Source organism: Accipiter gentilis, chromosome 1, assembly GCF_929443795.1.
Source record: "Accipiter gentilis chromosome 1, bAccGen1.1, whole genome shotgun sequence".
NCBI classification, from domain to species: Eukaryota; Metazoa; Chordata; class Aves; order Accipitriformes; family Accipitridae; genus Astur; species Astur gentilis.
The window spans coordinates 25567217-25824549 of NC_064880.1; the positions used below are offsets into that span (position 1 = coordinate 25567217).

General features: G+C 38.8%; 7 protein-coding genes across 25 annotated transcripts; 2 read left to right on the forward strand and 5 right to left on the reverse strand.

Annotated features, from left to right (window-relative positions):
* Positions 1–24316: 24316 nt before the first annotated feature.
* Positions 24317–38825, reverse strand: CPO (carboxypeptidase O). Its single transcript, XM_049804877.1, has 11 exons — positions 38746–38825; positions 35426–35501; positions 34884–35008; positions 32221–32335; positions 31067–31168; positions 30184–30288; positions 29451–29558; positions 27644–27734; positions 26840–27042; positions 25802–25886; positions 24317–24613 (listed from the first exon to the last, which is right to left on the reverse strand). The coding sequence occupies exons 1-11, from the start codon at positions 38823–38825 to the stop codon at positions 24345–24347; spliced, it is 1359 nt and encodes a 452-aa protein (XP_049660834.1). The 3' UTR covers positions 24317–24344.
* Positions 38826–52195: 13370 nt separating this feature from the next.
* FASTKD2 (FAST kinase domains 2) lies at positions 52196–65044 on the reverse strand. 5 transcript variants are annotated; one of them, XM_049808909.1, is made up of 12 exons: positions 64967–65044; positions 63442–64210; positions 62943–63046; positions 61370–61478; positions 59698–59821; positions 57267–57406; positions 56789–56961; positions 56239–56402; positions 54996–55217; positions 53985–54069; positions 52783–52897; positions 52196–52327 (listed from the first exon to the last, which is right to left on the reverse strand). In XM_049808909.1, exons 2-12 carry the CDS (start codon positions 64123–64125, stop codon positions 52208–52210), a joined length of 2040 nt encoding a protein of 679 aa, XP_049664866.1. In that variant the 5' UTR covers positions 64126–64210; positions 64967–65044; the 3' UTR covers positions 52196–52207. The 5 variants fall into 5 exon arrangements, with proteins under 5 accessions (XP_049664866.1, XP_049664902.1, XP_049664892.1 ...); XM_049808945.1 differs by having other exon boundaries at positions 64944–64969; XM_049808935.1 differs by lacking the exon at positions 64967–65044 and adding an exon at positions 64511–64852.
* A 364-nt stretch (positions 65045–65408) lies between these two features.
* Positions 65409–74936, forward strand: MDH1B (malate dehydrogenase 1B). 2 transcript variants are annotated; one of them, XM_049800844.1, is made up of 9 exons: positions 65409–65683; positions 66631–66765; positions 66928–67070; positions 67744–68246; positions 69339–69480; positions 70462–70625; positions 71780–71919; positions 72648–72732; positions 74448–74936. In XM_049800844.1, the coding sequence occupies exons 2-9, from the start codon at positions 66655–66657 to the stop codon at positions 74477–74479; spliced, it is 1320 nt and encodes a 439-aa protein (XP_049656801.1). In that variant the 5' UTR covers positions 65409–65683; positions 66631–66654; the 3' UTR covers positions 74480–74936. The 2 variants fall into 2 exon arrangements, with proteins under 2 accessions (XP_049656801.1, XP_049656790.1); XM_049800833.1 differs by having other exon boundaries at positions 65475–65570.
* A 3174-nt stretch (positions 74937–78110) lies between these two features.
* On the forward strand, positions 78111–100208 carry DYTN (dystrotelin). Its single transcript, XM_049804572.1, has 15 exons — positions 78111–78141; positions 79509–79555; positions 81609–81683; positions 83326–83527; positions 85898–85983; positions 86874–86962; positions 87630–87701; positions 88060–88223; positions 89110–89221; positions 91838–91983; positions 93583–93754; positions 95477–95547; positions 97625–97784; positions 99062–99542; positions 100105–100208. The coding sequence occupies exons 1-15, from the start codon at positions 78122–78124 to the stop codon at positions 100206–100208; spliced, it is 2001 nt and encodes a 666-aa protein (XP_049660529.1). The 5' UTR covers positions 78111–78121.
* Positions 100209–106229: 6021 nt separating this feature from the next.
* On the reverse strand, positions 106230–110945 carry FAM237A (family with sequence similarity 237 member A). The gene is made up of 2 exons (XM_049807932.1): positions 110537–110945; positions 106230–106369 (listed from the first exon to the last, which is right to left on the reverse strand). The coding sequence occupies exons 1-2, from the start codon at positions 110943–110945 to the stop codon at positions 106230–106232; spliced, it is 549 nt and encodes a 182-aa protein (XP_049663889.1).
* Positions 110946–126293: 15348 nt separating this feature from the next.
* ADAM23 (ADAM metallopeptidase domain 23) lies at positions 126294–208892 on the reverse strand. 10 transcript variants are annotated; one of them, XM_049798562.1, is made up of 27 exons: positions 208452–208891; positions 207157–207383; positions 196683–196759; positions 182247–182310; positions 177656–177738; positions 176864–176927; positions 174500–174572; positions 173898–173971; positions 172920–172985; positions 168976–169047; positions 166048–166214; positions 163964–164048; positions 163112–163202; positions 161463–161511; positions 159092–159191; positions 156347–156418; positions 155478–155564; positions 155243–155323; positions 152646–152696; positions 152112–152175; positions 150397–150502; positions 148848–148967; positions 147696–147864; positions 145686–145797; positions 136835–136925; positions 133632–133686; positions 126294–129538 (listed from the first exon to the last, which is right to left on the reverse strand). In XM_049798562.1, the coding sequence occupies exons 1-27, from the start codon at positions 208618–208620 to the stop codon at positions 129425–129427; spliced, it is 2583 nt and encodes an 860-aa protein (XP_049654519.1). In that variant the 5' UTR covers positions 208621–208891; the 3' UTR covers positions 126294–129424. The 10 variants fall into 10 exon arrangements, with proteins under 10 accessions (XP_049654519.1, XP_049654555.1, XP_049654528.1 ...); XM_049798598.1 differs by lacking the exons at positions 133632–133686; positions 136835–136925 and adding an exon at positions 137075–137134 and having other exon boundaries at positions 208452–208892; XM_049798571.1 differs by lacking the exons at positions 133632–133686; positions 136835–136925 and adding an exon at positions 142121–142211 and having other exon boundaries at positions 208452–208892.
* A 19345-nt stretch (positions 208893–228237) lies between these two features.
* On the reverse strand, positions 228238–249351 carry ZDBF2 (zinc finger DBF-type containing 2). Of its 5 annotated transcripts, none has more exons than XM_049807750.1 (7): positions 249325–249351; positions 245915–246026; positions 245276–245327; positions 244685–244736; positions 243974–244079; positions 243042–243169; positions 228238–237199 (listed from the first exon to the last, which is right to left on the reverse strand). In XM_049807750.1, exons 2-7 carry the CDS (start codon positions 245936–245938, stop codon positions 234493–234495), a joined length of 3069 nt encoding a protein of 1022 aa, XP_049663707.1. In that variant the 5' UTR covers positions 245939–246026; positions 249325–249351; the 3' UTR covers positions 228238–234492. The 5 variants fall into 5 exon arrangements, with proteins under 5 accessions (XP_049663707.1, XP_049663698.1, XP_049663723.1 ...); XM_049807741.1 differs by lacking the exon at positions 249325–249351 and adding an exon at positions 248866–249172; XM_049807766.1 differs by lacking the exons at positions 243974–244079; positions 244685–244736; positions 245276–245327; positions 245915–246026; positions 249325–249351 and adding exons at positions 238934–239064; positions 241743–242114 and having other exon boundaries at positions 243042–243124.
* Between the last annotated feature and the right edge of the window lie 7982 nt (positions 249352–257333).

Below are 257333 nucleotides of genomic sequence, written 5' to 3' on the forward strand. Positions count from 1 at the left end.
TGCCAGTGCACCTTTATTCTCTCATCTGGAAACTGGAAGCAATACTAACAATTCCTTGTCAAGGCTGACTGTGAGGATCAAACATTTTGAGGAGGGGAAGTAACTGTTAAGAATATTATTTGTTTGGTAGTAAGCAGATTTTTTTTGGTGTACCCCTGAATCTCTGTTGCCATAAAAGACAAAAATGTACCATGGTTCTGTAAGGAACTCTGAGATCGGTGCTAATACACTGTGACCCACTTAGGAAAAAAAAGAAGATATATATGGAAGAGGTTGTATGCTGTATATCCTTGGGAGCGTTTGAGAGCATCAGTGCATATTCCAGTCTTCCTTTCTTGGAGAATTGTAGAGTGCAGGCATTGAAGTTCATGGTCAATAGATATATAGTGGAGGAAAAAGGAAATTAGGGTATTAGGTAGAAGTTATTCAATCTGATGTTTTTGGAAAGAGAGATCATCTCCAAAGAGAGGAAGATGTTAAGTTCCAATGTGTCTGAGCAGGTAGATTTTTATGGATCACTCTTCAGGGATGAATACAGAAAAAATGCCTTTTTTCTGAAAAGTTAACCCTAGCCTGGTGTCTGATTTAAAGACCATTAAAGCTACTAGGCAGGTTTTCAACTTTAAATAGAGTTTAGACTGCAACTTTAATTCTCAGTCCTGAGTATGTAGATTTTTTGATTCATGCCAAACTTTTTTATTTTGTCATACAATAAAATAGTTTGTTGTGGTGGTTTTTTTGTTTGTTTGTTTGTTTTAAAAACACCAACAGAAGTGCTAAAACACAGCAAATCTAATTATAATATTTCTGTTGGCACCCATTCTTTTGGCCCCAAAAGGACCAGACTCCTGTCATGGTTCTGCTCTTCCACACAGTTCTGATTTTAATAAGACAGGAGGAGGCATATAAAGAGCATAACATTTTCTGCAGGGGACCAGTCCATGGCTCAGCATTAATAACGTAGCAAATTAACAGTCTTCTCTACAAACTGCTCCTTTGTATGATAACAGCCCAGTGTGCCATATTTCCTACAAAACCATAGTTTATGACTCATAAGCTGGTCAGATGTTAAATGTACATTTATGTCACAGATTACCAAATGGCAGTAACAATGGAGATATTTTCCAAGCTTTGCACAGACTTTTTCTTTCCATTTCTCTTTTTTAAAACAAAAAGGTTAATTATCAGTCTACCTTGAGCACTTCTTTTTCCTCATCTAACTGCCCCCAGCCCTCTCCTCACCCGTCAAGCAGTGTGAAGTCTTTCCAGTAAGACCTAAAAATATGTGATATCCTCTTGGATTCATGTTTCATGTGGAATCTCAAGCTGAGAGAGGCCTCAGGATAGAGCACTAACTGACAGGGGGGTGGCAAGGCAGTCAGGATTGTGTAGAAGTGCAGAACTGAGGAACCAGGGCTGCTCAATATGTTTTTAATGAAACTAATAAATACAGCCATTGAATGAATAGAGCTGATTGACACGGGGAGTTCCTAGTTCCCCCCTTCCATCTGCAGCCTTTTCAGTAGCAGAACAAGATAAAGAAATTTAAAAGGAAACTGGGACACATATTTTCAAATAAATGTTATACAAAATTGCAAGCAAAATGCTGGATAAAAGAAAAATTGTACTTTTTCTACAAAATGCCTAACAAGGTTTTCCCATGTTCTTTCCACAGAAAAGAATCAAACCCTCTCTCACAGTTTCCAGTGAGTCAATGGAAAGATCAGTAATGGAATAGCTGAATAAAATTCAAAGTAGAAATTGTTTTTCTTTATCATTTTTGTGACAGAGAAAAAATTGCTAGGAAAAATCAGCTGTCTCACTGCTTGGAAAAAAAAAAAGGAAAGGAAAAAAAACCCCAAACCAAAAGTGAGCTTTGAAACATCTTGATGATAAAGAGGGAGCATTTCCAAGGGAAAATGCATCCCTGATCTAATTATGCAAAGGGGCTTGCAGCCACACAGGTCTGACCTCATGGCATCATGTAGGATCAGGCAGCACATTGTCTGCACTGGATAGGATGTGAGTAGTCAAGTCTTTGGGTAAAAGAGTGCCTGCATTTCCACATACCTTCTTTTTCCCCCATCAGCATGTTGAATGTGTATCCAGTTCTAAAAGATGGGAACAGGGATAACGGATGACCTTGAGGATAACTAAACTGAAATCACAGTTATATATTCTGATGTAGGGAGCTAGGCAGAGGAGTTGTTTAAAAATAGGTAGATGGCCAAAAATAAATACTATCAATGTCTGCATACCACAAGCTTAAAAATAATAACAGGTGAAAGCAGAGTGTATGACAGTGGAAGGAGAACTTGACGTAATGGGTATTTCTGAAGAATGAGGGAGTGTCAAAAATCAATGGGATATTGTAATACTTACTATAATCTCTAGAGCAAGGACAGGTTAGGTCACAGAGAGAGGGGGAGGAAGGGGACTCTGTAGCTGCAAAACACTATTAGAGTTATATAGATAAGATTTTAGTAGGTGAAGAAAACCAGACAGTAAAATATTTATCTATTAATGGCTGACAAGAAGCAACTATATATTAGGAGTAAATAAAAGGGACCACAGCATAAGTCTGAGCAACCTCCTCTGGGTAAGAAGCATGCCAAAGAGTAGCTTGCCAATATTAAAATTTGGAAAGGAGGAATTTTCTTGTAAAAAATACAAAATCAAATAAAGAAGCTAGTGAACAAGCCATAGAACTGCGAGTAAGGATATTCAGAGCCTTAGGCTGAGCAAGGAGTTTTTTTCTGAGTAACTCACAGTGATCACAAACCACATGCAGTAGATTTTAAAGACTAGATTATCTAATGCCTGCTTCTCTACCTTCCCACCTCACACCCTTACATTACACTGAAATATTTTCCAAGATATTCTTCCTTCTGCTGTTCCCCTTTATATCTTTCTCCCACAGAACTGTTATAGCAATAGTCCAACTGTTTTCTTGCTGCTGTGGATATATGCAGAAGACTCCCACACCATTGTACAGATGATATACCAGAATGCCTCAAAGCATGCCTGAGCTGCTTAACCTTATACCTTGCGCATGCTGAAATCAAGGAATTAAGGGGGGGCAGCACAGGGGGCTACTCCACAGAGGTTTAGGTCAAACATATGCACAAGTCTTTGGAGGGACAGAGCATCCAAATGTTATGCACAAGTAAAAAAAAAAAGCCTGTATATTTATAGTCACGACAAAGATTATTTGTATTTGAAAAATAATTTGGCCAAAGCCTGACTTGCAATGGCTAATATTCTTATGCTATAACTAGGTTAGTCTTGCTGGCTCTCTACCAAATCCCACAAATATCCAAATTAAACTAAAGTAGTTCGGAACAGAGTTTCTATAACTCTCACTTCTCATTCTGAGTCCTAAGTAAATAGGTGCATGGTGTGCATCACGCCAAGTGTGCAGCAAAGCTGAGCTCTGACAAGTCAACTACAAATGCATATTCCAGGGTGAAACTCATTGGTATCAATGGAAGTTTTGTCTTAACAGTGAAAGTGGATCAGAGTCCCCTCTGGGCTAATCTCTTGTGAATGCTTGTGCTATTGATAGACTATTCTAGGAGGATGAATATTTTTTAAAAGTACAGACAAAGGAGTCAGGAAGAAATAGTAGTAGCATGAAAAAATATTTAATTAATTAACCCCCCTTCCCCAGTTCTTACTTCTTTTCTTTGTTCTAGAGAACCATCTATTTAATCAGGGAGTTTTAATCAGATGCGTGGTTTTTGCAGATACGGGCAAATTATTATACTACTTGTCATGAGTTTGGCTATCAAGTGATACTCTTCAGGATTTATGCCTCCTATGGACTATCAAGCTGGAAACCTTGCAATAGAATGAACCTTCATGAGTAACCCTTATAAACACATAAGATTAACTTTAAGGAAGTGATTAGACTCCTTTCAAATATTTCAGGTGAAATACACCCAACCTGACATCCCCCAATTCATGATTCCTCCAAATCACATTTCTAGAATTTTGTTCCCTGGAGCTCAGATCTAAAATCACAACTTCTGCCAACCCTAGGGCTGGATCACATTTCTGTGAAAATCAGAATCATTGCATTGGCTCTACAGGCAACACATGGAGGCTCTAAAAGTATGATTAAAACATGAGATTTATTAAAATATTTTTAAAGTATTGACAATATTTTTCCACATTTGCCACATGTGGGAACATTTTTTGCCATGGTCACAAACACTTAAAATGAGATGGATTTTCAAAAGATGTCCTGGAGTCTGAGGAAGGATAAAATTTTATATGGCATTTTTATTTCTCCCTCTTTTGTTTTGTCTTGTTTTACTTGCTATTTGTGCAGCTTCTTGGTGCTAATTTATGTTTTTCAAAAACATTGTTAAGTAGTTCATTTATAGAAGACAAGCATCAATAAAAAAGCCAGGTTCAGTCTTACGTGTACTTAGTCCTCAGGCTTCCAGAGAAATTGAATGGTTCAGAAGTAAAATTTCCTGTTAAAAAGTTGGGAATGTACTTCTATTTTTATAATTTATTCCCTCACCTTATTATTTACATAATCGCCTCCTCACGTACTGACCATATCTAGAAAGAGGAACTTTGCACAGATGCATTATATATGACAGGGAAAAAAGAAAAGGGGAAAGGTTTAAAAAAAAAAAAAAAAAAAAAAAGGAGTAAATGGGAGAGCATCGGGGGATGGGGGAGGGGGAGAAAGGAAAAAAGAAGAAAGAAAAAGAAAACAGAAAAAAAAGAAGGAAAGAAGGCACCCATCTATAGAGGTGCAGAAGAGAAGACATAGCCTCCAGTTCAGGAAAGACTTCCTGTTCTCGAAGAGGTGATTAATCATGTGCTTGAAGTTAAGCACACACTTACGTGCCTTGCAAAATTAGGATATAGGAGGAAATTGCGTTCTGAGTTGAACATCCTGATTTTATTTCCTAAAACCTCTTCTTGTCTTTAAGATCTTGTCTGTCTGTTCTGTCTGACTGGAGAACTGATAATCACAGGACAAAATCGATCTAGGGACTGATTGCCAGCAGGTCAGCTGAAGCATATCCTGTGCTGGGTGCTAATTGGTGGAGTTTTCCAGTTGTTAAGGTATCTGCTGGGGAAGACTATGAAACCCAGCATATGTATTTCTGATTTTATTAGTACAGGGACAGAAACTGGGAACAGATCCTCATTCTTTACATTCATCCTCACTTGCAAGTATCTGGGTGCTAGAAAAAAAGTTAATGGACAGATTCTTATTTATATTCTGGTACCTTTCTATGGGTGGGTAGAAGGGCCTTCATGTGAGAATCAAGAAAAAATTGGCACTGAATTATAAAGTGGTATAAATAGGTTTTCTGTAAATGTGAATCTGACCTCAAGTATTAGGAGCTCCAGAGTGAAAAAATAGCATTGTTAAAAAATAAAGGTGCAGAGAGGCTTAAGTTCAGGTATTTAATTGCTTTGCAGACATTGGTCATGCAAAAATAGAAGGCAAAAACTTGTTAGGAAAAGTAAGACAGTGTGATACGTAAAGACATTTACCCCTTGGTAAATCAGGAGCAGTTCTGAAATCAACAGATTGGTGTAAATTGAGCCTGGAGCAAAATAGTACTCCGAGATAACATTTACTCACATTACCTCCCTTATTATTGGAAGGATTGTCCTGCAGCACAGGAGGATAAAGGAAGAATGCTTGAGAACTAATTAACAAGTTACCAGCTGAGTGGGGCTCATTATTTTGAAATGTAAATGCTTTTGTTGATTAAATCTGGACCATTAGCTCTGCTCTGTGATAGAGGAAGTTTCATCAGAAGTGAAACAAGAGGAAGCAAGCAGCTTTGTGATGTTGTGATGGCCATTGAAATAGCTGATCCATTGGGGAATGTCCCAAGAATGTACAGAGAGCTGAAAACATGAGCTTTTACATTTGAATTTATCCTCTGCAACTGGAGCTGAGAGAGGCTCTTACTCTCTTCAGATTATGCAGAAAGGAAAACACTGACAAGCAGTTACCAAAGAGTCAGTTTAATGACAAGACAAATTCATATTCAGCAGGATCTTGCTAATGTTTCATATAAATGTAAGTTCTAGTGCAGAACAGGCAAAAGTTTCTTCTCAGATCCTTACCATACATAGATTTTTATCTACTCCAGATGCCTGGAGTTCCTATTCATGAAACCAAATTTCTGCACATGTATAAATACCTGTGTAGTGGATTTAGATACCTTCCCAATTGACTTCACATGAATAATCACCTAATTTAAACACCCACTGAAAGGCACATTTTTTTAGATACAAGGTCAAATTCTATCCCAATTATAGAGCAGGATGAAGGAAAATCCTTGAAGTTAGCAGAACAACCATGAGTAACAAAGCTGTCCTTTCAAAACTTCTGGTTCTGTGGATTTCTAGATCTGAAATATGTGGTCAACTTCCGACCAACCTCTTCTTGACCTGTGTCAGGGAGCCAAGACCATAGCATTTGGATTTTGCAATCCACTTTTCTTCTGTCTTCTTTCCAAGTGCAGCAGGAGACTCCCCAGGCATTTCATTACCAGAAATCATAGTTATCTTCTGTCTACCTTGGGAGAATGTTATATGAAATGCAGTTACCTATATATTGAATCACCAAAGGACCAATAGGATCATATGATATATTACTCCACAGCTATGCAGGACAGTCACCCTGTCAAATGTACCAAACTCTGTGTGCTGCAACTTTCATGTAAATAGTGAGCAGTATTTTTCATAAAGTTTGTGGTGAAGGCTTTGGGTAAGCTGGCCAAACTTGCAATTATGGGGTTATCTCCAGCTCTGCTACAGTTATTATTGCTCAAATTCTTGGGCTATAGGGAAAATCTATGTGGTATTTGACAAGATGAGCCCCTGGAAGAGCTGGAAGGCCTCATTATAGATAGGCTAAAGCAGACAATAATTCCTCCTTGTTTAACAAGAAACCACCACCTACTTTTCATTCTGTCCAGATACAGAGTCAGGCTTTATTTTACCCATTCAAGAAATAGAACCTTCACCTCTAACATGAAAATGTTGTTTGTGTCATGGTAGCACCAAGAAGAATTAGGGACAGGGTGCCCATTATGCTAGGTGCTGCACAAACTTCTGAAGGAAACTATCTGTGATAAAGATGTTGACTTCTAGTTTAAGACAAAGCATCATCACCCAGGGCAGAAGGAGGTGGGGAGTTAAGGGAACACATGGTTATGGAGACCAGCTTTGAGAATGTAAAATGGATAAAGATTTTGAATTCTTGCCCTTTCTGGACCTAAGGCCCCAGTAAGGGGATACCAATACGATAGGTGAAATTGTGTTCCTTTGAAATACCTTGTCTTGCCTTCTGGCTTTATCAACTGACTAGCAGTTGTTTTCACTGCAAAGTAAAACAAAAAGTGAAAAAAACAGAGTGAGCATACCAGATGTTTTTCATGTGTATTTAATACAGCAGTAGTAGAGCATTATCCCAAATGTCTTACACCCTCTCAAACAATGATAGCTCTAGGAAAAAGCAAATATTGACACTCCAATAATGTTTGCCTAGAAATCAGTAAGCGGTATACAGCACTCAGGGCATCTTTGTTACAGGAATCAATTAGGAAAATGGAGAAATTAGGTCCTCCAATTAGAAGTATATAATAAATGCTGACATTATTGAAAATGTCCACTCTGTGAATCTTTCTGAAGCTATGCATTTATCTGCTTCTCAGTTGGTAGCACTCCCACTCCAGCTGACTACCTCCCACTATCCATACCTTCCATTTTAATGTTATCTGCCACATGTGAAAGTATATGTTTGTCACCCTAGATCCACACAGCATGCACCTGTTCTGCCTCCAAAAATTATCAGTACCAGCTTTACCAGAGGACATAATCCTGAAGCTGAGGAGATATTGAAAATATGCTCCCAGGGAATGTTTCCTCCTATTCCGATTAACAGCATGGAGTCCTGACATAAACTTCATATACATGACATCTGTCTTCTTCCTGCAAACACTTGTTTCCTTCTCTCTGCTTGAGTGATGCTAAGGTTAGCCTTTCTGTGTACCAAAACAATGAGACCTGAAAATAAAAGGCTGGACTCTTGACTAAGTTCTCCTTCACCACTTTATTCCACCAGTGAGGCAAAAGAGAGAGCAGTCCCTCTCCACACAGTGAGGACTGGAGTTCCAGCTCTTCCGTGTCACTAGAGCACTCAAAGCAGGTAGAGATTAGTGACTCGAATCCCAAACATTCACTGAATAAAAGCTGGTTCCAGTTGTTTCTGTCTGCAATGCATGGGATAGAACTTACAGGACAGATTTCAGCAACCACTCTAAGCGAGTCCATCAGGGACACTTTTGTTAGTCTGTTTCCTGTATGCTATTTCCTGATTCAGTTAGCATTCACAAATGTCTCAACATCTAGCATTTTTCCATTACAACCTCTATAATTTGTCACTGCTTCTCCCAGGACAAATATTTGCTGTGGAAAGATGAATCTGATTGGCTTGTTTTTAAGACCATATATTTTTCTTTTCCTTCTTTTCTGATAGCTTCATTATTGTTTTTGGCAGCTGAGTCACAAGAAGATGTTACACAAAGGGTACTTACAGTATAATGAGGTTCAATGGAGTTGAAAGCTGAAGTTCATTAGCCTCACATTTAAGACTATTAGAGCAGAGAGGCTGTAGTAAAGCATTGTGTTTGTCATTTGCACAGTGTTTCTGATAAGCAAACAGCATAGGTTCTCCGGACACTTACTGACTTTCTTTCTAGCCTCCCAACTGATTTTCATTTGCAACAGAGTCCAGTATTGCAGAATGGAGATTGATGGAACCATTCAGCACAGTGTCAGCAAGTGTATGTAACCTCTGCTCTGACCATCACCAAAATTACCAGGAGAATGAATCAGAAAGGATTTGAGCAAAAGATGGTGTCGGTACCATAGTGACCATGCAGTTGCTAAGGATGTGATTAGCACTCCGATTGCAGGAAAGGGAGAGTTAATTGCTATGTCCTTATTCCATGTCTCTAGGGCAATACCTGTTTACCAATTCTACGAGACAAAAAAAAAATCCGCCTCTTTATTTTACAGCATCTGAAGCTAGCACCTCTTTGACCCTGAACATCTCCATTATGAAACTAGAATATGTAACTTTTATCCATTAAGTGCAGCACATGCAATGCTAACAATTGCCTATTTTCCTCCATTCTTTGCTATATTTCCCCCTCCTGTGCACAACATGCACTTACTTGCTCACTTCCCTCTGGAAGTTTGAACACCTTTTTTTTTTTTTCTGTAAGTCTGAAATTCAGCTAGTAAGCTGAAGAAGGCTCAGGGAAATGAACTGAAATGTCTAGTGAGAAGAAAAATGGCACTGTAAGGATGGGATAAAAAAAAAAGCTCATGGTAATAGAGATTGATCACTCAATCTGTCCATGGCCTCAAATAAAACTGAGTGAGTTTAACACATTAGGTTACAGCTAAGAAGCTGAGTTGTTTCCGTGGATATAATATAGTTTCAGATTATCATGGGGAGCCATTTATTTATTTTTGCATTTGTGAGTCATTTAGGCAGTCCCTTTATGTGAGTGAAAATATGTTTATTTTCCCACTCCCTGCTGTTGTGTGTTCTATTAATATCACACTAGTTGAAATAGATGGGCACACTAGAAACTATTTGGTGTTGATTTTGTTTTTCAGATTTCTTTTTCTCTTCTTTTTCTTCTTCAGGCAGCTATTTTTATAAACCTGTTCAAAAGCCTCCAGGCACCTTTAATACAAGTTTTCCTCCATTTTCAAAACACAGGGCTTAACCCTGCAATAACAATTGACAAGGATGCAGGAGCCTATGTAAGGTCTGGAATGTCTTTTATCCCTTTCAGACAAGATGGAGGTGACACTGTATTTCCCTAGCTTTCCAAAACAAAGTGTCAGGCACTCAGAAGTGACCCCAGTTCTGACTGCTTCTATTTGATTAAAATAAAAGGTAAAAAGCTAGAAGCTGTCAAAAGAGAAGCTAAAGTGAACAGAAAAGGAATGTTGCTGTGAGATGTACTGGTCCCTGTAGTTTACCAACAACCACAATTACCATCTCCTCTCCTTACCAAGGACATTCCTGGTAGCTGCTGCCAGAGATGCTGTTGCCCTTTTCCTCATGGCAGAAGTTAATGGGACACTGGTAAATTTGACCCTTTTTATGCTCCCCATAAACTCTCGGAGTTCTTTTCCCTTCACTCTGCCCTTCCTATGGCTCCATTTTGATTTTACTAAAGTATGGACACTCCAAGCAGGGATCGGATGCCATGTCATGCTTGGCACTGTATGTACAAACTATAATGAGGATACTGAAGAGCTTCTTATCTAAAGAGATGAGGCACAACAGGTTTACAAAGGAAATCAGTGGAGAAAATCAATGTGAAGTGTTCCCAGCTGAACTGAGCAGTTCCCAACTGAGGGAGGTGAGACATGAGAGCTCAAAGTCCAGGAGCTGGAGCCAGAAGACCTGACTTTCAAATTTGACGCAGCCATTCTTTCACATGTTGAAATGATGGGGGATTAAAGCACCAGTACTTGATGGAGGTGCCCTCCCCTTGGTGGAGGCAAGGGGATTGTACTGGGGGCTCCAGGCAGTTATCTGTGGGCTCCTGAACTCACATAAACTGAATTGTGCTATTACTGCTGTCTGTATCAGAAGCAGGATGGCACTGAAAACAATATCCTCTTCACGCCCTCAGCTAGCATGACCCAGTTAGCTTGCAGCAGACATCAATCAGGATGTTTGCCTCTGCCTGTGACTGAGCAGCAAGCCTGCTCTAGCGCCCCTGGCTTGCCTTTTGCTTTGCCCCCCATTTGTCTCCCTGTTATGTGTCACTCTCTCCTTGTGCTGCATACTGTCTAGGTAGCAAGGTATGTGCATTGTGGAAGAGGCGCTGTCTGTTTTAAATATCACTATCATACCTTGTCCAGGATGGCCCTGACCTCTTAGTATTGGTCTTAAGAGCTACAGAAATAGAAATTGATACATAAATCCTCCCACCTTAACAATAAAGGAAGGGTGGGCTGGTCATGACCCCATGATGCATATTCCCACCTTCCCTAGGAGTCTTCAACCCTAGGTTGTCCCTCCATGATGGAACACATATTACCATCTTTTGAACGTAACCTCACCCCAGCTTTCTTCTTGTGGGAAAGTGCCTCTGCCTCTTTGTTCTTTCTTGATCACATATTTTGGTTCACATACAACCCACGTCATGTTCTCGCCTCTGCCAGTAGGAGAGCAGCAATTTTGAAAGGGCACTAATGGTGCCCTTTCATACATGCTTCAGATAGATCAATGAAAGTGCCAGCTCTTCCAAAGATACCGCTGGGCAGTAAGCAAATGTTATATAAAGGTGAAGAGCTACATAGTCTGCTCCACTGGCTTAGGCGAACAGATAAGAAGACATGAACAAGCTTCCTGGAGAGGGAATCTAAAAAGACCAGTCACAGGGAGCAAGAGATAGGAACAATGGTGTGGTGGGTTGACCCTGGTTGGATGCCAGGTGCCCACCAAAGCCGCTCTATCACTCCCCCTCCTCAGCTGGACAGGGGAGAGAAAATATAACAAAAGGCTCATGGATCAAGATAAGGACAGTTTAATAAAGTGATAGCAAAGGTCACGTACGAAAGCAAAGAAAAAACAAATGATGTTATTCTCTACTTCCCATCAGCAGACAATGTCTAGCTGCTTCTCGGGAAGCAGGGCTTCAGTACGCGTAGTGGTTGCTCCGGAAGACAAAATGCCCCCACCTTCCGTCTCCCTTCACTTAGCTTTTATATCTGAGCTGATGTTATACGGTATGGAATACCTGTTTGGTTAGTTTAGGTCAGCTGTCCTGGTTATGTCCCCTCCCAAGATCTTGCCCTGCCCCAGCCTGCCATTGAGGGGAGGGCAAAAATGTTGGAGAGCCAGCCTTGATGCTGTGCCAGCACTGCTCAGCAGTAGCCAAAACACTGGTGTGCTATCAACACCTTTCTAGCTACTGATGCAGAGCACAGTGCTATGAGGGCTGCTATGGGGCAGCCAGACCCAATACAAATGGATTGGAAGAGAAAGCAGGAAAATAAGGACAGCTATATTGGTGTCAGTCCTACTTTTCTAAAGTCCAAAGGAGATGTGTCAGCATCTACAAATAAGAGCAAGATCAAGACACAAGAACTTATCCCCTCATTGCCTACCACTTGCATTGAATATGCTGGTATTATCTACTTTCTCAGTCATTTTATTCAGCTGAGGAAACAAGCCTGGTAAAACATGTCATATGTCTTCCCCAGGAACAAGTCTGCAACATCTGAGTGTTTTTGATCTAGGACATAATTTTCCTCTGGTGTTACTAGCAAAATTGGTGGTATCACCTTATGAGTCATCTTGTACAGCAGCAGTTTTTGAAGGCGTTCTGCTTTCTAATGCTGCATATCTTTTAATAAATCTTTTTCCAAAGTCCTCAGGCCCTAGGAAGCCAATTTATAACACATCTCTTTTTAAATACATGTGCCAGAAACCCACACATTCAGCATGTCAAGCATGGGAGCTTGACATTAAGTTCTTAAACCTGTGGCTGAGATCCTAAAAATAAGCACCAGAAATTTCAAGAGGGGTGAAATCTAAAGAGCTTCAACCCCAGATCAAGAAATGATGTATTTGGTCCTTTTGAAAAGCCAGAAAATAACAGAGACAGGGCTTGTAACGCAGGACTCATTTTCTAGCCTGTGTGAAGTGTTTTACAGCATTTTACACTGGTTTCTCTTTAGAGTCATATCCATCCATTAGAGAACTGGACCAGAGTCCAGGAATTTTCGGCACATCTTATTGTTGACCTGTTCTCTTGGCTGCAGTTTCACCTTCTATAAAATGAAAGGTGGGGAGGGAGGATAAAAACATAAGTAGAAAAGAGGAAATTATTGTGACCAGATTTAAGAAACAGCTTGAGCTCTCCTGATGAAAACAGGACAGAAGAGCTAGCAGTTGTTAGGGGGCACCATATTCATACTGGACTAGGATGTATACAAATAGGCTTGGCAGAGCCTCCCCAGGAAAAGGAGTCCCTGAATTTATTCCTATATTTACACAGGGTTGTAAGTATAATTATTATAGGGCTGCAGAGTCCTGATGTAGTGACAGGGAAATTGATGTTCTGTTCTATGACTCTCTCATATAACCAACCCTCTGCCCCATAAATCATTGCCCAGTTACATTGTTCCGCTGGAGAAACTTCTGTTACTGCCCCAAAAACGTAAAAAATAAATCTATACTACATGACTTTTGAAGAGCAGACAGTGGCTGTGCCTGGAAAATTACTTCCTTCGCAACTCTTTATACTAACAAACCATGTTTCTTCTGTGCATGCAGATTCCTGGAGGCAAGAGCATTCAACATTCCATAACTTGGGATCACAGTGGCAGAACTGGGCCTTGAGTTTTTCTATTTTGTTTTGTTTGTGAGGGATTTTTTTCATGACTAGCAGTCTCCCAAGCAACAAAATGGGTAAGAGGAAAAATAGCAACTAGGCTAATAACAAAACTAGGGGAAATCCCAGACTGAGTCATTGTAGGAAAGGGAATTAGCAGTCCCCTTGAGCCTTGTGACACTAATTCAACAAAAAAAGTTGTTCAAGATTATCATCCTGTCACCTGATGAAGATGTGGGGTATGTGCCTAATGGGTCTTCCTAATTGTAGAGCAAAACTCCCTCCTTGCCTTGCCTTCTGCTTGCTTTTAAAAAAGCAGTATTTTAACAATTGAAGAGTGGGACCGTCCTCTTTTCAGCAGGAGCTAAATTCACATAGAAACCAGATTTTGTTCACAGATTGGCTTTAAATGGTAAAAAAGCCTGGCATTTCTACAGGCTTGCTTTTGCTTTTCAAGACACAAATGGGAACAAAATCTGACTCTTTAGTCCCTTCTGTAAGGGCAGCTCCTGCACAGCTTATAGCTTCCTCATTTCTCTACACAGGTCATCTGAGATCTCTTCTATATGAAGGATGTGGTTTTTTAGGGCTGACACTTGCTTTATCTCTAAGCATTTATGCTGATGCTCTAAGCATATTCCTACAAAACTGAAAGTTGTTCCAGTCTAGAGACCGCAATGGTCAGTTCTGAGTTAACACTTCTACAGGAAGCTGCAGTGCAATAATAAGGTGTTTTGGTTTGTCCAGCTTCCCAAAGGACCAAAGAACTCTCAGAACAACCTTTGGCTGAACTCACGTATGTCCAAAAATACACACCAATTTATGTAGGTGCCACCCTTGCTCTAAATGCCCCACAGGTTCTTTCCTATTCTGAAGCACTTTCAGCATGTACATTACTTTAATTAACATGCAGTGTAAGCTATATGTTGATATTGGCTCTTATTGTGGATGACTACATATTACATGGCTTCTCAGCATTTGAACTTCTTTTCTCATCATCCTCTTGTGGTTCAGGCCTTTTCACGTTGGTAATGCAATTGAGTCAGCTATGTCTAAGAATCCTCATCATTTTCACAGAAAACAATAATACAACCAAGCAGCAGAATTAACAAAGTCTAGTTTCCTCTGAAATTGTGTCCCCGCCCACACACAGTCTGTAACCCACTTCTCCTCAATTTCCATCAGAAGTGTGCCAAAAGCCACCCTCAATTTCCTCTGCACTTCTCTTGGAGAGGCCCCCCCTACTCTTTTCAAACAGGACCTAATTACTGACCTCATTGCACACCCCTTTCCCTCTTAAAGGCACTAACGCGGGGTCTGTATTCCACACAGCCACCTTTTTTTACAGAGCTTATAGGAACTTCTTAATTTTGTGACCCCTTTCACATTGCCAGTTTGGCTGAAGGCAGGCAGCTGGTTCACAAGTTATTAAGGAAAGGCTGCGAGAGAGACAGTATGATTTCTCAGGCCTTGTTTCTTCAGGAAAAGAGGATAAGAACACAAGATGATTAGAGCCCTAGTCTTTATGTCTATGGACCTGGGGTTTTAGAGGCATCTTTAGCCCACAGATCTGGTGATTTTGTTGAGGAGTTATTGTGTATACTACCACATATTAACTAATCATTACATTTTAACAACATCCATTGAGGACAATAGAAATGTTTCAGTATAATGGTTAATTTGTCTAGTTGGCTATGAGAGACTGGGAACTGCATTTTACCAAGGCAACAATTCCCTTATTTTTTAAACTGCTTGGGAGTTTCCAGGGACCTCATCTGACTCCTGATTCCCCTTCCTTACTGTTCCCTGTTTTCTAAATTGGCACATGTTGCCAAAAGTGCCTGCTGCCCAAGGAGTGGATGGCATGGCTTCCTGGCAGGCTGTCAACATAGTTCTTTTAATCAGTCAGGAATTTGTTGCTGAATGAAAGAAATCTCCCCCAGACATCTTTCAAGTGAATGGTCTCCACAGAATTCCCAACCCAAGTTGCTGTGGGAAACTGGGTAAAAAGGTTTTAGATATCAAGCTCTCATCTCAAGCATGTTAGGATTTACAGGGTCAGAGGCATCATTGCTAAGGGCAGGAGAAGTTTGACTATGGACTCAGTGAGTGCACAATTAAGCCCATTGCCACTTAGGTACCATGGTGACAGAAACCTTAGAAATTTCTGAGACATTGCTGGTGTGCTGGACTAATTTCAAGCTTAAATTTGGAATTGTCTGTACAGTAAGTTTAACATTGCCTTTTAAATTACCATCAACTATCTTTTCTCCTAAAATGCATTAAACAATATATGTATTTACATCTTGGAAGTACATTGTGGTTTTGCAAATTCTCTTCCTTTTCATCTAGAAAAATTGACTGTTCAACAAAGAAGATGATTTCCCTTTAAGCAGCTTCTGTTTCCACTCTTCGTGTTTAGAAAACGCTGCTGTTCTTTAGTGAAGAGCCCTCTGAGACACTTCGGCTTTCTGTGAGGTCAGAACTCCTCACCCGCTTGCTGCAGTCTGCTCCTGACACATCATCATATTAATGTTCCTGGTGGGTTTCTCTGAAGTGTCTCTGTGTTTTGAAGCTGAGGAAGAAGTGGAGTTAGTAATTTCACAGAGTACTGTAGCACCATGTCAACATTTGGGTTTAGTCCTCTAAGTAAAATCTGCTGCACTTTATATAGAAATCTAAGGTCTCTCAAAAAAATGTGACCTTTAAGCAGGTTGTATTTCACTAGAATACCTGTTAACATACTTACAAATGCTTTTCATGTTTTTTCTCTAGAAAAGCAAAATGAGAAATTTGCACTACATTACTAAAAATGCTATGTAAGAGAAATGTGATAGACAAAAAATATTGATTTGCTCTAGGATGCTATGTGTTTTTAAAGTAGACCTGTGCTTAGAAACAATTCCTTTTCCTTTGAAGCCATTTTTCATTTTAAAGCTCTGTGGCTCAGTTTGAATGCTACAGGGTCATGAGTAGGTCACCGACTGAGACTCCAAAGATCTAGGCCCATTCTGTGTTCTACAGTCCATCTTGCTAGGTACATTTATGCAAGCTGGTTTTCTTTCCCCTCAGTTCACATGTGTTTTGTTGAGTAGTTTCTCTTGCCTCGAAGACTAAGACTTTCAACAGCCATGTGGGCCTCACTGTGTTGGCCTCATTGGAGGTACTGTAGTCACATAAAAAAATAATATTTTTGCTTTTCAAAAACATAGAACTCCAAAATAGTTCTGCAGCAGGTGTCATTGTATTTGATTGTACAGGGAGGTGAAATAAATGGTGTCTATCCCTGAAAGCTTACAGGGAAAGTGCCATTTTAACCTATTCAGAAAATGAGCAGCTTATTCTTTCCTGGTCACTTCTGCATCAACATTGCCCCTCTGAGAGGACCTTCACCTGGCAGAGAACTGAAGAATAACATAGCTAGATCAGTGGGACTGACCAGCCTGCCTAATTTGAGTGATCCTGAGCATGGAGTAGATGTAGGGTTAGAACAAGCTTTGTATCAACAGCTATCTTAGGCTAGAGAACTCAGCTGGAGTTCCTGATTTTCCTTGGAACATAGTCGAAGAGCTCAATCTTCTGCTGATATTATGAAGAATTCATACAATAGATACAACATCAGGTTCCTGGTAACCTGGACAAAACCCACATGTTACAGCTGAAAAAAAGCTTCACAGCCATCTTATCCATACAGTCTAAAGGAAGTGACAGTTTCTGGAACTTACTCTTTTTCAGTCTCTGGGACACTGCAGTTCACAGGATAGATAATTAATGGGTGAAACCAGTGGCTGTCTCTGGATCCTTGAGAGTCCATGGGATCCACAGAAGTAACTAAGTAAGACTTGCTAAACAAAAGAAGTATATATATATATATAAAATACATATATATTTGCAAATATATATTTCCTGTGCTGAAGAGAGTCATTCATATTGGAAAAGGTTGGAAACTGAAGGTAAAAGTACAACTCCACAGTTTGAAGGGGGACATGGAAGAGGAGAGCTTGAGATTTTAATGGCTCAACTAGACAACCACCCCCAGAAATGTACCCCAGAGAGCAATCCTAGGAGACAGTTAGTCTTTCATTGGCCTTTTTTGTCATTTCTAACTTCTTTGATTCCGCACATTTCCATGTTCTTTAAATAGAACAGAGCTCTTATCAATTTCTTGATCTGTTCTCCTGGCACACACAATGACAGTCCTATGTGCAGATGGAGCCAGGGGAGTTTTACTGCTTTTTTTTCCTAAAAAACATGTCCAAACTGCTTTTGGATTCACTGCTTCTCCACCCACATCATTCTGCTACCTCCTCCCATTTCTTTGCTGCTTACATTGCATGACTTTTCTCCCACTTGTAAGATATATGCTTTATTTTATAATGTTTCTCATGCATTTAAAAAAAGTGCTAAGTCAAGCAGTTACCAGAGCTGGAAGATCTAACCTTCCTCCAATCGGCGCAGCTGTCATGTAATTGCCATCATGTTAACTTTAAGTATAGATTATTATTATTGAGCTTGTATTACCTTGGCTGTTTGCCCAGCATGTCCTTGATAACTCAGGGTCACAAAAAATGACTAATACTCTGGTCCTACTCAATAAGACACAGGATCAGCATGATGAAAATGGCCTTAGCATTCAAGAATCCTTTAAATTTGGCACTCCAAATTAGATTAAAAAATGTTTTAGATTACTTTCCATGAATAATTGCTATTAACCCTTATTCCCCTTCTTGCCCCTTCCCAAGACTACTATTGATTCCCAGTTGCTAGGTTACTAAGAATATCCTTGGATAATTCTGGGGGGATTTAAGGCATTAAAAAGTTTTTTAAATTAATGGGATCCTGTAGGTAGCAGACAAAAGACAGCTGGATAGATTTCTCCATACACAAGTAGCTTGATACCTGCCTCTGAGATGGGACCAATGTCAAGTAATGCATTTTGGCTGTGAAACTCGTGTGCAATCATTTCCCCTATAGAATTACATTCTTCTGGTGTGGGATGCTTTGTCACCTCTGAGCATGACCCTTTTATAATATTTCCTACTCAAGTGTTTGACACAGAGCTGGCTTTCCCAGATTTCTACCTCTAGGTAATGATCCCTTTAAGTGTTTTCAAAATCACACCATAATTGGTTAAGGTCAATGTCAGAGGTAACTGGTGAAGCAAACAACAGCGAATTCAGAGGCGGTTCCAATATCCTGAGTGTTCTGCTACAAAGGACGCTGCTTATGCCAAGGAAGATTCATTTTTCACATAGAAGCTAAAGCATAAGCCCCCCCCAAATCACCCCCCCCCCCCCCATTTGTTTCTAACTAGGTAGCTTGGGGGAAAAAAAGTCGCAACATGCAAATCTAAAGAATATGCAGAAACAGTGACTGAAGTAAAAAGAGAGAATCTGGAGTAAAGCGGCCTTTCTCATGGATTCATGTGGTTTTGTTTTGTGTTTAGAAACTAGGAACACAGGCATTAAATACAAACTTACTTTTTGTGTGTTAGGTGATGGCAGTGCATGGGGGATCCTTGCTTCAGTCAGTTGATTGATCTGCCCTGGCACTAGCAGTAAATGACATAAAAGCCTGTACTGCAGTCTCAGGATGGAAACTTCTTTTAGGTGGCTCTGGCAAATAGGCTTTTACACCTAATCATCACAGAGTGTGCTGCCTACTTGTGTGTTCCTTGCTGCCTGGTTATGCTTGTGCTCAGTATCTCCCTCATTAGTTTTAGCCCTTCTTCCACCCTGTGTCTCACTAATCAGAGCTAAGTATCTTTCATCGGTAATTCTTTTCCTTCTCAGCCCTCTCCCAGGTAAAGCTGTATGGGTGCTTGAGAACAGGAAGAGTTTGTATTTTCAAACAAAGGCTATCTCTTTTAGACACTCATACAGAAGAAACTAAAGCTAGGAAAAATGGCATTATTAGTCTGTCTCTGACCTACCCATTTCCTCTTTCGCACTGCTAAGCCAGTGTTACATCTTTGTCAGCACAATAAATTTCCATCATTTTCGCAAATGCTTTCCCTCCTCTAGGGGTCTTTCATTGCAGTTGGCACTATGCAATCCTAACCACCTCCCCCTAAATTACATTGCCTTCATTTGAGGCATTCCCATACAACAGAGTGCAGTTGTGATGAGATGTACGTTGGGTCAGTATACCAAGGTGAATTAAAAGGTATGAGCATGACACTGCATTTGCTCTTCCTGCTTGCCACTGGCTGCCTTGTGAATAGCATACTCATATTGTTTGCCAACTTGCAGAAAAGAAGCTGGTTTTATGAATGCCTACCATGCACATAAACAGACTGCATGAGATTTGGCAGACAGGAGCAAGTGATGACAGGTTGTCATCAAATTATTCCTTTATATTTTATACCAACAAGGATCATCCAGATTCGTTGGAAGGAGGATGCAGGAAGTATAAAATGTATTTTAGACAAGATTTCCATTAAGAGCACCCAAGTTTGCTAATTCTAATGCCCAATCATAACCTCTGGGGTTTTTTTCTTATTATTGGTCCCCTCTCCGCTTAGTGGTAATGAAAACAAAGCAGCCTTGGCCAGCCATTTACATGGAAGGAAATTGTAAGCACAGCATGTCTCATCAAACCAATGGGCTCTGCTGTGATTTTTGTCTATGGTATAACTGGACATCCCATCTAGTCCAGAAAACCCAGCTCTGGATGAAGCCAAAAGAAGTCACAGGGAATGAGACAAAGCTTATCAGGACCGTGAATACCTACAGATTGTAGGCTGAGGGAACCCAAGACCAGCTGAGGATACTTTGATTTCCATTCAGATCCTGACCCTTCTATGTCTGAAGTAGGTCCCAAGCTAATTTGAAAAAAGGGGAGTTTTGGCTAGGGGGATTTGGGACACAAATGGCTAGGTCTTCAGCTGTCATAAATCAATAGATTTCCTTCTATGATAATGACTGGAACACACTGAGACATCTTTCTGTGTTTCTGAGCAGGTTTGTTCCAGTTAAGACTGCTTTCGATTTTCATACACAGTTTAAGATGTTCAAGTCTGAGAGTTCTTCATTTGGAATAGAATCTGCACAAAAGAATAATGTTTGAGTGGATTTCTGGAGCATTGCAAGTGCTTCCCCAGAAAGGTCAACTGACAAAGGTGCTTTGCACACTCGCCTCAAAACTGTAGGTTTTTGCTCTTCCGTCATATGATGCTCTAAGAAATGAGGCTACACACTTTCGTTTAATATTATAGTTCCCTCGTGATATCTTCACTTTCCTTAATGAGGGCAGTGTTGCTAACTTGTTAGGAGCCTGAGGACTGTATCAAATTAACATAGCATGGAAGAGAAATTAACAGAGAGAGGAGGTCCTTGCATGAAATGGAATGAGATTACTGGTGGCCCTTTCTTCAATCTTTAATTTTGTATTACAGACAAAATGTTAACAAGGATAATATAGAACACTGTTACTCAGAACTGGGATGCCCTTGTTTTTATTCAGTAACCTGAATGACCAAAAGTAATTAATCCTTCACAATACTAATTATATAATAAAGCAAGCATGATTTGGGTGTTTAACTGTGAGAAAGAAAGGGAAGGGGCATGGGTCTTGGTAAAATTATTGGGGAGAAACAACAATGAATAAAAGAATCTTTTAGTTTTGCATAATAACTTTTAGTTTTGTATGTGTTTATACATGAGTACATTGAAATTCACACTGTTGTGTCAGTAGGATAACGTGCTTCTGCTAACACGCAAGAAATCAGAATGCAGCTCTTTCCATACTTCATCATAAAGCAAAACCTGGCAAGGGTCAGAGAAAGCCAGGCAATGGATTCATGAAGTAAGGGGAGTTTCAACAGAGACATCCATACCGTATTTTTCTTTAAAATTTTCCTTTGCAAAACATAATTGATAAAATACACCCACTCTGCAGTGATTTTTGTCAGCCATACATACCACTCTTCTACAAGCACAAGAGGTACATAGAGAAGTCAGCAAACTGGGAGGGTGCATGAAATATAGAGCCCATATAATGTTTGTAAAGATCAATTTGCTGCAGCCTTGGCCTTTTAGTGGTTGTGGCTTATTTGTGCAATGGCAGTTCCTAAAAGGAGCTGTAAGTACTCATTGCAGGACATCTGTTCTGCAGTGGCAATGAAGGCAAGGTGCTCCTTCCACACAACCTTCATTTGTGGTTTCACTATGCAAAGTGGGTGAGTCATTGCTGACAGATCCAAGGACCTGTAAGGCCAGGCATGATCAGTGTGCTGACAGCAGCACACATTCTTCTAGATAATGATTATTGCCAAATACCTAATTTTTTTTCTGGTGCAGTCTTCCTCTGCTTCTATGATTCTTGAATGCTGGGAATGCTGGAGGCAAAATCTCCCCTCATCCCCCTGCCTAGGTGCCAGTTGCAGGGGCATCTTCCCCTGCCTGATGGTGGTTCTTACAAGAGGAGCTTATGAGGGACTGAGCCCGTCCACAGAAACCTGCTAATTAGCTTTGGAACACACCTGATTGTATCTTGTAGTGGTAAACAATTTTATTAGAAGATACCCAAGATTAGTAAAATCAGCTCCCTTCCTCTCTGGTTCTAGGTGTTCAGGCTGTGCAATGTCTCTGAATCTAGTAGAGAAGCCCTGGCCAGCAGCATTTTTGTACCAGTGTAGTCATGGTTTAGTTTTGGAAAGCACTTGGTGGCAGCCCAAGCTTGAGTTGGCTTTGGCAAAGTAAGCATGTGGGCATCAGCCCCCAGAGGGCACTGCCATCTGCTGTGGATTGCACTGGGGAGCTTTACTGCCGTTTGCCAGCAAATGGCTATGAAACACTTGTGGTCAAACCCCACTTGCTTAAAGACATCTCGCCGTCATGGGCCAGGTGGACTTGTCTTGTTTCTTACAGTTCCAAAGACACAATATACAAATACAAATATAAAGACTTACAAGTCACATCCTAAACTAAACATATTGGGGAGTGATGCTCCTGCAGGAAGAGGTGCTAATTAGTGACACCTTCTGCTACAGAGCTCAGCAACAGACGGGTCTTACTGTAAATGAGTGGTTGGTCTGGAAGGACTATGCTCTGGGGAACTTGCAGGAGTTAGACAGATTCAGCTACACCAATTGGTAATAATCTGTGGACAATGAACACAGGAGCTAAGATTTGTCAACTAACAGTACAGACAAAATGACAATAAGATGTACTTTGGAAAAATGATTGCAAAGTTTTACTTTTTTTTTTTTTTTTAACAGTACCATGGTCATGTGATATGCATCCTTCTCTTGGCAAAATTGGAAGAGAATTGGACAAAAGAATTTACCAGGTTCTGCCACAGATCCTCTATGAGATCTTAGTCAAGTCACTGAGTCTTGCTGTACTTTATAACTTGAGGACAGTAATATTTCAGTCCTCTCAATGCCCTTTATCTGTGAGTTTTCTGGCAGAAGCTCTTGATCTGCAATTGCCATCACTAGTCTTCAAGCAGTCAGGGGGAAAAAAGCATTCTCTTTCCCCAAGTTGGAAATACTTTGTTGAAAATCTCTGGTTAGAACACTTTCAATTTTCAAGTAGAATCCTGAAATTTGCGAAGAAAATCAGACATTTCATACAAAGTCTTTTTTTTGTCTTTTTTTTTTTTTTTTTTTCCTTCCCCCTGGACTCTTAATTTTCTATCAGGAAAAAAAAAAAAAGTCTATCATATTATCTGTAATAGCCAAGCCTGTCGGACATATTTCTGGGATGCGGGACTCCTGGATTCGAAAACAGAAAGAGTACAGGTTAAAATAGATCTTCTCTATTTCAGTGAATGCCCTGCACCCTCTGGTGTTGGCTGTAACAACACAGAAGCTCTTTCCTTGGTGTTTTCTTTCAAGTGGCTCAGGCAGAGAGTCCCTGCTCAATGGGCTGAAATGTCTCCTTTCCTCTGGCACTTCACTGAGCTTCCAGCTTCTCATGAGAATTCCAGGCAGATCCCTGCAGGCTGCAGGCTCTCCCAAGTGATGGAGAGCCACAAAACTGGGCCCCAGTCCTTCTGCAGGGTCAGCCCCAAAGGATTAAGGTGGTTTGTAAAACAAAAGCATCCCTCTGTAAATAGACTTTCTTTACATACCATCTATAATGAAATCCCTTAGGAGTCTGACTTTAGGAGAATGTTTGTCTCCACCAGTCACACAGTTTTGGAAGTTGAAGATGCAAAGAAATCACTTTCTGGTCTGCTCTGTAGGAATAGCAACCCATCCTCATCTTACTTTTCCCTTTCCCTTCTGTATTTTTGAAGGATTTGGGCAGTTTCTCTCTTCACTAATCTGACTGCATCTAAGTGACAGGGCCACATTTCTTGTCTGCCCCCACATGCTTGCACCAGCTCAAGCTCTTCAGCTTGTTTCAGGCTGCTGTTGATGGTTGCCTGATTATGACCTTTCACCAGCTTTTGAGGCCCTGTATTTTGTGGTAAATCCCAATGTGGCAGTTTAAGAAAGGAAGGTGGATGTCAAAGAAGCTATCCAATTTTCAGTAGTGGGAACTGGGGACATTTAAGTCTCACAGGCGTACTGCTAATGCCAGCAAGACCCAAGAGTCAGCAGGGTCAGGCAGTGGGGAGAATTGTGACAGAGCAGGACTGTGGTTGATGGAAGGGCTGCACAGGCCCAGGTGAGCCCCTGAAAACATGCTCAAGAACCAGGCAGTAATAGTGCTCTGCCCCCATGCGTACTCAAGCTGGCTTCTTGCAGAGCCAGCAAGTGAAGCTTGGGAAATTGCCACAGTCCTTCACTCTTTTCCTCCTTCCCTAAAACACAGCTATCAAAACCAAAACTGCACGCTTGTATTGTATGGGATGAGCCTTTATTGAAATACTTGACATTTAGTTCCTCTGCTCAGGTAATTTTGTCTTTTCAAAGGGACATTATACTTTGCATGGGAGTCTCTTGCTGGGTTCTCTAAGCCATTTTTAAGAAACAGTCCATGTAAGTACAACACTCAGGCAAAGGCTTAGGCCCAGGCTACCAGAGGTCAGCACCACAGCCCCACCTGGGAAGTACTTCTGATCAATGTAGTCTATGATAGTTGTCACAGCCAACATAGTCTCCTCACATGTGGGTTGGATCTGGTCAGGGGGTAGAACAAATCCATAACTACCCTTGTCTCGCAGTTCAAATGTGTAGGAGAAAGGAATGCCAATCATGTGAGCCCAGTCCCGTGAGGAGCCTGAGTTACTGTCTGTGAATTTAAAAATAGACAGGAGATATATGTATTAAGCACGGTTCTTTGAAAATACTTCTTGCTATTGTTAATGCAAGATTATACCAGAACCCCTGAACTAAGCAGTAACCATTTATTACTGTGACATGGAGAGCTAGGTGCTGCAATTCTTAATTATACGAAAAGGCTTCCATGGAGTTTTCTAAGTGAAACAATCCTTCATAAGATGGTATTGTACAGTAAGAGGAGATGAGTTCCAGGGATTATGTGTATTTAGCATTTTATTGTGATTATTGTGGGGTACAAGATGGATTGGCCATTTGTCTGTTCCGGTACTTCCTTTCCTACATTGACACTGCCTGGAATTTCTTTGTTTTTAAGCATACTTTTGGTCAAGTCTGAAAAATTGCTGACTACTCCCTGTATCACTGTTCATCTGCCTCATGGATCTTTTTTCTTATCTATTTGGTATATGTACAAACCCTGGCAAAATGCAGTCCTAGGCATAGACAAGCTACCTTGTACTTATACCTCATTGCTCATGCAGTAGGTGCCTGTGTGACTCAGGGACTGGCACAGTGAATATGCAAAACCACATGGGTATTGGAGCCAACTACTTACTGTTCTGAGTGACTAGTGTGACTTGTTGCTTATTGGGAAAAGATTGGGTTTACCAGGCAATTTCTAGGGCCCTCTAGTCCTCTACATAAAGAGTATCAACTAGTATCAGCCATGATGTTGTGTTCATGATGTGGCTATCCAGTTTATTAGGAGCAAGGCTGAAACCAACATATTTCTCACAGAACTGCAAACAGCTGCCATGTGATGGAGTAACTATAGACTTGATTGGGATTTTAATTTTTGCTTGACTCCAGTGAAGACAAATAGGAGTTTTGCTGCTGACTTCAGCAGGGTCGGGATGATCTATCACCAATCTCCTTCTGTCCCCTGTGATGTATCTGTGAGGAATTCATGTAGGAACTAGCTTCTGATCAATGATTCCTTCCTTCCTTCCTGCAGTCAGCTATATAACGTACAGTGTTATCTTGTATTCAAATGACTGTTGCTTAGATGTTCCACCGAACCAGCCCATTAAATATTACTCAAAGAGGAAACTCAGCGAAACAGTACTTACTGATGCCTGTGACACAAGAATGACTCTCTTTGAAAAACAGAGCAATCAAAGGGAAACATAAAGAAGCTTACATAAAATTAAAGAGGTTGATCCTACTTCATATCTGGTCCCATACTTTCCCATCAGGGCAGCAGATGCTTTCTTTGCAACATGCATCTGTAAGTCCAAAATAGGAACAGCATTGTCATCAGTGCCAGTACATTTGGCAATTATTTTGAGTGGACCACAATTTTTGACTCTTTCAGCTTTACATTTACATATGATGAGCTTTAAGTTTTGATATTATCAGTTCAGGACTTTAGAGAAACTCATTACAAACATTTGGGCAAATTTTCTTGATTTTTTTAAATCGAATTATGTTGAAATTTTAAAAATGACTCTGCAATTAGGTAGAGAAGATATTTGCTTTGTTGTAAAGCTAGAGGGCTGTATCTTGGAGAATTAGAGTCTATGCTGTATAGCATCCTGATACTGACTACAGCAGTGGCTGATCTCTTACGCTTATTATATCGCCATAGACTCTGTATCCCACCATCTTTAGAAACTGAACCATAGATAGACTAAATGACTTCTCCTATGACTCATATGAAGTCTGAACCCAAGTCCTTCATGCTCTTGACTAGTGCTCCAGCTACTGGAATGTTCATAAATACACATGTTAATGAACTCAAATTAGAACACTCAGAAACTGAGGGAAGAAGTAACTAAGAAGTAGGTGCCTACTTGCCTCCCATTCTCCTAGTGACCACATTTGGAATACCCTTTCTGATCACAATTGTGGCAATCGTGTGTGTAATGTGCTGGCATCCTAAAGTGCAAACACATTCTTGTATGCAGCAAGGACTTGGTCCTCTTCTCCACTTACCTTGCATTGCAGTAACCCTATCTGTAATAGTTCAATTTTCCTGATTTAAGGTAAAGGATTAGGATTAATTCTAAGGTAAATAAACCTTGCTGATATTGCACAGAGCAGCAGTAACTCTGGGAGCCAAGCCCCTGAATATGTCCAGCTCCTCTGAAGGAGACACAAGAGGGCAAATAGAGTTGTGCCACATGCTACTGCCTGTACTTGTTCTCTACAAGTGTAGAAGATGAATGTTTTGCCCTACCAGTTCTTCACTGTTACTTGGAGGTTTAGTTGTGGAACCGTACGGAGTGAGGATGTACTGTCCATAGGAGTGAATTGTTAAATAGCACAAAATGTCACTCTTCTTTCTTTCAATAAACTGAGCCATAGCTCTTGTCTCAGGCTCTGATTCTGGTCCAGATCCACAGAATATTTCACTGCTGCAGTTATAAGAAACACCAATACCTGGAGAGGAATACAAAAAGTGAATCAAAGGAGAGACATATAAATGCCAGTTCAGAGGGAACAGGGAAATTTACCTTGGAGTGTTAAGGTGTGTGTTTATGTGGGCAGGGAGACTAGACAGCTCAGTGGGACTTTAACATTTTACTCTGTTGGTAGCAACTAAATTTTGCTACAAGACTGAAATATTTGACACACATTTACAGGCTGGCTGCAACAAAAACACTCTGACACCACCACAGTGTACCACCTGCCAGGGAAACTTTGGAGGCTCCTTGAAATATGTGGCAAACACAAATACTGGCTGTTAAGTAACTACCTTCTAGCATTGCTGCCTAGAGCTGATGCTTGCTCCTGCAGTGAATTAGAGGTATAGTTATATAAGCAGCAATTTTCTGCTCACAGAAATAAATGCCATTTGAAAGTCAATGACTTAATATTTTTACAAACCATGTTTTTATTTTTACATATGTCTTGGTGACAACAAGATGAGTATTCCTTTCTTACAGGACTTCATCTTATTTCAGAGACTAGTTATTACTCGAGACTAGTTATTACTCTTTCTTTACATTTGCGTTGCTGATCTGAAATACTTGGAACTTACTGCCCCAGGAGGAATTGAAGTTTCGGTTCAGGTCTGTCCCGTAGCAGGTGCCATTCATATGTGGAGAACGATTTTTCCTCCACAAACGATCCTAAACAAAAGTAACTTCAGTTATGTGATAACAGCTCAGTGATCCATAGGACCTAGTGACAGTACAGTGTAAAGAATCCTTTATTTTAGATCTCAGCATTCTGAGTAACTCTTGCATTGTAAGAGTGCAAGTCTGCATGCAAGGGTGATAAAGCTTAGTGATAGAATATTTTATCTATTACGGCCAGGCCGTCATCTTCCACAAGCCTGCATGCACCTTGAAATGAGCCTCCTGAGCTTTAAAAAAAGAGTATGCTTTTTCTGTAGTACTCAACTGCTTCCATGCAGTGTTGCACTCTAATAAAAGCTTGGCATTGTAAGGGATACCTCTGTGTCCAAGAGACAATAGCTGAACCTATGTTTGTTTCAGATTCAAGATGACTACTTTTTGTCAGCTAATCTTGTGCTGCTTCTTGGTTTCCTGCTATACTCACTGCTATACTTGGTTCTCTGCAGACCTCACTGCACTGCCTATATGAGCTTCCCAGCTGAATTACGTGTCCATCGAAGTGCAATGTATGGTATATCCCTGTCGTGCTTTAACCCCAGCCAGCAACTAAGCCCCACGCAGCCGCTCACTCACTCTCCCCAGTGGTATGGGGAAGAGAATAGGAAGGGTAAAAGTGAGAAAACTCGTGGGTTGAGATAAAGACAGTTTACTAGGTAAAGGAAAAGCTGCACATGCAAGCAAAGCAAAGCAAGGAATTCATTCACTACTCCCCATTGGCAGGCAGGTGTTCAGCCATCTCCAGGAAAGCAGGGCTCCATCACATGTAACAGTTACTTGGGAAGACAAACGCCGTCACTCTAAACGTAGCCCCCTTCCTTCTTCTTCCCCCAGCTTTATATACTGAGCATGATGTCGTATGGTCTGGAATATCCCTTTGGTCAGTTGGGGTCAGCTGTCCTGACTGTGTACCCTCCCAACTTCTTGTGTACCCAAAGCCTACTCGCTGGTGGGGTGGGGTAAGGAGCAGAAAAGGCCTTGACTCCATATAAAATCCAAAACATAGCCCCATACTAGCTACTACAAAGAAAACTAACTCTATCTCACCTAAACCCAGCACAGCCCCAAAACTGCCAGGGAACAAGCTGGGAGACAGCAGGATCCACATGGTGGTAGGCTGAGCCTGTTGGGCCATGCTGAGGTCCTGCATTAAAAGGTGTTTCAACTGGGCTCAGGAGCCTGGAAGCATGATGAGAGTTGCTGAAGACCAACATTTTGCATTATCCTCCATATCACAAAAGGAAGATTTTTTGGGAGGGCACACCTATTTCAAAACCAAATAGCCCAATATTTGACCAATTCTCCTCTTGTCCCATGCTGCAAAGGTGCTTAGACCTATCTGCCAGTTGGGATCTCTTGAGAAGAATAACTGACTCATCCGGATATGCTTAAGGCCATCAACCAAGACTTGAGCTGTTAGCAGTGAAATAAGTCCATTCCCAGAAACCCAAAAGCAGTTGATCCGGTGGTTTTGTCCTTCTTTCTTCCCAAGGCTCATAACACTTGCCAGGAATTTTTAGCCCTGTAATCTCAAGTGACTGCAGATTTACCAGAAGAAACAAAATCTCTCTGCCATGAGAGGATTTGTGTGAGTAATGATTCTGTCACTGTTCTCTGTTCAAATATAATTGCTATGATTGTACCTAAAATTAACCAAACATGCTGTGTATATCTAATTTTCAATCTTGTTCCTCAATTTTCACTACTTACTTTTTCCCAGGAATAGATATAGCCATCAATATTGAGGACTGGCAAGATGTAGAGGTCCAAATTCTTCAGAAATCTGCTTATTGGGTCAGATTTGTAATTTTGAAGAATCTGAAAAGAAAAAATACAGAGAACTGAGCAGCGAATCTAGTGGTAATCACTGGAAAGAGCTAGTTTAGAACTATCATCAGGGAATCGCTCACTCCTGGATATCATCATGGTATCTAAGATCTATTTGATCCCCAGATATGTTGAGGTATCTACCTTTTGCCATTAACAAAGTGACAGTGTATCCAGTTATAGTGTATTTCATATGTATACAGTCTTGCAGGTATGAAAGCTACATGATAGCATATCTGTGCGCCATGTACTTCCAGTATATGTGGAGTATTGCTATACCATATCTTAGGGTTGCTGTATTCCAGGGCCACTGTGGCTTTGTGATGCAGAGAGGCTTGATCCAAAAGGCACTGTGGAAAATGGAGAGATTGCTATCAAGTTCAGTGGCTTTGGAATCAGTTCAGGTGGAGGAAACAATGTGCTAACAGATATTGTCCCATATCTCATCTCAAACTGTGATTTGGACCTAGGCCTCCACAGGTATCTGTACTATGCACTAATTTTGAAAATCATATTTTAATAGGAAAAGCATAATTCTTGGTACCATGGTAGAGAAGAGAACTGAAGTATCCAAAGCGATATGGGGGTTTTTTTAAGTGGAAAAGTGAGGACTCACTTCTTTCACAAACCACTGGCAGAAGGCTGGAGAGATCCATTCTCTGGCATGAATCCCGCAGTCCATCCAAATGATCTTTTTGGTTTTATCCGATGGTTGACTGATCTGGGAGAGTGTAAAAATGATCGTTTGGAAAACTGTTACATTACAATAAAATAGCCTAGCATAATACAGAAAGAAAAGGATGTGCCTTGATATGCCATTGAGCCATCTGAGATTATTATTATTATTATTATTATTATTACAGATATCATTATGACAAGCTCTCTTTCCTAATCACCCCATCGTTGTAGTATTGCAGGGCAAGAGTTTTAAAGTGTCTGTTGAGCAGGAGTGTCAATAAAACAGCTTCTTTTTCATTTATATTAGTCATTCGCAGGACTGGTTGTTCTTACTTTGAGATTCTTTCTTTTTAGAAGAGGAAGCACAAAAAGGCAGGGAATCTAATTTTACTCAGTGATAGGAACAGATTAGACAATAACTAACCCAATTATTAAGAATATGGTTTTTACTAGAGCATCTGATAAAAAATGTCACGGAATACTTCTAGCAGAAAGGGTATATGTTGTAAAAAGTAATAAAAACAAAAAAATCAAAAGTCTTTATCCTCACACACAGCTGTTGCCAAGCTAGTTTTAGCTTGATTTGTAATTCTAAACAAGACTTCAGCTAAATTTGTTGTTTTCACTGCATAATAACAATAGCAAGGTTATGGTAATAGTGTATATGAAAGTTGGCAAATCTTACTGTACTGTAGAGTAAAACCATCTCCTGTTATTTCAATGAATTGGGATGAGCACTGTCTTAGGAAAGATCTGAATCCTGTCTTCTCCTGTGTACTTTTTCGTGCCTTTTATTCATTTTAAGAAAATTCCTCTCTTACCTGCAGATAATACATTGTTCGATTCTCAATTGTCTTCCCCAGGTAGTGCTGAGTCACCAGCTCGCTGTTGCTCTTCTGGATCTGAGTCATCCATTGATAAATCTAAAGTAGTCATAGAGAATTCTTGGTCCAAAGTGGGAGTTTCCTTTTCTTTCCCACCTCCATTTCCCGATTAAACTATTTTCTTTTGCTTAGACAAGCAATGTTTTCCTCAGAGCTTATTTCAAACTGTGATATCACTTAACACTCATGGAAGGCCTTTCACTTGCCTCTGAGCAAAGACAGGGTCATATCTTGCTGGGTGTTAAAAGATAACATCACTGCAATACAACACTGATACTCTATTCTGGATCTCATTCAACATGCCCATCCTATTGGGCATCTTTCTGTTGACTTCACCAGACATGGAGCCATGCCATCAAATCTTCAAAACGGTATTACAGTCTCTTCCCTATCAGTACTGATTTTCTGCATCTGAGTTCAGCAGCAGTCATCCCCAATGGGTAGCTCAAACAAAATATACATGAGGATTAACTCTGTTCTCTGACTCTTATTATGTGGCTAGGAGGAAGAATACCACCATGCTCTGCCTTTATCCAGGCTTACCCACTGGTCTGTGAAACATAGCACCAAGAAGTCTTCACTACCCACCCTCATGACATTATTCTCTCCTGAAGTGTCGAAAACCTGTCCTTAAATTAATTCTTTCTACAGGTCTGCCACTGTTCACCTCTTCTTCCTCATTGGGACCACAATAGTCATTGCACTTCACCTTTGGCTCAGCCTCAAACATACTGGGGCTTAAATGAATAAATACTATAGATAGTGATAAAGCATAATAGGGTAGAAAGGTAGCAAACCAATCAACTGAACCCCAGAATATTATCTGCAAAACAATGTGGCTGCTTCATGCAGAGCATTTAGGCTTTGGTCAGGGAGGAATTGAGGATTTAATCAAAATCAACGGCAAATTCATGTTCAATTCAACCAGGCCAAGATTCTAGTCAAATGCTAAGGACTGATTTTGCAAAGAAGAAAGCCAGAAGGAGCTCCACTGACTTCGGCTGAGCTTTCTGCAAGCGCAGAGTTGTTTGCTGTGGCATTTACAAAATAGCAGCAACAAAGAAAGCAAGCAGATTTAGGTTCCTCTTTACCTCTTCCATTGAATGATACTGGGTGTAGACATAACCTTCTGGGACCTGCGTGTGGCTGGTCCTCTCCCTTCGCATGGTCTGATCCACAAGTTCCTGCACGTCAGATATTAGGACTCTGAGGGAAGAGGAAAGGGAGAGATAGAAAAGAAAACAATCCCTAACAATTGCTGCAGAACTATCATGGTGTGTACATTGCTTATATCAACAAATGAAAGGATTTAGCCTCTTCTCTTGTGGGCTGCCTGGCAAATTCATCACCATCAACATGATGGTTACTTCCATGTAAGAGAAAGTTCAAAGTACTGAGAGTTTCACTGGGTTTTAACAATAAAGTAATAATTTTCCCAGATTTTTTGTTTAAAGATTGAAAATTTTCTACAAAAAAATGTTCAATATCTTTCTTTTCTTCACCACTTCTACTTCTGGGCAAAACTTTAAAATAACACATTTTGGGAAAAAGAGGGAAAAGTGAAAAATTTAAGATTAGGGTTTCACTCTATTTTATGGAGATGTTTTCAATTTGCAAAGGCTTCACAGAAGTATTTATTGCAATTCACAAAACGTCAGAACAAAACCCCTCTTTCCTCCAAAAAGCTATTCTCGCTTTTTAGCCACAAATTAGTTCAGAAATGAGTATAGCACAGGAGTGATTCCATGATCAAGGGAGTCAATACAACCTTTTCCTTGGCTTCAGAGGACTTTGGACATGCACTATGCTTTCTCACTGCAATCAGCCCCTTGTAACACTGTTACAAATCTGTGCTCATTGTAAACCCTTGTAATAAGACAATTGCAAAGGTAGCTTAAACATTGTTGATTTCAAATGCTGAAAGTGCTAATAGGCTATTCTGCTGACAGTAGCACTGATCGGCATTTCTGGAAACTGCACATAAGAAACTTTTAAGAGTAGTTACAGCTGACTTTCACTCTGAGCTTTGATGTTTATTCACATCTGAACTTCAAACTAAAATTCAGGCAGTGCAAATTCCCATGAACTAAAACCACACATGCAAAATGCCTTATCAGAGCTCTGGAGAATTGAAAACCCAGAGTCTGACACAGTCAGAATATTGATGTCCTGATTATAATTTGTCATTTATGTCTCTATCATTATATACCTAACTGTCATGTTACCTTCCTTGCATGTCAACTGCCTTCTAAAAGGTGGTTCCTGCTTTGAATTTTATAGGAACTTTAACTCTAACATTGCCGTACTCATCTCAACCCTTTTTCAATACAAAGCCAGAATTTCAGCTTGACTATTAAATTACCCACCTCTTTCTTTAGGACCCTACACAAGGTGGAAACAGTTCTGGCCCCAATCCGGGGGGGGGGATAAAAAAAAAAAAAAAAAAAATTTTGCTGCTACCTTCAGTTTAGTCTTTAAATTTCCACTAGAAACAGTTGAAACTATTAGAAAATTAGGAGCCTTGACATAAAGAAGAGGTTAAATATCTTCTGGAATGTTGTCTAAGTCCTGAATATCTAAACCTGACGCTAGATCATTTGTACTGGCTCCCACCTCATCTCTCTTCATCTCTGGTTGTCAGGGCATCACACTCACTAAAAAATTTGTCAGGCAAGATGCAGGATGTCAAGATCAGCTTTAACTCTAAACAGCTTTGAAGTGGCACCAATTGTCCTTTAACTTATCTTGGATTGGTAAATGTCAGTGTATGTCCATAGGCCATTTGTCACCAGTCCTGATAATGACTACAGGTTTGTTTATATGAAATATAGCTAGCTACTGGTTACCTGAAAAAGTCAGTTAAACATGGGAATGGATCTGTGTGAGGAATAAATCTTATTTAATCCCATTTGGCTTTATAAACACTTTTTGTATCTGAATTAGATCTTCTGGCTGGAAGTAGAAGTGTGGTAGTTAGTGAAGATGTGTGGCTGGGTAGGTGTGATAAAGCATCATGAGCCATTTGCAGCTCCTGGCTCCCAATTGCGTGTGCAGTGGGGACCTGCCACAGGGACTTTTGTCCCAGGCTTGGATGTCTGTTTGGCTGGATGGTGCCAGGAAATTCTTACCAGCCTGGCAGGGGAGGAGGGAATAGGGGTAGGAAACTGCAGCTTTGAAGAAACTGGCTGAATATTCATTTTGAAAGGGCTCTTCTCAAAACCAGAGGAGCAACAAAAGACAGGGAAGGAAAAGCAGAGCTACAGAGACTGCTTCACTGCAGTCACACTGATTAAACCTTTGGCCCATCCAAAATAGGGAGGACCTTGTGTTCAAGTATCCATGGTTTCCAAGAGCAAACCATACTCCTATAAGTAGTGGTCGTACCAAGTTTGGCTTCCTTTAGTTTAGACTAAAAAAACTGAGCCATACATTCAAGTGCCATCCTCTGCTGCTGAGAAGTCAACAGCAGGAAACAAGACAGATTGAGCTGTCTTGGATCCCAGCTCCAAATTCACAATCCAGGCTAGATGGAAGGTGAATAAGCAGGGCATAGGGGAATGTGCTTTTGAGACTCTAAGGTATATATAGCATCAGTGCATTGGGCAGGTCAAGGTAAGTTGGAGGCACTTGGAACAAAGGTTGGATCCTATCATCAGTACTTGCTGACTGTTCATTGGAAAGGGCTAGGTCCTTTTGTGATAGCAAGGAAGATTGTTAAAGCCAGCCCTTCCCATCAGGAAATTAGAGGTTGTACTTGTAAGAGATCATATGCTGATCTAAGCTGTCTTTCACCTCCTGCACCAAAGGGGCTGGGACCCTTATGTGCAGGTCTTCTCCAGCCCAGATGTCTTCAGGCAGCAGGGGCTTCCACAAATCCAGCTGTGCAGAGGAGAAGAAAGAAATGGACAAATCAAGCTCTGTTTTCAGAATGAGAAAATATATTTAAGATAGAGTAGCTGCATATCAATAAATGGAAAAAGTTTTCCTTCAAATTCTCCCCTAAACTATTCTCCAGCCGTCTGTTCATAGAGCATGCAGCACAGGCTTAGTGTTTCCATTGACTCAGGCACCACTGGTAAAGAGCAGCACCTTCACAGAGCCATGAAAGAAAACTAACTTCTTCCCACAAATTTCTTCAGGTAGTGGAAGGGCAACTCCACCCTACACTAAGAAAAAAAGCTAGGTAGCACTTTTTCAAGTTTACTTTAACCTTCATTCCTGTCCAAAGTTACATGCAAATTTTACAGCCCAAGACCTCACTCTGCTTTTTGGACACACATGGTTATTCCTACTTACCAGTAAACTGCTGCAAAGATGCTGAAGATGCTGGACTTGCTGAAATGTTTCTGGCACAATATGCAAAACCTGATCCCTGGAAATTCAGTAAAGAAACAAGATCAGTTTTAATGTCTGTTAAAGTATCCATGATTTCATAAGTCAAAGGGAGATATTTTGTTATGTAGAAGGAAGAGAGAGCATGTAACTGAGTGCTGTTCCAATAAAAACATGTCTGAGTGATGAATTCCTGGAACGTTTTAGCTACAAATAGGACTAAGTGATGTGAGTTTTCTGTTGCTAGAGCATTAGGTTAAGTTTGCTTCCTTGCCAGTGGCAGTTCTTTATTCACCATACCAGCTTCACTGAAGCCAACTGCTCGCATGAGCCCTAGTGTATGTTTCTGCCTTTGCAGGACCAGGGCCAAAACAAGATCATTCTAATATATAATAAACTATTTATTTGATAAGATGTCACTGATTTTTCCTCCTGTTTGGGAATTATTCAATTATTCCAGATAGACTTGGTGCTTTGCTGATCTACTTCAGCATGCAAAAGCATTAAAGTGCCATGATAAATGAACATTGCTAAGAGCTTGAGATGTTCACAAAGCGCTTGTCATGAGAATAGCCGATTTATTGCACAAATAGTGAATAGTACAGTCTCCAGAATTGTATATTCTTACTGAATTCCCAGGAAATGAAAATTTCTAGTACAGGATCTGTCAGTTTATATTTCTAGAAAAGACACACAGGTCCAGTGTCTGAGTATATATTTTCATGAGGTCCCATGAAACTTTCATTTACTACAGGCTTAATTGAAAAAAATATCGAAAGTTTACAAAGAACAAATTAAAATGGTTGGAAATGCAGAAAAAGCAAATCTGTATGTTCTATTAAAAAACCCTTTGTAATTATTTTTCTAATTTTTTTTTCAGTGTTCGCTCAGATCAACTTTCCAGGACTGATAGCAAGCGTGACATTTCTAATGAAAGAGTTTCATAATGAGGAGCGGATTTTGACGACTACATTACATTACATTACTCAAAGGTGAGATAACAGCTACCTGCTACTGATGTGATACCATGGGGAACCCGAGAAATGTTCGTATTTGTTAGTAACTAATAACTACTGCTTCACAGTCTCCTTCAGTGACTTCAGTGGGCCTTGGAACCTTTACAGGACAAGTACAAAAAGAAGAACATTTTACTTTTAAAGCTTTTGTAACAGAAATTCTTGTTGCAAAATCCTTACATGGCTTTTTATTAAAGCCATGGTCATTATAACACGCTCCCATCATCTGAACTGCAACTGTTATCATTTGTGCTTCCATACAGAAATGTACAATTATCAGCTTAATATACATGCTAATAGAATTCACTATTCATTCACATTATCCACTGAAAAATAGGGGCATTTTGGTTTTTTTACATCTCTCTTGAAAATATCACCTTGGCTGTTAGAGAAACGTAGAACTTGATAGTTGAAATGGGCTGTTTACTGCTGGTTCAGGAGATGCTGTTAGCATATAGGACTCTCATCTACGGGGCAAAATGAATACATTTGCATTGCTAACGATTTGGTACAACAGCCATATCTTTGTAATAAACCTTGTAGATGCAGGATAAACATCTTTGCTAGGAGAATAAACATCTCAGCTGCAGTTCAGAGTTTATTCTCTCTAAATGCCTGGGCTTGCTTTGCTCTTTGTCTATCAGGAAGGGAAACAATATCCTGTAATATCTTTCTATCCTCATTGACATTATGTCTTAATTACACCAAATGAAAGAAATGCCAGACAGTCAGATTGCTGCCAGATGGCCAGCTCTTATTTACTGATAAACCTTTTACAATAGCCAGTGTGGAGACAAATCATTTTTAATAGTAAACTTAGATTAGAAAGCACACACTTGTTTATGATTATGGACTAGGATTCTCAGTTGAGAAGTGCAAAGTCAGCCCATGTGACCACATGAGAACATCAGATTTTTAAATGCTACAGTTAAGTTTTCTTACCAAATTAAAGGACTGTTCTCAGCACAAGCTGTGTTTCCTTGGATGCTCATAGATTGGATGTTTCATTTAAGTTGTTGAACAGAACAAGTGACAGTGAAAATGGGCTTTACTAGTCATTTCATCTTTGTGCAGGTACTGCCCACCCGAGGTCACACTGACCATTCAGTTAAGTGTGTTTTTAATCCAAGGCAAGTACTCAACAGGTTCAGTCCTGTACAGCAATTAGAAACAAAAATGAATGCTACCTTACCAAGGATCTGTTGAATTCTGTTCAGTGAAATCGACGGGCTCTGACTGCATCCCTGATACAAATCTAAAGACTAAATATTATCCAAGGGAAATAACACATTTTAAAGAGAGAAGCAGTGACTCTGTATGCTTTGCCAGGAGAGTTGTTGAATGGGTATACTATGAAGGAACTTACTTGCAGTATGTATTACTTGGTTTTCTCTCCTTTTTAAAACTATATTCTTGGGATATAATTAGTCTAGAGGCATTCAGCACTGGGCTACTCTCTGTTTACTTTAGAAAATTCCATGTATAAACTTGTATGTGGATAGCTGGCCTCCACACTATTTTTGTGCCTCTCCTGCAAATCCCAACTGCTGTAAAGGCAGAGTGACTTCTCATTCCTTGTAAAGTTGAGGGTGAATGAAACAAAGTAGTTTAGATAGATAGGCAAACAGCATAATTTTATATCACTCATTTTCTTACGAAGCAGAACTGAGAATGGAGAATACAGCAAAACTAGACATTTCATACTTTTTGAAAACATTAGTCAGTAATAAAAAATGTGATAATCTCATTCTCTGAACACCTTGGGGTGAAGATTGTCTGGACCAACTCCATTAGCTTTTTTTTGGTTATTGTTACAGATTTCCAACACGGGTTCAGTATCTGAGCTGCTTTTGAGACACTAACTTTTCACATAATCTCAGCTGTCTTTTATTAATGGATATAATTTTGCTCAGTCAACCCCCCCACCTTATACTCCGAAAAGGCATTTTATTTCTACAGCATCTGATTTCAAAGTTAATTATGAAAGAGGCTAAGCCAAATGAATTTCAGCTAATGGAAGCAGAGCATCCTGAGGTATATTTGAGCGGCATTCTGTGTCTCCTTCGGCTGCAGCCATATCTTTGTTGGCTTGGATTTGGTTCACTCTTTCTTCATTTCCCATCTTTATGTTTTCTTTCCAAGTCTTACAAAGCTTACAGCTTAGTAACCCTATCTCCAGGTTTTCAGTTCATAATTGTTATTACTCTTCTTACACAGTTCCTGGGAATTTCACTGCACAATTCTCAATGATACCCCATTCACACTCACCTGTCATATTGCAATTTCAAGCTGTGTTTTCCAGGAATTAGCACCCCCAGAGAAAAGATGATCCCAAGAAAAAGCCACATCTTTGTGCAAAGAACCCAGCCCCAACAGTGCAGGAATGGAGAGGAGGAGAATAGATCTGGACTGAACAATTTATTTGTACAATTATAATATATAACCAGACCTATTCTGGAAGGGAACCTGCCCTTGTTGAATCATTAACTTCACTTTTAAATAGTTCTACTTTTTCTTAATTCTCCAAGCTCTCTTCCACACCCCAAAACACAAACACATAAAAATAGCAATATTCTCACTGAAGCACTTCTTCTGAGAAGTAAAAAGATTTTTCTATGTCACCTTAAAATATTTGAAAATGTTATGTGACAAAGTGGGTAGTCATTGGAGAAAGTGCTATCTGCAAGGTCCACAGCAACTAGTTGAAGGTTAGCTTATAAAAATCAGAGGGATGGGAAGAACAAGAGAACAGTGGTAAAACAAGCTCCATCCTTGCTCTCTTCCTTCCTGTGTTTGTGCCTTTGTGGAGCACTTTTTGACCTCTTAACTGCAATTCTGTCACTTGCCTAGCCAAAAAAAAGTACATGAAAGAAACAACCAACACTCCTGTGAAAGTAAAAGATGGGGGCATCAGAGTCTCATCTAAACCACTTTCAGTTGGACCAGATCAGAGTCTGGCCACAGACTATCAACTTTACACTGTCATAAAGAGTGTTTTTGTTATATACTCGAAACAGTGGGCTGGTTACTATCTGAAATATTTAATTTCTTGCTTAGTTCATATATTGAGAGTAAACAGTTGAATTCCTTCCTTCATAGACTACAGTTAGACATATAACACAGTTCTTCAGAAAACTCAGCTTCTCTCTTGGACTAAAGCTATCCCATGGTGATTCAACGCAGAAAACTGCATGGATTTGCGGTGAAGAGAGTCCAGTAAGTCAGTTTGTTTGTGTACACATGCAATGGACATTAACTGTAATTATAGTATCTTTGTAAATCTTTCTCAGTGAAGTATCAGTTCCTCTTACAGTACTACCAAGGCTGTCATCAAGGAAACAGGCAGCAGAACTGTCCCAGTATAAAAAAGGAACAGCTTAACTCAAAAGTGTGCTCTCACAAAACCAGGCTGCATGCAAAAGAATATGTCCTTCATAAATCACACCAGACCCTTCCCATTTTATTGCCAGTTTGACCTGCGCAACTTCCTGAACCTGAAAATGGTGAATATTTCCCTCCACATAGATATCCAACCCACAGTGACTTCCAGAAGAGCTGAAGGAAGTCCAGTTTACAGGATTAGAGGCAGCTCCATTTGTGAGGAATCAGAAAAACAAACTCATGTTGGCAGACCATATTCCATATTGACACTCAGGACATCTGCTCAGATAATCTTTGGTTTTGCTTCCTTTGTCTCCACCACTGTTATGAGGTGGACTAATGTTTTGAAGTCTTCTGCAGTGTTGTCTGTGCCCTTTTACCAGAGCTGGCTTTCAACTGGGGTTCAATCCCTTGACAGGGACTCAGAATCTAGGAACAAGAGAAATGGAGTCATAGAGAAAAAACCAAAAGGCTTCAACTTTTTTTTTTCTCTTGCAAAAAAAGTTACGCACAAACAGAACAAATCATGATATGCACTGAAGTTCAACTCCAGCCCAAAGCTTACCCCTCCATGCTGAAAGCAGGAGCTATTTATTCTGTGGTGAAAACATTACTCCTATGATTCCAAATAGTTATGAAGATAGATAGGGTCATTTTGTTTAATGGGCATAGGATTCAGAAGAAATGACAGTTGCTTGCTAAGTCTTTGATTCAAATTCCTTTGAAGTCTAGTTGATTTTAATGGGCTTTAGATGAAAGTCCTGTGCAAATAATCACGGACTTTTCTCACTGATTTAAAAAATGGACTTGTTTTGGGACTTCAGCAAAAGATTTGTTCATGAAAGAAAATACTTAAGTATGTACTTAACATTCAGCTTGCAAGCAGCATTGCTGAATTCAGAATAAGAGCCATTAGAGACATTATTCTGCCACCAATGCAAAAATATCTTGGGACGAACAGTTAACTTCAACAAGCCTGTTGCCCTCTTGGGCATAAATAATGTCTCTCTCAGTAATAAAGTCGGTTCTTTGGTCAGGTTCTTACTGGCAGCTGCTTATCTTTCTAGCAAATGTGGAAGGCAGCTTAATCCATTTATTCCCTCCTTGAAAACTGTGCAAAAAGGCATGGGACAGTCTGGGGAGAGGAAAGGTCGTAAACATATGGCACAAACATGCCGTATGAAACCATGTGGTGTCCTTTCTTCCAAACAAGTTTACTTTGCAGTTCTTCCATACGTTCTTAGAGCTTCAGAGCATTTTTTCAGCATCCGTTTAGCCTCTCAACTGCCCTGTGAGACAAGCAAATATTATTTCCACTACTTAAAAGATTAAGAAAAAAGGGGGGAAAAGTGACTCCCCAAGGTGACATAGGAGCACTGCTGCAGAGCCAGGAATAGAATTCAGATCTCCTGACTCCCTGTCTGGTGCTTCCTTAAATATATGACCATCTGCTCTCCTGCTGGAAGTATAGATACTATATGCTGACTCCAACAAGCTGGCTGCTAAGCCTGTTAGTTTATCCTCTTTTTATCCCATACTGATATCATCTCAAGCTAAGCTTTTGGCCTGGAGTCAAAGTGATTTCCAGTGTTTGAATGATTCGACCTGCTTGTTATTGTTTTAACCTTGCACCACACATATGCTCAGCTATTTGTGACTTATCTGCATACAGTCTGTGTAGCAATAGCCGCAAGCGAGAACTGTTTTGTTTAAAGATTCCATACTGAAGCATACCACATGTTTTAACCCACTATCATATAGCGGTGAGTTTGATCCTGGTAGTTGCCTGCACCCAGATTTCCTGCTGAGCTGCATGTAACTTTCAAGGACAAAATGCTTATTAAAAAGACAAAAAATTTACACAATTGTGTGTCCCCACAAACATCAGTTCATCATGTTAAGCTTTCCCAGTTCCACAGCTAAATCCTGCACTGACTCCATCTTAACTAAAAACCAAATTAGAGCTAAATGGTATTCAACATGATCAACATTTTTTTAAAATCATCACCTTGATTCTAAGAAAATAATCCTCCAGTAAATCTCCTTCTCTCATTGCTGCAGAAAATTCACAGTGTGTGTCCAAGACAGAATCATCACTTGGTAGGGTCAATACACTAGCATGCTGACTAATGTGCCTTAAATCCTAGCCTTCTATATCCTCTGGTTATCACTGTAGCTTTACTTGGAGGAAGCACACAATGAATGGACAGCGTCTTTCCCATTGACTTGTCATAGGAGATAGCTTATTCTATAGGTATTCTCTTTTTCTATGAGTACTAAAAGATAGTTCTGTCTTTCTGAGCAATGTTCAAAATATTCCAATTAATTCTATGATATTAAGTACATGGTCTTAATTCTGTAGCATATGAATATTCAGCAATACATTGTGTGGTCTGCAATGTGAATCATTGTTCCTCTCAGTATGCCAAGGCTTCAACTTTCACAGCTTTGTTAGAGAAAGGTTTTTCTGAAATTCTTTGGATTTCATTGTGATTTGACAGTGCTAACTGTTCTTAAGCCTCGTTAGCTCCAGCAACAATCCTAGCATAAGTGGGAATATACTGGAAGTTATGCTAAGTTACGACAATTCTCTTCTAGAGTCATCTTGCTGAGTTTTCCTCTCTCTCTCTCTTTCTCTGAGATTACACTGAAAACACCCCATTAACCTTAGATTTGGGATTTTAAAATAATCTTAAAGCAGAAAGAATTCCAGCCAACATGCACTAGATTAGAATGACATTACTAGCAAACTTTAAAATTAGTTCCATTAAGCCAACCTTAAGTGTCCTGCAGATCAACTGACGTAGGATACTTACGCTTTAGCTTAGTGGAACTAGTTTGATGATTGGTACATGAATTTTTAGTAATTTCAAGAGATACACATTTACAGGTACTTTCAAAGATTTCTGCATAGTTTTTACAGCAATTATACACATGCTTACATATTTTGAGCCAAAACTGGAAATATTAGTGTGTTGCGTTAGTGTGGGAAATAACACCTGCCTTTCCTCCACAAGTCCCATGATGCAGTTTTTAGACAGTTTTGTTATCAGAGAGGAGCTTCAAGTACCCATTCAGTAAGCAGTTCCTTATGGAAACGGGCTGAAGCAGGCTGACAAAATCTGTATTGGTTTAATTAGGTTGGCAGAGCAGCTTCCTCAGACACCATTTTCTTTACCTAGAGAAGGAGAATGTTATTAGTGAATTCTCTTTCCTTAATAACAGGTGGCCTGTTATTTTTCCTTCATCCTTTAGACAGCAAAATGTCACTGCTAAGGAACCTTGAGCTGGTCCTTTAACATACAATCTGAATTCAAGATTATGTTTACCACCTGTTACTAAAAGGTAACCAACACTATTGGTTCAGTTCTAGGAGTTAAGGGTGATCACATTTATGAGGAGTTGTGCACAAAATCCTACAGTCCTTATGTAAACACAATTCCTATGGGAATTTCTATGGCAATTTAACTTAAAAAAAACCACCTGGTAGTATATTTCAGGTGCAATGGTAAATTGTTGGACCCAAAGTCCACACATACAAGCTGGCTGCAAAATATGGCCCTTGTAGTTTGATCAAAGGAAAGATTCAGTTTGCTGACAGTTTTTAATGTGCCTGAATCCACTGTCAGAAAGACCAGTTGGATTTTCTCACTCACCTTCTCCAGGCCTGAAAACTTTCCCTCATGATGACATGATTAGAACTTATCATTTCAAAGGTATTGCTCTGGGGGAAAAGGATTATCAGAAGTGTTTGATCCTATATTGATGTTCTGAGTGGGCAAGAATTAGACAAAAAGCCTTGATTTTGTGAAGAAACAAAACTTCTTGTAAACCTTTAGCTGTCAAAGCAATATGTTGTTTGTTTTAATTAGGCCTTTTTAAAGGGGATGTCACATAAGATTAAAAGCCTATCTTCTATTTTTAAATAAAATAATTACCTTTGTAAGTAAATAAACTAGTATTATTTTATTGCTACTGGCAGAACTGTAAAGGACAACACATAAGTCTCTATTATTGCTTAATGGTTAAAAAACAAGCTTACTGCACTGTATTCTAGAATAACTAACGTTATTTTTAATGAGTTCTGTTACAAGAACTAAAATACTTCATGATTAGATGAGAATATGCTTGCATACAATTTCTTAGACCCAAACAACATACACTATATTCACTTTAACTTAAGTAATTAGCTTTTGCAGCTATAAAACATGTTCATATTAGCCTTTGGCCTCTGTTCTATCAACAATGATACACATTCTTAGCTTTCTATTCAATACCAGCACCACTGAGCATACCAGTATTGCTTGCATGCATGCCGTTATGTATGTATGTCCATGCAATGTGAGTAATACTCTGAACCCCTCAACCAGCATAAGGATCTGTTAAAAATGGTTATGATGTCCCTGAGGAATCTCAGTGATTATTAATGAAACCAATAGTACCTGACAAAAGATCTCAAAGAGGATTTTGTCTGAGCCAAACAAGTCCATTCTACATAACTTATACTCCCTAGAATTTATGCTGTATTTTTGCAAATGAGCCTTAAAGAATTTATAAGCCAGTTTTGAAGTGTGCTGTGTATGTATGGGTGTGACATGCAGTAGAAACAGCTTGTACTTTGGTGTCTGATTTTGTAAAAAATCTTTGCTGCTAATAGTATCTGGGGAAGGGACTGGGTAGTGTAACTTTGAAGTGCTTGTTGTGACAGGGCTGGGTAGGTTTGCAGTAAGGCTGTTGACATGGCTTTCATTGGTCACAAATTTTGGGGTTCTTCAGCGAAGGGAGCTGTTTCTTTTACAATTAGCCCAGTCTCTCCACTCTCATGGCTGAAACGTTAACTACTCTTTGTACAAGGAGTGGATCTGAAACATCAGACAGCTCTGCCTGGGAGAGCTTATAAATCCAAGCAACAAAACATCCCCTTTATAGAGACAGGGAACACAGACAACCGGCTGTGCTGGGACTGTGTCTCTGCTACCAAGCAGGGCATTCCTTTGAGTCATGGCACTACTGAGATGGGTGCTAGCACCAGGACTCTGGGAGTGGCATGAGGACCTCCTGAGTGATTTGCCCATGAGCAGACAGGTAAGTGGTGGCAAGTAGGGAGCTGAACTCAGATTCCCCATGTCTCTATCTAATGCCTTAGTGTCAGATCATTTTATCCTGTTCAGAGAAAGTGGTTTTGATACCTTCAGTGTTGTTCTCATTTTTCCCCTTCAAATACCAAGTGATTAGATTCAGCAAATTAATATCGAACCTACCACCAGGAGTGAAAAGTTTGGAAAGTTCTCTTTTTATTCTGCATCAGCAGAAATCAAACCAACCTTCATCATCCTCAGTACTACCTTTTGGGGGGAGTACTGCCTACTGAGAAGGAGGTCTTCCTGCTGACATCAGTGAAGCATTCACCATATTGTACTATTCCTTGAGCTTAGATTGATACAGAGCAAATCTCCAAACATGCATGCACACACTTTTTTTTTTTTTGCCTGCTTAACTTTTCAGAAGTCCCTCATTTTTCCTTACATTTATACAGAAGTGACACGGACTAAAGATTCATTTAGAGGATGGTGTGTCCCTGGGACAAATCATTCATTGGCAAAATGGAGCCTCTTCTAGAACAACAGAGTCAAATGCATCAGCAGTCTTTACCCTCTTCTTGCCTCATACACCACAGTGTATAAGAGGTTTAGGTTGCTTTTGTGTTTTCTGGAGAATTCCCTGATCTGTTGTTTTGCTAAAGCTGGTATCTAACTGCTGAGCCAGCACAAAGGGCAAGTAATGACCCAGTATTGGTCTTCAGCATGCATATTTAAAAAGATTAAATAGTCTTTTATTATGTGACTGACATTTCAAATGTGGGGTCCATGCTTGGTCTCTCCTCCCTCCCTATCTATTGTGTGCAATAACATCTTAACATATAAATATATGATCTCCTCCACAACAAGCCACTGTATATTCCCTGTATCTCATCTGTGTGAGTACACATCAAGACTTCAGTGACAATTCTCACCATTTACACCAACCTCTGTGCAGTCAGAGTCCAATTCACCAGCTGTTCCCTACTGCAGAAGGAGAAAACTGGGCTCATATAACAATTCAAGTTTTCTCCTTTAAAGTTGTACAGCCACAACCTCAGCCTCAGATGGTGTATGTTGCTGTAGTGCCCTGACTTTAATTTAAACCAGCTGATGAGCCACACCCCCTTTCCCCACACACTTCCCCACCTTTCTAAAGGGTAGTTGAGTGTAGATGCCATCTTAAGTGCAGTGGAATCTGAACCATGAAAATCAAACAGGCAAATACAGAAAATTGACCAAGTGTCCTTTGTGGATTGAACTGATAAGAGTAACTATGGCACATTCTCAGGAATGACAAAGAGTGTTCAGTAAATTGCCTCTTGTCTGGAGGCATGGATAGAGTCCCTTACCTACAGCAGTGAAAAGAAATTCTCCTGCTTATAAAAATTTGTGTCTTGCTACATAAAGCAAGAGCATATCTGGGTTTTGATGGGTGCCATGGCAACAATGTTACTCGAGTATAGCATAGGAGCATTTTCGGTGAGAGCAAACAGGATGAAACAAAAAGCTCACTGGTTATCGGTGAACACAAGGACTTTTGCTGCAGACCTAAAGACAGATTCTCCTTCTTGTTCACGGGTAGCTATTTACAGTTGCCACCATATTCACACATTCACTTTATACTGTGGTTGTCTGGAAATAATGAAAAAAGGGAAAACCTTGCTACAACTAGAAGGACAGATCTTAAACATAGTTCAGAGTTCCATTATATTTGCATCACTTAAAGAAGAACAATGCAGAACTGCTAAAACCACTATGGTTACTAGCAAAGAACAAAACCATAGGATTACATGTTCAGTAAAACCTATGCTTAAGTACCATAATTGCCTTAAAAGTATGTTTGTAGAGAACAACAGATAACCATGGCTTTGCTTTTGTTCTAAAATAACTAATTTCAGCACATTTCACCGAGGAGTGAATGCTCCACTGTTTTTGAGATCTACAAAACACCTGCAATTCCTTTTTAGTCCAGATATTCTGGTGTCAGTAAAAAGGTATTAAAACTGGAACCTCACTCATGCAAGCTTATGTGCTCTGAGATTTGTGTACAAAGGGAATAGCAATATAAAATAATACCTACTGCAATGGCCATGGGGGGGGGAAGAAAGAAAAAAAGCATTAGAGGGAAGTCTTAGTATTTTCTTCACTTCAGCAATCAACCAGAGCCACATCTGTAGGTCTCTGCATACAAAACTTTATTCAACCTCTTGCCTATGCAGAAACAGTTGCAATACCTGAGAAGCAGACTTTCATTCTCTAATTCCAAGTTCCAGTTTATTTAGATCCTAATTCCTTAACAAAAATCAAACTCTTGCAATGTACTTTTAGTCCCTCTTTCCCAGTCACTTTTGAACATCTTGGCCAACTGGAGACCAAGGTGGAAGTTTTAAAGAGAGTTCCTGGATGTTTCTTGTGCATGAGTGGCTAGAATATTTCATATCCTGCAAAGGCTGGAGTTAGGGCTCAGAAGTGTTTTTAGACATAAGCAAATCCAAGCAGGAGAAGAACTACAGGGGTCTGCAAATGCAGCTGCTTATGGAAACAATTTGTTTTTCAAAACTATCACTGTTCTCATTCTGCATTACTTCACAGACTTTGTTTCATTTTTGCTCAGATGGTACTGGTTTATTTTCTGTTCATACAAGAGCCTTCCTGACCCTTGTGGCCCACATCTTCTGCCTTCCTGTTTCTTGCTCTCATTTTAGATCTGTTCACACATCCTGCAATGCTTAACATCATCCTTGGGCCAGTGAAGTTTGCTGTATAACTTACGTTTGTAAATCCTTCTTACAATGTTTTCTTATTGATTGTGTGATACATGACAATTATCTGAGCTTGTCACCCTTTTGTATGTGGATATCCTTCAGATGACATGGAGAATTCTGAGGGTGAACAGTATATGTATACATTATTCTCGAGGGGAAAATTACCAGATAAGCCAGTTTTATCATGGCATTTTACTGTTTTGTAATAACATAAGATTTATGAATCAAAAAAAGTCTAACAGCAAGCAGCATGTAAAAAACAGGAATCATAAAAGGCACTATCTGTTTCTTTGAGATTAGCAGGACAAATACTTAAGTCCAGGATTTCATAGCTCAGAATGAAGGAAAGATTTGTATGACTACTTTTCAGACGACTTTGTGGCTCAAGAATAAAATGTGCTGCCTTCATACAAGAATCTGGTCAAATATATGGTTGCTCTGTGCAGCTCAGTCCACTGTCTTTAAGTCATAGTTACATAATTACTCTAAACCCTATACATGCTTTATCTTCAATTCATTGAAGATCCGCCCCTCCCTCAACAGTTTAATTTACCTAATAAATTACCTATTTTCACTTTACACAGGGTTGAGGACCTTGGCCTTGCTACAGATTGGAAACACCCTTGAAATACCTTTAGTGAGTCAAACACCACAGCAAATGTCTGGTTTCCATCCATTAATAAGATACACCCATGGGCTGTATGAAATAAAGCGGCAGTCACCTTCCTGGTTCCTCACTCCTTGTTCAGAAAAAAATTCCAGCCACTGTGCTTACAAAGTGTTCCAAGTGTGAATAAAGGTTAGAAACACATGTTCCTGAGTCTGCAGGCAGACTGTGAAAATGGTAGAGAAAGATGCAGCTTGCATCTCCTGTTAGCCTCACTGGCAGGTCAGCTAAAAACATCTGTTTTAGCATCTGTTTTGCTTAAAAAAGAGGATTTTGCACCTTTCGCACTGAGCAATCCATGCAGTGACAAACCCCACAATTACAGGAGCAAAATAATTATTGTTGATCTTTGTAGTGAGTCTCTCACTAATTTTAATAAGCATGATTCAGGAGAGAGAGGAGAATGGTATTCTAAATACAGATTGTAATGCAAAAACCAGGGGATTAGAACTCCCTTACTACATGAATTGGACATCTAAGAAACCTGGGTTTATTTCAGACATTGCAACAGAGTAGCTTTTTAGTAGATGTAAATATTCAAGAAACCCACAGCTCTGAAGTCTCTCTGGCAGCAGCTACATACTGCTTGGAACTATGAATCAGTGTAAGTGACATAGTAATGACTTAAATTATTAAGTTAGCATAAAGCAAGATACTTTAATAAGCAAGGTGATCATTACGGCAGACCACTACACTTCCAAACTGTTTGTGTAAGTTTCCACCTACTTGTAAGGTGTTTTAAAAAAAGAAAGAAAAGATGGTGATCAGCTAACTTAATGTAATGTGCTATGCTATTTTTTGCCCACTGGTGGCTAATTCTGTCCAGGCTGCTGGCACACAAGAGGGCAGTATACTTCCCTGCCTGTTTTGTCCCTGAGGAGATGGGAGCCATGTACCTGCTACTGACAACCTGACTGAAAAGCTCAAAGCACAAGCAGTTCCCCAGCCCAGGGGAGAGCCCCAGCTGTCACTGCATTAGCTTCGTTTGTAGGGCTTCAGCTTTGAACAGCACCAAATGCTTTCTCAAACACAGCTCTGAGCACTCCCCAACTCTCCAGGTGTATTGGCTTTGTGTGGCAAGATTTTGGTAGCGGGGGTGGGGTGGTGGGGTGGTTACAGGGGTGGCTTCTGTAAGAAGCTGCTGGAAGCTTCCCCTGTGTCTGACAGACCCCATACCAGCTGGCTCTGAGACGGACCTGCTGCCGGCCAAGGCCAAGCCAATCAGCGATAGTGGCAACGCCTCTGTGATAACATTTTTAAGAAGGAAAAAAAAAGTTGAGACAGACAGAAATGGCAGCCAGAGAGAGAGTGAGAACATGTAAGAGAAACACCCCTGCAGACACCAAGGTCAGTGAAGAAGGAAGGGGAGGAGATGCTCCAGGAGCCGGAGCAGAGGTTCCCCTGCAGCCCGTGGTGAAGACCCTGGTGAGGCAGGCTGTTCCCCTGCAGTCCAGGGAGGTCCACGGTAGAGCAGATCTCCACCTGCAGCTTGTGGAGGACCCCACACCGGAGCAGGTGGGTTCCTGAAGGAGGCTGTGACCCTGTGGAAACCCTGCGCTGGAGCAGGTTCCTGGCAGGACCTGCAGATCTGTGGAGAGAGGAGCCCACGGAGCAGGTTTTCTGGCAGGACTTGTGACCCCGTGGGGGACCCATGCTGGAGCAGTGTGCTCCTGAAGGACTGCACACCGTGGAATGGACCCATGCTGGAGCAGTTCGTGAAGAACTGCAGCCTGTGGGAAGGACCCACGTTGGAGAAGTTCATGGAGGACTGTGTCCCGTGGGAGGGACCTGACGCTGGAGCAGGGGAAGAGTGTGATGAGTCCTCCCCCTGAGGAGGATGAAGTGGCAGAAAATAATGTGTGATGAACTGACCATAAACCCCATCCCATCCCCCTGTGTCGCTGGGGGGGATTGGTAAAGAATCCAGGATTGAAGTTGTGCCTGGGAAGAAGAGAGGGGTGGAGGGAAGGTGTTCTGAGATTTGGTTTTATTTCTCATTACCCTACTCTGGTTGATTTGTAATAAATTGAGTTAATTTTCCCCAAGCTGTGTCTGTTTTGCCTATGACGGTAATTGGTGAGTGATCTCTCCTGTCCTTATCTTGACCCATAAGCTCTTTATTTTCTCTCCCCTGTCCAGCTGAGGAGGGGGAGTGATAGAACAGCTTTGGTGTGCAGCTGGCATCCAGCCAGGGTCAACCCACCACACCAGCAGAGAGTATTTCAGAACTCCTCCAGTGCAGGCCGGGACCATGAGTCAGTCAGCCAGCTCAGAACATCAGAATGGCTCTGACCAGTCTGCTTCACAGATGAATTTGTACAGACAATGCTTTCTTAAAGTAGCAGATCCCAAAAGGGAGCACAATAAACTTCTCATCAAGTCAAGCAGATGAACTCTCATCTGGTTGTTAAGTTTTACAATTGCACCCAACCTGTTTTTCTACATGTGCTGCATTTCAGAGACTGAAATGCTGAACAGCTCTCTCTGCTTTTTATGCCAGACAGCTGTGACAATTCTTTGGTTGCATGGTTTCCTTCATAAATGTGCACCATATTATACCTACATGTTCTGCATGAAGTTGGGTGGTGAATTTCTTTTAAGCACATTGTTTCTTTTTACCTTATCTCATCATTGTAATACCTTTTTTATCTCATCATTGTAATAGGTTAACCATGTGTCTACGCTACTTCAGAAAGACAAAGAACGTAGTGCTTGTAGCTTATCAAGTGAAGCAAGGGCACCACGGTTAGGTAGCACACAGTCACTGTAGAAAGTATTGCCGTTTCCCTTCATGCCAATTGGGCTGTGGCTATGGTATAGCAAAAGTGTGACTGAAGATCTAATTACCCCGCAGAAAAAAGCAACCTGTTGTTGGCAAATGTATTTTGAGCATTTCAGTGCTCTTACTAAGTACTTCAGCAACTCCAGCACAACAAACGGATTTTACCAGTAAGTTACTAAGAATGGCAAAGATGTACCAGTTCTCTCTGCTCCTTCAGATCAGAGGCCCAAAGCTCCTTTGAACTTCTAGAACTCTCGCAACATAATCAATTCCCCCACTACATAACAGGCCAGTGGAGATGCATCACAGTATGTAATGAACAAATCTGAGTATTGCAATACCTCTTTAAATAGTTGTGGAGACACTAATATCAGAAACAGAGAGCAAGAGTCAGTTTAAAAAGGTCTGCCAGACCTGTGCTCTTATAGCGAGAAGTCTCAAAATGTATTACAGTAGCAGTGAAACAAAAGGATCAAAAGAAAAAGCATACAGCTAACAGAACCATTATTGGCCTGAACTTCTGAAAACTGAGTGAGATTGATTTCTTCAGAAATTTTTCACCTAACTTTGGATTTTTTTAATATACCCGTTAGACTGAGTTATTTACTGCTTTACCATCTGTAGTTCTGCATAAAGAACATGGGACGATGGGAGTAGAATGGTGGGGGGAATCCTTCTAGTGCATATTTGCAGGCCAGGTTCCAATAGCACTTGAAATGGTCACTTCCTTTCCCTGACCCAGCTCAAGAAAAGAGAGAAATTTGACTTGGGCATAGGGGAGGGGAAGCTAAAATTAGGAGATTTCAAAGCAATAGATACCAGGATGCTTTTTGGATTAATTAAGTAGTTCCTTCCACTAAAGAAAATCCACTCCCACTTCACAAAATAAACCCCCCACTACCAGCAGACACTGCTCACTTCACAAACTTTTCTCAACCTGTAAATACTTTGGAGTAGGCAGTTGTGTATAAAACTGCTTATCTCTTCCATTAAAACCTTACACTAATTGCACAGGAAAAAGAGAGATCAGGAGACCCAAAATTGTTGGTTTATTTTAATTATTATCCTGCACAGTCATTTCAGAAAAAGAGAAAGCATTTTCTGAATAAATTTTTCCTTTTAAAAACTCAACTGCATCTTCATTTGTCATTTCCTGAAACTTCTTGTTCAGGACCTGGAAGAAAGGAAAAGGAAAAGGTACATTAGTTTGACTGTCTTTAGCAAACTGCCCCGTCCTATAAACCAAATGCTCAGTGATGGGAAGGCCATAGGGAGTCAACGTATTTTGAAAACGAATTTACTTGAATCATTCATTCTACAAAAATCAGGGAAATAAGCCAAAGTCATATAGGTTTTTAGGTACAAAGCAATTCAGTGGCTTGATTATTTTTTTCCTGAACTATGATTACATTTATTTGGCTGATAATTGTAAGTGGTAGCTTGTCTTTTAGAGTTCCTCTGTCTTTTCTCCCTAGTGACAGCACCACCACCTTCTAAGGAGAGATGATATACAATTACCACTCTGGAGAAGGCTCACCACTCCCTACAAGGCCTGTTCTATGAAACAAACATACTCATCACTGTGGTGGTAACAGGTCTGAAACAGAGAGAATAACAGGACTCTCTTACCAGAATAACATGATAGCCCAGTTTATTTAGATGCCGCTTCTTCATTGCCAGCTTCCCTTGGGGGTGCATTGTACCCATACAGAAGGCAGACAGAGGAACAAAGAGAACAGCCAATCTACAACCAAGAAGAGTAGGGAAGACTCCATTGTACAAATACAGAATAAGCATTTTTAAGACAATAATTCAGTTATGTCCTTTAACACTGCAGAATATACAGCTGTCTTTCTGGTAGGCAAAAATATCAGGACTGCACAAATTTCATTATCCTTTTCCTTCTCCAGACTTAAGTAATTTAGACCCTGTCTTCTTCTATGAGCTTCGCACAAGTACCAGCATCTACTCAAACTGGTACAGCAGAATTAAGTCCTTAGATCTCCACTTCTCCCCAGTGAGAAGGAAACAGATCATTCAAAATTCTACATTATTTTGACAGCTTCTGCATTTACTTTGATCCTTTGCTAATATTGAGAATTAGTTACTTCCTGCCATAAAGACCTACTTGGAAGGGTGAGGAGAGCTGAATGCCTTGTAAGACTGACAGTGAGTTTCTGTTAAACAATTCATTAGCTCTCCTTTTCTCAAAAAAGCAAACTATACAAAATACATTGCTGCGCAGTGGTCCAGCACACAAATGTTAAGTATTACCCAATTCTACTTAAGCGTTACTTAAATGATATCTGTCCCACTTCAGTTACTAAGAGGTCATTCTTCTACACAAGATTAAATTAATCACCTAAAATGTGGATATGATGATCCTTTTTTATTCAGATTATATTTCAGCAGCTGAATTAATGGCTATAACATACCACTGAGAGGCACATTTTAGAGACTTAAGAAAATAACTGAATGTTTAATGGGACACACAAATAGGTGGAGTTTTAAAACCATAATGTAGCAATTTTTTTAAGGGATTTCAGTCCTATTTCAAAACCTGTATCCAGTAGAAGAGTATCAGATTACTGTGATGTTTCCTGCCCTTCCTCTGAAATGTTACATTTCAGCCTCTGTTAGAAGAAGGTAGTGAGCTGAATGAGTTGTTGCTCTGAACTGGCATGGCAATTTTTGTACATTTCAGTGAGCACAAGTAACAAGTTAGTTAGCTACTTCACTTCTGCAAATCAGTGAACCAAAGAAGTAACTGGATAGAATACATACAAATAAAACTTAGCCTGCCAGAAAAAATATGCAGTCAGAAAAGACACCTTTGAACACTTGAGTCAGCATGATCATCTGTTGCAGCTACGGGGAGCACTTTCCTTCTGTCTGAATCCATTCTGATTTCAAAATCTGAAAACAAAACAACAAAATATTTAACACTTGCAAGAGATTACAATTAATGTTCTCATGTGAACATTAGTTGTTCAAATTGTTTTCAAATTAACAGCTCATTTGAAAAAGTTAACAGACACCCTCACTGCCCTGTTTCTAATTGCTGTTCGCTAATAATTTACATATTACTGATGGCTTTTCCCTCCCTGCAACCAATATAAACAGCTATAGCTTGCACATCTCCAGAAAAAAGCACATTTGTTTTTGGAAACTGTAGATATAACTTTACGGGAGTGAAATCATAGTTTAAAGAAACTAGTCTTGATTACAGTCTGTCATACCTACTCAGATTTTCCTATAATCTGATTCCTCATTAGAAATACTTAGGAAGAAAATTATTACAAATACAAAAAAATTGGTAAGCTGGGTGGCTGGCAAAAAACCAAGCAATATCAAAATGTAAAAGCAACCAAATGTTATGAAATGATCGCCTGTCAAAGAAGGTCATATCCCATTTCATAAATGAAAGTAGAACCCAAACCTTAGTCAGAATTTCAGAGAAGAAACAAGTCAGAGAACAAAAGATGGCTGCTGTTTGGCTTTGTTTCTAATGACATGTTAGTACTAAATCACAACTCTCTAAAACAGTTGGCCATATTGGATTTATGTACAATTAACATCTGCTCGCTGATGCTTAACAAAAAGTCCAAAGCAGTTTTGTAAATAAGAGTAATCATAAAGTCTTAGTACACTAACTTAAATACTTTAACAGAAGCATCCTAGAAAGTAGATTGACCAATCAAGGACATATTTGTTAAAAGATTGTGTCTTCAAAGTGTTACACTTTTAATTGCTTGCACCCTACACAAATTTATTATCACCTTTTTATTTTGGGAGTTATAAACCTACATTAAAAAGAATGTGACAATAATTTGGCTTCATACCAATATGATATTTATATGGCAGCTGAACATTTTGCCGAAACATGTTCTCATCCCCCAGAAGTTCCATCAGTGCCTCCCGAGCTTTTCTGAGATTAAGAGATACTAACGAGGAGAAGTTCTCAGTCAGCACAAATGCAGGCTTCGTGAAGGAAGGGCTATCAAGTTCCATACATGCTTTCACACAGTGAAGCATCATTTCCTTTTGTTCTTTGTAAAGATCATCTGAAAAAGGATACAAGAAAATATTATATCCAATGTCTCATCTCGCAGAATTTTTCATTTCATTATCATTTATAGTCTGTTCTGGCAGAGCAAATGAATTTCAATACAGGAATCAAAACCCAATTATTTTTTCAGTTAATATTATTGAATATCTTCAATATAGTTAAATATACACTGCCAATTCACTAATTATAATATTAAAGTCTATGGCTGAGACCTGCCTATTTATCCAGTTTTTCCCCTCTACTGTACACAGCTCTGTGCATGCTATCAGTTATTACAGGAGACTTAAGGAGAACATGGAATGAGAGATCATGCATAAAAACCATTTATAAAATCCAGACAACTAGAAAGCTGTTTATAAAACAAGGAAGGGATATCAGACTTGGCCATAATTTTGAAACTGTACTTTAAGAGTACTAAGCTGCGCAAACTCTTAAGCAGTTACAGCTTTGCAGCTTTCATGTTCGGACACTGCAGGCTCAACGGCAAGACACAGTTTTACTCTGCAATGAACTTCTACTCCACTGAACTACTCTACTGGCTGTATAGAATTGTAATGTGGAAACCAAATACTACTGCAAACCATTCCAAGTTCCTCATTATAACTCAGAGCAGTCAAAAAAACTCCTACTCATGATTCCAGGTACTAAAACTGGTTTACAAAGGTTAAGATTTCCTGTGTTTCTAAACATGCCTGAGCATCTGTCAAAGATAGAACCCTTGGCTCTTACACACTTCTACCATTTCCACAAATCTCATATTCACCTCTCTCCACATGCACACCTACTATAAAACTGTTGCCACCATGGGGCTCAAGACAATAAGCCTGATGCCCTAGTGCAGAAACAGTTCACTCAGATCACCATCACTACATTAGCTCTGTCTTGAAGGACTTCAAATTTAATATTAATTGTGTTTGCATTCTTTAATTTCTAAACTTTTAACACAATTACAACAAATTATGTATGGAGGCAGACTATCCCTTTTAAAACAAGAACATGACAAAGTAAGGCCAGACCTGACAGGAGAAGTTCACCCCTATTGTTCTTTTGCAGCAGCTCATCAAGTGCACGATGAGGAAGATATCCTAAGATGCAAAGTGAATACACAGCCTTCAGCAGTTCTGTGTTGGAAATCTGAGGGAGGTACTTATTCAAGCAGCTATGAAGAGTCTCAAAAAACCTTTTCCAAAAGCAGAAGAAAAGTAACTAAATACACAAATAAGGCTATACAAAATACAGATTTCAAACAAAAATACAAGTTAGAAATCTTTATTATCTTCTATAATTGTATGTTGTGTAATCCAACATTAGCTTCTGATTCTTGAGGATACAGCTACCTATGAACAGCTTTAGTAGCCTGGTCAGCACAGAACCAAGGTCTCCATTTTCAATTACAGAGAAAAATTCCCACACAGAGCAAATGTGAAAAGACACAGCAAATTTACCTTACAGATTAATAAAACAGGATTATGAACTCTTTCACAACTGAAATCAAATACTAGTTGCCACACATTATTCTATAATGACTACATAACGTATTAACAGGAATTCTAAATGAAAACCTACAGATGCTTTTGACCTTTGGGAACATAGTTGAGTCGTGAATACACTCGGAGAACAATCAAAAGGTTTTTCAAGTTGAGGAATTCAGGGTCTTCTGTCACCTTCTCAGCAAAAACACCCATCAGCTCACTAGGCTGAAAGCCAAGTGTCTCGAAGGCAGAAAGAAAAAGGATAATCTAAAAGAAAACATAGTTTTATAAGGTCAAGAAAGCCAGTACAGTGGATCCTACCTGTTGATTTCATAAAAGGCATTTTTAATGAAAGCAAATTTTTCAAACCGTAAAACCCCTTTTATTTCTTATTTCTTTATAGATCAACAAATGGAAGAGTATTTTACAAATTTAACTATGTTATCTTCATCAGACTGGTATTCCTAAAAAATCTGTTCTCCAAAGATCAAACACAAACATGAAGAAAGGTAAGATGGAAAGCACCAGATATTCTACTAGTACCACTATAAATTATTTGGTCTCAAACTCACCTGTCTTTTGTCCCAAAGGCAGGCAGTGGAATTAATATAGTCTGCTAATGCTGAAAACAGTTTTACATTACGGTACTGGAGATTGTAACAAGCTTCCAGAATGAGAATTAACTGCCGAAATGGAGCATCGTGGACATTCTCTGTAATAGAAGAGCAAAAAAGGACAAATGATATAAAGCAATGGAAGCTGTAGGTTGGAGACATTGTGGGAACAGTTTGGCTAAGGGATGGAGGAGGGGCAGGAAAAAAAAAAAAAAAAAAATCAGATAAAGAATTGTGGAACAGACTGAGACTAGCTAGGCAAAGTCAACCGAACTAAAACACATGAAGAAACGAGAGAGGTAGAAGAAACCAAACTGAGTCAGGATCAAGCTAGAAGCGATAAATCAGCAAAAGGGGACAAATTAAAAAAAGAAGCTAGAAGATTGTGTTCCCAGAACATCTTCTGTTCCATCATTCTTGATTTTCAGCACCTCCCCGCACTCAGCATGGAAACCCTCAGGCTAGCCCCTTTAGTACTGATTGAGCCTTTGGGCTGTCCACTTCACCATGTCAGCTGAGGGAGGAACAGAGAGGTGGATCTAAAGCTGCCGATTAATCAGATACTAGCAAATGATGAAATTTACTTTTTTTTCGCATTTGGTTTTACAAACCAGCGAGTAACTACAAATATGAATCTATGTCTAAAAAGCACTAACAGCTGTCAAGCACTAAAGTGTTAGTGTAAGCCAAACTGGAAAACATGGAACCATAACATCACGTCCCAGCATACGAGCGTGATGACACAGATTGAGTGTCAGATGACAACAGACTGCTGCACAGGACTAGTGCCTCATTTACCACATAAGATGGACCTACTCCTGAGATGAAAAAGATTAAGTACTGAAGAACAATGGTCTCTCTTGAATATCCTGCTTTGTTTGCTGCAATGAGGGGCATACATGTCATAAAAGACAGTGACTGCAAGAGAAAAGAGCATAGTTACAGCAGTAGGATCAGCACCCACCAAAACTAGACTTTTATCTTTTCCTCTGCCAGAGGATGCAAGAGGATAGCAGTAAAATAACTGAATTTAACTACTCTGAGTTGTCCTTAGTGATTTTCCAGGCTCAGCATAAAAACACTGTTACCTCATTTCTTGAAATGCTGAGTGCTGGCAACTGTGATTGAAGCCAATGAGAGCTGTGCATCAAATAAAGTGATCTGTAATGCTAGATATTCTTAAAGAAAACAGGCTAACACAATCTCATATTACTGGACACTTTGACCTTTATCTCTCTCTTCTGCACAAGTATCACCACTGGGTCACTCCCTTGTTGTTGCAAAAATTAACTCAGTAAGTACCTACAAAGTACATAGTTATTACAATTCTGGTCAGGCCACCAGATATGGGAGAGCGCACTACTTTCTTAAGAGCCCCAGCAAGAGTACAGGACCTATAAAACCTGCTGAAGAATTCCTTTGCCCATGGGCCCCAAAGCATGCCACACACACACACTTCCTGTTCCATCTCCAGCCTCTGACAGGGGCCATTTCTGTTCAGAAACTAATCACTCTGTCCCCAGAGCATCATTTGCACAATGTGCAGCATGTAAGTCCTGAGAACATGCACTGAAAAAGTGCATTAAAAAGTACTGAGGAGCTGCTCACTCTGTGTATGCCATCTAGCCTGTGCACTGAGTGTGGTATAAGTCCTGTGGGAGAAGCCAGTATGTGTAATTAAAGACAGTTTCCTAACACATATGAACAACCAGGGCAAATAAAGGCTGTACAAGCAGCCCAAACACTCCTGGTTCATTTATGTTAAGAATGCTATTTTACTATCTTACTGGTTTTTTAGACACAAATTTGTATGTATTTTAAGTGTGAATCAATACATACTGACCACATATATTTAAGAAATGTATTGTAAAGGTATGGAGAGAGGTGAAAGCATTAGCTTTCATGTAATTATTTTCTGGGCTGCAGCATGAGGTCAGTTATTAAAAGCAGCATTCAATAATGAAATCCAGTTAATCAGGGAAACACTATGTTCCCTTTAGTTTATCAACTAACCATGCTAAGCCACCAATCCATCCTGTAAGATGTCCAGTTCAAATTCAGATTTGTTTTAAAAGTTTATCTGAAATCTATTTTTAATTACTAGAATTCAATTATTTTTCCTAAACTCTGCATACAGAAAAATGCAAAGAAAAATATGTAATTCAGGTAAATGTTAAGAAGGGCAGACACAACAAGAGCTATTTGCTTTCATTATCGATCAGTAATTTTCTGTCTTGCTGCTTGTCAAATGGCTCCACATTACTCTAATATCCTGTAAAACAAAGATGTTTCCTGAGTTTTAAAGGAAATCAGAAAAGGCAGACGAGACAATAATTAGGAAGAATTTGGTACAAGGAAGTGAAATTTAATAAACGTATTTTTTTCTTACCCTGGATCTTTTTACTGCAGGCATTCAGGATTGGAATGGAACAATAATTCATTGCAACAAGAGCCGAAAACACACGCAGCGCATTCGGGAAGGTCAGATGGTCTATCTGTTTCAAAACTGCCATCTAAAGTGAATTACAGTTTATTAAATCCTTCATTCTTCAGGTATATTATCACTGCTTTCTGGTGAAGGCATTTTCACCAAAACTTTCCCAAATTCCTTAGCCTGTTCAAACTTACATGAAAGAAAAAGGAGCAACAAACAACAAAAGCATAAAGTAACCACTCTCAATTTCTTAATACACAATTACAGCAGATCAAGTGTTCTAGAGCCATGTCACTATGCAAGTTTCCAGCAATTTGCCTTTATATGTTTTTTTTTAAAAGAAAGAAGTCTCAGTAAAGCTCATCTCCAATGTGAATAGGTATCTTCTACCAACTCTTTAAAAAGTAGCAGAAACTTAATTGGCAGACCTGACATATTTAATAGTAGTCCAATTACTGTTTTGGATGCGTATGAAAGCTGTCAGCCTTCAAAGTGATCCAACAGCACACAGAGTGGCGTATCTGTAATACAAACACCCAGCTACAAATGCGGACTGAGCCACAGCAGGTCAGCTCTGGTGCCACAAAAGAGACTTCATTTATCGAAGCAGTAATTAGATTGATATAAATGACAGTAAAAATGAGACTACAAAGTATGTGGGCTATTAAAATACAATATTCTTACTGTATGCATATCAAAGGTTAAATACAAAATGCATCTACAACAGAAATTACACAGTATTAAAAACAGCACCCTGTAGGCTCAGAAAACTAAGAGCTCCCTTCAGTTAACAAGTGAAATGTTACTTTTCTCTCAGTTCCGTATTCCACCACATCTTCAGCCAGTTCCTCAACATCTTGTAAAAAGTGATACCTGGTCCAAAGTTTTGCAATTTACTTACATCTAACACATTGCATAAGCCCCCTGCACTGCTCTATTCTTGCTCAGTTTCCCGTCAGTGGCATCTTCCCTCACCTCCTCATGAATGCTATTACAAACCCTGACCTCAGAGCCCTTCAGCTATGTGATGAAAACACTAGCAGGCCCTGTTTGAAAGAAGATTTCAAAAAGTGTCTTTAAATCAGGGGATGAAACCCAGTACACCCTGTCATAAAACCTACAGCCTGCTCCCAACCACTGTATTTCCAAGGGGACCTTTAAGATACAGAGAAAGATAAGGCCATGAGCTAGGTGAGTTCTCCTGGCATATCACTCCCATCAGTCCTCTAGCTCCATACCATTATAGGACACAGCCCCATCATAGACTAGTTTTCTGTCATCTTCTCTTCCAGCCACAAGCTAGGCAAGGGAATCAGGGAACAGGCTATAAGTGCTTCTATGAAATACCATGTGGCCAACCCAAACAAGAGGTGAGGGCACTGCTATTTTACTGCCTCAATTCCTTTTGTACCATTGCTTTCTGCCCCCTTTCATGGTGAGATATTCCCAGCCTCCAAATTCAAGTTCTTCCTGCAGATATAGCTGGACTATGGTTCATATAGCAAATGCAGTTAACCTTTCTATTATATTTTCTCTTTGAGTGTGTGGAAAGAACCACACACAATTTATAAACAATGTAAGAGTACAGGCTTTGTGGAAGTGAAAATGAGCCTCCAGTTAAATTTACCTCCAATTTCTTTTTCAGAAAGACTGGAACATCTTTTCCCATGCATTTCATCAAGTTTTGCAGTATAAAGATGTCTCTGATACTTGGAATGCGCTGCTCCACTAGTAATCTGATGAAGAAACACACACAAGGCCTTGAGCTAGAAAGAGTAACTGTTTAACAGAGCTTTCCTCATTTCAGCAGAAACAGGTACCCCCATTCTCCCTCACTGATATACACCCAAGTTAAAGCGGTAATTAATTCCCTGCTCCTCTCCCACCTCCTTTTTCGCATGGCTGGCATAACTCTACATGACGTAGCTGCAGCACAGGTATTTTGCACATGGAAACAGTTAAATATCCTTTCTTAATGTTATCCTGATATGTGAGTGTTGTTGCTGATACATTAACAGCAGGGGCACCTGACTGCACATGTGACTGTGCAGATGTGAGTGCTGTTAAGCCTCAAAGAATTAACACTCTTCAGCAGAACAAAAAAAAAAAATGCATCTATGTGCAGGCAAATTCTGAAACAGCTAAGAAACTTTGGTATGGACACTGATAACAACTTGGTGCAAGTGAAGGAAAAAAACCAAACAAGCAGTGCTGTGGGCTCCAGGAACAGAAGGGGATGTCATAACACAGAGGGATCATAAGCACAAGATGATGGAGTTCTGCATCCCCAGCACCTTCTTTTCTGGCTCAGAGTCCTAAATATACCTGCACAGCTATGAAAACATGAAGTGCCGCTTTCTAAGGCAGTGCACTGCTCTGAAATTCTTCCCTGCAGATGTGGCTTCCTGCGAACGGGTAAGAGCTCCAGACATCGAGACACAGAAAGAGCTGTAGACAGAAGTCCTGCTTTCTACCAACTTAAAAGAACTGTGTGCCTGAGCTTCCAGGAGAACCTGTTTATTGCATATCACCAACACATCCACTTTCTCAAAGCAGGACCTGACACAGGACCAAAAGTACTAATACATGGCAAGTTTTGTGACAGCCTCAGTAAAAACAATCTCATGGGAGTGAGCAGATTGGTTACCCACATAAATCTCACTGGCCCAGAAAAAAATCACTACAGCCAAAGAAGTTATTGTGATAAAGCACTACAACAGAAGGCCTTGCTGGATGCACAGATAAAGTCTAAACTTGCCTTCATCTTAATTTTTACTTACTATATTAAAAGAAAATATTCCCTGGCTGTTAAACAGCATTTTTCATCATGACAAATCAAAATACTTCACAGAGTAAGCTAGTCTCATTACCTCCTTTCTATACACAGAAAAAACAGAGGCATAGATATGCGAAGTGACTTGATCAACATCACAAAAAACCCCACAGCTGTGGAGCTGCAGTCAGAATATGAATCCCCTGCAGAGCGGCCTAGCACCCTATGCCATCGGAACCCTTTCTGCTTGAAACTGCAAAGACAATGTCAAAAATCACCGTCTTGTACAGCTGTTATCTTATGTGATATTTAAGTCCTAAAACCATGTTGTCTTTTATGCACAGACATTCCCTCCATGATTTCTGAAAGACATATATTCAAACAACATTTAAATATGAAGAATATGTGAAAGGTATCTTTTTCTCACTGTAATCCAGCTTGAAGAGCGCTCACATTCTTGTCTTTATCCAGCCCTGCTAAAGTAGTTGCCAAAACTGAGATACATCGGTTATCAAGTTGATTGAGCTTCTCCTGTTAAAAGTTTTCACAATGTCAGGTTACTTCAGACCAGTAAAAGTTTCAGAAAAGAAAAACTGACCACTCTTAACCTGTACCTGATGTCTTCTCTTTCCCCCCAGAAGCCAATTAATGAGCTTTAATTCTGCAGTGACCTACAAGGTCTCGTATCAGTCAAATTTGGAGTTTTGAGATTTCTCCTCTCTATTAAATCTGTCTGAAATCAAGCAGTGGTTTCAAAAATGAAGGAAATTAGAAGTACACACGAACTAACTATGGGACCCCTGTTTCCATGGAACATCAGACTAAACCAGGGACATAAATCAAAGCTGTCTGATGTTGCACAGCCTCCCAGAATTAGCCCTGAGGTTCCAGCCCAAACTTAGGAGAAGAGGAATTTCAATACTTACTTGGCACACTCTCAGCAAAGTCTGGACTAGGAGAGTGTTCTGAGGAACACCTAGGCTCACCACGGCATGCAGAGTGAACACCAGGTCACCCCGTGTCATCCTTCTGGAGTCTCGCAGCACCTGCTGACAAAGCTTGACAAAAGCTGGGTGCTCAAAGATCAGCTGCTTCTCATAACGCTGCTGGTCTTCAGACAGGTTTTTGAAAAGCCTCCACACCGCAGTTAAACAGTTTGTGAAGTGCTTAATGGAAACAGCAGACTCTGAAGCCAAGTCCAGTATATCGCAAGGACAGGTACATTTCTGGAGACCATTAAAAAACGGGTCACTATGATCCACTACATGCTTCACTTTGAAGTTCCCAGAATCATCCAACTTCTCAAGTTCCAAAGAGCTCTGGGGAGCCTGCTCGCTCACGAAAGCCTCTGTACTCTTCTCTGGTTGTATATTAGCACCTGTGCTAAAAACGTCTGTCTCTTGAGACAGAAATCGAAGAGATGATCCATGCAGAGAAGGAAAAATATTTAAAAATAATTTCCTGAAGTTCACATTTTCCAGGGGATCCCTGTATCTGCCAACCCATAAAATGTGTTTTCTTGCTGTGGCTGAAGATTTGGGAGCGAGCACAGAATTGCACCTATGCATGTATCTAACAGTATTTAGCAAATAACTTATTTTATTATTCATTTTTGCTAATGTTTGAAATGCCAACTCAAAGTAAGGGATCCGATGAAATTCTACTGTCCTGGAGAAACTGCATCAGATCACTTATCTGTAAGAACAATTAAAAAATTACGGATTAGTTACCAGACTTTCAATTCCTTAAGTTTCAGTTGCCATATCTATACGCATCTTCTACAGGAGACCACCCCCCCCCCCCCCCCAAAAAAAAAAAACCAAACCACCACGTATTTGGCAAAAGATCCCTGGAAAACGATTTGCAGAGGGACTTCTATTGGGTCTCCTACGTTTTAGTCAAATATCTCAACACATCCCGGCTGTCAAGCCTTTTTCCTCTTTGCTGTTTTGACCAAAAACCACGGCGGGGGTGCAGAGCCTTTTCCTAACAGACGTTTCTCCAAGCAGGCGCGTCTCCTGACAGGGCTCTGGTGGGTCACTGCCAACCTTCAGCTCCGGTTAACAGAATCCTGCCCGGCCGCGGCCACAAACAGCCTGTCCCAGCCTCCCTGCCACCATCCCACAGGCGAGCCGCCTGCCCGGCGGCCGCGGCACACCCGCGGGCACACTCTGGGGGCCGGGGGCACCAAGCGGGGGCAAGGCCTCTCGGCTTCGGGCTCGCCTTCTGCAGGCGCTGGGAACGCTGCCCAGGGGCGTACGGTTCCCGTGGCGTAGGCCTGCGGCCCGGCGCCGAGGGGGCAGAAGCCTTTCGGCGGTTCCGCACGGGCTGGGAACACCCGGGCGCAACGGCGGGGGATCCCGCCGGGCCGGGCCGGGCCGCCCGCCTCAGCCGTGGCGGGAAGCGACGGGCAGGTAGGGCACCAGACCTCAGCCGCCCGGTAGCTGTTACCTCCCACGCGGCGGCGCCATGACAGCCGGGCCCTCCTCTCCGCCAGCTCTCGGCGGGCCTCGCGAGAGGGACGGCGCGGGCCGAGGGACAAACGGCCGTGGCGCGTGGCGCGTTGCTGCGCAACGCCACGCCACGCCGAGGCGACCGTTGGAGGGTGCCGCGCGCATGGCCAAGCTGGTGCTGGCAGGTGAGGCGCCGCCGCCGCTCCTCTCTGCAGGCTTCGTAACTGTCCGTTCTTCTAGTCTCTCCTGCTAGCGGCGCCTGCACGGCACGCTGCCCCAGCCGTTCCCGAGTCAGCCTTCTCCCCTTACCCCGTCGGCGAGGCTTCTGCCTCTCTCTGCTGCTGTCCCACCCCGGGGTGGCCTCCTCAGCCCCCTAAACGCTGGCTGAAGAGGCTGTTTCACCTCCGAAATCACCCTTTCTCTGCTGGCTCATATGCTGGTCCTGTTATTTCCTGGGAACTCACAGGATGCTGGCTATATAAGACTCTTTTTCAACTGGAACAATTTTTATCCGGAACAATTAAAAAATGTTTGGCTCGTTAAGCCCTTATCAGTCAATGTCACAAAATCTTCCATCTGTGGTGGTGTCACTGTGTTCACAGGTAAGGCAAACTGCCCTTACTATGCAAAAGCTGAACTCCTGGCTGACTATCTCCAGGCTAACTTGCTGGACTTCAAGGTTCACAAGATCACTCAGCACCCTGACAAATGGGAGGTAAGGGGTCGTAAGTCAAGTCGTTGGTAGATGACCCAGTCTTCTACAAAGCAACAAATGTGCTTACCTGTAGTATGTCTCTTCTCCAGTATTACTGTTTTAATATGCGGGTAGAGGTATTGCAGAAACAGCTTTGGCAACAAAAGCCAGCCAGAAGAAAGGTTTGAACGTTGTGAGAGACTGGCATTCTCGCGAGTCTTCCCACAGAAGATGGGCACAAAACGTGGGCCAGCCTAAAGCTGTATTTTGTCAGTAAGAAGTTCATTATTTTTTTATCATGTATAAATGGGTACTCAGCCTGTAAACCTTTTGCACACTGTGATTGCATATGCGTTCAGAGTTGTTACTTGTTAAGAGCATTTCTGGCATTCAAGGGCTTTGAATTACAATAGAAGTGCGAAATTAAATCTCACATATTCGTTTACAATGTGGGTGTGCCTTTCTAAGTACTTTTGCTGTAGACATGTTGCCATGTCTACACTGTAGCCCCTATAAGGAACTGCAGTATTACTTCATGAGATAGACAGTACTATGATGTTTATTACCTCTTATATTTTGCTTGACACCTCAGCCAAGTAACTCGAACAGTTAAGTGAATATCGATTAACCCCTGCAGCTTGCTTGCCTTCTGCGGCTAAACAGGAATCCTCACGTTACTTGCTGCTTCACAACATTGCTATCTTCACTACCGCTAAGACAACTGAGCAAAATTATAGCAGTAAAATCAAGCAGAAGTAAGACCTTTTGCTGAGGTATCACAGTGTATCACCATGCCTTGCTTTGTGTTATTCCCCCATTTTGCCCACACTTTTTGCTTACGTAAGTTGTGAAGCACCTTGTAATTATGTACTGAGAGGAAATAATAAGCATGTTTATAACTGTAACATTTAAGTGCTATCAAATGTGAAAAAGTATTAAAAACTTTTTGGTGGGAATGTTTACATTAGCAGTGGCTTCATGACATATGTGAAATGAATGGATGGGAACACAGACAGTCTCCCATCATTTGGAGAGAACTGTTGGACCGTGGAGGGAAGGGTCTGCTTCTCGGAGGAGTTAATGATTTTCTGGAATATGCTCAGGTAATGAGCTGCCCTTAATACTGTAAACCCATATTTTATATTTTCTTATAATACTGTTGTTCTTCATTCCTCCTTCCACTGTAAAATAAAGCTATCCTTTCTAATGTTACCTTGCCATGTTTGGGTTGCCATTTAATTAGAGATCATCCGTTTTGTTCTTAGCACTATTACGGCATCACCTCAATGATGTTGAGTGAGGAAATGTTAGACATTGCTGAGGAGAACCTGCAGGCGCATATTGAAATTGAAAAAGAGGAGGAAGAGATTAAAAGTCTCATCAAGCCTTTGCAGATCTGGATCACCAGGTAAGAGTAAAAAGAATATCTATGAAGTTTCACTCAGCTTCAGAAGAGCGCACTTTTTCCTATCACGTATAACAGGTGTAACCTCTGAAGTTATACACAAATCCCTGTAATTGGCTGATTTGAATTAGGTTCTGTGCCCCTCAGTATGAGCATTCAGTATATAATTTAGAAATTATTTCTACTTTTGTTACATTTTGCACCAGTTTAAGTAAGAGATGTGAACAGGCAACATTTAGACCCCAGATCACCTTAGAGAAAAGTAAGTATTTACAAAATAGGCTAGGAATTTTGTGCAACTATTTTGCATTAAATGCTTTTGGAAATATTTAAATAAGTAAAGAGTCTCTTGCATTTCTAGCTTTAGAAATGTCTGTATTTCTGATAGTCCTAACAGAGCACCTTAAAAAAAATTATGGTTCTTTAAAGACACTAATTTTTAAGTGACAGTATCAACTGAAATGTATAGGGTGGAAAAACCTCCAAATGAAAGGAGGATCCAACTGTTTTAATTTTTAACCTGTTAAAATGACAGAGCAATAAAAGATTCAGGCTAGTGGTCTATTTAAACATTATCAAATACAAAAGAAATATCTTTGTGTTTATTTATGTAATACTTCCAAACAAGCAGTGGTTAGTCATCAACTATAACTTTTCTATATTCTTTTCTTACCAGTGCATCAGGACCAATCTGTTATCAGCTGATCCCTCTGTTGGCAAATGGAGAAGTGTTTGGGATGACCACAGAAATCAGTATCCATTTGCTTGACACTGGGCAGTTTAAGGAAGTTCTTTGCGGTATTGTAATGGAAGCTGAAGACATGGCATTCCCACTTCTCCGCAGTATTTCAGAGCATACTGAAATAGATGAGGCTTTTGTTCAAGCCGATATTATCATTGTTCTTGATGATGTGCTCTTAAACTGTGAAGCCCAATCCCTTGAGAACTACATCAGAGAAGTGAGTGAGATCTGTCAAGTCTATGCTCCCCTAATTGAGAAGAATGCCAAGAGTGAGGTCAGAGTAATTTCATCAGGAAAAACCTTTGTAAACCTTAAGGCGATGATGATTATGACATACGGCCCATCCATTAAGCCTGAAAATGTCATTGCCATTGCAACATCCTGGGAAAGCACTGCTAAAGCCATGCTGGCCAGGAAGTTGAATATGAATGCAGCAGGTGAATATTTATGTGTTCTGGTAACATTTGGGGAATTCACTGGATGGACACCTTTGAGAGTACATATTTCATTGCAGAACGCAGTTGATGTGCATGCAGAAATGCAAGCACAGCAGTGCACCCACTGAATTGCATGGCTGTACAGAATGCCAGGGTGTGACGAGCAGGTGCTACTGTTCTCTCTGCTTACTGCTATCTGGATCTGTGCCTGATCCCATGAATGTCGATTCTTTTGCTAACTCTTGGACTCAGCCCTGCCATTCTGGAGTGTATTTCTTGCGGGAAATATACTAAGAAGGACTGAGCTGTGTTGTGGATCAGGAACTAGGACTGCAAGATTGTATTTGAACTCTCCAGTGTGTTGTTATTTTGGAGACACACAAGCCAGCTGTGAATAAACATGACAACATACTGCTGTGCAGATAATGAGAGTATAGTAGAACTGTGTTGTAGTATTATTTCTGGGTTAATTAGCTTTCTTTCTGAGGTCAATTGTTATAGCTTGGTTATATTTGCATGGTTCTGCACTGCATAGCAAAGATGTGCTCCAACAGCCTGCTCAGCATCAGGATTCTTTCAATGTTGTGGTGGTAGGAACTGGTCATCAATGACAAGTCTAGATATTTTGAAGCCTAATAAAACAAAAAAGTGTGTTAAGGGGCTGAATAGCCTACCAGCAGTTTATTTGAGAAATTCCTTTTGTACCAAAGCAGGTAGATTTTTTTTTTTTTTTTTTTTTTTTTTTTTTACTGTTAGGCATTCTATATTTATGTGTGCAAGATTTTAAAACATTGCTGTATGTTTGCAATATGACTTGTTTTGTTTTTTAACAGCTAACTATTCACTAGGTTTTGCCTATTATGTAAAGTAACAGGATATAAATGAAAGTTCCTTTTTCAGCTTGTGATGAGGTTTCATATGTTACGGATAACCTCGTTGCAATTTTCAGATCAAATCTTTTCTGCTATCAAGGCAGGACGCTGTATTAAAGAATAATTCATCTTGAAAGGGCCTTCTGAAGATCATCTAGTCCAGCTTACACTGTGAAAGTATTTGTCTCTTCATTAATCTATGTATTTTCCTCTGTTACAGGAGTTAAAGACGTGATTGTTTGGGGCAATATTACTGGTTGTAACTACATTGATTTGTCACATGCAAAACTTTATGGATATGACTGTGCTCTTTGGGGGCCAGCTGATTTTCCACATCCTTTGTTGAATGTGATTTATGATAGGTACAGTATAGGTTTATTTTTTTAAAGTAAAACTAAATAACTGCTTTTAATCCATGTTTATCTGAAAGGTGTAATTAGCATTAAGAAAGGTTTTTGTTTTCAAGATTTGTCTTTACTGACTAGCGCTGTACGTAAAGGAAAACTCAAGTTGAAGTACTCAGTCTGCAAAAGAAGATGAGTAGTTCCTAGTGCTACACATAGTTCTGACTCTTCTGCAAACTTTGTTTATAGCTATATTTTCCTACATATTATGTTTCTCTTCCATCATATCAGGAGCAGACTGTAAGAAGTAATGAAAGTCCAGATAGTGACTTAGATGTCTAGTATGCATGAAGAAACTTTGAAATAATACTAAACATTTATCTGCATCTTGAAGTACCTGACTTCCACTGAACATATGGCCTGAGCACACTAGTATTGGCAGTTTCCCAAAATAGACAATTTGTTAACATATGTAAAAAGTATACCTGGCAGCTAGTCAGCTTCTTGTGGAAAGAAAAGTGGCAGAGAAAGGATGGGTGCAGTGAGAGGGCAGCAGATGTGACATACGCTCAGGCCTGGCTATATGGAGCTCCCACTCTGGTCTAAACCTAGCATTTATTGGACAGCGGACTTTTCTTTTGTTCTATACTTGTACTGTGCCTAGCACAGGGGGATTATGGTTCATGGCTGGGTTCTTATGTAAGAGGGTAATACATATAAATAATAATAGTAATAGAGGTCATGACTTCAGTACATGACCTAACTTTCATTAAGTAGTGCTTGTTGTTACCCTTTGAGCCACTTTTTGTTAGACCCTATTTTTTCTGTCTTTAAGTGCATTGTATTCAGCAGTGAAGTTTGAATAAGTTTTGACTGTTCCCTCAGCTTTAGTTCTTTTTTTTCCTCTAGAAAAATACTCTTCCTGCAGTTGTCTTAGTTTTTTCTTCTTTTTTTCCTTTTTATCCCCCCTCCCCCCCCCCCCCCCCTTTTTGTCGGTAGCAAATGGATCCATTCAGAATTTCAATCTGCACAGAGTTCACTGAGCTCCCAGGTCTGTCATTGTGTTGGAATGTTACCTGCTCACGCAGTAGCCACTGTACTGAGATACTGGTATCATGGCTCTCCTCCTGGAGAGATCGTTTCTGTGGGAGTACTTACTAAAGGTAAATCTACTTTTGCTTCTCATATTCTCTTGTAGCTTTCCCCAGTATGTATAATGTTATTTTTTAATCAAGATTTTTAATTGAATAAAAACTTGTAAAACAAATCATGATATAATGGGAGGCTCAGAGTTTGTTTCAGCATAAGAACCTCCAAATCTAAGCAATTTTGCTCTCCAGAGCTTGTGATTTGATACTCACTTCTTATAAGCATCTCTTAGGTTAATATTGTCTTGTCGCAGATTGTCTCTTAGTCTTTTAATTTAAATGCTTTTCTGGTGTATGTGTTTTGCACAAAGACTCTATAGTTCTTGGAGCCTAAGCTATAAAACCATGTTCTTCTTGTGTAGTTATGTGGACCAATAAATGGAATGTTTCACCACAGCCATTTAACCCTTGTATGAAATTAAAAATTTAATTTTTTCCCCTTTTTAAGATGTAAAATTGTTACAGAAATTGTGTTACAGCACAGTAAAGACATGGATCTGTTGGAGTGGGTCTGGAGGAGGGCCACAAAAATGATATGAGGGATGAACACCTCTCCTATAAGGAAAGGCTTAGAGAGTTAGTCTTGTTCAGCCTGGAGAGGAGAAGGCTCTGGGAAGACCTTGTTGTGGCCTTTCAACATTTAAAGGGGGCTTATAAGAAAGATGGGAACAGACTTTTTAGCAGGGCCTATTGCGATAGGACAAGGGGTAATGGTTTTCAACTAAGAGGGTAGATTCGGACTAGATATAAGCAAGAAATGTTACAATGAGCGTGGTGAGACACTGGAACAGGTTGCCCAGAGAGACTGTATATGCCCCATCCCTGGAAACATCCAAGATCAGGCTGGATGAGGCTCTGAGAAACCTAATCTAGCTGAAGATGTCTCTGCTCACTGCAGGGGGGTTGGAGTAGATGACCTTTAAAGGTCTTTTCCAACCCAAACTATTCTATGATTCTATGATTCATGTATGTCTAACTAAAATACGAAATTACAGTAAAAGGGGAACTCTTCAGCCTTTGAACTGTACACTGAAAAAGCCAATCTCTGTTTATAGTAAGAACTTATAGTTTCAGCCTTTTCAAGTCTGTAAGACTTAATCTTGACACTGGTGAGGATGTGGTTTTTATCAGAAATAATATGTTTGAGTCATTTTTTCCTTTTTCTTCAGGTCAATTTTGCATTCCTGAAGGAATTGTCTTCTCTATGCCAGTGAGGTTCCAGAATGGTAACTGGGAAGTCGTGACAGAATTAGAAATTAATGAAACAACCCAAGAAATTCTGGGACGCTTAGCCCATGAGCTGATTCAGGTGATTTCTGGTATTTAGTAGTATGTACATTCTGCCACCTAGGGGTATGTTGCAATATAACTTTGAATACCAAGACCTTTAGTCCAAATGTTCGACGTACGAACTGCACGCATGCATTATGCATGATAAATACCAGGTATTTATAAGTGTCAGTTAGTATTTTTATATTGGAATGAACAAACGACTGTTCTGTTGCCCAAAAAGGAGATGATAAAGTAAGTTTACCTATGTAAGTGTAGATTTTGTACCCCTAAGTTCTGCAGGCTTTATGCAAAAAAAAAAAAAAAATTAGCTTTAATTTAATGTTTCAAGGTTCTAATGCTGCTGCTGTTGATTTTGTTTGTGTGCTATTCAGATTAGTTCTATGCCAGGAGACATATCTTTTGGGATCCTTATGGCTGTGACTCTGCATGAATGAAGGCCAGATTTTACTAGAATTAGGGAATTTTCAGAAAATGCAAAATCAGTGAGCAGTAATTTCATCATTAACTTCTTGTCACTTAGTAAGACAAAAAGAATTTAATTTGACTAAATATTAAATACTAAAAAGACTGGTTGAAATTCTATGTTCTAGCTTCAATCAGATTTTGTGATCTTCAGTCATGTTAGTAACATGCTAAGATTATTTTATTGTAACATACTTTAAGTTTGTGCTAGAAATTACAGTGGATGACAAGAATGGGTGATATTAAAACTGCCTTTTCCCCCCCCCCCTCCCCCCCACTCAGGAAAAGCTCATTGCCCTAAAGGAAATAAAGGAAATGCATCCGTATGGAGCTGATAAAATCACTAGTAAAAAATATTTGCATCAAGGTGGGTTTTTCTCCCCATAAAAGATGAAATCAAGTTTTAAGGGAGAATTTAAGTAATGGATTCTTATTTTATGTCCCTTTCATTTAAAGCAGATATAAAATCCTTCAGGAAGGAATGTAAATAACAAGTGCTTGCCCGATGTATCCTGACCATGTCTGGGGCATGGTGATAGGAAGGGCAAGCCTGCATATTAGCAACCTTGTTTTTATCTGATAAGTTCCTATTTTGTCATTCATAGATCATGAATATAAAAGCTGAGCATAAATAATACATTTAGCGTGACACATTTTATCTTAGGTTATTAGTAAATATAAAATCTTTTTAACCCAAGTAACAATTATTAGAGAAGCACTTTCACCATATGTCCTACTATATGTTTTTGAACTCTTTACTATACTATTCTTTACTGTCTAGAAATAATGAGTTGAATTTCTAACAGAGAAAAATATACTGTAAATTGGAACTCAAACTTCTCATTTTTCTGTTTGTTACAGTACCAAACAGTTTGTTTAGTAGCTTTAGTCTATAAGCCAGTCAGAAGAAGAAAAGCTTGAGACACCCAAAGACAGTAGGCTAAAAAGAGATATTCCTACTTTCTGTAGAGAAGGCAATCTTGGTAAGTGGCAGCCACATCTGCCACTTCTTCCAATTACAATAGATGAAAGATCTCTTAGAGATCCCTACATTATAAATTATCAAGCAATTTCACTTTGTTTGTTAATAACACACCAAGTTTATCATGACTTAATTTTTTTAAATGCACAATGGTATGAGAGATTTCGACTAAAAATCTATATAGAACAACTCTAATATTCCTTCCTAATATTTAGGAACTTGTGTGAAGGTTATAGCCTACATGATACTGCCATGGCAAAACTCCCCTGAATCCACAATCTCCTTTTCCTGTGCAGAATAAAACCCCCACATCTTCTCCCAAGTCTGGCTGTGCTGCTTTTCCTACCTATTTTGATTTTCAGCTTCTCTGTCCTCTTAAGATTATATAAAGGAAAAAAGAATCATTCATCAAAATAAGAACTGATAAACTTTAAAGTGTGTCTTATTTTCTTACTTTTCCCTATTCTCAGGTTCTGAAATCCCTGCACTTTCCTAATGTTCTAGCCATTTCTTTCTACTTTTAGGTCCCAGAGGCCTTTTTCCCTAGTTAGTTTTCCTTCTCCCTTCCTTCAAATTCTTTCCAGTACATTTATATTGGCACTTGCCATACTATGAGCTGTTCTTCTGCATTAAGGGCAGGCTGAAGAATGAGGAAACTATTTGGAGCTTGATGCCCAGAGCCTTTAGTGAGCACATAAACCTTTTGGTTACCCATGCTTGTTTCTCAGGAAAGGACTACAGACACGATTAGGTTTTCTTGATAAATGCAGAGTTTAATTATTCCACTAATCATGACTTTGATTAACCCAGACAGGAGATTCCCAATTAGGTAGTCATGTCCTTCCCTGTCTGCTCTCAACTTTTATGGCACTGCTTTTCTGTAGAGCTGTCCTGTTCCTCTTGTGGCTGCTTTAAACACTAAGCAGAGGGCCTTTCCACTGCTAGCAGCTACCTGCTTAGTTGTGGCCTACTCTTGTGACATTAATATCAGGTGTCATACTATTCAAGTTATACTGAAGTGCTCTGCTTATTTTCTGTGTAAGTAGTGTAGGAGCTTGGCAAAAATATGTACCTTCTTTTTTTTTTTTTTTTTTTTACAGAGGTGGAAACCTTGCCTACTGGCTCACTTTAGCCAGAGTTGTCTGAAGGAGAAAATGCTGGAAATTCCCATAATAAAAAAGTATTTCCATTGCTTAAAAGAGCAAATTACAAAGAAAAGCTAAACATTGTCATAGCTTTTACAGTATCTTTCTCATCAAAAACCTGGAAATCTGTAGGCAGAAAAATATTTCAAAAATAGTGTGAACATAATGTTCTTAACCTGGAGACCAAAGTAAAATTCCTACTGACTTTAATGAGTCTAGGATTTCATTTACATCCAACAACTTATTTCTTCAGACCAGTAAACTGTTTCAAAACCATTGTTTAATGTCTAAAGCATTCATATTATGACAATTTTGAGCAAGATTGTCACACATAGAGTAGCAGTTTTATAACTCTAAATTCTTGTTTCAAATGTAGTGGTACACAGTACTTGCATAAGAATATATATTCTCAGGCAAAACTGATTTTTAACACTAAAATTTAAATGCATACATCTCCTTGGTGACAAGATCATTTTTGTCTCCATGTATTTTATTTATTTCATGGGTTTCCTATGGATTACTCGTATGTTTTAAGTCAAACATGCAATTAAGTCCTTGTCTAAACAGAATTGTTGAGGAACCGCTTTCACTTGCATGTCTTTGGTGTCATAAAAGATGGAGTCTGTGTTAAATGAAATATTATTTTACTTGCTGATTTTTTATCAGATGTGAGTCTTTAAAGCAAAATTAAAAGTTTCCTGTTCTTTGAATCAGATAGACATAGTTAGAATAAATTCATTATTTCTGTTCAAGTGGAGGTTCAAACTCTGAACAGGGGTAGACTTCTTACATGAGGAAACCAAGAGGAGTTTATTTGTTATTTATCAGCTGATGTGGACAGAATGGGGAGGGGCGTCTCGCTGGTCTTAGAAAGAAGAGCTCAGAAAGCTGGGATGTCTCAAGGGAGTTGGAAGAGTGAAATGTTCTTGCATGAAATGTATATGGAAGAAGCAACATTTACAGGAACTGAGATGTTGTTACAAGTATCTTCATGGAAGAGTTCAAGTGGGAATTGTAGAGGCAGGTGTTGTAAAAAGTCTTGCAGAAAGCGGTTAGGAATCATTCATTTCATGAGGAAGCAGTCTCCAGGGAATTAGTTTCTAATAGTGTATGCACAGAAAATTGGCTGAGTCTCAGAGGAGCATCTGGAGGCAGATGTCTCAGGAGAGCATAGCAGGGAAGGATGCTACCAGTAGTCTTTACAAACTACCTGGCTTGTTCCATAGCTCCTTCTCCAAGACAGGAGAGGAAAAGTTAGCTTCTCTAATGTGTATTTACATTTGGTTTTTTTCTATATGGGATATGATTTGGCGGTCTTTTACACACTTAATTCTTCTATTCTGCCTATGGAGATAGTACTTCAAACAGACTGCAATTCAAGCACCAATGCTGCACAGCTGTTAATGAGTAGGAAATTAACTGTTTCTGCAATATATAAGGCTTACCTGACTTCTGAGTCACTACCTGAAAACCACAGGCAAAGAATTTCTTCTCAGAGGTTGAGAGGGGAAAGACAAATGTCTTGGATATCTCTTGTATCCTAAATTACTCTAATTAGATTTGCCTAGTGGCCTGCAGGGAAATTCAGGTCTTTCCTCATGGAAACATAATAGAATGGAAAAGTTTCTTTTCCTAAGTTTTGTTTAGGAGAGAAAGAAAGAATAAATAGAATAGGAAAGCTAAAATATGGTAACATATTCAAAGTTGATTATAGTTGTAACACAGTGATTGACTTAGTCATCACTAAATTTGGGGTTTCTATAAGTAATAAGTAAACTCTGGTACATATTTTCTCACAAGTTACTGAGTAATGCTATGTATGCAGGATATTCATAGCATTGATGAATCCTACTACCTGGGTGTTAGAGTAACAGTTGAAAAAATTTATGAAAAGGGGCTTTAAGATAAATGTATCTTTCTTACAAATATTATATATATTCTGCATAAACCCTAGCATTTGGGTGTACTGAAGAGTGTGTAAGCCTTCTGGTTGGTCTGAACAATTCTTATTCTAGGACATTATCACTAGGACTTACTATTTTTCCTCTTTGTATAGTTGCACCAACTGTTTGTTACAGCACACTGCTTTCTGCATTATTGTGCCAGCTTCCACCTCGTTTTCAGTCTCTATAGCAACACTGTTCCTCAGCAACTGGGAGATGCTTTGTGAAGGCCCCTCAATTTAGAAACATTGCACTCCAACCATAAGAAAAATTTGCTTTGAAACAAAGATCAAAGAAGTTTTATCTTTAATAATTCAGGATATTTATTACTAATTAATTAGTATTCTCTGTTTTGACTGCTTAGACAATTACCTGATACTTTGATCTGGGCCTTTGCCAGGCATTTGTTGTGAGCAGCATTCAGTTAAAAGCAAAACCTTTAGAACTGTGTCTTGAAGTCAACTTTTAAGTGCTATAAAACTACTGGACTTTTCTGGCAGTGTCGTCTGACTTCTGGGCCTTTAGTAAGTAGCTGAGAGAAAGGTAAGTACTGTTACTGTATTTAAGAGGAGACTGTAATTTTGGCCTTTGAACACAACATAGAATGTTTTCAGCCTTCACGGGAAACAAAAGTAATTGTAATTTATGTTATTCATATTTAAAATGTTGATCATATGTTGTCTGATTTCAAAAGAAGGCAGGCCTCTGTGATCAAGTCAATTAATCTATTGGGAGATTTCTGCCTTACTTAATCTGTTTTGTCTTTCTCTGTACTTTAACTTTATTATGTAGCATGCTTACAATGCATTTTATTTGCTAAAGTACATATTCTGAGAACCCGTATAGGCAAACAAAATACATGTAAGTAATCAAATGTTACTTTTCTTGCATATTCTGATAGGATTCAAGAATAAGGCTACTCTTGTTCTGCATATGAGACTATTTGTGTTAATGGCATTGGGGTTTACAACTGTAAAAAAATATTTCCTGTACATTTGTGATAATTTTAACATTATTTTTTTGTTTTGTGGAAGTGTTTTTAATTATTAATAAAGGGGTCATGTAGCTGAAATACAACACACTGACTGAAATAGTGTATCAATGAGCAGAGTTAGTTGAGATTTGATGGCAGGCAGATACTGCTTCTACTTTCATATTATGTTCATTATAAAGTAGATGTGCTAACACTGAAGTAGATCCTGTTGATTTCACCCAAGCACTCCTGCTGCAGTTAAGATCTGGACTCTCCATAGAGTTTTGTGTATAAAAATGTAGAGTGTACATATGTTAATAATGCCTTTCATAACTTTTTGGAGGGAGGGTTCATGGGGTATGATGTTATGATGTTGCACAATGACAGCCAGTTTGGTAAAACACATAAACACATACTTAACTTTGAGACCGCAAATACCCTAGTACAAGAGTATAGTGTGTTTATCCATCTGGGTAATTTAAAGGTTAGACATTGCAATGTACTGGATAGAGAGCTTGTCATCTTACAGTAAGTATCAAGTACTAATAGATTATGCATGCTGTCTAACTCAGTGAAGTCAGTGGATCTGTTCTTGAGTGAGCAAATTCTAAGGAGTGAGTTCTAATTTAAGTGTGTTTAACCTGTGTATTTTTACATTCATCCTTTTGCTTTACTTTATGTACCTTTGGTGGAAAGAAAAAAAGGAGGAAAACATGAGACAAGCTGTGTGTTTGTAAGTCTATCTTTGAGGTTGCTACATGTAGCTTTCACTAAACACTTATGTTTAATTCATTGCTTAGAATCTTCTGATTTCATTGATTCCATACATTGACTTTTCTGTCAAGGTGTGCAGAGGCATATACTACTGCACCTATTTTAGGAGTAATTGTATAAGCAAAGTTAAATGCGTATGTAAATATTGGTCAGAATTGCAGTCTTGCAGAACACAGGGTTGAGACCAAGCTCTAAGCCTTAGTAAGGAAGAAAATAGAAGAATAGTGAAAAAGAAACATAGTGGTATTTCTTTCAAAGAAGAACTTCAATAAAAACTGTGACATTGTAGTCTTTAATGAAGAAGTTTTACAGACTGAAACACAAAGTTGCAGTTTTCACCAATTAAAATGGTGAGAAGCATATTTATGGTACACTCAGTAATTATAGACCATTAAATATTTATGCTTCATAATCAGCCAGTATTCTGTCATGTTTATGACAAGTGACCAATGACTCTCACTGGAAAAAAAGTAATAAAAATGAACCTTTGGGTAAGTTCATATTTAATACCAAATTTATTATTTAAGTTTTAGATAGTTTCCAACTATTTAATTTTTATTTATTCTAGCGAATTTCCTTTTTTTCCCCCACTATAAGCCACATATGTGGCCTTTGGAGTCTTGTGTAACTTAGATCTACCTAGTGTTTTTCAACTCTGATATTTAGTGAAAGGTAGTTACTGTACTGAATTCATCTTTATATTTTTATGTTGCATTAATGAAATAAATCCTGAGGGGAGACATTCAGTTTCTATTATTACCAGGGACATAATTACTTTTGCTTTCATGGTTGTGTAAAAAAGTAGATTAATGGTTACACTTCCCTTTTCCCTGCTTTCTCAGCTCAAAAAGAAATAATGTCAGCTCAGCTAAAAACTTTAGTTCTCTTTGAAAGTTTTAGAAAATATACTTGTGAGCAATTGCAACCAATGAATCTTGGGAGGAGTCTGGTGTAAAGGTATGCCCTCTCTGACCTGAAATTATACATTATGAACTGTGTAGTAGTCCTGTATGTAGACACTGGACTCTTCAATAGTGAAAGATCCCATTTCCTGTACTTGAAACTGTTTTGGGGGCTGGTTTCACCCTGATACAATTTTGCAGTTACTAGAGTTACTCCTACTTTACCCTGAGCAGAGAGCCTGCAATTTTCTGGAGTTTCTCTCCACTTGGCACCAAGAGTTTTATGTTGTTTTATGTAGTTCTGTTTAATTTCATTTCTGAAATGCATCCAGTAAATTGTTCAGATTAAAAGGTTTGATTTGAATGGTTCGATATGTCTCTGTCTAGAAAATGTGTTTTTACACTTTGGTTTGTTTCATTATAGAATGCCTAATGCCATCTGTTCATTTCAAATGGATCCAGACTTGCAGGGTAAGGATTTTTATCAATTTTTCCCCAACTTTTCTCAGAGACATTTCTGTGTCTGTTTGAACAGAAACTACTGAATTGTAATGAAGTCATGCCACTTTCAGAATCTCTGTGCTGTAGCACATAAATGACAAATTACACAGCTGTGATGTTCCACCTTTATTTTTGGATCTGTCCTGGAACCTTCATTGCCATTATCTTGTTGGTTCATGGAATGGTCAGGCGCACAGGTGCTATGTTCCCTAATTTATAATATATGGTAAGTTTTTTTCACATATTCTTGAATAGGCATGAAGGATGGCCATACACTCCCTTTTTGAGTGCAAAGTCTTAGTGGATACTTCATCTGCTACATAACAAGTAGTGCAAAATGCAGAACTAGCAGGTAACCAGCTGGAGATGTCAGGAAACAATGCACTCTTTTCTATATGTGTAGGAATTCCTTTGTCAGCTTCTCAACAAATAGCATTTATGAGTCTTGAGGTGAAGTTTGACCCACTGCAAAATGATTACGTGCTGGTTTTCTGTCCAAAGGGGAAGCTCCATTCTTATGAAAAATGAAAGAGTTTAATGCCCCTGAATGGCCTCTCATAAACAATAATCCTAAGATATTTTCTATTTTATTTGGGCTTTTTTTTCTTTGTCTGCTGTTTTAGTTATGTGCTCTTGCAAGTTAATTCTGGAACTGTGCTTGACAGGCACAGAATGCCCTGCTTTGAGGCCACATTTTGTCTGTAACGATGGACTTGAAGTAAGTAGCAGATGGCTACTAAAACAGATTCTCTTCACTTAGAAAGTCATCTTGCACATGGAAGGTGTTTGAGTTGGATCATGTGTATGTTTCTAGCATTTGTATTGGAAAATAAGCATTTGGAATTTAATCCATAGCCTACTGAAAACTGTGGGAGTCTTTCTGTTACTTTCAAAAGAGCTTTGGATCAGCTTACTGAAGAAAGAGAACTGATGATGCATGGAAGTCAAAACTCATTTTTCACATTGTATGACATGCTACACTACATCTCCAAATAATATCACAAAATATAGTATGACAAGAGCAGGACTAAACAGATGGTGTAGCAGATATTGGCTTATTTCTATATCTTAGGCAGCATCTGGGAACCAGCAGAGCCCATAATTTGCTGACTATTAACATTAGTCTGGTACATTTGTGGGAAACCACTGCACAGATTGGCTCATTTCCAGACTGAACAGGTAGAGAGTTTCATAAGTTATTTCCACTCAGTTATGCGTATATGTTGCCTATCTTGACCTTAATTAACTGTCTGAGGACAGGAGGATAACTGTCAAATCCCTTTCTAGTTTCTAAAGCTTTGTGAACAGGCCTTTTTTTGTCTTGAAGTAAAAGTTAAAGTATCAGGCATAGGTCATGTTCAGAAGCCCTTTCTTCCCACTCAGGAAAACATCCTTTAGTGATGTGAAAGGAATGAGCTGAAATCATGTAAGGGTATGGAATTTAGTCAAGCATCTTGAGTGGGATTACTAAGAAGAGATGTCAAAAGCCAGTTGCTCTGGTAAATTGCTGATCTTCCTCTGTGAGTCCCAGATGTTGATCTTGACAGAAAATTTGTTTAATGCTTGAAATGATATGCATCCAAAACAATAACCCTGCTGTGCAGACTGACAAACTGTTCCTTGTAAAAGAGCATCTCTGATCAAGAAATTGTTTGCCTGAAGAAATATTATTTCATTATGATCTTGGCTAAAAGTATGCACACTGCATATCCTTTTTTTCTCGTCTATGAATGGATTTGATTCACAAAGAAGCAGGTGTGCTCTGTATGTTAAATACTATTTTTATGACTTGTCATGTAACTATTCATAAGAAGACCATTTTCCCCACAAAGGTATTGGAAAAAAAGAACAAAATGGGGTTTTTCCCATTTTTTTCAAAATTTTCCATCAGAGTATTGTTGCTTTTGATCGAGTTCAAATTTGGTTATTTTGATTTTTAGTTAAACAATTTGTTTTTCTTTCTTTCCCTTTTTTTTTTAAAATGAATCACTCTATTGTAATGTGTGTTTATGTTCTTTCACAGAGGCTTTCAATGATGTTCAGAGCTCCGTCTACAGAACAGCCCTAAAACTACGCTCAGTACAAAGTCTGTGCCAGTGTTAGTAGCTGAAGAGAATCCTGGTTGCTTTGACAGGGAGAAGAATCTGTAAAAAACTTGTGTTGCTATCACCATGAGTTATTATGCTTCTTTGCTCTCTCATTTTCCACCTGAGATTCTCAGGATGCATTACAAACACTTAAGAGCTAGATAGCACTTCATATACAAATTGATTCCCCCCGCTCCCTTTCAAATGTCAGTGGAAATACATTGGTAAAACTCTAAAGGCATGGGAGAATCACATTATTATTACAATCTATGACACTGCTATGTAGACATCACTGGCAATTATGACTCTTTATCTGTATATTATTACTCTCATTAAATGTCAAATTCTCATGTGTTTCTTAGAAGTTGATTTATTGGAAATAATTGCAGATAATTGCAAATACATTGACAGGCATTATTATTAATACTATAAGTATTAATGAGAACAAAATAAAATATGATAGACCAGAAAAACCCTGGCTAGCACTCATTCTCCCTGTCTTTGAAATGAGTGAGAATTTTGTGCAAGCAAAGAATTATGGAACAAAGCCCTGGTCACCTAGCTAGCTTTGAAATTACTGGATGTAAATTCCATATTGAGCTAAAATGCATGGAAGTCTTGAATTTTCCACCTGAAACAGTCTGTTGCTGAAAATGTACAATACTGCAAGTGATGTCTTCAGGGTAGCACAGAAAAGATGACTAGTTTGTTGGCCTTGGCCATATTTTTTCATTTTGGGCATGCTCTTCTATGAATGTATTGAATCTAATCTCAGTCCTGATATGGTAAATCTGCCCAGTGCTATGTGTCACAGCACAGAAGTACCATTTCACAGAGGTAGGGGTTTTCATTAGCTCTGTTGCCTAGTCCTCCATGTCTCTAGGCACTCATAGCATCTATCCCAGTTACTCTACTGCTCCTTGAATAGTGGTGACCAGAATTGTACATGGGTTTCCAGATTGAGATTCACCAGTGTCTCACACTGATATTTCCCCATCTGTGCTGGAAAGACCATAGGTGACATATTCTAGCTTGTCTGCTTCTTCAGTGATCTACAGACTTTCAATCTACTACAATCTTCTGATGTTAATTCTAATAGATCATGCCTCTGCAGTACTGAATGTGACATTTAAGAAGTCATAGCTCTCTCTTCCCACTGGATATTAGTTATTCATGGCACATTTATATACAGCCTCTTTGCCCCTTTCTTGGCCATAGTGCCCTCCTTCTCTTTCTACTTGTGCATGAGGAGAAAGCTGACATCAAAGCACAAATTGTTTTTACAGTCACAGGTGAGCTTTTTTTCTGAAGTGCTGAACGGTGCATAGTTTTATGCTATTTCTACATAGAATGAAAGCTAGGTCTATAATTTGGATGCAGTTAATCGTGTTATTTTCTTCCCTTCCTATCTATCCCAAAATCACATCCAGGGAATTTTAGTTGAGTTGCTCTATCTTTGTAGTCCCACCAGCTTTGCTACATTCATAAACCCAGCAAGGACTTTCCCAGATTATTTCCTTTTTATGTTGCATACTGTTTTAGACTTCATTTTACAGACTTACCTTAGCTAGGCACTTCTAATAAAAAAATGTTGAGCTTCCATTCATGAAAAGGCAGAGATCCTCATTCATTTCTCCCTTAATTTTCCCACAGTGGATTTGATTGATGTTTCTCTGGTTCAGCACATCCTATCAAGTGAACAGAGAGAGAGGGAAAAGCAGATTTCTCTGAAAGTGCAGCAGATCTCTGGAATGCTGACAAAACTGTTCCAAAGGGTGAGATTAGAAAAACCAGGCCAGGTAGATCCAAGAGCTGCTGGATTCACATTGAGCCTGCTAGCTGCCTTGTATGACAGGTGAGAGGAAGCACAAATGTAAATCCATCGCGAAGTACGGCTAGAATAAGTCTGTTTCTACCACTTTTACACCATTTCTGTATGAAACTCTCCCATTTTTATGGTACTTTGCTTGGTATACACAATGGGAATAGCTCAGCTATAGGAATATGAGGCACAAAGCTTTATCAGAGAAACAGTGGTCAAATGTTTCAAAAATTATCTGGAAGTCCAGATATCTGCCAGTCCATGTTAACTTTTTCTGTAAACAACTTTACAGAGAGTAGCTCTTCTTTTGAGTGCCATATTTTGATACACACCTGAAAAAGAATTGGTATTTGCCTTTGAATGACCATGCACAGGTCAAGAATTTGCCAGTCACTTTTCATTATTCATTTTTCTCCAGCTTAAAAAGTTCATCAACCAATTATGAAATAAAACTACTGTCTCATAACTAAGCTGATCAGCTAGCTCCTGCGAATAGTGAATAGCTTCTGGGAATAATAAGGAAGCAGCTCACAGAGTGTACTTTTCTCATGTATTGTTTGTGATTAATGAATTAATTGACTACAGGCAAGATTGGTTTGTGATTGTATCAGATTTAAAAGACAAAGGCTAAATTCATTGTACAACTTATTCACCACAGATGAAATTTATTCCCTTCTACATCAGAGCAAAGTTTTTTACTGAAAGCGAGTGAGAATTAAGTGGTCTGCAGTACTTTTTTCCTGAATCACTATTCGTTAACAATATGATCACTACTGTCCCATGTTATGAATTTTTTTGTACTTTAAAAAATCAATTAAGGCTAAGAATAAACTGGTGTATTATGCAACAAAGCTAGAAACATCAAGAATATTTTGTAATTTGTGTGCACTGTAGGGAAATAATTTAGAAGAATCTTCTGAACAGGACTATCCTGGTCTTTTTTTCTGGTTTCTTAGGACAGTCCATCATTTTCTTTGTGCTGTAATTTCTTTTTAAAAAATTTTTTCACAAGTTTCTTGCCATGAATATAGGATAGAAAAAGCTTCTTATAATTTTCTTGTAATCACGTTTTCTCTGTAGAGTGCTCTTCTCCACTATAAACACTGGAAAATGTTTCATGGCAAGAGCACATAAGAGATTGTCCATGTTTGTGTGGTAGCTTATTAATAAGCTTACATAAACCACCATAAGGGTTTTTGATTGCATACTTTAGCTTTAATCTTGGACTTTTTTCCTATGAAAGTTGTGGAAAAACTAAATAGATACATTCAAAATCTAGAAACTTTTAACCAACAATTTCCCATGCGGCTGATATTTTAGAGACTATATTGCAGCTTTATGCAGTATGCTCTGTTAAAATGCAGTTTATCTAAAGAGTCTTGAAGACAACTTTATGTAATGATATTCTGAAGTGCAATACTGCTTTCCAAAAGTGATACCTTAAATATAGAATTCCAGGATTTCCTGATTTATGGTTTCCAATTCATGTCTTCTTTGTCTTCACATAAAGAAAAGTTTTTTCATTAGGTGCTTATGTCGCAAACTGGGGTTCTAAATTCAGCTACCTTCTTTATGATCTAACTGTCAAAACTAAAGTCCTGCTCCTGCATATATCCTTTTGATTAAATTGAATTGCAGTGAAATTAAAGGGAATCAGCCCAAGAGAAGCTCAGCGCAGATCTGGGGCCAGCATGAAGCTGCCTGATTATATAATACAGAAACCAGATTGTAATCTTGCTTTCTCTTCTACAGCTGGGAAGGCTTTCCACAAATGAAGAGCAGAATTTTTTTAGGACACGTATTGTAAATGTAAAATTATATTTTACATGGAATGTGAAGTCTTTGAAGGAGATGCTGTCTTTTTGTTTTATGATTGTGTGTGCTCGTTTGGGCTAGGGTGGAGTTAATTTTCTTCATGGTAGCTAGTATGAGGCTATGTTTTGGATTTGTGCTGGAAGCAATGTTGGTAATACAGGGATGGTTTAGTTATTGCTGAGCAGTGCTTACACAGAGCCAAGGCCTTTTCTGCTCCTCACCCCACCCCACCAGCGAGCAGGCTGGGGGTGCACACCAAGTTGGGAGGGGACATAGTCGGGACAGCTGACCCCAACTGACCAAAGGGATATTCTATACCATATGATGCTATGCTCAGGATATAAAGCTGGGGGAAGAAGAAGGAAGCGGGGGGACGTTTGGAGTGACGGCGTTTGTCTTCCCAAGTAACCGTTACGCGTGATGGAGCCCTGCTTTCCTGGAGATGGCTAAACACCTGCCTGCCAATGGGGAGTTGTGAATGAATTCCTTGTTTTGCTCTGCTTGTGTGCACGGCAAAAACCTTTTTCTTTAGAGGTTTCATTTTTTACATTCTTGGTGAATGTAGTGTAACTTATTTTATTTTCCTAGATCTGGAACAGGTTATATCAAAACTAGATCTGCTGCAGCTGCCCTAATTGCCCTTTCAGGAGACACTCTACTGGCTAAATACAGAGGTGTGAAATGTATGATTTTATACACTGCCTGAAATACTAAACATTGAGAAAAATCTCCATTGTAATTTTTTACTTTAAAAGAGAATACAGTTCTACCATGCAAAAAGTAAATTATGTTGACTGCTTACTTGTAGAGAAAGGCTGATGCAGTAGAATACCTTTACATCAATGTCCATAGCCATCTTTGCATAGAGTCTCAAAACAAGTCATGGTAAAGTTTAAGATAAGTAGAGATGAAAAATGAAGACCAAGTTCTATTTGCCTAGCAAAAAAAGAAGAGAAAAACCCTAGTTTTAAATTTCATTGGATTAGAAAACAATTATATATATTTGATCCAGGAAGCTTTTAGAGCCCTTTAAACATTAGACAAAATGCTAAAGAATTAAGTGTAACAAATAAAGGTAGTCCAGTGCAATGTGCAGCACAAAGATTTCTGCCTGAATTAAATGCTCAAAAAGGAGAACAAATGGATCACAAGTGGCATATTGGCCTCATACTCTCTCACTGCATATTGTGTATTTCCTTCCAAATTACAATTTGGAATTAACAATTCACAATTTAAATAGGGCATATCTTGTATAAACATATTTAAATATTTTTCTTACAGCCATGAAAATGAGCTTATTGTTTCCTTCATCCTTACCTGTCTTAGATGCCAGGAATAAGGAATTGTCATAATTTCCTTGCTTTCCTTCTTTTTCCCCTGCCTGTAGGAAGAAAGTATTGTCACAGCAGTCACTGAGTGCCTCTTAGATAGACAATAAGGGGAACTTTCTTGAGGGGTTTATTTGGTAGGCTGTAATCATCATGTTGATAGTTTGAGAAAAATTAGCTAGAAGACACTTGAGGCTCTGCCTGAATTCCAGTTTCTTTCCTCTGGTTGTTTTCAGCTTTCTTCCAGTTTTATGCTGTCCCTGATGGGAAGGCAGCCTTGATTACCCGTAGTGCCCTGAGAAGCCTACTAACAGACTTAAACAAGGTAATGTCACTGCAGTGCTGTTACACAACAGATCTTGTAGGAGTATCCTAATCTAAGAGAAAAAAACACATGGTTGATACATTTTTTGCCTGAATTCATTATGGGACTGAATCCAGTAGGAAACTGTAGACATAGGGAACTACCATGCAAAGTAGGTAAAAGATGAAATTCTCTATCTTTTCTCAGAGTAACCACTTGCATCAGTGCCTCTGCATTCGTTTTGCCTGAGCTTACAGGTCCTGGGAACAGCTGCATGCAGCTGTTCCTAAAGTGACCCCAAACTTCAGGTATCTCTATGCACTAGAATAGCTTGCGGGTGCAGAAAAATGCCTTAGCGTACAGGTATTTCCAGGTGAACTGGTGCTGAAAATGGGATTTGAAAATGGCCCCTGACGTTCAAACCCAGTGTCCTTCAGTATTCTAGTACGGCAACATAGTATGTTGATCCATTTCAATAAGTGAGCTGGAAGCAAATCATTCTGACACATATTGAACTATGAAATTGCATACTGATGGTATGAATATGAACATGTTTTCTTCAGAGCAGTCTGTAAAATGGCATTTCTATAGATGCTTCACCATCTGTGTGCTGTCACCATCTCAGCAGAGCATGATGGGAACATCTGTTTTTTGTTGAGGTGTTTCTGAGCCTTTCTTCCTGATGCAGATCCCAGCCATTGTGGGAGAAAGCTGCACTCTGTCTTGTGTGGAAATTGCAACTCACAGCTGTTTCCATGGGGTGAGTGAAATTCTGATGTCCTGGGAAATTATTTTGAATGTTGCTTGTTGATTAAAATTGCAAGCATATCACCATATAACATCCACCAGTATCTACTTTTAAGGGGCAGGACTGATTGTCAGTTTCACAGTATAGAATTTATAGCTGTAGAAAAGATGCTCAGTAAGAGCATCTTCAGTAAGATACTACTGAAGACTCTTGCATTTTATTCCAAAACCTTTGGAACCCATTTACATTTTACATGAATGAAAAATCTGTGCTAGCAGAGTCCAATATTGGAGATTTCATTAGGAATTGTAGATGAGACACCAGTTCTTTTCAAGTAAATGGCTGAAATTGAGACATGTATTTTTTCCAGGTTCTGAATTCAGCAATTGTTGAAGAAAAATTCCTCTCTTGGCTGAGATCGGAGCCTGCTGTTCTCCTGTGGCTCCCTACATGTTACAGATTATCAGCCACAGAAATGGTTTCTCACCAAGCTAGGTGTAGAGTCTGCAAAATTTCCCCCATTACAGGCCTCAGGTGCGTCAGTAATTACTGTAGTCTATAGCATCCACATAAATAGTTCTTACCATTGTTTGCATACCTTACAGACTGTATTAAGCAAGAAACTTTGGACATAATCTAATTTAACAAGTAAGATAGGGAAAGAGAGAATCATCACAGGCTAGCGCTCAAGCTTGCATCCTGCTTTTCTTCAGTTCACTAGCACAGATGTGATTATGGAGACTTACTGAAAGTAAACTGGCAGTTAAGTGGTGAAGGCAATTAAACCTGTGTATCTTATTTCTTAGTTCTTTGTCCCATAATCAGGTGTATTAACTGTCTAGTTAAGTTATCCATCTTAGCATCTTATTCATCTAAGTAATAGTATAGAATAGTTTAATGGTATAAAAAGAGCACTATCCATTACCTACTGACCAGAATGCTCAGAAAAGCATTTTACTGTTACTCACTTCTCACTAACAGTAAGCTTGCAGGTTTAGGTTTTTTGCATTTTTATTTTTTTGCAAAGTTGCAAATCCTACATCAGTAGTAGGATTTAGTAGTAGTGATATTAACAGTTACATGAGAGCAACGAATAGAGATAAGCTGGTGCATAAGAAGCATATGAAGATGTGACTGCATTCCCCAAAATGGTGCTAGAACAACTGTTTCTTCCTTGGACTGAATTTCAGTGCAACAAATAAATACTATCAAAATCGTTAGTGGGTTCTGGAGAACAGTCCACTGCCATTTGGACAAAATAACTCTTGCATTCATAGAATGCTGAGGAAAGTCACTATTCTAACAAAGGTGCTTCTCTGCATTTCAGAACCCAGGGATCTGGATTTCCAGTAAGCAAGCTCACTTACATCAAGTTCTTACTTGTGGGGAAGTAACTCAATCCTTCTGTTTTCCCTCACAGGTATCGCTGTCTGAAGTGCTTCAATTTTGACCTTTGCCAAGTCTGCTTTTTCACTGGTCGTCTCAGCAAACCACATAAGAGGTCACATCCTGTTGTGGAACACTGTGTGCAGGTAGAGTCCCATTGTACTGATTCATTTCCCTATTCAGGTTCTTCATGTCAGCAAGCAGGCAGTAGACTCTTGAACTACATTGATTATGAAATTATGTGTGTATTAGCCATAATGGCCATGACATATTAGCATTATTAATCTGGGAACAGTGAGTCAGGGAAAGGAAAAAAGGGGGCTTCTAACTTTAGAAGGAGTGTTTTGTTCTGAAATAACTGAATAGAACCATGAAATGTCATAGTGCAAGTCCTCTTCCCAAGGAGTTTTATGGCAAGTTTGCCATTTGCAGATTGTCCTTAAACCTGTGCAAGGGGCCCTCGTTGTGTTCCAGTGCTCCTTCCTCCCAATCCCAATGTGGACTCATTCAGAAATTAATTAATCCTAAAATTGTACAAAGTCATGCATGAAATTTCTTTAATTTCAGAGCTTTTCCACTTTATTGTAAGCATTTTGGATTCATTTGTCTCTGTCAGTTAGGGACGCAGCACAAAAATGCAGCGTGGGCCCAACTAAGCTCACCTACTTGGGGTCCATTACAGGGGCAACTTGTGCTTTCATCACACTAGTGGTGAAATTCAACAGTGGGAATTTGTGTTTGGAAGATCAGCTCATCTTTTGAGCAGGAGATTCCAGATCTTGAACACAGCAGCAGACAGGGTTTTTTTGTGGATCTGTATAACAGTATCTTCTTCTGTTACAGTAAATGAGCTGACCCATGAAGGTTTCCCTAGTAAGCTGTACTTCATGGTCTCCTTCCTGAAACCCTGCACTTAACATGAAAGATATCTGGGCAAGCCAGTGTCTGCACCAAGACTAAAGAATGTTAGACTGCTCTTGCAGTCACCCTTTGTCTGGGGGAACATTCAACTATAGCCACTTCATTGCTCTCTTTCTGAAAACCAAACCCTATTGCTAACACTGTGAGAAACTATAAATGGATGCTCAATATCTGCATTAAAAATAACAGACAAATTCATTCCTCTAAATAATCTTCCTCATCCTCCATCTGTGAGAAAGTAGTAGAATCAAATGGCAACTGATCTCATCATGTAGAGATGTCTAGTAGGACATTAAAATCAGTGTGAATGGAGAGTGATTGGGAGCGTGGGGATGTGGAAGCAACAGAGGGAAGGGCAGAAGGGACATAAGAAGGCAGGAGATGATGCAACCTAGATTAGCTGGTCAGCAAGATCCCAGCACTTCCACACACAGCTTCTGAGGACAACCAAATCAGGAAAACAAAAGGTAGCCTGAAACAAAGGACAAACTGCCATTTGAAAATACCATCACAAGAGATGATGATGTGAAGGTAAAGAACAAGATCTATACCTATAAAACACGCAAATAAGGAGACAAAAAATCACAATCACTGCCAGCTCCTAAAGGAGCTAAAGGCACATCTGAAAACCAGCACATGCTTGCACTAAGAAGAACCCAGGAGGCTTAAGGAGAACTGACATCTCTTGTCCTCTGTGTCACTGTAAGTCATCATGGCCATACCATTGGTATGTGAATGCTGGAAAGACTACTTGGACACATGAATGTTAGTGCTTGTGAGTGAGCGAGCATGAGTGAGTGAAATAAGTTTTGTTTTAAAATGAAGTCCCCTTCCTCTCCTATACTGCCTGACATTGAGCTTTCCCACATTGTTGCTGCAATATTGCAACTGGATCACTGAACTTTGGGCTCCTTTATGAAGCCCTACTCTAACACTAACCCTGTAAATATTACTTTTGTGGCCAAATTCTATACCAAAATTAAAAAGATAAGCTACTCACTATGACAGATACCATTTTTATATCCTTTGTGTGGGACATAAAAGAATCAGTAGTAAGCCACTTTTCCCATACCTTCCACTCCAGGTGCTATCCTTGGCTGGGTAAGTTTTCACATTGTGTTTATCAGGGAGGGGGCTGCTGAGTGGGGATTTGAACTATCAGCACTGTTTTTCCTTACCGTGCTGACACCTTGTGGTAATGTTATTACCATGTTGAGAAATGACTAGGAGGCATGCTGTATGTTTTCTTTGTTTTTCCCTGTTCAGTCTGTCAGGGCTCAACCCACGTTCTGCAGCAGATATTTCTTGGGACAAACTTGGTTTGTGTCCTCCGATAATATGGCTGCTGGGCTTAGTTGTTGTACCTGAGCCTGACACTGCTGTGACAAATGAAGTGTGGGTTTTACTGTATTGTACGAGAGGAGGACGTGACGCACAGAAGGCTATATCTATTAATGCTTCATACAAGTATGAAAGTACTTCTTCCCATTGATCAAGAGGGAACTTAGATACTAGTCAGGCAGCACTATCATTGTGACTGTGAGCTTAATCATTGTAACCACCAAAATCCTGCATTAGGCATTTGCAGGCTGCCTGAATTTGGCCCAGGCAGAGTGTTTTGCTTATCTAACAGAATTGGAGCTGCTCTTGCCTGTGGTCCTGCATCATCATCCACCTCAGCTTCCCTTCTAGAGCTTGGACAGCAGCCATGAGCCTCTTCAATTGTTGAGCAGGTGGACCTTTGCTTTCTTATGTCTTGCTTTTGCCTTGGACTGTGTCTACTTCTGGGCAGCACCTGTTTGAAAATTGACTCTCTTCTTTATTATCCCTCATTCCAATAGATGTCAGCAAAGGCGAATGCAAAGCACTTTCTCCGCACCATCAGGAACAACTTGTTTCAAGAGCGCTGCAGAAGAAAGGAGGCTCAGAGAAGGAGGGCTCTGGAGGTAGTGGAGGAGAGGCACTTCTCTACTCACAAAAAGACTTTGTGAGTTTCTGTTTCTGATGAGTTTATAATCTCTGAATAATATGTCAGGCTGTGGGATATTGCCAGATTATGTCCCTTGAGTAAGTGATTTTGTTATGACAGACATCACGTCATGATTTTTCCATAAAAAAGGAAAAGCATAAATGGGAAGTTGCTGCACATTGTTCTGTAGCTTAACCATGATTACCATGCTGACAACCTAATGACCAGTTGTCTTATAAAATATAACATGCTTGTGTCTTCCTTCCCTCCTTCCTTATGTCATCTCTTTCTCTCCATGGTATTTCTTATGCTGAGTCTGGAGTCAAGCTTTGCAAATATTTAATACCTGTCACAACTGCATGTCCTCTGTGACAAATTCATTGGAAATTAACTGTGAATACTTTCCACATGTGACCCACAGTGTATTCACTGACAGTCATTCTACTCAAGTCCCACTGAATTGCAGTCCTGGGGAATTACTCACAACAGTGAGTAGCTGATGTCACCATTCTGGTTCTTTCAGATCAGTTCTGTTTTGTGTGCTTTTAGTTAATGTGTAAATTCATTACTGGATTTCCACTGATTGCAGTGGTTAATTATGAGCATTGGAGGTCATGTTGTGATTTTCCCTATAGATTCTCCTTTCTTGCTCTGAGATTTTGGTTGATATTTAAGTGTAACAACTGAAGGGAATGATTATATGAGATAAGCACTACAAAGGTACCAAGGGTGAGATTCCTTCCTAGTTGTATAAAGACCTAGCAACTTTCTTGCATCTCACATGTTCTCTAAATGAGGCTTCAGTGAGACTGAAATAGGGAAAAACTGGTCACTCCTCTCTAAAAAAATTAATTTCATCCTTGTGCAAAGGAGGAGAAAAATCTGTTTATAAAACTTGATTGTGCTACACTGCTAGGTAAGTACATTGCTATTAGAAACCAATTTTTTATATAGAGTAAGACCAATGGATGATAGTTACAGTGATTCTCATGGAGAGTATTATTTCAGTGTTTGTTTTTTAGAATGTGGTAAAATGCAAAACATTTTCCATTGCTAATATTTCCCCACTTGTATTCAGCAACAACAAAAAATTCTTCATTTTGAATGTCATTTAATCCTTCTGTGAGCAATCAAGATTTCTCTGTAATTCTGTGGGGTTTTGCTTACCTAATGCTTGGGCAGCAATGAGAGAAAGAAGAATTTGGGGTTGCTGTTACAAGTGTCCCTGTGGGGCTGATAGGTATCTGGGCTTCTAGCACAGAATAGACTGAACAGTAGCATATCTGGCTCTTTGCTATCTTGTCAAATTTCCTGAGATATTTAGCTCTTGGCTAAAGGAAGCAAAAAAGAGAAGCAGCAAATTGATCTGATATTAAATGGGTAGAAAGAAGAACCTGTTGTTGAGATTCTGTTGAAAGAGTGGAATTTGTTTTAAGGAATTTCATTCTTTCAGCCAAAATATGCCATCAGGCATAGCTAAATGATACTTCTTGCATAGTCAATAGCACAGCTTTGTGTCTACTTACGGTGCATTAGTTTTATTTTGATCTTTCTGTGTACCCAAACTATATAAGGCTTGATCCTTTCTCTACTCATTATTTCTCTGTTGGTATACAGTCCCCCTGCAGAACTTAGTGCTTCACCACTACCTGGCCCTGAAAACCTGTCTTTTCCAGTGGATAGACCTGTCCTGAAGTCACCCAAGTTCATATCTGAAAACAGAACTGTAATGCAGAAGAGTGAGAGTAGTAGCAGCAAGACACCAGAGCAAGGCAAGACAAAAGCTCAGGTGAGCAAAACATGAAGCTGTAATAGTCCTAAAGCTGTGAAGATGACCTACTAAGTTGACTATCTAATTGACTTCTAATTACCAATGAGAAAGAAAAGTAATGGGCAGCTTCACCTTTCTGTTAATTTCTCACTTACGGAAAAAAATGTGGAACCTGAAAACTTACTGAAGCTTGAATTTGATACCTTCCCAAGATTAGTGACTAACTCCTTGACTTCCATGACTTTCAGAAGCATTTGTAAGAATATTTGCTCTGTTACTTTTTTTTTTTTTTTTTTTTTGAGTTGTCTTAGAGTAGCACATTAAAGACTAGCTAGGACTGGAGTCCTCCCTCTATTCTGACAGTAAAAAATGCCATCATGTCCTCCTACAGCAAGCAAATGTCAAGGAAGGACGCCTTAATTCTTATTAGGCTCAGGCCATTTTTGTCACCATGGCAATGGCAAGAGGACAGAATGGGCCCTTCTTAAGGATAAACCCAGAGTAGTGTCCACTCCAACTAAAATAGTTCATGCATAAAAGCTCTCCACCAATCCATTTCCAGGTTCCCTGCATAGAAACAATGCTGGAGCAGTGGGTAGGACAGTGTAGATAAAAATAAGTAGATAGCAGGTTTTTGTTTCTATATTTATTTGAGAGGTTGGTAGCTCTGCACATACTTGGAATATAGGGAACACTGGGTTGTGTTCAAACCAGTTTGTGTCATCCACTCATCTTGTTCTTCCCAGAAGCCAAGGGTGCAGTAACTGAGAATTAGCTTGTGCGTGTCAGGTCACTCCTTTGGCTGCTACTCCTGTGCTGCCCTTTGGAAGACCTGTCTTTTAGGACTCTGCTGCCCAGCCTGCTGCCCAGGTACAGTGCCAGCCAGCACCTATCTGCAGGAGAAGCTGTGGGCAGACATTGCTTAAGTGTATAATTTTGATGGCTGGCATTTGTCATTTTAGAAGACGGCAAGATGGGACTTGCACCACTGTAGTGGGATTCTGTCACATGCATTGCTCTCTTGTTCGTTTTCTCTCTGGGTGGAGAATTCTTTTTAAGCAGTTTTATTCTGATTTCCAACATCTTATATTGCAGATTATTTCAATGTTGCTTAAAAAGATGCAGACCTTAAGTCCAATGATAGCTTTTAATAGAATCTATGAGCTTGGAGGTCCTGGGGACCAAGCTCTCAGTCTCATAGTTTCCTGGCAGCCCTGGTTATACCATGCCTCTCAAGCAGCTTACCTGGAAAGAGTTTGTCTCCCTGACTTCTGGGCTACTGTCCCCTGCATGGCCCAGAGACTGCTACTTCCATCCAAAGACCAGGAGCTTCTTTTCTCTCTTCTACATCCAGTCTCTCCCTCCATCTCCTTGCCTCAAAGCAGCTGTGGGACTTGGGAGAGACTGTTCCCAAATCAGAATATTCCATTTTGTAGAAATTCCAGGGAATTAGGTTTTTGTTCTAATTTAAAACAAACAAATTCTCATACACTTAGAATTTGTCATAGGACAAAGAACTTGTTCTATAGAGTAAATTTTCCGGTCCGTTCTAATAGCCATTAGAAATACTTCAATGCATCAGTTTATTGCAATCAGTTAAATAAAGTAAGTTAACTAGTAAATTTGTAAAACAGACCAAACCCCAGATTTTCCATGCCCTCTTATAGCAAAATTTGGAAAGAAAATGAAATGTTATTGCTGATAAAGTTATGAACAGAGTCTTTTCTCTTTTTATTATAGGCAATAGCCTCTTTTGAAGCAGATGTATTAAAAATGCACAAATGCATCAGAAGCGTTTACAATGAGAACAGGTAGGTAAATGCAGTAGTACAATGACTGAAGACTGGTGGGCAATGCTGCTTCAGTGAAGAGCTAGAAGGCAAATGACTTTTCCATACTTTAGAGATTTTGAGATTTTAAAAAAATCCTATCAAATGGGGATGAATAGTAAAAACTCAGCAATAAACACTGTAAATGGAGATCACTGGAAAAAACAATTTCTGGAAAAGCAAAATATTTTGGTTTGCTTTCATCAGCATTTCTGCAGTTGTTAGTTTACATTTCTAAAAGTCATTTTTAAGGAAAAAATGTTAATACATATAAAACTATCAGAATAGCATACTGTTCCAATTTTTTCTCTGAATAAGGCTTAATCAAAACAAATTTCATAATTTGCATGAAGTTTTTAAATCAAAGTAGGATATCTTTCTAAAAAATATGCTGTAAATCAAATAGAGATTACAGGCTTAATACGGTAACTATTGGTAAAAATTCCACGACTTAGATTATCATAGAAGTGCCTTCTGATATTCAAACCTTTGACAAGATAAATTAATTCCTAAACTACAAATTTCTTGGTTGGTTGGTTTGTTTGTGGGGAGATGGTGTATGGGCAATCATGTTTACCTTTTTCTTTCACTTTTGCTTTTGCCCTCCTTCATTTTTGTAGTTATATATGAATGTTCTGTAGATACAATCATGTCTGTGACCACTGAATCCAATGGGATTACAGCGAAGTGTAGAATTTGATTCTGAATCTACTCTATTTCCTTCAGTATGTTCAGTTCCCTCTGTTCCTGTTTAGTTTCGTTCTAATAAGTCAATGTACAATTGCTGCTCCAAATTCACACAAGGGCACTCCAAGGCTAGAGCAAAACAATTGCAATTTCACTGTAAGTCGGTGTCCTTACCTCACTCTCTGTTCTCACATGGGAAAATAAAGAGATATGGCAAAGATCTTCAGCTTTTGTTTAGATTAGCAATAGTTGAGAGGATATCTGGGAAGCCTGCTCCTGAAATACTGCATCACTCTGACCCAGAGATAATCATGTAACTGAGTGTAATCCTTTACTCATGGGAAGCACTTTGTTCTTATTTGTGGACCAACTTCCAGGATGTATGTGCCTGTTCACAGAACCAGGCTCTGAGTTTGTTGAAGGTAGTCTGCATTTTACAGTAAAGACCCATTAAATGTTGTTATAAGGGAATACTGTAATATTAATTTTAATTTTAAATGGTCTGACTTGCTGCCCCATTCAGACAAATCTTGCATAATTCCAGTGAAACTGATAGGGCTCTTGTCTGTGAGCCAATGCATACCCAAAAGAAAGTGAATCAGATGAACTTCTGGATGTAACTAAGCAAGGGAGGTAACTATTTCTGCTGTGTGATTTGAAGCAGGTGGTTTATTACTGTTGTGTTAACAAGATTTTCTGTCTTTCTCCACCTCAGCTGTGAGGAAGACAAAACTGTATTTCTACCTTGACTTCTTAGAGAAATCCCAACTCTAGAACAGAGATATGGGTGGTATTTTTATCATACAGTGCTCTGGGTGGGTAATTTTTAAATCTTCTCTGGTGTGCATGGGAGGTTGGCAAAAATCACAGTATCTTTTCAAGGAGAAGTGGCCTATGCAGAAACTATTGGTATCATCAAAAAAGCTGCATAGAATACCAGGAGGAAGAAGGAACTCCATCAAAGGGGTAGAGGCTGTTTTTACTCCTTTGTTGCTTGGGGGGAAATGATGGCAATCTTTTGCAGGTCAGGGAGTTGCCATAAGTAGTTTGCTTCTAGACAGAGGGACTGCTGTAATGTGTCTCCTGTTGCAGCCACCTTTGTGAGAAAAGTAAAATTCCAAGATGCAAGGCTCAGTCCTGGCCACTGTTTCACTTGGCTCACATCTTTCCTGATCTAGAACACTCCTGTTCTTGCTAATTGGGGAACAGCCCAGTTCCTGAAATACTGGCCTCTAACCCCAAAGCTTACAAAAATTTCCTCAGCTGATGAAGAGGAGAAAGTTTGTGCTACAGTGTTTGCTCTTTTCCATGACTGCATATATTTGTGTGTGTGTGATACAGCAAAACTCCCACCCTCCTGTGTCCCTGGCAGGTACATGAAGAAGCAGTTCAATAAATGGAAGGATAAAATGCAGTTTCTTCACAACTGCCAGGAAGACAAAAGCTGCAAAATAGAGGCAAAGCTCCAAAGCCTGAGAGCAAGCCATGAAAACCTGCAAATGAAGCTGCAGCAAATGAAGCAAGAAGTAAATGTATGTGATAAATATACCAAGAATCATCACAGCTATGGGCAATTACTGAACACTAACTACTCCTTTTCCTGCAGACCAGCACTCTTGATACTATTTCATGCACCCTCTGCTTGTCTGCTCAGTCATCTTAGGTTCTTATCTTCAGAGAAAGCAGATAGGCTCTTTGCAGCAGGGGTTTTCTTGTCATTCTGTATGTATTTAGCACCTAGCACAGATACCCATGTCTGGGATGTTTAGATACTACTGCAATGAAAATAATGAGAGGGTATTCCAATAAGAGTGAGAAAATGGTTTCAAACAGAAGTGTTAGATACTACATCGCAGTCTTTTCTTTAGAGAAGAATCCTCTGTTGGCACTGAATAAATAAAAAACTCTTTTGTCATTCCTAATTGCTGTCTTGTACTGGGATGTAATACAGACCTCTTACAGAAAATATTTTATTTCTTTTCAATTGTATTGACTCTTGCTCATTTAAAGTATCTCTGAAGTTCCAAAAAGGCCCTTATTTCACAGGGAATGCATACATATTTGCCACCTACAGCATTTTTGCAGCATTTTCTGCAATGCTGTTTTTAGAGTGTTCTTCAGGGATGGTCAAACAGAGAGAAAAGCCAGAAACACCTGCAGTGCACACTTAGTGGCTTTTATGTCACTTGCACGTGGAGTCCCATACGACCTGGCATCCTGTGTGTATGCTGTGACACTGGCCTGTCCACAACATGAGGGACTGGCTCCACACATGCAGTTAAGTGTCCAGTGTATGCAGTCAGCTCAGTGCATCCCAGTTACATCAGACTTGGCATTAATGCAGTGGATGGTATTTGCCATCATAGTTCTGTCTAGAAAATTCCAAGTACAATTGTGGCACTGACAACTGACCTAGTTTTGGAATTTCAAATGTTAACAGGTGTGAGGTGTCTGATGTGTGTTTAATATACACATATATTTTTCCCTTAGTTTAATTCTTTTAGAACAATTTTCCTGCCAACTTATTCTTGGGACATTATTATTCCCACTTTTCAATGGCATTAAAGCATATAATGTCTTCAGATTGGAACTGTGGAAAAAATGGCCACATAGATTTGTCTAAACTCAAACACAAAGTTTTATTTTATTGCAGGAAAATATTTTATTTGTGAAAAGAATTGGTTTAGTTCACCAGAGATTTAAAAAAAAAATACTTATTCTGACCCAAAATTATTTTCCTACCTATTTTAGTACTACCAGCAAACAAAAATATCAATTATTTGTAGTTTCTGTGTTTTGTCTACTGTAGACAATGTTACAGTCATCAGAGCATCCTTTTGCACAGTGTCAGAATACGATGCCAAGAAATCCACATGTCCTGCTGGAAAGGAGAATGCAGAGTGGATTAAATCCTGCCCAAATAAAGCCTACTGCCAGAACATGTGCAGACTGGAAATCTTGGAATTCCCCCAACTCTGCAAATAGATTACAGCTTTTACAGACACCTGAGGTTCCCACTGCAGTGGACTTCATGTTCTCAGAAGACCCACTGGAGTCAGTGTCCCTGCAGAGCAACAGACCTTTTATGGGACAGTATAAAAAAGCAAAAGAGAATCAAACATATCTGCCTGAATTGACAGAAAACTCCTTTGGCGGCATCATGAGGAATACAGTTCTTACTCCCACTGCAGTGCAGATACCACTTCATGAGAAGAAAGTCAGTGAGGAAGTAGAACTGCAGCAGCTAGTGATGAAACTGAAGGAAGCATTGTCTCTCCAAGCCCAACCAGGTATAAGTTCTCTCAGTTATCTTAACACTGTCTTCTCACCTTCATCCAGTTTAGTCTATAATATTATTCATAATCATTTAACCCTCAGGGGAAACTCACAATCTTGCCTTTGCCATTGCAGAAGTACTCCAGCTCTATATTGTAAGGTAGAACATACTCCTGTAAGGTGAAATATAGCCCCTACCATTGGACTAATTTGAAACTGGATGAGTCAAAGCACATAAGAGGAAATCAGTCTCAGCAGCCAATTAAGGAGCAAACTTATACTGCTGAGGGCATGGGACATCTTTTCTGTTGCCACTTCAGTGACACTGTAACTACTACTCTAGTCCCAGGCAGACTTCCAGCAGTACAAAATCCCTTTGTAATCAATGGTCTTACACAGCAGAGCTTTGCTCAACACTCAGGATGCCTCCCTTTTGATACTGAGGATGTAATAAGGAGAATGACAGAAAAAGCTGCTGTTTCTACAGAGTTACCTTAAATTAGAGATTTAGAGTTTTTCAGGGCTCCGGCAGCATCCAAATGCTCTGAAAGACTTAAAATCTGTTCTACTTTTCAGCTCAACAGTCTGCTTTGCAGCAGGAGTTCTTCTCTACAGCTGAAGATGTTTGCCGATCCTTTTCTGACCTCATCAACCAAGTAACTTCACCAGCTTGTAAATGATGGAAACTACTATTCACCTTACAGCTTCACTGAACTATTGAAGGTAATTGATGCCATGTGAGACTCTTTGAAGTGTCTCAGATGTTGCATTATAATAACCCAGCATAACAGATTTCTGCCTTTACTGACTTCACCAGGAACCATAGCATTAGAGAACAATGTTGCTTTTCTATTGGTGGCTTCCAGCTCCTGTGCAGTAGATGTTGGCCCAACTGATAAAAATCAGTATGTCTTCATTAATATTACACTGGCTTTCACAACTGTCCTGCCCTGTCCTCTCTTCTTACTGCTATATAATCAGTAATGGCCTGTGTTTCAGGAACATTTCTTTTTTATATGAGAGTTGGCTTGAGTCAAATGGTTTCAGTGACATATATTCTATCAATCACATCATTGTTTCTTAGACTAAAGGAAGGAATAAGTTCTTAACTGTCAGACTTCTCAATACCTGATATTTACATATTCATATTTTTCCAAACTATTGAATTCATATTCAAAGGAAAAGATACTTTGAACATTTAAAGAAATTTGATTGCTTTAGAAGAGCCTTTCCATTCTTGATTAACTTATATATTAATATAGAACAGTTAATAAGAATGTAATGTTTAGTATAGTATGGTTAATAAGAATGTAGTCTTACCTGCAGCATTTAAAATGTGAGAAAAGTAATTTTTTCCTTGGTTATTAGTACTTTGTATTTGGTGGAACATATCTAAAACTTCCAGAGTATTAAAAATACTTGTCAAGCCTGTATACACACGTATGGGCATATATGCATGTATGTAAACAAATAAGCTGCACAGAAGTTTGTAAACAGATAGACGATTGGCTGTAGGTAGCAGGGTGTACTTATTGAAGTTGATTACAAAGCATCTGTTAGGCATCAGCAGGGAAACAGGCTGGGATTTGAAGAGAAAGTAAGATATCACACAAAAGAAACATTTCATACTGCTTTGATCCATTTGTACTACAGTCTAGCTTTCTTAAAATGATGGGTGAGTGAAGGCCTTAGAATTTAGATGATTCTTAGAAAAATAATAGATGCTCACTGCTTTCCTTTCACTGCTTCTTGTTCACAACACATTTCTTACAGCAGTGCAACTCAGTGAGATACATTGGTATAGTCTGTGATGATAATGTCATCAAACGGATATTGTTGTAGTGACATCAGTTCTGACATCTGAATACAGGATGTTAATGATTTGCATGATATCAGTTGTTTTACTTCTTTGGATTCTTAACTATTTGTTAAGTGACAATGTGAACTAATGGCAAATTTACCAAGTGTGATTCCTCAGCAGTGCAAATGATTGCCCATTTCTCTCTAGCTGTTGATATGCCATGGTCAAGTTACTTCCTTGGAATTGTGCTGTATCTCTTGTTGATGACAGCGACAAGGAAAACGGGGGTTTTTTTCTGATCATGCACAAAAGTATTTTAAAGATCTGAGAAATGGAAATGTTTCAGTACCACTTCATAGACGGATAAAAATTATAAATTCAGCCACTTACTATCACTGTTCTGCAGGAAGTGCATAAAAAAACCAGTGAATGCTTATGTGCATGCGTGCTTAAAACCAATTACGGTTCAAGAAAATTTGCATACTTTAAAGGACTTAATTTGAATCACTGGAACTATACCAGCTTTCCAAGAGAGAAAATACTGCTAGCTTTTACAGGAATTTTTCTGTGATTACTAAGAAAATAAATTTGGTTTGGGTGAAAGGAAAATATTTTTTAAAGCTTTGGGAGAAAAGTCAGGTAAGTTACATATTCTGAAGCTTCATTTCATGTATAATCAAACAGGGTTTAGGCTGATATGATTGAAAAGGCCAATGAAAAGTGTAGTGCTTAAGAAAAGCTGCTCAGCAGAACACTTAATAGATTTTTCCTGGTCTAGTATTTTTCAGAGTTAATTATAATCACCAAGATAAAGGGACTATCTGACATATTAAATTGGCTAGAAATAATTTTTTCTGTTGGTAGCACCTCAGCCACCTTTTTGAAAGACCTTACACTGTGGTAGTGGTAGTAATGAACATTTCTGGTTCTTTCTGCTAGTTTTGGTCACAGGAGGCCTTAAGTACACATACTGCAAACACTCAAGAACTACAGCAACAAATAATGGTATGCAACTGAAAGCTAACAAGCAGTTTGTCTCTAGCAAAGGAAGGGTGAAAAGTAAAGAAACTAATTGAGGGAGGAGGACCCCAGAAAACAAATAGCATTGAGGTCACTAGAAAGTGGATACACCCATATTATCACATAAACAGAATATAGTGTGAGATAGAAGCTTAGTAGCTTTTGCAATATACCAGTGCTAAGAGACACAAACAGCAACCCAAGGAACTTAACTGTTGATTATAGGAAGATACCCATCAGCTTCTCATGAGGCTTTAAATCTCCTTCAGAGTGAGTGCATCTGAATTAGAGTTGGTTGGAAATGGTGAAAGCTGACAAATAGTGGTTTGGTCTAAAGCAACATAGAAAGTTCTGGAGCACAAATTCTTACAAATAGATATTCCTGAACTACCATGCACTCTTACCTCATGGCAGCACATAAAGACTCAAGGAAGTGTTTTTCCATGCTAATAAGCAGTTGTTTAGCTGCCAGGTCCCTATAAGATGAAAAGGACAAAATGCCAAGGCCTTTATTTTGTTGTTACTCAGTTCAGCTGACAATCATAGAATCATTTAGGTTGGAAAAGACCTTCAAGATCATCGAGTCCAACCATTAACCTTGCCCACTAAACCATGTCCTGAAGTATCCTGTCCACTCGCTTTTTTAATATCTCCAGGGATGGTGACTCAACCACTTCCCTGGGCAGCCTGTTCCAATGTTTGACAACCCTCTCAGTAAAAAAATTTTTCCTAATATCTAACCTAAATCTCCCTTGCCTCAACTTGAGGCCATTTCCTCTTGTCCTATCTCCAGCCACCTGACAGAAGAGACCAACACCCACCTCACTACAACCTCCTTTCAGGTAGCTGCAGAGAGCGATAAGGTCTCCCCTGACCCTCTTTTTCTCCAGACTAAGCAGCCCCAGTTCCCTCAGCTGCTCCTCATAAGACTTGTGCTCCAGGCCCCTCACCAACTTGGTTGCCCTTCTCTGGACACGTTCCAGCAACTCAATGTCTTTCCTGTAGCGAAGGGCCCAAAACTGAACACAGGACTCGAGCTGCGGCCTCACCAGTTGCTGAGTACAGGGGAACAATCACCTCCCTGCTCCTGCTGGCCACAGTATATCTGACACAGGCCAGGACGCCGCTGGTCTTCTTGGCCACCTGGGCACACTGCCGGCTCATATCCAGATGGCTGTCAACCAGCACGCCCAGGCCTTTCTCTGCCGTGCAGCTTTCCAGCCACTCTTCCCCAAGCCTGTAGCACTGCATGGGGTTGCCATGACCAAAGTGCGGGACCCGGCACTTAGCCTTGTTGAACTTCATACGATTGGCCTCAGCCCATTGATCCAGCCTGTCCAGATCCCTCTGTAGAGCCTCCCTATCCTCAAGCAGATCGACCCTGCCTCCCAGCTCGGTGTCGTCTGCAAACTTGCTGAGGGTGCACTCAATCCCCTCATCCAATGAAGCAACCTCAGTCAGACATGTTCATCCCATCCTTCTGACATGCTCAGACTGAGAAAGAGTAAGCCAGGAATAGTATCTGCAAAATCAATCCTAGCTTACCCCAAGATCTGCCATGAAGTTTACAAGGGAGAGCGGTAGGAGGCAATATCCTGCCTTTAACCATACAGACATTTTTAATTATTCCTGTACAGTAAATCTGCTTGCAACTCATACTCACAGCACTTGCTTTTGCTTAACACAGCCACCCTAGAAGGCCCCAGTAGTAAACATCAGCATCATCTGATTGTGTTTTCATGCCAAACTGTTGACAACTGGATAAAAGCAAGCAAGACCTAAGTTATAAAATAGAATTGAGCTCCAAGACCAGAGACAAGTTCCCTGAGGTAGGATTTCCTTTAGGAACTTTATCACTTACAGGTTTACATGTAATTAATTGCATCCCCTTTTTTATTTCAGCACAATTAGTAATATAGATTGTCTCCTTTACATCAGCAACATCCAAATGTTCTCCATAGTGTGACCTATGCTAGAGATTCATTTGTTTTCTCAGTCTTTCCTGCCCATTTCCTCAAAGGCCAAATGATGCTACAGCCTCTTAAGAAGCTTGCTGAAGCAGAGAGGCATTGCAAATTTGTTTAAGCTAAACATCAGTTTGGCCCATAGTGGTATTTCACCATTTCTGTTGCTGTCTGAAGGGAGGAAGCAAGCTGCCAGCAGACCTTTCCTAGGGGATGCTGTTGTTACAGGTGGGACATATCTGAAGTGGAAGCACTAGCTCTTCCCAAAGACCCCAGTGGAAAAGCATCTAAGATAAACAGTACCTGCTCAGATAATCTGTCTGGTTTTATGTTTTCTAGAGCTTGAAAGCATATGGGAGCAGGTAACATCTGGTCTACCACAATACCAATCCTAGTTGGCTAGGGCATCCAGTTCTTAACATGTTCTTTGTCAGTTGCTGGTCTTAATAGCTGTAGGGACTGTGGGTGAAGACTTGTCTCATATTAATACAAAGTTGTGCACAATGGGGCTTTTAGATATATTAATGTAATTGAGATAATTAACAACAATAGTACAGTAGTGAGCAGATCTGTTGTAACAATGCTCTTGCCTCCCTCCCACACAGTAGCGGGGCGTGCATGCAGACTGTGGCCGCAGGCAGAGGCGGGGGTGGTGGTGCTGAGTATGCTAAGCTGTGTGTTCCTGTCCTCATCCTGCTTTAGTGTTGCCTCCTTTCTTGAACATTTAAATTGTTTGTTGAATGCTTAACTTTAAGAACAAATTCAGTGCCATTGGAGCTGATAGCTCTTTTACAATTTTTTGTCTGCTTCCATAAGGTCAGGATTTCACCCAATGGGACTATTTTTAAGCTTTATTTTGTTCAGGCCCAGTAACCATTTTAAGATTTCATTTACACATTTTGCCACTTGAACCTATTTCTGCAAGTTGATGAACACCCAGCAAATGAGTTTTTCTTTGGGCATTTGAAAAAAAAGGGGGAACCAAATGTTGCTATATGCTCAAGGAAAGAAACTTTGAATGAGCAACTAAATGTGGTTTCCCTGGGAAGCTGAATTTTTTAGTTGCATTCAGTCAGCCAGGCAATGAAAATATTTCATTTCACCTAAGCATCAAATGTTACCTGCCCAAAGTTACATTGCATTAGTTTAATATCAAATTGCCTGTTAGAGTTATGAATAATGGTCAGAGGAAACTGATTTGTCTACAAAGAACTTGCAAACTGAAAAAGAAGCAAATTCAAGTTATCTATGAGAAGTATTTTGATTAAACACTTTAAGTGACAATGTGTAACATTTTAAGTGTTGCTTTTAATAACTAAAAATTTAGGGAAAATACTGCAAAAATATCATGTGAAAGCAAACAGAGAAGCTGGTAAAACCTGTTAACCCTTTTACTTTTGCTGGAAAACTGAAAACATTTTTGAAGGTATTTTTAACATAAAAATATGTACTACTTTTCTTTAGTGTGACGATATCTTTCAGCAGTGGTTGTTTTGCACAAGTGTACAGCTGTGCATACAATAAAACATCAGCATCTTGACCCTAATCCTGTCTTGCAGCCAGCGGAGATTTTTGGCAGCTTCCTGCTCTGCTTGTCTGTGTCTTATTGGAGGATCAGTTATTTCCTGTTTTGGCACCCAGAACACAATACATTGAATAGGTCACATGCCTTACAAAAAGCCTGACATACACACAGATTAAAGTAGGCAACTGCTTATAAATCATGCAGTTTATTAAGGAGATTGAATTCATAGATACTTAAAAAAACCCACAAGCTCAAGTTAATCAGAGATACAGTGCTTATAGTTATAGGCCTTCTTTCACCATGTAAATTGACATCAATGAGGAATAAAATGCAAAAATTAAAGAGAAGTAGTTAAAAAATATCTACAAATCAAGATCTTCAACTAAACGTGTCATTTCCTCTTTTTCCCTAGCTCTCCAATGAGTCTTCCAAGTAATGTAGATTTACTCTTATGCATGTGGATACTTATTAAATCTTCAAATGAGTCTTTCTTCTTCAGAACTGATGACCTCTGAATATGAGAAAATATCCCTGAAAAGTGACATGAAAATGCATATAAGTAATCAATTTCCAAACAACAAAGAGCAGCTGAATACTTAGTTTCCCACATCCATGTTTCCTTTGTCTTTAGCTGCTGCTGGTCCCCATTTTATCAGCATTACCCCCAAACCTCTTGTTTTGGCAATAGCCTATCCCTCCGTTTAGCAAGGTGCCTTTCAGTGGCAAGTTACTTTTTCCCCAGCGTGGACCTTTTCCTTCAGTCTTCCTATAAAATTCTTCCACTTGTAATTAGCAAAGTCAAAACACTTGAGTCTGCTCACAGTCTTACTGACTCACTGTCTTCTCATCAACCTCCCTGCACAGGGGATGAGATCGCTCACACTGTTTAGTAGCGCATTTGTTATTTCCTTGAGGAACTATGGGGCATTTTCTTTGCAATGACCTCCAAAAGCCAGCAGATTTGCCTTATTTCTTTTAGACACATTTATCTTCTGAAAAAGTAACTGGTTAACACAGTATCTGTTCATTTACCAGACCTCAAATTCATAACACAGCAGCCTTTGCCCCACTACTTTCCCTGACACCCTGCAGCCCAGCAGATTTGGGACAGCAAGTTGTGTCTGTCTTGGGCCAGGTGCAAGGGCTGATCCAAGCCCAATTACCTGCACCTGTGAGGGAGGTATGCAGAGCTGTGGCCACTCTGAGTGGTGAGGTAGTAGGGGGGCTGCTGGGTGCAGAGAAAAGAGGTAGAGAGGGTTTTGTATTTGTGTTCTTCAAAGGTTTATACTGATGATGCGCTATGCGGCTTCTTGAGGAGGGTCTTTTTGTACAGCTGCTCTTCAAGAAGGTTTGCTGTGAGTACAAAAGCTGTTTTCCTTGTGGTTCTGAAGTCTTATTTTGGCTCATTAAGAGTTGTTACAACTATAACATATCTAGCTCCAGCATTATATTGGAAATGTTTTTATGAAACCTGCTTTTTTGTAGTGTTTGGATTTTGTTAGGGGAAAGGGATGAGTTACTGAAGATACCTTGGCCAGGTAACTGTAAAAGACTGTCCATACTTGCTGCGGTTTAAAGGTGACTAACACTTCGCTGCAGGATATCTAGGGAAGTTGAAATGCTTCTGGGTTAACTGGGATCTTAGCTGGATGGAGGTAGTTTGTCAGATAACTCGTATATGGCTGTCCTGATTTTGTTGTGTTTTTCATGGATTGTGTAGAGTTTGAAGAGTATCTTCAGACTTTTAAGTAACCTTGATTTGGAGCCTGGCAGGACTAGAGTGGTTCAGCAAACAGTGCTTGCACCCATAAGTCTGGACCTGGGCTACTTCTACCACTGTCTTGATGGATGCTCAGACTTGTTTCCCAGGAAGGCCAAGTATGAGGAACTGTGGAAGTGCTTCTTAGATGTGACGAAGCAGTTCTGTTTAGTACTACTGAGATGCTTTTACTAAGGACTTCAGTAGTCTTTTTGGCTTGGAGGGCTTTTCTGTTTTCTTCTTGGAAATGCTGAGTTCCTGATGGTCAATTTTCACAATGACCTCAGGGGATTTGTCCTTTAGTTCTGAAATCTGACACTAGAATAATAACACTGTAACATCAGCATTTCTGTGCCAAGTCCAGATCTCTGCCTTGCTTTTCTAATTCAATGATATGTTTAAGAAACTACAGTGAATGTGGCTTACAGATTGATCCTGTTTGCAATTAAAAAAAACCACAACCAAATTGGAATTGTGAATATTTAAGAGAAATAAGATTTAAAACTTCAGTATGGAGCAATAAAGACGTTATCAGCTGTTGCAAAAGTAACAGTATAAAGCAAAAAAATCTTGCTTTATCGTTTGACTTCTAGAACAAGCCTACTGAAAGTTATTCATACCCACCCATGTAGACATGAAGTACACAAGGTCATTCAAATGCCATTAGTGCTGCTCTTTGGGCTAGGAAAACAGGCTTGTACATCTCTCTACACATAAGAAGTGGTAATTCTATTCCTCATGACTTGCTAGGATGCGATTCCTATCTGCAATTATTAACAATTGATTTCTGCTTTCACTGACGAAACAAGGCAGTAGGGTCTCAAGGGTTACAAAGATTAAAACAGCTGGCTTTGTTAAGAGACTGGGATACTTGGATGAGAGGTTAGATAGCTCCTCCAAAAAAAATAAAATTTAGGCTGTCACTGCTATAAGCTGCCTGCTACTGACTGATGTTTATCAATTGTACAGACAAACCAGATTAACTGATTACAATTCACAAAACAAAGAGGTAAAAATAAGGGGAGGAATCTTTGTTTGTTTTAAAGTGTGAATACTTAGTAGTGCTTAAAATCTCTCTGTATAGGAGTAAATAAAGGTCAGTATTAATCATAAAACCCATAATTTGATTCTGCCAAATACATCAGACTGTTACTATTAATCTTGACTGGAACAAAAGCTCTTTGTCTGGGAAAATCACAGTGTGATATAGACATGAAGAGCCAGATGTAAACAAAAGGCTAAGGGGGAATTTAGTGATATTCAAAACTGCAATTCTGAAAACAAAAATTCATCTGGTGCTTTACCCTAGTGGGCATCTCAGTTTTTGACATTACTGCCTCATGTGTCCAGAGTTGCATTCTGTTTGCACCCAAAAGTGCATCAGTCTGGTCAGGACTGAGCAACTTGTTGTCTTTTGAGATGTCTAATGCCACTTGGGAACCAGAAGGGGGTTCTGTGCTGCCTGCCATCAGTGTAGCTCAACACAGTAAAGATCTTCTCAGAGTTATGTGATAGCTCAGATTCTTTGCAGAGCAGGATAGAACCCACTCCTTGCTTTTAAAATGCAGATAGCGGTTGTTTGGCTCAGTTTAGAAACTGGCCGTTTGCGTGTGAGGAGGTCTTCAGTCTGAGGGGATTGATTCAAGCACAACTCCTATCTCCTAGCTTAATGGCTAGGATAGTCTCCGTAGGTAATGGGGGCAAGGACATCTCAATCCTTCCCATCTCAAACCCTGTCTTTCGATACACAAAACATTTTAAGGTTTGTGGGCAAGATCTGAACTGTCCAGTGGTGTAGCGTCCCTGGAGTGGAAGAATCCTGAGTTCAAGTCTCTTTTTTAGAGACACTCTAATGGGTAACTGCCCAGAGAGGTTCTTCATGATTCCATGGACATTTTCCCAAAACATCTTGATGAATAAGACAGGAAATGGAGATAAGGGTCTGAATCCATTCAAGTGGAAAGGCAGTTCTGCTGTCTCCCTGTGGGCCTGATGCACTATGCTGTTGGTGATGGCAGCAGCACTTCTATCCCTCCATCAAATTATAGCACCTGCCAATTTCTGAAAGTGGACATTCTCAAGGGAAGGCTGTATCTGTTGGTAGCAGGATTGGAACTAAAGCCTTGGAAGAGACTGAGATTTAGGAAAGGATATGCTGTATCTTCCTGCTGGGAATGGGGAGGCTAAGTGACATGCTACCTTTTGCAGATTGTGCTGCGAGGTGCCAGCTCTTGCCTTACCACTTATGGAGACACTTACTTTAAGCCTGGGGATTCTGCTCTGTGGCTGGGAACCTGGAGATTAGGAATTGCAGCATTTGGTGTCATAGGTAGTGTTCTTCCTCCTGAAGCTGTAGCTGTGTCTGAAAGCCTGCAGGCATCTGAATCCTAGGTCCATTTCCGTTGTGTGTTGGGCAAAGTTACCAGTGTGGAAATAGGAAATATCTAGTGATTGACTACTAGATGGCAAGTAAACATATCCTTACTCTTCTGCTGAAAGACTGCTGCTCTCCCCAGCAGCACCAGTGCAACGCACTCCTGGGATGACGCACCACTTGGAATGAGGAATGCAGAACTAGCCTGTCTGTGGCACAATACTGGTAAAAATGCTGGTGTAGAAGAATTATCTTTGTATGTTCAGTTGCTGAGCTGCCTTTGTTTGATTCCTCCTATGTTTCATTTTCTGCTGCCCCTCATCCCCCACCAAACTGAAACTTAAAAGCTGTTGTTAGAGTTCAGATTACTTGGAGGTCAAATTTTTACTGAGATCACTTTGAACATAAGCACAGCTCTGTACTGGATTGGGAGGAGTTGGGGGCAGTTGTGCAGCACCGTCCTCTGTTTTTGTACTATTACCACATAACACAATAAGCCTGTATCTCTTTTCTTTCCTACTAGACTCTAGTTATTGCCCATGAGACGTATTAAAGGAGTAGTAACCTTGTTTTTTCCCCGTGAACTGAGACTGTAGAGTAGCGATCTTCTGTTCAGCTTCTGCTAGCTGCCTTCTCCCTAGGCCGTGGGTTCTGGAGAGCACACAGTCCACATAGATATCCCAGAAGAGTTGAGCCAGGTCCCAGAACAGAGCCCCATGTTTCAAGTTCTCTGATGATTTCAGGAAGATCATGAAGTCCCAAAAGCCACTGACGGAGTCAGAAATGCGCGGCTTCCTCATCTCCAGTAAGACAGCCGAGGAGGATTCCCAACACTGGGGGTCTGCTCGCCCAAGAGCTAGCGGATCAATTTGGCTAGAGCAGAGGAAAGGTGTCATGCAAAATGCTCCCATGATTAGCAGAGTGCAGGTGAGCCTCATGTTGCAGTGGATTATTCTTCTGCTCCCAAGGTCCATTGTGTCACTGAAATGTAACAAAACCAAAAGAAGCTGAAAAACTTCTCAGGAGCAAAGCCTTGGTACCTTACATGATATAGAAGGCACTTCAGATGTTGATAGTTTTTTTCTCTGCTCTTTAAGGACCTATGTATCCTTTTTTGCATGTATGAATATAAATACCAGTGGAGTTGTATTAACTCTGTGCAGCAGAAGTGTTTGTTAAAAATTTGTTCATCATCCTCAAATCCATGTGATGAACTTTCTTATCTGGAAATTCTTCATCTTGAAAGTCTTTGGCCTTTCTTGATTTACAGATCCCTAACCTTTTTCAGTAAAAATCCATTCCTTCTTACAGAGAATTTAAGCCTTTAGGCAGTCTTGCTTTCCTCAAAATTTTATGAGCCCTTTAAAATAGTCTGCAGACTCACAGGCATCTGTGGACAGCAGGTGGAAAAGTGTTTGTTGAAAGTGTGTTCTAATGAATTAATGGTAGGTTGCAAAATTATCCATTAAACAGGAGTGTTTTACCTGCTTTAGCATTCTGAATTTTAATGCAGAGCAGCTCTGAAAAGAGGGTATAGCAAAGCCACAGCACAGCAGCTGTATTGTACAGCATGTATACATGCAGATAGAATCATAGAATAGTTTGGGTTAGAAGGGACCTTTAAAGGTTGTCTAGTCCAACCCCCTGCAGTAAGCAGGGACATCTTCAACTAGATCAGGCTGCTCAGAACCCCATCTAACCTGACCTTGGATGTTTCCAGGGATGGGGCATTTACTGCCTCTCTGGGTAACATATTCCAGTGTCTCACCACCCTCATTGTAAAAAATTTCTTCCTTGTATCTAGCCCAAATCTACCCTTTTTTAGTTTAAAACCATTACCCCGGTCTTATTGCAATAGGCCCTGCTAAAATGTCTGTCCCCATCTTATAAATCCCCTTTAAATGTTGAAAGGCCACAACAAGGTCTTCCTGGAGCCTTCCCTTCTCCAGGCTGAACAACTCCAACTCTCTCAGCCTTTCCTCATAGGAGAGGTGTTCATCCCTCTGACGATCTTTGTGGCCCTCCTCTGGACCCACTCCAACAGGTCCATGTCTTTCCTGTACTGAGATAGATAGATATAAAAAGTACAGACGCTTACTGCAGATCGCTGTAACAATTGTCTGTTACCTTAAAATTGTGAAACTTGATTAAGTAGCAGCTATAGTGGGAGAAATCCCAAGAATTATAACCTTTTGAGGATAGAAAGGCCCAGCTGTCTCCATCAGATTTCATTTCTAGTACGTGCTTCTATTGTGCATGTTCTAACATGCTTCTAGTATTTCTAATATTACATTTCTGATACACAGGTTTGGGTGTTGGTTTTGGTGTAGCTCATGGCATATGGAGAACCTCTCATTTGTGGAAATTGGCAACACATGAGATCAGCTTTTAGGACAAACAATTCTGTTTAATATGTGTCCTGATCTGTTGAGTATTCATGCTTTTATGTTTTGGGTTTGATTGTTGGAGGATTTTGGCTGGGGAGAAGCTACCTCTCTTCATGAGCTTAATGATCAGCTGGCTTTTTGTGTAGAAAGCCTCTTCCATGAGTGATCAAGAGTACAAGCAAAGTTTCTCTGCTATGTGAAGAAAAATGTCAAAGGCAGGATAAGTGTGTGCAGATGGATTGTGTGTGAAAGGTAGCCCAGCCACAGCAAGTGTGCACGGCTAGGGAAGAGTAGGCTGCTTTGTGGAACATATTTCACTGTAGAGCTAAAGGACTCTTCAGAGATCTCAGTCCTGACAGTGATATTCTTACCTAGCCCCCTATTTGGCTACCTAGTCAGATTCTGGGAACATTTCTGACATATTCACACTTCACTCTCCAACTGCTTACAGTCACTTTTTAATCTGAGTTGGGATCTCATGAGGAGAATTGGCTTGACAGCCTTGGATCTGAACCTTGCATTTAATGAATAGAAGAGGTACAGCATACTCTTCCCACACTGCCCTGCCTAGTGTAATGTCACTTATGACAGTAATGGTAGTAATGGAGTTGTCCTCATACTGCTCCCAAGATCTCCAGAAGCATCATTCTTCTGTACCCTACTGCACAAGGTAGGTTTTGATTGCTTTCTCAGAAGCAAAACCAAAGGCATTCTGTGAGTCACTACTCCATTCTTACTTGTTTGTGCATCAGAGCCTTTCCACTGGGCAGCAGACACCTGTGCCTATATGCTATGCAATATACACGTATCTATCTGTTTACCGAGGCTTTTTCAAGGGACATAATTAACTTTGTTTATCAAGCTTCTAGTTTTCAAAACAACTTGGCAGTCTCAGATATGACCATGGGGAGGAAAAAAACTCACCACCACCACCACCAGATAGTTCAAACACAGGAGTAATACTAAAATTGGCTTCTAAGGATGGTTCTGTCACTTGGACAGGTGCTATCTGGTCTGCACTGGTTAACAACTGAACTGGTTGCTTTGCTTTCTCTGGTCTCGTCCGTCCATGCGTCGTCCCCCCCTCCCCCCCCCCCAGCCCCTTTGGAAACTTTCTAAGTTACAAAACTGGGTAAAAGACAAGGACAAGGGTTCTGGACTTGTCAGAAGTGTGAGCAAAGGGACTGCCCTGGGCAGGGAGCTGTCAGGGCATGAATATGAGGGTGGGTGCCGTTTAAGGTGTGGTGTGAGGGCCACTAGCCAGGACCACTAGTCCTTATGGTCTGGTCAAACTCTGGCAGCATTTTGCTGTTAGTCTTCTGCAAGGTTCAGGATTATTTTTTATTTTATTTTATTTTTTTAGATGTCTGAGAGCCGAGGGGATGCTCAGGAAATGTTAGTTTTCATTAATCCCTTACCTGTGCTTGTGAATGCTTTCATGCAATTCCCCTCCTCGCCCTCCAATCTTTAGGTCTTTCTGTCCCTAAATTGAAGTTTGTGTGTGTATGCTATTTACGCCTTCTGGCTCTGCCTACTTCACCCCCGTCCCCGTCCCTCCTCTTCCTCGCAGTTTAACACCCCCCCACACCCCCACCCCCATTCCACTCCCCGTCATGAATAGTGCCTTACAGTAATAATAATCAAAAAGTTAATTAGCTCATTCGTTATCATCATTTTACTCAGCCGGAGCTATCGGTTATGACTAGTCCCTCCATCCCAGACCTTAACGATGCCGAGGCCGGTCCCACGGAGCAGGGGAGGGAGGGTGCCCGCCTCGGCGGCGAGCGGTGTTTGCGAAGCGCCTGCCGAGCGGAGCCGCCGGGGGCAGCTCCGCGCGTTCCGCCCGCCCTCACCCCGGGGAGCCGGGCGCCGCCGCCGCTCTGCCGCGGGCGCCCGCCCGACCCCGCTCCCGTCCCGTCCCGTCCGCTCCGCTCCGCTGCGGCGGCCCCGGCCCCGCCGCCGCCCGCAGCCCTTACCTCGGCGCTCCGGCGTGCAGGGCGGGCAGGGCAGGGCTCTCCGCGCCCGCCGCCGCCGCCGCGCTCCTTAAGAAGCCGGAGCGGGCAGCCCCGCTTAGTTTCTACGTCAGGGCTCGGGGAGAAGCCCCCACCCCCGGGGCCCCGGCCGCCGCTCCCGGGCAGCCGGCGCTCCCGCCTTCCCTTCGCCGAGCTGCCCCTGCTGCGAGCGTGCTCCGCTCCTCTGCCCCGCCGGTCCCCCTCTCCCTACGGACCCCCGGCCCTCCTGGGGGCCAGGCTGGCAGCGGCGTTGCCTCCAGCCGAGGGGAAGCTGTGCGCTGGGGGGGGTGGAAGAGTAACGACCCGGGCACTTGGCAGAGCTGCAGCCCTCCCCTTGCCCGCTCCCCTAGCAGTGCTGCATCGGGGGGGGCTAAGGGCAGAAAGCGAGCCCCCCGCCCTCCAACCTTGGGGCTCAAGTTGTCCGCACCTGGCTCAGCCCCCAGGCATCTTGCTTGCTGTGCTTGGCTGCTGGAAGTCCGTCCCTCCACCCCAGAGCAGGAGTCTGTGTGGCACAACTAGAGCTCTTTGCTGGCTCAGGCTCAGCCCATACAGCAGCAGGTCCAGCTTTCCTGGGAATTGAGGCAGAGACCCAGAGAAGAGCAGAGTCCCACAAGAAAGCCAGTAAAGGCAGCAGCTGCAGCAGTGGGGCTGAGCCACTCATTGCAGCTCGGCTCACACGACTTTATCTAAAGGAGAGCTACCTTGGCGGGCTGCACACCCTGCATAAGGAGGGTACCCTGGCTATATTTTCCCTCGGGTGGGGGAATAATATGTTTTGTTATTGTTGCATTTTCTCTCGGTGAGGTTCTCAGCTGCAGCCCCTCTCCACTACCGCTTCCTTGGAACAGCTGCAAAACCACTGTACGCATTAGGGAAATAGGCCAAGCTAGTAGGGAAGCGGAGGGAAGCCATTGGTGAAAGGGCCATCTCCTGGTACACTGCCGTGTGGAGAGGAAAGCCTGAGCTCAACTCCGCAAGTGACAACTCTGCCCGAGTTCACTGTGTCTGCTGTAGCCACCCCCTCGCATGCATAGAACGTGCAACTTGAAGAGCTGGTGCTCCAGAAATAAGCTACTAACCAGTGTCGGGCATAACTTTTTTAACACTAGCTATTTTAACTATTTTAACACTACTAACTAAGCAATAGGGAGGGTAAGACCATTCTTTTTTCATAACTCTGTAGTCTATAGGCCAAATCATGTAGCACTCTGTGGACTGTCTGAAGCCAGCCCATAACAACTGGGCAGTAGCCCATTTTATTTCAAGGTTTTCACTGGCAAGTCCCTTTCTGTCTTTGCACTCTGAACCATGATCCTTTCTCCATGAAGAAACTGTGCTTCAGTAGCACCAGACTTATCTTTGTTGAAGTCAGTGGGGCCACATGGGTTTATACTAGCTGGAAAGTTGGCTTGAAACACTGATTTTTCTGCTAGTCATCTATATCCCTGTAATTTACGTCTTTCTGTGCATCCAGTCCATGTAAATGGAAGCATGTTCCTTTCCTAACCTGTGATCTTACGATGCATCTGTGATGATAAACACTTGTTCTTTTCTCCTGATTTATTTCCTCTTCTCAATGAGTAATCCATGTGAAAGTGTATTTTGCGTAAGTAATGTTACTTTTTAACAAAAGTGAAAGGAATTTGGGGGGGGTGAGAGAACATCTAGCTAGAACCAACGTAGATAACTACATTGTAGGACTTCGGCAAATTTGCCAATGTTCCACTTATTTCTCAAGAAGTGTGGGGTTGGGAGTGGGGCAATAGTGAGCACCAACTGCTGAAACAGCATTCAGGAGGAACTGAAGAGTGCAATGCCTCACAAGGAGCCCTTGCAACATGTCGGGGGAAGCTTCTCGTTGCATGTTGGATCTCCAACGTTTCTTCTCCATGCTGTCAAATACAGGCTATTCCAGTAGACTGCCTTGTCCCTGGTTCTAGGGCTAAAATGATCCTTAAGCTTTTTTTTTCTTTCTTAAGTCTGTTCTGTAGGAGCTGATTCTGGGCCCGTGTGCTATCTGGAGCCCCGTTGGCAAGTGAGTAACCAGTGTGCTTCTCCTAGCCTCCGTGTTTGGGCGTTGAACTGGGTTAGGGAGAGCAGGAAAGTGTGCCTGTAAGAGATGGGTGTTGTGATATAACCTAAAGGCAGCTCCTGAGTGGAAAAGGCTCTGAGGCTGCTTGTGTTTATGGTTGGCCTGGGTGCAGGAGAGCGGACCACAGCAGGACTAATTTGCTGTAGGAGTGTGTTTTTGCTCATGTTGCTGGGTCTGTGGTGCGTTGCTCTAAGGACTCTGCCCCACACTGTTAAGAGTAGAGCAAAAGGCTGCAGCTGGAAAGGAAAAGGCAAAAGGTTTCTTGTGAGTTGATACTTCTCTGCCAACCTGGAACCTTTCTGGATTCATTGTTAAGAAGTGAGTTTATTTAATTGAGTTCCCTTCTGGGGAGCACTTTATCTGGTTTTGGATCAAGAACGACATTGGTTTCTTTCCACTCGGAATCCTTCTGGTAGACCCAAGGGTGCTGAACCGGGAGTTCTCAGAGAAATGAGAGTCACTGCTCAAGGGAAATACTGCTACAGAGCTACTCGGCTCCACAAATACTTCCCGAGCCTACTACACTCTGTTCCCTCTGAACCAGAGCACTCATATTCTATTTCTGGGAAAGAGGTTTTTGATAATTGGATTCATCACCTCAACCTTCTAGTGGAGAAGAAAGATAGGAGGATTGGCCATCTCATTCGGTTCCACGTACTCTCCCTCAGTAAAGCTTTCTGTGCCCTTTTTAGGCTATCGATAATCTTTGTTTCATTGCACTGCATGATGTATTCCCCTGACAGCCAATGTTCACGTCTTCAGTGGGTCTCCATATCTTATGAATGAATTTAATTCTGATGGGCTGTAGGTCATATCCAGAGTCATTTGCCAAAGGATATTTTTATCAAGAAAAGTTGATTCTTTAACTCATAGATCAGAGAGAGACTTCAGATCATATAATGCTACAGAAATGGCTTTATTTCTACCAGAAAAATATCAAAATAAAATATAAGGAAGTGTTAAAATGATCAGGCTACAGGAGTAGGGAATGGGAAGAGAGAAAAGTAGGAGGCCATCTCACTAGTATTTGTATTTTGAATAAAGGCATAAACAACTATGTGCAGGGTTGCTTCCTTTCTGCATTTGCTCCCTGCAAACCCTCTGATGTGATTTAACATTAGCAGTTAATAGGCAATGGCTTATGGTTGCTTGAGCTAAGTAAACATTTACAAGTTTAAAAAAAATTAAATTCAGCACTGAGTGATGTTACATACAGCTTGCCTGTTGCTTCTGTAAGCAGCCACACCTGGACCCAGTATTAAGCTTTGTAAAACGATCTGCATGGTGAAAGAGACCTGTTTAAGCCTTAATCCAAAAAATGCTTTAAAGACATATTCTTAGCTGAAAATTTGTATTTTGCTGAATTGGGTTCCAAATTATCCCAGCTTTGTGTGAAACCTGGCTAAGTGACAGCAAAGGCAAAATTTGTGGTTCTCAGAGGACGGAAACCCCAAAGGTCTGTTATTTTTAAATTCATGGTACATAGCAGAGACCTGATTTTTCTTCAAAATCCACAAAGGCAAAGTGGTGAATCTATGTCCCATTTATACCTTTTCAAATTCTCTTTTAAGCAGGAGATTAAACCGTGCTTAAAATTGGCTCCCTGACAAATATACCTAAGAGCTTCTTGGAAACAGAATGCTTATGCTTGATCCAAAGTCTGTTTGTGGATATTTTTTATTAATTTTTAAAATGATATTTAGAGGGCTTTGAGTCAGGACTCTGAGTGGACTCAGAGTTACACTACTGCCTAGTAAACAATGAAAGCCTCTGAATGCAAAACTTGTTTCAAAAGTAGAGCATCAATTTAAAAAAAATAATTTTAGCTAGGAAATCATATAGCATAGTGACCAGTCTGTATCCTATTAGCAGGTGACTGATGTTTTGTAAGTGGTAACAGGGGCAAAATTGAACAAACTCTTCACCAAATTCTTTGATCACACCCATATCCCCCATCCAGGATGGCTTGTGTAACTCTTGATGAGTAGTCTGTATCAAAATACTGGTATCAAAACATTGGTTTTTACACTTTTGATGTCAAGTCTTCCAATTTTTTTTTCTTTTTTTTTTTTTTTTTTTTATTTTTCTCTGGTGGATTGAATCTGCAGTCACAAAGTGTTTGATGACCCCACACTGCTCTAAACAGTCCTCTGGATCTATTCTCTGTTGGAATGGCCAATAGCAAAGTCAGTGGATGTGATGTGACACTTAACCAGTTCTAACTGGCGAGAATCTCTATCTGGGGGAGATGTAGTTACTGAAACATAGAAGTCTTCAGTGCTATACAGTATTGGTGATGACGTGAAACATCTCCATGGAGTGAGCAGACAAGACATGGGACAAACAGAAGACCAGTGTATTTCTGGGCCAGGAGCTGGAGCCCTGTGGACACCCTAGGATGTTTCTGGCCTCTGCCTGGGAAGTGGTCTCAAGGCCCTAATGACTTAGGCAAGCTTTGTGGTGCTCGGCTTCTGTTATTTTGCTCCGCCAGGACATGCTTCTGCGCTTTGTTGGAATTAATGGAGTTCGAGAAGTGGTGGTGAAAACAGTCCTCTGGAGGTCTGTAGTTCAAACTTCTGCTTGAAGCAGGTCTATTACCCACACTAGATCAAGTTAGCTGTGGCTGGACTTCGGGTGGAAATTATTTTCCCACTATCTAGCTTGAGTTTCCTAGTTTATGGCTATTGCCCCCTGTATGGCTCTACCAAGAAGAATTTGGCTTTGTAATCTTCACAATTACTTGAAGGGAAGTTATAGTTGTTTTTTAGATCATCCCTTAGCCACCTCTTTACTGGGCCCAACAAGCCAAGTTACCTCAAGCTGTCTTCAAGAGGTAGCAGGAGCCCGTCTTGGTTGCTGTTGCTGTTGTTTGGCTCTGTGAGAACATGTAACACCATCATTGTCAAAGGGCTTCAGTATCTCACCGAACAGAGCTTGTTAGTGCCTCTGGCTTGTCACCTTCTTTGGCTATACCTTAGCCAGTTATAAGTTGCAATATTCTGGTATTTCTTTCCTGATGCATGCTGTATCTAGCTATTCTCCTTGCTTATAACTTTAAAAGGCAACGTTTTCACTGCTGTAAGTCCTACCTTTAAACCTGCCTAAAATGTAGTCTAATTTCTTGATTAATTTCTAGATTATTTGAACACATAGATTTTTGTGACAAACTTAAGTTTAGAACACAGCTTGAGTTATGAGGAAGTGTTTGTGGTATTTGTCTGGAATACCATTGTGTTTTGCCAGTTGCTACTGGTAATTGCTTGTGTACTCAGAGAGATGTGTGTACAGATCTTCACTGTGAGCTGGTGCTGCCATTAGTATTTCATATAAGAAAACCAGGCCAAAGCCCATGTAATTTTTTACAGGTTTTCTAGTTCTTAATCTCCTCTTGATACATCTGATGTTAGGTGATTATTTGTGTGGCATGCAAGCCATGCAGTGTGTTTTGTTTGTTTCCCCACTTGCCATCAAATGGGTTGTATTCCTATTATGGTTTTCCTACTGTGTGGCAGATCTCTAGATCTTAGTACTTAGAGGTTTAATTCTTATTGCTACATCTTCTCATCCTGTTTCAGCAGTGTGTAGGGACCTTGTTTATTAAGGCCTTCCAAATCACTGGCATATTTTGGCCTTAGGGTAAACCGGTCAAGTGTGCGTTCTTTTATCTCCACAGGTTTGTGCTTCCACTAGAAGGTATGAGGAACTGCAGTTCCTTATTAGAAAATGTCCCTCTTTCTTTAATACAGAGGTTTTCCTACCTCTCCTTGTCTACTAGCCATCATATGCAAGCAGTTCTGTCACCAGGGGCATATTTGGAGTGTTTTCCCAAGAGTAAATTTAGGTGCCATTAGTCCCAAGTTTGAAGTGGCTTCATCATTGACACCGATTTAAATTAATTTGTGAAAAGAGGTAACATTTCTTGTGGCAAATGTATTTAACACAAGCTTTGAGAAGACATTTGGAGCAGGTATTTTACAAGTGCAAACTAAGCAATATTGGTTAGAAAGTTCATATATACTTTTGAAAATGTAATTCAGTGACATGTGGCACTATAAATGCAAAATGGCCTCTGTAAAGAATGTGACTATGAACCTCCCATATTTTTATCCAGACTGAAACATTCCAAGAAAATAATAAAAAAACCTCAAAGTGATTAATATAGTACACTAAAAGTTAACTGTTCAGGTCCTGTGGGCAGGTTGTCTCCCTTTAACCATTCAGTGCAGTTTTTAGAGAGCTTTTGATTAATTTTAATGGCATTCAGGATATTTATATCCAGACAACTGTTAGTTTTTGAATTAAGGGATTCATTGCCATTTGGGTGTTGCACTGATATCTCCATGCTCAAGAATAAAGTCATCGGTTCTTCCTGATTTCCCCCCACCCCTTCCTTCTGCAAGAACTCACAGGCAATAAAGAAATCCTTCAGGCACCCCAGGCAGAAATGAGAGTCACCCTGGGTATGTCACGGTTAAAAGAACAGTTTAGTGAAACATGCTTTCATAAAACTGCCATTAATATCTAAGAAAGCAAGCTTATTATGGGATCAATTTCTTCTAGTGTGTTACAGCCAAATCTTCTGGGGAAGTAAAACACTTTCATAGTGTGTTCTTTCTTGCAGGTGAGTAGGTAATGTCATCTCTCTTACCTTTTCTTGCTCTAGGGGTGTTTCTTTTCTGCAGATCTCGGGAGAAAAGGGTGTTTGAGCATGCCTGTCTCAGGGCAGCTTCTGTGCTATGCCAGTGGGCCAGCCAGGGAAGTGTGCCAGCCCTGCCACTGTCACGCTCACCCTGCAGCACAGCACTACCCTGGCAGCCAGGACCCGATGCTGGGACCCTGCACATCCACATCTGAAGCTGGTTTGGGGGAAACTAGTCCGCAAGAAGCCCGGGGGGCAGCAAATTATTTCAGGCCAAGAAATGGGTTACGGGACGTTCTGGAGAGTAATGAGGATATTCTGTCTCCTGTGAAAGGGATGGACTTGTGGGATCTTCAGCTTTTGTTAGTTACCTGCTGATTCTTGGATAGTCCAGCAAACAATCTGCTTTATTATATGTTCTGCTACTTGTTCTGGCCTAGGGTTCCTTGGGACTCATAAAGTACTTGCATCTCACTAAACCAGAGATGTGATGCTTTATACATACACTAATGCTACTGCTGTTGTCAGACGAAAATGGTTGTTTCCATGCAAAATCTGATTAGAAGTGTTGATATGTTGTCATGCATAACTTATTGGCAGGGAAATCTGCCTCCTTAAATGATTTTTCCAAGTGAAGTAGTACAAGCTCTGTTATTCAGTATACTTAGACCAGACAAATCCCATACATTTTCAGTTAGGAACAGTGTGATAGAGGCAGATAGAGCATTGGTTTTTTTATTATTATTATTATTTTTAATTTTTTTTAATTGCTCAGACCACTCAGCCTTTGAAATCCCCATTTTTCTTTCACAGACATACCCTTTGAATCCTGTTCTCAAAGGAGATGCTACAAAGGTGATACTAGACTGGAAATTCTAGGTAGTAAGTTTATCTTTAAATCAGAGCTTCTGGAGAGACTGTAGTTTAACAAGGTCCTTCCTCTCCTGTTCTATTTTTAATTAGGTATGCCTAAAGAGCAGCACATTTCATGAAGAATTTTAACTGTTTTGAATGCCTGTGTGCAGGGTTGTCATAAATGTATCAGCCAACCAGCTCTGCCTAAAATCAGAGCTCCTGGGCTAGGTGCTAAAAGTCACCTTTGAGTAAGATAGTTCCTGTCCCAGAGATCTTATGTTTGAAGTGAAGAATGCCCAGCTGAATCACAGGAAGGAAAACTGAAGTAAAATATAATGGGACCTGAATCTTTTACCTACCTGTCCAGCCCTCTGATGCAACAACATGCAGTCTGGATGCTGCTGTGTAAGGGAATTGGGTTTTTTTCTTCAGTTTTCAGTCTTTGGTTCAGGGCCTCCTCGTTAAACAAACGGGAACTTAAAATCTTTAATTTCCTGAAGCTTTTCAGTGAATGCTGGAGGGCACTATAATAGTTCAGTTTCTTGGAACTGCTTTCTCATTGCACAGAAATCCTAGTCAAGCATGCATTGTCTGTAAACTGTGTTATTGTTAACAATATCTGTAAGAGTAACTTCATAATGGAGCAAGTCTTGCAATAGCAATACAGAGTTCAGATGTGCCTGAAAGGAAATGGGGGAGAGTGACTGACTCCAAACATGCTTGCTTGTGCACTTCGCATCTGTCTGATTTCATTGTTGTGCCACCCTTACTTAGAGCGGGGCATGCTGACAAGGGAATAGGTCTGGGGAGGAAATGGATGCTCAGAATATGTCAAATGTCTACATAAATATATGAATGGAGTACAAAGACTTAGACTGTATTTTGGAAGTAACTTGAGCCTTCTCTTTGAAAGCACTGAGGGAGACTGCTTAACGCAACTGTGAGCACTGCTACAGCAAGTTCTGTACGGTCATTCTCTATATAGTTATTGGTGTGTTTTGGACTGAACTAGACTGCTATAAATCATGTTTTGGGAAGAGGTCCTTATTAGGAAGATAAACATCTCTGTTTACATAATCTGAAGAGACAAGTGGAAGCATACTTTGTGTGACTGCACTAAGGCTGATATTCAGACTTTGCCAAATTTAAGTGCTATGGACAGTTGGAGCTTTAAGTATCCACAATGCTGCTGCCACACAGCTTGGAACACTGACCAGTGGAAAGCAGGGTGGGTATTGTGCCAGCATGATCTGGGCTATTCCTTCAGATTGACGGCAAAAGGTGCCGTTCAGCACAACTCCCGTCGCCTTTGTGCGAGGGTCCTTGGGACGTTGTCCATGGTGAGTCAAAGCTGCAGGCTCGCAGGAGAATCAGTTGGTGCTGCTAGTGCTATCTTCTTCTGTAAACCCCTGGGTGAGGGGACTTCCACTCGAGCAGGTCTGCAGCTCGGTAGCTAGCTGGGAGGGGAAAAGGGGGTTGTTTCTCTTGCAGGCAGGAAAATGTCTCCGCTGTTACAGGTACTGTGAGCTATTTGGTTGTGGTGCAGCTCCACAAGGCATCCAGATGCCCTGTCACCCAGATTAAGATACACTAGAGGTTGATCTCTTCAGTTTTCTGGAATACTAAATGCCCATTTCTGCGAACAGTAAGGCTTTCCTGTGCTGATCAGGAGTTTTTCACTGTTCTGTGAATCCATAGCAGCCTAAGTAACAGGCATATCAAAGAGTCCCCTCTAAAGAGGAGATACATAGTAGATATTTTAAACCTCAACCTTTACAGTCCAAAGACCTAATCTATGGAAAACTGTCCTGAATTAATAAGGTCAGTGCTTATTCTGTTCCAAGGCAAATTGTCAAATTTGTATCTTGGATCTAATGTGTGAGGGCAACATGCATAAGGATATTTATTCTTGTTTCCATATAACCATGAATATGCACAAAATACTCTCAGAGTCAAATGGGGAAACTTGGATCTGTCAGTTGTTAACCCAGTGCTTCTTGCAGTTGATATGGAAGCAAGTTTAGCACAGCTGCCATGAAGTTACCGTTTTTTAATTTCTCTTAAAGCTTATGCAAATAGCACTAGGTTTGAGGTATTTAGATGCTTTTCATTCTTGAGAAGCAGCTGGTCATCATCATAGCTGGAGATGGGAAACCAGTCAAAAGTACTATTTGCTTCTGTCATTATTTAGCTGGACACTGTGGGTTAGACTGCAGAGAAGCAGTGCATGTTTCTGTGTGGGGGCAATTCCTTTCTGCAGAAGAGGCAAAACTGATCGTTATGGAACCACAGCATGTTACCAGTCTGTAATGTAATGGGCGTGTCATATGCTCATGTCTTGGTCATGAGTTAAAAGCACAGCTTTAATAACCTGCACTGCTCTCTATAACTGCAGGACTTCAAGCCATAGGTAGTGCAGATGAAAACCTATTGCTTCACAGTCCCAAAAGCAAATTCAAAGCTTATAATATTCGGTCTGATGGCTGAGGAAATCTGTCAATGTGTGATGTATGAACAGTTAGAGAATTTTTTTCAAGTGGTGCAGTGTTGTGCTTAGGAAGTCTGAGAAGTGGACTTGGATCAGTAGATCTGTTTCGGTTTCTGCCTCTCCACAGTTAAGCGTCAGGTAACAGCGTCTATCCCAAAGGGGACCAATTCCTGGGCCAGTGCTTCAGACGAAACCCAGCCTTTGGCGGGGGGACAACTACTGGGAGACTGAGGCATGGGTTAGGTCAATGCTGAAAGCAGCAGCTTCCCCCCAGGTTGTACGATGGGTGGTGGGCATGGCTCTGTCCTGCATGCAAGAGCAGGTAAAAAAACATTGTTAGCTCTTTCATGCTTTGAGTTACCAGCTTTGGTGGGGAAATTCTTGTACTGGCTCAGAAAGTGCCACGCTAAAGCACGGTCTCTTACATCACTAGTGGTAAAGATGAGGAGGGTCCCATGATTTATGACAAACCCAAGCTCTTTTAGAAGAAAATTTTCACAAGAACAAATAGACTGACACTCAGTTACTGGGCTTCTACAAATTAAAGCATTCTGAATTATGCTACCTTCAGCAGTCTGTGGTTGCCCAGAAATAATACATGTTAAGTGGATGTCTGTGCTGGTCTGACGTGGAGTCCTTGTACTTACCTAGAAGGCCATATGTCCTCTTGCATTACACACTTCCGCTAAATAACTTCTTCAACAAACCTAGAAAAATGTGAAGATGTGCTGCTATGCTTGCTGTGTTCTGAACAATAAATCTCTGAACTGAATTATGGTATGTGCAGCTTTAAGATAATGTTTCTGTGACCTTTTGCTTTCAATAGTACTGGTTTGAGCATCACTACTACTAAAATTCCCAGTTACTTAATTTTTTTTCTTCAAGCTTTCTGAGGGCACTTAAACAGTCTCTATTGTATTTCCGATGGATGATTCATGTTAAATTAGTTTTTCAGTTCTTGTGGGTAGGGATCTGTAGTAAGTGCATTTTTCGGGTTCGTACAACATGACTTGCTGTTGTAAAGTGCCCCAACAAGACCACTATTCATATTTTGTGCTGTAATTGTGAAAGCTTTCAAAAATAATTTTTCTTGTAAAATCAAAAGCAGATATGCATCTATCTATATACTGCTTTTGTATTCATGTACTGCAAAGGGCTTAGCTCCTATTTTAGGAATGACTACTATAATTACAGCCAAAATGTTGCATGTTCATACTGAGTTTACAGAAAAATCCTCCTATATCCAAATGACAGGAAATAAAGTGGATGATAGTGGATCCACTAATGACAGTGTTCCCTCATTCTATAGTTTTAAATGAGAAACAAGTTTTATACATAACCTTGGGAGATACTAAAACAGTGTATTTTGTTTCCCTGCCTGGAGGTGGAGAAAGCAAAAAAACCAAAAAGGGAAACTGAGTTTCATTCAGTAATCCATTAAAATGATGACCATATTATTTGGTTATTATGAGGGCTTCAAAATATTTTTTAAATAATTACAGCATTTGAGACCTTTTGTAATTATGTAATTCAGACTTTTGAACTGCAAAAGGCTTCCCTCAACTAACCAATGCATACAGGTCTCATTCAATTCAGTGAAGGCAGCAGATGGGACTGCAGCAGGCCCAGCAACCCTCCTCCTGGATGTCTGCTCAGCCCGGCGTGCTGAGGTGCTGGTCCTGCGCACATCGGAAAGCCCACGTGCAGCGTCCTCTCACAGACAGAACACAGTTTTAGAGATCTTCAGTAAAAGAAAACTCCAGTCAGTTCTTGAATGCAGAAATTAAATAAAATGGAGAGAATAAATAAAGAAAAAATGACTGAAAATTAAAACTACTCCATTCCACGTTCATGATATTTTTAATACTCATCTTGCTAAGATGCAGAACAAGGACTATTGAATTCCATTCATTAGCAGCCAACAAGACATGACTGAGTATTAACTTCAAACAAAAACTGATTTATAACATCAAGTTGTGCACTTAAAAAAATAATTACAAATCATTTTTGAAAGGAAGAGTAACAGTGGAAGCAATAATGAATATAAAACATGACTCATTCAGCTTAAAACATAACTTCAAGTATTCTATGGCATTTCCTCAGACATTTGTCTTAAATTTGTTTGTGCAATACCCATCTTTGCATAGTAAAGAAAAATTGGTTAAACTCCAGCCTTAATTAATCTGTTTCTGTTAACATGCACCTATATAGCTGTTAATTTGCCTAGCAGACTTCTCTTTTAGGAGGATCAGATCAAATCAGTGATGTCATGCAGCAAACTGGAACGAGCTATACAGTTACCACAGTTTCTTGTCCAGATGAATAGATAAATAATGGAGCGAATGTATAGTGGATGAAACGGAGGCAGTGCTGACCAGGTCTTCTTTTGATGATGCTTTGTGATCAACAAATTGAGACTAAATGGGTATGTACTTCCCAAAGCAGAGCAAAGGCAGGATGTAGAAAATCAACACCTACCAAAACCAGTTTTTTAGTTGTCTACCACCACAGAAAGCATTTCAGCCTGTACCTACTCTGAGCTGTGTTGTCACTTGCGCTGTGTACACACAGGGCAGAAAGCAAATGTGTTCTTCCACATACACACAAAGGCTGATGAGTGGAGCACAAATTCAGCCAATGAAATTGCTGGTGTAAATAAAAAAGTTACTCCAGCACTGAACATATATGTACATAGTAGTTGAGGACCACTGTGGTCTGATTTAGAACATCACATCACACACTAACAATGTTGTTTGTGAAATGCTTCTCAAACATTGGTTTATTACACAGGTAGGTTATGTATATCCAGTTGATTTTACTTTAATTTTTGGTAACCACTAGTGTTTCTGTTGTGGGTTACACTTGCTTTGGGAGCAGAACCCTAATAAACAAAGTCGGGGATTATGTTCCCAATCAAAGTACTTTTAGTGGTCAATAATACAGTTGCAAGTATTTTTGGTTTGCCATAAAAGTATTGTCACTAACTTCATTCTGCTTGAAGCCAGGCAGGAATTTTTCAGAATAAGATTTATAATATATATCAATGTTGACTACCTGTGTGCAGCACCTTTAACTCATAACGTAGTAAGTGTTAATGTGATTATGTTAAAGCTGTTCAAAACCTTTTAATAACTGTCAACCAAAACAATATATTGTAGTTCTCTTGTGAGACTGTCGGACTGAACATTATCATAATACGAAATATAACGAAGTGAGATTTTGTAAGTCTCAGGAAATCTGCAGCATTTTCTTAATGTTTTGGCTCTTAAAGCTAACTCAAGAAACGGATTTCCACTGAACACAGGTGGAGCAAGTAGTGTAACTGGACTTCCGTTGTTACTAATACCCAACCTTTAAATTAAATCTAAAATTACAGAAGTTATTAATTCTGAGTATCAGATGCAGCAATGAAATTTTCAGGTCACCTCACTTACATAAACTGAATTACCAAAGTTTTAAATCAAGATGAAAAGGAGGAGCCAGGCTGTACAGCTCTATACTTGAAGGAAGGCCTAAACTAGACATCTCCATACCTTTCTCGAGCCAGATGTACCCAGGCTAGCCTGGTTACTAAGGGAACAGTACTGCTGCCCAGCACTTCTCTGCAAAACCCCATGTTTGTACACAAGGCATATCTAAAAGCAAACACAACACAAAACCCCCTAAAATTACATGGGATTTTGCACACTTTGTGATGGTAACTAGCTATCAGTAGCCAAGGGTCAAAGTATTAACTGTGCATTATACATTGAAAAGTGAGATGCACCAAAGAGATACAGGGAGTGAGTTAGAAATGTAGGTCACCTTTGCAAGCCGCAGAAGGGAAGAGAAGAATAACTTGTTCCAAGCTTTTAATATTTTGTGAGTATTTTAAGGCTTATTATTTCACAGGATCTAGAGGGGAAAAAAATCAGCTATAGTTTCAAAAAAAAAAAAAAAAAAGCTTGGCACTTCTGCGATTAGTTTGAGAGGGTGTCACTTATGTTATATACAGATTTTTCTGTAATAACAGCCAAAAAAAAAGTAATCCAGACTTATAGTCATTACATAGATATGCATTTATACATTTTAATTGTTTTTGGTTTCAAGCATACAAACTTTAGATCACATCTGTTTGATGTCAGAACTCCCTGCATCTGCATGCTATTATCTGCCTTTTTTGAGCAAGCCCAGAACATCCGCTGTACAACATGCTACAGAAAAAAAGGGGAGCAAAAAAACCCGAAACCAAACCCAACATCAAAAATAGATTTACATAAAGAATAGAACCTTTTTATATGGAAATCCTTTTCTCTCATATATATATATTTATATATAATCTGTGAAAATGATACGTCAAAATCTTATTTCCATATTTACACTTTTTCCTTCTTGGAAGAATTACATCCATCACTCGATAGCTTCCATACCCAAGACTCCTGGCCCAGGAGACCAAAACAAGGTGGACAGAGAGCTCACAGAGCAGGGAACTCTGAAGTCCAGCAGCAGAATGCACTGTGTGGCTGGGAAAGCTATCAGAGCCTGGTATCGGCTTCCCAGTGGTTTGCATGTATTGGACTGCAGATCTGGCTTGGGATCAGCTTGCTAGCTTGGTTGTTTGTATGTGAGCCATGCAGGTTACCCTTTCAAAATTAGCTCCTCATGCCACTGGAGTTTGATAAGAAAAAGGAAGTCATGCGAACTCAAGTGAAGTTAGAGTGCCAGCAGGCTGGGAAACAAATCTTCTATTTCATTATTTTGGAAGAGTTCTCTTATTGCACTTGGTCTGTGTGTCTCCTCCTTTGTTCGAGAAAAGAAAAAACCCCCACCTGATTTTGAAACGGTGTGCTTGTAACACTTGTCAGTTATGTTAACAAGAGAAAGGTGAATAGAGGAAGTATTTCAAACTTATCTCCAAAAAGGACAGTCTTCTCCTAACACCCCAACGTTGTGTCTATAGTTACTGTTTCTCATGTTCTTCCTTACTCAGTTCCTGTGCAGCTACAGCAAAGACATCATACCCAAAATCCAGCAGTGCAAGGAGAAGGTTTTTGAATCACATTTCTTCAGATAGGGCCTTGTTGACTTGGATCGAACCTTCGTTTTTTGACGTTTCTTCCAGGTTGCATCAAAAGGAGACGAAAAATGAAAAATGCAAGACATTAGTTAGATATAACAAGAACAAAGTCATTGCCAAGGTCATAGTAAAGTAAAAGGCTCACACTGAGACAGTTTTAACAAGTAACTTTTCTGAGGGGCAACAATTTAAGGAATTTGTTTGCAGGCTTTCTGTAGCATAGTATCAAGTATTGCTTTCCTTACACAGTTTAAAGATCATGCTGGCACACAGCATTCAATTAGTTCTGTAGTACTTCCAGTGGTGCTCGAAATTTGTAGAAACTTTCAGCCCACAGTAACATGTGTGTCCACTAGGCCAAGAAAGCATGCGTATACCTAAAGGGAATGAGTCAGAAGTGCCAGTACTGGAAATACATAAAAGCACATGGAGACCTGAGTTCTTGGAGCAAGTGCCCACCTCTGGCTATACCAGAGTTTAGTTCAGTATTCCACTGTGACGAAAAAGCGAGTGCCTCTGTGAGCTCTTACCACACTATTGACCGTAACTGCTGTGACTCTTAGTAAAGTGCAAAATATAGCAAAGACATTGCATTCGAAGGAGACTGGACAGTTTTGTAAATTGTATGATTAGAATTTAATGTTAACAGTGGATAGCAAGCTGGACAGTGATATCCAGTCTCCTGCGATACTGATATCCTATGTCAAACAGCAAGACATTAGGAAGCGACAACAAAAGTTGGGTGCAACCTCCCCAGTATCTGGCTTTATGTGGGGCATCAAGCAAGGGGCTCATGCATTTAGTTTTAACATTGGGCATATGCACCACTACCGCCACCAAACCGACATGCAAAAAATACAGAACAGGAATTAGTAAATTCCCTAAAGCTACATACCAACCCCAGGATTTTCTATTTTCTGCAGCCCTGCTAACTACTACCACTACTACAATATTTATAAATATACTATACACAAGGTTTGCCTGGTGGTTGAAGAGACTAATGGATGTATGCAAAGGCAACTTCTTTTTGAGAAAACCTCCGGAGACTGGTAATTCTTAGGCATCCTTTGTTTTGTTTTTATCTCGGGTACCAGTGCTTGCGTTTTTGCAAGGTCAATGCTTAAGAATTCTCCGTTTCTGAACAATCGCTGTATTCATCTTTCATTTCCCCTCAAGAAGTACTGTACTAATGTGTGTTTTAAATTAGGCTGACATTACTTCAATATCTCAACCCATCCTCCTCTGTACTACAGGTAAATTTGAGACGAGCAAATTATTTTTTCAGGCCAACTTGCAGAACTGCATGATAGGAAGTATGAATATAATATAAACTTGGTTAAATGCGAGTTAAAACCTGCTTTGCATCTGCTTGTCCTGCCAGTTCCATTGGGAAAGGACATGTCTGCTTCTCTTCCCCCTCAGGTCCCCCACTTTAAATAACTGTCTAGCATACTTGAATTCAAACACTACCAATGAGCAACTAATTAGTCAGCCCCCTTAAAACAAATCATCAATGCATGTAAAAAATCCAGATGATGTAACTTGTCCTCCTACTCTAGGGAAAGTACCATATTCCAGTTTGCTTGAAGAGGATGAGTCATTAGAACATACCCTGAATTACGTTCTGTTATCTGAGCTTATTTTAATTAAAGAAATGGACTTTGTAAGTCTTGGAACAAGGTACAGAAGACTTGTAAAAAAACTCTTTTGACTTTTGCCCTATCGAGTCTTTTCTAACCTGATCTCCACCAGTGTAGTATTCCAGTAAAGACCATTTGGTTGTACGACAGCTCAGCTTGTGCTCGTGCCATGGGGCGAAGTCTGCTATGCCCTCTGCATTCTGTGATCTGTCCAAACCAGTGCTAGTTTTATCCAGCAGAAATACACACTTCAAGGAATGAGATACTAACCAGACCACTGCCTTTCTTCACTTAGGATATTCTGCTAAGATTGTCACGTGAGAGAGAAACGTGTGAAGAACTAAACATTTAATAAGAGTCTGAAACAGTCTCTGAAATATGGAACATCAGGTACAGTGTCAATAAGGGAACACAGTACACATGTGCAAAGCATTAACATGAGCCTGCCACATCTCTCTGCTGCGATCGTAGCACTTCACAAGAGATAGGCAGTCAGGTGTTACTCTGCAAGAACCAGAATTCTATTCTGATTCCCTGACCTGCTTTAACAACTTAATCCCGAATTACCAACCATTTTAATACTAAAATGAAGACAGTAGTCTTACTTAAATCAGCAAATAGAACAAGTCTATCTCTTCCCCAAGAAAATTACAATAAAAAGAAAGGAAACTAGGTGAGTATCAGATTCTGGATATTTGCACCTCTTAATAGCTATGTATTACAGAAGTACAAGGTTCCTTTCAGTATGCGTCAGTAAAACGATAAGGGAGGAGGCGGAAGGGTCCTTTGTGGAAGGACACATAGGAGAATGAGGCCATTTCCTAGATCTTTGTTGTTTTATGTGGAAGACCTTAGAGCATTAACTACTTTTTTGCATTTAGCGCCTCTTTAAATAATGAGGGTCAGCCTTTCAGTCTGTAATCCAACTAGAAAAATTGTCTCTAACAAAAGCAAAATTATAGGTGATTCTGAATCAAAGCAGCACACCACTCCATCTCTAACATGGTCATCTTTACAAATGAAAAATACTTCACTAAAAAAACCCTGCTTTTAAGAAAGGCTGCATGTATGTAAGAAATACCTTGCTGCAATCCTCTGCAATTTTTTTGCAACTAATTAGGAACGTGGTTACACAGTACATTACTTGCAAATCCGTGCCTTTGTGATCACATAAATGCAAAGCTTTACTTAAGCAGTTAAAGATTTATCCAAACCCAGTATTTTAACCACTTCAAATAGCTAATGTCTTCATAGGCATTCCTAAAACATGGCTCAAATGCTGAAGAAGAGCTTAAATAAATGACCTTTTGCTACAAAACCGATTCAAATTAACAAAATGAGGGACTAAAATTAGCAGCCTAAAACAAGACATTGACCTGCCATTTCTTCTAGTAGTTTGGAAAAAAGTGAGAAAATATCTCAAGTTTGATTCTAATGTTGATGTTTGTGTAGTGGTGACTGTATTTAGGTCCATGACACATGGTTTATGGAAATGCTGGTAAGGGACTGAAATGTCCTTCCTCACAAAGGCGCCACTAGCATTCCACTGCCTTATCTTGCAGAAACTTTTGGGGTTTAAATGCATCTGTACAGATCAGTTAAAAAACTCAGCATCTGTTATACCTGGGTCAGTCTTTAGTCCATCCATTAATCTTCCATTAGAACAGGGACAGAAAACCCTGCAACTCTTCAGCTAAGAAACAATTGCTGGAAATAGAATTGTGCCTACAATCAACTCTTCTCCATCAGCCACTTTTGCATTCTGATATAGCGAGAAGCAGCTTTTCCTGTGCATTTACACATCACTTTTACTAGCATTGCCTCTTAGCAGTGTTGCTTTATTACTAAAAATTGCTTTAATACTGTTAAATTCAGCAACAAAAGCATTTAATTGGCTTATATTACTGCAGTAGCTTTGCAAAAGTAAGTGACTATATGCTAGGAAAAAAAGTGAGCATAGGCCCCTGAAACTGCAACTGCAGCCGATGCACAGAACTACTCTAATGGTAAAAATGTCCTTCCCATATTGGTTCTACATTAAACTCTGTATACTGAACTCTTGCACAAACTTGCTATACCAAAATGAACTTCACATTTCATGAATGCCATACTTCTGTACATTACCTAGCAGAGTTCAGGTAGAACTATGCAGGACTCCCTTACCACAGTCTAAACACCAACAGTGTTAGAAGTACTATGCAAGGCTCAGATGAAGTAAAATATACTGCTTAACAAGGTTTCTACCCTCAGCCTTTAACTCTAAGCCACCTGAAATGTGTAATGAGGCTCTACACCCCCTAAAGTTTTCAGTTAACTTTTTTCTTTCCTGTTCTATCTACCCATTGACTTGATTAGAAAAAATAACCTGGGCTTCACTCTTGAAACTGGAAGGTTTCTCCAAACTTGCATCAAGCCTTCTTTTACACTTCCCTCCAACCCCCACCCCCCACCACCTCAGTTCATGAACAAAGTTTGCTTAGTTGCAGCTTACGTTTGATATGGACTTGACACCACAGTACCGTATGTTCATATGAACATCTGATAACCTGTGAAACAGAAATCACATCTCCCAGTTTGTAAAGCATTAGCTACCTTCTCTCATATTTGCAGAGTCTAAGCACATCACTTACTTGCTTAAAAAGGAAAAGTTAAAATCCTCTTATTATCCTTCTCTGTCCCTCCAGATATAGCTGAAGCACAGTATCAGAGGGTCTACATGTGCTAGCCCTCTTTCGTATACAAGCTGAAAAGCCTTTTCAGTTCCCCTCTGACCCCCAGAAGAAACATGCACTTCAAGCTGTGAGCTAGGCCAGGCCAGTGTATTTGAGGTTCTGCTACAGAATAAAGAGTAAGAGCTTCAAGAGACATATCCTCTGTAGGGAATAACAAGCTTCTACATTTGGGCAAACGAATGACACCAGGATGCAAAGCTGAAAACTTGTGAGAGTAGTTTGAGAGATGTGGAACACAAAGAAGAAATAAACCATCATGTAAATACTGCATTGTTTCAGACTTCTAAAAATCTGTGTTCATGCAAGTTCTCAAGCGTAGGTGTCCCCAGTCAGCAGCCAGACTGCTCGCACAGATGCTAGCCGGTGCTGCAGCACTGACACAAAGAGCAAAGGGTGTTACAGCACAAGACAACTTAAAAAGATTCAGAGGAAGAAACTGCCTACAGTTTTCATATTGTAATGACTTGTACTGTGTTTTCAACAAATTACCTTCTGCAATACAAACGTATTATTTAGGAATGAGTACTCTATGTCTGGAAAGTATATGAATTGCTAAGTAACAGATATTAAGTCTCTGATGGCAGAAGACTGGTGCAAAAGTATAATTTGACATTTATTTTTTCCAACAAAATCTAGCTCGCTTAATTTCCATGGGAACTTGCAGTATCAGTGTTTCTAATATTATCACTTTAAATGTGTGTACATTGTTGTTCTCAATAAACCAAAAATTTTAACAGAAATGTTAATGCAAGCCTTGCAGAAAATTTGGTTGTATTTATTAAAAAAGCTAATTGCAGCAAAGTGCAGGGGAAAAAAACCCACAACTCAGTTCTGCAACTAACTGAAATTTTTATGTATTGTTTATATGCTTTATTTAAGTTAATAAATAAATCTGCATCTATTAGGGTACGGTAGAAACAATGTAAATGTACTTGTATTGGTTAATGCTATAGAATATGTCCAAGTATTACAGAGAGTCTGTAAAAAAGCATTATTCCCAGACTAGGCCTTTACACAGAAAAAATCTTTCAATCCATCAAATGAAAAGAATCCCAATTCCTTCTTGTGTTAACACCACATGTGAGGCCATGTCTGTCACTGCATATTCTAAAATACACACCTCATTTGAATTTCTGCCTCTGAACATAGATTTGATGAAACAACATAGCAAATTAAAAATGCATAAATACTAAATTATTTCACTGTTTATAAATATGGAAAATAAAAATCTCAGCCCTATGAGACGCAATGCAAAAGACACAGGACTGTATTAAAATGATATTGTTTAGAGATGCCCTGTAGTAACTTATAAATACTGGAGGCTGACCTAGGGATATTAATTGTACAACTAAGTGGATTTAATTTATTTACCTGAGAAGCCGCCATACGAAAAAAAAAAATACAACAGCTCAAGGTTCAGTCTATCAGCAGGAATTAAAAAGGCTTATGAAGATCATTCTTAGACAGATGTTTTGACACCTTTTGTATTTAATCTTTTCTTACTAAAGCAAATGAGGAGCACTGACTCCCACAGCTGACGCATGCAGCTCTTGCCAGTGTCAAGGGGAAGCGCGGGGAGTGTTACTTCCCTCAGAACAAGCATCAGAACAAGAAAAATGAATGCTGCAGGTGCTGGGTCTTTCTGAAAGCACCGACAGAGGCAGGCAGTGCAAGAGGAAGTACTAGTTGCCTTGTCCAGAAGAAAGGGCGAAGTCTGCCTTCTGTTTTCAGCAGGGCTGAAAGAGATTTAGAAATATTTTGCTTCTGTATGCCTGTGTAATTAAGGCCGCCAGACACTAGGAAAATATAACACTCTAAACCAGAAGTAAAGAAACATTTTCAGGTGACCTTTGAAAGTGAATTAACAGATAAATATGACCTGATCACTATATCCTACTTTGATAGCCACCTTAATCTATTAGGGAACAATTATATTTTTCTTCTCAACTCAGACGTGGAATATGAATATAGGCCACATAAAATATTCTTTGAAGAGTTATAAAAACCTGATTCAGGAATTATGGCTTATTGTTGTATCATGGCTTAATCTTGATTCATGTTATTGAAAAGAAATGGCAACTTGAATACCATGAGAAATTACTTGTGCTTAACGCTTCCATGATTTGTAAGGTTATAAACGTTGATCCTAAATTTAAATCCTTTTTACCAAATATGAAACATGCATGTAAGTAGACTTGACACTACAGAAAAAGGCAAGAATTAAATACCTTTGTACAAGACTCTCTCGTTGCTTTAACGGTCACAAGCAGAAGGACTAGCATGTTACACTTCATAGTTATAAAACACATGGAACTAGAATTGGGTGAGAAATGTTTTCATCTTTCAGGAGACAGTTCAAGATTTCAATGTGTTCTCTCTAAACCTGATTTTTTTAAAAAAAAATGTGAATTGATAATTAAAAAAAAAATCAGTAACCACAAACAAAAGTTAGCTTTAGTACTTATGAGTCAACTGTGTCAACGCATTTGTTTGTTACTGAAAACTACTCTGCTACTGCCACCACTTACCATTTACACATGAAGTCTTTAATTATAAAAAAGTTTATCAGTTTGAAAGTACTACTGCATTCAAAATAAACACTCCTCAAGACATGTCTCTTTTGGAGTTTTTAACCATTGTAGTCAACTTCTAAGAACAACACTACTAATTGGAGGTGAAAAAAAGACCTTGTTCCCTGAGTGTTAGGGTGAACTCATGAAAGTTAAATTCATTCTTTTATTGTTCTTCAACTTTGCAACCTGATGACATCTGCTAGTTTCAAATCCGTTTCCTCCTCTTTTCAGTGCATGCATAATTCTTTCTCTTCAAAGCAGTTTGTTATAGTTGGGTTGCAGGGGGGAGTTAACTTAGAAATCTTGTAGCAGGAGCTCAAAACTTAGTGATGTAAGCAAGAAATAGAAATGCCATAGCCACTGAAGAGAAGACATGCGGCATTGCTTACTTAAAGCCCCATCCTGTCCCCCCAAGGACAATAGCTGCTACCAGGATGGCACCAGCGATGGAGCCTATTATAAGATTGGTGGCACTAGGACCTGTGATAAAGGATTATGGTAAGACAGACATAAGAAGCAACCACTTTACTCACGTTAAGTGAAGCAACTGAAGGGTAGTCAAACAATTCAAGGAATATAGACAGCACACAAGGTGATGTCTCTAGACAATTTCAGCAAGCCCAACTTACTTTTCTTTAACACTAAGAATGAACAAAGCTGTTGGTCTCTGCATTGTGCTATGTTGACATCTACCACAGAAAAAAATCTAGTGTTAGGCAGTAAATTCCATTGTGACTTACTCCATTATTGAGTGAATGAACTATCAGCTGAGGACACTAAGATATTTGTGAATAATACCTTATCTTAAAGGAAAAAGTATGAATACTGTATGTTTTATGACTACAGCAAATGAGAAAGAAAATAAAAATAAAAAAGCCTGGCTTTCTTCATGGAGATCCTGAAAGGTGGTAGATATTTCAATTTGAGCTGAGAGCATCTAGCACCACTTACTAATCAGAGTCCAGACTCCCTACAGTTACGTCAATGCTAAATTTACAAACAATTGTTTGACAAAAGCAAAGGATTATACAATAAGGAACAAAAGTTGAAATAAAAGCTGTATTCCCATTAAGCTTTCCAAACATCAAAGCATCTCTTCATCATCCTCAAGAAGCTACTTAACAACAAAGTAGGGAAGGGTGGAGCAGGAAAAAAGAGCAACAAAAAGAAGCAGCACAAAATATTTTTGTGCAATTTTCTGAAGAGGGCAAGAGAACACCTGAATAAGATATTCATAATTGACTCTTAAGTGCTCTACTTACACAGGGTGGAGGAAAACTGACAATAGGCTTGAGTAACATTTTAATTGCTCTGTACAAAAATTTCCTATTAAGCAGTCTTTGATGTAAAGTTAATTGCATCTGAGCTCAAGGCAAAATGAAACCAACCCAACAGTTCTTTTGCAGCATATTGCACGGTTTTTGTTTAAACATTCACATATTCAGGAATAGCCTTCAAAAAACAGTTCTTACCTCCTATCCCAGTCTCCCCAAACCAACACTTCTACACAACAATTGAAATTTTCCTGTTTTAAATGTTCTGAAAATGAGTTTGGAAAACTGTCAGACAGCTAACACAAGGAGGAAAAGGGGGCAGCCAGAGATCAGCAAAGGAAAGAGCAAGGGCAGCTGCAACAACTGAAAGATTTAAACCGTTAGGGCAGTATCACAAAACCTTCTGCCCAGTCCCAGACACAGTAAGTACGTGCCCTAAGCTTTAAAATGTACTGCAGTGACCTAACTTCACTGCATCCATTACATGTTTCCTGTATCAGTGCTTCTGGAGATCAGATTAGCTAAAAAAAAAAAAAGAAGTTTTAAAAATTGCTTCCTGCAATTCCTACACAAAGATTATTGAGGAATATGAATAAAAGATTTGGAATGAAAAGAAATATAGTGAGCTTTACAGATATGAGCAGTGTACAAATTTGACAAGAATAATTAAACGGTAATTTTCCACAATTTGGAAGAATTATCTTATTTGGACTTACCTTTAAAGTCACACCTGGCTCAAATCAGCAGGAGTGAGCATGGTGGAGGGTAAATCAGTGCCATTCCACAGGCATTATATTCCCAATTAAGGCTTGCTTTCAACAGCAGCCTAATGAGCTACTGTACCTGACTCAGATCTATGGCTTACTCTAGATTTTACCAAATGATTGCACACAACAGAAGACTGAAAACAGAGCACATAATCTGAAATAAATTTTAGAAGCCTTGAAAAATTCTAAAGCTGATTTTTTTTCTAGCCATAGAATGCTATCTTCCCACAAAAGAGGTACAATGATTAACTGATAGTAACAACGTCATAACTTAGATAAGAAAGTACCAAATTGCCACTTTTTTACATCCCTCTTCTTACTATGTTCCCTGGTTGTTAAATGTTGAGGGGGAAGAATCTATTTCATAGTGCACATCCATTCAACAAACAGCAGTTTGTTCTTTCAATACAGAAAATCAATATTGGTTTTATTTACTATAAATATGGAATAATTCAAAATTTAAGCAGAAGAGGGCAATATACAAAGCACTTATGTTCAGTTAATAGAAAAGTTAATGAAATTATGTTAAATAATAAATGGGTCCTAATAAAAAAACTTTTCAGATCTGAGCCAATTTTATAAAGTGTCAGTGACTAAAGTAGTAATGTTCATTTTTAACACAAAAAAACCCCTGAAAATCAAATGCCTGTGAGAGTTAGGCTATCTACTTGAGAGACCCTAAGAGCAGAGTAAATCATACATGGCTGTAGATAAAGGCATGTTGATTCATCTGGAATAATTTTAAAACTGTTTCACAGTATGCTGGGAGTGGCAGTTCCTATGAATGCAGAGAAACAGCTATTTTTCCTAGTAAAGAAAAGACGCTGAAAAGGCCACATTCAAGGTAAAATTTCACTGATAAAATGACTATAATCTCATTTCTGACTTCAATATAAAAACAAAGCTGGTGGAATACTTATGATTATCAAACAGCAACCACTCGTTTAGCAGAACGGAGTTCTCCAATTAATGAATTCCAGTTTCAAAATACAGAGATTTAGGGGGATTATTGGTAAGTTGTTTTAAGACCATAACAGACTGTGCACATAAAAGTACTTACAGCGAGACTACTTTTACATGTTATACCTTACTTTAAGGATGTATACCTTATGTTTTATTAAGCATTATCAAGGAAACTGTATTACTAATAAACCAGAATTTTCCTACCAGTACGAAGCCTACTTTGCATCAGGTCATTTTAGTTAGTGAGATTTATGAAGAAAAGTATAAATCAATATGTTTTAGCTAAGTAAGCCTCTCTAGCCACTGGACTCTGATACTTGACACACAAAGTGAGAGGAAGGTTTTAACAACCACCATACTGTGGGGTCATTTTCCATCCAGACTATCACAAGATGCAACACTTCTGGTATGCTTGTTCTTTCTGCCATGCTACTGCTATAACCTGCAGACAGAGATTTACCAGGAGGAAGCTCCTGCAACTAACCACACCATAACTGCCTGGCACACTACCCTCTCCTGCAAGGCGCTGTCTGCTTTGGCATGGCTATTGTATCATCTCTAGACATCTTTTAGGACCCTGATACAAATCCTACTGAAGGTGTTAAAACAGAGCACACCTGTAATTTCAGTGGAATTCAGATTATTCCCTAAATCTTCATCATCATCAGAGAGATTCTACAAGAATTAATATACATTGCTTTGAAACTCTGCTAGTTGTAGAAGTGGCAGGTTTCCTGCACATTGTCCTGCAGGTAACAACACACTGTGGTGGTTTGACGTTTTCTTCTCTTGCCTGTCACTTTGCCAGCCAAATCCTCTGGTTTATCAAAGCTAAGTATCCATTTTAGGATGAAATCTGGAAAAAAACCTACTCTGCCATTTTGTCCCCCATGATTACTAAGTTCATAAAGCATTAAGAAACTGAAGTTATTTCAGCACTTTGAGGAAAAGTTTGCAATTTGCAAGTGAAGTGGTGAGGAAGGAGGAAGAAGGGCAGGACCTGCCATCAGGTTGTGATAGCACCACCTCCCCTGCAGCCATTGATGGTTAACAGCTACCAGGGCCTGAAGGGCATTAGGAACAGAGAGGGTTTTGTGTTCCCATGTGCTTTCTTTAAACCAAGCAACAAAAAATAGCAGCAGCTTGCCTTGTATGTACATTTGTATCTGAAGGAACCAGAGAACAGAGAAAAGACTGATGGGATCCAGGAAAGAAGAATGGATAGAAACAAAACCAAGAATGAGTCAGGTAGTGAGTGAGAAGAAGAGAGGAAAGATGAAGAAAAGCTGGAATTAGAGCAGAAGGATACAGGAGCAAGAACAAATGGTCAGGGACATTGGTCAGAGCTGAGTGGATTGAGACAGCAAGTAGGGGAAGATAAAAACAGAAGAGTGCAAGGCAGAATATAAGGAAAAGGCAAATGGTCCTCAACCTGTAGGCAAATAAATATCCTGCTCCAGAATCTGGGTCTCAAACCTTTACAATCTTCACAGTCTTCAGTTTCTAGCAAACAGCTTTAAAAGCCACCAGTAAAACACAGATGTGCTCTTTCTCAAGCAGATGATCTATTACCTTCTTCCTATTTGTTTTTCTATTAGTTGTCCTCTGTGAGTGTAGAAGTCTCTACTCTTCTGAGAATCTAAGATGAGTTTCATGTAACAGTCCCGTTCAGCAACAGCTAAAAAGGTTATATCTACAGCTGCAAACTCAGACATGCATCAGACATGCAAAATGCTGCCTACCAGAAGACTACCTATGCAGCCTTAATTAGAACTTTACAGGAATGCTTTTTCACACAGCTTGATTAGAAATCACAAACTGTCTTGTTATGATTCCCCCTTCAGAGAGATGGCACTGTCACACGACAGAGGTAATACACAGTATTAGAAACACAGTGAAGTTGGAAACCTCAGAAGAGCAGAGTAACTGCAATTTATTCTGTAGTTTGCACAGCAAACACAGAATGAAAAGTGTTCTTATATGGGCATTTTTATATGTGTATATGTACATACACAGACACACATATCTAAATCATAGCCACTGTTAAAATTGACATAGTGGGCTAACACTTAAGATTACAGTTTCCTAAAACTATGAAAAGACAATAAAAATTGCTCATACATATTGTGTATATATAATTTCTATCCTTAAGCATTCTATGGCCTTAAGGTAACAGAAACCTAGCAACAGAACATTCAGAAGCTTTACTGTAAAACTAGCTGTCTATACTATTATCATCAGCTTTCATCTTCCTAGCCAGATCACGTGACCGATTATTAGACTGAAAGCCCCATAGATTGTAATAAATAATTTCTGCATTGTATTAAATAGTCCATGTTACTTAGTCTATTTTGCAAAATTATCACGAACTTCCTTTTTTTCCCCATAATTTTTATAATTTGGTGTAATGGAAACATTGAGACATTTAATTTTACTGTGACAATGTAAAAATTCACAAACTTATTGTTTTATGCCCCACATTATCCCAGACAGGAGAAGGTTCAACACTGCATGAGCAAACCACATGACACAGACACAGTCAAATCACATAACAAATACGGTCACCACATGACAAAGCTAACAGGGGGTAATACACAGAGGGCTCGGGTGCATACGGTTACCTCACACACTAGGCACCAAACATAAAACTCAAACTAAGAAAAATGCTTACTCTATTCCCCACCCTGTGCCTCCAAAAATCACCCCCAAGGCCAGAATGGTCCCTGCCACTGCACCTATTAGCCTGTTAGTGGCCATGCTCACTGTGTGGAGGGAAAAGGGAAGATTTTTTAAGGAAATGATCACATATATGTCTGAAATGAAAACATGAAATAATTCCTCAAAGGAATATTTTATGCTATAATCCATTGTCAGATAAACAGTTCAAACCTCCTAATAGACCTTTATTTACCAAATACTGTAGCTTTAAAAATTCTGAAATGAGTTATATTTGGTTTTCTTTGAATGCTTGCAAATATTTCAACAAGAAGTTTTCCTGTAAACGTGAGACTATCACTTTTAGCTTGCGACTCTATTATTTACTTAAAAAGGGAACATGCTCAACCTACTGCTTATTTAAAACAGCCAAAATGTAAATAAATCACCAATAACAAAGCTTCCTTTCGATCACCAGAAACTTACTGTATCCATAATAACACTAAGCAAATGAAAACAGTTTGTTTGGAAACGGTTCCATTGCAGAAAAAAACCAAAACAAAACAAAACAACTTCTTAATTCATTCCTTTACTAGTTAGTAAAATTTTCCTTTGTTACTGCATTTATGAATAGGACTTTCTATCTATATGACCTAAAGACAGATAACACCTTTTAAAAGGAAAAACCTACCCTAGAAATGTGCTTCAGGTAACACCCTGGAAATTTCAGTATGTTCAGATAGTGTCTCTTAAGACATTGAGGCCTTATTTTTTATTTTTTAAGGGAATTCTTTTCAGAAAAAACATCTATACGTTTCTTATGTTAAAGAGCTTGATAGATTCATTGAGTCATAACAGACCACAAACAAGCAGCTGAATTCCCTGTCTAATGGGAACTTTTCCAAGGGACAAAAACTTTGTAGTCTTCTTGCTGAATGAAGTCTGTTTTGAAACTGTTTCATTTTTTTTTTCCTGTTTCATAAATACACACACACACACACACACACTTGAGACATAAGTTTTATATTAAAAAAACAAACAAACACTATTCCACTAGTCAAACAAAGACCTAATTCTGCAAATGAAATTGTAAAGGAAGAATCTTGTGTCCATATGGAGTCCTACTTATTTCAAAACTACTAGCCAACACTCTAAAGTAATTCAAAGTTTCTGGAGTAGCTGAAAACTAACAGCAAGAACTCTCTGTCTTCTGAAAACTGCTTGCATGCTGTGTAGGTCTACTAGTACAGGATACAGTAGGTTACTGAGTTTAGAGTAATTTAAGACTCATGTATTAATACTGACATAATTAAGGACCACTAATTTTTTAAATCCTGAAACACAGTATGGAGCCAAAAGCAACTGATGGATGATGGAAAGGTCTGAAAAGTCCAGCAGGAGTAGCAGTCAGTTGTCAATTACTGTAACAACATATAAATAAACAGCAATACTTCCTAGCTATACATGCTCTAATTGTAGTGAGAAAAATGCTTGGATTTATGGTGTGAAAAATCTTAAAGCTGGTGAATTTTCACATCATCAGTGTTCTGTTTCTGAAACGTAACAAAACTCAAATTTAGGGCTAAGGAAAAACAAGTATTTGGTTTCTGTCTCAGACTTGTAAACTGGCATATGACATAGGAAGTACTGGTAATAAGGGGGGAAAAAAAATGGAAACTACTTCAGTACGTTGGATCTTTACAATACAGAAAACTACTCCTGTATTCTTCTGACATCTTCTTACAAAGGAACTCCTCTGTTAGTACACCAAAAGAGATTATAGTAGCTGTCAGTGTTCAGGCTCCTAAATTCATTGCTAGGTGCTTCAAACACCAATAAATTACAACAACATAAGTAAAAATAATCCGTCTTTTGAAATCATTGAGCCACCCTGTACAAAAACATATTCTGCCTTTTTGCAGAGGACTCCATTGAAAAAATGCAGTCTAAACTTCATGTCTGTACCTACTGGCAGAAATTCATGCAGATACTATTCATTTAATACTTTTTCCCAGAACATTTCAGCATCGATGTATTAGTTTTCATAAAGGTATTTCCATTCTGAAATTGATGAGTTAATTTGAATTACAAAAATCTAACCAAGATAAGTGTACCTTCTGTGTTGCTTTTCCCATAGACCTTTTCATAGAGGAAAGAATTATTTCTTACCAACTGGATTTGGAAATGAGCAATACAAAATTCATGTACTCTCAGTGTCACAACTGTAAATACTGCTCTCCTCATCCCCACAGAAAGGGAAGTAACCAGCTCTATAGTGCTGTTCTCCACTTTTTTTTTTTTTTTAAAGACTCTGTAAGCAGCGTTCCACAGTTATGAAGGTTTTTATGAGAAATGGGAACGATGAGTAGCTCTGTAAGACAGGGTACAAACCAGCCAGCTCTACACTCAATGTGTAGGAGTCCAGGAAGCACCTGCACAGATTCCCTAATACAAATGTGGACTGTTCTAGAGAGCCTCCTTCATAGTGGTAACTTGTTTCAAGACGATCTCTTCAACAGTTCTTGGTAAAGGTCTAGTGGAACCATTTTGCTAAGGGGCAAAAGAGTAAGGCACACAAGACAGAAGTAGAGCCATTCTGGAGGGACATACAAAAACCCTGTCCTCCCTTGAAACCTTGGATTTTTTAAATGAGTAATCAATAAGAGTCTGAGCTGTAAGGACTACATTTTTAAACAAGTCTATCATTCTTTCCATCAGCCTTATATAAGGGACAGAAGAATCTGGAACTGGGACATAGCAGGAAGATTTTGTTTGGGTTTCTCAGTTGTTTATTGGGAACTTTATCTGTAAATGCGTAACACTGGATAAATATAGCCTGATGCTAGACAATGTCCTGATGACAGGAAAGACAAAAAAATTGGACAGCACAATCCAAAGACATTCTTTGGCAGAGAAGTCAGAGAATCTCAAGTGCTTTTCTTCCTCTTTGGAAAACTTTTTTGATGAATTATTTCCTCAATAGCTCCTCTTTGTATTTTATACTTCAATGCAGTTGAAATACCTACTAAATACATGAGTAAGCAATAATAATCATAAGAATAATGTAATTCTTTAAAATCTTGATTTACTTTTTTTTTCTCCCATTTAAATCTGATTTCAAAGAATCAAAGCTTTTTTTCACCAGGGACATTCCACTTTTCCCTTTTTTATGCCACTGAATTCTCTGAAGTAGCTGAGAACAGCTAAGGGAACTGGAAATCTCTAGGAAAACATAGATACTCAATTATGATATAAATAATAAGAGCTACACTTAGTCAGTTTCCAATCACAAAGAAAATGATCATAAAAAATAGAGAATAAGGGATGAAAGAAAAAAACCAGAAAAGTACATACCATTATCTATGGAAAGCTTCCCCAAATTTAGGTTAGAAACATAAAAGTTTCATCAATTCTCAAAGCAGAAAGACCTACTTCATCTACATGAAGCAGAATTTTACTGTCTGGGTCTAAGCAGGACTGCACAATAATATTCTTTTTCTATGTAGTAATTCTACTACCATGTAACAACAGAAAAATGTCATAAATACTTGAAAGAACATCAAAACTGAAATCACACAAACCCTTGGGTCCTTCATCCTTCTTGCCACCAGTATCCCTGATAGGATCATCAATACTGCAGTCTGTCCCAGCCCAGGAGAAATTACAAATACAAGTCGCTTCATTACTACAAACCTGGAAAAGACAATAAATGACAGCAGTTGGTTTTTAACTACATTTTATTAAGTTTATTTAACTTGTAATTAGGTATTTGATTCACAGTATAAGACATCCATCTATATATTGTAACAATAGCACGGAGTGCTTAGAATGAGTATAATATATCAATAACCTGAAAGTTTGCTTTTACCCTCTAAACACACTCAGAGGCTAGGAGAAGCAGAAGTGTTCCCAGTGGTCCCATCATCATTTGCACTACACACCTGCACAGGATGTAAAAAATAACAGAAATTCTCATCCAAAAAAAACCCCAAAACCTATCTAGACTAGTTTGATCTTCACTAACCAACTATCTAGACTTTGAGCCTGGATGTCCAGAAGGAATACAAGCATTTGCGTTTAAAACGTTCAAGATATGGTCATGTTTTACAACCTCTCATTAACAACTTGCTCCCATGTATAAAAAATAGCAAGATTCTCATCGGTTTTGTTGTCATTTTTTTCTAAGCAGCAACAAGGAGTGCTTACTTACCTTTTAAAAGGAGAGGAAATAATTCTTCCTAAGTCTACATTAACTGAATAACCTCTAAAAAAAGGACTTAGGACTCACAAAAATTGGCAGTACATTTATCAGATGCAGGAAAACCTATCCAACTGACAAAATCTATAGTATCAAACCAATAGTGAGAGTTAATAGCTATAAACTTTCCATGGGAAAAAGAACATTGAATGTCTTGCTAGAAGAGGTTACTAAGGAAAGAATATGACATGAGAAACAGTTGCAAAAAAAAGAATGAAGTTTTGATTATTGGACTAGAAGTGAAGTCAGTCATTAGGCATCAGCTAATAATGCCTTTTGGACACTGGAACATAATGTCAAAAATAAACACCCAAAAGAACCTACGCACCAATGATTACAAGTAGTACATGTGATTTTTTTCATTTAACTTTTACCTCATTCTGCTTCTTAAAGTATTCACTGAAGAATCTTATCTAGGAAGCTGAAGATAAATACATCTTATGGCAGGTTTGACGAACTGAAGTATTCTTTTAAAATTATGAATCGGAATCATCCAAAGCAAAACAAAAAAGGTAACATAGTTCCCTCACCACTCATGCCACTCTCCAAAAGTACCAAGACAATTTCTAGAACTCCTAGATCCTTTACTTTCCAATATTAAAATTTTTCTTCTTGATTTTGAACCTAATCCTCTTTGAAGCACTCAAATTCGTCTTCAATTACACATAACGAGAAGAAAAACAAAAACTTTGTATAAAGTCTAGCCCCTTAGGCAAGTATCTGTCCACTGAATCCCACAGTGGAAAGGTTTTATCAATATTTTATCAGTATCAGTTAAGACATGGAACAGTCAATCTGTTCATCAAAACATACCTACTGTCTTAGACAAACGAACTTATGGGTAGAATAACAGAATATAATGTTCCTGAATGTAAAATGATACAGTTTGCAGCTGTTCAAGAAGAATGTATCTTCTCTGTTGAGGTCCAACAGTTTAGAATTTTAATTATCTAAGTCATGAGGTGTAAATCCATGAACACTCGTCCAACTTTATAAAGGTGTTAAGTATGCAGGAAAAAGCTTAACTGAAGATGGCAAGCTTGAAATACAGGTAGTACATTACAGAAGTCTTTACAATAACTGATGTCAAAGTTCTTTCTTGCTAGTAACAAAAACACCACTTTGGATACAATTGCAGAACTAATTTGACAACTTTGCTTTCTGAAGTTTTAGCTATGCTTCACAGAAGGGCAGCCTTCCTCTGAATCTAACATTTGTGTTTTCAGATCAACAGGTCTTGGGAACACTTTCAGGGAGGTAACTCCACAGGGTCCAAGATCAGATATAGCAGTGAGAGCTGGAGAAGCTTAGCTAACTCCCAGTACAGACTTACCCCATGACCAGAACAGACTTTTCCATTAGAACCAATGGGACAGCTGCTTATGTTCAAGGACTGAATTGGCAGGCACTTTTTGTCCAGACACATCATGTGAGGTCCACATGGAGCTCCATCCTCCACATAACCTAAATCGGTATCGTCATCTAAAAGAACATGAGCACCACTAGGAGAAAAGTTTTAAGATACTATTAGTATTGCGACTGGAGTCTTTTGAAAAATATTAAACATGTTAGTGTAGATACTAAAAGCCTCATACCTTTCTCTCATTCAAGTACACAGACAGATTGAACAAAATTATAAAGCTTTTCTGTCTGTCCACAGCACTGACAAGGTGTTCCGGTTGTCAGATTAAAAATAAATCTAGATAATGACTTAAATACTCAAAAAGTAACCCCCTTAGGATTTGGGTTTTTTTTTTAACAGTCTTTGATGGGCCAAGCTTTTTTCTTTTTTTTTCCTTTCCTTTTTTTTTTCTCCCCCAAATATTGTGAAATACTATTGCTAGAAAAATGTAAAAAAACTAACTTCCTGTGTGATGACATTTAAATAAAAATACTAGTGGAATAATAGAAGAGTTAAGAACCATTGTTCACTCACCTAACTATGTAAGAGAGTATTCTTAGCATGACAGCAATGCTGCCAATGTCTTTAGAATACAAATCCAGTACTGTGCACCGCGGACTAAAACCCATTTACCTGCCCTTTAACTAAACCATAACTTAACATCTTATCCTGCCACAACTCTTCAGTTTCCTCCCTCTCAGCCTTCACTTCCCTACAGCTATTTCTCTGAGGATATAATATGCAAAAACATTATGTTTAATATATGGTTCTTCAACAATTACAGATGTGTCCCCCGCCCCCAGAAAAATATAATGCTGAGCATTAAACTCTGACTGTGAAGTTCTGCTACTGAAGAGACCAGATAGAGTAATCAAGGAGCATAACCCACATTTTGCCCTCTTTAAAATGTGGAATATTATTAGCCTTTTAATTTTTTTAATCAAAAGAAATACCACTTAGAATAATGATTTTGCTGCAAGATATTAATTACCTAAAAATCATACAATTTTACATTTATGTTTATCTTAATTCAGTTAGGTTTAACAAAGCAAAATCATGTTGGAACACTGCATTATCTCTTACCTGCAGTCCACTATTCGTCCTTGATGATAAAAAGAATTTGGGATAATTTCTCCTTGAACCTGACCAACTCGTGGAACTTTAGTAAGATTAGTACAGAGCAAAAAGCCACAGAAAACATCACTGTAAAATGAAAACATAAATCAAAAAGTTACTGGAATAATATGAAGTAAAAGTACAAAAAAGGAAAGACCAGCAATGATGCTGCTGATCACATTAAGTAATATATTACCATAAGCCGCATGATAGACTTTCAGAGTACAAGTCTGGAAATAAAATATTATTTGATATAAATGACAAGAGGCAGAAACAAGTAATCATTCATTCTAATGCACCAGTGAATGCTGACATCAACAAAAAAATTTATCTGTGCTCTAAATATAATACAGTACAATTATGAGGTGCCTAATTGTACAAAGCTTTGTCATATCAGGCTAAATTATATTTCCCTCTCTCTAGCAGCTTGGATGCTGTATGTTAATATGAAGTTTGAATTTTTAATTTTATTTTATTTCCCTTGCAGGACAACAGAACTATAATAATCGTTAGCATGCAGTGTCTGTGCCTGAATTTTGGTAGTCTGCTTTATTTGATGTTATTTTATATAAGCAATCTTCAGTAGAAGGATATCAGCTTAAAACTTCCACCTCTTACTCTAATTGTCTTAAGTCATAGAAGCAATTGGATGAAAGCTGGAAATTGTATTTGTTAAAACTGCAAAAAATTTAAATGGCCCTTAAGCTAGACCATTCTTCTGCGTATCTCTACTGACCCAGAAAACCTTTTATACAGATGAGTTTAATATACATATCAGAACAACACTGTTCTCATCTAAATACAAAAATTTCATTAAACAACTTCTTTGCTTATGAACCTATCTGAAAAGTGAATCATGTAATAAAATAAAATTTAAAAAAAGCCACTTGATGACAAACATCAGATAGTTGAAGGAAAACACCATTCCGAGACTGAAATTTTTACATGGTTAATTAAAAATTACAAAACAGTAGATAAATTAGGAGAAATGTAAGTCTATCGACTAATGATTATTAACCTGAAAACTAAATTTAATCAAATATTCATCTAGTAATGATCACATGCAAATGAATCGGCCATTTTCTCTATAGTGTCCAAATATCTAATGGTCCTCTGGACAAAATAAAGGTTGGAATAAACTTGAAATAACATAATCTGGTATTAATTCCACAGCAAGCAAAAACATTTGCAGCCTAGTTTATCCCTACCAAGTCTGAGGTGTTTGTCTATTAGGAACTTGTGACTTTTTGCTCCCCCATCCCCTAGTTCCTCTGAAAGAATTAAAGTCACAGTACATTCTTCTGAAAATCTGGAATTCTTTACAAGTGTATTGCTGAGTCACCCATGGAATTGTCAGAATGAGCTGTGGAACTTTTTCAAGATGCAAACCTTGCGAGGGAAAGAAGATTCAAAATAATGCAAAACAAACTGCTCAAACATTCATGAAAAAGTAGACAATATTAAATTAGTATTAATCTATTTAAAATATAAATAATCTATACCAAGCTGAACTTACTGTTTGCTACACTGAATCCATCGGTCTCCATCTTTTCCACAGTTTCCTTTTTTTGTGCCTTCTGTGTTAAGCTTTTCATAACAAAATTTGTCAGATCCTGAAGACTCTGTGACGAAGAAAGGAAAAAGGAATATACTTTCCACTAGCAACATAAGAGCTTTGAAAACCTGTATAATTTATTGCAGCAGTTCTCTGTATGTTTTTTAATACAAAACAGAAAGCTAAACACGTGTATATACGCAGATGGTATTTTCCAGTGACTACAGTGGGGACCTAGCAGACTGAACTGCAATACCTACAGATGGCTTTTCTAAAATAATCTCAATGTTCAAAATTTGCTCTGAACTTTTAAATAAGCAATCTCCACAGTGTCGGTATTGTCTTCTGCATTTGAATTTATCTGTGGTCCAATTTTGTTCACTTCTTAACAGCTGCACACAGATTTAATCTAGTTATTTGCACTACAGTTACTCCTGATCTGTATTTCAGGAGATCAAAGATTTTATACATGGCATATACCATAAGCATATGTTCTGACATCAACTCAATGTTTATTTTGTTTTATTTTTCAGGACTTCACTGAGAACAGGGTTGAACAGTCAGAGTGTAATTTCTACTGCTTTGTAGGAGTAGAAATCTGAACTAACAGCACCCCAATTATTTAGTAACAAGCCCATTTGTTTTTTCTAAAAATCAATTTAAAAAGCACAACAACTATACAGAGGAAGATAAAATATTAAAAGTAAATAAGACAGTAGTTTCAGTAAAATCACTTGTACAGAAGACAAACCAAATATTTTCAAATATAAGTATGTAAGATACAAAGAAATTAGTTAACAAAAACATCTATTACCTTTAATATTATCAATAAATGTGAAGTGGCAACATAAAGCTCAAAAAGGCATCAGAAGACAAAGAAAATGTCGCCATCCAATTTTACACTTACACAGCATCTTTTGTACTGTACAAGACAAACAACAAACAAACAAAAAACTATATCTCTCCCATCTTGCCTAGAATGGACTAATTCTTCCGCCTCAAATAGGCACTGTCAGCAGTGGCAGTTATAATTAGACAAAATGCACAAGAAAACATTAAGTGCTAGAGTACAGGACAACTTGATAGTTCTGCTCTGCTGAACTGTCTCAAAATCATTACACAGAGTGTTTATCCCCTCTCACGTGCAAACAAACTCCATTGCAACTGCAATTCTATTTTACTTAACACCTCTGGGCTTAAATTCATACTATGTATATTTAAATTCACACTAATGTACTAATTTTCCTGACTTGTAGGATGGTATAGCAAAGATAAGCAAGGTGGAGCAGCTTTAGCGTGAACCACTGCTGGGATAATGGAATTAACAACTGCCATTAAAAACCCCCAGAACATTTGTTTTGAACTATACCCAAAAAATCCTCAAACCCATTTTCCACCCCCTGCTAACAGTAACTCTAAGTTGCCAATATTCTCTATGTTTTCTCACCTAATTCCACCTGAGTCCAGCATTTGCTGTCCTACCTACCACATCACGTCAGAACAATCTCACTGTCAACACTTCCACACTCAGAATTTCACTTGGCAATCAAGCCACAGTTTCTCACTGCAGTCTACTCTACTGAGCAGAAAGCTTTAACTTACAGTGACAAGAAGAAAAAATGAACATACTAAAAATACAAAAAAAAAGACATTTAAGGTAGTTAAAGTCAACCTACTAGATCCCCAGATGTATTTGCACTGATTATCTCTTGTCTTGCATTCACCATTATAGCAACGACCCTAAACAAAACACAACATGTTAGCAATGAGAACTGAACACTATTTCATTTCCTTCCCCTCCTCCCACAAATGTCTCATTTTGATTCTTCACACACATATTGGGATATATAATAGTTTTCATGAATTTGGGTAGATGGAGTACACATTTTGGCCCAGATTCTCAAAGTCAGTTGATGCTTAATACATACTGACATTTCAGCAGCTGCTTTATACTTCTCATTTACATAGTTGTAAAGAACTTATTAACATAGAGTGTAATAAAAGATCTACAGCTAAAATGTAAAGATACCAAGCAGATTTTATTCAAAGTAGAAATTTTTACTATTCATACAGTGCATAAAGCACAAGCAACAGAGATGTCCAAAAGACAAAATTTATGAAGAAATATGGAAGACAGGATTAAAGAAAGAAAACTTATAATTGGTTGATTTCTATTTGCTGATGTGCAGGGATTTTAAAACATTGCATACCTGATTAGAATCACAGGCATACCCATCTTGTTTATGAAGATTTGGTGGACACTGAAAAAAATTAATTATTTTTTTTTTTTATCATGTGTACTATAATACATCAAAGGATCACATATGGAATTTTCCTGGTTTTAAAAGACAATTGCACAACATATAAAGGGGGTAGATAACATAATTAGTGCAGGAATCTTCGTAACTGCAAATACACATGAAAAAAATTAGTAACTTGAGCCATGAAATACAAGGTTTGATTCTAACTTTCTGCATATTCCAAGTAGAAGTTAAGGAGGTGAGGCAAAATGAAAAGCAAAACAAACATGGTCAGTAGCAGGATATTTGGTAGCTAATACTGGGGCCATGTTTGCAACACTGCCCCTGCATTCATTTCAGTTCCACTAAGAATGTAAGTGAGCACCTAGTTGTAGCCTACCAGTCTATTGCTTACAGAGCTGTGGGTTTTTTATGATGTTAATTGTCATGTTCTCTTGGCATTGGAAACTTTTTTTAGTATGAACAAGTCATTAGGTCCAGAAGCCTCAGATTACTAAAGCTAGGAGTAGACCATTCTCAAAGCTTTTCGTCATCAAAAAGAGACCTGTGAAGATTTGGAAAGGGTCTGCTGCTGCAATGTACTGTTGTCCTGGTTTCAGCTGGGATAGAGTTAACTGTTTTCCTAGTAGCTGGTACAGTGCTGTGTTTTGAGTTCAGTACACAAAGAATGTTGATAACACTGATGTTTTCAGTTGTTGCTCAGTAGCGTTTACACTAAAGTCAAGGATTTTTCAGCTTCTCATGCCCAGCCAGCGAGAAAGCTGGAGGGGCACAAGAAGTTGGCACAGGACACAGCCAGGGCACCTGACCCAAACTGGCCAATGGTGTGTTCCATATCACGGGACGTCCCATCCAGTATAGGAACTGGGGGGAGTGGGGGCGGGGAATCACTGCTCGGGGACTAGCTGGGTGTTGGTTGACGGGTGGTGAGCAATTGCCCTGCGCATCATTTGTACATTCCAATCCTTTTATTATTGCTGTTGTCATTTTATTAGTGTTATCATTATCATTATTAGTTTCTTCTTTTCTGTTCTATTAAACCTTTCTTATCTCAACCCACAGGTTTTGCTTCTTTTCCCGATTTTCTCCTCCATCCCACTGGGTGGGGAGAGAGTAAGTGAGCGGCTGCGTGGTGCTTAGTTGCTGGCTGGGGTTAAACCACGACAACTGTATTAGCCGATACTTTGAGGGCAGCCTTTCTAGCTTAAGAAAGCCCTTCTCCCTCCCATTAAGAAGGCTCCATCTACAGAATAAAAGATTTACAATAAAAACTCAGCAACAGGTATGTATCTGTAAGTGTGGATGTCTCAGATGGTAATATAAAAAGAGGTTACTGTTAATTTATTGGCATCTATAATTACAGCCAATGCCCAGAGAGAGACATGTGATCTATCCTGAATCTTATTTCTTCAAAGCTAAGAACTTGATGTAGTAGATGACTGCAGCAGAGTTATGAAGTTTTTGTATAACCTTGAGGCTAAATACTCAAGAGTGTATATCACCTAAAGCATCAAAGTTGCTGTGAAAATAGAATATGTACAGAATGTTGACTATTTAAAAGAACTCAAGTTAAAACAACCTTTTGGTTACTCTTTATTCCTATACTTTTAAGTATTAGCCAAATGTTTTCAAGAGAAATGCATAAAATACACTACTTTTAAAATTATCATACACGTGCACACTCTTAAAAAAACGTAACACTTTATACAAGTCTTATGAGGAGTGGCTGAGGGAACTGGGATTGTTTAGCCTGGAGAAAAGGAGGCTCAGGGGAGACCTTAGCACTCTCTACAACTACTTGAAAGGAGGTTGTAGTAATGTGGGTGTTGGTCTCTTTTCCCAAGTAACAAGTGATAGGACAAGATGAAATGGCCTCCAGTTGCACCAGGGGAGGTTTAGATTGGATATTAGGAAAAATTTCTTCACTGAAAGGGTTATCAAGTACTGGAACAGGCTGCCCCGGGAAGCGGTGGAGTCACCATCCCTGGAGGTATTGAAAAGACATGTAGATGTGGTGCTTAGGGACATGGTTTAGTGGTGGACTTGGCACTGTTAGGTTAATGGTTAGACTCTGTGACCTTAAGGGTCTTTTCCAACCTAAATGATTTTATGATTGTGTACCTGATTAGTTGTAATTTTCTACATTTATAAACTACTTCATCTCATAAAATCTTACTGTTATTACCTTTTAATCCATTCACATTTGCAGTATAGTCTTAGTACTTACACTATAGACCAGTCAAAGAGTAAAGGAGGATGTCTGACACAAATACTATACAGATACACAAAACCCCACAAGTTTTAAAAAACAAATAACCCTACAGAAGTCATATTTTAAGTCCACTTAGATTAATTTTTTTTTGAGTTTATGATAGTTTATTCTTATGTTTAAAAAATTTTGTTAGGATTACCCACCCCCCCACCCCCAGTTATTTTGGGTATATGAGTGTGCAGTTTATTAACCCAGATTTTCCTCTTAATTTGATATAAAAATGAATGCAAACAAACATCAATAGTGTAGGAAGAGAAAGCTTCTGCACACATACCTGGCCAGAATCTCCAGTGCAGAACTCTGCAATATCACATTCATTCACTGCATATCGACAATCATAGCCTCGTGGGAAAAACTAGAAAATGAAGAATATAGTTCAGGACTAAGAGTATGTCTACATAAGATGTTCCTTTTCATCCTACATAAAACACTCTTTGAACTATAACAGGCTGCACATGACTTCCATGGACAACTGAAAAGAACAATAGATATACTGCAGAAACACTCACAAGACATGACGTATTACAGCAGGGTCCGTCACTACAATGAGCTCCATTAGAAAGAGAGCACTTCTTACAACAGTCTGCATAGCATTCCTGAAGAAAATATTAAGCAAAATTTTTAGTTTTCCATTTTAAATAAGTTTTTTACTTCACAATCTTTCCAACAAACTATTATGCACCAGCAGACAAAAGACTCAGTTCAGCACCGATGACTTGAAATTATCAGCTGGAATAATCCTTTGCAGTGCTCAAATACTAAAGTAAAGGGAAAAAAGTGGCATATATGTGCTAGCAACAAGGGGATTCACACCTTCTAAAGCCTCTTTGTAAGCGTGGAATAGCCTGTGCCAAATGCATGCTGCTTAGTCAAATTGCATTCAGTGCAGAAAAAAGATTAAGAAAACTAATTATGGGTGCAATTATAATTAAATACTAGAACTGGGACTCAAACCTACAGGGCAGATTTTTGCAAAAACATTATTGGAATATTTCCAGGGAAGAAAACAACAGTTTACTTATTCTGTCCAAACGCAGGCACCTATCTCCAAAGAACAGATAAGGAGCCTACCACTCCAGGCACGCTATCCAGGAAAAGTAAAGGGGTAAGCACTTCTACAGTGCAATTCAAAAATTGCTGGAAAACAGCTACATCTTGCCATTAGTGTAACAGGAACTGTTCTGAGAACAATCTCTGTCTTTGTACTCATTCTCACTTGAAAAAATGTTTAAAACACAGTCCTTGAATGAAGTTGTTCCCTAACAATAGGCAAAACAAGTTCACTTCCATAACCTTTCCCCCTCCCTCACCAGTCACATAATTTATCTTAATATATTTTGTAAGAAAGACTTGTGGGGTAATATGTAACTCTACTTGCCATTCGGAAACCGCAATCACATTCTTCTCCTGCTTCTACATATCCATTTCCACACTCAGTGGTTTCAAAGAGCTGGAAGCAAAAAAGCCCCCCCCCAAAGTAAGAATAAAACTAGTATCAAATGACTTTTCTGTCCCACATAGCCCACTTCTACAATGCTACAGAAATATGGTCTCACAGAGAATATATATGCCATGCTACTGCAGTGGAGAAGGCAGGATGTTTTTCAAGTTCTGCTGGTCAGGATTGTTCAGACATGAAAGATGCACAGCTAAATCACTTGAATACTAGCCCTCTTTAGGAGAATACTGATCTCAAAATTATGATGAACAGAGAGACAATAAAATAATACTCATGGGGATAACATTTAACCATCATTCCTATTCTATGGACTCCCATTTCTCTGACAGTTCCTTCAAGAAACCAGTCAGCAATATGATCTCTGCAATCTACTCAGGTACCCATACTTGCTCATGCAATTAGCTACTGTCTGTTCCAGTGTAACATGTTTGTGCATGAAAATAATAAACATTAAGAAACACTGCCAAAAGGAAGTTCTATGTGCCTTATTAATAAGTTAGAATAACACAACCACATACAGATAGTGCTAAACAGTTAATTGTAGGACCAGATATATACAATACAGATAAATTCTACAGTTCAGGATGATAAAAATTCTGTGCTGGTTTCACATATCATAATTTTGATTAAAGGTGATTCAGGATATTTTTCACTCTTGTCACACAAATAATTTTGCAAAAACCTTGTCTGTTTTCCATATAATAATTCTGCTTTAAAATCCTATAAAGGTATCAGGAATCTCCAATTTAACCAGGATATTAGCAACAAAAACACAATCATCACTAGAACATGGTTGAAATGAGAATTTAAAAGTTAACAAGTTAAAATGAGAACAGATAAATCTACAGCTAGATAAAGGTGAAAGACGCAAATAAACATGTTCTTTCCGCATGGTCTTAGTGGCAGTACAGCTCGTGAGGATTATCAAGATACGAGATCTAGCATATAATACAATACAAATTATTTATAAACTTGGATGGAATTCTTCCTTGGTACTTTGATGGGGGGGGAGGGAGGCAAGAATCATAACGCCTAATCAAAAAGAAAGAAAACATCTTACTTCTGTTGCATAAACTACATAGGTAATCAATACCACCTACAATTTTGGGTGCCAGAACCAAAACTACACTGAAGCAATACTCATATGTACTCTTCACTAGCAATGTCGACACAATTCAGAAAAGTGAAATTTCTTTTTTTTCCCCTATATAAGTCACTGTTAACTACTATGCTTCAGTGGAAATAGCAAGATCTGTTATTCTGAACCTGAAATTAAGTTCTCCATCAGACCTAGTTATCTGACCTGTAGGCCATAAGAAAACAAAAAGGGGTCAACCAGAGTAATGCAAGAAAATACAGCACACACAAACTTCCTACAGCATTAATCAGGAACTACCAAATGTTCATATACATGTCAGTGAATAACTAAAAGGTTATAATTAAAAATGACAACATGGTGACTGCTTAACACAACTATATTTTATTTACCTAAAGATTAAACACACCATTTTCTACCTTACCTCCCAACCTGCAAATAATAGGATTCAGAACATTGTATGATTCCACCCCCCACCCCACCCCAAAGGACTTTAACTTCAAAGCTGTGGAACACTGACACAGATAACATACAAAGATAATTCAACCATTCTCCTGGCAGCATTTTCACAGAAGTAAACCAGATTTTTTTCTGGATAAAGTCAATTTGACAATTTGTTCACATCACCTTGCTAGACAGCCATCATCAAAAAATGAAGCTGTGTTTTTCTTTCTCCCTACTTCCTCTTTTCTGTAAGAATTCTTACATTCTTATTCTAAGATTGCTACCCTGGGAAAAGATTAAAAAACACTCTAACAAGCAAAATTTTTTTAGTTAATTGTGCAAGGTGGTGGTCTATCAAAGGGTACAGCACACTAAACAGAATGGCCTAATAGTCTCACATGGTATTAAATTCTACAAGGACAGCAAGTTTGACACCATAATTAAATAGAATATTAATACTTTGGATTCATCTTACTTTGCAAAAAGAGCTGCATGGAATATTTTTATACTATTCAGCTTTAGAAGGGTGTCAAGCTAATATTGCCTTGGAAAAAATTATGACCTTGGTACGTTTTTAGGCGAAAAAAGCAATGGATGGTACAAGGAAACAGCTATAAATTACAGCATTTGCTGGAAGTAGATCGGAAATGAAATGAAGTTAACTTTGAGAAAAACCACAAGCTGCTACTTTCTATATGAAGTAAGCTATTGATTTCTAATTCCTAGTGTGGTAATTGGCAATCTTTTTAACAACCTCAGGCAAAAAGTCCAAGAATTAAGTGTATGTGGAGCACGCACTACAGTCTCACTTCTGGATTTATTTTGCACTACTTCCAGCTTAATAAGTAGTGCATTTATGCTGAGTGGGGATCTATATAGCTGTGAAAAATGAACTGCAATATTTGTCATTATTTGAGCATGAAGAATTGATGGAAAACAAGTTGCATTCTTCTTAAGATTATTTTTAAATGTTATGGAAATGAACAGTCAGCTAATGCAAGCAATCTCAAGAAAATACTCACTTACACATTTGAATAAATTTGAGAACAGATGGGTGTTCATGAAATTACTACATTTTCATTACAATGTTTAGCAGAGGTGCTGACTACAAACATATTTATTACCTTTGTTGGTTTGTTGAAAAGACAGGCACCTCCCCCTCGAAGTAAAAATTCTTTGTATTCTGCAATGCTGCATTTGGAGAATTTCCTGGAATGGTACACCCTAAAATGGCAAAAAATTAGCTGGGTAAATGCCTTGAAACACCAACAGTTACTGGAAGGGGGTGGAGGGGTCAAAACATTTTTTTAATACTGTAAATCCCAGTTTCTTACAATCACTGTGTGCAACAGTATGTCAGCTCAATCTTATTCTCAAACAGTAAAATCAGAACAAAATAAGAAGTTTTTAAACATTTTGCATTTTTATATTTCTGTTATATGGATCTGCAGTATATTAAACTGCAGTCTTCTAATTTTCTTAATAAGGTGAAAACCCACATTACCATAATAGCTGCTATGTATCCTCTCGATTGCATGCATAATGTGGTGTTCTCTTAAGTTTGTTTTCCCTGCAGCTTCAGTTTAAAAGATGGATTACATTCCAGATCCCTGATTTCATGACAGGGTTTTAAAACTGTTCAATTCATCTGATCCTGTTAATAAGGTTAATTTTGAAAGTGAAAGTAATTATAGCCATAAGAACAGCTAGCTGTAGAGGATCAGACTAAAAATCCACTTTATCCAAAACCCATCTCTGATTTTGGCCCTGAGGATATGCCCACAGAAGAGCAGAGAACAGAGCACTGTACTACTACTTGCAGAATATTTTTCCAGCTTCCAACAATTTTCAGCTCAACTACTTTCTCAGGAAGCCTTATTTTGTCCTGTTTAATAATCCTCATTGTATTTTCTCCCACAAATTTGCCCAAAATCTTTTAGCATCTACAAGATGCTACAGCAAGAAGTTTCACAGCTTAATTACAAGACTGGTAGAAGAACAACTTCATCCTGTTTGTCCTGTCATCTATTTGCTGGTCTCATTTCATGTCCCCTAGTTCTTACAGTGGAAGAAACAGTAATAATTTGCTATGTTGTTCATGATGTTACAGACTTCTCTCTTATTTCCTCATTTCCCAGCCTGATGAAAACATACTTTATTAGTCGTTCTCACACACAAACTGTCTGATGTTTTTATTAGCCATGTTTTGAGATCTGGGAATGAGAACCATTCACAATATTAAAGGTAACCATGCCATAAGGAGGTTCTCCATTCCTTTCCTAGCAGCTCACTGCTACTAAGCTGACATTTCCCCATTGAATTATACTATATATGTAAAAAATGTCTTCTGGCACTGATGGAGTTAAGTGAAAAAAGGTTTTACACTGCAGCTAATTATTCACTCATTCCATTAGTCAGTCCTTTTTCAGCTTCTGGGTGACTATCACCTGCTCCTGGCATTTATTTATTTTCACTGTTACCTTATCTACAGAAGTTTGTTCCACAGCCCCTTCTACTGATATTTCCATCTGAGACTGGTACTTCAGTGGATTCACCATAGGAAGGAAGCTAGTATCTATTCTGATCAAAGCCTCACTTTGGATTCCAGAAGCAAACTTACCGAATAATTTTCTGCTGCATACGGTGCCTGACAATTACAAGTCTACAGGAAAGCCACACAGCAATTCTACTGAAGAACGAATTTCCAAATACTGTATGAAGAAACTAAGCTCATTCTGTCCTATTTGTAACTAATTTTCTCCATGATTTTTGCAATCAAGCTTCCACAGTGAGCAAGAATTCTAACAGGAAGTGATTTATGAAACTCAAAACCCTATGTTTCAGAAGCCATGCTTTTCTAATCAATTGCTTACAGTATAGATAAAAGAATCTCTGGCAGTGTGTAAGGGTAGAGGGCAATGAAACCTGGTTCCCTCCCATACAGATGTGCTTCCCCCTCAGACTTCACTGCCCATTTAGCTAAGGATTTGAGAGCACCTGCTGAAAGCTTCAGGTTTCTACTTTTATTCACTGGAACAGAAGCAGAGAGATCTGTTCACTCAAAATTAGAATTTTGAAGGAATTGGGGGAAAAATAATTAAAATTTAGGAGGAATATAGAAATATCACTTATCAAAACTGTATTTTAGCACTTTTTCAGCAGCACGTAAAAAGTATAACTGGACTTATTTAATAAAAAAATATACATTCTTTACTTTTCAATCATTATAAGTGTAGCAAAACATTAGTGAATACACTGCATTGCACTTCAAAATATAAGATTTATGAGTAACTTCTTAAAAAGTGAATAGCAAAGGGAATGAATTGCTGAAAGTTGAAATCATTGATCTGTATGTTTGGGTTGTTCCAACTGCTTCTAGTTTTGCATTGATTAGTACTAAAACACATGGACAAAACCCAATACGCAAATATTTATGACATAATGTAAACTATTAACTCATTCCAGAGCCCTCAATTACTGATAGTTATGACATACCCCGTTTCCTCCATGATGCAACCACCCCAGGATTCAGTGCAGTCACACTCTTCTCAGGCAAGGCCAAAATACAACAGAAAAGGAAAGCAGTTATAAATATGCTTAAAATAAAGTACTCACTGTAAAGAGAGACCTTGACTAATTATACAAAGGTTAGATGGTTGCTTGGCTGTACAGATTCTAGCCCTAAAATGGAAGCCAGCCCACTTGAAGAGACACTAACATACTTAACATAAATGCAGTACTTTCAAATTACTATATATGCATGTTCTTAGCCTCAACACAAAGTTTCAGGCAGTATAAAAAGCCAAAAATAGCTGGCAACGTTCTTCCCTACATGCTCTCACAACAGGCAGCAGAAGGGTATGTGCAGTACCCATGATACTGATGATTAAAAATGTTCACATTTCCTCCTCCCTAAAATGTGTACAGAACACCCTGAAGGAGATCTGTTACTGGTCAGGCCACATTTTTCCCCTTCAGCACAGAATTATTAATAGCAATATGTGTATCAGCCAATCATTTATTAGAAAAAGTAGTTGAGTGAAAATGGATTTACAGTTTACTTACAGCTATAGCATGTGAGTCAACAGCAACCAAATTCATAAAATAAAACCAAAAGATCAACATCTTATGGTTGGTAAAACAGTTACAAACTGCCCGTAAAAATTATCTACAAAAGAAGTAATATTTTCAAGAAGAAAGGTTTCCATACTGTTTCTCCACAGAAATATTCACAGATTATTTATATGGTTATTTCTGCTCTATCCGGGTCTTTCATTAATCTTTTTCTACAAAGACTATCCAAATAAGGAAACTAAGCTATCATTTTAAAAATCTCTATCTTACAGTTAAAAAAGATACTGATTTCCAAACTATGTGAACTCTGTTTTACCTGTAATCAACAGACAATCATATAGAAAGTATTTTAGCACTTTGCAAGCTTACACAATTCAAAAGCGACACTTTACAAAACAACAACATTCCCTACTTTTCCACAGTTTCCTAATTCACAGATTTCTGAAGTGATTACAAAATAAAGTCAGCATTACCATTCACATTTTTAAAGACAAAACAGAGAAAGTAGCAAAATTGCTTACAAGATGTGAGTGGAAAAACCCAACAATTTTCTTTAGCCCCAAAAAGGCCTTTTCCAGCAGCTTTTGCACCTACACTCTACATGTGTTAAGGCCACGTCAATCTAATCTTCTGGGTGTGAAGCAGCAAGGTAACAAATAAGAGCAAATGTCACCCTGGACTAGGTTACAGTGTCTTACTGTTTCTTCAATTATCAATCAGGTATTTTTGTATTTTAAGAAGTCAGTGATAGTTCTATAGGAATTACAGATTTCATTATAGTAGATAAGGAGTTCTGAGTTAAATTAATGGTGTTTTTACAATTATACCTTTGAATGTTGGTTATGAATCTCACCTCCTGACACAGGACATCACTGAGGTCATTGCAAAATGAGTGCTAAACTGGTAGTTCTTGGTTTAGTTAAACTCAAATTTTGATGCATATATTTCCAAAACCAGCAGTTCTTGTTCTACAGTTACAGCAAGTTTGGTATTTTTTCAAATATTACAAAAGAAGAGTTTATATATTTAGCTAAGGAGGACAAAAGAAGACTCCATGTCCATGCACATACTCTGTTTCCTGGCAGCTGGGTCCCATTGTATTCCAAGGTTCTGAGCAAGACTTTGTGCTAGTTCCTGCGCCATGGCCAAAGGGAGGCCATACTGCATTTCAAGGGGAGCGCAATTAAAACAAAAAACAAAAAACAAACCATAAGTTATTGTAATGAACACTACACCCGCTCATTCTGGCTTACCACATACCTACTACTTCAGTAATTCTGTACAGCCAATCACAATTCTGTGTGCATGTAAGGAAAATAAACACAAGTACATAACAGAAAAAATTTTCCTCTCTTAACCTGAGGGAATCCCTGTCCACTGGTTAACCTACAGAGAGGAATCTGATACATATGTGAAATAGTTTTGTATAGTATGATTAACCCATGTTAAACCAGGAGATTTTCATTATTGATTTAACCCTGCACTGAGGGGAAAAAAAAATATCAATACACAGGGACCCAATTTTTCTAGTTTTCATGTTAAAAAAAAAAAATCAATAAGAATTAAATGTCATCAGCACCTTAGAAGATCAAGCCTCTTATAGTGAGAAGACCCAAAAAGGATGTTCAGTGCTATATTTCAAATACTCCTGTCTGAGATTTTTGGGTCTAAATTTCTGTCAAATATACTAAATGCCAATTTAAGATCTTATGAAGAGAATAATGCAGACAGGAGGAATGCTTTTTAAAAAGAAAAGCACAGTGAGCAATATTTTAATGATGGTAGAAGAAGGTTGGCTGTGAGAACCCTAATTTTTTAATATGTAAGTTCTCTTTAAAGCCCTGAATACTGAAACATACAAACTCTGAAGTTATAATGTACAGTTTCTATTTTATTTCATTTTAGTCGTGAAAAAAATTTACCTCATTCACTCCTACTCCTCTGGTCACAGAGCAAACCCCTCCAAAGTAACTTAAGCTGCTCCTTTTATAATGAAATGTCACATTCCTTGCAGACAAACAAAAATAAAGAAAATACAACACATTGGCATTGGGCACCAAGAACTTATTGAAAGATCACACTTTCACACATACTATGATACATTGTATGCACATTAATCCTCATCTAGCATCAAAAGCAACTGCAAGTTTATAAACAGAACACCAACATCAAAAGAGTTTATTCGATACAACCTTTGACAAAAACACTATTTTTATCTTGTAGAGTCAGAATCAGTCCCAACCCACAAACAAACCAAGCAGAGAAAGTTAAGAGTACCAGATTTCTAAGAAAATACAATAATAACAATATATTCCAATTTATAATCTGTCAGGAAGGAATTCTGTACTGAAATGTATCAGTGTTGAGAATTTTTTTAATTATGCTCTTAATCCAAACCAATACAAGTTCTAGTTTCAACTCCAAATAAAAAGACTGAGAAGCCTACCTAAAGGGAAAGTAATTCAATACTGCTCTTTAACCCTGCCTCCTTTCAATTATTGTTAGTAAGCCCCAAATAATTTATTTAAATTAATGTAATCTGGAAGATATAAATTAAATATAGATATAGAATAACTATAAATTATTATGAATGACATTTTAACTTCATATGCATAATAATAAAACTATGCAGCCTTGGGCACCCATAGCAAATGACCCTAATCTTTGAAAATTAAATCCTTTTACAATAGCAGAATCAATGTCCCTTTTGTTTTTTTAAATGACAGGATACTCCAGACAGGTATATATTTATTTTTTCAGAACATTCTGACAGCCATCAGAACTTTCAAACTGCAGCTTAACTATACTAAATGCTTAAAGCTAGATGCTTTACAATGGACAGAACTACAGCAAGGGCTGAGGTTAGCAGGAACTTCTGGAAATGGTCTAGTTCAACCCCCTTGCTCCAAGGGGGCTCAGCTGGAGCAGGCTTCTCAGGGCCATGTTCCATTTGTTTTTTTAATATCTCCAAGCATGGACACTTCACAGCCTCTGTGGGCAACCTGCTCCAGCATCTGACCACCTTCACATTGAAACTTATTTCCCCAATGCTTAAATGGAATTTCCTGTATTTCAGTTTGTATTCAGTACCTTTCACCATGCACCGAGAAGACCTGTTTGCCCACTGGCAAACTCTTCAGCAAAGGACACAATACACGCATAAAAGTAATTAAGAGTGCACATCATCAGCACTTTGCATATGTTATGAAAAGCGCAATTAGCATTTTATTGCAATGCCTGTATTAAGGCAGTACAGCTATGACAGAGGCTGGAGGAAATTCTTCATCCCCTATTTTTATCTTCCTGTGCAGAAGAAAAATGATAGAAGAATCACAGGGAAGACATTTGTCACTCCATCCTCGTGTATGTCATGCTGCTGACAGAAGGCTTAAGATCTTTATTGCTGCACAAGTGAACACACTCTTCCTTCTCTTTGCTTACAATGCCATGAAGTAAAAAAAATACTGTTGCCCAAGGTTGATGTGCCTAATGATGCAAGCAGAACCTCCCATCACAATGCATTTTGTCTCAGAAAACAATTCATTACAGCTCTAAAGAAGACCTTCCATTAACAAATCATCACTGTAGCTACACATGTGAATAAATACAGTAACTGGAATGCTCTTGTGGCAGCACATAATTCTGTCAGCTCTGCCCCCTCCTGGTCTTTACTGGGAAAACAGTACATTACACACATGATTAGCAAAACTAGGTGTCCTTAAGGGCTCATGAGAAGACACTTCAAATATGTGACACTGCCTCCAGGTTGCAAAGACATTAAAATTTCAGTATAGATATATATCAACTGACCATGGTATATACTACACCTATTAAAAATAGACTAACCTGTTAAAAAACAGATTAAGCTTCCTAAGGAAGGCAGATGTTGATTGATGTAGTGACTACCAAGCAAAAAACTAAGCAAGAAGAGACAAGTAGACAAAAGCAGGAGACAGAAAAATATACAATAATGTAATAGTCTAAACCATTGTATGATGGTACATACGAGAGCAGGTGCACAGCATCAGCATGCTGTTTGATGTAGTGCTGTCGATATTTGGAGAAATCATGAAGCATTTGCAGAGGATTAGGGTGAATATTAATACGATCTCTGTCTGTCCAAGTTTCCACAGCAACAAGAACCACCCTGGTGTTCAGCTGTTCCTTGTATATCTGAGGGCAGAGACAGGACAGGCACAGGAGTAGAACACTGGGTCAAACATGCACAGTTAGCCAGTAAGAGTAAAGCGGAAGGACAAGAGGGATAAAGCAGGAGGGAAACATGGGAAACCATTAGCTGGTAACGCTTTGGATTTCCTAAAAATTAATATTCTGATCAAATTAAATTTTATGTTTTAGAGGACAAAAAAAACCCCTTGCTGCTCCTTTTTTGAGCTACTCCCTTTTCTTTGAAATTCTCATGTCAAATAATTTCACCACTGAGTTTTGCAGAAAACCTGTACAAAAATCAGCAAAGAAGAAATGTAAAGGTATACTGGGTGATCTTAAAGAAAAAGAAAAGAAAGATCTCAAAGACAAAGAGTAGCCAAAGCCAATTCCTAAGTCAAGATTAAATAATTTCTCAGTTCTCCAGTATATCCAAAATTTAATTCACATAATGCTTGATTTTAATTTATACTATGATCACTTAATGCTACTCAAGTAATGTGAGAATTAAATAAGAATATTAATTTTTCTATTAATTTTAATGTCACTGTAGCAATAGACAAGGAAACAAATATCGGCCCTAATAATTACAAAACAGCTTTATAATATCCATTTTAACTTTGGCATGATACTTCATTCTGAAATAAAACTGCTGCTCTCTTTACGTTCAGGTCATAAAATGCCAAATTTTATTAACTAAAGTTATTCAGAACTTGCACATCTACAAAAGAAGCATTCCTTATCCACAATCGACAGTCTGCCCATCAAAAGCCTTACATGGGACACGAAGAATAGTTAGTGATCATACTTAGTTATGATCTAAAAGCACCAGATAATTAATACATTGGCTGCCTAATGCATAAAATACAGAAAAGGCAAGTTCTTTGATCACCTCCATGAGGCACCATATTAAATATTTGCTTTTATTATCTTTTTGCCAAATTATACCTACAATACACTAGATGAATTGCAAATATCCTCCTGCTGTTATGACAGATATAATGAATAAACTAGCACTGACTAGCATGCCAGTCTTTTGTACCAAGGCAGCATTATCCTTATAAAAAATTCAGTGTATAATATTCAGCTTAGGAAAAAAGACAGTAAATATAGGAGCAAGAGAGAGCAACCAGCTAAGCTCAATTTTGTCCAAGAACTTTGAAGGAAAAAAAGAATATTAATATGCTTCAATTTGAGGGAGACAGGCTGAGGACATACATAGAAAACAGTTAACAACATGAGAAAAATCAATAAAACTAAACCCCAGAAACTACATATGGGTGGATCAATAAAGACTTTACTTGTGTTTGCTGGGAGGAAAATTGTATTTCCTGAAGCAAACAGGAAGGAAAGAATGGAAGAGGGGGCAGAGAACGTGGAAGCCTCTGAAAGCCAATATCCTTTTCCCAGTAATATATCAACAAGAAATACAGCGCACTCCCTATGAACACAAGGGAATAACAAGGCAGAAATTCCTGCTCCTTTTCATGCTTTAAAGAAAAGGCCATTATGATGTCATTTTGCAAGATCTCTATCAGGGGACTGAATTTCTACACTGGAGAGAAGCTGAGTGTTTCAGTATACACACACAGAGCAAATAAAAATGGAAAGACAAAAGGAATAGTCAGAGAAAGGAAAGACAGATTAAATAACTTTTGTTAAAATGCAGAAGGAATACAAAGAAATAATGATCAGTTGAGAAAAGAATGAAGATGCCACCCTTCCTTTGGGAACGTCCAATATAAACTGCAGAAATATTATTTCAATTATTTATATTTTTATCTGCTCTAGTAACTTTTCTTCAGACTACTGGCATTTTCAGACCATTACACAAAAACATTCTGGAACAGTTCCAGTACTTCATGTATTATAGATATATTCCCCTAAGTTTTCAATATACATACAGTATACATAATACTTGTATGTGAGATACTAAGAACAAATACTGTATTGCTTCCTCCGAACTAAACAAACTGTTGACAATGTTTTGCACTGAATCATATCAGGCAGTTCTATTGGTATCAGTAAAGTCACATGGAAAGGAGACTTATAGAGTCAGAATTTTGCTAGCCTTTGTATTCATCACTGCTAGAAAATCTATACTGTTTGAAAATCTATACTGTTTTCACTACAAACACAGCTCTGAAATATGTGTGGTCATTACACATACATCATGGAGGAAAAAGAAAAATCAAATTTTACCACAAATCCTACTTTTAGTTTATACGCTCTGTGTGAAATCGTTCTAAATTTAGTCACAGATGCAAGTATGGTACCTGTGTCAGTGCCACCCATTTATCATGTACTACAATGGGATTTTGCATTTTTCAGCTATACAGATTTATAAAGAAGAATTTTTATTCACGCTCTCTTATTCTCCGAGTAGATATGCGTATGCTTTGTGAACCATACTTGCAGCTTCAACTACTTGTAGTTAGATTTGTTTCACAAATCTAAACTCAATTAAACGTCATTTTTAAGCAGTGAATGATACTGAAAGCTCCTTCAAATTTGAAATCTCTCCCTGCCAAGGGCAAACTCTGGCAGTTGCAAGCTTTGAGAAAAATGCCAAGGATAATTTGGTGGTTTCTTACACATCCACCCCAGGCTATTCTTCTCCAGAGGAACTGGAAATGAGTTTTAAAATGTAATTTTTATGGCTGCTAGGTTTTTTTTATCCTGATATCTGCTAATGTTAACTTTTTTAATACAGTGCTAAACTAACAAAGTCAGCGATACCATTTTCAGAAGAAACATAGATACTTACAGCATCTACAAGGTTTACCACAGACTTTGCAAAATTGTTTGTGTATGCATTTGAAGAACGGTGCTTTTTGAACTAAAAGGAGAAATAAAAGTAGAACACAGTGAGAACTTCAATATTTATTACTAATTCTTTATTTTTACAGCAAGAAAGGAAAATTAATATTTTAAGAAAGAGTAACAGAAAAACTCAAAAAGCTTTTCAGATCACAGCCTGTATCTCATATTCAAGAATCCCCAGAAGATAAATGAAGCCATGTATGCTAGACAGCCTTTCACATCTATAAAAAGAGCATTTAGCCACAAGAAATACCCTATTTAAAACCAGACTTCAAATGTTTGAGACCAAATTACATGTCAACATGAACATAAACATAAGCTCAAAATTGAGAGGATGCTGTACCCATTAAAACCGTGCCTAACCTGATGAGTTAAATATCAGACTACACTAGCCACATTCCATGACTGTAATTATAAGACATGAAGATGAAGTATTTACCACTTGTCCTGTGTACAGCTCTTTGCAAAGGCATCCTGTCTCTACTATAGCACAAGACTTTTATGATGAGTACCATTAGTTATACCAAAGCACAAAAAGGAAGAGGGAGTGCATGGTAAAAGTAAATATGTGTTTGAATGTGGAAAGAGTTAAGCTGAATAGCTTAAGTTTTAACTGCAATTTTTTTCCATTTCTATAGACTTAGATGAGCTGTATTACAAGATCTGCTTCCTAATTTCTGTGCAAGTCATTACAATTGTTTCATGTCTTTCCTCATCCTGCCCCACAAGTCCCCTCTGTTGCAAGTCAAATTTTCCAAAGATCTGCTATGGTATCTGAACATAAATCCATGACTTTCAAAAAACTGTAAAATCATAAACCAAAATGGCATTACACAATATGATTTGCAGGCAGGAAAAATAAGTCTTCAAAATTTCACAGAAATGGAACACAAAATTCCATAGAACAAAGAGGGTAAACTGTTACTAATTTCAACTACTGGTTAAAAGCAACAAACCTCATCACAAATCTCATGAGCAAACATTATCAAGTTCCATGAAAGCATCAGCTATTCCCACTCCAAAACACAGTGCCCAAAAAGAGGCCTTGAAACAAGAGGGTCTGACTCTTCTCTGAGCAACTGAGTAGCTACTCTTATCAAGTTAGATGATTAACTACCTTCCCAAATTAGAATTACAAAACAGACAAATCCTGTTTACCAGAATTATGCTTGGCGCAAAGGTGAAAGTAAAACTGGAGGAAGACATATATGCTTTTAAAAGTAAATAATCTGTTTCTCAAATTCAAAGTCAGACGTGACACACACACTATATCATAACAAATTTTCCATCCCTTTCCATTCGTTATTTTTGCACAAGCAATCTAGTTTTATATGGACGAAACGCCACAAAGATAACGAAAAGTTCATCAAACTTAATGATGACACTTATTCATTTGACTGTAGGAAGATAAATTTTTTACATATCCAGTTATTCACTGTTAAGTTCCACAACGCTTCAGCACATCCACAGCAGGTTTTAATACCCAAAGATCCTACAACATAGGTTTGCAGAGACCCCCTCCCCTATAACTATTCTCAAAACAAAGCACTTCCAGCTACAGCACTAGTAGGCACGTAGTCTGTACACTGAGTATCCATATCATGGACTCTGCTCCCAAGGGAACCATGGTATGAGAACAAAATAACGGGGCAGGGGGGAAGGATGGCTTTGTGGTTTTCTTTTGAGCCAATCCCAAACTTTCCCAGAAGTGGAAAGGTAAAATAATATGCTTTGGAAAATGTTCTTTGTTTTCATGAAAGTATTTAAATGCCCAAATCAACAGCAATATACAACATATTCTGTTTAAACACAGCTCCTAAACCAGAAATTAAGTCAGTAGAAAGTGCAACAACCTAATTAAATATGTTGAGCTGTGTCTTTAGTGTTACAGGAAGGGAAAATTTTGTGAAAATACATAGTATTAACCACTTAACAATCCAAGGACCACAGGTTTAAGATACTTCTTCCAACACAGAACCTTGCTGCAGGAGAAACCTGCCCTCTACTGGTAAGCAGAAAACCTTAAAAGTACATTTAGCGAGCTCCTGGATTGGCAGGCTTTAACTCATAATAGTGAACACTTCCTTAAGTATATCCATTTTATTCCTTGAAAAGAATTATTATCTGCTTCTGAGTCACTGACAACTCTGAAGCAAAAAAATCTTGAATGCCTGTGGTCTGAAGTTTTAACAAGTTAAAGCCTGAGTGGAGACAACAGTTAGTGTCTGTAACAAGTATACTGAACAGGATGGTTGTCTGTCCTTTAAGCATGTCTGTAACACAAGAGGCCAGAGGAAACAGACATAGAAATTTTATCTCTTCAGAAGGAACACCAACCACAGACCTCAAACAAGACAACAAAATGTCTGCAACTGCAGTTACTGTGCCCTACCCCTAAACAACTAACACATGAGCACTCTTAAAATAGTTTCCTACCAAGTGGCTTTACAAGTGAAAACAGTTGAAGAAATTTCTGTCCAACTCTTTCCATCCATTCAAATTCCCCCTCCATTGCTGAATTGACACAGATTAAATACAGGTAATTTTTGCCCAGACTATTTCTATGATTTATTAAAACAGATGAGGGAAGGTTGTATTATATGTCTATTCAGCACTGGAACAAGTACAAAATACTGCATCCCATTCTGGTATCTGCTATTTCTGGCTCTTCAAAATCATCCTTCAGTGTTGACAAAAGCGCCCACAATAACATAAAGCATTGGGAAAACATGCAGTAGAGTGAGAGATGCAAGGAGCTCTTACAGAAACTTAGAAGTTTATTTTACTTGCCCATAAAACACGCAGAAATTGTTTTATCAACAGAATTTTATTTTAAAAATGGTCTTGCTCACACAAAAGCAAAGTCATACCAAGAGCTGATGATCCTTATTTGCCTCTTAGTCAATGTAACAGCTGAGAAAGCTAAGCGAGACCAGGGCTCAGAACAAGTCACAATCAGGTGGGTTTTTTCTGAGTAATTTGCTGTTGGTTGCAATATATTCTTTGTTACTAGAAAACTTTTAAACCTACACTGAGTATTTTTCCATAAGAGATATGCTTTAGTTAAAAAGTAGCTATTGGACTTAAATTTGTGATGCTTTTCAAAAAGGGTCTATAAAATAGTTGTTTAGGTTTACAAAACTTATTACTCTCCAGGCCCCCTCCTGATTTTTCATAAGGGTAACACACGGACACTTTGATAGCCTTACTTGGTATAATTAGTGAAAGTAGTAACATTTAAATAACAAAATGTCACTTGGTCTGATTTTTTCCAGTGATCCCTCAAGACAAAAAGGAAAAAAAAGTGGGCTGCTTTCCCCCCTTCCCCCCCCCCCCTTTTTTTTTGTTTTGGTTGTTTTGGGTTTTTTTAAAATCAAATGACAAACACTTTCTGAATTGAGCAAAAAACTTACCTTGTACTTCATTATGAATTCTGTTTATGAGTATGGCATAGCCAGGAAGAACAATCAGATAGTTTTGTCTACATGCTTTCCTGCATTAAAATTTAAGTTAGTAAAACTAAAAGTAACAAGTTCTGACCTCTTTCTTTATTACTTTAAGGATAAGATATAATTTTAGAATGTTTAGTATGTTTATTCTGGACATAAATGTTTTGTTGCTTTACTTTGTTGGTTATGGGCATATCAAATTATCCATATGATACCAAAGTGTTTCAGACATATTTTGAATATATAACTGCTGTAGAAAATCTTCGGTAACATTAGGCATTATTAGGTACTATGGCCTATACTCTTTCTTACAGTACAAATGTTAACAGCCACTGATAAACAAAATATTTGATCCAAAGTAGCTGATGCAGCACAGTGCTATACATCAACCTACAAATTATAATCAAAAGGAAGATTACCACTGAATTGATATACTTACCATTTTATGGTCATTGACTATCATGAGCTCCAGATATTTCATTTCTTCAAAGATACCACGAGATGCCTGACGGATTAAAGAAGTTCTCTGAGAAATCATGAAGATGTAGCTATTTTCAAAAATAACTGCAGCTGATTTAATAGGATTACACATAAATATTATGTAGGATGTGTAAACCTGTAAAAACTGGGTGAGACATTCAGCTAGGGTAAATAATCATAGCTCCAGTAACTTAGTGAGTTATGACAGACAGTGGCTGAGAACCTGAGTCACATCATTAAGAATGTTCAGAGTCTTTTCTCTTTGGCTCAGCGCAGTAGCCACCACTGCCTCCCTACTCTCTTATTTTCATGAGGGAAAAAAATCTGGAACACTAAAAACTCTTGGTCTACTGTCTGATTCATCACAGATTTAATGAGGAAGTTACAAAAAATAGATGCGTCCTCAAAAAATATGCTGTGGATTGTGCAACCCAGTGAAGACATACAGATTAATCTTTAACTCAATTACTCCCCTAGCTGACACATATGCATGTGTAGATCCTGAGGACTGTCCACTTCTGTTCTCTCAGTAACCCAGTTCTGGGTGTCCTCGTTTAGATTTTTAATTTAAACATGCTACTTAATGAGCCAAATGAAAATAAAGTCAGATACCTACAAAGTAGGAAGACTTAATTCAAAATTATTCTTTATCAAGCAGACTCAAAACTTAAAATTCTCATTTTCACTACTAAACTTCCATTCAACTGATGTACAGTATTGCCATCACTTTAGAAAGCTTATCTACTTTTCTCCAAATATTTTATTTTTTAAAAATAATCTCTTTTTATCATTTGATAACTGTATTATGAGACAACATTAAGCTACCAAAAATATTTGTTTTCTAAAGCCTATGTTCTCTCAACATTAAAAAGTCCAGAAATTAGTGGGTTTGGTTTTGTTTTTATAAATGGTCTTAACTCGGGGTCACATTACTTACTGCTCTCTTTCTTCTCTTTCTCCTCAGCCACTGTAGTTCAGACAGAAAGGGCCATTCAGAACTAGATTCAGTCTCTGTACAAATTACAATTTAAGAATTTCATGGCATTATTTTAAACTACTTATATACACTGTCTAAATCAAAAGTAGATTAAGATCACCAAAATTAGAAGAACCTTTGCTATAGAAGAGTTCATTTTTTAAAATACACAAAATGTAAAATAACTCATATCAAAACTCAAATAATTTAGAAATCTAAAGTTAGAACTAAAGCATGCTAAGGGAGGTAAAGAGATTGTAACCTGGGCTTAGAATATACGTTTTCTTCCATCTTGTGTCCTCAATAGCATTACTATCACTGATTAAATTAAATGATTTGCAGAAGAAAGCTAAATACAGATCTCCATGGATGGAAATCTTTCAGCTGCTTTTTGACAACTCTAAATTCCATTGCAAAAATTGTGAAAAAAGTCACGTTAGTATCTAGTTTTTCTAAATAATCAGCAATTTTATATAGACTGTTAACCTAATATTCAAATTTTTCAAGTGATATATACAATTATTTCCAATACTGAAAAACTCATAACATAAGCAAAAACATACCAAGGTCCTGCAACTGCTTGGAGGATTGTGTTCCATAAGTTCTTTGGATGATATGTGGCCTACTTTTACCTTCCTGATAAGAAAAATATGTGACATTTTCTTCTAATTAATAATGTCAAGTAAAAAGTGAGGCACTTTTTTCAGTATTTATCATTTTTATTATTTTTCCATAAAATGCAAGCAAACATAGTACCAATTTGGCATAGTACTAATTTGAAGCAATCTATTTGCAATCCTGAGCAAATCATGGAGCTTCTCTGCTTCAGCACATTTACTAGCCTACAAAGAATCACAGATGTCTTTGAGATTACTTGAAAAGAGTCCTTTAAAAGCCTTACTGTTAGAGAACACAGACCGTTTATTCCAACAAATCAAATAAGAGAGTAAATATCTAGCTGAAATCTTCCTCCCACAGATGAAAAGCAACTATTATTATTTATGACAAAAATGTATCTTTCTAATTGCAGCAAAATGCAAGAAACTAATCAATATACTATCCATAAGAGCACTATTTCACCCTGTTTTCTTGGTGTATACAGCACTTAAAAAGGAGAAGACTTTTAATGCATATTTTCTGTAGAAGTCTGACATGCCCCAAATTATCACATTTTGGTATCTGCTCTAGAAAACAACTATCTTTTCTTCCATAACACCTCTGCAGTACCTGCCAAAACAAGCAATTCTTTTAAAAGGGTAGGATACTACTGTTCTGTAGCTTCCATAAGAAATACATAACACACTGAAGGAAAATACCACACATTTTTGCTGGGGTTTTTTTGGGGGGTGGGGGAGTTGTATATAGTATCTACTATATTTAAGATTAATCAAGCTGAATAAACTACATGCTGAAGGCTGTGTCCAAGCTATTTATCTCACGTAGTAAGATCACAAAATGAGTCTCTGAAAGCTCTCTGTAGTTGTATTATTTTGATCTTCAGTAGTTTTGAGAAAAATATTCATCTCATCTGTCTTCTTACCATTTAGAATTCCACTTTAATCCTCAACACAGTTGGCAGAGACTATCTCACTTTTATAACTAGAACTTTTGCTCTACTTCCAAGTTTTACTGAAATATCACACTGAGAGATCTGGGCTTCCTTTGTCCACATAAGCAAGAAAACAGTTCAGCCAAATTCTCCTCTGCCTACTACATGGATACCATTGTATAAATATAATCTCCATGAATTTACTGTATCTGTGCTGTCAGTTTTCAGGCTTACAACCTTTATGAATATGTGCTACATCAAAATGCATTACATAGCCTAACACATGACATGTAATAGTGTTCCTGAGGAGACTGAGAAATCTTTTTGGAGATAATATTTTCCCATGTCTCTACAGGTTCATTTAGAGCCCAATAAATGACCACACAAATGACACTAATTCCTCTGAATGTTGATCCAGTTTCTTTGAATGTGTCAGCAGTCAAAGATTTTGCAGATCTTTCTTTGGACTGCAAGTTCACCGTCACTAAAACATACCAGTTCTGCAGCATTACTTTATTTGTCATATACTGGTAATTACTAGAGCAAAACAAGCTGAGAACTGCGACACAGCATCTGAAATATATCCTACAGACCAAGTGGGATACAAACCTTAAGAATTCTCTGTCTCAATGTTGCAGAATTATTTCACTGAAAATCACTCAAATCTGAACCATTCAAGAGGTAGAAATCTACCTGGTTTTACTACTATCTATGAAATTGAGTCAGTTTGATTAAGAGCTAAAGTTTTAAGAACATAAAACATGAAACTTAACATGAAGTACAAAAATAATAATAGTTAGCAAGATATTTGCATAAATGCAGACCGAACATGCTGATCCAGCACAGTCATACATTTGAATATGCTGGATCAGAATCATTTAAGTTATACAGCGATGACTGACTTAACACATATGAAGTGCGAGATACCCACTAGATATCTACTTCATTAAGCTCTGTGTGGAAACGTGGTAGGTCAAGAGCAATGTGATCCAACTGTTTAGAAGGATGAATAAATTACTTCCAAAGGTCCCTTCTACAAATTTATAAATCCTTTAGTTCAAGTACTAGAGCAAATTCATAAACACTTTTTGACAGTCCATAACCATTTGCTATGGAAACAGTCTTATTAGTCTACTCCCAACATCTAAATGATAACAATAACTAGGAAAAGAAAGATTAAAGAAAAGCAGAGAAAAATCTTAGGTAATTCATACTTACACATTTCTTGCCATAAATAAATTCCAAGCAAGTGTTTTAAAATACTTTTGGCTTTCATATGAATGCATGAGAGACGTCACTTATTAATTCTAATACTTTGATTTGCTATTCCTTGAGCACTCTTTCCCAAAACAAATAAATTAGATACAAATAAACTTACTGCACTGTGAGTCAGATCCATCGGTTCTATCAAGTACAAATAAGTACTATCTTCAAACATGCCACTAAAACATGGAGAAAAAGAAGTGATATTAAGGATTACATGGTAATTAATTTGACTCCAGGATATGATTTTTGATGAGACAAAACCAAACTTAGGGCTGAAAACCTGATCAATATTAAAATAAACTCCATGTGTGCTCATTATTACTGCATGTGTCTAAAGCTAAGAATATTTTTAAGAGATCAGGTGCATTTTAATGAACTAACACTGAATGTAATGGCAATGTAATGAAAAAGCATCAAAAAGAATAAAGATTTGACCTTGGAAAGAGGAAGTCCTAAGACATACATTAGCATACAGAATATAATCAACAGCTGAGTTGCACTTAACAGTAACTAATCCCAGTAAGGACTAATTTCTTACATTCTTTCCTTGTACAATCTAACAAAAAGATCAATTTTTCTATTGGCTGACAGAATTATACATTAATACTGAGCATGCAAACTGCTTAAGTACAATTCTTGTTTACCCTTTACCTTAATAAGTCATCTGGTGAAATATTTATTTGCACTTACCATATTCAAAGGTTTCATGAGACAGCATCAAAATACTTTAATCCCAGTGGTACTAAAAAAAAATGCTAGTAGTTTGGCATAGCTGGTACTGGCATTTCAAAGCACCAAAAATCCTTGGGCCTGTAGAGTTTCAGACCCTTACATATTAAAAGATAATATTAAAGAGTAATAATTAGTTAATAGCCTTGTTTGAAAAATGGGAACATGTACTTACTGAAGTCCATTACAAGTTGAAAGAGCAACTTTGGAATCCTTGATACCTCTGATATTTCCATGGTAGTAACAATGCTCTCCACCCTAATAATGTTTAAAAACAAACAATCAATCACACAGACACAAAATTACCCTGATTTAATGTCTGTTGCTTAAAACCAAGGCAAAAAAAATTCAACACCTTGCATTAGGTAAAATTTCAGAGAAAACAGTGAATTGTTAAAAACGAATGACAAGCCCTAATTGCTTGTAAGAAAAAAACTGTGCCCAGTAAAGACTAATTCATAACTTTTCAAGCCATAACATGGGTTATTCTTCTGCTTAAGTCACAACATTCTTGACCTTTTAAGTGCATTTCTTTGCTGTACATTGATTCTGTAAAAATGTTATGTAATGCAGGTTACATGAGCATTGAATTGTTTCTTGATACCTTCCAGGTCTATTAAAATTACAAGTGATACAGTATTCATCAATCACCTGGCATGTATTTGGCTTAGATCTGGGTTCTCCCAATTTTGTCTCACTAAAAATTTATCAATTAAAATGTTACATCATCAGACTGTAGTTACCGATATCACTAATGATTAATGAGCCAGAAAGTGAATCTAGTTTAGTAACATTCAAGTGTACAGTTGCATTTTTACTGTACATATTTTAAAAGGGTACTAAAGTCAACTATTGTTTTTAACTGCATAAAATTCCAAATAGATGCAAACCCCAAATTATTCAAAAAATAGCAAGATTTTTGTGTTTCTCTAAGGAAGTCAGCAATTGTGTTTTAGACAAGGTCCTGCCTTTTATTTAATAAATAATAACATCTAAATTACCTACAAGTGTGTTTAAATGTTAGAGACTTAAAAAATAAAAATAAAAAAAATTAGGCAAACTACATCCAAAACTGTGATCCAAAACCTTAGTTCTCAAAGGCCCTAATGATATGATGTAAGCAAGATCCTGCTGAATGCTGCAATACAAGATTTGAAGAGTCAGCTGATGCAGGGATTAGGCTGAATAGAATTAGTGCAAAATGTGCTACCAAATGGGTGTGCAACGAAGCTCTGTGTGTAGTCTTTTGCTTCTCTGCAAGAACGTAAGGGAAGTTGCAGTATGTGTATATATGGGGGGAAACAGGACAAAGCAGGAGACCAAAATACCACAGAGAACAACTGATACATACTCTAAAATCTTAAAGTTCTGATCCAGAAAAGCCTTGCTCAGATGCCAACTAAACCCTAGTGAATGCTACATGCTTTCCTATGAATAGAAGTGCAGGTTCCCTTGATCTGCCTGGCTTTTATCATAGAACGAGCTAAGTTGAGCTCTCCTCTCCTGAAGCAACTAGCTCGTATCTAAGCTCTCCTTAAAGTGGGCAGATAACTTCAAGCATGCTCAGAACACACCTAAGACAGAGTGACAAGACGGATCCTCACAAAACAGAGTTGCAGTGGATTTCTCTTCAAAATACTGACCATTACATGCCAATGCCCCTCTCTGGCTAATAACTACAGCACTCATCCCAGGTTTCCCAACTGCTGAACAATTTCCCAAGTCACCTTGAAGAGAGTCAACTCACATCTCCCCACCTTCTAAAAGTGTACTCTATCTCCACAGTTACTGGCTACTCTGTGTCAGAGCACCCTACATGAATCAAACTGAAGCAGTCTCATTTTGTGGAACTCACAAAGATTTATGAAGTCAGAAAGAAGGAGAATGATTCTGTATCCCAGAGGCTAGGAAGCTTCTAGGAGGAGATCTTAACAGCAGACTACAATAAATAAATGATTCAGATGAGAAATTCAGAAATAATTGTTTTGTCAAAGCATCATCTACTCACATGCAAGAATTACTAGTGTTAAAATAATGTCATGAAGATCTTTTTAAATCTCCAATTTTTTTACTTTCTGTACTTGCACAATTTGTGATTTTTTCTCTATATGTTCTAGTTTTCTTCTACGTACTAAATTTGTACGATTTAATTTCTCCGTGTAATGAAAGTAAAGTTCTACTGCACTATCAAGAGTTTTGCATTATTTGACTGTAAATAACTAAGTATGTATAAAAACTTAAAAACTTTAGCACATTTTTAGGATTACATACTACAGGAAGCCACATGGCAAATTATTAAATCCTTTATCTGTATTCTGATTCTGACAGAAATTAATTCTATCCTTATTGCTGGACAGTAGAATTACTAATCCCTAAAATTTCATAAATTGTTGAGGAATAAACTGATTAGACTGTTAGAGGCTTACAGAAGTACTTATCGTGACTAAGGGTAAAATAAACTAGCTTCATAGGAATGTTTCAACTGAGTAAACAAGAAGAGTGTATTTCTTTTCTATCAACAGAAACAAAGCATCAAGAGCACCATTAACAGTCTGTTCAAGCTATGAATGTTCAGAAAGAAACCAAGAAACACTACTTTGACATTTCTAAAGAAAATGGACTAGTGAATTTAGAAGCTGTTAAATACCAGAAATGCTGCTGCTATTTGTGAGTGAAGCTGAAATGAGGAAAACTGAATTATACTAATTTACCTTATTTAAGTAGTTGGTCTTTAGTGTCTATCAACAATAACACCAGCTAAACTAAAGATAAAAAGTATTCTCAAAAAGTTTTATTAAAAACCCTTAAGTGTAGTTGTGTGTCTCATACATTGTTTGAAAAATGTACCATTCATCATCAAAACATTCTTAATTCTGGTGTCATGTCATCTGAATTCCAACAAGTATATTGGACCCATTCCTTCTGCAATTATTATAACTGAAAGTAGTACCAAAAAAGTAAATACTTTTTGTTTAAGTACGCACAGCATTATTTCCATTTTGCATCTTATTTAATGTTAATCAGATTCTGAATGAAATTCCTAACAGACTACTGTGCATTATAAAGTCAAAGTACCACACAGAAAGCAATCACTATTTATCTTTCCATTAGTAAGAATGCCTAAGCCATGCTTTTCAACAACTAAATCGTGCTTATGTTTCTCACACAAGTAGCCTTTCAAGAATTTTTTTTAGAAGACAGTCATCTGAGTGAAGAAATTGCTGTTTGCTCTTCAGTGTTTTCACTCTTGTAATGGACTACCTCTTTTTACAAAATACAACACTTTCCATGAAGATCTCACTTCTTTACATCCGCATCAGGAAACAAAACAATCTTTTACTTACTCAGGTCTAAAAAGGATTATAAGATACTGCAAAAGACCAGGATACAGTCCTTATTTATCTCCTACACAAATTGTGTTTATATGTTCGGAACTTATAATGAAGCCTTTTACAGATTAATGTGACCTCAGGAGCTCTATTATTGTTGTTTCTAAATAAATCAATTCAGAAAACATCCTCTGGGAAGTTTGGATCAGGTTACTGCAGCATGCAAAGGTAGTCCATTTGCTGAGTCTAAAGTTCTAATATAATTTTCTAGTCAGATTCATGATTCAGCAACCGCAGTGCTCAATGCTAGTGCTGCAGCTGACAATTGCATGAGCTTGTCTAAATGCCAGAGGGAATTGTTTTCTTGCATCATTTAGCATTTTTGCCTGTTCTGCAGAGCACTGAGTCTTAATGAAACAACTTCCTTAGTATGTTACATGAAACTATTTTTCTTCTTCAGTGGAAGAAAACAAAACAGTATTTTGCAATAATTATATTGCAATGTAATTGTTTAATTTTGCCCTAACCTGCGATATATTGTTTTATTTGAGATTCTCTATAACAAGGGCAAAATAATAAACTATACATCTAATACTTGGACAAACAACAGTCCTGATTTGCTGAAGGCATAAATGCAACTTGAAAGCTTGCTTTCCTCCACTCTAAATAGAGATGTATTTCACATGTAATAAGCTCACAACAAGTATTCCAGCATTCATGCCAAATATCAAAAAAGCCATTCCCTGAAAACATAGTTTATAACCTTCCTAGGAACCTACCAGTCCTCATTTTGTTACTACAACAAACAAAAGACTGATCTGGTTCCCTTAGGGCTGAACTATCTTGCAGAACTTTAATCTTTTTGTCTTTGGATCAATAGCCTATGGCACTGCATTCAATTTGGGAGCTAGTTTGACAAATGTAATTAATTGGATGTCAAGCAATATGCTGGTTTTGTAATAACCGAAACCTTAACCTCTGGAATTAAGTCTTTCATTTTCTGTTTCACAACGGTATAATTCTTGCAAAGAAATGTCACTGCAAGTTTTTTTCGTTTGTTTGAATGTCTTAGATTACCATTATGCTTTCCCCTTGCACATTGTGCTAAGGCCATGTAAATTATTAACAAGGACTATACTGATGGTGACTTCAACCCCTCCACCTCCTTTATTTTACAAGATGTAATTGTTCTGGCAGTATCTGGACCATCTTCACTACTACCACCTACTACTGCCTACCCTGCATCCTGACAGACAACTTTCCTTTTTTGTACAATTCTTCTTGCATTACTGAGGCATCCTCACAAGACGAGATCACAGTTACCTTGTATGTGTGGAAAAAGGCTTCTGTGTGTCTTGCAAATTTTTCTTTTTTTAACATTTTATTGGCATTGCTCCCTCACAGAGACCATTCTGACATGTTTTAAGAGCACAATACCTTAGAAAACTTTGGTTTTCCATCTTCATAGTGAATCTCCACATAATTGGAAGATAACAAGTCACTGTCAAAGAAAGGAAAAATCAAGATGAGAAAAATCTAAATATTCTTTCTACTGCTGTGGGTGGGGTTGGGTTTTTTTGTTAGAATTTTCAAATTTTCAAGAATTTTTTCTTTCGTTGTATATTAGTTTAACAAAATCAAGCAGCTTGTGTCCAGTAAATGGTTTGCTGGTGCACTGGAAGTCAGCGTGTTTCAGAAGGGGGAATTTCATTCTGCAATCTAATCCCCTGTATTTTAGCTTTACAATTACATTATCAGCCTTTTAAATATGCAAAAAAAAATCCCATGGCTTTAGAACTTTGTTTGCTGCCAGTAACTGGTACTGACAAAATGTATGTTTAGTTCATTATTGTTTTCAGTTAAATTTTATATTTTATCTAGAAGTTAAACAGGGTATAGATAAGGCTGAACAAATACATACACAACTGTTCTGAAGACAAGAGCATATACTTTACCTGTAATTCACTTTCACAACCACAAGTACTCAGTTTTTTCTAAAAACAGTAACGCTGTCCCAGTTTTGGCTGGGATAGAGTTAATTTTCTTCCCAGTAGATGGTACAATGTGTTTCGGATTTAGTGGGAGAGTAATCTTGATAACACACTGATGTTTTCGTTGTTGCTAAGTAGCACTTGTCTTAAGTTAAGGATTTTTCAGTTCCTCCATGCTCTGCCAGCAAGCAAGTGTACAAGAAGCTGGGAGGGAGCATGGCCAGGACAGCTGACCCAAACTAGCCAAAGGGATATTCCATACCATAGAACATCATGCTCAATATGTAAACTGGGGGGAGTTGGCCAGGAGGGGCAGATCGCTGCTCAGGCATCAGTCAGCAGGTGGTGAGCAACTGCATTGTGCATCACTTGTCTTTTCTTGGATCTAATTTCTCTTTTTTTAATATTCCTTTTAATTACAATTAGTATTGTAATTTTTTATTATTATATTTTACTTTAGTTATTAAACTGTTCTGACCTCAACCCACAAGTTTTATTCCCCCCTGCCCTGATTCTCCTCCCCATCCCCCTGGGAGAGGGGAGGAGTGAGCAAGCAGCTGTGTGGTGCTTAGCTGCTGGCTGGGCTTAAACCACAACAGTAATGTTCTTAAAAGAAAAAACAAACAAAAAACCACTAAAAAAAACCCAACACACACAAAAAAAACCCCCAACCATACTACCCCTTTTCTTCTTTCCCTTTTTCTTCTCAGATTCTTTTCTCACTCTTATTTTTTTTCCTAACTCTGGCAAGACAAATTTCTGAAGCATAAAAATTTCCCTTACTGTATAATTTACAGTTCAAGTTTCTTTTTTAAAAATAAGATTAGCTAGCCTGTACATATCCTGGGATAACTTCCGTGTCCCGTTCACTTCTCACCCCGTTATAATCCGGCTTGCAGCATAGCAGACCAGGGAGAACAAAGCAGTTAAATATGTTAACTGGCCCCATCATATATGCAAGATAAGTATTTTACTTAATGGGATCCAGAATTCTCAGCATTTTTCAAGCCTCTAAGAGCCTGTACCCTTCCAAATAAAATAAATAAAAAAAAAATCATTAAAGGGTCTGACAGTGGTACATATATCAAAACAAAAATATTGTTGCCATGAATAAAAAACATCATCATTATAGAAGCCTGGCCTGGCAAAATAGCTCTGATGGGAATTCACGACTAAGAACAACTTAAGATAATGGGTATCTCAAACTCAGTTTAGGCTATTAGCAATCCTGGTAACACTTCAACTCCGGGACTACTGGCTCATAAAATCAATTCTTCATGCTGCGTTTATCAGGCACTACACTTATCAGAGAAGATCCTGCAGAAGTCAGTTACCAGTGATTCTCTTAAAAGTCCTTTTTCATGGAACTGAGAGACCACATTATGGCCATTCTATGCCTGCAAAACCAACACTAATAGCCATGAATAATTACGGAAGTCTCATCATTTGTCTTAACCTTCATTTTGATAGCAATATTTAATAGATATATTTTTAAAGTCCAGACTTAAAAGTAAATTCAGTTGCATAAAATCATTTTAACTTTCTCTATTTGTATCATAGTAAGCTATAAATTTTCTGCAAGAGAAAACAAATGCTTTATAAATAGTGTAAGTGCAAATGCAATGCAAACAATCACTTCTTCAATGTGGCAAGGTTTGAAGCTTCTGAAGAGTGTTACGTATCAAAGCAATTAAACTTTAGAGTGTTGATAATGTCCTTTTCTTCTCTGCATTTTTCATACTTATTATGAAGCATAAGAACTGCCATCATTGGTACTTAATAGAATGGTATAGACAAGGCTAGAGGTAACTGACACAAGTAGGAAAATGGAAAATTCTGATTAGATATAAGTTTAAAAAAATCACTGAGGATGGTTAAACACTGGAACTACACTCAACTTGAAAGGGCCTTGACCAGCTTCAGATTTTTACAGGCACTTCTGCTTCAATTCACAGAGACCATTTGGTTTCCTCAAACGAATTCCAGGATCAGCATTTATCTCCCTGTTTCAAGCTTACACTCTCACACCCCCTTTTTTGCCCTCTGCTACTAACCTTACCCGACTGATCTCAGAACTGCTTTCAATGCTATCTATCTAGTACTTTTGGCATCTCTTAAGACTTGCAGTAGGTGATTTCCCACTGTGTCTACTGACTCACAACTAACTGTAGTTTAATTACAGCATTTGTCTCTTAGATTTATCCCATTTCATGTGATGTAAGAACTGCTCAAAATTTCCTTAGTCCACCCTTTGCAGGATCTTTCCAGAGTTCTGTGCTCTTTTCTTGGATTTTGGTTGAACTTCTGTTATAACCCAGCCGTTTCCTTCATCTGCCAATTGCTTCCATTTTTTAGCTTCTCATTACTTCCAACTGCAAAGGGATACCTGATTCAGGTAGTATATACTGCATCCTACATGATAGGATATCTAACATGACATGCTTGTGATGGAATACTCCATATATAAATGTTACAATTATAAGCAAGGATGGAGCAGACAGCAGCTTTTCCAGCAGACCCTACAATTTTCTCATTGCTGACTTCCCAACGTTACTGTCCTGTGGGATCTGCTAGATACAAGGCACATCAATGAAATTCTCCATACTGAACAAATTCTCTCCAAAGAAAATTGAGGCCTGCTATTCATGATATACTTCCCAAATGTCATGCTGTAAACAAAACGCACCTTTAATTTGTGAACCACCCTTTTGCCAAATGTAACACAGTATCTGGCACCTAGAAGTTGGAGTAGAAAATCTATTATAAGGCTATTGTCTTTCACAAACCCGTTCTCATCCTACCCTGTAACAGGGTATTTAACACTAGTTTCCAATCACTATTATGTTCTTAAGCTTGTCACACATAACCACCAAAATACTGCAAGGGCATTTTTCTCTTAACATTTTGCATAGGGCAGCAAGAATTTTGAACTTTCCATTGAAAAAAATCAGTCAGCTTCTCTTTAAACTGTATGCCTCTACCTTGGTAGGTACCTGATTTTTGTCAGGTACCTTGTATCACTTATTTTTATTTCAAGTATCTGTCTGCACTAGCAAACATCCTAAAGAACACCTTACTTCCAATAATCCAGAAATCCCTCAATGTATACTGCTAACCTGAGACAACCATAATCTTACTCAGGGGAAGAGGGGGCAACAGGAGGGGGACAGTACATTTGCAGGCGTTTTCCAACATGGCTCTGCTAGTACACACAACGAGTTGCTTCTATAATAAAGCTATTCTCAGTCCTGTTCTCTATATTCATAACAAAATCAGTACAAACACATTTGTAACTGTGCTTATAAATGGTTAGTATTGAAATGTGATATTGCAGAGAGTAGTCTAGGACTGAAAAATCCAGAAAAAATGTTCCACTATTGCTGCAAAGAAAAAGACAGAATTTGGGTAATGGAGTTTATTCTATATTTTGCTAAAGCTCCAGGAATAACAACAGCTGTAAAAATAAGCATAAAACTGCTACTGCAAATTCTCTCTAGCAAAAATTTTATATGTTATTAATGCTGACAAATCTGACAAAAGACAGAAGAAATTATTTAAGGACAAGGAAAAAAACCCAAACAAACCAAAAAACACCTAACCAAAATAACTTGCAAACATTTTTTCCAACATGAAAGACAGATACACAGAGGAGCGCTGTAATTTCACCGGTAGGTGTGATGGGATCCTTTACATAAGTGGCATTAAAAAGAAAGGCCTGGAATACACCGATTAAGAGCTCATGTAGAAGCACGAGTACCTGAGGAATGAGATACAGAACTCAGGCATAAAGTAGGGAGTCTCCACATCACAAAATAATCCTCCTTGTTTCATTATAATTTACAGAATGCCTAAATTTACCTCTGAAAGGTAGCCCTGAATTTTAGAAAATACATTTGTGCCTCATCTGCACTGGACTGTGTTTTGTCACCTTTCAGTTGATTCATTTACATTTGGATTGAGCAGAAATGCACCCAGTAGAGCAAATTTGGTTTTCAGTATTACGACCACCAGAAACAGTGCAAGCTTTAATTGAAACAATTATGTAAGTCATTATCACATGAGACAAAAGCATATTTAGGCTAGTGACACATTAGTATGATGCTTTACAATGCACACATCAAATTGCAACATGCTGAACGAACGAAAAAAAATTTTAGTCTGCTGTGTCCGTTTCTATAGTTCCTCCCACCCTGCCTTGTTTGTCTCGGGTAATTGTTTTTATTAAGCTGTCCTGCACCAGCTCTTCTGAATTACATTGAGAGATGTAAAATAAGCAGCAAAGGGATATGCCATTCCTGGTAATTGCTGCCTTTGAAGACACAGACCAGCTGTTAAAGCAAGTAGCAGCTGCTTTCTGACGAACCCGCATCCACTTCCCCAGCACATATTTCACTGCTGCTGTTTTCATTAGCAGGAGAGCTGCAGTGTGAAAAGTAGCTTACCTCAGCTGGCATCTAACCTGATGAAAATAATTGATTTTGGTAGGTAAAGGCTATGAAATGACTAAAAGAGATCTCGTACACAAGTAACCAAGTTAGCTTCCAAGAACTAGTACGCAGCCTGTGGAAAATCAGACTACAGCTGAATTATCTTTCCTGCATGCTTCTTAAATTATCTTTATACTAACCTAGTACCAAGGAATATTTTTTTAAGTATTCTGAAATGATTCAAGCTCAGTACCAGTGTCTGAGCAACCTAGTTTAGTTGAATGACTTAACACCCATTAGATGTTTTATCCATTTGACAGATATAGTTTAGTAGCACATAAAGATGTGAAAAACACATTGAGACCTTGCTACAGCATTTTGTTAGATCATCAAGACACTGTCATCTAATGAAATTGCCACCTATAGCCTTGTTTCAATTACCTGTTTCAATTATACCCACAAGTTTTGTTGAATTGACTGTTCTTATGGGAATTCATTATTAAATTTCTAGTATGTATTTATAGTAGTCTTTACTTGGCTGTTGTCTTTGAAGCTGCTCTGGCAAGAGTGTCTCCAAGGAATAAATATACTACAAATATTCATTGTTGTTTTTTAAAACACAGCAAGTTTCACTACTTTTTCTGATATTACCTTGAAGGAGCTTAAAAATCAAAACATGATACTGTGGATCAAGCATCTGTGTTTACAAGCAATTAAAAGAAACAACTGATGATGCAGGTGTATAGGTTAACTTTTCCATAACTATGGAATCAAAGAAAGTCCCTCCTCACTTCTGGTATTAATACCATAATGATTCTATAACAGTAAACAGTGTACACTTACTTAAAAATCACTTCTTGTACAGTCTTGCTCTTGTTGTTTATTTTCATTTGGCTTGTCTTTCAGGTAGAGAAAAGGATGACTCAACAACAAATTTATTACAATGAAATTACCTCAGTGATATTTCAGGTATTTTTTAAGAGGTCCTCAAAAAAGAGCTCCAAAAAAGACTGACAGGAAAGCATGTTCTGAAGTTGTATAGAACAGTGCAGAAAATGCTCCAGATTCTTTTCTGGATTGGTCTGCCTCCCTCAGTGCAAGAAGCCCTGAGTCAGGTCAAGGGAGTTCAGACAACAATGTCCTGAAGCCCTCCATCTGAGAATGGAACATGCTATATCTTAACAGCTACTTCAGCAAGCATTTTGAAAGCAGGAGCTTGAAGAGTTCTTCAGAACATTAAGAACAGTATGTCACTCAGTTTCTGCCATATTTTCCTTCACCATAGCCCTGAAGAAGATACCACTTTAAAAAGGGCTATGTAAAGGATATGAAGAAATGAACAGCTAGACAATATTACAGAAGATATGTATGAGTACTGTGTCATGGAAAATGCCTCAATGTAATTTGCTATGACAGATCTTTGCTAGAAGAGAAACTTACAAAGTAAAGATTTCCTTTAAACAACTGTTCAAGTTCATTCAATAATGCATTTTTTTGTCACCTCCTTGGAAAACAGGTAGTTTTGAATTATCAGTAAGAATTTTATTAACCTGTAGTGTAAGGCTGAGGGCTGCCATCTGTCTGCCAGAATGATCTCATTCAATGGTAACCATATTTGCTAAATCTTCCTTCAGTTAAAGCAAGCTTCTTTATTTACAAAAGAAACTTGGGTTTCTTCTCCTCTTAAAAGAATTCACTGAATGTTCCACACGTTCTGTTACTTTGTGTCTAATGATAGCAGTCCAATTTAAACTAACTCTTACTATGAAGGAAAAATCCAACCAAATGTGGGTGTGGTGGGTTTTTATTGTTTTATTTCTAATACTAAAACTAGTGAAGTAAGTTTATTTGTACTTATAGAGAGCTGACTTGGCCACCTTCAGATTAGATTAATGACTCTAGCAGAGATACATTTTGGTACTCCAGCAAACTAAAAGTTTATTCTGGTTCCCTTAATCCATGCTTCCATGTTGAACTATATTGTGCAATTTTAGTTCTGTCATTGAATCAAGTTAAACTCAGTTATATAGGCTCTTAGGAGCTAGTTTGATGAACTTAATTAATCATGTCAAGCATACATAGGCTTTATACTAGCTCCAAATGCAAAGATTTCAGCCTGACTATAACAGAATCTGAGATCCCAGTAATTCACTTCAGCATAAAGATGTCACTATTAACAAGACCGGACCATCTCAGAAACAGACTGAAAAATCTACTAAATTAGAAAAATAACAGTTCTTCAGCACTGCCATGTTGCAGTGGTTACATGTGAGCAAGGAGTAAGAATATAACCTAAGAAAGGATGCATCAAGTCAGACAACTGCTTAGTAGTTGTTTGACAGCAGATACACACGTAGCAATTTTTCAGGGAGTTTTCTCAGCACCCAGTGATCTGTGACAGCAGGATTTCATAAACCAAAGTTAGTATACAATGGCCTTCAGTAGATTTCTTTTCTGTTCTTCCAATCCCTTAACTCTTGTAAATAGTTTAATATGCACAGTATCCTGTGACAAGATCTGCATTTTAATTTTTTTTTTGAGAAGGACCTCTTCTCAAACCTCCTCTTGTATTTGATACCTGTAGCTGTTACACAGGGGAAGCAATAAACATCCTCATCCTGCCACACAGAATTTTATAGCATTATCATATTGCCCCAAATGTGTATTTGCCTTGCCCTGAGCTTGCTGACCCTAACAAACCACCAAACCAATGGCTGTGGTCACATCTCAGCTGACAGACATTCAAAACCCTGTTCAGAAGGGTGTGAGATCCACACTTAATTAAATCCAGGATCAGGAGTGCACAGGATAAAGTCTTTTCATTCCACCAGTCTGACAAGAGGGCTAACATTCACAACATCAATTTCTGCATTTTAAAATACAAACAGCACGTCCTCTCAGGTTTTGGGGGTTGGCTTTTTGGGGTTTGGGGGGGGGGGGGAGGGGGGGGGAGGGTTTTTTTTGTTTTTTATTTTGTTTTTGTTTTGTTTTTTACAAATTCTTCAAGATGCCTCTTCCCAGAGGCTCCCAGATGCCATGCAGGAACATACATCCCAAGAACTCGTACATCAGCATGGGGGGGGGGGAAAAAAAAAGGTGGAATTTCAAACAAACAAGTTAGCCTGTGCTGAGTTTCTTGTAGTCTTGTTAAAATAAGTTCTGTGGTCAATGATTTTACTGATAGCCATTCTATGGAGCACAACTCTACTCATACATTGCACACCAGGCATAGGGATATTACTTAATTACTACAGGGGAATCCAAAACTTGAGTTCTTGAAAGTCAGGGACTGCAACATTAATTTCTATGGCTGCAGTTGTAAGTGCTCCCTTATAAAACATATTAGAAACAGACAGACATACACACTTTTTATTTTATAAAGATTTGCTAAAGAGAAGCAGATGAGATGAAGAAAAAATATTAAAAGGACTGATCTAGAAAGTTCTAGGAGGAATGAAAGAAGTAGCTGACAAGGAACTAGAAACACTGCTGAGAAATATTTGAGACACAAGCCCTTGGGTCAATGTCAGGACTGGTGCTGCCTCCTACTGTATTCCTGAAAGAGTGCACGAGTAAAACACTGAACAGTGCACATTAGTGAACATAAAAATGCAAATGCATACATAATATTATAAGATACAGATTTTTATCATAACCTTAGTGACAGGATGGAAAAAAATACCTGAAGAGAATTGTACTAAACACTTAAAATTACAGAAACAAGATACTAAGACAGAATTACTGACATATTGCTTTTAATTAAAGCTTCTAATTTATGGCTGAACACAGTAATTGAGAAGGAAGCTTCTTCACACCATCAGGTTTTTATAATTTTTTAAATGACAAAAGAAGGCTTTTTTAACACATTAATATGTCTTGAAAAATATATAGAGGTTTTAGTATCTGTCTCTAAGTCTTTTTGCATGTGAAATGCCCACTGAGGCAATGATAACTTTTAATAGGTTGCCTCCAGTTCTGGGTGTGGCAAATGAGGCAGTAAAGCCCTGTTACCTACAGCTGGACGCTCAAGACTGCACTTACTCACAGGAGTACACACTCATTGTTGTAAAATCCTAACACTGAGTTCTTTTTGCATCTCATCTGTAACAAATTTTTAGAAGCTGACTAGAGTTAAACTTGCCACAGTAATATTATCACATTTAATTTACACAGCTTGTGTATCTCATAGAATCCATTTAGTACCCTAAATGTTTAAGCTTTTATTTAAGAAAATGTTATAAATATTTGAAGTTTTCTTTCTGGAAAACTGTGACTAGTTCTCCCATTTCCATTAATAAAGAATTTTGAGAAAAACCAAGAATCAAATAGATTCTCAAATAACCCAGTTACTGCCCCACTGTTTTTTTAAATAATGCTAACAATGTAATCTCTGCTGGGACTATTCTCAAGTTAAATTCAGCCCTACAGAAACATACACAAAGACTACACAACAATTATAAGCTTTAAACTGATGGATAAAGTTGGCTGTAATGCTGCACTTCAAAGACTGACTGTTCACAATAGTCATATTTTAAGGTCTCAAATATTTAAGCCATGTTACAGTCAAACATGGTAGGGGTTTTTTCTCAGTTCATGCCAAAGATGCCAGATTTTTTTCATATGACCTCTTAATTGAAAAGAAAAATCCATTTTACTGGAAAGGTAGACTTCTACAGGGAAAAGAAAGAAAAGCTGAAAAATACAGGCTGGTTTTGGTGATTTCCCCCCCCCCCTTCCCCCCAGAATCCTAAATTTGGAGGGAAGTTTTCAGTAGGAAGGGACAGAAGTTTTTTGTCTTTGGTTTTTACCTTCTGTTTCTGTCCAGCTCAGGTACCTAATTCCCCATTCGTTGTATGGGCCTCAGACACCACAGTCCCAGTGGGAGAAGCCTCTAGCATGGTCCCAGCCCCCAGTGCTGAAGGTGACTCCTTATTTGGAGACTGGTGCTAGACCATTGGCTGAAAACTGCCAGACAATATACTCATCGCTCAAAAAAATAGCAAGTAGACATTTTTAATTCACAGCTTTTGGTAGTATTGCTTTCTGATGTGTTTTAGTACTACACCAAAACATAAAGACTGCTAGCTTTAAACAGGACATAAGAGTTACCTGCAGAAATACCTGGCCTTCAACAGAAGAGCAGCAGCTTAAAAGCCTTTTACAAATTGGTGGAAAACAGATCATTAAAAAGTAATTTGTTAGCACCTCACAGACATTTGTGTATTATATACATTTATGTATATAATTTATATTATACATTTATGTATATACACATTGTGTATATAATACATAAATGAAAAAAGAAATTGTTCAGATATCCTAGGATCATTGATTACTCAAATACATTGTTACAACCATTAATTGACAGTATGGAGGACAAAAATATGAATTTACTGAAATTAATGAACACTTTTAAAGGCTTTTTATATAAATTGGGTTTTAAGACAATGGTACATGTCACTTGTTGCATAGGAAATTTATCGAGTTTGGGCAATCATAGCTGAATTATAAAAAGTCTAACTTTTCAAATGCGGTTAATCGTTACCCCACTAGTACCCTATAATCTTTCATTTTTGTAGTAAGAGCATTAACTAAAAACATTATTTAATCCATTACAGATTAGAAAAAGTATTTTTTTCATTAAATTACTTCCATAATCCACATATCTGCAGTTATTATGCATTGTCATGAATTACATCACACTGACAGCCTGAAATTGGTCAAACATTTAAGTGGAATGAGGGGCAAAATGTCTGAAACTTCAGAGTAGCCCACCTTGTTAAAGTTCAAAACTAATCTTTTTTCTTGAGTCTTCTTGTCAGAAAAATCTGCCAACAATGACCTTTAGAATAACGAATTATATTTCATCTGTTTTAACACTTGTAGGCCTTGTGCAACTGAAAAGCCAATTACCCATTCAAATTCCATACAAATCTTACATTTGAATTGTCTCTGCACATTGGATTCAAGAGGTTTGATGAGCTTGTATTCCCTTCAAGCTGTTTATGCTGTTGCACTATAGCGAGATAGAAAACATCAAGTAAGAATTTATATTAATGTGCTCCAGAAACTTCCAGATTGCCACGTGTTCTTCTTACAAAATCTTGACAGTTATTAATGCAAGTGAATATCCAATTTTCTTCACCTCCTGGTTATAATACTTGCTGTAAGAAAAAGAGCAGCTGGAACATAGAAGGTAGGCAACCACACAGATTCCAACAAAGGTAAAGAAAACTTAAAACCAAAACCTGTTTTATAGGCAACAACAATCCTCTGATTTTAGCTTTATATACTCAAAGAGCTTTCCTAAAAAAGGGACAAAAGCAGAATACACACACAGAGCATTAGACATTAACTCACCTTGGAGTAACTGACACAAATATATATTCAACATATTCAAGGGTATTCCAGATTTTGAATACATATTCCACATGTGACTGGATTATTTTGGCCAATAGCACATAACAGATCAAGTCTGTGGCCCTGTTGTTGTTCTGCCTTTCCTTCTGACCAGACATTAGTAATACCAGTATGCCAACTAAAATTCATTGTAATCCAACATAGTAGCAAAAGGCAGCATTTTGCTGAACACATAAATGTAACTGAATGGGTCTTTTTCAAATCATTGTCTACCGGTATTTACAAGTTAAGATGTTACAAGTTTTATGACTTATGGTTTTAGAGTCTTATGTCAGGTCAAGAAGTAGGGCAGGTTTTTGAAGTCATTATTTTCTCGAGCAGAGCCACATCAAGAGTTAAACATTTGAGTCAAAAGCCACATAGGAAGCTAGGAGAAAACCTGATGTATAAAGAGGCAAATGGTAGGGGTACCAATAAGGCACCTGAACACCCTGCACCTTACACATAGCAGTAAGAAAATTCTCGATACCCCAAGAGCAGAACTTCTTTGCATAAGGTACACAGCAAGTGATCTTCCTCTCTTTTTGAAGTAAAAGACATTGCATTTCTTGATTGCTGATAAAGGAACCACAGTTGGAAAAAATATGTACATTTACTTTCTTTATGGACCCTTTGTTGTTATAAATAAGCAAGGACAAACAGCAGGGATGGACAATGGTTAACACTGCAAGGGTGTGGGGAATGTAAGGCTATCTGGTTTGTGATGGTATTTGGTTAACAGCAATTCAGCATAAGAGACTAGGACAGGAAAAGCAACCAACACCCAGACTCACAAACCCTAATGAACAGAAGATAAGAGTTCTGGTCTTTGTAATTATCTCTGTTAGGTCACTGACTGACAGGCCATGGAAAGAGCCACTAGGCCATGGCCTTGAAGAGGTTCAACCAGAACTTTAGAACAGATAAGAAGTGGTAAACAATGTCATCATGGGTGTCCCGGGAAAGAAAAAACTTATTACAGGATGTCTGCAGGGGCTTGTGGAAATGTGCAAACATTTTTGTGGGATGTCCAGGGGAAGCGCCAGAGGTAGGGAAGGTGAATCAGGAGAACAAGTGTGGGAAAATGGAGAGGCAGTGGCATAAAAAGGAGTCACTAGTGTAAGCTGCAAGTCAGTATTTTTTTGGCCCAGCCCCGTACCTGATCACTACAGTCTGGCCTCTGTTTTTATTGAGTCCTGCTCATACCTTCTGAGTGACTCTGCTCTCTATTCTGCATAGGTGTGATGTGCAAGCAAACTTCAGAGTCAGTCAACAACTATGAGAAGACCTGTATCTAGAAAGGCCTAAGGTCTAAGCTGGTGACAAAGAGACCTCAGGCCTAGACATGAATGTTTGATCAACTTAAAGCCTGTGTTAACATTTGAGTCTGAAAGTGGGTGTGCTTGTGAATCAGCAGAGGGCTGGTGTGCGCATTTCACTAGCAAGCTTCCAGTTCCCATCACCTGGAGAACTTTATCAGGCTGTTTGTATTCTTGTTCACCTGAGTTCTGTTCGTGTTTATACATGGTGCCCGTAAAGCCAATGTTTTTTTTCTGTGATGATCTGTGTGACCAGCCATACCCTATGTTTAGTGCCATCTTGGGAATCTGCTCAGTCTCGCTACTGGCTGGACATGCAAACAGGAACAGTGCCAAGCAGACCAAAAGGAGAAACTCCCTGTAGCTTAGAGGCCACTAGATACAGGTTCCCTTCACAAATGTCATGATTATCCCACTGGAAATTACTTTGCATGGGTCCAGCTCCAGGTCTCCTAAAACACTGCAGTCTTGCACTATGCTATAGTTCTTCCAGAGGCTAGAGAACACCCAGTTATCCTCAAGCTTTCTTTCTCCTTCCTTTCTGTGTGCCATTCTCTGCCTTCATATTAACTCACCTTTTCCCAGCCACTCAAGACTTTGTGTCACATTTTAAAAGATGGAACTGCAACAGCAGCCTAACTTCAAAATCATGCCTGGATGAAGGAAAATGTTCCCAGTTCGCCTTTACAGCAAAACATCTGATAACTAGTAGCCAAGCACCAAAATATGAGAATATAACAGTTCAGCAAATTTTATAAAGCCATATCTTGCTGCTTTGAAAAGCTATTAGATTTAATAAGCTTGCATTTTTCTCCCCAACAAAACTTTCATTACATGACAGTTAAGACCAAAGTAAGACCTCACATGGACCTCAAGACCAGAAGTACACGTTTTGTTTTGTGTTTTTTTTTAAAACAGTATGCAATTGTTTCTGTAAATTTGCTTCTCCTTTAAGTGTGCTGAAAGGCTCAAGGGCAGCAGAAGGGGTAAATAAATACACTTTTAAGCAACACTGTAGATAATCTTACCGGTCCAGAATTTAGTACCGATTTTATACTTCTACCTTATTCTTAAACTTTCTCAGTGTAAACTTTCAGTGGCAAAAAAACTTCATTACAATTTTTAGAAAAACATAGTTCCATACTTTCAGCTGGGGATATAAATAGATGTGATATAAACAACTAAACTGCCATTGACCCGTATTACAAGTCAGATCTTCTAGACCTGATGATCATGTAAAATTGTCTATCTTACTGGTAGACAGACTCTAGCCACACCTTTCAGTACAGCCAAACTGTTAGGATTCCCACCTCATTAGGAACTTCATGATTATAGTGACAACAGCATGTTTTCCAGATCATTAAAGATGAGCCATTCATACAAGTATTTACAATATTCCTACACATCAACTTGAGCAACTAAAACAACATCTGCATGACAGTTCATCAATAAGTAAAAAAATGCACAAGAAAATTTACACCTTTCAAGCACTACTGGTACTGGAATCTATCATCATTTATTTTATGATTAATTATAAAATTTTAAAGGTATGTGTGTTATGGGCATCAGCAAGGATAACAGCTACCTTGCTTTAAAAAGGCTAGATGTTATTTTGTATTAAGAAACTTGGATAACAGCATATTTTTCCACAGATCTTGGGATTTCACATGCCCTGACCTTGTACCATAAGTTAAAGACAAGAGCAGGAAAGAAAGAAACCTCAAATTGTGCACTTACTTATTCAGTGTGAGGTCAAGGATGAATTTGGAGCCAAAGGCCTCAATCTGGAAACTTGCTTGGGCCAGATGTACAGCCTGTAAACATGAACACACAGCAGTACTATACAGTTTTGCAGAACATTTAAAGTTGTCAGAAGAATCACTGAGCTTTATGTAACAAATATGACAAACACCTGTGAAAAACAAAGTTATGGAAAACACGCTTATTTTCATGAATCTCATAAGCACATGAAAAGCTTTGCCCTTGTACCAAATTCTGATTCAGAAGGATATGCGTTTTTAGAGGGTAAAGGAAGAGAGAGAAATGCTACCTGAAAAGCATGCTTTCAAATACACACTCATTTCTCACAAAAACAAGAAGAAAAAAAAAGGAAAAAAGAAGATTCACATAAATGTTATATAGTCATCTGATTATGGCAAAATACAGATAAAAGCATAAGTAATGTAGTATACTGTTCTTTTAATTATGTTACTGCATTCATTCACTTTAAAAGGCCTGAAATAATTAAAGCATTTGTAATACACACCTTCAAATAATAAAATCATAGCAAGCCTTATATTACATATTATGAAAGACTCCTTCAGAGTAATCCTTTCACAACTACAGACTTTTTACTTGGCATTATAGCCAAACCAGCACACAGAAGACTCATGCTGCTCAACATACAACACCAATAAAACAACATGAGCTTGTCTCACATAGGGAGTCAACTTTAACTTTCAGGATATTCAATTGTTTTCAGTTATATAAATTGTATTCTTTACTCTTTTCTATACTGTTGTAACTGAAGCCAAAGGCATTTAAAACATGTTCATCTGTTTTCTAGAAAAATAAGGAGAAAAGATGATCCAAGAATTTCTTTTTTAAAGACACTGTTCCAGCAGGGTGGAAAAGATTAGATCTGAATTTCATAGAACCTCTTCCCCAATAATGGTCTAATCAAATCATGCTTACTTATATACTAATTTGATACAGTATTAATAATTACATGAAGTTGGAATATTATGACTAAGCCCTTTAATCAAAAGACAAAAATACTATTTTTTATTAAACACCACAATGAATCTTCAGGTATGTCACAAAACCTATATAGTTCTAGCTAGTTTACAACATAACGACATGAAAGTTAGCCTTTACAGCCCACAAGGCCTACAATTTTATTCTCCTTTGGAAATTTTTCCACAAAGGATAAATTCTTTATGTTCCTCTTCCATTCTTGCACTACACAGAGCAGCACTGATTTTCATCTTATTTCTCATCTAAGTTACCCATCATCTTTGATAAACCCCTTCAATATAATTTTTCAAAAAAAAAAAGTTGCTATAGTGACTAAAATCAGCTGTGATGTTTCCTGTGTTAGTCAATCATTCTTTGCCCCCAGAATTATCATCTCTCTTTCAACAGGGTCACAGAGCTTTGTTGTCAAGCTTCTTTATAAAAACTGTGGAGCTACAAAATATTTTAAAGATCTTTAGTATCATTAAACAATCTCTTACCTAAATCCTGGGGGGGGGGGGGGTGTTCTATTAAAAAATATACTAACTTTAAACAAGAATTTTAAAAATAATATTCCTAGATCATATCTAAAATAATATGGAAGCAAGCCAGTATCAAGCTTTCTCTCTGTGACATTTTTTGGTAAATTAATATTAACAGTCGTCTCACCAGTTCACCAATTCACTGATAACACTGGCCTGGCAAACTCCATTTACAGCTGCTCTGAACCACCAGAGTGAAACAGTTTGAGTATAAAGACAAACAGATGCCTCAATGGAGAGAACGTCCATCATGAAAAAATCTGAGAGAATCTGCAAGGATGAAAGCCAGCATATATATTAAAAAAAAAAAGGCATAGAACCTCAGTGTAAATGCATGCCTAGTAGGAGAGGCTTTTCAGCCCCTGCTCCACTTTTTTTGCACAGTGAAACCAAGGAACAAGTGTCACAAGGTGCTTGAAAAGCACCTGTCTGACAAAAACCTCATGTTTTCAACATGCACATGTATGTATTTAATTTTTTTTAAAAGCATGAAAATTTGTTGCAGGAAAAGAGTTGCAATTAGTTTTATCCCATAAAGATTCCACTTAAGAGTTACACATGCCACTGCTTTGAGTCTCCTCCACATGTAACATTTACCTAAAATTACATGTCTTCATATACATGCCACAAACATGATGATTATTAACTATCTGGGAAGTTTAAAAGAGCATGTACTATGTACTTGGAAGTTTCAAAATATCTCCTGCTCAAAGATAAACATGGTAATTTTGAGTATACTGCATTTTTACATACAAACCGTGAAGATTCTTTCCTTTAAGATAAGACTACCATTTACTGATCTACAACATAATATCCCTGACATACTTAACATGGCAAAGAGCAGCTACTCAATCAGGATTTACTCAGTGTAGTATATAATTAATGATGTTTACAAGTTGTTTTAGAAATAATACTAACTACCAGTGATCCCAAACGCTGTACTTAGCCAAGTTGAGAAAAAAAGTAACATCAAAAGGGACCATATACTTTTTCCACGGTTAGTTTAGAAATAAAAATACACTCTTTCTTTTCAGTTTGATAGAAGTGCAGCATTTCTTCCACTTCTGACAGACTACACATTACTTATAATGTGTATTCTTTGAAACACTATTTAGAACAAGAGCAGCACCAAAGCTAATCACCTGCAAGAAAGAGACCCCAAGTATTTTGTTTCCCACTTCAAATTTTTTTTTGTCCCTACTATTCTTCTGACTGCCAATTCCAAACCAACTAAATAGGCCAAACTCTTGAATCTCTCTCCTTTCAAGAAGATTCAAGCTACTTAACTGATCAAGAAAATGCTTAAGTGTAGAGGATGACATACCACCTCAAATCATAAAACACACTTCAAAAGCAATCACAGTATACTGAACACGCCAAAATCCTTAAAGTTCAGCACAAGACATGACAGATACTAAAAATATACATGTATTAAAAAAACGTGGATAACCTCAATATCAGGAATTCCCATCAAGGGCTATTAAATCCAGAAGACAAGTTCTGGTTCCCAGAATATCCTGAGCCACAATTTGCTGGAGTCTGGCAGACCAGTCTAGGAAGTAGCACCCCATGACTGTTATGCTCTTATATTCCACCCTAGGCATCTGCTACTGATTGCTCTCAGGGACAGCTAGATGGATGTCTACTCTGATCTGCTATAGCCTTTCTTTTGTCCAATCAAGCCCATTCAATGATACACACGCATCATCCTTTAAGTTTCTAAACCCATCAACCATGTATTCTTTATCCTTCTGCAATTTAAAATTATTTAAATTAACTTTTCTACAATATCATAAGAAAAAGTTTGTCTTGTAGGATTAGATACAATATCATTGCTATTTCTGAAAATAATTGCTTCTGTATATAAAAAGACCACTTGCTATCTATTGTTGTGCCCCACTTAACAGATGTAGCCTGTACACATAAGTAAGTGCTGCAAAGCAGCTGACACCAACTTGCTACCCTGCAGTAGGGCATGTTCTCCACCAAACTCAGCTCAAACCACTGGTTACGGGATTTTAAATCCCTGGAGCTTAGCAAAAACACCATTTTAAATTCAGGTGAACATGATACACCACACTGCAGCAGAATACAGGTTTTGTTAAGTCAGTTTAATAACAGATAACCACCCATGAAAGCCATAAGCTAGAAATCAGGTGAAAGTAATGAGACTGAAGTATTTAATCCTGAAAGGAGTCACCAGGTGTTTTAGCTGTTACAACCATCATATATCACCATGATGGTAGGAAGTATTTCAGAAGAGTATCTGTGGAATTCTTATCATGTCACAGTATTCTCTTATCTGCTACTGTGTAATACAATGCCTGAAGTATAATCTGAAATACAGTGTTCTTCTGATTGGCATAGACATATAAATTCAAACAAGAACATAATGTAGATTAGTATACATTTTGAAGAACATATATGGGCTAGATATCTTACCATGTCTTTTCATGGGAAAAATATTAAACATCACCTTCTTGTCCCACTCACTACATGCCTATGTTCACATCTGCATGAGTATTCTTTACTTACATAAACAGGAGACCAAGTTCCTTTGTACATGTTTGTTTATTATCTAAAAACCTCTGCAGAGAGGTTCCCGCTTTGACAGCTATAAGCTACCCCAACAGCAAAGCTGCAAAATTACATAAAGTTTTTCTGCAGCAGACTTACTGATGATACATAGAGGAGTGGTTTCAAGGAAGATCTGAGTCTAAAATTTTTCCTGCCCCCAAACCCAAATGGGGGGGGGAGAGGAAAAAAAAAAATCTTTTTTCACTGTTCTGGAAGCTCAGATTACTAGCATAGTCACTGTAATAAGAGATTCTTCATACTAGGGACATTCTAAGAGTGCTGCAGCTGCTTGTGCAAAACAGTAGCTCTCAGGGGTTTTTCCATGCTAAAAATCCATATACGTAAAGAATTCCAGTTTCTTTCAAATCAGTTATTAGCTTACTGTAAGTTTCAAGATAAAAACGGACTAGAGGGCTGTAACTGGAATCTCAGTTCTACTGATCCACATCACAACTTGAATGCTTTCATTGTTTTCATTATTGCACTTCAACATCATTGGTCCATAATTCACTTTTTCCAGACTTTCAGGAATTTTACAACCATCATCACCAAAAGTAAAGTACTATATTGGGTTTACTTTCATCACAGTAAAACTATGCCAAGTGCAATAATGTGTTATCCTTCAAAAATAGTAAGTTCTGTCACAAGTCTTTAAACAAAAGTAACAGCATTATTTAACTGACTGATAGTACCTATGGGTCTTTTGCTATATTCATACAGATATGACTCCAAACAACAAGCTCACTGCTTTTAGAAATCTATTTTTGCATATAGTTCTGCTGACTTAAAATAATGGCCAAATGCTGCCTCTCTCATTACAGTAGCTGAGCAAGGAGTTTCATCACTCCCATTTCATAATTAGAAATCGAAGTCAGATTTAGATGGATTTTACACCATTAAAACATTTTTTGATCTAGACCTTCATTCTATTAATAGTACAAGTTTTGTCACAAATCAACGTGACTTACTATACAGTAGTTCCTCACTGTTTCTAGCTTGTTTGCATATCCTCAGACTTTATACAGAAGCCATCCTTCTTTAGTGTTCGGAAAACATCTATTATATGGCACATATGCCAAGATAACCTTCCACAATTCACTGGAAATAAAGCAATTCATACCAAAACAGCATACATAAGCGTCACAGCAGCATGTAAAAACTCATGCTTAAAACATACAGGGATTTCAGAGAAGTTCCTGTTGATGATTTGTTTCTGGTCTTTAACGATTAACAATAGAGAGGTTACTTTGATGCAACTGAACCTCAAGCCTTGAAGGCTGTTCTTTGGAAGAATGGTTGTAGGCATGTGAACAAAGGCTCAGGCCTACACTGAAAGCAATCCTAGTGTTGCTCTTTTAACCCCAGAGACCAGAACGCACCATGCTCTCCCAACATGACAATACTTAGATACCCATCCGTAGTGACACTGGCCTCTAAAATCATATCCCTCTCAGGGTTTTGTTCATAAGATTCTACAAAGTAGGGCATCCATATCTTGGACCACTTTCCTGCAGTACCCAGCTTTCCACAAATGCTAGAAAACCTATAAACATTTTTTTTTTTTTTTTTTCCCAGAACAAGGCCTAACAAGTACAAGTGTTGCATTACCTAACACTTAGGAACTGAAACCTTTTGTAGGTTATTGCTTGAAGCTCATGAGAGGACCCAGAAATATATTTTTAAAAAAAAAGGGGGGGGGGGGGGGATGGGGGATTTACAAAGTTTTAGAAGTATCATGATCCACATTTCAGCTAGGAAACCAAGATGTAGATCTACTTGATGAGAAGCTGGCATAAGGCAGATGGCCTTCTACTCCCAGAAACCAAGACCGGAAGACCAATTTGAACCCTCCTTTAAGTAACTACTAAAGACACAGAGTCCAGATAAGCCTTTTGCATTAATATAAATTCAATATAGAATAGAAAAAAAAAGTACACAAAATCATCTATTTGCAAGTAGTATAAATTGAAGCTGCTCCTCAGAAAATTCTGAAAAAAAAATGCAAAGCCAGGTGAAATACTACAAAGATTCTCCAACAGTATTAAACTCATACACATGAGACACGTGAAGTTCATTCATTATTTTGATCTGTTTTTATTACACAGGGATTAAAAGCAAAGACCTGGCCTAAAACAGGCAAGGGAAGGGAAGACAGTAATTAACGCACAGGATTTTAATCTGGATTTTAGTAAGAATTCACATGATGTCACCTCTTGAGAGATTATTAACCACAATCTTTCATCTTTTACAAAATGGGCCTGCTTTTTCTTCAATAACACCCCCTTTGCAATGGCTGTGATATAGTTGTTTTCTTTTCATCTTAAAGATGCTTTCCCTCTCCACTTTCATACACTGAATACCAAAGTTGCATAAAGGACTGGGAGAGCACTGTATCTCAACCTTTAAAGCAAGGCAACATTGCAGAAAACATAACATTCAGCCTGGCAGGAATATTTTTTTTATATGCCAAACAGCTGAGCTGAACAGAAGCACCTGGAGCTTTCACCCCAAGAAAAATAGCTCAAAACTAATTTTTTTTTTTTTTTTTTGGGGGGGTGGGGGGAGCAGGGGGGAACTGTCTTCAGTTAAAACTGCTATCACACTTTTTTTTTTTTGGTCATTAGGGTCTTCAAAACAGGTTTCTTAACACCTACCTCCTCCCCAAAATTACACTAACAGCTTAGAATTATGCATAAAGACATTGCTTCTTTATAACTTCTGAGAATTTATGATTCAGTGATCTAAAAACAGTTAGCAACCATCCAGCAGATACAGTCTTCCTTCATATGCACCTAGTTCAAGCTATTTTCCACTCAAAGTTTGGTAAGGTTGCCCTGAGCTGTGTTTCTCTGGCAATCCTATTATCTTCAGATCACATCCTGTGTTAGGAGATTTTTCCCTCTGCTGGCCACCATAAAGACTTGCTCCTAGACTTTTGTGGCAAGTGGTGTCCTATGCAGTCTTCCTGCTAGGTCCTAACAATCTTGTATATGCAGTCTGCGCAAATGAATCAAAGCAGTCATCTGGTTCAATAAAGATATTACCAGTTCATTCAAAATGCTACCTCCATATGCAGAAGTTTAGAAAGACAGAGCCGCAGAACACAGATGACTCAGACCTCTTCAGCAAGTTTAAGGATTCTTGTGAGCTTCTTCAGTGTGTTTATAAAAACAGATGCTCATTTCTGAGCATTTCACACTAAAAATAACTTCAGAAGAACTCAAAACCAGCTAGCCTTAATTTGACTATGAGGAAACAGGTATACACATTTTAGAATCTTCAAGCACCAAGTATTTAAGATATGCTTTTTTTAGAACACAAAGAGAAAATAGATTATACACTAGAACTCTGTCCACCTTGGAGATAGACCACTTAGTCAAAACTATGGTGAACATTCCTTTTATTCAACAGTGAGAAAAAGCGTCTTAGAAGAATAAGAAGGAATGAGAGAGGTTCTACTAACAGTTTAGATCACATACACCACCTCGTTATGATGGCATTTCACCAAATTCAGAAGGGGATAAAGAGGATCAGTGCTAAGAAAGCAGTTTATTATTTAAATTTTTGATTCTCTGGTACACTGTTTCCTCCTTCAGCCCTTCATTTCTACATATATTTAATGAAAAAGTTTGCAGACCCTTACATTTAAGAAGAGACTTTAAAAAAATATTTTAAATCATTTTACATAATCATATTTCTCTAGCTTTACCTCTTTATTCCCATGTGCACACAATTTCTTCTACTCTTCCCCTCTCCTTATAGTGACTCAGCATTTCTGAGGTATTCAGGCCTAATCCCACAAACTATCCATATGGCTTGTATTCTTCTGGCCACTATAGTGAAGTTCCACAGAACTACTGAAATAGTAGTCTACTGAATAATATCCCTAGTTAGGGAGTATACCCACATCATATGCCTATAAATGGTGTATTAAGGCTGACAAGAAAACACAGGTTAAAGGATGTATGGTTCCAAAAACAGTAAAAAAAACAAAAAAAAGGTATTTTTCTTCCTCAACTGTCCACTGTGTATGTATATAAGGTCATCACATTTGTCTTCGCTTTTTTCATGTGCTAAAAATCAATCCTAAATATAGGTTTCTTTCTTCACCAACTATAAAGGTATTTTGGTTATTTATTTTTATTACCAATATGGGAGACAGCAAAATCTTGCAAGTAGGACTTGTTACAATACAGCATTTATTTTTATTCTGGGAAAGGCTAAAAGCAGTACTAAAAAATCCCCCCCCCCGCCCCCCCCCCCCCCAAAAAAAAAAACAACAAACCAAACCAAAACCAAAATCCCTCATGTATCTTTCGCAATCCAACTGCATTCTGTTTTCTTTATGGGTTGTTTTCCTTCTACATCCTAGGCAGACTTTCCCCTCCTCCCCCCAAGTTATTGCTCTACAGAGACAATTATAGTGAATGTTAAACAGAACAAAACAACCAAAATATTTGTTATTATGTTATTGGTAAAATAGACGGAAGGTCAAAGAAATTACTTCATGCAAGGAAAGACACAAGATACAAGCTGGGTGGGGAAAGGCCTCTATGGTGCTCTGGAAGCAAGACATGCAAAAATCAATCCAGACAAGGAATATAATCAACCCTTTCCTTCAACTAAATGGATCAAAGCAGTAGAATTTTCATGCTAGAAGACTGAAGTCAACATAATGTTACTCTCCATGAAGCCCCAAGATTAAAGAACCCTTCTGTGGTAAAAACTGCAGCATTAGCATTCCCTACATTTAAAAGGGACACAGTGAGTAGAAAGGAGATCCACTTTACACAATACTCAGCAGCAAGCATACCCAAGGAAATCAATACCAATTCTGTCAGCACTGATTTCTGCAGAGCTTTACCCCAACAGGTAGATACAAGGTAGGGCATAGGAAGGATAGGCAACAGCGGCAATGTTCTCATGGGCAATGCTGGGTAAGTAAAGAGATTTGCAGATGTTCTCCTCTGTGGATTCCCAAGGAAAAACTCATGTAGAAACATGGAGGAAGCACTATTCCCAAAGTCAGGTCTGCAAGCACTTGCAAATCCCTTTCTTCCCATACCCCTCTTCCAAAGAGGACAACAGAATATCCCTAGTGTTTAAGTTTCTTTAAAGAGTGGTCTCACTTTAAAGGGTTATTAATTCCAAATGTAGCATTCTCTTCAGTAGCCCCAGTTCCCAACAACTGAACAGTTTTTCTATGCCATCCATAACATATTGCTGTATTCAGATGCATCCAAAGGCATATCCTGGCGTCCAAGCTCAATAAGCTAAAAAGCAACCTTTCTTCTTGTTAAAACATCAAACCTATATAACTATCTCATCCTTTTTTCACAGATTATACAGTCCCTCCATACTAATTCCCCATCTGAAACGGCACACAGTCAATATCAACAAAAGCACATATAATGCATAATAAATTCACTTTCTAAAATTTCAAAAGAAATGCAATTCAATAGGTAGGAACGCCATTATAGCTAAGTTCTTCAGTAGTATCCTACACACTGATCTGCTTTGCTGTCTCTCTTCAATCTGTCCCTACCATGGCAATCTCTTCCTATCCAAACTATCTTTACCTTCACTTCACCATTTTAACCTGAGGGAAGAAGTTAATTTTTTTAAATAAAAATTTGTGAAAATAGGATGGAATGATTTTAAAGGGTGCCTCCTAAGTGATACAGTTTAGAATAGGTTTAACTTCTTTATCAAGTTATTTCACAAAACCAAAGTTTGTTCAATCCCATGCAATTTCAGAAAAAAAAAATTACTATCTGCATCTACACAAAATTAAATACTAGATCTTGTCATTAAAAGTGAAAAATGCAGGTATTATTTGACAAAAACTGCTAACACTTTACAGTGGTCTTCACTGGTCATACACTGGCAGGAAACCAATACTGCATTTATTAGGTAGTGCATGATACACTCAAAGCCAAGTAACTCATGCTGTAAGTTCAGGTTTCTAAAGAAACTCCCTATGCAGACATTTCTGCAGTCTAGAGCTATTTTGGAAAAAGCATTTTGTTGATGATGGTATACCATAAGTCAAGACACTGAAATCTATGATGCTCAGACAAGTCAACTTTGCATAATTCCTATTCATTTTATCTCCAGTTCAGCTTCTGAACCATCCTGAGATTCAAAATAATTATTTTTTTAAATTAACACAAAGGAAATTACATTCTTGTTTAATTACACATCCTCCTTTAATTCCTAAAAATGGTGGTAAGGACTACCATTAAGTCTCCAAGATCTACATCAGCAGCATTATAATGAATATAACATTCACACACAGTTCCACATCACATATTACCATTTTGAAAATTCTGCAGATGAGCCTCTTTTTACCCTACCTTGTCATGTTTCTGCTGGTGCCTTGCCCTAGTATCCAGGATATGGTAAGGGGTTTCAGAGTCTCTGTTGATGTAATAAATTAGTCTTGAAGGCAGTGTGATTTCTTTCTGGATTGCATTGCTGTAGCTGTTATTTTTACTGCTACTGCTTTTATTCTGTTGAAATGTATTCTCTTCATCTGCCAGTACTCCCTCCATACCGCCTGCCGTTTCATTCCAATGCAGGTCTGAGGAAGAAAGATATGTCAACCATAAATTAGATGGCAGAATGTGTTTATTTCCATAAAAAGAGCTACATATTTAGCTTGCAGTATTCTAATATTTTACGAATCACTCAAGCAAACAAAAAGATAGTTTACTCATTGAGCTAGATCCGATTCATTTTTCACGCATAAAATGGTTTCAGAAATAACATTATTTATTTAAATGCATATACATTTTCATATGCAGTCACGGATTATAAATATTTTAATGCCTCGCAACCTCCAAGAGGAAAAAAAAACCCCAACTTAATGGCTGTGTAGCCTACACCCTCTTTGATATCTAAGTTCTCTTCTCTATTGGAGACACACAGACACAGAAAACGAAATATACATCTACAAAAGTCTAAGAATACTCCCCATTTTCCTAAGGCAAACTGAATTCGGAAGAAGTTTTCTACCTCTCTCTTTTAACTTTGACAAGAGCCTTTTTCTTCGGTGACAGCTTTTCAGATGAAATCCTGTATCCTTCCTCATTAAAATGTCAAGATACAGTCAATCAACAAGCTATGTAACAATAACGGTAATAACATGATGCACACACCAATTATATTCAGCATTCCACATGTCATCTAAATGCAATCAAAAGCAAATAAACAAAAAGCACACACAAAAATCCAACCCCAAACAGATTAGCTTCCCAGTCAGATCACCGTGCACATGCATCCTAACACACACAAAAACCACCTAAGCCTTTTTTGTCGCATACCTCACCAGCGTATTTCTACACAGACCATCACCTAAAACACTGCAGCACTGGCTTCAGAAGATCAGAGGGGGAAACCTCACATTTCTCACTCTTGTAAGCCAGCAAGCCAAGAAAACATTTTCTCAGCCCCGTTTTCCTACACGCCGAAGCAGACAGGTACCCAAGGCTGGAAGGGGCGGAGAAAGAAATCGTTCAGGAGGAACGGATGTTATCGAGGTTCATCACCCGGGGGGAGGCAGGGGGGCCGGGGGAGGACGGGGACCGAGAAGCAGCAGACACCTCACGCCCACGAACACACACACAGACACACATCCCGCCATACTCACCAGCGGCCGCTGCAGCCGCGCGGGCCCGGAGGCAGGAGGCGCCATGGAGGAGCAGCAGCAGCGAGACGAGGCGGCCGAGGAGCGGCAGGAGCGTGGGGCGGCAGGCGGCGGAGGAGGAGCGGCGGCCGCAGCGAGGCTGCCGCAGGCAGATGCTGCCGGGCGGCTTCATGGCTCATAGCGCCCCGGGGCGGCGCGGGGGGCGGCCGGCCGGGGGTTCAGCCGGCCGGGGGGATCAGCGCGGCGCACCTCGCCCCCGATGGGCTGTGCCGGGCGGAGGCGGGGGTGAGGCAGGCGGCTCCCCGCGGCGGCACCCGCCCGTCTGGCTCCTCTCTCCGCCGTTATGGGAGACCGTTACCTCAGCGCGAGGGCGGGCGGGTAGCGGCGCGCGCGCACCTTCCCCTCCGCACCCTCCCCGCCCGCCTCCAGCCGCCAACCCCACGGCAGGCGCAGGCGCGCCGACCTCGTCCCACGGCGGGCGCGCGGGTTGGGGCGGGGCCGCGCGGCCGCTGTCCCTTGTGCTGCTGCCGCCGGCGGGGCGGAGAGCGCGACGCCCCCGCGCCCCCTCAGGTGCGCACCGCGGCGGGGCACGCCGCCTCCCCCTCGCGTGACGGGTGACGACGCGCGCCGAGCGGGCCGGGGTGCTGCCGCCCCCCCCCCCCCTCCTCCCTCCCCCGGCGGGGTGACCGCCGGCAGCCGGGCGCACAGCTGCCGCCCGGCCCCGGAGCGCGGGGGAAGGCCGCGGCGGCAGGGCCTCCGCGCTGCCCGCGGGGGTGGGCGACGCCTTGGGCTGCCCTGACGAGTTGTAACGTGCACCCGGGGCGGGCAGAGAGCGAATACGCCGCTGCCCGAAGGCGCTAACGCAGAGAAACCCGCTCCTGCAGCGCGCGCGATTGCAAGAAGCGGAGTTCGGAAATACTCGAGTTATTTCAGGAGCTTCACGCGGAGTGAAATTCCTTTGAGAAGGAGCAGCAGCCCTGGGCAAGGCTCGGAAGGGGCTTTGGAGACGGGAAGAAGCCGCCCCGGGTCAGTCCGTTCCCCGGAGAGCGGAGGCAGGCCCCTCTCCTCTGCCGGGGGCGCTCCGCCTGTGCCCAGACGAGGCACGCGGGCCGTTTCACAGCCTGGCAGGCCGCCGGTGCTGCAGAGGGCCGCCAGGGGCCCGTCCCGCGAACCCTGCCCCGGAACCCTCCTCCTGCTCCAAGCGTTGCGTGGAGCTTCAGGCTCCCCTCCGCTCCCTCCCAGCGCCTCCAGCCAACAGCGTGCTTGCTTGCTTGCTTGCTTGCTTGCATCTCCCCCCTTTTCTCTGCTTTAGTCCCCGTGATCCGCTCGGCCTCACTGACTGCAGCCAACCCGCACTGAAGCGGTTGTGGAGGTGAGAACTAAACGTTACCAGAAGAGCGTACGTGCATTCACAAAGAGAATGGATGTGTGTGCAATAAACAAAGAGGAGCGCTGCGGGAAGGCGCACAGTCATACTGTGACCGGGTGGAAATCCGCTCGGGCGTGCTGTGTTCAGCAGCAGGCAGTCTGGACCACGAACAGAAGTATTAGTGCGTTTCTGTACAGCGAGTAGTGTCTCTCATACTTCAGCATGCCTGGGGTGAACCAGCTATATGAAGAATATTTGCAAAGATAAGAATTACTTCGGAGGGATACAAGAAGATTCATCTGCTGCTTTGTGTTCATTCCATGGCTTCAGGAGCCAGAAAACCTGGAAGCCGAGTTCAGAGACAAGTTTAGATATTGAGCTCTTAGTGCACATTTTGCCCGGCAGACTTCTAATACCCAAGAACAGATATATTTTATTTTGGTGCAGGTCTCACCACTGAGGAAATAGAGATGTTTCTCCTTTTTGTCTGGATATTGCTTTTTATTTGTCAGGTTACTCCTTCTAATCGGAGTCTGCGTACCACATGGATTTCCAGAAAGATAGGCATTTTCTCTGCTTCACATCATTTTCCTTAGATTCCAGCCTGAATTCATCATCATTGTTAATTTAGAAAGTATAAGCAATTTCGCAAATCATTACCATGCAGACTACCTCATAGCAGTAATGTTATTACTTTTTAAAAAAATTAATTCTGAATTGTCAGGCTGGTCGAATAGGTGTTACTTGTGGAAGCTCAAAATCTAAGCATGTAACAGCAGACAAACACATGGAAGACACAGACCCACAAGATGACTGAGGGGTGAAAAATAACAGAAATCGTGCCCTGGCTGCGTCCTCTCCCAACTTCTTGTGCCCCTCCAGCCTTCTCGCCAGATGGCCATGAGAAGCTGAAAAATCGTTGACTTTAGACTGAACATTATGTAGCAACAACTGAAAACATCAGTGTTATCAACATTCTTCTCATACCAAACGCAAAAACATAGCACCGTACCAGCTACTAGGAAGACAATTAACTCTATCCCAGCTGAAACCAGGACACTGGGTCTAGGGTGAAAGCTGTACCAGTTTTCTATATAAAATTGTCTTCCTTGATGCTCACATTCCCAGACACTTTCCATGCAGCCCACCTAGCCCAGCTGTTCCTCATCATTAGATATCACTAGAACATTTCAACCAACAGCAGCTCCCCTTTCTCCCCATAAACATATAAAGAGATCAAAGGACCAGTTATGTCAGTGCATCTAGATCTTAAATAAATAAATACAATTTAAAAAAATATTTTGGGACCAAAGAACAAAAGGCTAGAATGAGCACACAAATAAAAAAATAAAATCCAGAAACTAACTTTCACCACACAACAAAAAAACAAGTCTAGCAACAATGAATTCTAGAAGCATCTGCTCTCTGACACTATCAGTTCTTATTTTTGGTGTCCAGATTTTGAGAGGAGAAAATAATGATTGCTTCTTTCTGCAGAGGTTGTCTAGGGCAAAGATTTTCTAAAGTTCATTAACAACTCTGCAGGCGAAATAATCACCTGAAGAGCCACCTGAAGCAGTCCTGCCTAGTCTCCCAGTAGATGATGGACATGTAACTCAAGCTGTGTTTCATAAACCTGCTACAAACCTTCAGATGGTTGTGGGCAGTTCACAGAGCATAATCTGCTCAAGATGAAATACCCCACTAGGAACAACAGCTGCTTTTTTAAAAAAACCTTCTTTTATCTTTGAAAGACACTATGAAATAATCCCAGATAGATTGCACTGCAGATGTCTGAAAACAAAATACCAGAAGCGTGGATTATCATAGCAACATCTGTATCCAGTGAAAGAAATTGAAATATCTAAGTCAGAGGCACGCAGGAAACCACTGATAGCCGGTGCTTCAAGACTGGCTAGGGAGCAAAGGCATACTAGGCAAGGTATGCTATACACATGCTTTCATTCTGGGCGATAAACGAACTTTACATCATATCTCCACATGACCGCCCAGAGCTTTTAAATTCATTGCTCCTTTATCAGGATGGGGGCCAGTGAGCACATGGGATGAAATTTTGTGATGCTGCAATTCAAATCAAAAAGGCTTCAGATGCAAAACTGCTGATAGTAGTGTTGGCTGTTCATATTAACAGCCACTCAGGAAACATTAGTCGAGGCTCTGTGAACCTAGTGGTAAAGATACAACCGTCCAACACAATCACCTGAAAAAAAGAAAAAAAGTCAGTGTATCCCTTGGCTTGGCCAAGTCTTTATGTAGAATATGTTTTTAAAGAACTTGCTCTTTACCAAGGCATAAATAATTGTGCTCACTCAGCAAGGTCAATATAAGACTGTGTCTTACTAGGAAGTAAAGAAAGTTTCTGGATTTTGACACTAGCCTCTTACCTAACACTTATTTCAAGATTCCAGTTAGGTCCTGTAAGAAATGAGCAGGTGGAGTATTCCTGGATGTTCCTCACACAGACAAACTCTTTACCAGTTTAATAGAAAGAGGAGTGTTACTGTTGCAGACGGAATATGAAGGAGACAAGTTCAGGACATACAAACATGGATAACTAATTTATTAAAAACTCTTTGCAAGGATGCCATAGGAACCCTGACGACCAGGTTTACAATAGTGGCGATCATTACAGAAGAGTAAACTGCAATATCAAAAACTCAGTTTAATAGGAGGTTAAGCATAGGAAGACTGGCATAGTTACTTTGGTAATAACAGGCGATACCAGTTGGGCAGCTCAAGACTGGCCTTGGGTGATGAAGGATGTAACACCATAGGGAACAGGCAGCACAAACAGCAAAGTAGAAGCAGCCATTGTTGAACTCTGCTATCAGGTGAGTGCAGTAGTCAAGTGTGATTATGATTTTTCAATACTACTAGCAGGCTCAGCCATAGGCCAAGGTCTCGCTGTGCTCTGTGCTGTACAGACACAGGACAAAATGACAGATCCGTTAAGAGAAATTTCCTTTTGATTTGCAATAGCAAATAAGTCAGCCAGTGCTGTAAATAACAGAAAAATATAACAGCTCTAGGAGGGGTACCAAGCACACTGCAGGTCTAAAAACTGGTAATTACATGGTGGACATTGAAGAACAACAGAACCCTATTAGTTGGCCCATAACTAATCCACAAAACCTGTAATTTGCATGCAAAGCAAGGTGGTAGCCATTCTCTGTTTCTCAATAGGGGGTTAACAGCTAAGACAAAGCTGTACTGAAACTTCATGTCACTCATGTATTCTTACTTTATATCATATACAGTGTAAGTATGGATAATTTATACTTAGAAGAAACCTGGGAAATGCAATCAACAATGCACTGCATTAGTATAACATTTTTAATCACACGTTTGAACACTCACTGATTCTCCATGTCCAGCTAGTCTCAAAGAGCTCCTCAGTCATTAACGTGAAAGAGAATATTTTTATATGAAGGGCTGTTGAAAAATTTTTTTATAATGTGACCATCTCTTGCTACACATCCCACCACCTAACAGCCCAGCAGCAACCCAGCATTTGGCCATAAAAATAAGTATTTTTCATTTATTCTGTTTCTTTTACCTTCTTTAAATACTTTTTAGCAACTGGGAAAAAAGAAAGAGTAAATGTCACAGTAATGCGACAAACACATAAGACCGATTCATGAAACAGAGCTATGGCTCTAGATTCTTCTGAAGCAAGCATCACTTTCCAAACTGTAGATTCAACTGAACATTGCTCTTCATTTTTCTTTATTTCAACATCATACTCTTCGGAGGAAGAGCTTTCTCCTGCTATTTAGTCCATAGCTCAACAGAGCCCTAAACCCAGCTTTCCTCTCCATATACAACAGTGGAACAACGCACAATATCGGGCACAACACTGTTTTAAACACAGTAATATTATAAAACAGAATACAGTACAAACGTCCCTTTTCCATCAGAACTATCACTCGTTTACCAAGCTCCGCATGCACGTCATCATTAGCTGCTCCTCTCACCAGTAGTACTACAGAAATTAACTCTTTTGTGAGTACCATATGTTACAGCACTACAAGTTAGAATATACACAGTAATTAGGATACACTTGCCAGTCCCCTCCCCTCAACACTGTGAAATATTAATGGTAAGGTCAAGGGAAGAAAGTAAGATGATGAAAAGAACATACCTCACCAACATTCCACAAGGAAGAGAGGTGAACACAGCTGTGCTGGTAACAGCCCATGAGTCAGGTTTTATTAATTGCAGTTCAATTTATATCCAGGTGAAACTTAGCATCAGTAATCTTCTTTTGACTTCAGGAAAAATTTATTTTGAATAAGCTGCACCAGCCTCTAATTTCATTAACTTGCTGTGTACTCTGGTGTAATTAACTAAGCATTCATGGCCAAAGGATTTTACAAGTTGTTTAGTAGGATTCCTCAGCAATGTTTAAACAACTGCATGTAAGTCATTGTATACAAGATACTGCAGTAAGGTATTTTTGCTGTCAATGGAAATATTATGATACTAAAGGCTCCAATTATTCACCACATTGTCCAATTTATTAATAAGAGACAGAGAAGCAGCAGAAACATGCTGGTCAGTGGTGCTGTCTAGAACACATTTGTCAGCTGTTCTGACATAGATATACTTAGCAAGTAAAACATATGCCACCAGCAGGAAAAAAAAATGCTGCTCTTCTAATAGGCAACCACTTCCAACTGTGGCTGTGACATCAGCCTACTCCTTGCTAGCTCATTTCACTCTTGTGAGTTAAAATGTAAAAACAGTGTCAAGAAAAAAAGACAGGGTGGCGGGGAAAATCTTACTTAAATATGTACTTTGGTTTATATTTCCTTCAAACTAAATACATGTTCACATCCTAAGGACTTGCCACAGCTGATCAAATACTTCCAAGTGGTAGATTCTAAAAAAGCTAGATTGCAGCTATTCCAGTATGACTTTGCAAAGGGGAGGGAAGATATCCTCACTCTTTTCCTGACCCACTTGCATATGCACAGGGGAGGAAAGGGCTGCGAGGGATCTCTTGAGTCACCAAGTTCAGCCCCCAGCTACCACTGGCTATTCCATCGCACAGTTCCTTTCATACATTGCGTTTAAAAGTAATTAGGCTTTTTGCCCTTCTACTACCACTGGATGGCTGTTCCAGAAGCTCATTGTTATAATCACTAAGTAAATCCTCCTACTTCCCAGCCTAAATTTGTCCGTGCCTCACAGAAACCCGTTTGGTTTTGTGCCAGTGCTAGCATTAATAGCTCATTCCCCCTGCTGGTAGAAAGGACCAGACTCCCAATGCTTACAGCATCTAAGCCCAAGCGATGGGTGAAAATTTCATGAGACTGTAGTTGAAAACATTAAGGGTGTTATCTTCAGCACAGAGATGCCCAGAATAACAAAGACTGCATTAGCCTGAGAAGCAGAAGGAATATGGCCATGCCAGTACAATGCATGCTTGAGCTACTAAACCTCCCTGGCAAAAGGAACTTCCTAGCTACAGCTACTACTTACTTGGAAGCTGGTTCAAGGGGCATGGACACGCAGCATTTAAAGGTGTTACAGTTGCTTTTCTTATGTTCAGCCAAAAATAAAAATAAAAAATTCTTACTCCACTAATTTGCTGAGGCTGCTGCTCAGGTAAGAGACTTCTACACAGTCTTGCATTCAGCAGAGAGACCTGTGCTGATGCTGCTGCCATCACTGATGTCATCCTATGCTATAAAAGGTAGGTGAAAATGCTGAAAAGCAGCAATGTTAGTCAGATGGGGAAAATCCTGGCATTTCCATAAAATGCAGCTCTGCGAAATGGTGTGGGGGGGGAGGGAACAGAAACTGCTATTTCCAGTTAGGCATCCTTTCTTTTCTCCATAGACAAACTTTGACCAGTTTCCAAGCTCCTTACCTAATTAGGCATAGGGATGAATCAGACATGAAACACACACCATCCTGAAAGATTCTTATTTGAGGATGTATCTAGGATTTGGCACTGATTCTTCTAGAGAGCCTAAAACATTTAACCATCATTTCTCTAGAGACATGGTCTGAATTGTTAAGAAAAATCAGTGCAAAGTATTATCAAAGTGTTGCACTGAAGTCCTAGGGTGTCCCTGACACATTTGAGTTACTAAAATATATTTTTTGTCACATAAATAACTTTCAGTATTGGATGTGGATCACAGATTGGTGTGTTATCATCACCCCCACCAAAGAACTTCTAAACTAATTTCCTTACAAGTTTGATATACAACCAAAGAAAGTCCTCTTTCAGCTTCTCCCCATCAATCAGCCTGGGCCTATGGATTCCCAAATTTTAAAGAGGTCAGTCACAGATCTGGTGATTCTCATGACCCATCTGCCAATGACAGCATCTGGTAATGTCATCATAGATGTTTTGTAACATTGCATCAAAATTATGCACATATCCCAGTAAATGCTTTGCATAATTTCTGCTGTTAATTCCTTGAGCAGATTCTTGCTTCCTAAGGAAGCTCCAGTAAATTTTCAATCTCCCAAAGGATGGAAAGAATCGCAGCCCAATAATATTTTCCTAGTTTACTAGACTCGAACTGCCAGTGCCATAATGCAGCAGATACTTCAGGGGATTACTACTTCTGCTTTGTCAGCATGGTACAAAGGCAAATAAGACCCAAAGAGTCTTTCCTGATGTAGTATGCACCCCTCAGTCTTCTTGCTAATTTTCTGGACAAAAATCTCAGCCACAAATCTCTAGAGCACAAAAAACCCCCAAGTGCTCACAACCACGGAAGTGGATACTCCTTTCTCACATCCACAAGAACCACACACAGCCTGACCATGTGGATTGTCATGTCGAGAACTCGCACTTGGGGGATGTGAAATTATGCCCTTTACCCCGCTGCTTCCATTCTTCCTCTCGCCCACATGAACTCACACTTAGTCACCCTTCAAGGATCTTATTATTTCTCTATGTGCATATGTTCCCTGTGATTTTCCGGAGTTGCTTATCCCACTGGTTAACTGTAAGTTCAAACACACATTATTATTTGTTGTTACTATGGAAATGTAGCTTTTTTTTTTTTTTTTTAAGACTTCCCTGGAAATTAAAGCAGCATTATTTTATCCTGCATGGATTATTTTTGTAGCATATGTGATTGAAAAAGCACTAGTTTTCCTATACTACCCCCTCCCGCCCAAGAATGTGTTTATTATTCAAACCTATACTTCAAAAATAACTTTTTCTATTATTACTTATGAAACTGCTTCTTACGGGGAATTAATTCATTTGCTTTTCTCTCTTAAATTCCATCCATATCTTATGGCTAAGAAATGCTCTAGCTTTAACCATCGCAATTTCTCATCTTCTTCATCCTGCCTTTTACATGTGGGCACCAGAAGCCCCATAAAGCAAAGAAGGAGATCACTTCCTTTCTCAAGACTGTTGCCGTGAGAAACCAAAGGCTTCAATGCATAATGATGCTAGAAAAATTTCTTTCTGCAGACGAGCTTAGGTGGCATGGCAAAGTTGTCTGTATGCATACATGTACCAGCTACTCCTTGAAGTGAGACGTCACCAAAAGCAGTTCACATCTCCAGTTAAGGTTTAGTTGCACCAACGACACTATCACAGTTAAAGACTTTCACACAACTATTAAGAAAACAGTAGGAATGCATTAACTTGCAGCAGAAAATATTTGCTTATTGTAAGCCACTCCAGAAACTTAGCTGCTCCTACTTGTAAGCTGAAAGGGATCAGTTTGCTGATAATCAAAGCATTGCAAGTATCAAGTGCCTGAGCAAGAACTGAAATCAAAAGAAATCTTGCCTCTGATTAAACTGGGTTTCAGAACAAACCCTCTTCCCGTAACAAATACATACACAAAACTTGGATCATGGGGCCACAAAATAGAGAATTTAGTCACAAAAACTTGAATTATTCTTAATTTTTATTACTATTCTCATGTGCTGATACTGCATGTGGAGCTTAGAGTGTGAAATAATTTCTTAAATAAATAAACAAATCTGCTTCAACTGGTAGAGCTTGGTGGACTGAAGCATTAGACAGCAGGGGAACATGCCCAAAAGTACACGGCAGATTAACTGCACAGTCCAAAGGACAATCTGACCTCTGCAGGCCAAAGGCAATTCAGGGCCCTTCCCACCGGACAGAGTTTTGCCGCCTTTATTTTTATTTATATTATTTTAGCCCCATCCCAAAATTTATGTTGCTCTCCAATACAGTTGCATAATCAATGAAACTTCCATTTACCAAAGAGATCCTGCTGAGCACAAAATATCTCTTTTTCTTCATTCTGCCTATAGATAAATTGACTTTTCTTGTAGAAGAGAAAACTGCTTCTAAACAGCCACAGCCATCCATTGATTCAGTGACTGTTGAAGCAATACAACAGTCTTTCACAACATTATGCCATCTACAATCTTTATAGGGGAAACAACAGTAGCTGAATAGATATGGACAAGGAACATCACTGTAATAAAAAATAAAATTAAAAATGCTTAGAATGAAAGCAATGTAACCAGATTTATATAATCTCTTTTGCATTATTTTGCCAAGTAACAACCACAAGAAACCCATGCAATTCTACTTCTGTTTCAGGAAGGTTGGCTATTCAACAATACAGTTCAAAACGTCAGCCGGTTTTATGATAGCTAAAGAATGACCCTATTTTTTTGACCCAATTGTTTCAAACTTGACTTGCACACTCTACACTGCAGTGCAGCACCCAGACCAGTATAAAATAGCACTGGTTACCACCTAGGAGCTACCACGCTTGAAAGCTCCCCCTGTTTTCCAAGTGTATTTAGTAATTTCTAGTGCGAGAGCAGCCCTTACAGATGTGGGCATACGGTAACAGCCCTCAGTCTAGGCCTAGATAAGCACGTTAATAGGTTTAAAGTGACATTTAAATGCGGGTTTCTGGAACGCTTTTTGATCCTAGACATATGTGTAAAGGCAACGTGTTGCAGAGCCAAAACTAGAATCTGTACTGGAAGCACTAATGTACTTATCCAGTCAGGGTATAAAATGTTATTTGGCTTATACGAGCTGTCATGCAGCTGAACTGCAGAGCTCAAATTTAAAATATTCATGATCATCCTGGCAATCTTTCCCCATCCCCCCCACCAAGACAGCAATGAAGAAACACTTACATTTTCAGATGTAACTGTTTTACAGAGGGAACATCTTTTGTTGGGCTGCCAAGCCTGAGTCATCCCTACAGACTCATTTCTAGAAGAAGTGTGCACATAGGACTGACAGCTGATCACAAGCTACCTCCTAACTTCCATAAAGATCTTATAGATTTTAAAGCAACCTAGTAAAATTAAGACACAGTAACCTTTTCTTTATAGTGGCAAACATTAATAAAATTCTCTGTTGCTGTAGTTATGAAGAGGGAAGACTTTTTTATTCATAAAACTAGGTCACTGAGGAAATAATACACTCACGCAGCAGGGGAATACTCTCCGAGCGTGGAGATAGCATATTTCCCAGATTGCTACTGCAGCTTGGACTGCCCCATTTGCCTCTCAGCTGCTCCCACCACAGTTCTGGCGCTGGACCTCGCAGGGACCCCAGCAGCAGGAATGCCAGCCAGGAGCAATGGACCCTGAGAGCTTCTCCACCAGTATCGCTGTGAGCGGAAAAGGGACCTTCTAGTGGCAAGTGAAAAGAGTCAGCACAGAAGCTTTAGCCTGGCATGTTAGAGTATTAAGATGGCAAATAGCAGGTGGTAACAACTCTAACTTCTAAAAAAGCATAGGTATTGGGTAAATAATAATCTTCCCTTGGGTGTTTTTTTTTTGGCTGATGCCACCATATCAGCCAGAACAGGTCAGTATTGCCCACGTAACCTGTGGGCAGGGAGATCCTCCCAGCTGGCTTACTGCTGCAGGGGAGACTGGAAGAGCACGATTGCTGACTCTCCAGAGTCTGGGTCGCCACATGGCATCCACACTCTGGGGACAGGCTTGGGCACAGATGGGGGGTGCTTCTTTGGTGAGAGTCATTCTGGCATAGTAAGTCCCTGGGTAAAAGGCTCCAAGAGCGCACAGGATAAAGGGCTAAGCATCATGCCCAAGATCTGCAGTGCTTGGGCCTGACGGCCTTTGCTGGAAGCAGAAGACGAGGAAGCCCCCAGGTGACAATGGCCCAGGAGGCTCCCCACTACACACTAACAGGTAAGCACGTGGGTCAGGCACCGAGCTCCTTGTCCATCCCCGCTGCCATCTCTGGCTCTTCTTTGGAGGAAACCTCACTGCCTGGTGAAGACGCTAGTCAGCCCCTCTCCAAATTCACTGGCTCCTTGCTGCCAGCCAAATCAGGCACCAGCAGCCCCCACAGCCAACTTGCTGCTGCAGCCAGGTCATCTTTCACACTCACTGCCCTGCTGAGCGGAGGGGCAGGGGCAGAGAAGGGCTCCATGTCCACAGCAATTGGGTAAGGGCAGCCAGGTCTATGGGTGCCAGGGCTAGCGCTGTATCCTTTTGTCTCTCCCATCCCTTGGCTTCCCGTCACGTTGCTGTTGGAATTGAGGCACCTGCGAACGAGGGTCAGCATTAGGGGTGCCTCCCCTCTTTGAAAAGCTCTGCGAGTACAGGAACTCTCTGGATTGCTTTCATGGTGGAGTGTCGCAGGTTTCATCGCGTGATTTTCCCATGTCAGGCCAGCGGTGTTTTTCCTGGCCTCTTTCTGGCTCCTCTGCTGCAAAGCTACATTGTCGCTTCAATGGAACTGCAAGTAATGAGACAAGAAGCCCCAAATCCTCATCTAGTGACCCTAATACCATGTCTTTCACAGGTCTTCGATGGCTGTTAGGAGGAGACACTGAGAGATCCTTTGCCTTCTCCCCTGAAAATTGACTCTGTTTTGATGGAAGCAGCTGTAATCTCTTCCCACGTATCCTGCCAAACCCAGCCTCCATCCAACACAAATCCCTGGTGGGATCCAAATTAGGCTGACAGCAAGCCCTGTTACTCTTCCAGCTGACATTTGGAAATAGTAGAGATTTCTCACTTTTTTTTTTTTTCTTCATTTTCACAGTAAAGATGTCCTCAAGGAATTTACATGGGGATCTTTCCATTAGCTTCCACAGCAGACATTTCTGCCCCAATATGAAAGTCAGCTGAATATCTAGAAGGCTCTTTGCTCAAGGCACATAGTAATTAGCATACCTTGTGCCAGGAGGGAAAGGATTAGACTCTCCCCCCAGCCATCTGCTGAATATGCCTTGCCAATGTCAGAGGACCATTTTGCTATATAAACTGCACAAAGCATATATCCGTATACAATTTTGAAATTTAGTAATTTTCCATTAAAAATAAAATCTGGTTTTGCAGAGCGTAAAAAGGAGGAGTGAAAATGCACCACAGCATAACAAGACACAGAGAGTGATGTTACTCAATCTTAAATTTTAACTTTGGGCACACTGACACTAGTAGGAAAAAATGGCCATGTAATGCAAGTTCTCAGAGATTTCACAAATCGCCTTCATGACAACCATACTTGCTCAGCAAATACTTACATGATTAACTGGCTGAATAAGAAAATTGGAACAAACATGTGAGATTTAAAACAGAGACTTTGAAATTTATTTGGAGAAAGTAATGCTGTAGGGCCTAGGAGGAAGAGACACCCATGTTCTCTCAACTCTCATTTGTTACACCATCCTTCACCGAAGTATTTTCAGTTACAACAACAGATAAGCTGTACTCTGCAGAAAGGTAATTCAATTTTCTGGTGGATTTTGATATATTCTTGCATTATGTTTCATTGCAGTCTGGAGCAAAACAGTTGCCTACCAAGGAGGATGGAGCTCCAGCTCTGGAAGAGCCTATGTCTCTCCTCTCCAGAAACTGAGCTGCTCAGAAGCTGGCAGACATCATTATAGAGGCTTCTCCATGCCTGACCCCGTTCCACATGCCCAGGATTTGGAATTGCTGGGTAGCAGGTACATTAGTATCCTCCAGGCAAATCATGGAGAGCTTGGGAGTAAGGACTTCCAAATATTGAACCCACAGCAATTCACCAGCTACACCCCTACAGGTGGACCTTCCTCCTGTCAGGCCTTCAAGCTAAACAGGACCCGAGTGCTTCTCTACCTGCAGCCCCTATTGCAAATAATAGAAGAAAGAGGAGAAGAAAGAGAAGACAACAAATAGCCTACTGCCAAACCATGTCTCGTGCCAAGGCAGAAAATGCTTACCAGTAAATTAAGCCTTAAATACCAGCTTTCCCCTTGCTTCAATATTCATAGCCTACTAGCTGGACCCTGAAACATGATAAAAACTTACCAAGAGCTGCTGAGCAGCCTCAGTATCCACTGATTGCAGAAGCAGAACATAAAATACACTGTAAGGACCAAACCTGGATGGAGCTTTATGCCTAAAAAGAATTTTTTCTATCTCTAATTTTTCTATTTCCTTTAAAATCCATACAACAGCTCTGTTACATTTCATGAGCCTTGTCACAAGTACAAGCCTTCATGTTGGCACATTTTAAAAATAACCAGTGAGTAAGTTCCTGTTCTCATTTCTATAAAAACTCCCCTACTGATGATAAAAACTGGTTAATAATTTAACAAAGTAATCTGAGTGTTCTAAAAGCGGCACAGAGCTGTTTATATTTTAAAAAAGTGCTTAGTTATAGGAGATTAATCTGCAAGAGAGGACTATTATTTAATAAAGAAAACACTTCCAAAATCATTTGTATAGGCTTGTAACATCACCTACCTATGGGTAACTATAGGCTATTTGTTCCTCATCTTGCCTGCCCTCATGTTTAGAGAATAGCTCTACTGAGAAAAGGCTGGCTACTTACAGACTAAAATATTACTCCACAGGAGGTTAATGCAGTTTGGGCCATATAATCAAGATCTAAACTCCACCACTTCATCCAGGCCCCAATAAAGTCATAAGAAAAGTCAGACCCCTGCAATACAGTTTATTGATCTGAAAACAGGAAAGAATTGGAGGGTTTGCGTTTCTTTTGTGGATTCTGTAAGGTTGCTTATCCCCATATTAACAAGGATCTCCATTTATGTCGAATGCTGGGTTTTTTGATACTGGTTTCAGGTTACCTCGGGCCTGATCCTCCTAAATATCTAGCAAAGACTTGGACCAGCATCCAGGCCATTCAAACCTCTAAAAGTTAGTCAGTGTGCATCTTGGTTTGAAACTGAAGAAGGTCAAAACTAGTGAACATGTTTAAGATGTTTCTCTGGAGCGTCTTACCTCACTTTTCCAACCTTTAAAACAAGCATAATACCAGTTTATTATTAAGAGATATTTCCAAGAATAACAACTAATCAGAAATTATGGAAAACGGAAAAAATAAATATGTGTTTTCTTTATTTGGTTAGTGCATCCCCACATCCTTCACATTTCACCTTGCAGGTAAAGGTATAAAAATATTTTGAAATGTTTTACAACTGATATCTATATTGCAAAACTTTAATAATTTGACAGAGTTATTTTTGGTTTGTTTAATATATTATATTTATTCTTCAGACAAGTTAAATTTTATAACCAAATCTATGAATATGGAATACTGAGCTTCTGGATAGCTGAAAGCGAAGCCTGAAAGAAAAATTACAGTTCCAAGGCATTTTCTAATTTGGTTTATAAATAGATGGCTTTGACATACCACTCACAAAAACAAAGCTATACTTAGCTTGCCTGAGGCAGCTGCGCAGCTGGGAGAGGAACGTGCACTGGCAGCCTAGCTGTGCGGTCGCCCGTGTTGTGGTACATGCTATCAAAACACCAGTTAAGACCACAGGAGGAATTAGCATTTTGGCTCAAGGCAGAGTGATAGGAAGTGGATTTGATTTTATGTTATCCGACATGTAAGCCACTGAAGAAAAGCAAGCTAAATAGATTCTTAATTGGAAGCAGCAGGTAAGAAACTCTATTGCAACTAACCTTCTTGGGTGTTTTGGTACAAGGCAGGTAGACTCACGTGAAAATTATTGTTTCTTGTAGTTATAATGCTTTTTCACTATTGATAACCGTATAGCAAAATAATTCCTACATTTAAGTCAAATGAACAGCACAAATATCCTCCGAGTGTGACTAGTGGAATGGATACCCCGCAGAATGGCACATCCTGTGTGGGGCCTGAGCCAGGCTCACGTCTGCCACTCGAGGTTTCTGCATTGACACCAGCTGATTTCAGCCCAACCACTCAGATGAATATTCTGCTATACCTGCAGCATTCTGGCTCTGAATCAGCACAAAACGTTAAAGATTTCAGTTGAATCTCAGAAGTAGGTCCCCTTGAACTGACAGAAGCTTGCCAGTTTTCTCAGATGATTTGGGCTCTAATTTACTGGATTCATGCCCTATTGCCCTCCCTTGAGTGGAGCAGATGTAGCAATTCTAAAGTTTATTTTGTATTTATTAAATTAATGTACTCAAACTGCAAAATTAAGATCCACATCCAAACTTTCCAAAATCTGAGTTACTTCAACGTAATGATTTGTTTCAGGTCCATCTTTCAATGAAACACTTTCTAGCTGACAAATAAACCCAGTGCATGCACAAATATGAGTGGATAATACCTTGGTATCACACAGTGAATGCCATAAAGGCCTTTCATGCTATATGCAACATTTTTTTTAACCAAGAACAGTGTTTCCTGCCCCTTTACTTAATACTTCTTCCAACATTAATTTTCAGCATAGTAGACATGTATTTTGCAATCACAAGAGAAAAATTCTATGTGCATTAAGAGACATAATACCAAGAGGCTGAAAAAGAGCAGGTATCCTCCTACACCCTGCTTACAAAATGATCTCTAGGCATCTGAGATGCTACGTGACCTTCACTTACATCAAGTGCATTAAACATTTCCTTTAAATAAAAATAAAACCCACCACAACCTTTCCTCACAGAAGCATCCACACTTAGCATAAAAATACCGTCAGAATTAATCATTTCGAAACAAAATTTTCCTTCCTTGAAAGTACAAACCTGAGCCTGTGATATAAGTGATAGTCCTCTTCACTTCTAAGTGTTAGAAACATGAAAATTAAAGTTAAAAACAAGAGTCAACTTGTGCTTGAATTTCACCACTCGGTCCTTTCAAATCCATTTGTAGCCTGAGCATTTTGACTGTCAAGACATTAATAAAAGTCCAATGTAGCTCTTTAAAACAGTGCTGAAGCGAAAGAAAGGAGAAAAAAAAAACCAAACCAAACCAAAAAACCCCAAAACCCCATACCCATCACAACTTAAATACTTTACATAAAATTTCCAGAGGAGTCTGAATGACTTGCAAACTCATGTCTTCCCCCCCCCCCCGACCCCCTTCAGATGTAATTCAATAATTTAGTAAGGTTCATACAAACTGATGACAATGGAGCACAGATTCACAAATCCCCTTTTGGCAAATGTTAATTCTTTCCCTGTATAAACTTGAGGGAAATGAGTACATTTACAAAGAAAAAATACAGCACCACCATCCTATCCAAGATGGACTAGGAGAAAGAACTTAAGCTGATGGTTGAGACATGCTGCAGTATTCAAACAAAAAGAAAACGAAAACAAAATGTCATCTTAAAGATAAACCTAAGTATAAAATGCGGGACAAACAATGCAAGCTTCCACATTGGGAATGTTTGTAACTTCAGCCCTCTGATACAAATTTATCAAGTTTTTGTTCATAGCAATTTAGAAGAGATGGCAATGGCAAAATGCACTAAACTGTCTAACAGTACTGGTTTAGCTGTTCTATAACATTTTTAATCTACATACATATGTTTTACAGAGTAGACAGGACTGATGCTTAAGAAAGGAGATAAAGTATAAAAATCCCACTTAATCCAGCCTGGGTTTTTGCACAATGCCACTAGCCTGCTTTGGAGAAAGCAGTGGCAGCACAAGTCAGCAAAGGAGGACTGTTTCAACTCCTGCTCCCTCAGCCCTCCTCATCAAAAGCTATTTAACCTAATTATCAGCAGGGGGAAACCAAACACAAGCTCCTTAGAAACACAGGCAAGAGAAACCATAGAAAAGAAACAAGCAAAACCAATAAATAAAAAAATCACAGCCCAAATAAGCCACAGCAAATTACCCCGAATAATCCATTTGTAAAATATTTATTAAATCAAATTAATACTAAGCCAATTAGAACAAAATATTGGACACAAAGTAAACCAATACGAAAGTCTCAAACAATAGCAAATGGAGCTAAAAGCAAACAGGAAAAAAAGCCATGAAAAGAACATGCACAAGACCCGTATAGACTTGTAACAAATTTATAATCATAGCAAACAACTATGAAGTTTTAGATATACAGTCAGTAAACCCACGTAACTTGAAATATGCCAAAGAAAACCAAGGAAAAAATCTTCCATTGGAAAAAATCCCCACAAACCTTAACTCCTGTGGGGTAAAAAGAAGGGAGGGTTAAGCTTTAGGAAGTTGGTTTATAGGACTCATTTTGCCTCAGAAGCCGGTAAACTACATGAAAACCAAAGCCCACGCAGGTCCTCACTGCTACGACTGCATGTCACAGCCACCTTCTCCTTTGTGGGCTGGGCTCCCCACTTGAAGAAAATCTCCTGGCAGAGCTGGGCAAGGGTTTCAGTGCCAGCTATTCCCCACGGGCACCACAGACCGTGCCAGCGCACCAGGGGACGTACAGCACAAGCAGCGGTCCAGCTGCCGGCAGGCAAACGGGCTCTTCTCGGTGGACCACAGTGAAAGGACAAGAGGTACCGAGCACCAGCTGAAATACAGGGAACTCCGTTTAAACACAGAGATAGATATCTATCTGTGAGAGGTGGTCAGATGCTCGAACTGGCTGCCCAGAGAGGCTGTGGAGTGTCCACGCTTGCAGATACTCAAAATCCCATGGAATGTGGCCCTGAGCAGCCCGCTCCAGCTGAGCCCGCTGTGAGCGGGAGGTGGGACTAAATGGTTTCCAGAGGTGCCTGCCACCCTCAGCCCTTGCTGCAGTTCTCTGAGCTTGGAGGAGACACAAGGTGTCAACACAAGGCTTGCCAAAATAGAACTGTGAGGTTTTCGTTGTTTCCCCACATGTGCACTACAATGCCAGCCTCTTGTGGGAAAAACTGGTTGAAAATGGACTTCAACCCATTTTTTTCTGTGAATGAAAAAAATCTCGGTTTTCCAACATACTCTAGAGTTAAATGAAATAAAGGAAATTAGTTGGCCCGCTGGCTGCACTAGGGAGCTTGAAAATAACGTAGTAGGCAATAAAACAAGATCCAAGGATTAGAGACAGGCAGGTGTGAATGCTTGGCTCCCCTTTACAGCTTCCATGAAAAAGCAGAGGTGTCTATGAAGGCATAGGCAATAGCTACATAATTACATAAAACTATATTCATTATACAGCCAAATGACACTCATCACACCCTACTCTGAGAAAATAAAGATGGAGAACTCTGCATTGCAGATGAATTCTTATTTTAAAATGGAGGAGTGTGAGGGAGAAAAAAAGAATTTGCTAAGCATAGAAAAACTGAAGAGTCTCTGTAAAGTTGGAAATAAAAATATGTAAAACAGTTTCATTAATGTGTTCTCTTTTAAGCTCTAAAAAAACAAAAAAAATTGTGCTTACCAATGCATTTCACAAAACACTAATGTCTAAAATAAGAGAATATAGAAGATAGTTCTTGATAATATTGAACAGTTGAGTTCTTTACAGCCACAAAAAGTGCTGTATGAACATTAACTAACTGTGGTAGGTGAAAATATGCTGACTTTGACTCCAGCATCATCCTGACCCCAGATTCAATCAAAACTATCATGTGTTGGCAATAACTCAGGAAATGAGAATTTGCTAGAACAGACTGGAAAATTAAAGCATTTGACACATTTGGAAATCTGTAAAATATCTGTTACCAAAAAGTCAGTATGTTTATTTTTAATTGTATGCAGATTGAATCTAACACCATTAAAATGAAAAGCACAAGTGTTTCCATCATCATTTGGGCAACTGATTGATTAGTCATCATTAGATCAGAATTTTAACAGAGCTCCTTTCAATGTATGGAGAAATCTGCTGGTAGCCACACACTGCCTTACAACTTTTCTCTTTAGCCTTCAAAAAGAAGCACGTGCACAACCTTTTTTATAATAATTTTTCCCCTCTTAGCAGTAGCTGAAAGGATCAAAACAAGCAGCAGTAAAGAGAAATATTATCCATGTATTAAGCAAATAAAAGTAACATACCAGAAGAAAGAATGATGGAATCTGAGCTGAACCACCACAGGAAATAGATGGTTTTTGACAACTGTTTGCAAAGGTTCAGACGAAACGGAGATAAATACCAAAAAAAGAACAAAAACTGAATATTCATTGGTCTAGTTCCAATCCATACTACATCTTTAAGTCTTACTCCTTACTTCTACCTCCCTCTACATCTTAAAACTTTAGCGTAATAAAAAGCAAGTCATGCACATGCATTGCATCACCAAGGGATGCAACATGTATACTAAGGACTACATCGACCCTCCTCACTCTTAATTCTTACAACACAATCTCCAGGTCAGCAGAGTGTCTATGCTCTCTGCATGAGCTAGCAAGGGTATATTTTGATTCTGCAACTTCTTTGTACAATATTAAATGACTAAGTAAGCTATAACCAACACTTAGTTGCACCAGGGCCAACATTAACGCAGTATGACACAGCAAATAGAAAAAGCTGGCCAGCTTTAATACACTGAAGTACATTTTCATTTGAGGATGCAAGAGACAGAAAAACCTGTTTACGAATGCTAATATTTGGGAAGAACTGTTTTTCAGTTTTCCTTAAGGAAAGAATACTGACAAAGAAAAAGCCTAGGTTTAGAATTGCTGACACTGTTAAATCACGTAAGCTGTAATAATGATCTGTGTTCATACATTTCATCAAAAACTCTTCTGGAATTCAAGAGAATCACTGTGACTTCCAGGACCACAGAAACACAATAATTTTGTGCATGAAACCACTAATCACTCCAATGAATCCAAAGCCAACTAAACCCAAGCTATTAATTTCATCATAGTTCTCAAATAGTCCAGCTTGAACTGGACCTCCATTGTACTTGACACTCTATAAGCATATCATTAATTGCTTTTATTTCCCATGAAAGATGCAGTCACCAGACTTAAAATTTGGTTACGGTATCATGTCTGTAACTCCAGGTTTAGATGGTTGAACAAGATGTCTTTCCTGAATTATTATTTGACAGTACAGTAGTAACTTCATTCAGCCAGCTGCATAATGCATGGCTATCTTCAAGTATGGGTTGAAAACTGCAAAGCATGTCCTGAAATTTTATGATATATTGAAGCCTCAGGAAACAACATGCCTATGCCTTTCAGCCATTTATTGATCCAACGTGACACATCTGTGTGCATTGCTCCTGCAAAAGATCATGCTGGTTTAAACAGGCACTGTTACAAACAGCAAATGACTACTAAATTTAAAAAACAAGGTATTCTAGACAGGGTCCTATATTGTTCACTCTTAAAAGGATTTTTGCACACAGCTTTGAAGACAGTTCTGCATGCATTGTAAGATCATGATCAGGACTGTTTTGGTCTGATTAGAGAAGCCAATCCATTTTATGTAAGTAGAAAGTGACTTAACACTATGATACTTCCAGCTCCTGCCCTCATTTATCAAGTGCACATTCTGAAAAAACTGTTCATGAGTAAGTTCTGCAGGGATCAGGCTTGCCATGGGTTGGTGCTTCTTGGTTTCCTACTGCCAAAATGCAGTTAGACACCTCAAATACATCTGATGCTTTTTCAATGAAATCCTAGGATGTCATTGCTTCAGTTGCCACAGGATGGGATGAATCTTGGCTTCACTGAAGTCAACAGAAGACTTCACTGGGTCAAGATATCATACAGTTGTGAACAGCGGTTTAAGTGATGACTGGCCTTCTTCAGAGTAGCTTATTCCATAGCATTCTATGGTGTTCTTTCCACAACAAATTATAGCAAATAGTTTCAAGTTAAATTCCACTTCAAGAATAAAGAAACTACAAAAATGCAAATTCAGTCTTTATTTTATTAAAACAAGATTTTTTTTTCTGCTGACGGAATGAATAAGCTCATAACTGGAAAACATAAGCAAACAAGGAACAAAACCTTTGCTTCTGGGCATGCTCAGACCTATGCTACTACAAAGTTTTCTGAAAAAAATTATCAGCAATGCTGTGATTCATAGCAGATATATCATTAAAGACAAAAATTCTGAAATTTTAATTGCATTAGCAAGTGAGATACATTTTACTTTTCTTATCTGTCCCCAAAACATCAACAGTTGAAACACTGTTCTATTTCCAGAATAAGTGTGAATTCAGATTACTCCATTCTCAGGCAGAGTTACTCTAGGGGAAAGAGAAAGGAAAACAGCTAAAGAAATCAAGAATCATCATCCCACTCCCATTTTGCACTACTCGGTGAAGTAAGCAGAATCCCAAGCACAGGAGCACATATGCCACCTTGTCCTCTGCACTTCAGATCAGGACACCATCAGTTTCTGTTACCTGTCACTGATTTACTTCCAAACAGAATATCCTGTCCTGTAATTTAGCTCTTCACAACATTAAAAAAAACCATCCAAATGCATGACCGAGGAAAAACATGGAAACAATAAATCTGAAATTAAATGAGCTGAAGATACAAAGAAAGAACATCCAGCAATAGCACTGGACAAGTTTGGTAATATCACTGTATTCTTACAAACTCACATTGCGTCAAATGACCATGGACAATAGAGACAGAGAAGCAGATAAAAAATTACAGCACCAAGCAAGAGTTTTGCAAAATACATGACCAATTACGAGAACATGAAAACCACAAAAACACATATTCTCATTTGGGCACAAATTTAGCATGAAACTTAAATACACCTTCAGATTAAGTCATAGTCTCATTATAAATACAACTAAATACCTCATTTTATCCAAGTCTCAGAGAGAACTTTCATACTACAATTAAAAGAAATGGATGCAAACTTGTCAGAAAGAACTATAAAGCAAAAGATTGTATGAGAAAAGGAACTGAAGAAGTGCTAGGTGCAAGCTTCAAACATCTAATGTCTTGGGGACTTGCTATTCTATGCTTGGTTAGCACCAGGCACAGTATGAGTCTGGGTCACACTCAAGGTTCACAATACAAGTGAATAATAGCAATCAAGCTGCTTAGAATGAGATTGTTTTAAAAGGTTGAATGAGTACTTTGAGGGAGGAGAGACTTAAAATTATGAACTGTATAAAAAACGTAAGTATGAACTTGCAGGAGGTCGAAATCACATATGCATAGAAGAAGAAACAGTAACGTTTTTCTCAACTACTATAAAATATCCTGTACCTATCTGCTGCAAATTAAATTAAAAAAGCATTACTTTATTCCTCTTTAATCCAGTTATCTTTTCTTGCTTCTCTAGATTAAGACATGCAAACATACTGAACCATCTTTGTCCACTAATGTTAAAAACCAAAAAACCAAATACACCCCCCCAACCCCAACCAACCCTCCCATCAATTTCAGTGAGAAAGTATTTCAGCTCTGAAGTTTTCCATTGGTGGAGAATTCACAATCACGTTTCAAAAGTTTCAGCCACGCTGCTAATGAAACAACATGCTATTAAAAAATGGCAGCAGAATCTGTATCATTTATCTAATAGGGAAGTGTTTGACTAATTCCTCAAGACCCCAGAAAACTTCTCTTTTCTCCTTCATGCACGTGATATTGAGCATCTCTGCATTTTTTTTATGTTTTGCACATATCTTCATCAAGTCTCTTTCCAAAGCAGTTTCTACATTTACTTCTCATATCACAGTCTCTCCTTTTTTCTACTAGTCATTGAGCATGCACAGAAGTTTCTAAACAGTCAGAAGTGAGGCACAGAATAACATCCAAGCTTACAGCAAATCTTATTTTGACAGTCAACCACAGAAATGTTTCCAGACTTGTAACCCAAGTCTTATTTTTTATAAAAATTGTTACATTTCATACTTTTTTGGTTGTTTTGGTTTTAAGGAAAATATATAGTTACTTACAATTTTATTTAAATATAATACATTTTTCTTTTTAAAAAACCCAACCCTGACAAGGGGGCCTACTATTTACAAGAAAAAACCCAAACAAACATTACAGACTAAAAATATTAGTCATTCTATAGTCCTCAAGATATTTTTACTACTCAAGATTTCCAGGAAAAGTTGTGTGCTGGAGGAACACAAGCTTGCAATGAACAAGTATGGAGAACAGTATTTTTGGCTGTAAACAAATATGCACTAGTGATCTTAAAGTACAATGTGCATTAAGCCTTATTCACACACAAAACAATTAATGCTCTTCATGTGTACAATACTGTGAAAAATAAGATGGAAGAAGTCAGATAGGAAAACATTCTTGTATCATAAAAATATGTTAGAATGGGACTTCTCTATAGAGTTAATTTAAAGCTTTGCTTTAAAACACACTTTATTTAAAAATCTTCTTTTGATTTATCTAAAAATTACCCTTCTATAAAAACCATGCCTTTAAAACTTTGCTTTAAAAAATCATTTTTATATTAGACAAAATACTAAATTATACAGGCACAATTAGTTAAGAGAACTATAAGAACACATATTATAACCCTTCATTTTCCAGTGACTTGCAATATGGTCATAAGGTTCTGTGTCTACTGACAATCATAGGAAATACATCCACAGAAATCAACTTTTATTTAAAAAATAAAATAAATTAAAAAATAAATCAAAAATCTGTCAGACCATTTTTTACTTGTAAAGAAACTTAGTTTCCAGCTGGCTTAAGTACATGTACATCTTTTCTTTATCCTGGGAAATACACACAAACATTAAGAAAATCCCCCAAATATTTTTTGAACAAGTGGTTTATGATGAGACCTTTTATATTTCCTTCAGATACTGTATATTAAATTAAAACATTTCAAAGTCCACCTTTATCTCAACCCAAACCAGTGACCCTTGACACTTCAGAAAATGAATCAAGAATTATTTTGGTTTTTTTTCAGGGGAAAACACACGGATATTATGCTCAATGGCAGAGAGAGCAGGGCCTCTCTTTTCTATGTTTTTCTTGTGTTCTGAAAGATGCATTGTACCACTATAGAATTTACAAAGACCTTTAAAGTAAGACAGATTATATAACATACCAAATTGCAGATTTACAAACCAGAGCCCTGATTGTGATGATGTTTAACTATATGCTTAACTTAATACAAATGAACAATTAATCTTGGATTTTAAAGCATAGAAACACCTGCAAGACTGGGGTTTATATCTCCTAAACACATTAAATAAGCTGTCATCATAACTATTAAAAAAAAAGAAAAAACTAAACCGGTCTTTTGCCATAAAATCACAGTAGTTAGAGCATGAGTGGCCAAACATGAATCACTATGGAACATAATTTTAATTCAACTAAATATTTTAAAAGAGATATTTAAATATCTGTTGAAACCGATATTTGAACTCTAATACATTTAGATGGATGCTACTTAAGGTTTATTTAAATATTTTACTGAAAGTTTAAAAAGAAAGTTTCAACTATAGTATGTAAAAATGTAACCGATAGTACACCCAATTAAAAATCAAAAAGCACAGAAACTCCCAATTTAAGGTTGAAATTCTAGAACAACTCACTGCCTTTTGTTTGTATTATAAGTTTTTCATCCCCCCACTAAGGAACGTGAAATTCAACTATAAACTTGATCAATAAGCTATTTAAAAAGAAAAATAAACAAACAAGCAAAACCCACCCCAAACCCTAAGCCTATATTTCTTTTGGAATTTGAGATTTCACTTTAGCCACCAGCATTTGAACAGTGCCCTAGAGAGACATACTTCCTTACCAGCATGGTCCGTTATTGCTTGACGAGAGCCCACAGTGACTTTTTGTCCAAAATAACTGCTTTGGACATGGTTTCAGGAAAAAAAGTCGATATAAAAACATGTACAATTATATTTCATTTCAAGAAAGCACTGAATTGATCTGAATTGTATCATACTGTATTAATTTTAATGCCACTCCATAGGCAAGTATATATTACGTGTTGAAGGAGGTGTGCATATACACAAACATGAACTACGTACACAGCCCAGATTAATGTATCTTCATTTAATTTCTAGCATAACAACCGAGTCATTTTTTGCACTTTAGAATTATGTGGAAAAAAATGAGAATAGGCACAATTAATTACTACAATTTCTAGTGCACTATTACGCACTGATAAAACCATAAAAACAATATGATACTATTCAAGCTCATTTTTCTAATGTACAGGTGAAGTCTAGTAAATAGGATTCTAAGTGCTTTTTAACTCAAATGCACAACTTCTGCAGCTTTACACAGTAGAACAGTGCAATACATTATGTCCCCATATTCCAGGAACAAGAGCTGAGTTTACAGTTGTATTTGTTTCACATTAGACTGGCTTTACACTCTGCAATTCTAGCACTTCAACTGCTTCATCTATGACCTCCTTTTGTTCACTTTCCTCTTCCTCAATCTTTCCCAGGTGCTGGCCATTTAAAAAAAAAAAAGTTCTTTTGGTAGCTAGCTCTCACCTGGTAGAACAAGACAGTTTCTAAGTAAGGGTACAGCAGAAATTCTTCAAGAGGGTCGGTTCACAGTGCTAGGGTGACCCCTATCTCCACTTACTTCCCAGTTCCTGACTTTGGAGGAAGCTCACTCTGGCTTCTTGGGAAAAGATTCCGATGTGACTTTCTGCCTCTTTTCAGGAATCCCTGTGACAACTGTTGAGTTCAGAAAGGTCCTTTTTGGTTTCCTCCTCACCTTTAGTTTTTTAGCATCAGACTTTTCTTTCTTACGGTGCTTTCCCACTGTAGTTTTCTTTGTCTGGCACCTGTGGATGGAGAAAGCAGATTTCTGGGCACGAGGACGAAGTTTCCTTCTCATCCCTTCTTTTTGCTGTTTTTTAGCTCTGGAAGTTTGTTTGCCTGCAGTTACTCTGTTTCCTCTCCTCCCAACAGTACATCTGACAGACATAGGTCCTGCAGCCTTTCTGGAAAAAACTGGTTCTTTATTAGTGCTTTCTTTTCTCTTCCATATTGCCTTTGGATTCTCTCTCTCTAACCGCTCACTCCTGATAGAGGTCAGAGGGGTTTTGGTAACTCTACTGTTAAATGGAGTTAATCTAACATCTCCTTCTACCACAGACTGGTGAGAGCTCAAAGGTGAAATGATCAGGTGTTTTGAGTTCTCAGAGTGACCAGATACCCAACAATCTGTTCTTTCTGTGGAAACAGAAGATCCATCTGCCTTTTGGCTTGAGGCTGCGTCATTCCCTTTACCTGGATCTGGCAGGAAAGATGCTGAAGATGAACTATAGAAGTCTGACCAATTCATTGACTTTGATGGTGTGCTTTCTCTCTGTGCATCAGCTAGTTTCCTCATGTTTGCATCAAAGCTGAGACTTCTGAAAAGCTGTCGAACGTGGGAGGGCTTTTTGGCTTTTTCTCCAACTGTACTCTTTGGAGGCATTTTCAAAATTCGATTTGTTAGTGGGTCATAATACTTAAAAGAACACTGTTTGTATTTATACCTTACAGAATCCTTGCTATCTGTGGAGTTACAATTTTTCCTCATTTTGGGAATATCTATAGGTTTACCTTTACACTGTTTTATCTCTGGGCACGAAAGTACATACACCACTGTCTTGGGCTGTACAGGACTCATAATCTTCCTATAGGACTCAGGAAGTTTAAGGGCACATAGTCTAGTTTTCATGTTTGGAGTTTTTTCATTCTCCGGCCACACGATGCTTGCTTTCTGATCAGCTACATCAGATTCCCTTCTAGACATTTTTCTTTTTGCTACAGGGTAGTTCAATAGACTTGTTTGGGTGCCATGGCTGACTTTAACCACCTGGCATCTTGAAGCCAGGCGCCATGTCCTTTTCCTAGGCATTTTAAGAATTTGTGGGTTGCATAGTGTATCTGAGGCTAAAGATAGGTTACCAAAATCAGAGCCACCACTTAAGGCATCATTAAATTCTGGCAATGCTTTAACTGATGCACTTTCTGTTCTATTACCCTCAACGATATTGTTCTTTTTTTCATCCTTCTGCTTTTTTTTCTTCATTCTCTTTCCTGTACAGTTGGCTGTGGATTCACTGTCAAAGTAGCAGCGAAAACGACCTTCCCTGAAATCACGCACAAGTTTTTCAATTTTTATATCATCTTCATACATTATTTGAGACCAAGTCTTTCCCACAAAAGAAGGAGGCACATGAGGCAGAGCAGGAAGAACCGGTTCTTCAGTATGAGCTACAACATCCTGTTTCACTGCTTTTGTTTTCTCTACTGACTCACTTTTTAAAACAGAAGAGAGCTGTGTTCCATAGTCTTTATCCTGCAAACTTACTTGGACCTCTTTTAGGACTTCTATACCTTTTATAGCTGCCTTGGGTAAGTCTGTTCCTGCCTGAATAGGTACATCACAGTCAAAACTCATTTCAGAACCCTCTAAATGAGTATGGTCCAGAAGTGATGAAAAAGTTAAACAGGGATTATTCTCTTCTTTGAAATGAGTTTCTTCAGATGTAGTTCCATGGCAGTATTTCAAAATAACATCTTCAATAGTTTCATCCACTGAACTTACATCACCTCTGTTTGTCTTCACATTTTTGCATCTTGCTAGTTGTGGGGATGTCCCAAGATCTAGGGAGCTGCTGATACCCACAGTATCCCTGAGATGGAAATCAGACACTAAAGTTTCATCCTGAGTTCGTAAACCACCTCGTTTTGAGAGAGATTGACCTGAGGTAATACATAAAGAATTGCTGTGTCTGCACATAGGTTTCTGATGAGAAACTGAAGGGCATTTTGGGTGAACCAGTGCTGGAGCAGGATTCAAGCATGGCTTCAATAACACATCACTATTGCATACCTCCATTCCTGTTTTATCACATCCACTATGCGGAATCAGATTTGATGCTGCCGAATTCCTAACATTTTTTCCTGGTTTAGGATTAACAGAAGAACTATGGATTAAAGCACTGACAGAAAAACGCTGAGGTACAGGGTTCACAGCTATAAACTGGCCTTCATGGCTATGATTTGCAATGTGTGCATCTTTCGGGGTATTGCTTTTCTCATTGCTACAAATGCCTGTAGACTGCTGGGATATTCTTACAACATGTTCCTGCCTTCTTTCTTGTTTTTGAATAAATGCTTGTGTTACCAAAGTTTTCTTTGTGCCCTCATCAGACAGGCATGGAGCAGAAGAGCGTATTTCACCAATGGACTCCTGATCTTGGCTGGAAATCTCCTGTCTGTCTCTGTTCCTCTTTTTCTCCATCTCTTCTGGGGACAGGCAAGCAATCCTAGCAGCCTCTGGAGTGACAGGGAGTGGCATGTCATCATAGCTTGGTCTAAAGCAGAAGGAAAAAAACCCACCTTATATAGATACTTGAAAAATCTCAAGCATATTTACAACAATAGTGTCTCTTAAAAAAAAAAAAAAAAAAAAAAAAAAAAAAAAAAAAAAAGAGTAATTACCTAGAGTGCATCACACCTAATGGACAAACTCAAGTTACTAGCTTTGCTACTTTAGCAGAGATACTCCATTTTTAAAAAGAGCAGAGGGGGATGGGGGAACGTTCCACAAAGCTTTAAGATAACAATTTGGGCATTAGTCAGTTACCCTCTTCATGCAACCACCCATTAAGAATGGCCAAACACACATTACAATCCTTTTATAAATAGAGCAAAGCAAGAAAAAGTAAAGATATTTCCTTTGTTTGAAGCTGTGAGCTTATAAAGAGGTTATTTCACTGGTAAAACTATCACTAATTAATACTAAGCTTTTGTAGAGAAATAGAACATTAAAATATGGCACAGTGTAAAAATACTATTGAGTATAAATGCCCCTTTCGCTACAAAACATGGCTGCCTGATAGAAACTCTGCACATGTTGCCAAGGAATTCCGTACTTACTGTATCTCACAGACATACCACAGCTTCTGGCTCACTTCTATAAGAAGCCAAGTTATGATTGTTCAGCCTCACTGTGACAGCAGCAGATTTTTATATATTCTGTAACTGGCAGTTCTGTCTTTAGGACTGCCTGAAATACAAGTGTTTATGTCTTGCAGAATTAACAGAACAGACAGATATGGACTAATTTCTCTTACACAACACAGGAATCAACAAGGCTTCAATGTGTAACAGCTGAGCAAATCCAATGAAAATAATTTTTTTAAAAAGTAAATATAACTGAAGAGAGAATATTATGTTTCATTTGAAAGTTATAACCAGACCTTGTGAGACCCAAATGGATGCTTCCTTTAATACAACACGGCAGACAGTCATGCACCTCTTATGGTGCATTCACCTGCTAACAGAAGTATGTGAATAAATGTTATTGTAATTTCCTTGGTTATAAACATTCAGCTTCCACATTTATTGAAAGTTAAAAATCAATCAACATGTGCAGAAGTCCTTGAAGTACTCAGAGATTAGTTATTAATAAAGCCAGCTGATATCAAGCAAACATGTAGTAAGTACTTCTAACTAGCTACTTCACACTGAAAAAACAATTACAAGAGAACTTATCTGAATATAGCTATGTCTCAGCCTTTTACTGAGAGATGACAGATAAAAGAAGAATTCTCAGCCTGGAAGAACTGTTTTATACTTGAAAAAAATTATAGGTTTGGCCAATTTAAAAAAAAAAAAAAAAAAAAAAATTAAAACTATCATTTGAGCTCTACAGAGTTAACAAGACTTAGTCCAGAAAAGCTTACCTCATAAGGATCACCCCCAAACCAAACAAACAATACTCCCCACCCCCCCAATAACTCATACTTGAAAGCATCTACTTTAAACCTCAGGAGAGGGCTCAGTAATAGGGCTCATGATCCACCATTAGATTTTGTTTTCCCTCTCTCTCTTTCTCTCCGAGCCACTAGCAATTAAGAAAACAGTTATCCAGCCAGCCACATATTCATTTCATCACCATTTAATCTCCACATTTTCCTTAGCTTGCTTATAAGCCTTATACAAGAACATGCCAAAAGCTGGGCTTTTGAGAGGTGGTATGATAGATGCAACATGACAGATGGTACCAAGACAGATGATTCTCCTGTATTGAAAAGGTCTGTTACCCTGTCAAAGAAGGAAATTAGGATGGCCTGATGTGATTTTTCTTAACTAAATCAGCAGTAACCATTCCTCATCACTTCATTGTCTTCTAGATTCTTATGAAGAGTTTGGTTATTCAGTTCTCAGGGAAACACTGTAATGCAAGCAAAGAAGTCTATAAGCAGATCCTCTCTCTGCCCCTACTGATAACTGACTATCGCTACATTTGTTTTTTCTCAGTCCTTCTAAAACATCACACATTATCTGTGGCCTCTCAAAAATAATTACTAACAGCTCCCAGACTGCCTCACAGAGTACTAAGTATCATGAGTGCTGAAAACCCTATTTACTGAGGTCATATGAGAAGAACGAGAGTCACTAACAGTCATAAACAAACCAAATTTTTTTATGCAAAATAGCATGGAAATGAAAGTTATCAGAAGACCAAGACCTACAAGGTATTTCACAGTGCAAGGACTGAAGCACTCTCCATCAAACAAAAAAAAGCCTTCCAGGTAAACACAAGGGCAGTCATATGAACATCCTGTAGATCAACATCTCCTCCAATCACTGCAACAAGTAACAGAAATCACACTGGCTACATAAAAAGTGATAAAGCACTGCATGCTCTTCATAATGAAGCAACTTATATTTTACTTTGGCTATTACCATATTATCCTTCATTCACTAAAGTGATGTATACATCAAATATTGACTGCCAATACTTGATCTGAACTAATGGTGCAAGTTGTATTAACACACACCCAAAAAAAGATGTTTGTTATTACAGACTCACTACCTGTGGTTCCACAGGTAAAGTCGAGTCCAGGTTTTTCATGAGTCCAAATGCTGAAAAATTCATGTTGCAAAATTTTACCTTTGTTTATTTTCCAGAGGCTAGAATATAAAGGCCACCATGCCTATCTAACTTGTTATAATTTTACACAGTGTTCAAAAGCATGTACAAGACATGCACATGTTCCCCTATCTGTAAAAACGGCGTGTGGGGAGACTGTGTGTGTGTGTAGGAGTGAAGTATGTGTGAATGCATATACCCTTACAAATTGTAATAATATGCAATTTAAGTGAAAGTTAGGGAACTAAAGTAGTAGCTGTCATGGCTCATGCATACCAGAAGCAGGAATCTTGCAGAGAAGACACGGCTGTCTTGGTCAAAGGAAACAATATAACAAGAAATGACATAATTGAGATGCCAAATTATATTTTACCTCCTTATTGTAAAGGAAGTTTAACTGATACCTGCCACAGAGCTTAGCTTTATTCCTGGCAATGTATACGGAATACAATCACAGGCTGAATGTTTGAAGAAAAAAATGCTACAACAAAACTTTTCTGTTATAAATAGTTACAGTTGCAGAAGACCATAAAGTCGTAAATACATTGCTAATGTTTAAAAACATAATGAAGTTTATAGGTGGCAACGCAAAAGTTTCATAGCGACTAAAAGCTCTTAGAGCTGTAGCTGGCAAGTTAGCTCAAGTAACAACAATTAAAATAGAATAAAATAGCTGGAAGACTATAAGAGCTAGTCACCATCAAGGTTTCTCAAAAGGAAAAGTTGCATCTCACTAATTTCTGGACCATGTGTTAGGCAGTGATAAAGGAGCAGATAAAGAAAAGATTTACTACTTTGATATGCAAAAGGCTTTCATTAAGGTCCCTGGGAGTCTACTAAAAAGCTAACTAATAATTGGGGGAGGAAAAAAAAACCCAGCAAATACTCCTCCCTGCTCAACATGCATTGTTTTAAAAGAAAATAAATAAAATTTTGTGAAACAACCTGCAATATTCCTTGTGTACTCCAAAAATATAACATCTTCCTCAAAAGCATATAATCTTTTGGAATACAGTGGAATTCTGGTTATCCAAAAAAGGGATAGAATTCATCAGAGTACAGATAAGGGTTACAGGATTGACTTAGCAAAAGGAGAAACCTCATATAATGTAACATAAAAAAAGAGGATAATTTCTATTATCATATGAATGCAATGTAATCAAATACATCAGATGATCAAACAATGCCTGTCAGCTGAACTGCTGTGCCTTACTGCTACATGCATTCTTGGTCCACCTAAGCTCTGAGATAAAGCACCTTTGTTCAAACTTCAAAATCTTACAGATCAGAATTAGACCTAAAAAGAAGGCCAAAGGCAGTAGAAGTAATCTTTTAACTTTCTCACTTCAGAGTTCTTCCACCTCTGTGTGAAAAACCTGGCATCTGGATACTGCTGGAAGACTGAATATAGGACTAAATGGATTTTGGTATGGATAAACTATAGCAAATTCCTAGGCTTCTAGTTCACTTAACCTATATACAATTTTTTAAAATTACTTATAAGCATATGTCTCTGGGGTGAAGGGAATAGAACTACAGTTCTGTACAGTTAGGGACTTCTGACAGTTTTGCTACAAATTAACCTCAAAAGCAGAATGAAGATTTACTCTCTTAAATGCTCAATGTTATTTCTTTACATAAAAAACTTCTACACTAAGAGTTTCAAGGAAGGAATGATTTTTTGGTTTGTGGTGGTTTTTTTTTACTGGGGGAGGGGCAGAACACCAATATCCTTTGAAATTCAGTATAAGGCAAAGCTCTGATGAATTTTTTCCTTCTTCCACATCACTACTAGGTATACTGGTTCTGCAAAACAAATCAAGTCTCACAAATATTTCTATCATCCTTTTAAATAACACTCTTAAGATCCCCTGTGTGAAGTCAGCTAAATAGTAAAAACAGGCATTTAAGAACTGAGTGAAACTGTGTATCAATCCAAGTGTTTTACATATGAAAGAAGAGAATCCAATTCTTACCTCAGATGCCAGTTAAGAACATGACTTTTTTTCTGTCATTTTTCAGAGCAGTATCGCAACATAAATCTATTCACACTTTCTTTTCCATCTTTGCTTTTCTTCCTTCAAACTCTGTTTAGATTTGGGATTACTCCTCCCCCTTCTCCCTCCAACTTCATCTAGATTTTCTACATTCTTTTTCTCATTCCATTCCTTCTTCCAACAACTTAGAGGAACATGGGTAGCTTGTTTTTCCTAGTTAGCAGGTTTCGTTGACCAAAGGAATAACCTTGTATTAGCGACACCTCAAGAGAGGGCTTCTTTTCGTTTGAGTGTTGCCTTAAAGTGAATCCTGTATTTTCTCCATGGCAAAAAAATTGTGGATGTTCTTATCTAGAAGGATTAAATTCTTATATTTAAGATGGAAGGATTTATTTATTTATTTATTTATTTGTAGTGATGCATATATGTCCTGGGCTAATTTGTCATAGACATGCCTATTAGCTTGTTCTGTCACATCCCTGATAACATCACTATGACTGCCTTCAGACAAAATACCCTTCCACTTGTTTGTCAGATCTATAGCAGTTGTATATCCGGATACACTGTACTGGGTTCAGACTGGGATTTTTGTCTGCCTTGCAGAACATAACAAACAAGTAATGAGATTTAATTGATTTCCCTTCATCTACAGAGAAAAACTTATCTTATCCCTCTTATCACTCTTAAACATGCACATGATAAATAAAGAAAACATTTTTCAAAATCTGAGCATTAATAAATTGGCCAGTTAATGTAATTCATGTAAGTATTAACTGAATGTGTGAACTGCAAGTATAATGAAAAAATAAACATATAAATATTCACCTGACATTATCCACAAACAACAACAAAAATTACACTCTTTCAAAACATACCATAAAATATACTGCTAAATATAAAGCCCAAAATTATAAAAAAATATCTATAAAGCCCAAATTATAAGAATTTGTAAAAGCATGTCAGACTGTACAGTCTGCTACTATACCCACTGACACATATATTCCTTCTTTTTTCAGGTCTTCACATTTAATTGCTATCAGTAGTGTTGTATCAAATCCTTAAGTAGTGAAACAAAGTTTAAAAGTGCAGAGACAACACAAAAGCAATATACTTGGACAATGTTTATATAAATACACTCCTTTCTACATTGTCTTCAATGTGAAAGTTTCACTTCAAATGGGCAAAATTTACTGCTCAGCAGTGGAACAGAAATAAGAACTCGTAATACATGCATTCTACCAATACATATTTTAAAAAAAAAAGCCAGCTGTATTATACCTGTTGTCATGGTATCTGTGGGGATGATGCTGTAAAACATCTTGCAGGAAACGCTCCATCAAGCTACTGGTACCCATACGATTCCTACAGTAAGTGGTAAAATGTCTGTGCTGGGAGCTGAAAACATGCTGGTGAAAGATAAAACAGATGACTAGTTTAATACTACTGTTAATGCACTGGTCTGTTCCTAAAAATTACTTCCCAGGTTAAACAATACACTGTTGCTATGAAAATATTTAAATGAAAAGAAAAATCTTCAGCCTTTTCTGCTTTCACGGCCTTGATTCAATAAGCTTTTTAAGCATGCTTAGGGAGTCTCAAATAATACTAAAATGTATTGAAATGCCTTTATGAGTTAGAACCTAAATTAGCAGCTCTGACAGCTGTGCACAAGTCTCTTGTAACTAGTACAAACACTCTAAATGTATTATAAATTACTATTAAAATATTCTTGAACTTCATATGAGTAAACACCCTATAATTTACTCATATTAAGGAGAATTTTCATAAGCATAGAAGGTTAAAATATCTTTCTAATTAAAAAAGTCTAAAAAAGACAGGAGACTGGCTGAGTTAAAGAACAGAAAAGAAAATAGTTGATCAAATGTCTTCAGTCTTGATATCTAACATATTAACCCTAATACTTTACAATATATACAGCCACAGATATAAACCTAATGGATACAATGCACAGCAGCGTGCCACTTCAAAAAAGCAGACAGCAGTAGCCATGCCACTCCACCAGCATCTTTTTACGGGCAAGAGATAAGAAGGGTATCTTCTTCTCAGGTGCATACACTGTGCAATTCACAAATTGATTTATTTTTTATTCAGTACTGGGTGTTCAGTGTAGAGACTGATATTTTATAAGCTGACAAAACCTTTTAGTACTCCTTGCTATCTGTTGCTGAATTATGCAGAAGTCTTCTCACCTGTTCCAGATTACTGTAGTGTACATGGCAACAGTTGCAGTATCCTTGTCTATTTTGCACAGTGGATACTCCAGGCTGAGGATGTTCTTGCCCTCTTGTGCGTAAACTGAAAGAAGGTAATATTACCAAGACATGCTGGGCTGTTTAATTCATGTTCTTAACATGGAAATTCTAAATATCTATCTTATTATACAGCTGGAACAAACTTGCAAGATAAACGTTTATATTTCAGAATCATAATGGCAAGTAGGACCACATATTTTAACGTATTCCCAAGCAAATTTCACAAAACAACATTTTTCTTAAATGCAGAACAAAGGATAACAGGTTAAAGGCACAGCTAACACAAACACTAATATCAGCTGGCTGAAATCTGAAGAGACCTGTGTCTCCAGAAAAAGGCAGTCATCTTTTCAGTCTTCCGAAATAAAAAAAAAAAAAAAAAAAAAAAAAATCAAAAAAACCCCCGACCAAAGACAAAGAAATCTTGACACCCACACATTAGTTTTTGGCATTACAATGCACCTTCCCCACAGTTTTTAATAGTACGTGGGTACAAGATAAAAAGGACCTCCATCATACACTTGGATCTATATTGCATCATTGTCATCCATTACACAAGATAATAGGTCATGTTGAAAAACAGATTCTTCCTGTTTTACTTTGTGTAAGCACTAAGCTAGATGCCAGTTAAGTCATCACCTAACTTACCTGCTATTGCTATCCTGTTGTAGAGAGCCTTCAGCACCATGTCTTTCAATTCCTGTGGGAGGGAAACCAAACCAAAAACCAGAATATCAAAGAGATGGAATAGAGTTCTGCCTGCAATTAGTTACTTTTCTTACATTGCATTTGTCAAAACTACTATTTTAAAGGAAGATAATAAGTTTAGTAAATTCCAAGAAAGCATGTAGAGAGAGATCCTTTTGTCCTCAAAACTCCTCTAAAAAATTAATAAAATAAGCTTTACTCTGTCATGGTTGAGGTGAGTGGGAATTTTTCTACTGATTTGTCTGGGATCAAGACTAGGCAATCTACATTTATATTGCTACATTGATGGTCACCGAGATGAAATGTAGCATGTCTTAAACAGCTTATTGCAGGACAAGAAAATTACACCTACATGGAAACTCTGTGGATGATTCAGAAGTCACTTCTTCTATCTAAGTTCCATAGTGAAATTTAGGAAACCAAAGTATGCAAGTAGTAGTAGTTCACTACAAGGTGAACTAGTGCTTCTACAGTTAATTACATTAAAAAAAATAATAACTGCAACAAAAATATCTACTTTAAATTTCTCACCTTGTGCTGAAGAAGCAGAAGCTTCATCAGATGGTTTGATTCTGTCAAACATCTGCAAGTAAAAAAATAACTTAACTGAGAATAAAAAATAAGAAAAACCCACAATAAAGCACATGCTCAAGTTCATCCTTCAGTCCAATCTCCAAGCTGTTCAGAAGCACTATATGGTTTCAGCTATAGACCAAAACTTCACTTAAATGAAGCTGCATTGTAAAAATAAATCTCTGCTTTACTACATTACCCTAGTATTATATTTAAAAATACATATTAGCTTTGATAGAAGGGGCTAATTCCTGATCTAATTAAAGAAGTCAAATACTATACTTATGAATACAGCTTAGACTCTGTTAGGTTATTAACCAATAACATTGTCAAATTTCCTAAGTTGCCTTTACAATAAAGATGAAAGATGTATGCTAATAAAAAACATACAAGACCTAAACCACACAAACTGATTATCCAGGCTGGAAAAGTAATACTTATTGCTCGAAGACCTGCAAACCAATACTGAATCCTACAATTTTTAATTAAAATATGACTGCAGCAACATGGAGTGCCCAAACACAAAGGGCTTCCGCATTTCACACAGTACTTCTACATTATGGAATGCAAGCATAAAATCAGCTTTCTAGTACAAACCTTAGAGGCATCAACCTTCTTCATCCACCAAAGCTGACTCCAGACTAGCAAAACCCAAATGTCGAACAGGAGGCCATTTGCAGTGCAGGATACTTATCTTTTCTCATCCCATCTGGCAACAATGAAGTTAAAGAGCCTTTTAAAATAGAGTTGATAATGCATGTTTTCCATGCCCTAAGGCATGTAAATCTTTCTGTACCACTTTGCAAACACGTCAGTCAATAAAATGGATAAAACTCTTTAAAGTCCACAGTACGTCCTTCTTTTTTATTATGGAAGTTGTTTTGACAGTCTTTCCTACATAAATGCTAACTATACCTTCTGGAATAACTTTGTTCCTTCTTTTTTCCTCACAGTCCCTATGTATCAAATATTGTTGCCATTTTGGATGCTAGCACTCAAAATTAAGTATACTTCTACAATAACAGAAAACAAATTCCTCAATGTTAACCAAATTGAAATGAATCTATTTTGAGCATCTTTCACAAACCTTCTTAGAAAGACAATGTTTCATTTTGCTTGTTACATAAACTAGTTAGAAATTGTATTAATACATTAACTGGAAATTTCACAGTAGGTTAGATGTTCAAATAATTTTATAAATTAATTATTATATACTCAATGAATATACTATTATCACTATTATAGTATAATGTACTATTATCACTAGCATTACAGAAGGAAAACAGAAAGGCCACAATAATTTGCACAATCGCTGTCACCAGCATCACAGTGAAACTATCACATCCTGTCTCAAAACTCAGGACTTAGCAATTCTTAGATCTGCTCTTGGCTTACCATTTATGTAATTGTGAGATGACAAAATTACAGTTTCAAATCAACTACTTCTTCTCCTTTATAAACTGTTTTTACAAGAATCATTCCTTCCCTTCTCCTTTCCTGTTCTCATATATGTAGAAAATATGCTCCTATATGAGGCTACATACCATCAGCTTTGACAGATGCAAGATGTTGTTTGTTTTCTTTAAACTTGCTTTGCTCTTCCTCTGACTATGCACTGCTCATTATAAAATAGCAGTTATGGTCAGAAGGAATATCTTAATACCTCAATTAAAAAAAAAAAACAAAAAAAAAAAACCAAACAAACCCAAAACAAAACCCCAATAAACCATCCAATCAAAACACCAGACTCGTTCTCCTTCCCATAGTGTGTCAATTCATGTAACAGTATTTAAAAAAAAAACACAAAACAAAAACCAACCCAGCTGCTTTTATAAACCTTCTCATCAGGCAACAGAGAAAAGCTTTCTTGACAGATCAACTGATCTCAGTCATCCTGCTCAGTGTCCTCCTATACACAGCTGGGATCCAAAAGAAAGCGAAGGAAAAACCCACAAGACTATCTTTCATGAATGATGCATTATGGAAAATAACTTGTTCCATGTGCTCCACGTCAACTTACCGATTTTTTTTAAGGTCCTGAGATATATATATATATATTCTAAAGACAAAGCTACAGATGTGAGGCAACCGCAGAGGCGGCCACCCCTTTGACATGGCGGCCAGACAGTCAGCAGGGGGCACCGCACCCATTCATCCCCGTCCACTGCCGCAAAACTGAAGCACCTCAATATACAAACACCCAGTCCCGCCTCAGAGACGCCAGTCAGCGGCAACTGCAGTATGTTGCAGGTTAACTACTACAACGGTTCGTTACCTCCTTATTTTAAGGAATAATTTAAATGGTGGTGTGCTACTGAGGGTTCACTCACCTGCAAGTATAATTCTGTAGATTACACCCCCAGGCTGAGACACAGACTCAGGAACATTTAAACCGAGCTAGGAGTGTAGTAACTTTAAACAGGACAGGATTGTGAAAATATCTATACTGAATTACTCCAGCCTGGATCTCCTCGTCACCTTTCTACGGTTCAAAGAGATTCGATGGACCAGATTTTCTCACTGGAGGAGGGGCGTGTTAGGTAAAACCTGTAAAAGCCCAGCTATCACTTGGTAACTGACAGAAAAACATCTCTGAAAGATCTTCCTCTGACACTTAGTTACAAAGCTGACGAGAGAAAAACCTAGTCTCTTTATCTCAGTGTTTTATAAGAACCCTAGTGTACAGGACAAAGAAAAAAATCTGAACTCAAACTACATAGAGCTTGCTTACCATCTGAAGTCAAGCTCAAACCACAGGCTAGCAAAGTAAAGGAAATCTGCTATGTAGATGCCTTATGTTGCCAAAATCTGGGCAGCCTAACTGCAATCCTCACTTTACCAAAACAGGAGCTACAGCTATAAATCCACAAAGAATTTTTCAGATGTCCACGCAAAGCCTGGAACATTCTAGTCTAGTTAAGATACTTCCAACTGTAAATATCTTAAACTGTTGGATTAAAAAAGTAAATTACATCTGTACAAGCTTTAGCATAAATATCTTACCACTGAAAAATCATGTAAATTGTAACAAACATAAAAACAACTGGCTACGTACAGAAATGTTTGTAGTAAATTTCTAACCGGCTACTTTAGCTGTCTCTAACGCCAATGCTTCTTTTCGGTTTTACCGAGTTACTCTATGTACAGCAGCTAAAGGATGAAAAGCCTCAGACAATCCCATTTAACAAGAGAAATCCACAAAGAGGCAACCAAAAGGCACAAAATGTACACATGCACACAAAAAAAGTCAGTGGTGCATTCTCGATAGTATACAGAAGTGCCAAAGGCATCAGAGAAACTCTCCAGACAGTGTCACTCTTGCACTGCAACAGGTAAAATATAAATAAAAGGGGCCAAAAGGCCAGTCAAAACTGCTCCTCCACAAACACCTCAGGAAAACCTCTACTGCCCCTTCACCTGAGAAGGTCTGTGCTTCACCTGAGAAGGTCTGTGCTGGGCAGACAGCGAAAAACAAGGGGGAAAACTCTCCCTCCAACAAAGTTATGTCTTCCAACAGCATTAGCACCAGCAGGGGGGCGGTAACTTACTTCAGGAACTGCTTTTGCCCCACCACCACACACCACCAGCGCTGGCTCCAGCTGCCGTCCCTGCGCCGCCGCCGCCGCGCCGAGAGGTGAGTCCGCGGTTCCCCCCTCGTCGCGCCTCCACGCCCAGCCGCCGCCCGGGGCGGAGCCGCGGACAGCTCCCGGGGCCCGCCGCTAGCCGAGAGGCGCGATGAGCCCGCTCTGTTTTGAGGGAGCGGCGCCACGCACAGCCGAGGCGCCCGCCCCCGCCGAAGAGGCTCCCCGCCGCGGAGGAGGCTGAAGGGAAGCTGGCAGCGCCCGCAAAAGCTTCACCGAGCAGCGCGCGGACCCCGCCCCAACGGCCCCTCCCGCTCCCAGCCGGCCCCCTTCGCCTCGCCTCGCCTCGCCTCGCCCCGGCCCGGTCCGGCCGCGCAGCATTTCCCTCGCTCCCACCGCCCGGCTCCCTCCCCGGGGCCTTCTCACCTCCATCACTTCCCCGCAAGCTCTTCCGTGCCATGCTGGGGTCAAGGGACGCCAGCCGCCCGCTTCCTGCTCCGGGTCGGCGCAGGGGGGCGGAGCAGAGGGCTGCGCTGTGGGTGGGACCTGCTGTTTCCCGCCCAAAGCCTGAGGGGCTGCGCCGCCGCTGCCTGCCCGCCCGCCTTCGGGCACGCGCTTCCCTTTAGCGCCTCTCTCCGCCCGCTCGGGCCCCTGGGCCGGGCCGTGCCGGGCCGTGCCGCCGGGCGGGGCGTACCACCGGCCCCGCGGGAGCCTCCCGCCCCTGGGCGGGCGGCCGACTGCCGGCGGCCTCGGCCCTGCGAAGGGCGGCAGCCGTCCCTCGCGGCGGCTGCCCGAGTGAAGCGGGGAAGTGCCCGGCGCAGCCTGCCGCCCTTTCGGCCCGGGCCGTTTTCTTCCCCTGTCGCTGTGTCACCACAGCTTGAAGGGAGGGAGGCCCAAGCGCCTTGTTTTCTCCAGCCAAGGCGCTGGAAACCGGCTCCTGCAAACCGGGGGTCTGCGTCTTTTTGGTTTTTTCTGGTTTGGGAGGTAGCGTCTTTGATACGTTTTATTTCAACAGCTGCGATAGTTGCTTTCTCCTTCAGAACGCGTTATTTCGTACGCTTGAGAGCGGGCTATAGGGTTTATGCTCCTTTCGTTTTCTGTCATTAAAAATAGCTTGCTTTTAGTGGTGTACCTTGTTTAGGTAGATTTTATCAGAAAGTGAAAGGAGGTCTTGGTTGGACTTTTTGATTGAATTACTGCTAGATCTGCTTTTCTTTTGCTCAGAAATGGGTTTAAGAATATGACCTTAGTTCAGGTTCTTTTTTGTTTTCAATTGTTGGGTTTTTTTAACGTTTATCTAATCTCCCGTGGGAAACCAGCTATTGCATACTTGATTATGCTGAATCAGCACGATTTTTTTTAAGCAATCTGGGCAGACGCAAAGATAATCAACACTCTTATGTGTGAAGACAGGTGCAGATATAGGCTTAGATTGTGCAAGGGGGGGGGGGGGGGGCGGATCTTGAATGCACCATAATACAGAAAATTTATTGGAGGCTGCTGTAAAAAGGTGCTGTTGCGTGATTATGAAACCATAGCTTAGAAATGTCCACCCATGCTGAAAAGTAACTGAACATAAATCCCAAATGGCAGAACAGCAGGAAAAGACTTTAGGAGGGGACTATCTTAGTTGCTGTTGAATTCTTTTGATATGTACATAGATAGGAATATGTTTTTATTGCCAAATAATAAGTACTTAATACAGAACTAAAGTTGCCTGGTGATATTTTGTTGCCTGGTATAATACAGAACTTGGTAAAACTGGAACTCGTTAAAAAAAAAATAAAAAGAGGAGGGGGGAGAATTTTCAGTTGTTTGGTTATGTATAGCATAATGTTTCTGCCTTTCAAAGCTGATGGGATCCCCTAGTCATTCTACACTCATTTTAGCTATATTTATTTTGTTGGAGATAGCTGAATAAGATGGTGGCTTAGTTGAGACATCTTGGCAGACATAAGATTTCAATACAAGTATACGGGGGGGAATCAATCACTTTGGTGACATGGAAAGGATTTTTTAATTCAGTGTTGGACAAGTGAAAACCTAGTTTTAGATGGAATCTTATGGGTAGGAGTGGAGATTTGTAAGAAGGAGTTGTAAAATTTTGCAGATGCAGTATTTCTGTGAAGATTTATGTGCGTGAAAGCTCAGGCATGTGCCCAAATTACTGCATGTCAGCAGAGCTGCATTTTTTAAACACATGGCAAACACACTTTGAAACATGTTATCTTAGGCTAAAATAGTTTACCTTTATAATGGCTTATAGCACACTGAATGAGTTACTGTGACTCAGCTAACTCTTCCTAACTTGTTGAAACAAAGTAAGCGTGGTTACATAGCTGAGGTACTGACATTTCTTTTCCAGAATAGCTCATGTAAAACAGAAGGCCTTCTTAGCAAAGAGAAGGCTATAGAGTCTGTCTGCCATATAACTTGACCTTGGAATGTTCCTGAATATTTTTGCAAGGATAGAATGTAATATTCTGTCTTTTGGACTGTCATTCAAAGGTAGCAGAACTTAGGCTTATGTTGCCAAGTATTTCTTGGCTTTCAACTCTTTCTGTACTTATGAACTTGCAGTTGCACCTTGAGTCAAGCTCAGGTAAGGCACTGAGAGATATCCGTTTCCCTCAGTCTCTTCTTCCCCCACTAGGAACCTACTCCTCACATATGTGCAGGAACACTGAGCAGGGCTGACAAACTTCCTTTCCCCTTTTAAAAATTGTTCTCTCTCCTAGTCTAAGCGTCAGACTTTTTTCTCTTTGCCGGTACCTATACTTGTCTATTCAATTTCCATCAACTGTCCCCTACAGGTTTCACTGCTTTGCTTTCTACTTTTGCTTTGATTTGCTGTTTGTCCATTTCCATTGGCCAAATATATGTCAACCTTATACCTATGAAAAACATTAACAAAAATTGACAAAGGTGAACAGCAGCTGTTTTCCTAAAAAGAGTCACAAATTTCTTCCAACAGTTGCGTTCAGATTGCAAAGAGAATGTGACAAAAGAGAAACAAGGTTGGTAAAACTAGCTGGCAGAAAGCTCTTGCCTAGATTTTTAGTTTGTTGCATATCTGCTTTGTACATTCTAATTTTAAAAGCCTAATTTATCATTAAATTGTTGTTTTGGTAAAATTCTTCAGAGGATCTGAGCTAAGCGTTGACTGACTGACAGCAGTTGAGGGCTGGGGTTTGAGCCATGGAGAGAGTACTTTTGCCAAATGTCCACGACAATGGATTGCTAGATCTAGCCTGGATTCTAACAAGCACTGCAACTTTCAAGACAGTCTGAGCACGTGTAGATTTTATAGCACTTCGCATTCTGAGTAAGCTTGGGAAAGGAGGATCTTTTCAACTTTATATCAGAAGGGATGTTCCATAATGCCTGGCACTACGTTAAAACGTTTAATTACGAAGTGTAAAATTCTCTTAAAAGAATTTTGTTGTCTTTCTCTGAACAATCTGATGCTGGCCACTGCCCAACATCAGATATCAGATGAATGGAGCAATGATCTGATCTTCTATGGTATTTCAACTTTTTCCATTTAATGTCAGTTCAGTTACATTTAATAAGAAGGGATTTCAAAGTGAGAGAAAAGAATTCCTCATCTGTGTAAAAGGCAAGGATAATCTCTTCTCCAAAGAGAGCTTCTTGTTTTCTTTGGTCTGCTTTACTTAGACTGTTTGCTGGGGTTGGCAGGTTGCATATTTTCTCTATTATAAGTATTTTTCTGATTTTTAAATGAAAAATATGTTTTTTAAAAATAGTAATAATATCTTATTTACTTTGGAATGGCACTGGAATTAAATGCAAGCCAAAAAGAATAAAAGAAAGAGTCTTATCTTGCAAGAAGGCAAACTTACGGGCATTCTGCACTTTCTCACTATGTAAAACTGAGCTTTCTTTTTTTGTGTTGTACTCAAGGTTTTATGAATTTTATAATAAGAGCTTTACCTGACTTAACAATAAAATCATCCTCAATGTATTGGATATCAGCTTAACCCCCAAACTTAAGGGATAGTCTAAAGGTTGTTCTTTCTGTTTTTCATTCTCTTGCCAGAATTACCACCTTAAGATTAAAAAATTGCAACTTAAATTATCATTTTAATTGCTTAATCATTTAAACAACCAAAAAGCTTAGCAGTTGTGTTATAATTGAAACATGATTGGATAGTGACCAAGGGAGAAGTTTAAAATACCTTTTTAAACTGAGAGGATTATAAAAAGCATTTTCTAAATGCATGGACCAAGAATTTTTTCCTAAAAATATTATTTTACTTTCATGTAATCAGATCTTTCATTCTTAAAAGGTTACTGGAAGTACTTCACCATTTGAATCTTTTTGCATATCTTATTAGAAGCAAATCATCCCTAAGCCTTTTTTTGACTGTTATTTGAAGGCTGTGCTGCTGCTTTCACGGGGTTATATTTTCTGAGTTTCTGGGGTTTACACTTCTTTTTTTTTTTTTTTTTTTTTTTTTTGCACTAAAGTTGTTCTCAATAATGTATTTCTGTATACGTGTACTTTGGAGAATACAGAGATTTTGATTCTAATAGTGCTGAGCAAAATTCCGAGATACGCTGATCACAGAGCATTTTATTACTGCTGTTACAGCTGCTGTTGCTGCTCATTTGCTGGCAGGTCATCCAGAAAGAACAGCTGATGAGACAACTCTAATGTGTCACTTTAAACAGTATGGCTACAAAATTTATCCAAATACAGTATTTTCAGAAAGTTTCTGCTTGATGGGCTACTAATAATGTTCTTACATTGCATTTCAAATCCATACCCTAGCTTTGCTGCAATTGTTTTGAATCTGTCCATTAGCTTAAATTAACATGTTTTTAGTGCTTTCTGTTCTAAAAAAAAAAAAAACAAAGAAATTAAATCAGCAGCTGAGAGGTTTGTATGCCATGGCTCTAACACTGCATGAAATTTTTCTTTACTGGACCAAGACCAGCTGTGCTTTACCTAAGACAACATGGAGAAAATGTGGTCTCCATGTCCAGATAGCCCTCTTGCAGAGCACAGTAAAATTCGCTTGAGTTAAAGCAAAGGGGAAACTTGTCTCCGGATCCTTTTTCCTGTTTGTAACCTGAAAGAGCAGTCTTCTTTCAGAGAACACGTCTTTCATCATAAAATGCTGAATAGTTTACTGTTACATTCACAGTCACTTCTGTTTTCTGTTAATGATTGTTCAGTCAGTTCATCTCTCTGAAACAGCTATGCCTGTTTTTTTAGGGAAGTGACACAAAGAAAAGGTCTAGGTCAGGAAGTAGTTTGGGGAGGGCTTGCCTGTAGGTGACTGCTCATGAATTGCAGGATATTCTTTGACCTTCATGTTGTGCATGGAATTTTTTTAGCTTCAAAAATAACAGTCCCTTAGAATTGCTGAATTCTATTTGCCATTGTTTCATATTTATTTTCAAAAATAACACTGATTTTAAAATTGTCTGATTGATATAGTCAGATCAACCTTTGAGAATTGGCTACGTTTTCAAGTATATTTGTTCATTACCAAATTATTTGGAAATATATGATAATTTCTGACATGTATGTGCTAGAAAATGCAGTGGAAAGTCATAAAGGGACTCCATCTCCCCATGCTGAAGGGAGCTCTACAACCCGAGGGCCTTCAGCTATGGAACAGAAAGACTAATAGGTTCTTGTACTAACCGTGGTCAGAAAACATGACTGAAACACTTAGAATTATTTTCATCTGCATGGCAAAATGTTTTGATTAGCATGTTTTAAACCATCTTTCTTTTTATTATTATAGATAAGGTACAAAATTAATGTGGATTTTTTAATCAGATGTTAATGTGAGAGTCTTTAAATATTTTAAATAAGTATAGTAGATGACTATTACTCCCTTCTAGCCTACCTTACATCCTGTCATAGTAGAAACTCCAAAGCATTTTTGCAAAAGTAAATATTAATTCCCATTTCTCCAGCCAGGAATACTGTATTTCTGATACAAAGAGGTAATTTTCTCAAAGCTTCTTGGAGGGTTATTAATTCTGTGTTTTAAGAATTTTCAAGCTTCCAGAAGTTGAGAACCTGCCTTGGCACCTCAGAATATTCTGAATTAGATGTTTGTATCTATAAATTTCGGTGGAAACTGTTGTGGTTTTAAATAGATGCAGACGAATGTAAGGTGATCCTGAATGTAAAATATCTCTACAGCTTCCTTGTCTGTAGTGTAATTTGTAGGAGTTGGGGAGTTCCAAATATATATACTATTATGTTGAGTCACTGGATGTTCTGCAGTCAATTTAAGATGGGGTCAAAATGTATTCCCAAGGTAGTTAAGTAAGTGTTATTTTCCTCTGCACTGGCTGTTCTAAATCGTGTTAATTTTTTTCAGTGTTCCCACAATAAACCGCATAAGATATTTTCTAACATCTGAGAGCAAGCAGACTTTCTACCTTGCTTTACCCTGGGAGTAATTTAAAGAAAGATTTCTTTATCTTATTCAGGAACGAAGCAGAAAGTTAAACAAGAGAAGTTTTGGGTTTTTTCCAAGGACAAAACTTAATTTTAGACTAGCAATGCTGATAAGCAAAAACATCAGCTTTTGAAAGAAACCTCTTTCTCTCATAGTTTGAAAATATAGAGACTTTATCATGGAAAACTTTGAAAAGAGAAAAAGAGAACTTTTGAACAAAAAGCCTTTTATTTGATTTGTGTTTCTTCAGCATTTCACATACTATTACTGAAACTGCAGTAGTTCTTTGGATCAGAGTTTAATCTCTCTCTTTTCTGGTCCATCAGTAAAACCAGAAGTCTCTTCCATGTTGTTGGATGTTCTGTGTTTCTAATACTGAAGTAATCAGTGTTCAGTTTCTGGTTTGCACCCAAGCTACATAATAATTCCCCCTTGCCTAGTTTCCATCTTGAAATGGAGAAGTGGATGTTTCCTTCTCCACAACCCCTTCTCCTTTTGCAGGGGATTAGAAGGCCTTTCCAATCTCCCTGTTTGTCGTGTTTAAGACCAGCTCTATCACAGTGAGCACAGTAGTTGAGAGCTATAGTCTAGCTGCAGAATAGTGAGGGACTGGAACTTGTAATTGTCTCTTCCCTGCAGATCTGCTTGTTTTGTCTGTTGTTGTTGATCATGACAAGCTGCAACAACTTAGCTGTGAACTGTTAATAAATGAATGCAGAACATGAAACTTAAATACCTCTTGGGTCACTGTATGTAACACCATAATATAATCCTATTTAAACTGTGGATTTGGGGTTTTAATCAAAAGACCTATTACATAAAAGATGGATGACTGAATATCCAGAGTTTATACTTGGAATGAAGAATAAGATCTCAGTTCTTTGAAAGAATAGGTGTAGGCAGCTGAAGTCCTGAAGATGTGTGGCTCAGGTTCATCTCTGCGCTTCAGGTTTTGGTGAATCTAGGCTGGTTAGGCTTTGGGCAGGTTTTGAGACATCTGACCCAATCTGTAAGTTGTAAATTAGATGCGTAACAGTAAATTCTGGCTTCCCTTTTGAAGGCTTCCCTCCTAAGACCTCTTGAAGTGACTCTGTAGTTCCTGGTAATTAGTGAGGTGAAAAAGTACAAATTGGTTAACCCCTATAGCAGCACTAAAGATTGTGAAATATGTAGTGAAACAACTATAGTTTGCATAGCCACATTTTTGTTTCTGTAATTTCTGTAGTTCTCTCTGAAATTATTTTTAACAAATGCTGGCATTCCTTTGTACGGGAGGAGACAGCACTTTGGCTAAAATGGAAAAATACTGTTGTCAAGTTGGTTATTCAATGACTATAATCTTTAGCACTCAGTGACATATCAGAAGGTTTGTTGTTAAGAAACACTCTGAAAATTCTGTGGTTTTCAAGTGTTATCTGAGCAGCAGCTATAATATCTTTTTTTATTGTCATATGAATACAAAATTTGAATAGCTGTGGTCTGAAAGTTATGTAGAAAATCATTCCTAGTTATTTGTGAAAAATGAGAAAAAATGCAAGTATAAAAGCAAAATCTATGGGAAAAAAAAGACTATTTCTAATAGTATTTTTTTCCAGGTATCATTCTTCATAATAAAAAATATATCTTTTTCTTTCCCTTCCTTGTAAATTATTCTCCAATATTCGTGATTTCATAGAATGTAGCACCCTGCTGTCTTTGTAGGAGTTACATGATATACTGCTTTTAAAGATCCTGCTCAAACTTCTATGTATATACACTCATATGTATATACACATACACATATAGCAATTCATTTTTATGTTTGTGTGTTTTGACCTGACTAAAGTAATAGATAAATGAAGGATTTTGACTTCTGCAGAGTTACTGAATTTCTTTAACACATTATACATGAAAATCTTCAGATTTCTAATATCAGCATAGAAAGAGGATGTGGACCTGCCTAAATGAGCCAAGCCTCCCATCATCAGGTGGTTTGGTTTAAATGTG

Bases quoted from the DNA above. Each gene is read 5' to 3' on its own strand.
- ZDBF2 (XM_049807750.1), bottom strand. From the start codon at position 245,938: ATGAAGAAGGTTGATGCCTCTAAG. The intron at 244,080-244,684 runs GTAAGTTAGGTG...ACCTTCTTTCAG, and splicing joins CAACAGGATAGCAATAGCAG to TTTACGCACAAGAGGGCAAG. The intron at 243,170-243,973 runs GTGAGAAGACTT...ATCTTTCACCAG, and splicing joins ACTACAGTAATCTGGAACAG to CATGTTTTCAGCTCCCAGCA.
- MDH1B (XM_049800833.1), top strand. From the start codon at position 65,496: ATGTTTGGCTCGTTAAGCCCTTATCAGTCAATGTCACAAAATCTTCCA. The intron at 65,571-66,630 runs GTAAGGCAAACT...TGTTTACATTAG, and splicing joins TGGTGTCACTGTGTTCACAG to CAGTGGCTTCATGACATATG. The intron at 72,733-74,447 runs GTGGGTTTTTCT...TTTTTTTTACAG, and splicing joins TAAAAAATATTTGCATCAAG to AGGTGGAAACCTTGCCTACT.
- FAM237A (XM_049807932.1), bottom strand. From the start codon at position 110,945: ATGGACCTTGGGAGCAGAAGAATAATCCACTGCAACATGAGGCTCACC. The intron at 106,370-110,536 runs GTTACTACTCCT...GTCACTTTTCAG, and splicing joins GTTCACGGGGAAAAAACAAG to GGATATTTTCTCATATTCAG.
- DYTN (XM_049804572.1), top strand. From the start codon at position 78,122: ATGAGACAAGCTGTGTGTTT. The intron at 78,142-79,508 runs GTAAGTCTATCT...GTTTCATTATAG, and splicing joins ATGAGACAAGCTGTGTGTTT to AATGCCTAATGCCATCTGTT. The intron at 86,963-87,629 runs GTAATGTCACTG...TTCCTGATGCAG, and splicing joins TACTAACAGACTTAAACAAG to ATCCCAGCCATTGTGGGAGA.
- CPO (XM_049804877.1), bottom strand. From the start codon at position 38,825: ATGTGGCTTTTTCTTGGGATCATCTTTTCTCTGGGGGTGCTAATTCCT. The intron at 30,289-31,066 runs GTAAGAGAGGAA...ACACTCTCCCAG, and splicing joins GAACAATGTATTATCTGCAG to ATCAGTCAACCATCGGATAA. The intron at 25,887-26,839 runs GTAGGGCAAAAC...TTGGACTTACAG, and splicing joins CAAGTAACAGTGAAGAACTG to ATGCATGTTGCAAAGAAAGC.
- ADAM23 (XM_049798562.1), bottom strand. From the start codon at position 208,620: ATGAAGCCGCCCGGCAGCATCTGCCTGCGGCAGCCTCGCTGCGGCCGC. The intron at 163,203-163,963 runs GTAAATTTTTTT...CTTGAAATGCAG, and splicing joins GAGGAGTAGGAGTGAATGAG to TATGGCCTCCCTTTGGCCAT. The intron at 155,565-156,346 runs GCAAGTAGAGTT...TATTTTCTTCAG, and splicing joins GTGATTGCGGTTTCCGAATG to GAATGCTATGCAGACTGTTG.
- FASTKD2 (XM_049808909.1), bottom strand. From the start codon at position 64,125: ATGAATAATAAAATAAGTTATTTGCTAAATACTGTTAGATACATGCAT. The intron at 59,822-61,369 runs GTAAATTTAACT...AATTCACTTTAG, and splicing joins TTCTGAAAAAGAAATTGGAG to ATGGCAGTTTTGAAACAGAT. The intron at 52,898-53,984 runs GTGTCTTTTCTG...TCTTGGTTGTAG, and splicing joins GCTGACTCAAGTGTTCAAAG to ATTGGCTGTTCTCTTTGTTC.